General features: G+C 46.3%; 1 pseudogene; it reads left to right on the top strand.

Moving 5' to 3' along the window:
• Positions 1-97,864: 97,864 nt before the first annotated feature.
• LOC109735912 (uncharacterized) lies at positions 97,865-99,941 on the top strand (annotated as a pseudogene).
• Positions 99,942-288,358: the final 188,417 nt, after the last annotated feature.

The raw sequence follows: 288,358 nt of genomic DNA, 5'->3' as shown, positions 1-288,358 counted from the left end.
AAGAATATGCCAAAATCTGTGTTGCAATACATGGCACTTGATATGTCTCGGACGTATCTACTTTTCCAAACACTTTTGCTATTGTTTTGGACTCTAATTTTCATGATTTGAACGAAACTAACCCGTACTAACATTGTTTTCAACAGAACTACCATGGTGTTGTTTTTGTGCAGAGATAAAAGTTCTTGATGAGCTGAAAATTTACATAGAATATTTCCAGAATATATAAAAAATATTGGTGAAGAGAACTACTCTAGGGGGGCCACCCAGGAGCCACGAGCTCAGGCGGCGCCCACCCCCTAGGGCGCGCCCTGTGAGCGTGTGGGTCCTGCAAGCCTCCGTTATCCCTAAGTCCAACTCCATAAGCACCGTCTCGGGGAGAAGAAAAATCAGGGAGAAGGAATCGTCGTGTTTTACGATACGGAGATGCCGCGACCCCCTGTTCTTCACTGGGAGGGCTAATTTGGAGTCCGTTCGGGGCTCCGGAGGGTGGAATTCGTCGTCCTCATCATCATCAACCCTTCTCCATCAACAATTCCATGATGCTCGCCATAGGGAGTGAGTAATTCCTTCATAGGCTTGCTGGACGGTGATGGAGTTGGATGAGATTTTTCATGTAGTCGAGTCAATTTGCTAGGGCTTGATCCCTAGTATCCACTATGTTCTGAGATTGATTTGCTATGACTTTGCTATGCTTAATGCTTGTTACTAGGGCCCGAGTGCCATGATTTTAGATCTGAACCCTCTATGTTTTCATGAATGTATTTGAGTTCATGATCATATCTGCTAGTTATATGCGCTTGTTATTGTTCTGATACGTAGACCCGAAAGTGATTATAGTTGGGATACTCTCTGACGATAATTGTAATTCGAGGAGTTCATGTATTCACCATGTGTTCATGCTTTGTTGCGGTTCTCTATTAAAAGGAGGCCTTAGTATCCCTTAATTTCCTTATTGACCCCGCTACCACAGGAGGGTAGGACAAAAGATGTCACACAAGTTCTTATTATAAGCACATATGTGTAAGTGCATCTGGTGCCCCTTAGTGATTTTGGTGTATTGAAGACTTATAGGTTAAGGGACTAATGTGCTTGTGAGTGTACACAGGTCTTATAAGTCTCTGAGGAATTTGATATATCCAAAGAAAGTCGACCCCTAAAAATGAATGTCTTCATCTGAAGACTTTGGTTTTCTTTAAGACTTTGAAAATGAGGAAATTGGTGTGACCTTGATGATACTGATGCGAGGACTATGAAGCGTGAAGACTTTTGTTTTCGTAGTTTAATTTCCTTCTTTTGAGTCATAGGAAACACCGTACTATTAAAGGGGGTCGAGGTAATACTAAGGAAAAATTTCCAAGTGGTGCTCATCTCAAAGCCTATACACATTCCCAATCCTTCGAGTGAAGCCTTTGGAAATCTCTTGCAGTTCAGTCAATTTCTTCAGTGACAGAGATGAAGTTCTTCTGGTCTCTGAGGAATTTGTTCTGACTGGGGAGTTAGGAATTCACTAGTGCGAATTGCCTGCAGTGAGGAACATGATAGCCCTGAGGAATTTGAGAGCTCAAATTTCCGACCGTTGTTGTGCTTCGCGCCAGCTGTCCCAAATATCTTGTCCACATAACGGTCATATCATTAGGGGAATTTATGTCTTATCATGTTGGGCTGCTCCCTGGCTATAAATAGCCGCCCCCCTCAATGATGACCAACAAGTATAGAGGATCTATCGTAGTCCTTTTGATAAGTAAGAGTGTCGAACCCAACGAGGAGCAGAAGGAAATGATAAGAGGTTTTCAGTAAGGTATTCTCTGCAAGCACTGAAATTATCGGTAACAGATAGTTTTGTGATAAGGTAATTTGTAATGGGTAACAAGTAATGAAAGTAAATAAGGTGCAGCAAGATGGCCCAATCCTTTTTGTAGCAAAGGACAAGCCTGGACAAACTCTTATATGAAGGAAAACGCTCCCGAGGACACATGGGAATTATCGTCAAGCTAGTTTTCATCACGCTCATATGATTCACGTTCGTTACTTTAATAATTTGGTATGTGGGTGGACCGGTGCTTGGATGTTGTCCTTTCTTTGACAAGCATCCCACTTATGATTAACCCCTATTGCAAGAATCTGCAACTACAAAAGAAGTATTAAGATAAACCTAACCATAGCATGAAACATATGGATCCAAATCAGCCCCTTACGAAGCAACGCATAAACTAGGGTTTAAGCTTCTGTCACTCTAGCAACCCATCATCTACTTATTACTTCCCAATGCCTTCCTCTAGGCCCAAACAATGGTGAAGTGTCATGTAGTCGACGTTCACATAACACCACTAGAGGAAAGACAACATACATCTCATCAAAATATCGAACGAATACCAAATTCACATGACTACTTATAGCAAGACTTCTCCCATGTCCTTAAGAACAAACGTAACTACTCACAAATCATATTCATGTTCATAATCAGAGGGGTATTAATATGCATAAAGGATCTGAACATATGATCTTCCACCAAAAACCAACTAGCATCAACTACAAGGAGTAATCAACACTACTAGCAACCCACAGGTACCAATCTGAGGCTTTGGGACAAAGATTGGATACAAGAGATGAACTAGGGTTTTAGAGGAGATGGTGCTGGTGAAGATGTTGATGGATATTGACCCCCTCCCACTGAGGGGATTGTTGGTGATGATGATGGTGATGATTTCCCCCTCCCGGAGGGATGTTTCCCCGGCAGAACAGCTCCGCCGGAGCCCTAGATTGGTTCCGCCAAGGTTCCGCCTCGTGGCGGCGGAGTTTCTTCCCGAAAGATTGCTTATAATTTTTCTAGGGTAAAAGACTTCATATAGCAGAAGATGGGCACCGGAGGCCTGCTAGGGGCCCACAAGGCAGGGGGCGCGCCCGCCACCCTCGTGGCCAGGGTGTGGGCCCCCTCTGGTACTTTCTTTCGCCAGTATTTTTTATTAATTCCAAAACGTGCCTCCGTGAAGTTTCTGGACTTTTGGAGCTGTGCAGAATAGATCTCTAATGTTTGCTCCTTTTCTAGCCCAGAATTCCAGCTGCCGGCATTCTCCCTCTTCATGTAAACCTTGTAAAATAAGAGAGAATAGGCATAAGTGGCGTGGTTTTGTCACGGCAGATGTCCTAGGGAAAGGACTTAGTCGTGGAGCCACCGCGACAGGTTAGTTTAAAGGGGTTAAAGCGGACAAAGGACGTAAATAGTTTATACTGGTTCGGCCCCTTGCGGTGAAGGTAAAGGCCTAATCCAGTTGTTGTGGATTGCTAGGGTTTTCATGACCAGGGAGCGAATCCGCTATGCCTGGCTCTCGAGTTGTTGTTTTCTGTCTCCAAACCGCCGCGGGGTCATCCCTTTATATACATAGGTTGACGCCCGTCGGTTTACAGAATCCCGAGGCCGGCTCATAAACGTGTCCGGCCCGGTCTCTACTCTTCCTATCTTACAACACAAGTTTACATATTAATGTCGGTTTATGTCTACATGCCTTAATCCTCCTTTGGGCCCTGGGCCTTCGTAAAGCGCCACAATCCTCTTCATGGGTTTCAAATTTAATAACTTATTATGGGGATAACCCAACCTCTCCTGGCCGGTTTATACCCAGTAGTAATATCCCCAACATTAGGCCCCAGATTGATTTGAACTGGTTCATGTCAATCTTCAACACTTGAGAAAAATTCCTCCTTCAGCACCTTCGCGTAAATCTTGTAAACCGCCATGACGTCATCTTCCAGGATCATGATAAACCGCCATGACATCACCTGTTATTAAAGATTGCATATATCTCACCTTCATTAATGAGCTTCCGACAATCGAGGCGACAACTCTGTCACATATCCAGCCTTTGGGCTCCTCGATTCTCGCGCATGTCACTTATCCTTTCGCCTTTATAAATAAGGCCGGGGGTCCTTTTCATTTTCCCCCCTTGCCTCTTCGTCTTTCTTCTTCCTTGGGCCGACCTGACCGTCACACGTAGCCGCTGCCATCAAGCTCTGCCCTCGACTTCACCTCCGGCCGCTGCATCAACCTGATCATACCAGAGAAACGCGGTGCTCCTGCGCTGTTCCATCAGCATCAGTAAGTTTCTCCTTTCCTTTCTCTAGATCCACCATTAGGGTTTCGGTGTTCATCGGAGTTCATTGAAGCTCTGGCGCTGTTCTTCCCTGTTCTTCTTAGTAGCATAAATGGCTAGTTTGGATCTGATATTTCTTGTGGGGCCGTAGCCATAGTCCCCTTTTTCCTCATTATAGCATCCCCTTCGTATAGAAAAAAACTCATCTGAATTTGATGAACTGTTGAAGCACCTGTATTTTAGGTCTGAATATATTTTGGTTTTCTGACACGCTGCAGATCTGAACTTATCATACCAGTTTGTGAAACCTGTGTTCCCCCTTACTTAGCTATTTTAGATCTGTACCTTTCATACCAATATAGGCGGTTTAGCTTTTTAGAAAATGATAATCCGGTAGGTACCATTAGTCCCCTATTAAACCGCCAATGCATTTATCTTCGTAACTTCTCCAATATCAGACTCCGGTTTAACAAATGTCAGACTCCGGTTTAACAATGTGTATATGCCTCTGTTTTCTGCTTCTGATCTTGCGTCGCTTTATATTTGTCCGTCATAAATCTCAATCCGGCATTGATCTTTTTCCAGCTTTTCATTGAAATGGCCAAACAATTTTATGCTTGTAACTGGGTCCCTTCCCGGGTTACAGAAGCGCAACTAGGGGGATGTGTCACAACTGGCGCTTTAGTGAAGAAAGAAGTTATCCAGTGTGAAAGGATGGATATAGTTGACTAGAGGGGGGGTGAATAGGCAACTAACAATTTTTAGCTTTTCTTTACCAATTTAAACTTTGCATCAAAGTAGGTTGTCTAGATATGCAACTAGGTGAGCAACCTATATGATGCAACAACAACAAGCACACAAGCAAGCAAGGGATATAACACAAATAAGCTTGCACATGTAAAGGCACGAGATAACCAAGAGTGGAGCCGGTGTAGACGAGGATGTGTTACCGAAGTTCCTTCCTTTTGAGGGGAAGTACGTCTCCGTTGGAGCGGTGTGGAGGCACAATGCTCCCCAAGAAGCCACTGGGCCACCGTATTCTCCTCACGCCCTCACACAATGCGAGATGCCGTGATTCCACTATTGGTGCCCTTGGAGGCGGCGACCGAACCTTTACAAACAAGGTTGGGGCTATCTCCACAACTTAATTGGAGGCTCCCAACGACACCACGAAGCTTCACCACAATGGACTATGGCTCCGCGGTGACCTCAACCGTCTAGGGTGCTCAAACACCAAAGAGTAACAAGATCCGCAAGGGATTAGTGGGGGGAATCAAATTTCTCATGGTGGAAGTATAGATCGGGGCCTTCTCAACCAATCCCGAGCAAATCAACAAGTTTGATTGTCTAGGGAGAGAGATCGGGTGAAAATGGAGCTTGGAGCAACAATGGAGCTTAGAGTTGGAAGAGGTAATCAACTAGAGGAAGAAGACACCCCTTATATAGTGGAGAACCAAATCCAACCGTTATCCACTTAACCAGCCCGCGACCTATGGTAATACCGCCCGGGAAATGCGGTACTACCGCAAGGCCTTACGGTACTACCGCGACCGACCGCGGTACTACGGCTGCTACAAAAGGAACTAGGACAGGCCTGAAGCGCTGTGGCTGAGGGCAGTACTGCCGCAGGAGCAGTACTACCGCTCCCCCTTGCGGTACTACCGCAAGGCAGGATTGGCCTAGCCTGGGAAGGGTGCGGATGAATAAAAATACATCCGTGCCAACTTCTGCTGAAAATCAATCGATGCAAAAATCCGACAAGGTACTACCGCACATGGCATGCGGTACTACCGCGCATGGAGGGGATGCAAAAAATTACATCCGCCCCTACTTCCGCCCAGGTAGCTGTGCCAGACCAGGACTCACGGTACTACCGCGCGCATGGGGCGGTACTACCGCGTAGGGCGCGGACGTAAAAAATTTCGTCTGCTCCTACAGCCGCACGAGCAGCTGAGTCTGGTCTGAGGCCACGGTAGTATAGCTCCGTAGAAGCGGTACTACCGCAAGGGGGTGCGGTACTACCGCAGGGGCCGGCGGTACTACCGCTCCGTGGAGCAGTACTACCGCATGCCCCAGAACAGCAACACTAGGAATCCTTCTCTTTGCATAGAAACGAGGAAAACGGAGGATGCTCCAAAGCGCAAGGGGAAAGGTGGTGTATAGGAAGAAAACGTGTACGTGATGATTCCACCCGAACCTTTCCGAAGCGGACCCCCTCTTAATAGTACGACTTTCCTACGACTCAACTCCACTGAAAAGAAACGTAGAAAAACGCCGTCTTCAATAGTCTTCGAGGGGCACCAAACCGTCTTGTGCCTAGCGATGAAACGTCTGAAAAACTCAAGGCACACGATTAGTCCGCAAAAGCATTGTCATCAATCACCAAAACACCTTAGGGATAAATATGCCCTTACAATCTCCCCCTTTTTGATGGATTGATGACAATACGGGATTTGCACAAAGGGAAAAGATATAGAGCATAGGAAAACCCCACATCTCCAAAATATAGACGGGCTCCCCCTAGATGTGTGCAATCTAGATAGGTGCTTTGGACTGCACGGCACACATACTAGGATCAACACCCCCCCCTATATTTTACAGACAAGGCATATCTTGCAATAATAAGGCTAACACTAAGCAAGATAGCAAACAAGAGCATAACATAAATAGCACAATATATCATAAGCTCACTAAGATACGATAGAGTGCATATGTCTTACACCATATGAAGGATAAGTCTCACAAGCGCAAACCAAACCAAAGCAAACGAGGTTCAACTGAACAAATGCAAACGAAACAACATGATAAAATGACTCGCAAATCCCTACACTTTCTCCCCCTTTGGCATCGAGATGCCAAAAAGGCAGAGAGGACACCTACACATAAGGGGTGGCTCAAGCGGAGTAATCACGCGCATGCTCCTCGTCAGACTCGGTAGCGGGGACGGTCTCCTCAATGTCCTCCTCAGAATTAGTCTACTTGAAGCCTTGCTTCGCCATCCACTCAGCCTCTAGAGTGATAACCTCCTCAGAACCACCAGAGACTTCCTCTCCAAAGACCCTCATAATCTTCTTGTCGCGGCGGCGACTCTCCTTGGAGGCAACATGAGTCCTGTACTGCCCCTTTGCCTGCATGCAGAATAGAGTCTTCATCTTGTCCTTCAGCTTCTTGGCCCACGAGGGCTCAGAGGAGCGAGGGGAAAACCCAGCAGCGCGGTCCTCGTCAGCATCCTCCGCCTCACTCTCCTCCCCATCAACAACCCTCTTAGTAGCCGTCGCCTCAGCACGAGTAGTAGTGTTGGCCCACTTGGGCTTGACACGGAGCCTGATGGAGTCATGACGAATCCAGTTCGGAGCAAGGAACTCATCACCGGGGAACAGCTTCTCCCAAGTCTTGGAGATCAACAGAAACAGGTACGGTCCATAGATGGGTACCTTGCGGTTGAACACCGCGAACCGAAGCTCACACCACATGATATGTGAGACATCAAGTGGTTGAGACTGAGACACACGCGCCTCCTCACACAGGAGCATCATATCCACCAGATAGGCATGCACCTTGTCCTTGTCACCAATGCGAGGAAAGAGAGAGTTGCGGAAGATGCGATACATGATGTCCAGAAAGGGGTTCAGCACCCATGCCGACTTGCCACCGGGAAGCGTCTTCTCAACATAATACTGCTGGAGCTTGTTCTTGCTGGCTGACTCAGGGCTGGCATGAGGGCGAACACCAACGGGCGTGGTGAGCCCCTCATCAGGGACATGTAGCAGGTCCATGAAGTCCTTCCAGGTAGCAGTCAACTGACGTCCATTGGTCATCCAGGTCATCCTGTGATCCTCCCCAGAGTGAAAGTGAACTGAGGCAAAGAACTGGGCAATAATCTCAGGGTCATAGTCCAGGTGGAAAGAGATCACATGTTCAATGCCAAGCTGCTCCACTAGGTCCAGAGCCTCCCCAAAGTAAGCACGGTGCTTGTCCTGCCTCATGTGATGCATGTCTATCCAGTGCACATCCACATAGGTGTTTTGCTTGGCCTTGATCACATCCAGATAAATGAGAGTCTGCTGCTTGGTCCAAAACAGGTCATTCCCTCTGAAGTTAGCACAGGCATTCACATACAGGTTGATCTGCCTTCGAGAGATAAACTCAGAAAGGGGCATCTCGTCCATGCCCTTTGCGGGTTCCTTGTACTTGCTAGCGGTGGTCTTGACATGGCGCTTGGGGGCATTGGAGCCCTCTGGAGCTTCATCTTGATTGCGCAGACGTTTGGAGCTAGTGTCACGACTGGGATTGGAACGGCGAGTAGGAGCACCGGAGCCATCACCTAAGACAAAAAGCACAACGCACACACGAAAAGCGAGAAGAATCAATGCGAAGACCTCAGCAAAACAAGGGAAACATGTGGAAAGCATACATGGTAATTGCCAAGAAGAAGATTGGACAACAACGGTAGTACTGCCAGTTCGCGCGGTACTAAAATTTTAGTACCGCTCCTAGTCGCGGTAGTACCGCGTGAAGGCATGGTAGTACCGGGGCTCGGAGCGGTAGTAGGACTTTAGTACCATGGCTCGTGCGGTAGTACCGCACCTGAGGGGCGGTAGTACCGCACCAGAGATGCGGTAGTACTGCATCGGCGTCAGATCCGAACCATTTGAATTTGAGAACAACCGCGAAAACAAGGTGGTACTACGGTTGATCAAATCTACCACGGGACAACATATCAAGTATAATTTCTACGCAACACTACTCTCCTACATCCTAGTCTTGCATAGATTTGGCCTAAAATCTCAAGAACACATGCATCTCCCCAAAAACCTAGAGGCAAAAGAACGAACACGAGAGAGAGAGGGATTTGGGGAGAAACCTTGTTCCATGGCAAGAGGAAGTGGTGGGGAATGATCCCACCGGTCGGAATCCGAGGAGAGGGGCCGGAGACGGAGATCCGGCGAGGATCTCCGGCGCCGTTCTTGAGCAGGAGAGAGAGAGAGAGAGGCAATGGGGAGAGAACCAAACGAATGGGTATGGGGGAGTTGGAACTCCCCCTGCCCGGGTCTTAACCCCACGCGCCCTCGGCAGCGCGGTAGTACCGCATCTCATCGCGGTAGTACCGCTTGGGCGGAAGTGCCGCTTCGAAGCGGTAGTACCGCTCCCTCAGGCGGCAGTAAAAAATTACTGCCGCGCTGGGTGCGGAAGTACCGTGCGCTCCACATGCGGTAGTTTCGTGGCAGGCTGCGGTAGTACCGTGAGCTCAAGAAGATGCAAGTTTTAAACGAAAGATAAAGGGTCTTCGCAAGGAAACTTCAAGAAAACGAGACACCACAAGAACACGCTCAACACGAAGAAAGAAAGGCAAGAGACAACAAGGACCAACCACGAGACACAACCTCTCCAAGGAGAGGGCGGTGGCCGGAGCCACCTATGTTTGAGTCAATTGGTATGGCACCGCGAAGAATTGTCCTTCGGCCCATGATCAAAACTCGTCTTTGAAGCACAAGTACCATAAAAAATGGCTAATGTGAAAGAGTTGATCAATTTATGCATAATGGGGGGAGGGAGAGTTCATTGAGAGAACAACACTTCCCCTATATCCATGCCTACATCTAAACTAGACAACAAGTTGAGTATGGTGGGGTGTGCAAGGGTTCAAGCAACATTGCTCAAATCAATGATATTTGGCTCATGCCTTAACTCGCGAAATCTTGCTTCATCCAAAGGCTTCGTGAAAATATCTGCAAGGTTATCATGAGTGTTGACATAGTTGAGCTCGATCTCCCCTCGCCTAATGTGATCCCAGATGAAGTGATACCGAATCTCAATATGCTTCGTCTTGAAGTGTTGCACCGGGTTGAGAGAAATCTTGATGGCACTTTCATTGTCACACCAAAGAGGCACTTTGTCACAAATGACACCATAATCCTTTAAAGTTTGCCTCATCCATAAGAGTTGTGCACAACAGCTACCGGCAGCCACATACTCCGCTTCGGTGGACGAGAGAGACACACAACTTTGCTTCTTGGAAGACCAACTCACCAAAGAGCAACCAAGAAATTGGCACCCTCTGGAAGTGGACTTCCTATCCACTTTGTCTCCCGCCCAATCGGAGTCCGAATACCCTACAAGCTTGAAGTTTGTTCCTCTTGGGTACCATAAGCCAAAGTTTGGGGTATGAGCCAAATATCGAAAGATTCGCTTGACCGCCACAAAGTGGCTTTCCTTAGGTGCGGCTTGAAACCGTGCACAAATTCCCACACTCAACATGATATCCGATCTAGATGCACAAAGATAAAGCAAGGATCCAATCATGGAACGATATACCTTTTGATCCACCGCTTTACCATTGGGATCAATGTCAAGTTGGCACTTGGTGGGCATTGGAGTGGAAGCCGGCTTGACATCACTTAGCTTGAATCTCTTGAGCATGTATTGAGTGTATTTGGCTTGATTGATGAAGGTTCCTTCTCTTCTTTGCTTCACTTCGAACCCGAGAAAGAACTTCAACTCTCCCATGGAAGACATCTTTAACTTTGAAGTCATGAGAGCGGCAAATTCCTCATTGAAAGCTTTGTTAGGGGAACCAAAGATAATATCATCAACATATAGTTGGCACACAAACAACTCCCCTTTGACCTTCTTAGTAAAAAGAGTGGGGTCGATTAGCCCCACTTCAAATCCACGGTCTTGTAGCAACTCGGTAAGGTGGTCATACCACGCACGTGGGGCTTGTTTAAGCCCATAGAGTGCCTTATCGAGTTGATACACATGATCGGGAAAGTAGGGATCCTCGAACCCGGGGGGTTGCTTGACATATACCAACTCATTAATAGGACCATTAAGAAAAGCACTTTTAACATCCATTTGTTGCAACTTAAAGTTGTGATGAGAAGCATAAGCAATCAACAAACGAATGGATTCAAGGCGAGCAACGGAAGCAAAGGTTTCACCGTAGTCGATACCCTCGACTTGGGAGTAGCCTTGTGCCACCAATCTAGCCTTGTTGTGAACAATGGTCCCATGAGCATCTTGCTTGTTCTTGAATATCCACTTGGTCCCAATGACATTGTGGTTCCCCGTTGGCCTTGGCACCAATCTCCACACCTTGGTGTACTTGAGGTTGTTGAGTTCTTCATGAATGGCATTAAGCCAATCCGGATCTTCGAGCGCCTCATATACCTTTTGGGGTTCAACACAAGAGACAAACGCGTGATGTTCACAATAGTTTGCCAATTGTCTACGAGTGCTTACCCCCTTTTGGATGCTTCCAAGCACATTCTTCATGAGATGACCCTTGGTGGAGAGCTTGGAAGCAATCTTGGCGGCATGACGCTCCAATTCCTCCTCGGGGGTGAGTCGAGGAGCGGTCACTTGATCATCTTGAGCGTCGTCTTGAGCTTGTTCTTCATCTCGAACTTGCTCGGAGGAGAGAACTTGACCTTGGGCATCACTTGGTGTTTCAACACCGTCTTGAGATTGATCTTGCCCTTGGACTTGTTCTTGAGGTTGAGGGCCTTCATTTTGTTCTTCGGAAGCGTGTGGGCCTTGGTTTGGTGATGGCTCCACTTGAGTGGAGCATTGTCCTTCTCCTTCGGCCACAAGGGGTTCCTCATTGGGTAGGATAGAACCAACTCCCATTCTTCTTATGGCTTGGGGAGGAATTTCATCACCTACAAAACAAGTGCCACTTTGCTCCACTTGGGAGACGTTATTCTCATCAAACTCCATGTTACACGTCTCCTCAATAAGACCCGTGGACTTATTGAGGACACGGTAAGCATAGAGTTTGTAGCATAGCCAACAAATATGCCCTCATAAGCTCTAGCCTCAAATTTAGACAACCGAACACCTTTCTTGAGAATGAAACACTTGCACCCAAACACCTGAAAGTACTTGAGGTTGGGCTTGTTACCAGTGAGTATCTCATATGGAGTCTTGTTCAAGCCTTTGCGGAGATAGAGCCGATTTGACGCATGACACACAGTGTTGATGGCTTCGGCCCAAATGTTGTATGGAGACTTGAACTCCGCCATCATGGTCCTTGCCGCATCCATCAACGTCCGGTTCTTCCTCGCCACTACACCATTTTGTTGAGGGGTGTAAGGTGCGGAGTTTTGATGCTTGATCCCCTCATCACTAAGAAACTCATCCAAGGTGTAGTTCTTGAACTCGGTGCCGTTGTCACTTCTTATTGTCAAGATCTTTGCATTGTGTTGACATTGGGCTTCATTTGCAAAGTCAATGACGGTTTGTTGGGTCTCGCTCTTCCTCTTGAAGAAATATACCCAAGTGTATCTTGAATAGTCATCCACAATCACCAAGAAATACTTCCTACCCCCAAGACTATCAAAGGATGGAGGCCCAAAAAGATCCAAATGAAGGAGCTCCAAAGGCCTCTTTGAGTAAATGATAGTCGTGGGAGGGTGAGCGTTCTCATGTCGCTTTCCTTCGATACAAGCACTGCAAGCACGATCTTTAGCAAAACTAACATTCGTGAGTCCACGGGACATGGTCCCCCTTGAGAAGACTTTGCAAAGATCTCATATTGAAATGGGCTAAACGGCGATGCCAAAGCCATCCCACGTCAACTTTTGCCATTAGGCATGTCGCGGTCTTAGTGGGTCGCTCCAAAAAGTTAATCACATAGAGACCATTCTCGACATGCCCAACAAAGGCTACTTTAAGAGTCTTGCTCCACAAGAGGGCCACGGTATCAATATCAAAGAAAGTGGCAAAACCCATGAGTGCAAGTTGATGAACGGAAAGTAAATTGTATGCAAGGGACTCAACAAGCATGACCTTCTCGATCGTGAGATCATGAGAAATGACAACCTTGCCAAGTCCCAATACCTTAAAGGACAAGGCATCACCCCACTCGACATTGGTGGGCATAGATGGAATCTTGTGAACATCCACCACCAAGTCCTTACTCCCGGTCATATGATTAGTTGCTCCACTATCGAGCAACCATGACCCCCCACCGGAAGCAAACACCTACAAGAAATCAATGCTTGGTTTTAGGTACCCATTTTGTAATGGGTCTTTTAATGTTAGTAACAAGGGTCTTAGGAACCCTAATAGACCACTCAATGTACTCATAAGGAGAACTAACAAATTTGGCATAAACATGCCCATCACTTGCACAGCACAACACATAAGAAGGGTTAAAGTCGCCGGCTTTGTTGGAAGGGGTGGCATTGCCTTTCTTGACACCACCACCCTTCACATTGTTCTTCTTCTCCTTGGAAACACCCTCTCCCTCCTTCACAAAGGTTTGCTTGAGAGGGGGAGGTCATTTGGTCTTGTCATTCTTCTTCTTGTTCTTGGGCATGGGTGCGAACCCAATCCCTTCCTTGGCCACAACTTCCTTTTGATTGCTCAAAAGGTTGTTGAGGTTCTTCTCACCTTGAATGCACGACACAAGGCCTTTCTCAAGTTGCTCCTTCAACTTAGCATTCTCCTCAACAAGATGCACATGCTCACAACAAGGGTTAGTAGCATTTGCATTATCAATTAACACCATATGAGGAAAGGTGGCTTTCTCCTTGGTTAGCTTCACTTGGAGTTGATCATGAGACTCCTTGAGGCTAGCATGAGCACCCTTCAAGACTTTGTGAGCCTTGTCAAGTATGTCAAACTCCTCTTTGAGTCTAACAAGATCAACCCCAAGCTTGGCCTTCTCGGAATTGAGCACACGAGAAACAACAAGTGCATGATTAAGATCATTCTTTAACTTAGCATGATCATCGTTGTGTGACTCCTCAAGAGCCAAACGAAGACCACGCTCTTCCTCAAGAGCATTGGAAAGATCCGAAATCTCATTGGCATAGTCTCGACTATGCCCTTCCATCTTAGAGATGGTATCTTCGTGAGCCTCGATCATGTCATTGGCTTCACCAAGTTGTTCCAAGAGAGCAACGAAATGCTTCTTGGATTTACCCTTGAGTTTACCCATAAAGGACTCAAACTCATTCTCCTCCACATTAGTTCCCTCATGTTCATCAATGCTATCCATCAAAGAAGGATGATTAATGATGGTAGTTTTGATGTTGGGGGTTACCTTGTTGGTGGCTTTAGCCATGAGGCACTTGGCGGTGATGCTCTCGTTCAGTGAATCGAAGAGAGACACTCGTGGAGTCGTCGCAATGGTAACGGAGGCCATGGCAACCGACTCACCATCTTCATCATCATCATCATCCTCATTGTACTCTTGTTGTACCACCAATGCCTTGGGAGGAGTCTTCTTGGTGAAGTTGCTCTTGTTGGGGAAAGACTTGGCCTTGTCCTTTCGGGTGAGCTTGCCACCATTGTCTTCCCTCTTCTCATATGGGCACTCCGCAACAAAGTGGCTCACATTGCCACAATTATAGCAAGTCCTCACACGTTGCTTGACCTTTGCGCCACTTGAATTGTTCTTGTTGAAGTTGGGCCTTGAGTTCTTCTTGCTCCAAAATTGCCTTGAAGCAAGAGCCATGTGTTCATGATAGGCATACTTTGTATCTTTGGGGTTGCTCTCCTCTTCTTCCTCTTCATCCTCCTCCTCCACATTAACCTTGGCCCTTAGTGCAAGGTTGGGCTTCTTTACTCTTTGAGACCTTAGCACCGCATTGTCGGTGGTCTTGTCCAAGATGCTCATAGCAACGAACTCATCCAACACTTCACTTGAGGACAAGGTGTGGAAGTCCGGCCTTTGACGAATGACGGAGGACATGGCTTTGTGGTAAGGCATCATTGCCTTGAGGAATTTGCGCTTGATCCAATTGTCATCCGTGTCCTTGCTTCCATGATCTTGGAGTGAAACCACGAGTTTGGTTACCCTCCGATAAAGCTCACGAGGTTCTTCATCTTCTTTCATTGCAAACTCATCGGCTTCATCTCGCACCACTTCATAGTTTGAGCGTTGAATGCTTGCACTTCCCCGGTAGAGAGAAACAACTTGGGGCCAAGCATCTTTGGCCATGGAGTAGGGCCGGAGATGAGGAAGATCTTTGGGTGGAATTGCTTCTTGGATGATGAAGAGAGCATTCTCATTGAATTGATTATCCACGGCTTCTCTAGGAGTGAAGTTGCTTCGGTCATGCGGATAGAAACCTTCTTCAATGATTCTCCAAAGATTAGTATTCACATGATTTAAATGACGCTTAAAGCGATAGACCCAAGAATCAAAGTCCACATTCTTCTCAATCTTAGGGGCAGGGCCGGCATGATTCAAATGAGTGGAAGGAAGCGGTCCACCATAGACAAGTGGAGGTTCCACATGGGCAAAGATGCCGGTGCCATTTTTACCACTAGAAGGAGCTTTCTCGCTAGTAGCTTCCCCCTTGTCGAAGTTAGCATCCGTCACCTTGTTAGCAGGATCACCCACTTTCAACGGTGCGGTGGATAGTTTAAGCCCTTCTATGAATTTATTAAACATGCTTTCAACCTCGGTCGTCATGGAGGTCTTCAATGTGTCCAAAGCCACATTGAATTCCTCACGAGAGACCGCGGTTCCCCCACCGGCCGTAGACGAGACCGGATTCGCACCGGAGTGCTCCTCCACACCGTCTACGACGTCAACCATACTCTTCGGACGGCAAAGTCCTTAATAAAGAAACGAGGCTCTGATACCAATAGAAAGGATCGATATAGTTGACTAGAGGGGGGGTGAATAGGCAACTAACAATTTTTAGCTTTTCTTTACCAATATAAACTTTGCATCAAAGTAGGTTGTCTAGATATACAACTAGGTGAGCAACCTATATGATGCAACAACAACAAGCACACAAGCAAGCAAGGGATATAACACAAATAATCTTGCACAAGTAAAGGCACGAGATAACCAAGAGTGGAGTCGGTGTAGACGAGGATGTGTTACCGAAGTTCCTTCCTTTTGAGGGGAAGCACGACTCCGTTGGAGTGGTGTGGAGGCACAATGCTCCCCAAGAAGCCACTAGGGCCACCGTATTCTCCTCACGCCCTCACACAATGCGAGATGCCGTGATTCCACTATTGGTGCCCTTGGAGGCGGCGACCGAACCTTTACAAACAAGGTTGGGGCTATCTCCACAACTTAATTGGAGGCTCCCAACGACACCATGAAGCTTCACCACAATGGACTATGGCTCCGCAGTGACCTCAACCGCCTAGGGTGCTCAAACACCCAAGAGTAACAAGATCCGCAAGGTATTAGTGGGGGGAATCAAATTTCTCTTGGTGGAAGTGTAGATCGGGGCCTTCTCAACCAATCCCGAGCAAATCAACAAGTTTGATTGGCTAGGGAGAGAGATCGGGCGAAAATGGAGCTTGGAGCAACAATGGAGCTTAGAGTTGGAAGAGGTAATCAACTAGAGGAAGAAGACACCCCTTATATAGTGGAGAACCAAATCCAACCGTTATCCACTTAACCAGCCCGCGACCTACGGTACTACCGCCCGGGAAACGTGGTACTACCGCAAGGCCTTACGGTACTACCTCGACCGACCACGGTACTACCGCTGCTACAGCAGGAACTAGGACAGGCCTGAAGCGCTGAGGCTGAGGGCGGTACTGCTGCAGGAGCGGTACTACCGCTCCCCCTTGCGGTACTACCGCAAGGCAGGATTGGCCTAGCCTGGGAAGGGTGCGGATGAATAAAAATACATCCGTGCCAACTTCCGCTGAAAATCAATTGATGCAAAAATCCGACACGGTACTACCGCACATGGCATGCGGTACTACCGCGCAGGGAGTGGATGTAAAAAATTACATCCGCCCCTACTTCTGCTCAGGTAGCTGTGCCAGACCAGGACTCACGGTACTACCGCGCGCATGGGGCGGTACTACTGCATAGGGCGCGGACGTAAAAAATTACGTCCGCTCCTACAACCGCACGAGCAGCTGAGTCTGGTCTGAGGCCACGGTAGTACAGCTCCGTAGAAGCGGTACTACCGCGGGCGCCTACGGTACTACCGCAAGGGCGTGCGGTACTACTGCAGGGGCCTGCGGTACTACCGCTCCGTGGAGCAGTACTACCGCATGCCCCAGAACAGCAACACTAGGAATCCTTCTCTTTGCATAGAAACGAGGAAAACGGAGGATGCTCCAAAGCACAAGGGGAAAGGTGGTGTATAGGAAGAAAACATGTACGTGATGATTCCACCCGAACCTTTCCGAAGCGGACCCCCTCTTAATAGTACGGCTTTCCTACGACTCAACTCCACCGAAAAGAAACGTAGAAAAACGCCGTCTTCAATAGTCTTTGAGGGGCACCAAACTGTCTTTTGCCTAGCGATGAAACGTCTGAAAAACTCAAGGCACATGATTAGTCCGCAAAAGCATTGTCATCAATCACCAAAACACCTTAGGGATAAATATGCCCTTACACAGTGGAGGGTCGCCGGTCCAGAAAATCCTCCTGAGCCCAAGGATGGAGAAGTAGTCGTGTTTGTTGATCACCTGAGCCGTGGGTTTAGCCCTCCCGGATCAAAATTCTTCCTGTACTTGCTAGCTTCCAACTCCACCCTCAGGACATTGGCCCAAACTCTGTGTCTGATGTTTGCCATTTCCAAGTATTTTGCGAGGCTCATCTTCAAGAGGAGCCCACAGTTGAACTGTTTAGGGATTTTTCTATTTAAACCACCGTACAGAGTTTATAAACGGACCCAACACTGAACTTGGTGGCATGGCTATTCAAAAGAGGAAAGATGTCAGCTTCCCTCACGCCAAGCTTCATAGGCACCCCAAGGACTGGAATCAGACTTGGTTTTATTGCAAAGATACGTCTCCAACTGATGAAAATCCTCTGTCGGGTTACCGCCCTCAGCGTCTTAGTAACACACATCCCTTTCCTCGATTAACTGCAAAGGAAAGGTCCAACTACGCTCCACAACTGTCAAAGCTGAGAGCCTTTATGGCGAACGGTTTAACAGGTGTTGATTTTGCTCGCCGTTGGATAACCTGGAGCATTTTGCCCTTAAGTCGGCGCCCCGGCTTGATGTGTGAGTACACAGGGAGTTTGAAAGATCCTCGGCGACATGTTGATATTCAGCTAACAGAAGCTGAAGTTACTGAATCTGTCAAGAAAATACTGAATGAACCGGAAGCTGTCTGTAGCCAAACCGGATTAAGTCCCTTCTGCGTTTCCAATAAACCGCCAACTGTAAGAATCACATAACTTTTTGTTTTAGCTTGCTCCTTTTTAAATATTGTCTCAAAATTTTATCCATCTTTGACAGGGCGATGATCTGTTCTGGAAGAAAAAGCCACAGGATAAACCGGCAAAAACACCTCACCCGAAGACGAAGGTTACCAAAAAAACCTGCCAAGAAGAGGACCACTGAGTCTTCTGAACCAAATGCTGATGCTGACCTGGCTAATCCGGATTCAGACGTAAAACTTGACTCTCTTGGTTCTTTTTTCATACACCTCATTGACAATGACTATTATCAGGACGATGCTGAAGGCAACCAAGCTGATGATGTAGAGGTAATTATTCTTTCCTTCGGTTCAGATCCTCTGCCAACACAGAAAATCCGTCGAGCAAACCGGAAAGTAAAATTTTCTCACCCCCTTGCTCACTTGGACCCAAACTTTCTTTTGAAGATGTAGCAACACGAAGCTCGCCGCACAACCCGGCACAGCGGCCAGGTAGTTACCTCCGCCGGTTTACCGAACACTCCAGTCCGGAAACGCCGATCAGAGGTCTCTTATATTCCTCATACTTCTTGCCCCAAGGCGGGTTGTTTCCGACAGCCTCTTAATCCATCTGATTCAAATTATCAGGTCACACCTCATTCATCTTCTGGCGAATCAACGGCCACACAACTTCCACCCCTCAAGATAGTTCCTGGGTGAGTTATGTTTTGATTTTATCGTTACTACATTATATCTGTCCAATTTATTGATCTTCATGTTTGTTTGGAGCGCCAAGCCTAGACCCAGCAAGAAGGCCCGGTTAAATAAACCGGCGGACGATAATGTAGTTATTGAACCGGAAAAAACTACAGACCCAGAAGGAACAAATGCTGATGCCATGCTTGATGATCCGCCACCACAAGATCATGACTTCTTTGCTGAACAAGTAGAAGTTGATACAATGGGCCATGCAGATGAACCGACAAGCCCGATCCGAACTGATGATAAATCGTCAAGCCCAGCTAAGGCTGCTGATAAATCATCAACTCCATCGAAGGCTGCTGATGACAAGGAGGATGAAATTATGATTACTGGCTTCGGCCACACCACTCCTGGCAATCCCGTTGCCTTGTCAAAGCATAATGCCAAGGACGAGCTTTCTGCTATGGGCAAAGGCAAGTGGAATGCCGATTTATCAAGCTATGCTCATCTCAACGCTCAAGATATTCATTCTGGCTTCTTGAACCGTCTATACACAAGCCGTGACTATGAAGCCGGCTTAGTAAATATGATGGAGTGATATGAGGTAACTACATAACTGTCTCTCTTATGTCCAATTTCAAATATCAACTCCAGTAGCCCCCAAGGGCCGGTTTATGATGTCAATCTAAACCGGGACTTTGTAATATCTCAACTTTGCATGCTTAGCCTCCAAGGGCCGGTTTAACTTAGGAAGATGAACCGGGACTTTAGAAAAAAATACCCATAATGTTACTTTGAGCAATCATACATTAGCCCCCAAGTGCCAAGAATAATACTTGTATTGTGCTTGGGACTTGTAGACATTTCTGATAGTGAGCAAATAGGCTTTATCCCCCAAGTATCAGGTGCATAACTTGTTATGTGCTTAGTACTTCAAATATGTACTGCCAACTCATGATATGTCTGTCTCTTATATGATGAGCTGAGCAAAAAGGAAGCTCAAACCGCTGATCTGCAAGAAAATATCAAGTCCCAGCAAGCAGAAACCTCCAAAGCCAAAGATGAGCTGACCAGTGCCTTAGCCTCCATGGAAAAGCTGAAGGAGAGTTCCAACAAGAAGCGGACGGATTGGGACATAGAAAAATCCGCATTGCAAAAAAGAGCCGAGGATGCAGAGGCCGCCCTTAAACCGGTGGCGGAAGAACTGACTGGTCTAAAGCGGCAGATCAATGCTATGACCACTGCTGTATTTGGTAAGTCTCCTTGCTTTAAATTTTCAACATAACATCCCATACATTGCCGGTTTACTGATGTTTGTAATGATGCAGGTACTCGCATTACCCATCTGGGTTCTGACATGCAGAAAAAGTTGAAGGCTGCCTATACTCTTATAGAACAATTATATACCGGCGCGCAACGGATCATCTGCACTGCTTCTCACAACAAGCCGCCCCCAACTTTAATCAAGGAGACCTTAGAAAGGTTGTCAATGCTGCCTGCCCAGGTAGAAGAATTAAAGAGATCTGCTGCAAGGGCTGGTGCTCTGACCGCGCTAACCCGGGCAAAAGCATGGGTGCCTAATCTTGATCCGGTGGATGTGGGTAAAGGCTATCCAAGCTTAAAAGAAGACGGATCAGAATTTGGCAATGATGACCTCCGAGCCATAAACCGGGAAGTACGTCCACTGGCTTGCCAATTGGCTGAAGAAGCTGATCTTTCACATTATCAGGCGAGTTATGACATCAACAACAAACGGGTTGCTGCACCAACTCCTGAGGCTCAAAATCGTATCCCGCCAATTCGTAAGCACACCTATGCCCTTGACGTTGAACCGTCCAGACTTATAAGCGATGAAGCTGTATTCCAAGCCCTAACTGTGATCGATTGGGCAACCATTGACTTCCAGCCACTGGGTAGAGAAGAGGAGGACGAACCGGCGCAAGATGATCCGCAGCCGTCAAGTCAGCCTGGTGATGAGTCATGATCCATAGGCCGGTTTAGCCTTCTGCATACTGCAACACTTGCTGAAAACAATTATTCTTTTGGGCACTGAAACGCCTTGTAATAGGCTAGTTCAAACACTTGGTCTGCTATGCCATCGTGCATATTTATTTTTGCCTGACACTTGTTAATCTGCCATGCTTAAGATATATAATCCGTAGCTTCTCCTGCATACAAGAAGTTGAAAGTGTCCTGGCGGTTTACCGTCGGACGGGTCATGATGCCCAAATACCTAGCCAGGGTTTATAACCAAGGCTGTAAAAAGATAATCAAATATGAAAATAAATGATACCTCTGACATTGAATCACATCGTTGGTTGACCAACTTTTGTAGTAAGGGTGATAACCCTAATCATGAGTACTGATAACTCCTTCCATATTGTGCCGGTTTATGATAAAACCGTACCGTGTTGTGATAAACACCGGATTATCCATATATAACACTGGCGACTTATAGTCGAAACCAGACTGGGTTAATAAGCGCCGGATTATAACTGATCATGTACTGACAACTTGTAGTTGAAAGCCGAGCCGGGTTAATGAACGCCGGTTTATCAAAAACATTATAAATCTCATCAAAGGAGAAAAAACTTGGCGAATAAAAGCATATGAAAACTTGTAGTCGAGGCTTTTCACGGGCTGCCAGGCCCCAAATCGAGGCTTTTCATGGGCTGCCAGGCCACTGAGTTAAACCATTTTACAAAGCCTTTTAAGATGGACCTCAATCTTTAACCAATCGTCGTTTTAATTTTGACAAGTTCAGGGTCTATGAGATTGATTTGTCAAAAGTTTGGCGGGTCATACCAGGTTTACCTGGACGGAGTGGCTTACTTAGAAAGGCAGGATAACCCGGGGTTTTAGGTGAATACACCTGGCTTCCAAGCCGTGGCTTGATAGCCTATTACAAGTGTAGATTCTTTGTTCATTGCGAAGCAAAGAATCCCCAAGCAATATTTTGAGTTGTGCTCATTGGGTGCCTATGTTTGAGTTGTGCTTTTGCAACACTCTCTTTGGCCCCTAAGTAATTTTCTTTTGGCCTTGAGCCGATCAAGAGGTGTAGCTATGGTTCGAATACGACCAAGCCCCCAAGTGATTTTCCTTGTGGCCTTGCGCCGATCAAGAGGCGTAGCTATGGTTCGAATACGACCAAGCCCCCAAGTGATTTTTATATATGGCTTTATAAGCTGAATCAAGGGGTAAACCGGACGCCACTTTATAGATAGAAGCCCCCATGTAACCACACATGATGTAAGAAAAACAACAGATACCCCGCTTTAGCTGAGGCTCCGGTTTATTATATTGATCATAATATATACATTGTCATAACTATGTACATAAGCAGGGCCTGTGGCTCAAGTATAGTAAGGCCGAAGATGAGCGATATTCCATGGCCGGTGGGTCTCCTCCTCCGATTTACGTGAGTCTTTGTGCTCTCGAACATCTATAAGGTAGTATGACCCGTTATGCAGATTCTTGCTGACCACAAAGGGCCCTTCCCAAGGCGGGGATAACTTGTGCATATCAGTCTGATCCTGGATGAGTCGGAGCACCAGATCGCCTTCTTGAAAAGTTCTGGTTCTAACCCGGCGGCTGTGATAACGACGTAGATCTTGCTGATAAATCGCCGAATGGGCTGCTGCAATGTCACGCTCCTCATCTAACAGGTCAAGTGCTTCGTGTCGTGCCTTCTCATTATCAGCTTCGACATAAGCCGCCACACGAGGTGAGTCATGACGGATGCCACTAGGGAGAACCACCTCTGCCCCATAAACCATGAAAAAAGGCGTGTAACCTGTAGATCTGTTGGGTGTGGTATTGATGCTCCATAACACAGAAGGTAACTCCTCCACCCAACAACCCGGCGTCCGTTGCAAAGGAACCATGAGCCGGGGTTTTATGCCTCTCAACATCTCTTGATTGGCTCTCTCCGCTTGACCATTAGATTGGGGGTGAGCCACTGATGATACGTCAAGACGGATGTGCTCTCATTGACAAAATTCTTTCATAGCACCCTTGGACATATTAGTGCCATTATCAGCTATAATGTTGTGTGGAAAGCCAAACCGGAAAATCACCTTCTTGATGAATTGAACCGCCGTAGCTGCGTCACACTTACTAACTGGCTCTGCCTCCACCCACTTAGTGAACTTATCAACTGCCACCAGAAGGTGGGTCTTCTTATCCTTAGATCTCTTAAAGGGCCCAACCATATCCAGCCCCCAAGTCGCAAACGGCCAAGGAATCATCCTCAATTCTTGAGCCGGTACATGAGCACGTCGTGAGAATTTTTGACAACCATCACACCTTTTGACCAGGTCCTCAGCATTGGCATGAGTCGTCAGCCAATAAAAACCGTGATGAAAAGCCTTGGCTACCAGAGACTTTGAACCGGCGTGGTGACCACAATCTCCTTCGTGGATCTCACGCAAAATCTCACGACCTTCTTCAGGAGACATGCAACGCTGAAACGCCCATGTCACACTGCAATGATGTAACTCTCCATTGACAATAGTCATGGACTTGGACCGCCGGATTATCTGCCTGGCCAAGGTTTCATCCTCCAGTAACTCGCCCCGGTTCATATACGCCAAATATGGGGCTGTCCAATCTGGGATGACATGAAGAGCCGCCACCAACTGAGCCTCTGGATCAGGAACAGCCAAATCCTCCTCTGTAGGAAGCTTGACTGACGGATTATGTAGTACATCCAGAAAGACGTTGGGTGGAACCAGTTTACGTTGGGAACCCGAGCGACTTAAAGCGTCTGCCGTTTCGTTCTTCCGACGGTCCACATGATCAACCTGACAACCTTTGAAGTGACGAGCAACAATATCCACCTCTGGATGATATGCTGCCATGAGTGGGTGCTTGGAATCCCAAGTACCAGACACTTGTTGAGCCACCAGGTCCGAGTCACCGAAGCACTTAACCCAGCTTAAATTCATCTCCTTAGCCATCCGAAGACCGTGGAGTAATGCCTCATATTCAGCTGCATTGTTAGTGCAATGGAACATTAAATGGAGAACATAACAAAACTTATCACCTCGCGGGGAAGTTAATACGACTCCAGCCCCCGAGCCCTCCAATTGCCTGGACCCATCGAAATGAATAGTCCAATAAGTATGATCCGGCTTCTCTTCTGGCGCCTGTAACTCTTTCCAGTCATTGATGAAGTCCACAAGTGCCTGAGATTTGATCGCCGTCCAGGGCATATATTTTAACCCGTGAGGCCCAAGCTCAATAGCCCACTTGGCAACCCGGCCAGTTGCTTCCCTGTTCTGGATGATATCTCCCAAAGGAGCAGAACTGATCACAGTGATAGGATGGCCCTAGAAATATTGATTAAGCTTCCGGCTTGCCATAAAAACTCCGTACACCAGCTTCTGCCAATGCGGGTACCTCTGCTTGGACTCAATAAGTACCTCACTTATATAATAAATCGGCCGTTGAACCGGAAACTCCTTTCCGGCCTCCTTGCGTTCCACCACAATAGCCACGCTAACATCCCGAGCATTAGCAGCCACATATAACAACAAAGGGTTCTTTATCAACAGGAGCAGCAAGGACCGGCGGCTCGGCCAGCTGCCGCTTCAAGTCCTCAAACGCTTTATTGGCGGCGTCACTCCAGACGAAGTCATCCGTCTTCTTCAGCATCTGATACAAAGGGATGGCCTTCTCCCCAAGGCGACTGATAAACCGGCTCAAGGCTGCAATCCGACCTGCCAGGCATTTGAACATCATTGATACACTTCGGTTTAGCCAAAGAAGTTATAGCTTTGATTTTCTCCGGGTTAGCTTCAATGCCCCTGTTAGACACCAGAAAGCCCAAGAGTTTGCCTGCCGGTACACCAAAGACACACTTGGCCGGATTAAGCATCATTTTATAAACCCGGAGGTTATCAAAGGTCTCCTTCAAGTCATCTATCAATGTCTCCTCCTTTCTGGATTTCACAACAATATCATCCACATAAGCATGAACATTGCGGCCGATCTGATTATGAAGACAATTCTGCACATAGCGCTGATAAGTCGCCTGGGCACTCTTGAGCCCAAAAGGCATAGACACGTAGCAGAAGGCTCCAAAGAGAGTTATAAAAGCTGTCTTCTCCTGGTCCTTAACTGCCATTTTGATCTGATGGTAACCAGAGTATGCATCCAGAAAGCTGAAACGCTCACAACCCACCGTAGGAACAATGATCTGATCAATATGAGGGAGAGCAAAAGGATCTGCTGGACAAGCCTTGTTCAAATCTGTGTAATCCACACACATACGCCAAGTGTCGTTCTTCTTAAGTACCATCACCGGATTAGCCAACCACTTAGGATGAAATACTTCGGCGATAAACCCAGCCGTTAAGAGCCTGGCTACCTCCTCACTAATAGCCTTGCACCTTTCTTCATTGAAGCGGTGGAGAAATTGCTTGACCGGTTTAAACTTGAGATCAAAATTAAGAGTGTGCTCAGCGAGTTCCCTCGGTACACCTAGCATGTAGGAGGGTTTTCATGCAAAGATGTCCCGGTTCTCACGGATGAACTCGATGAGCGCGCTTTCCTATTTCGGATCTAAGTTAGCGCTGATGCTAAACTGCTGGGATGAATCGCCAGGAACAAAATCAACCAGCTTAGTCTCATCAGCCGATTTGAACTTCAAGGCCGGATCATGCTCTGTAGTTGGTTTCTTCAAACAGGTCATATCCGCCGGATCAACATTGTCTTTGTAGAACTTCAACTCCTCTGTGGCAAAAACCGACTCAGCATATGCCACATCACCTCCTTCACATTCTAAAGCGATCTTGCGGCTCCCATGCACTGTGATGGTCCCCTTATGGCCCGACATCGTGAGCTGCAGATAAACATAATAGGGCCTTGCCATGAACTTGGCATAAGCCGGCTGTCCAAACAGGGCATGATATGGGCTCTTGATCTTCACCACTTCGAAAGTCAGTGTTTCTGATCTCGAGTTATGCTCATCTCCAAAAGCAACCTCCAGAGTTATCTTACCAACTGGATATGCCGATTTACCAGGCACCACACCATCAAAAACGGTGTTTGCCGGTTTAAGATTTTTATCTGTTAACCCCATGCGACGGAAGGTTTCGTAATAAAGGATATTGATACTACTGCCTCCATCCATGAGTACCTTGGTGAACTTATATCCTCCAACCTGAGGTGCCACCACCAATTCTAGATGACCCGGATTATCAACCCGAGGTGGATGATCCTCTCGACTCCACACAATGGGTTGTTCAGACCAGCGCAAGTAACGGGGCACCGCTGGTTCAACGGAGTTCACTGCCCTTTTATGAAGCTTCTGATCGCACTTGCACAGGCTTGTGGTGAAGACATGGTACTGCCCACTATTCAACTGCTTTGGGTTGCTCTGGTAACCCGACTGCTGCTGTTGCTGCTGACTCCCCTGATGATTATAACCACCTTGGTTGCCCTGATTGCCTTGATTGCCATGTCCGCTCTGATTACCGTGAAATCCTGAACCGGAACTGCCTCCATCGTAACCCGGCCCATGAGATCCAGGGCCTGAACCGCCGCCCGGTCCATGGTCGTACCGAAAAAATCAGAAATTTTGAATTCCCGCATAATATAACAATCCTTCCAGAGGTGCGTGGCCGGCTTATCCCGCGACCCATGCTTCGGGCAAGGCTGGTTTAATAGGTGAGATAGGCGCTCAGGATTGGGACCTGATCCTCCACCACGCGGGGGCGGCTTACCCTTACGACGCTGGCCATTATCCTGGGTGGTGGTATTAGCCACAAAATCTAGACTGTTATCCGCTTTACGCTTACCGCTGTTTTCATGACCCGTCGGGTTATGCTGCTGCCCTTTGGTGCTGCCGCTCTTCTTTCCCTTCCTTGTCTTGTCATCGTCAGACTCAGGGTCCTTGGTACTATCAGAGTCGGCATACTTCACCAGAGCTACCATAAGTGTCCCCATGTCATTGCGGTGATGTTTGAGCCGTCCCAACTTCAACTTCAGGGGTGCAAACCGGCAGTTTCCTCCAACGTTAAAACTGTTGTATCAGCGTTGATGCGATCAGATGAATGCAATATTTCTGAAACCCTGTGCACCCAATGGGTTGTTGACTCTCCTTCCTCCTGGACACAGGCAGCTAAGTCCACAATTGACATGGGCTGCTTGCATGTATCCTTGAAATTCTGGATAAACCGGGCCCTTAACTCGGCCCATGACCTAATGGAGTTAGCTGGCAGGTTTTTCAACCATGTGCGAGCTGTTCCCTCCAACATCATGGTGAAGTATTTAGCACATGCCGCGTCGTCCACCTCCAGCATCTCCATTGCCATCTCATAGCTTTCAACCCATGACTCGGGGGATAAGTCGGCAGTGTAATTCGGAACTTACGTGGGCCCTTGAAATCCTTGGGCAGCCATACATTGTGCAGCGCTGGGACGAGACACGGCACCCCCAAAGAACTGGAGGTAATCCCTGGTTCCACCGAAGTTGTTGGACGAACCTGAGTAAGTTGACGGGCTTCATGCTGCGCTGCTAACTCGGCCTCTCGACGTGCCCTAGCACGATCCACCACATCCTGAGCATCACCACCGCCACCCCCCGGGTTATGGCCACGATGTGGATTATGATTTCGCGCACTGCTCGAGACGGCCGGTTCATCCATATGCCTGCTGTAACTCTGGCTTGGGCGGGTAGTGGAATGAATCCTCTCGCGGCTATAGGAATAAGCCTGTTGTTGAGTCAAGGCTATCTGAAGGAGCTCTCTAGCCCGTCGTGTCTCGACCGCTACTAGGGACTCGCCTTCGATCGGGAGAGCTGCCAATCGCCAAGCAGCGGCAACTATGTTATCCAACAGGTTAGAGTAATGACCCGGTGGTGTTGGAACGTGCTATGGCAGGACATTGTTCTGATGAGGCGGATCCATCGGGCGCGGCTGAACCGGCGTCCCCCTTCCAAGTGCCTCCGCCCGGTTTACCACTGGCTGATTACTGGTTCCTGCTCCTGGTGTGTTAAAGAGATTTCTTGCCTCATAAACCGGAGGTAGGTGAGATCGGTACCTTCTCCTCATGACATCATTTGACGCGCTCTGATCTAACATAAGCCGGTAAGCCTGTGCATCCAACTCGGCTCGTTCTGCAGCCATCCTGGTATCCTCAGCCGCCAGGTCTGCCTTGGCTTGAGTTATCTGATCTTTCACCTTTGCGATTTCCGCATTATGCTCCTCTTGATTCGCCGGGTTAACTTCCGCCATCAGCGTTGCCAAAGCGTTAAATAAGTCAGATAAAACCTGAGCCGGCGGTCGCACAGGTCCTCCTACCCCGGCTGCTGTCACCGCTACTGATCCGGAAACCATCGGCGTTGTGGTCGAAGAGTGGTGCGCTGGCTGTGTACCGGCCATGAAGATCGCAACCCGGCTTGGCGGATCGAAGGGGTCCGGAATACTGTCGCCATCGGAACAACCCCCAATCTGGCCATCTTGCAACTGGTCCAATGACTCGGTCTCTCCGGTCGATGACTCGTCATCAGAGTAAACAACGGTCTCACCACCAGATGCCGATCTAACCTCAGATTCCGCTCCATGGATGACTCCCACGAAGACACGCTTCATGGCAGGCTGAACCCGGGCGGGTCTCGCACGCTGAGCCGTTTCGACGATGTCGGTGCAGATGTCCGGGTCAGGGCCCGGTACGCCGATCTTGCCAATGAAAACATGAATGCCGCCGAAGGGGACCCGGTACCCGTACTCAATTGAGCCGGCCTCGGGGCCCCAGCCTGCGTTGTCGATGTAGAGCTTGCCGCGATGACTCTTAGTCATCCGGCCCACCGCGTATCCCTTGAGCCCTTCGAAGCTGCCCTCTAAGAACTCGAAACCATCATGCGATAGCCCCACGGTGGGCGCCAACTGTCGTGGTTTTGTCATGGCAGATGTCCTAGGGAAAGGACTTAGTCGTGGAGCCATCGCGACGGGTTAGCTTAAAGGGGTTAAAGCGGACAAAGGACGCAAGAATTTTATACTGGTTCGGCCCCGTGCGGTGAAGGTAAAGGCCTAATCCAGTTGTTGTGGAATTCCTAGGGTTTCGATGACCAGGGAGCGAATCCGCTATGCCTGGCTCTCGAGTTGTTGTTTTCTGTCTCCAAACCGCCGACGGGTCGTCCCTTTATATACATAGGTTGATTCCCGTCGGTTTACAGAATCCCGAGGCCGGCTCATAAGCGTGTCCGGCCCGGTCTCTACTCTTCCTATCTTACAACACAAGTTTACATATTAATGTCGGTTTATGTCTACAGGCCTTAATCCGCCTTTGGGCCCTGGGCCTTCGTAAAGCGCCACAATCCTTGTCTTCATGGGCTTCAAATTTAATAACTTATTATGGGGATAACCCGGCCTCTCCTGGCCGGTTTATACCCAGTAGTAATATCCCCAACAATAAGTATTGTGACCTAACGTGTAATAACATCCCATAATGCAATAAATATCAATATAAAAGCATGATGCAAAATGGACGTATCAACTCCCCCAAGCTTAGACCTCGCTTGTCCCCAGGCGGAAGCCGATAACGAAAAATATGTCCACATGTTTAGAGATAGAGGTGTCGATAAAATAAAATACGGACATGAGGGCATGATGATAATTCTTATAACAGCAACATATATGGATATTGTCATATGATCTCTTATGCTCAAGTAATAATCTATTCACAATGTAAAGTATGAATCAGAAACTTCATTGAGAACCAACAAACTATAATCTCGGTCATTGAAGCAATTGCAATTTATCATAACATCCGAAAGAGTCAATATAAGAGCTCTTCAGCAAGTCCACATACTCAACTATCATATAGTCTTTCACAATTGCTAACAATCACACAATACTTATGGGTATGGAGGTTTAATCGGACACAGAGAAAGATAGGGGCTTATAGTGTTGCCTCCCAACCTTTTACCTCAAGGGTAATGTCAACAATAGTAATTCATGCTAACTTACATCCAATTGGATATATATATCAGGATCTTTCCAACACAAGGTGCTTGCCAAAGGATAAAATGTAAAAAGGAAAGGTGAAGATCACCATGACTCTTGTATAAGGTATAAGACAAAAGTAAAAGATAGGCCCTTCGCAGAGGGAAGTAGAGGTTGTCATGTGCTTTTTTGGTTGGATGCACAAAATCTTAATGCAAAAGAACATCACTTTATATTGCCACTTGTGATATGGACCTTTATTATGCAGTCCGTCGCTTTTATTGCTTCCATATCACAAGATTGTATAAAGCTTATTTTCTCCACACTAATAAATCATACATATTTAGAAAGCAATTTTTATTGCACGCAACATGACAACTTACTTGAAGGATCTTACTCAATCCATAGGTGGATATGGTGGACTCTCATGGCAAAGCTGGGTTTAAGGATATTCGGAAGCACAAGTAGTATCTCTACTTGGTGCAAAGAATTTGGCTAGCATGAGGGGAAAGGCAAGCTCAACATGTTGGATGATCCATGACAATATACTTTATTTCAGATATAAGAAAACATAACCCATTATGTTGTCTTCCTTGTCCAACATCAACTCTTTAGCATGTCATACTTTAATGAGTGCTCACAATCATAAAAGATGTCCAAGATAGTATATTTATATGTGAAAACCTCTCTTTCTTTATTACTTCCTATTAATTGCAACGATGACCAAAACTATGTTTGTCAACTCTCAACAACTTTTATTCATCATACTCTTTATATGTGAAGTCATTACTCTCCATAAGATCACTATGATCTATTTTATTTCTTTTTATTCTTTCTCTTTTCTTTATTCCCTCACGATCATAGCAAGATAATCAAGCCCTTGACTCAACACTAATCTTTATTATATATAGCTCACGGACTCGATTACATAGAAGGATCATAAAGCAAAACTCAAAACTAAATCATACTAAAACTTTATTCTACTAGATCAAGATATTACCAAAAGGATCGAACTAAGAAAAACGGTAAAGATAGGAGTGTGATGGTGATACGATACCGGGGCACCTCCCCCAAGCTTGGCAGTTGCCAAGGGGAGTGCCCATACCCATGTGATTATATCTCTTTCCTCGGGGGTGGTGATGATGGAGTTGCTGATGATGTAGGCTTATCGTCCGTCTTCCAAGGCATAGGCTCACCATCATAGAAGGATGATCGAGTCTCCGGAATCCTCAAATCTGCAGCCAAACTCATCCTTTTGAATCTATATTCATACTCACAGTTTTGGTTTTGCAGGTCATAGATTTGGGCTTGGAGGTGCTTGATTTTCTCGTGCAGCTTGAAGATGGTCTCCCCAATGTTCTTGGCATCTAGCTTATGGTTGTTGGTGAACTCCGCGATCATCATGTGGTTGGTGTTGAGTCCGCGTTCCACCATCCCTTGGCACTTGAAAACTTGTTGCTCCATTGCTTCGAGTCTTGTCTCCATGCTTCCGGTCCTCCTTGGTCCCTCGACATCGTGGATGTGCAGCAACCCATCACGCATCTCAATGGTTTGAGGGTGTCGCAGCACCTCCGCGAGGTAGGGATTGATAACCTTCTGGAAGAACTTGTCTTGGGGCACTTGGAGACGTCATGGTGATCTAGATCTGTCGAAAAACAGCTCGAAACAAAAACAGAGGATATTTGCATGGTACGGTGGTCAAAACCTTCGGGAGATTATATAATGAATTTTTACCGATCAAAAGAAGTATCATGCAAGAAAACTCCGGAGAGCACACGAGGTGCCCACGAGGCAGGGGGCGTGCCCAGGGGGGTAGGGCACGCCCTCCACCCTCGTGGATGCCTTGTGTCCTTCCCGGACTACTTCTTATTTTCCTATTTTCTTAAATATTCCAAAACGGAGAAAAAATGCCATTAGAACTGTTTTGGAGTCGGTTTACTTACCGTACCACATACCTATTCCTTTTCGGAGTCTGAAACGTTCTGGAAAGTGTCCCTTATGTATTCATCCGGGGTTACGGTTTCAATAACATTAGTTTCAACATTTATAGGATTACCTGAGATATAATGTTTTATTCTTTGACCGTTCACCACCTTCGGATTTGTGCCTTCAAAGTTGTTGATTTTTATGGCACCGGAATGATAGTCCTCCTCGATAACGTAAGGACCTTCCCATTTAGAGAGATGTTTTCCTGCAAAAAATCTTAAACGAGGGTTGAATAGCAACACATAATCACCTACATTAAACTCACGCTTTTGTATCCTTTTGTCATGCCATCTTTTAACTTTTTCTTTAAACAGTTTGGCATTCTCATAGGCCTGGGTGCTCCATTCATCAAGTGAGCTAATGTCAAATAACCTCTTCTCACCGGCAAGTTTGAAATCATAATTGAGCTCTTTAATGGCCCAATATGCCTTATGTTCTAGTTCGAGAGGTAAGTGACATGCTTTTCCATAAACCATTTTATACGGAGAGATACCCATAGGATTTCTATATGCAGTTCCGTAGGCCCATAATGCATCATCAAGTTTCTTGGACCAATTCTTTCTAGATCTATTAACAGTCTTTTGCAAAATTAATTTGAGCTCTCTATTACTCAATTCTACTTGACCACTAGATTGTGGGTGGTACGGAGATGCAATTCTATGATTAACATCATACTTAGCAAGCATTTTACGAAAGGCACCATGAATAAAATGTGAACCACCATCAGTCATTAAATATCTAGGGACTCCAAACCTCGGAAAAATAACTTCTTTAAGCATCTTAATATAGGTGTTATGATCAGCACTACTAGTTGGAATAGCTTCTACCCACTTAGTAACGTAATCAACAACAACTAAAATATGTGTATACCCGTTAGAGGAAGGAAACGGTCCCATATAATCAAAGCCCCAAACATCAAATGGTTCAATAACAAGTGAATAGTTCATAGGCATTTCTTGACATCTACTAATATTACCAATTCTTTGACATTCATCACAAGAGAAGACAAACTTACGGGCATCTTTGAAGAGAGTAGGCCAATAAAAACCGGATTGCAATACCTTATGCGCAGTTCTATCTCCAGCGTGGTGTCCTCCATAAGCTTCGGAGTGACACTTGCGTAGGATCTGTTCCTGTTCATGCTCTGGTATACAACGTCTAATAACACCATCTACTCCTTCTTTATGGTAAGGTCCCAGAGAAAGTTTATAATAAGCTTCGGAGTGACACTTGTGGGTCATCCCAGAAGTAATGTCTTAAATCATAGAAAAACTTTTTCTTTTGCTGGTATGTGAAACTAGGTGGTATAAATTTGGCAACAATGTAATTAGCATAATTAGCATACCATGGAGCAGTACGAGAAGCATTAATGACATTTAATTGTTCATCAAGAAAGCTATCATCAATAGGTAGTGGGTCATCAAGAACATTCCCTAACCTAGGTAAGTTGTCTGCAACGGGGTTCTCAGCTCCCTTTCTATCAATAGTATGCAAATCAAATTCTTGTAGCAAGAGAACCCATCTAATAAGTCTAGGTTTAGCATGTTTCTTTTCCATGAGATATTTAATAGCAGCATGATCAGTGTGAATAGTTACTTTAGAATCAACAATATAAGGTCTGAACTTATCACAAGCAAATACAACTGCTAAAAATTCTTTTTTAGTAGTAGCATAATTTCTCTGGGCATTGTCTGGATAACATTTAATTTCTTATCAACTCTTTGTCCTAGAACAGCACCTAAAGCATAATCACTATCATCACACATAATTTCAAAGGGTAGATTCCAATCAGGTGGCTGAACAATAGGTGCAGAAATCAAGGCTTTCTTAAGTATTTCAAATGCTTCTACACAATCATCATCAAAGACAAAAGGAATATCTTTTTGTAAGAGGTTAGTCAGAGGCCTAGAAATTTTAGAGAAGTCCTTAATGAACCTCCTATAAAAACCGGCATGACCATGGAAACTTCTTATACCTTTAATGTCCTTGGGACACAACATCTTTTCAATTGCATCAACTTTAGCTTTATCAACTTCAATACCTCTTTCAGAAATTTTATGCCCCAAGACAATACCTTCATTAACCATAAAGTGGCACTTCTCCCAATTCAAGACAATGTTAGTTTCTTCACATCTCTACAAAACTCGATCAAGGTTGCTCAAGCAATCATCAAAAGAAGTTCCATATACGGAGAAATCATCCATGAAAACCTCAACAATCTTTTCACAAAAATCAGAGAATATAGCCATCATGCATCTTTGAAAGGTAGTAGGTGCATTACATAAACCAAAAGGCATACATCTATAAGCAAAGGTACCGAAAGGGCAATTAAAAGTGGTCTTTTCTTGATCCTCTTTTGACATAGGTATTTGAGAGAAACCAGAATAACCATCTAGAAAGCAAAAATGCGTATGTTTGGATAATGTTTCTAGAATTTGATCAATAAAAGGTAAAGGGTAATGATCCTTTTTAGTAGCTTTATTTAATTTGCGGAAATCAATTACCATTCTATAACCTGTAATAATTCTTTGTGGGATCAATTCATCTTTATCATTAGGAACAACAGTAATACCTCCCTTCTTAGGGACACAATGGACAGGACTTACCCACTGACTATCAGCAACAGGATAAATTATACCTGCCTCCAGAAGCTTTAGTATTTCTTTTCTTACCACTTCTTTCATCTTAGGATTTAACCGTCGTTGGTGATCAACAACCGGTTTAGCGTCTTTCTCCAATTTTATTTTGTGTTGGCCTAGAGTAGGACTAATGCCCTTAAGATCATCTAGAGTATATCCAATAGCAGCACGGTGCTTCTTCAGAGTTTTCAATAATTTCTTTTCTTCATGCTCTGAAAGGTTAGCACTAATAATAACATGATATATCTTCTTTTCATCAAGATAAGCATATTTAAGAGTATCAGGTAACGGTTTAAGCTCAAACACGGGATCACCCTTGGGTGCAGGAGGATCCCCTAGGATTTCAACATGCAAGTTGTGTTTCAAAATAGGTCCCTGTTTAAAGAATACTTCATCTATTTCCCTTCTTTCATTCTATCATTTTCATGGTCTAGAAAATATTGTTCTAAAGGATCATTAGGAGGCATGGCAATAGAAGTAAGACCAATAATTTCATCTTTACTAGGCAATTCCTCATCATGGGGTTGTCTACAAAATTTAGCAAAGTTAAACTCATGAGACATATCCCCCAAACCAATAGTAACAACATCCTTTTCGCAGTCTATCCTAGCATTAACAGTATTCAAGAAGGGTCTACCAAATATGATGGGGCAAAAGCTATCTTGTGGGGAACCAAGAACAAGAAAATCAGCAGGATATTTAACTTTCCCACACAAGACATCAACATCTCTAACAATCCCAACTGGTGAAATAGTGTCTCTATTAGCAAGCTTAATTGCGACATCAATTTCCTCTATCTCAGCAGGTGCAATTTCATGCATAATTTCTTTGTATAAGGAATGAGGTATCGCACTTGCACTAGCACCCATATCACATAAGCCATGATAGCAATGATCTCCTATTTTAATAGAAATAACAGGCATGCCTACAACTGGTCTATGTTTATTTTTAGTATCAGGTCTAGCAATTCTAGCAGCTTCATTACAGAAGTAAATAACATGCCCATCAATATTATCAGCCAAGAGATCTTTAACCATAGCAATACTAGGTTCAACTTTAATTTGCTCAGGGGGTTTGGGTGTCCTAATATTACTTTTGTTGACCACAGTTGAAGCTTTAGCATGATCCTTTATTCTAACAGGGAAAGGTGGTTTCTCAATATAAGCAATAGGAACGACAGGATCATTATAAGTGATAGTCTTTTCTTCAACTTTAATAGGTGCAACTACTTTTACTTCAATGGGAGGATTATACTTAAACCACTTCTCCTGAGGGAGATCAACATGAGTAGCAAAGGATTCACAGAAAGAAGCTACTATCTCATAGTCAAGTCCATATTTAGTGCCAAATTCACGGAAAACATCGGTATCCATAAAAGATTTAACACAATCAAACTTAGGTTTTATACCGGACTCCTTACCTTCGTCGAGATCCCAATATTCAGAGTTGCGTTTAATTCTTTCCAGTAAATCCCATTTGAATTCAATAGTCTTCATCATAAAAGAGCCAATACAAGAAGTATCGAGCATGGAGCGATTATTGAGAGAAAGCCGAACATAAAAAATTTGAATAATCATTTCTCTTGAGAGCTCATGATTGGGGCATGAATATAACTTTGACTTAAGCCTCCCCCAAGCTTGAGCGATGCTTTCTCCTTCGCGAGGCCAAAAATTATATATATAATTACGATCACGATGAACAAGATGCATAGGATAAAACTTCTGATGAAATTCCAATTTCAATCGGTTGTAGTTCCATGATCCCATATCACACATAGCCTGAACCATGTCAATGCCTCTCCCTTCAAATATAAAGGTAAGACTTTCTTCTTGATAACATCCTCGGACATACCTGCATGCTTAAATAATCCACAAACTTCATCCACATAGATTAGGTGCAAATCGGGATGTAATGTTCCATCTCCTGTAAAAGGATTAGCTAGCAGTTTCTCTATCATACCCGAAGGAATTTCGAAGTAAACATTTTCAGTAGGTTCAGTTGGTTGAGGAGCAACTCTTTGCTCTACTGGTCGGGGTGAAGATACCCCGAACAAGCCCCTCAAAGGATTATGTTCCATAGTAACAAGTGACAGTAAATTTCAGCACAATATATAAATTTTTCCTTACCAAATTCCACCTACCAAAGGCGCTTCACTCCCCGGCAACGGCGCCAGAAAAGAGTCTTGATGACCCACAAGTATAGGGGATCTATCGTAGTCCTTTCAGTAAGTAAGAGTGTCGAACCCAACGAGGAGCAGAAGGAAATGATAAGTGGTTTTCAGTAAGGTATTCTCGGCAAGCACTGAAATTATCGGTAACAGATAGTTTTGTGATAAGGTAATTTGTAATGGGTAACAAGTAATGAAAGTAAATAAGGTGCAGCAAGATGGTCCAGTCCTTTTTGTAGCAAAGGACAAGCCCGGACAAACTCTTATATGAAGGAAAACGCTCCCGAGGACACACGGGAATTATCGTCAAGCTAGTTTTCATCACGCTCATATGATTCGCGTTCGTTACTTTGATAATTTGGTATGTGGGTGGACCGGCGCTTGGGTGCTGTGATTTCTTGGACAAGCATCCCACTTATGATCAACCCCTATTGCAAGCATCCGCAACTACAAAAGAAGTATTAAGGTAAACCTAACCATAGCATGAAACATATGGATCCAAATCAGCCCCTTACGAAGCAACTCATAAACTAGGGTTTAAGCTTCTGTCACTCTAGCAACCCATCATCTACTTTTTACTTCCCAATGCCTTCCTCTAGGCCCAAACAATGGTGAAATGTCATGTAGTCGACGTTCACATAACACCACTAGAGGAAAGACAACATACATCTCATCAAAATATTGGACGAATACCAAATTCACATGACTACTTATAGCAAGACTTCTACCATGTCCTCAGGAACAAACGTAACTACTCACAAATCATATTCATGTTCATAATCAGAGGGGTATTAATATGCATAAAGGATCTGAACATATGATCTTCCACCGAATAAACCAACTAGCATCAACTACAAGGAGTAATCAACACTACTAGCAACCCACAGGTACCAATCTGAGGCTTTGGGACAAAGATTGGATACAAGAGATGAACTAGGGTTTTAGAGGAGATGGTGTTGGTGAAGATGTTGATGGAGATTGACCCCATCCCGCTGAGAGGATCATTGGTGATGACGATGGTGATGATTTCCCCCTCCTGGAGGGATGTTTCCCCGGCAGAACAGCTCTGCCGGAGCCCTAGATTGGTTCCGCCAAGGTTCCGCCTTGTGGCGGCGGAGTTTCTTCCCGAAAGCTTGCTTATGATTTTTTCCAGGGTAAAAGACTTCATATAGCAGAAGATGGGCACCGGAGGTCTGACAGGGGGCCCACGAGGCAGGGGGCGCGCCCCCACCCTCGTGGCCAGGGTGTGGGCCCCCTCTGGTACTTTCTTTTGCCAGTATTTTTTATTAATTCCAAAACGTGCCTCCGTGAAGTTTCAGGACTTTTGGAGCTGTGCAGAATAGGTCTCTAATATTTGCTCCTTTTCCAGCCCAGAATTCCAGCTGTCGGCATTCTCCCTTTTCATGTAAACCTTGTAAAATAAGAGAGAATAGGCATAAGTATTGTGACATAACGTGTAATAACAGCCCATAATGCAATAAATATCAATATAAAAGCATGATGCAAAATGGACGTATCACTTAACCACTAGCTGGTTGGCTGCTCCGAGAGAAACTGACTCTTTTCATTTAGAGCATCCATCCTCCGAGGACTTTGAGAGAAAATCATCAGTGAGGAAAAGCCCAAAACCCCAACACCTAAAACCCAAAGTGATTGAGCATCACTGAAGAGATTGTTCCTGTGTGGAACTGACGCTTGTTACCTTTGAAGACTGTGCATCTTCTAGATGGTTAGGCGTCAAGGTCTAGAGCATCCAAGAGGAATTATGGATCGCCGAGTGACCAAGTGTGTGAAGGTTTGGAAGTCACCTTGAAGACTTACGAAGTCTGTGTGAGCTTACTCAAGGAGAATACGGTAAGGACTGTGTGTCCTCGGACTGTGTGTCCTTTGGTTTAAATACCAAGCCCCTCCAACCAGACGTACGACTCTCACAGCAGTTGGAACTGGTCTACCAAATCACTGTCTTCACTGAGCTACTGGTTCTATTTCCTCAACCCTTTCATTTCCTCATTTATGTGTTGATGAAATTGGTCGTTACTATTTGAAGACTTTGACTGAAGATTTTCTCAGTTTCCTCAATCCTATTTCTTCAGTCACCTTGTCTTCTGCCTGCTTATCCTATTTACACGCTACTTGTGCTCTATGTATGTTTCATTTCATCATGATGACTATTCTACTGTCTTGTTATGCATGCACCTGAGTAATTTATCCGCTGCTTGTATTTCGTCACTTAGCAAATTCCTCCAGTAGCATTTCTTCAGTCAAGAATTTGTAAAAATCGCCTATTCACCCCCTCTAGTCGATATAACGCAATTTCAATTGGTATCAGAGCAAGGTACTCCCTTGTTCTGTGTGATTTTAGTTTAACCACCTGGAGTTTTTGTAACACCCTAGTTTTGGGCCCTTTTTCCCTTTGATTTCCTTGGTTTTGCCCTAATTTTCTTTCAAAGTGGATCTGTGGACTTGAAACCTGGGAGATCATCATCATTTCTTCTCTGAAGTGGCTCATCATTCTCAAATCTTTCCCAAGATCATGTCACTCCATTTCTAGACCAACCCCAAAAATATTTTTCTTGGAATATTCCTTTTTCTATTAAAGGAATATTCCTGTTTGCAATAGGTTGTGAAGCAATCTATATTTCTGTCACCCCCAAAATTCCCAAATAATTCTCATAAATTTTTTGGGTAATATACTCCACAAATATGTCAAAAAACATCCTTGCCCAGTTCAAAAATAACCCATTAATATTCCTTTTCCTATTCTGCCCTGAATGGCACTTTGTGAAGGAAGTGTCATTTATATTTTCTTAATTTCTCCCAAACTTTTTGGGCATCATATCTCATCCAAATCATTACCTCACATGTCAAAATGAAACTCCATTTGCCTAGTGAATCTTCCTCAGTGATTTTTCAAAGTTTCTGTTCAGATAGAGGCTTTGTGAAGGAAGTACTAGCTAGGGTTATCAAAATGAGTTGTAATTTTGCATGCCTCTTCATGTGCTTATATCATCACACTCCTCCAATTTTCAGCCGCATCCAATCAACTATGTGAGCACACCCTCAAATCTTTTCTTCTGGCAATATTTTCAGGTTATGAAGCAAGTATATTTTATATTGCTTCATTAATTCTGAGCAATTACCAGATCATGCTCCTACCAATATAACACCTCTCCACCAAATTTGGGATCATTTCAGCAAGCCATTTTCTCTCCAAAATTATCCCAAGTTTCTGGATAGAGAGGATATCTGTGAAGGAAGTACCATTTTGGCAAGTCCAAATGGTATTAAATTTTGACAGCATATTCTTATGTCCATATGACCATGATCTACTAAATTTTAGCTCAAGTGACCACTCCATGTGAGTGCCCCTTCTTAATCATGTTTCTGGACCAAAATTGTTGTTACAAAGCAACTATGTTGTTTTGTGGTCCATTTCTCTCCAAACTTCACAGGACGATAGTTCTTCCTAACCTAAACATCCCAGACATCAAGTTTGGCTCTTTTCACTTCTCTATTGATCACAGTAACCTAGCCAAGTTTGCTACAGCGAACTTTCATCGATGCCTCACTTCACTACAGAGCTCCTTCTCTCGATATTGCACCTCCTACAATCTCCAGGTGGAGAGACAACACTCTAGACATAATTTGACAGCCCCTAGTGTCCCATCTTTGCCAGGTCAGGCGGTGACCGCGTGGATTCCTGCCTGTGTGCGTGCTCAGGTAACGTTGGATGCACTCTTGGCGAAGGGACGCGTTGGGTAGCTCCTTCCTGGCGGCATTTGCGTGTCCCCGAGTGCCGACCTGACGCCCTGCTCTCTCTTGTCACTCTCTGACTATAGCGACCAGACCTCAAACAGTCTAATCTCTGTGCATCAGTGTCATCCCTGGATCGGTAATGCTGACACGCACAGTACTTGAAGGATTTTATAACAGAGTAGCAATCACACACTTAGTACATCGAATGTCTCAGAAGATAACTTATTACAAATAATATGGCTTAAGGCCATCTAAAACGATAACAGTGGAAGGCTTGGAAGATAAAGTGAGTCCATCAACTCCAACGGCATCACTGAGTGAAAGACCACGACCTAAGGCACCTTACTCGTCGTCTGAAAAGTCTGCAACATGATACGTTGTAGCCCGAAAACGGGTCAGCACATGGAATATGCTGGCAATGTAACACAAAAGAGTAATGAACAGAATAATGCTATAACTACATGCATATATGGCTGATGGAGGCTGTATGGTTAATATGTTTTGCGGAAAGCCAATTTTTCCCAACAACAAAGGAATAAATTTTACTTAACTATCATGGTGGTTGTTAAACATTGAGAATGGTAAACCCCATCTCAATCCCAATTAAAAGTAATTAATAACCCAATCAAATTTAATAATTAAGAGTGATGAGATTCACATGATAATCCAAGAACCAGATACTCAAGATGTCCATAACCGGGGACACGACTAACCATGATTAGTTTGTACACTCTGCAGAGGTTTGGGCACTTTTCCCCACAAGAATCGTTCATCTCCGTTGGATTTCTCGCACTACATGATGTTTGAGAAACGGATGACCGAGACACAGTCTTTCAGAAGCATTAGCTCTTTACTCTGGTTAGACAGTACCACCTCATCCCCTACATCTGCTAGCCTACCACTGAAAGAGGTGAGACAACATACTCAACTATGCCAGAGCCCATAATGGCTTGTGGCTACACACGGAAGTTTCTAGCATGAATAATCTCATGATCCCTTTGAGCCTGGGTGGCAGTCCATAGGAGAATCACACGGTACCCCGGGATTTCCAAAAATACAGGCAATCACTGGGTTCCCCAGGTGCCTCAATCCACCCAGATGTGTATTAAAGTTGCCACCTTAAGTTAACCAATAATTAACAGTACTCACATCTGTCATGAATACTCTCAAACCAAAACCATGTCTACGAGCATAGCATAGCAATATAAGCAACGTAGAAGTAACTCCCATAGGTTTGATAATAAATAGGTGAATAGGTACTACCTCATCTACTTCCCAAACCCACAATTAAATTAGATCCTAACCATGCAATTGTTTGTGGATTGGTCTAATGCAATAAAACTGGGTAGTAAAGAGGTATGGTCAAAGTGTTACTTGCCTTGCTGATGATCCGCGAAACCTAGAGACTCGTAGTAGCACGCTTCGCTCTCCGGGTACTCTATCACAAACAAACAAGCATACAATTGGCCTCAAATGCCAAGACCAGACCTGTTGTGGTTTTACGTAGTGTAAATAGAAATTGGCATATCATGTTGTGGTTTTACGTAGTGTAGCGACCAGACCTCAAATGGCCTGTGCTGCTGTGCACCAGTGTCATCCCTGGATCAGTAATGCTGACACGCACAGTACAAATGGAGGATTTATAACAGAGTAGCAATCACACACTTATTACATCGAATATCTCCGAAGAGATTAAGTATGAATAACATGGCTTTAGGCCATCTAATAACGATAACAGCGGAAGACTTGGAAGATAAGTGAGTCCATCAACTCCAGCGGCATCACTGAGTATAAGACCACGACCTAAGGCACCTTACTCGTTGTCTGAAAAGTCTGCAACATGAAACGTTGCAGCCCGAAACGGGTCAGCACATAGAATATGCTGGCAAAGCAACACATAGAGAGCAATGAACAATGATAAGGCTATACTATATGCATATATGGCTGGTGGAAAGGCTCTATGGTTACAGTTTTGCGAAAAGCCAATTTTATCCTACTGCAAAGGAATAAACTTTATTTAACTATCATGGTGGTTGAAACATTGAGAAGGTACCTCCAACTCAATCCCAATTAAGTGTCATCATTAACCCAACAAAATTAATTATAAGTATCACGGTGATGAGATTCAAATGATAATCCAGATACTAGATACTCAAGTTGTCCATAACCGGGGACACGGCTAATCATGATCAGTTTGTACACTCTGCAGAGGTTTGTGCACTTTTCCCCACAAGACTCGATCGCCTCCGCTTGATTCTCGCACTACATGATGTTTGAGAAACGGATGACCGAGGCACAGTCTTTCAGAAACAGTCACTCTCTACTCTGGATGGACCGGTACACCTACTTTCCCCTACATCTGCTAGTCCACCTCTTCGAGAGATCCTGTAACCTACTCAGCTATGCTAGAGCCCATAATAGCTTGCGGCTGCACACGGAAGTTTCTAGCATGAATAATCTTATGATCCCTTTGAGCCTGGGTGGCGGACCTTATACATACAGACAACACTGGGTTCTCCAGGTGCCTCAATCCACCCAGATGTGAGTTTTAGTTGCCACCTTAAGTTGAACCATTAATAAACATCTCACATCTGTCATGGATATCTCTCAAACCCAATCCACGTCTACGAGCATAGCATGGCAATAATAAAAGCAACGTAGAAGTAACTCCCAAGGGTTTGATAAGAAAACAGGTAATAGGTACTACCTCAACTACTTCCCAACACTCCGGGTACTCTATCGCAAACAAACAAGCATACAATCAGTACTCATCTAATGCACAGGTAAAACTCGAATAAAAGATCCAACCAGAAAGTTCAACTTAAGAACTCCGATTTGCAAAAAGAATCAACTCGAAAGAAGCAACGAAAGTCAAACGGCGAAAGAAAGAAACTTCGTTTGCTAATCTGGATCTAGGTCAAATTTTACTGTAGCAAAAACTTGTTTGAGTAGATTAAACGGAAAGAGAATTTCGAGACGAAACTCTAGGCGCTTGAATCGCCTGATTCCGATAAACGAGCGAGAAGTTAAACAGATTCGAAAATTCGATCAGAAATCGAATCTGAGAAAATAACGAGAAAATCCGACGAAAAAGAAAACGGACGAACGGTTAAATAACGGACGTTCGTTAACAGAGAAAAACCGACGAACGCGTTCGTTAAAACGAACGGTTCGGTGAACGCTCGTGAAATAAGAAAACCGAAAAAAAACCGATCTAGGGTTTTTTTTTAAAACAAAAGGTTTTTTTTACAGAAAACCGGTCAACACGAGACGACCGGCGGCAGCAGTACCTCGGCGGGGCTCGGCGAGGGGCTCCGGCGGGCGGGGCTCGGCGGCGAGGGGTGCGGGGCTCGGGGGGTGCTCCGGCGGGCGAGGGGCTCCGGGCTCGGGCGCTCCCGGCGGCGGGTGACGAGGCAACGGCGGGCGGCGGCGGCGGCAGGCTCCTCCGGCGGCGGTGACGAGGAAAACGGAGGGGGGGTATTTATGAGGGGGGGTGCTCCGGCTTGGGGGAGGGGCAAACCCGAGGCGGCGGCGGCGTCGTGGCGATGGCGGACTCCGGCGGCGGCGCGTCGCGTGCTGGAAGAGGAGAGGCGACGGGGTGGGCCGTCGGCTGGGCTCGGCCCAGTCGGCGCGGCGCGTTTTTTTTAAGGTTCCGCGGAAAATATTGCGTAGAAAAATAAATAAAAAACAAAAAAATATGAAATAAATTTCCCCGTCTAGTTAGAAAATCTAGAATAGGGTGAACATTTTTAAAATCAAAAATAAATATTTTGAAAAGATGCATATTTTTAAATGCAATAAAAATTGCAAATAAAATCCAATTAAATTCCAAATAATGATTTTAACATTTTTCCTCCAGTATTTCAATGTTTTGGAGAAGTCATATTTTCTCCTCTCGTTTATTTAAAATGAAATATTTTTCCGGAGAGAAAAATAATTAAAAATCCAAATCCTCGTTTGAAAATTCAAATAAGAAAATTCGAGAAAATCCCCAACTCTCTCCGAGGGTCCTTGAGTTGCTTAGGATTTATCGAGGATTTATCAAAAATGCAACAAAACATGATATGCAAATGATGATCTATGTATAACATTCCAAATTGAAAATTTGGGATGTTACAAACCTACCCCCCTTAAGATGAATCTCGCCCTCGAGATTCGGGTTGGCTAGAAAACAGGTGGGAGTGGTTTTTCCGTAGATCTTCCTCTGGCTCCCAGGTGGCCTCATCTTCTGTGTGGTGACTCCACTATACTTTGCAAAACTTGATAACCTTGCTGCGGGTAACTCGGCTGGCATACTCGAGAATCTTAACTGGCTTCTCCTCATAAGTCAAATCACTTTCCAACTGAATCGATTCCAGTGGCACAGTATCTCTCAGTGGTATCTCAGCCATTTCTGCGTGGCACTTCTTCAACTGCGAAACATGAAATACATCATGAACTTCAGACAATCCTTCGGGCAATTCCAGCTTATAGGCAACTTCTCCCATACGTTCCAACACTCTGTATGGTCCGATAAAACGAGGCGCTAACTTTCCCTTAACTCCAAAGCACTTTACTCCTCGAAGTGGCGATACTCGAAGATATACTCTGTCTCCGACTTCGTGAACGGTCTCCTTGCGTTTAGAATCAGCATAACTCTTCTGCCTGGACTGGGCTACCTTGAGCCTATCGCGAATCAACTTTACTTTTTGTTCAGACTCCTTAATCAAATCTGGTCCAAACAACTGACGATCTCCAACTTCGTCCCATAACAACGGTGTTCTACACCTCCTTCCGTACAAGGCTTCGAAAGGGGCCATCTTCAAACTGGTTTGATAACTGTTGTTATATGAAAACTCGGCATATGGCAAATTGTCGTCCCAACTAGATCCATAATCTAGCGCACAAGCTCTCAACATGTCCTCCAAAATCTGGTTGACTCTCTCGGTCTGTCCATCTGTCTGTGGGTGAAATGCTGTGCTAAATTCCAGCCTGGTTCCCAACATTTCATGTAACTGCTTCCAAAACTTCGAGGTAAATTGGGTTCCTCTGTCTGATACAATGGTCCTCGGAACTCCATGCAAACATACTATCCTGGTCATGGATATCTTTGCCAACTTAGCACTGGTGTAAGTGGTCTTCACTGGAATGAAATGAGCCACTTTCGTCAAACGGTCGACTACAACCCATATCGAGTCATAGCCTGAACGAGTCCTGGGTAATCCTGTGATAAAATCCATGCCTATTTTATCCCACTTCCATTCGGGTATCGGCAATGGTTGTAGCAATCCTGTTGGCTTCTGATGCTCTGCCTTCACTCTCTGACATACATCACAAACTGCTACAAACTCCGCAATATCCTTCTTCATTCCGGTCCACCAGAAAGTATTCTTCAAATCCAAATACATCTTGGTATTCCCTGGGTGAATCGAGTATGGTGAATCGTGGGCTTCTTGCAAAATCAACTTCCTGATCTCCGGATCATTGGGCACATATACACGGTCCTCGAACCATAAGGTATCGTGCTCATCCTCATGAAATCCCTTGGCTTTTCCTTTGCTCATCTTCTCCTTTATCTCTTCAATCTCCTTGTCTGTCTTTTGAGCTTCTCTGATCTTTTCCATCAAGGTAGATTGAATCTCCAATGTCGCTAAATAGCCTCTAGGGACTATCTCCAAACATAGCTCACGTAGGTCCTCGGCTAACTCCTGAGGTAACTCTCCTGTCATGAGGGTGTTGACATGACTCTTGCGGCTCAACGCGTCTGCTACTACGTTAGCCTTTCCAGAAATTTCTCCTGCTTAGCTGCATCCGTAGCAACGTCATATGGTGCATAACGTGCTAACTTACTGAATTCCTCCACAAACTGGCCTACGGTGCGTCCTCCTTGGCGTAGGTTGCGAAACTCACGCTTCTTCATAGCCATAGCTCCTGCTGAAACATGAGCTGTACGGAAAGCTTGCTGAAACTGGTCCCATGTGACAGTGTCAATAGGGTGCGTGGCTGTATAATTCTCCCACCATGATGTTGCGGGTCCATCAAGCTGATGTGCGGCAAAACGCACTCTTTCCGCATCTGTGCATCCTGCAGTGGTCAACTCCCTTCCAACTTTGCTGTCGGAGTAAGTGGCCACGGGTAGCTAAGCCGGCTACCCCTGGCTCTTCAGAAAATTTATCAGGCCTTTTTGGCCTTCAAGCACTCCAAGCATTTGGGCCGCCTTCCCGGGCCGACTACCATTAAAGCCGACTCCCGGAAGGCGACCCAGCCTCACCGACTCCAAGAAGCCGGCCAAGAAAGACGCCGACTCCTAGAAGCCGGCCAAGACCACAACCACTCCTACATAACGGTGACCTGATGGGGCATGGCCACAGTGCGGCCCACGACCCCCGAAGCCCGAGGCGGGCGTGGCTACAGGGGGCCGTACGGGAGGGATGTCTCCCGTGCGGCCCGACACTGTAGCCACGCCAGCTACGACGTCATCCACGGCCCCCGCCTGTGCGGCTCAAGGACTGCGGGCCCCTTCAGCCAGAGAGAGGCGTGAAGGCGGCCCGGCTTTCCCTAGTCGGCCGGGAGCATAGCCGGCCTCCGGAAGCCGGCTACTCCCTTCCTCGAAGCAGGAGCCCCATTAAGGAGACAAGACGAGGTGAGGCTACAGTAATAGCCCCCGAGGCGGCCCACTGTAGCCATGCTCACCTCGGCAAAGCCCTCATCATCAGAGGCGCGGCCACAGTAAGCAGCCGCCGACAAGACCCTAGGCGGTGGGGCCGGCCTGTCGACCGAGTAGCCGGCAGCCGGCGGGACCCACCAGCCGGCGGGACCCAGTAGCCGGCGGAGAAGCCGGCGAGCCTAGGCACTGACGGCTGGGACCAGATCCCAGCCGGATTACCATTGTATCCCCGGGGGGTAGGCCTATATAAACCCCCCGGAGCACCCATGCAAAGGGTTCGCACCCAAGCATAGTTGGCCACTGAGCATAGTTCGCTTCTGGTTGGCCCCTCTGCATGTTTGGCTTCCAAGCATAGCACACACACACACTCACCATAGATAGAGAGAAGCAAGAGCTAGCCTTGTTCTTCTTCTCCCTTGATCCCGACAGCTCTAGGAGCGATTGTAGCTACTCTTTATCGAGCTAGTGATCATGCGGAGACCCCGCAGAGCAGGACTAGGGGTGTTATCTCCTCGGAGAGCCCCGAACCTGGGTAAGATTCGCCGGCGTGCATGTCTTCGCCTCATCCCGTTTCCAGGCACCGGCGACGCTTTATTGGCTCCCACAATGATAAGCCATCCCTTGGCATATGTCGTACCAACCACCCGACATTTGGCGCCCACCGTGGGGCGAGGTGCACCGTCGTCCGGAGACCTGTTCTGGACGGGAACCTTCTTCCTTCCCCGCGAGCGCAGCCAGCCTGCTGCGCCCGATGGCGCTTGCCCCGACGCGCTGCAAGGCGTCGACGACGCCTGCGCAGCGAGCCGCCTCGCCGATCAGCTCGGCGAGACTCGCATCTCCGACGAGCCTGCGTCCGACGCAGGCACCGACTACCCCGAGAGCCGCCTCGTCAGCCTCCTCGACCAACTTCACGTCTCCAGCGAGCCTGCTGCGGACATGGAGTCTGTCGGCTCCACCGACCCGATGCTCATCGACTCCGACACCGCGTCGCTCGACGCCTACCCCTCCGACGTGGTGGTCTTCGACGACCCACTCCCTCGAGCTGACAGCGGCAGCGGCGCTGTCACCAAAGTGCTGGTCATCAGCCACGTCTCCAACTCGGGCAGGAGCGCCCGCGACGCCCAGCAAGCAGCGATCCACGACCTCTCCATCCCCCTCCCGGCTGACGCCGACGCCGAGACCCTGGAGGCACGCCGTCTTGCCCTCATCACGGAGAGCAAGAAGATAGCCTCGATGAGACGCCTCACCGAGGCCCACCAGCGCGAAGTCGACCGCACCGCCTTCGGGACGCCGCCGCCGAGCGGCCCGAGCCGAGCCGGCTTTGTCCAGAAGCGCGACGCAGCCGTTGCCAGCATGCTGGGCGCAGATCGCCCCGTCTACGCCACCCCGCTCGAGAACCTGCGAGCCGCTCAGGCAGCGGCAGAGGAGCTAAATGGGCTGGGAGCCGATGAGCTCCCTTACATGACAAGACGGATCCAGCAGCTGATCGACGCGGCTGCAGAACGGCACGAAGCCGGCGCCCGAGCTGATAGCCGTCCCCCGCGCCGGGAGCACGCCGCGACGTCCCGCTCGCCGACTGCGAGCGGCACGCGCCAGAAGAAAGACAAGGAGCCGGCTGCCAGCAGCAGCCGGACCCGCATCACTATCGAGCGCGACGCGGAAGGCCGCCCTCGGGCGGTTGAACATCAGGGAAACCTGCCGCCTCCTCCTCCACCTCGAAGAGAAAGACGCCTCACTCCGCCGCCCATCACACATCCGACTCTTGGCGACCGACTCGGCCACCGAGAAGGAATCGGCGAGAGTGACGCCCGCCACAGGATCGACCGCCTTGCTCGGTCCCTGGCGTTAGAAGAAGAAGTCGATGTCGGCCCGCCATGCTTTGGCCCCCGCATCTGCGACGAGCCCTTCCCCAAAGGGTTCTCGCTCCCCAGAGACACGCCCAAGTACAACGGCTCGGTGAAGCCGGAAGATTGGCTCATCGACTACTCCACAGCCGTCAGCATCGCCAACGGCAACCGGCGCGTTGCCGTGAAGTACGTCCCCCTGATGCTGCAGGGCACGGCGCGCACATGGCTCAACAGTCTCAAGCCCTACAGCATCAACAGTTGGCTGGACTTCACCGAGGCTTTCGTCCGCAACTTCACCAGCACCTACAAGCGGCCTCCGAAGCCTCGACAGCTCTCCCTCTGCGTCCAAGGGCCCAACGAGTCGACCCGCGACTACCTCACGCGATGGGCCGAGCTCCGCAACTCCTGCGAGGGAGTGCATGAGGTCCAGGCCATCGAGTACTTCACTGCCGGGTGCCGAGAGGGCACCCTCCTCAAGCACCGACTCCTCTGCGACGAGCCCGCCACCCTCGACGAGCTACTCGTCATCGCCGACAAATACGCCACTGCCGACTCCTCCATGAGGACCGAGCTCCGAGTGGACGCCTCGGGGAAGGTAGTCGCTCCGGCTCCCAAGCAGCCGGCTGGCAACTCAAACCGGCGCCCCTACCAGAACGACCACAAGCGCAAGGGCCCCATGCCGACTTCCTCCAGTCGGCAGGTGGCCACAATTGAAGACGAGCAGCCCGAAGAGCGGCCTGCTCCCAAGAAGAAGGGAGGCCGGCCGCCCTGGCAGCCATCCTTCTCCTACGAACAAGCACTCGATGCCCCCTGCAAGTTCCACAGCGGCGCGAAGCCGTCCAACCATACAACACGGAAATGCCACTGGCTCACCCGCATCACCAAGGGCGAAGGGATCGTGCCGCCTCCGCCTCCCGGCCCGCCGCCTCCAGCTCCCTAGCAGCCGGCGGCCCGGCCGGCAGTCGGCGCCATCCAAGACGAGTTCCCCGAAGCGCACGACACCTACGTCGTGTTTACGAGTCAAGTCGACGACAAGCGCAGCCGACGCCGGCAACACCAAGAAGTAAACGCAGTCGCCTCTAGCACCGCCGAGTTCATGCATTGGTCGGAAAAGCCCATCAGCTGGAGCCAGGCCGACCACCCAGAGGTGATGCCTTCGCCTGGCTCCTATGCTATGGTCTTGGACGTCACCCTTGCGATGGAGAGGCGAGCTGCCAGATTTTCCCGCGTCCTGATAGACGGCGGAAGCAGTATCAACATACTGTACCGCGACACCATGGACAAGCTGAACATCAAAGCAAAGCAGCTCATGCCGAGCCGCACTGTCTTCCATGGTATCGTACCCGGCCTATCTTGCTCTCCAATCGGCAAGATCAAAATGGATGTTCTCTTCGGAGACAAAGATCACTTCCGCCGGGAAGCAATATGGTTCGAGGTGGTGGACCTGGAGAGCCCCTATCATGCACTACTTGGCCGACCTGCCTTGGCCAAGTTCATGGCTGTGCCCCACTATGCCTACCTGAAGATGAAGATGCCGAGCTCGAAGGGGATCATCACGGTAGCCGGCGACTACAAGAAGTCCATCGAGTGTGCCACGGCCAGCAGCCGGCTGGCCGAGTCCCTCGTGGTGGCGGAAGAGAAGAGATGCTGGAACGGGTTGTGGCCATGGCCGGCAAGCAGCCGACCTTGTCCCCCAACCCCAAGGACTGTGATGCGCAGGGCTCCTTCCAGCCTACAAAAGAGACGAAGAAGATACCTCTAGACCCGGAGCACCCGGAGAGGTTCGCCGTGATTGGGGCGAACTTGGACAGAAAATAGGAAGGCGAGCTCGCCGACTTCCTCCATGAGAATCGAGACATCTTTGCATGGTCCCCAAAGGACATGCCGGGTGTCCCGAAGGATTTCGCCGAGCACAAATTACATGTCCGATCTGATGCGAAGCCGGTCAAGCAACCCCTCCGCCGACTATCAGAAGAGAAGCGAAGAATCGTGGGAGAAGAGATAGCCCGGCTCCTTGTAGCCGGCTTCATCATGGAAGTGTTCTTTCCAGAATGGCTTGCCAATCCAGTTCTGGTTTTGAAGAAGAATAACAAGTGGCGCATGTGCATAGACTACACAAGTCTGAACAAGGCCTGCCCAAAGGATCCGTTTGCTTTGCCACGGATTGACCAAGTAATAGACTCTACAGCCGGATGCGAGCTGTTGTGTTTTTGGGATGCATACTCAGGGTATCATCAGATCAAGTTGGACCCAGCTGACCGCCTGAAGACTGCCTTCATCACACCCTTTGGAGCTTTCTGCTACCTGACAATGACATTCGGCTTGAGAAACGCCGGTGCCACTTTTCAGCGTTGCATGCAGAAATGTCTCTTGAAACAACTCGGCAGAAATGCCCACGTCTACGTAGACGACATTGTGGTGAAGACAGAGAAGCGCGGTACCTTGCTGGAAGACCTGAAGGAAACATTTGCCAACTTGCGCCGATTCCAGATCAAGCTCAACCCCGAGAAGTGCGTGTTCGGAGTGCCAGCCGGCCAGCTGCTCGGCTTCCTGGTCTCCGAACGCGGCATTGAGTGCAACCCTGTCAAGATCAAGGCCATCGAGAGGATGGAGATACCCACCAAGCTGCGAGATGTGCAGAAGTTCACTGGCTGCTTAGCCTCCCTGAACCGTTTTATCAGCCGACTAGGAGAGAAGGCTCTCCCCCTGTACCGACTCATGAAGAAGTCCACTCACTTTGAGTGGAATGATCAAGCCGACCAAGCCTTCCATGAGTTGAAGAAAATGTTGACCACTCCGCCTGTCCTGGCCGCGCCAACTGAGAAGGAGCCCATGCTCCTCTACATCGCCGCGACAAGCCGAGTCGTCAGCTCTGTTGTTGTGGTCCAGCGCCCGGAGGAAGGCCGAGCCCAGCTGGTCCAGAGGCCGGTCTACTATCTCAGCGAAGTACTATCCAGCTCAAAGAAAACTACCCGCACTACCAGAAGATGTGCTATGGGGTGTACTTCGCTGCCAAGAAATTGAAGCCCTACTTCCAAGAGCACCCCATCACGGTCGTGTGCACTGCCCCGCTCGCCGAGATCATAGGCAGCCGGGATGCATCTGGCCGGGTGGCCAAATGGGCCATTGCCTTGGCGCCCTACACGATCTTCTATCAACCCCGCACCGCCATCAAGTCGCAAGCATTGGCCGATTTCCTCGTCGACTGGGCCGAGACCCAGTACCTACCGCCGGCTCCCGACTCCACCCATTGGCGGATGCACTTTGACGGGTCCAAGATGCGCACCGGCTTGGGAGCCGGCATCGTCCTCACCTCTCCCAAAGGCGAGAAGCTCAAGTACACGCTGCAGATCCACTTCGCCGCCTCCAACAACGTGGCCGAGTACGAGGCGCTCGTACATGGGGTCCGGCTAGCCAAAGAGCTCGGCATACGCCGCATCCTGTGCTACGGCGACTCCGACTTAGTGGTCCAGCAATCATCTGGCGATTGGGACGCCAAGGACGCGAACATGGCGAGCTACCGCTTCCTCGTCCAGCAGATGAGCGGACACTTCGAAGGGTGCGAGTTCCTTCACGTGCCAAGGGCCGACAACGACCAAGCAGATGCCCTAGCACGGATCGGCTCCACCCGAGAAGCCATACCGACTGGCGTCTCCCTCCAGCGCCTCCTCAAGCCGTCCATCAAGCCGTCTCCAGAGTCGGATTCCATCTTCGTACCGCCTGCGCCAGAAACAGCCGGATCCGGCTCAAGAAATCCCGCAGGCGGCACGGGGACTTCGACGACTGCCCCGGGAACCGACGTAGTCGCACCCGGCCCAGGGACCTCAGAGCCTGGCCCGGGGACTGCAGCAGTCGGCCCGGGGACTGCAACGACGCAAGAAGTGGTGGTCGACCCCAACGCAACACCCAACCCACCCACCCGAGTCATGGTGGCCACGATAACAGCAGAAGAAGTCACAGCTCCCTCATGGGCCCAGCCCATCCTCAAGTTCCTAGTCAACAGAGAGCTGCCGACTGATGAGATCGCAGCAAGACTAGTGCAACGACGAGCCACAGCATACACAATAATCAACAGGGAGCTGGCGAAGCGCAGCGTTACTGGAGTCTTCCAGCGTTGCGTCGAGCCAGAAAAAGGAGTGGCAATCCTCAAAGACATCCACCAAGGCGAATGCGGCCATCACGCCGCCTCAAGATCCCTCGTGGCCAAGGCTTTCCGCCATGGGTTCTTCTGGCCGACTGCCTTGGAGGATGCTAAAGAAATAGTCAAGACCTGCAGAGGATGTCAAGTCTTCAGTTCCAAACAACACCTGCCGGCTTCTGCCCTCAAGACCATTCCCCTCACCTGGCCTTTCGCCGTCTGGGGACTGGACATGGTGGGCCCTTTCAAGACGGCCCGCGGTGGCATGACACACCTGCTCGTTGCGGTGGACAAGTTCACAAAGTGGATCGAAGCCAAGCCCATCAAGAAGCTGAACGGGCCGACTGCCGTGACATTCATCACCGACATCACTACTCGGTACGGCGTGCCGCACAGCATCATCACCGACAACGGCACGAACTTCGCCAAAGGCGCACTGGCACGTTTCTGCGCGACACAGGGCATCCGACTGGACTTAGCGTCCGTTGCCCACCCGCAGTCAAACGGCCAGGTCGAGCGAGCAAATGGACTTATCCTCTCCGGCATCAAGCCCCGACTGGTTGTACCACTGGAGCGATCGGCCGGCTGCTGGCTCGAAGAGCTGCCGGCTGTCCTCTGGAGTCTGCGCACTACACCCAACAAGTCAACCGGCTTCACTCCATTCTTCCTCGTGTACGGTGCAGAGGCTATCATCCCAACAGACATCGAGTTCGACTCGCCTCGGGTCACCATGTACACGGAGGAGGAAGCCAAAGAAGCAAGAGAAGACGGCGTCGACCTACTGGAAGAAGGCCGGCTGTTAGCCCTCAGCCGGTCCGCCATCTACCAGCAAGGCCTGCGCCGCTACTACAACCGCAAGGTCAAGCCAAGATCCTTCCAAGAGGGCGACCTTGTGCTCCGGCTGATCCAGCGAACAGCCGGCCAGCACAAGCTCTCGGCCCCTTGGGAAGGCCCCTTCGTCGTCAGCAAGGCACTCGGCAACGACTCCTACTACTTGATCGACGCGCAAAAGCCAAGAGCACGCAAGAGAGACGACTCCGGCAAGGAGTCGGAGCGACCATGGAACGCAAACCTCCTAAGACGATTTTACAGCTGAAAAGCAGTAGGTATCACGTTACCCCTTTTTGTATTAAGTTACAAACCAACAGGCCCCCCGAACAGTACTCGGGGACTGCCTTTTATTTATCTATGGATGACGAGTGTCATATCCATGAATGTCTTATTACATTTTGAATTCTTGTCCGGCACTGGGTCCGACTAATCGGCCCGGGGACTGGCCGCCTTAAGCTATATTACAAGTTCTTCCCGAAGTCAGCAAAGTAGTGCGCCGGCTCCCCAGTCCTCTCTTGTTGAAAGTCGCAGCTCAAAGAACTGACTGTCCGACTAGCAAGAGAGAAGACAGAAAGGATGCCCACACGAAAACGGCTAAGGAACAACTAACCTATATAGCAAAAAGACGGCCTCCATATATGCCTGCCGTCTGTCACAGCAGCCGGCTGGCCGGATTCCTAAAAACTTAGCTTAAGTCCGACCGAGCTAAAAGTACTTCCCCCTCCCCAATCGGCCCGGCACTCCCCGGCTACAGATTGCAGAGCAACTGTTTGACTAGGGAGACGGCAACCAAGGGAGGGCGGCAAAGGAACAAAGCAGAAGGACAAAAAGCAAAAGTATAAGGAAAGACCGATTGCATAACTTATATACATAAAAGCCCCCGATAGGCGGCAACAGACTTGAGTTTCAATACACCCAGTGGGTGGAACTGCGCAGACTTAACCAAAAACATTGTTCAAGAGTAACAAGACAGGAAACAAAAGAAAGAAGACAAAGGCGCGAAGGCCGAGTTGGTCGGTGAAGGCAGCTCGCCGGCTGAAGGAGTGGCCGCCTAGCTGGCCCCGGCTTGACCGCCTCCCGCAACAGGAGACGCACTCGCACGCAGCGTAGTGCTGGAGGCGCGGTCAGGCTGGCCGGCTGCTCCACTAGCCGGCTCGACGTCTTCACCCTCCTCCTCCTCCTCTTCGCCCTCGTCGCTGGAGTCGATCTCCTCCGCCGAGTCCTCGCCGTGCGCCGGGTCCAGCCCGAACCAATCTTCCGGCTGGGCGACTCCATTGTCGTCCACCTCGGGGGCGAAGACGTTGGTGTCGGTGTAGTCGGCGATCGCCGAAGCTCGCCGAATGATAGCCGGCCGGGCCGGCTCCAGCTCCGCGTCGGCTTGCTGCCGCCAGGTGGCCAGCTGGTCCAGATTCAGGCCTGGGTACCAGGCCTTGACGAACTCCAGCGCCCGCCCGGTGCCGGAGCGAGCCGCTGACGCCTTCCAAGCCTCGAAACGCCCGACGGCCACCTCCAGCCAGTCGGCGGTCCGGCTGGGAGTGCGCGGGATCGCTTGGCCGGGCCAGAGGGCGGCCAAGACCTGCGACCCGGCACGCTGAAGCCGGCGGAGCAGCCTGTGAGCCGGCTGGATACGAGCCTGGATCGCCAGGAGCTGCTCCTCCAGCGAGCGGCCGGCAGTCGGCGAAATCTCGAAGCCGGCTCGCCTCTTCTCCTGGCGACGAGCTTCGATGGCCTGGTTGGCGGCAGTGGAATAGCAGGGGAAGTACTCTGCGCAGAAAAGAATAGAAGAACCCCAAGTTAGAAAAACAAGTCAAAATGACAGATGGCAAGAAAGGACGAAGGGGTAGACGACTTACCGTCAACCAGATCCTCAATCTGGCCATAGCCGGAGACCAGAGTCTGCCTGGCGTCCTTCCAGGCGACCGCCTCCGTCTCGAACTCGGCCTGGAGGGCGGCTTCGCGGTCCTGCGCGGCCTTCAGCGCCGCCTTGTGGCTTTCCTCCTGGTCGGCCAGCTTCTTGACCAGGCGATCGCGCTCCTGCACCAAGGCGGCAAGCTCCACGTCCTTGGCACGAAGAGCAGTCTGGGACTCCCCCAGCTGTGCCCTCAGACTGGCGTTGGCCGCTGCAGAGATAGAAGAACAATGAGAAATCATCAAGGAAGATCCGAGCCGACTGCTCAGCAGTCGGCCCGAATCTCGGGGACTACACCCAGTGGGTGCGCTGACGCGCCCCCACATGAGATAGAGATCAAGTCACATACCTCGGCTTTCAGCGAGATCGGCGGTCTTCTGCGTCAGCTCCCGAGCCTGGGAGTTGAAGGCGGCCACTCGGAGGTTGTGGTAGTCCTGCAAGATGGACAGAAGACCAAAGTAAGAACAAAAGCAGCAAAAACAAAATCTCCAAGAAGTTCCAAGCCGCCTGCTCAGCAGCCGACTCGGAACTCGGGGACTACACCCAGTGGGTGCGCTGACGCGCCCCCACGAGAAAAGTCAAGGGCAAAATTGAGAATACTAACCCGGATGGCAGCCCGCGTGGCGAGGAATTCATTGGTGAACAGCCTCAGCGTCGCGGCTTGGTTCTGGAGCCGGGTCCGGACGTCTTGTGCAGCGATGTTCACCACGGCTGTCCCTCCGCCTGGCGTCCACCCGGAGGTAGCGCTGGCCGCCTCCGCGTCTCGGGCCGACGAGCTGGAGCCCACGGCCGGCCGTGGCTCCGACGCCGCCTTATGCGGCTCCGACGCGGCCTTCCCTGCGCGCCGGCTTGGCGGAACCCGGACTGCCACCTCAGCTCCTGCGGCCGGCTCGCCTTCCGCCGACCGTGCGAGCGCAGACTCGGTCTGACCACCTTGGGCCGCCCTAGTCGGAGGAGTCGGCCCCGGCGCCTCCCTCACGAAGATGACGTCGTCGCCGCTCCCGCCCAGACCCGGCTGGGAACCACCGGCTCCCCCTGGCGAGGGATCCGCGCCCCCGGGCGCCATGGTGCGCAGGGGGGTGACCATCAAGGCCCCCCTGCCGCTGCTTCGGCCTCGGCCTCTGCCTGGGCCTTGGCTGCGGCCTCGGCGAGCGCCTTCGCCGCCTCCTCGTCCCGAGCTGCCTGGGCGGCGGCTGCCTTCCGTGCCTCCGCCTCCCGCGCTTCCCGCTCCTCCCGCGCCTCCCACGCGTTCCTTTCCGTCGCCTCCAGGAGGGTGGCGCGGGGATCCACGCGGCGGGCGGTGCTCCCAGAACCCCCCGACGACTCGACAACGGAGCCGGCGGCCGCCCGCTCGAGTGACAGTGGAGCTCTGATCAAAGAAAAGAAGACAAAGGTTCAGAAGACCACCCAAGAAAAGAAAGAAGGAGAATACACAGAAAGAAAGAAAGCTTACGCTGACACAGCCTGCGGCTGCTTCACCACTTTGCGGAAGCGAGCCGCCTTCGCGGCCGCTTCTTCCCGCCTGGTGGCCACCGCCCCACCCCTCGGCTTCTTCGTCCGGCTATCGAACATGTCCTGGGTGGCGCGACGTTTCTGGCCTCTACCCCGAGCAGGCTGCGCGCCGGGGGAGCCCGCGCCGCGTCCGGAGGCCAGCTGGCGGGGCGGGACGACTTCGGCTTCGTCCTCGTCCGGCCAATCATCGAAGGTCGCGGAGAGCCCGGCGCCGCCTGCTTCGCCGCCGGCTTGGCCACCAGCCGGCTCGGCGGCTTCCTCCATGTGGACCGCCCCCAGATCGGGGTCCTCCTGGTCGTGCTCGGTCCGGTCGGGGACGAAGCGGCACTCCACGTCCGCCCCGCTGGCCGGCCGAAGCAGAGGACTCTGTCGAAAGAGCGAACCGACTGAGTCAGAGTCGGCCCGGAGGAACTCGGCCACAAAGAGAAAAAGAGAAAGGGAGTGTACCGTAGGCGGAGGATTGGCGCGGCTGTATGGCTCCTTGCCGAATTGCCAGTCGTCGGGAAGCTGGCAGTTGGCGAGGTAGTTCACCATGTCGGCCGCGTCGGCCCGCGGCATCTCCATGGTGCACATCCGGCTCGGGTCGAGCTGGCCGCTCATCTGACAGATCAGATGAGGCCGGCTCTGGAGCGGAAGGACCCGGCGTGTGATGAACGCGGCCAGGAGGTCGGGCCCCGTCAGGCCCTCCGTCTGGACCATCACCCACAGGCGGGCGATGGCGGCGTTTCCTCCCTGCGACAGCGTCACCGCCCGGAAGGACCACTGGGCCAGCCTCCCCGCCGGCGGGCCGGCTACGTAAGCCGGCAGGTTGACGTAGTCGCCCCGTGGAGCGATGTTCCGCACGTAGAAGTATGATTTCTGCCACTTCTTCACCGATTGGATCAGCGTGATGACGGGGAAGGGGTTTTCGGCGCCCGATCTCTGCGACGCGATAAAGGCGCCAGTGTGGGCCGGCACGCCCTGGCTGCGCGTACCCAGCTTCGACTGGAAGAACTCCCCCCAGAGCTCCAGGGTGGGGAGGACGCCGAGATAGCCCTCGCACAGGGTGACGAAGGCCGACAGCAGCACCACCGCGTTGGGGGTGAGGTGGTGCGGCTGGAGCTGATAGAAGTCCAGCCAGGTGCGGAAGAAGGCGCTCACTGGCAAGCCGAAGCCGCGCAGGAAGTGCGAGCGGAAGACCACCCGCTCGCCATCCCGCGGCGCCGGCCTGATTTCTTCTCCGGCGCGAGGCGGACCTCCACTTTGTCCGCACTGGGAAGACACCGTGTGTCGCGGAGGAAGTCGATGTGGTCGTTGTGGACGATGGAGCCATCCCAATCCCCGCCGCGTTGCTCTACGTGGGGAGGCATGGCGGAAGCTAGCACGGCGGCGGAGGAGCGTGCGGAGGAAGAGCGCGGCGGCGAGGCGCTGTTGCGAGAACGAGCAAGGCGAGAAGACGAAGGAAGTAGGAGGAGCGTGCGAGGGTCTGCCGCCCTCCACCTCCCCCTACTTATAGCCTCACGCGGCCGAAGAGGCCGGACGTGGGGGGGAGACGCGGGATTAACTGCGCCCACTCCCCCCACGTCTCGCGTTTACTACGCATAAGTGCGAGCCGAAACTGCCGCACGGAACGTGCGGGCGGTTTCGGGATACAAAAGATCCGCGCCTGGGCCGGGGCGCGGACGTGGCGGGCCCCCTCTCTGCGGCAACGTCCCGTCTCGCGCGTGGACTGGCAGGCTTTCCGGCTACGTGGCGCGCCGTCGGCCCGCGGCCCGGCGCGCATGCCAGCGGATTCCCACCCTCCGACTCCAGAAGATTTCGGCTCAGGCGACATGCCTGACCAAGGCCGGCTCCCAGCTGCCGGCTTGTCGCGATGGGAAGCTGATCGAGCTTCTCGGACCCTACTCCCCCTCGAAGCCCGATCAGCTTCGGGGACTACTGTCGGAGTAAGTGGCCACGGGTAGCTAAGCCGGCTACCCCTGGCTCTTCAGAAAATTTATCGGGCCTTTTTGGCCTTCAAGCACTCCAAGCATTTGGGCCGCCTTCCCGGGCCGACTACCATTAAAGCCGACTCCCGGAAGGCGACCCAGCCTCACCGACTCCAAGAAGCCGGCCAAGAAAGACGCCGACTCCTAGAAGCCGGCCAAGACCACAACCACTCCTACATAACGGCGACCTGATGGGGCATGGCCACAGTGCGGCCCACGACCCCCGAAGCCCGAGGCGGGCATGGCTACAGGGGGCCGTACGGGAGGGATGTCTCCCGTGCGGCCCGACACTGTAGCCACGCCAGCTACGACGTCATCCACGGCCCCCGCCTGTGCGGCTCAAGGACTGCGGGCCCCTTCAGCCAGAGAGAGGCGTGAAGGCGGCCCGGCTTTCCCTAGTCGGCCGGGAGCATAGCCGGCCTCCGGAAGCCGGCTACTCCCTTCCTCGAAGCAGGAGCCCCATTAAGGAGACAAGACGAGGTGAGGCTACAGTAATAGCCCCCGAGGCGGCCCACTGTAGCCATGCTCACCTCGACAAAGCCCTCATCATCAGAGGCGCGGCCACAGTAAGCAGCCGCCGACAAGACCCTAGGCGGTGGGGCCGGCCTGTCGACCGAGTAGCCGGCAGCCGGCGGGACCCACCAGCCGGCGGGACCCAGTAGCCGGCGGAGAAGCCGGCGAGCCTAGGCACTGACGGCTGGGACCAGATCCCAGCCGGATTACCATTGTATCCCCGGGGGGTAGGCCTATATAAACCCCCCGGAGCACCCATGCAAAGGGTTCGCACCCAAGCATAGTTGGCCACTGAGCATAGTTCGCTTCTGGTTGGCCCCTCTGCATGTTTGGCTTCCAAGCATAGCACACACACACACTCACCATAGATAGAGAGAAGCAAGAGCTAGCCTTGTTCTTCTTCTCCCTTGATCCCGACAGCTCTAGGAGCGATTGTAGCTACTCTTTATCGAGCTAGTGATCATGCGGAGACCCCGCAGAGCAGGACTAGGGGTGTTATCTCCTCGGAGAGCCCCGAACCTGGGTAAGATTCGCCGGCGTGCATGTCTTCGCCTCATCCCGTTTCCAGACACCGGCGACGCTTTACTGGCTCCCACAATGATAAGCCATCCCTTGGCATATGTCGTACCAACCACCCGACATTAGCGGAGCCAATCATCTGCAACAATCGGCTCGGTGCTACTAGAAAACACCGGCGGGTTTAGCCTTAAGAAACGGGCTAAGTGGTCAACAGGTGGTGGTGGCGGTGGGTTGTTGTTGTTGTTGTTGCCTTGGTTCTGAACTAACACTTGCATCAAGGCATTCTGTTGCTGAATCAACTGGGTGATCTCTGGCGGGAACACAAATCCGGTGTCGCGTCTTGGAGGCATCTGATAGGTTTTTGAAAAGATGAGATTTAAGAATAGAATGAGGTCTAGAGAGAAAACACTACCCATATGCTCATGAGACAAATTCAATCAATATCACTCAATCAATCCAAACAAGGCAAAACAATCGATCTATCTAGCGTTACAAAGTGCTTGAACTATACTACTAAATGGGGGAAAACTACTACTGATATGGTAGTCTACTAAAAATTCTGATCCGTTGAAGACTCCATGATGTCTGCTCCAGCTTCATCAATCCATTCGTCTTCACTTGGTTCTGAGTCGGTGTCGTCGATGATGATGTATTTATCCGGACAAGTGCATTCGTCGACTTCTGCTTTTGGCACTGGATTTCCCACGAATGATCCAATCTTATTCTCCAGGTCGTCAATCTTCCCTAGTAGTGCGTTGATTTCCTCCAAATAATCTTCGCGTGTAGTCTTGAGTTCTTCTTGGAGTTCCTTGATCTTCATGAATGCCTTCTTCAGTTCTTCCTTGTCCGTGCACATCTAATTCTCCTGGCGTCGAATATGTTGGTTCTGCTCCTGGATGAAAGCTGCAATTGATCCATCCTTCTTGGTCTTGATCATCTCCCATTGCGCATCTCGACGTCCACAAATCTGGTAAATTGTATCCTTAAGCTCCTGGTGATAGACTTCTCCAATGCGTCCCATGGCTATATGTGCGGCCATGCTCTTCCCTAAACTCCAAGTTGGTGCTTCGAAAACCAATCTTATGGGTTCCGTAATTGGCGCAAACGTTCTTCCTGGAATGATAACTTGAATCTTCCAGCTCTCCTCTTCAGGTAAGGTGGCGTTGTAGGTTGGTGACGCTTGGTATTCCTATGTTCAAGTACTTGGTGACTTCCTTCAATTGTCGTCCAAACGGCGTGTCTTCATCTGGTTGCATGAACTTGCTCCTTGCATTCGCCATTCCTAAAGGAGTAGAAAGTGGAGAGGGGCCAGAAATGAGAAGAGAAAAGTTTTCTAGGGCTTAAGCTTAGTGGTCGTGTCCTACAGTCAGCGTGTGCTCTGATACCAACTTTGTAGCGACCAGACCTCAAATGGCCTGTGCTGCTGTGCACCAGTGTCATCCCTGGATCAGTAATGCTGACACGCACAGTACAAATGGAGGATTTATAACAGAGTAGCAATCACACACTTATTACATCGAATATCTCCGAAGAGATTAAGTATGAATAACATGGCTTAAGGCCATCTAATAACGATAACAGCGGAAGACTTGGAAGATAAGTGAGTCCATCAACTCCAGCGGCATCACTGAGTATAAGACCACGACCTAAGGCACCTTACTCGTCGTCTGAAAAGTCTGCAACATGAAACGTTGCAGCCCGAAACGGGTCAGCACATAGAATATGCTGGCAAAGCAACACATAGAGAGCAATGAACAATGATAAGGCTATACTATATGCATATATGGCTGGTGGAAAGGCTCTATGGTTACAGTTTTGCGAAAAGCCAATTTTATCCTACTGCAAAGGAATAAACTTTATTTAACTATCATGGTGGTTGAAACATTGAGAAGGTACCTCCAACTCAATCCCAATTAAGTGTCATCATTAACCCAACAAAATTAATTATAAGTATCACGGTGATGAGATTCAAATGATAATCCAGATACTAGATACTCAAGTTGTCCATAACCGGGGACACGGCTAATCATGATCAGTTTGTACACTCTGCAGAGGTTTGTGCACTTTTCCCCACAAGACTCGATCGCCTCCGCTTGATTCTCGCACTACATGATGTTTGAGAAACGGATGACCGAGACACAGTCTTTCAGAAACAGTCACTCTCTACTCTGGATGGACCGGTACACCTACTTTCCCCTACATCTGCTAGTCCACCTCTTCGAGAGATCCTGTAACCTACTCAGCTATGCTAGAGCCCATAATAGCTTGCGGCTGCACACGGAAGTTTCTAGCATGAATAATCTTATGATCCCTTTGAGCCTGGGTGGCGGACCTTATACATACAGACAACACTGGGTTCTCCAGGTGCCTCAATCCACCCAGATGTGAGTTTTAGTTGCCACCTTAAGTTGAACCATTAATAAACATCTCACATCTATCATGGATATCTCTCAAACCCAATCCACGTCTACGAGCATAGCATGGCAATAATAAAAGCAACGTAGAAGTAACTCCCAAGGGTTTGATAAGAAAACAGGTAATAGGTACTACCTCAACTACTTCCCAATACCCACAGTTTAATTAGATCCTAATCATGCAATGTGTTTGAGGGTTGAATCTAATGCATAAAAACTGGGTATGAAAGGGATATGATCAAAGTGTTACTTGCCTTGCTGATGATCCGCAAAACCTAGCGAGTCGAAGTAACAAGCGGCACACTCCGGGTACTCTATCGCAAACAAACAAGCATACAATCAGTACTCATCTAATGCACAGGTAAAACTCGAATAAAAGATCCAACCAGAAAGTTCAACTTAAGAACTCCGGTTTGCAAAAAGAATCAACTCGAAAGAAGCAACGAAAGTCAAACGGCGAAAGAAAGAAACTTCGTTTGCTAATCTGGATCTAGGTCAAATTTTACTGTAGCAAAAACTTGTTTGAGTAGATTAAACGGAAAGAGAATTTCGAGACGAAACTCTAGGCGCTTGAATCGCCTGATTCCGATAAACGAGCGAGAAGTTAAACAGATTCGAAAATTCGATCAGAAATCAAATATGAGAAAATCCGACGAAAAAGAAAACGGACGAACGGTTAAATAACGGACGTTCGTTAACAGAGAAAAACCGACGAACGCGTTTGTTAAAACGAACGGTTCGGTGAATGCTCGTGAAATAAGAAAACCGAAAAAAAACCGATCTAGGGTTTTTTTTTTAAACAAAAGGTTTTTTTTTACAGAAAACCGGTCAACACGAGACGACCGGCGGCAGCAGTACCTCGGCGGGGCTCGGCGAGGGGCACCGGCGGGCGGGGCTCGGCGGCGAGGGGTGCGGGGCTCGGGGGGGTGCTCCGGCGGGCGAGGGGCTCCGGGCTCGGGCGCTCCCGGCGGCGGGTGATGAGGCAACGGCGGGCGGCGGCGGCGGGCTCCTCCGGCGGCGGTGACGAGGAAAACGGAGGGGGGTATTTATGAGGGGGGGTGCTCCGGCTTGGGGGAGGGGCAAACCCGAGGCGGCGGCGGCGTCGTGGCGATGGCGGACTCCGGCGGCGGCGCGTCGCGTGCTGGAAGAGGAGAGGCGACGGGGTGGGCCGTCGGCTGGGCTCGGCCCAGTCGGCGCGGCGCGTTTGTTTTTTTTTTAAGGTTCCGCGGAAAATATTGCGTAGAAAAATAAATAAAAATCAGAAAAATATGAAATAAATTTTCCCCGTCTAGTTAGAAAATCTAGAATAGGGTGAACATTTTTAAAATCAAAAATATATATATTGAAAACATGCATATTTTTAAATGCAATAAAAATTGCAAATAAAATCCAATTAAATTCCAAATAATGATTTTAACATTTTTCCTCCAGTATTTCAATGTTTTGGAGAAGTCATATTTTCTCCTCTCGTTTATTTAAAATGAAATATTTTTCCGGAGAGAAAAATAATTAAAAATCCAAATCCTCGTTTGAAAATTCAAATAAGAAAATTCGAGAAAATCCCCAACTCTCTCCGAGGGTCCTTGAGTTGCTTAGGATTTATCGAGGATTTATCAAAAATGCAACAAAACATGATATGCAAATGATGATCTATGTATAACATTCCAAATTGAAAATTTGGGATGTTACACGTAGGTAAGAAACGTTCTTGCTAGAAACCTATACAAGCCACGTAAAAACTTGCAACAACAATTAGAGGACGTCTAACTTGTTTTTGCAGCATGTGCCTTGTGATGTGATATGGCCAGAAGATGTGATGAATGATATATGTGATGTATGAGATTGATCATATTCTTGTAATAGGAATCACGACTTGCATGTCGATGAGTATGACAACCGGCAGGAGCCATAGGAGTTGTCTTTATTTTTTGTATGACCTGCGTGTCATTGAATAACGCCATGTAAATTACTTTACTTTATTGCTAAACGCGTTAGCCATAGAAGTAGAAGTAATCATTGGCGTGACAACTTCATGAAGACACAATGATGGAGATCATGATGATGGAGATCATGGTGTCATGCCGGTGACGAAGATGATCATGGTGCCCCGAAGATGGAGATCAAAGGAGCAAAATGATATTGGCCATATCATGTCACTATTTGATTGCATGTGATGTTTATCATGTTTTGCATCTTATTTGCTTAGAACGACGGTAGTAAGTAAGATGATCCCTTATGATAATTTCAAGAAAGTGTTCCCCCTAACTGTGCACCGTTGCGAAGGTTCGTTGTTTCGAAGCACCACGTGATGATCGGGTGTGATAGATTCTAACGTTCGCATACAACGGGTGTTGACGAGCCTAGCATGTACAGACATGGCCTCGGAACACGCGCAATACACTTAGGTTGAGTTGACGAGCCTAGCATGTACAGACATGGCCTCGGAACACGGAGGACCGAAAGGTCGAGCATGAGTCGTATAGAAGATACGATCAACATGGAGATGTGCACCGATCTTGACTAGTCCGTCTCACGTGATGATCGGACACGGCCTAGTTAACTCGGATCATGTTTCACTTAGATGACTAGAGGGATGTCTATCTGAGTGGGAGTTCATTGAGTAATTTGATTAGATGAACTTAATTATCATGAACTTAGTCTAAAATCTTTACAATATGTCTTGTAGATCAAATGGCCCACGTTGTCCTCAACTTCAACGCGTTCCTAGAGAAAACCAAGCTGAAAGATGATGGCAGCAACTATACGGACTGGGTCCGGAACCTGAGGATCATCCTCATAGCTGCCAAGAAAGATTATGTCTTAGAAGCACCGCTAGGTGAAGCACCCATCCTAGAGAACCAAGACGTTATGAACGCTTGGCAATCACGTGCTGATGATTACTCCCTCGTTCAGTGCGGCATGCTTTACAGCTTAGAACCGGGTCTCCAAAAGCGTTTTGAGAAACATGGAGCATATGAGATGTTCGAAGAGCTGAAAATGGTTTTCCAAGCTCATGCCCGGGTCGAGAGATATGAAGTCTCCGACAAGTTCTTCAGCTGTAAAATGGAGGAAAATAGTTCTGTTAGTGAGCACATGCTCAGAATGTCTGGGTTACACAACCGCTTGTCTCAGCTGGGAGTTAATCTCCCGGATGACGCGGTCATTGACAGAATCCTTCAGTCGCTTCCACCAGGCTACAAGAGCTTTGTGATGAACTTCAATATGCAGGGGATGGAAAAGACCATTCCTGAGGTATATTCGATGCTGAAATCAGCGGAGGTGGAGATCAAAAAGGAACATCAATTGTTGATGGTGAATAAAACCACTAAGTTCAAGAAAGGCAAGGGCAAGAAGAACTTCAAGAAGGACGGCAAGGGAGTTGCCGCACCCGGTAAACCAGTTGCCGGGAAGAAGTCAAGAAATGGACCCAAGCCCGAGACTGAGTGCTTTTATTGCAAGGGAAGTGGTCACTGGAAGCGGAACTTCCCCAAATACTTAGCGGACAAGAAGGCCGGAAACACCAAAGGTATATGTGATATACATGTAATTGATGTGTACCTTACGAGTACTCATAGTAGCTCCTGGGTATTTGATACCGGTGCCGTTGCTCATATTTGTAACTCAAAACAGGAACTGCGGAATAAGCGGAGACTGGCAAAGGACGAGGTGACGATGCGCGTCGGGAATGGTTCCAAGGTCGATGTGATCGCCGTGGGGACGCTGCCTCTACATTTACCTACGGGATTAGTTTTAAACCTCAATAATTGTTATTTAGTTCCAGCTTTGAGCATGAACATTGTATCTGGATCTCGTTTAATTCGAGATGGCTACTCATTTATATCCGAGAATAATGGTTGTTCTATTTATTTGAGAGATATGTTTTAAGGTCATGCCCCGCTGGTCAATGGTTTATTCTTGATGAATCTCGAACGTGATGTTACACATATTCATAGTGTGAATACCAAAAGATGTAAAGTTGATAACGATAGTCCCACATACTTGTGGCACTGCCGCCTTGGTCACATTGGTGTCAAGCGCATGAAGAAGCTCCATGCAGATGGACTTTTGGAGTCTCTTGATTACGAATCATTTGACACGTGCGAACCATGCCTCATGGGTAAGATGACCAAGACTCCGTTCTCCCGAACAATGGAGCGAGCAACCAACTTATTGGAAATCATACATACCGATGTGTGCGGTCCAATGAGTGTTGAGGCTCGCGGAGGATATCGTTATGTTCTCACTCTCACTGATGACTTAAGTAGATATGGGTATGTCTACCTAATGAAACACAAGTCTGAAACCTTTGAAAAGTTCAAGGAATTTCAGAGTGAGGTTGAGAGTCAACGTGACAGAAAAATAAAGTTCTTACGATCACATCGTGGTGGAGAATATTTAAGTCACGAATTTGGTACGCACTTAAAGAAATGTGGAATCATTTCACAACTCACGCCGCCTGGAACACCTCAGCGAAATGGTGTGTCCGAACGTCGTAATCGCACTCTATTGGATATGGTGCGATCTATGATGTCTCTTACCGATCTACCGCTCTCATTTTGGGGCTATGCTTTAGAGACTGCCGCATTCACTTTAAATAGGGCTCCGTCAAAATCTGTTGAGACAACACCGTATGAATTATGGTTTGGGAAGAAACCTAAGCTGTCATTTCTAAAAGTTTGGGGATGCGATGCTTATGTCAAGAAACTTCAACCTGAAAAGCTCGAACCCAAGTCGGAAAAATGCGTCTTCATAGGATACCCTAAGGAAACCATTGGGTATACCTTCTACCTCAGATCCGAAGGCAAGATCTTTGTTTCTAAGAACGGGTCCTTTCTGGAGAAAGAGTTTCTCTCGAAAGAATTAAGTGGGAGGAAAGTGGAACTTGATGAGGTGATAGTCACCCCTTCCGAACCGGAAAGTAGCGCAGCGCGGGAAGATGTTCCTGTGGTGCCTACACCGACTGGGGAGGAAGTTAATGATGATGATCATGAAGCTTCGGATCAAGTTACTGCTGAACTTCGTAGGTCCACAAGGACACGTTCCGCACCGGAGTGGTACGGCAACCCTGTCCTGGAAATCATGTTGTTAGACAACGTGAACCTTCGAACTATGAAGAAGCGATGGCGGGCCCGGATTCCGACAAATGGCTAGAAGCCGTGAAATCCGAGATAGGATCCATGTATGAAAATGAAGTATGGACTTTGACTGACTTGCCCGATGATCGGCGAGCCATAGAAAATAAATGGATCTTTAAGAAGAAGACAGACGCGGATGGTAATGTGACCATCTATAAGGCTCGACTTGTCGCTAAGGGTTATCGACAAGTTCAAGGGGTTGACTACGATGAGACTTTCTCACCCGTAGCGAAGCTGAAGTCCGTCCGAATCATGTTAGCAATTGCTGCATACTATGATTATGAGATATGGCAGATGGACGTCAAAACGGCATTCCTTAACGGCTTCCTTAAGGAAGAATTGTATATGATGCAGCCGGAAGGTTTTGTCGATCCTAAGAATGCTGACAAAGTATGCAAGCACCAGCGCTCAATCTATGGGCTGGTGCAAGCATCTCGGAGTTGGAACATTCGTTTTGATGAGATGATCAAAGCGTTTGGGTTTACACAGACTTATGGAGAAGCCTGTGTTTACAAGAAAGTGAGTGGGAGCTCTGTAGCATTTCTCTTATTATATGTGGATGACATACTATTGATGGGAAATGATATAGAATTCTTGGAAAGTATAAAGGCCTATTTGAATAAGTGTTTTTCAATGAAGGACCTTGGAGAATCTGCTTATATATTAGGCATCAGATCTATAGAGATAGATCAAGACGCCTCATTGGTCTTTCACAGAGTACGTACCTTGACAAGATATTGAAGAAGTTCAATATGGATCAGTCCAAGAAGGGGTTCTTGCCTGTACTGCAAGGTGTGCAATTGAGCACGGCTCAATGCCCGACCACGGCAGAAGATAGAGAAAAGATGAGTGTCATCCCCTATGCCTCGGCCATAGGGTCTATTATGTATGCCATGCTGTGTACCAGACCTGATGTAAACCTTGCCGTAAGTTTGGTAGGAAGGTACCAAAGTAATCCCGGCATGGAACACTGGACAGCGGTCAAGAATATCCTGAAGTACCTGAAGAGGACTAAGGATATGTTTCTCGTTTATGGAGGTGACGAAGAGCTCGTCGTAAAGGGTTACGTCGATGCTAGCTTCGACACAGATCTGGATGACTCTAAGTCACAAACCGGATACGTGTATATTTTGAATGGAGGGGCAGTAAGCTGGTGCAGTTGCAAGCAAAGCGGAGTACATGGCAGCCTCAGAGGCAGTGCAAGAAGCAATCTGGATGAAGGAGTTCATTACCGACCTAGGGGTGATTCCCAATGCGTCGGGCCCGATGACTCTCTTCTGTGACAACACTGGAGCTATTGCCCTTGCCAAGGAGCCCAGGTTTCACAGGAAGACCAGGCATATCAAGCATCGCTTCAACTCCATTTGTGAAAGTGTTCAAAATGGAGACATAGATATTTGTAAAGTACATACGGACCTGAATGTAGCAGATCCGTTGACTAAACCTCTCCCTAGGGCAAAACATGATCAACACCAGAACTCTATGGGTGTTCGATTCATCACAATGTAATTAGATTATTGACTCTAGTGCAAGTGGGAGACTGTTGGAAATATGCCCTAGACGCAATAATAAATGGTTATTATTATATTTCTTTGTTCATGATAATTATCTATTGTTCATGCTATAATTGTGTTATCCGGAAATCGTAATACATGTGTGAATACATAGACCACAACGTGTCCCTAGTAAGCCTCTAGTTGACTAGCTCATTGATCAACAGATAGTCATGGTTTCCTGACTATGGACATTGGATGTCATTGATAACGGGATCACATCATTAGGAGAATGATGTGATGGACAAAACCCAATCCTAAGCATAGCACAAAAGATCGTGTAGTTCGTTTGCTAGAGCTTTTCCAATGCCAAGTATCATTTCCTTAGACCATGAGATCGTGCAACTCCCGGATACCGTAGGAGTGCTTTGGGTGTGCCAAACGTCACAACGTAACTGGGTGACTATAAAGGCACACTACGGGTATCTCCGAAAGTGTCTATTGAGTTGGCACGGATCGAGACTGGGATTTGTCACTCCGTATGACGGAGAGGTATCTCTGGGCCCACTCGGTAATGCATCATCATAATGAGCTCAATGTGACTAAGGAGTTAGCCACGGGATCATGCGTTACGGTACGAGTAAAGTGACTTGCCGGTAACGAGATTGAACAAGGTATTGGGATACCGACGATCGAATCTCGGGCAAGTAACGTACCGATTGACAAAGGGAATTGTATACGGGATTGATTGAATCCTCGACATCATGGTTCATCCGATGAGATCATCGTGGAATATGTGGGAGCCAACATGAGTATCCAGATCCCGCTGTTGGTTATTGACCGGAGAGGCGTCTCGGTCATGTCTGCATGTCTCCCGAACCCGTAGGGTCTACACACTTAAGGTTCGGTGACGCTAGGGTTGTAGAGATATTAGTATGCGGAAACCCGAAAGTTGTTAGGAGTCCCGGATGAGATCCCGGACGTCACGAGGAGTTCCGGAATGGTCCGGAGGTGAAGAATTATATATAGGAAGTCCAGTTTCGGCCACCGGGAAAGTTTCGGGGGTTATCGGTATTGTACCGGGACCACCGGAACGGTCCCGGGGGTCCACCGGGTGGGACCACCTATCCCGGAGGGCCCCATGGGCTGAAGTGGGAAGGGAACCAGCCCTTAGTGGGCTGGGGCGCCCCCCCTTGGGCCTCCCCCTGCGCCTAGGGTTGGAAACCCTAGGGGTGGGGGGCGCCCCACTTGGCTTGGGGGGGAAGCCACCCCCCTTCCCCCTTGGCCGCCGCCCCCCTTGGAGATCTGATCTCCCAGGGCCGGCGCCCCCCCAGGGGTCCCTATATATAGTGGGGGGAGGGAGGGCAGCAGCACCATAGCCCCTGGCGCCTCCCTCTCCCCCTGCAACACCTCTCCCTCCCGCTTGTGCTTGGCGAAGCCCTGCCGGGATCCCGCTACTTCCACCACCACGCCGTCGTGCTGCTGGATCTCCTTCAACCTCTCCTTCCCCCTTGCTGTATCAAGAAGGAGGAGACATCGCTGCTCCGTACGTGTGTTGAACGCGGAGGTGCCGTCCGTTCGGCACTCGGTCATCGATGATTTGGATCACGGCGAGTACGACTCCATCAACCCCGTTCATTGGAACGCTCCGCTCACGATCTACAAGGGTATGTAGATGCACTCCTTTCCCCTCGTTGCTAGTATACTCCATATATGGATCTTGGTGATGCGTAGGAAATTTTAAAATTCTGCTACGATCCCCAGCAACTAAAGTCATCCATATACTGGCCAACGGTGCGTCCTCCTTGGCGTAAGTTGCGAAACTCACGCTCCTTCATGGCCATAGCTCCTGCTGATACATGGGCAGTGCGAAAAGCTTGCTGAAACTGATCCCATGTCACTGTGTCAATGGGGTAAGTGACTGTGAAATTATCCCACCATGATGCCGCGGGTCCATAAAGCTGATGTGCGGCAAAACGCACTCTCTCCGCATCTGTGCATCCTGCATTAGTCAACTCCCTTTCAATGTTGCAGAGCCAATCATCTGCAACAATCGGCTCGGTGCTACTGGAGAACACCGGCGGATTCAGCCTAAGAAAACGGGCTAAGTGATCAACTGGTGGTGGTGGGGGTGGGTTGTTGTTGTTGTTCCCCTGGTTCTGATTCTGGACTAGTATCTGCATCAATGCATTCTGCTGCTGGATCAACTGAGTGTGCTCCGGTGGGAAAGCGAATCCATTGTCGCGTCTCGGAGGCATCTGCTGGGTTTAGTAAAGGTGAGAAAACAAAGTAGAATGAGGTCTAGGGGGAAAACACTACCCATATGCACATGAGACAAACACAACATATCACTCAATCAATCAAGCAAGGGCATACAATCGGTCTAGAACTATCATTACAAAAGTGCTCGGACTATACTATATACATGGTGGAATACTACTACTGGTATGGTGGTCGACTAGAAAAATTGATCGGTCAAAGACTCCATGATATCTGCTCCAGCTTCATCAACATAGTCATCATCGCTATCGTCAGGATCCGAGTCGGTATCGTCGATGATGATGTAGTTCTCTGGGCAAGTGGAACCGTCGTCTTCTCCTCCTGGCGTGGGGTCTCCCATGAATACTCCCAGCTTCCTTGTCAGGTTATCATTCATCTCTACTAGTACGACAATTTCCTCCATATAGTCCTCGCGAGTAGCCTTGAGTTCTTCCTCCAGTTCCGTGATCCTTGTCATTGCCTTCTTCAAATATGTCATGCCTGCGCACATCCGGTTCTCCTGGCGTCGAATGTGTTGGTTTAACTCTTGGATGAAAGCTGCAATCGATCTATCCTTCCTAGTGCTGATCATCTCCGATTGCTCATCTCAGCGCCCACAAATCTGATAGATAGTATCCTTGAGATCATTGTGGTAAACTTCTCCAATGCATCCCATGGAAATGTGGGCTGCCATACTCTTTCCTAGACTCCAGGTTGGTGCATCAAAGGAAAATTCTATGGGCTCAGTGACTAGCATAAATGTCCTTCCTGGAAAACTTGAACTTGAATCATCCAGCGCTCCTCTTCTGGTAAAGTGGCATTGTAAGTCCCTGTGAAGCTTGGTATTCCAATGTTCAGGTATCTAGTGACTTCCTTCAGGTGACGTCCAAAAGGGGTGTCTTCATCTAGTTGCGTGAACTTGATCCTTGCATCCGCCATCCTAAAGAGTAGAAAATGGGGAGAAGTTACAAATGAGAAGAGATTAGTGATCTAGGGCTTTAGCTTAGTCGTCGTGTCCTACAGTCAGCGTGTGATCTGATACATCTTATAGGACCAGACCTCAAACAGTCTGATCTCTGTGCATCAGTGTCATCCCTGGATCGGTAATGCTGACACGCACAGTACTTGAAGGATTTTATAACAGAGTAGCAATCACACACTTAGTACATCGAATGTCTAAGAAGAGAACTTATTACAAATAATATGGCTTAAGGCCATCTAAAACGATAACAACGGAAGGCTTGGAAGATAAAGTGAGTCCATCAACTCCAACGGCATCACTGAGTGAAAGACCACGACCTAAGGCACCTTACTAGTCATCTGAAAAGTCTGCAACATGATATGTTGCAGCCTGAAAACGGGTCAGCACATGGAATATGTTGGCAATGTAACACAAAAGAGTAATGAACAGAATAATGCTATAACTACATGCATATATGGCTGATGGAGGCTGTATGGTTAATATGTTTTGCGGAAAGCCAATTTTTCCCTACAACAAAGGAATAAATTTTATTTAACTATCATGGTGGTTGTTAAACATTGAGAATGGTAAACCCCATCTCAATCCCAATTAAAAGTAATTAATAACCCAATCAAATTTTATAATTAAGAGTGATGAGATTCACATGATAATCCAAGAACCAGATACTCAAGATGTCCATAACCGGGGACACGGCTAACCATGATTAGTTTGTACACTCTGCAGAGGTTTGCGCACTTTTCCCCACAAGACTCGATCTCCTCTGTTGGATTTCTCGCACTACATGATGTTTGAGAAACGGATGACCAAGACACAGTCTTTCAGAAGCGTTAACTCTTTACTCTGGGTAGACAGTACCACCTACATCTGCTAGCCTACCACTGAAAGAGGTCACACAACATACTCAACTATGCCAGAGCTCATAATGGCTTGTGGCTGCACACGGAAGTTTCTAGCATGAATAATCTCATGATCCCTTTGAGCCTGGGTGGCAGTCCATAGGAGAATCACACGGTACCCCGGGATTTCCAAAAATACAGGCAATCACTAGGTTCCCCAGGTGCCTCAGTCCACCCAGATGTGTATTAAAGTTGCCACCTTAAGTTAACCAATAATTAACAATACTCACATCTGTCATGAATACTCTCAAACCCAAACCACGTCTACGAGCATAGCATAGCAATATAAGCAACGTAGAAGTAACTCCCATAGGTTTGATAATAAACAGGTGAATAGGTACTACCTCATCTACTTCCCAAACCCACAATTTAAATTAGATCCTAACCATGCAATTGTTTGTGGATTGATCTAATGCAATAAAACTGGGTAGTAAAGAGGTATGGTCAAAGTGTTACTTGCCTTGCTGATGATCCGCGAAACCTAGAGACTCATAGTAGCACGCCTCGCACTCCGGGTACTCTATCGCAAACAAACAAACATACAATAAGCAATCAAGCAACAACGCATGGGTAAAACTCAAATAAGAGATCTAACCAGAAAGTTCAACTTAAGAACTCCGGTTTGCAAAAAGAATCAAATCAAACGAAGCAACGAAACTCAAACTGCGAAAGAAACAAGCTTCATTTACTAATCTGGACTAAAGTCAATTTTTTACAATAGCAAAAGCTTGTTTAAGTTAGTTAAACAGAAAGAGGGTTTCAAGACGAAACTCCAGGCGCTTGAATCGCCTGATTCCGATAAACGAGCGAAAAGTTATAGTAAAACGAAAATGGGATCAGAAATCGCGATTGAAAATAATCGCGGAAACATCCGAGAAGAAGAAAAACTGAGGAACAGACTAACGAACGAACGTTTGTTATCTGTGGCTAATGGGCGAAAACCGTTCGTTAAAACGAACGTACGGACGAACGTCCGCAAAATAACTAAACCGAAAAAAACCAAACTGAAACTGAAAAAATGGATCTAGGGTTTTCAAAAACAAATCGATCGATTTTCTCGCGAAAACTGAGGCGGCGGCGGCTACCTCCGGCGGCGGCGGGCGGAACGGCGGTGGCGGCGGGCGGCTACTCCGGCAGGGTCGGGCGACGGCGGGCGCGGGACGGGCGGCGCGGCAGCGCTGGCGGCGGCAGCGGCTCGCGAGCGGCAGTGGCGCGGGCGGCGACGGCGGATCGGGCGGGGCTAGGGTTGCCGGTGGGCTGCGGCGGCGGCTGGGCCTCGCGGCTTATAAAGCCCCTCCCTCGGGCGGAGTCCCGGGCGGATACGGCCCAAGGTCGGTTTCATTTTTCTTAATTATTTCGCGCAGAAAAACGAATAAAAGAAATACTAAATGGACTCCAAAAATCCTGAAATAAATTTTCCCCGTCCTCTAAAAATCTACCGGACAAGGTGAACATTTATTTGGGACTAATGCAATTTTGAAAAACACATATTTTTCCTAATTCAAATAAAATAGCGATAAAACTCCGAATAAAAATCTTATTTGATTTTAATATTAAACCTCCAATATTTCTTTATTTTGAGGAAGTCATTTTATCCTCTCTCTTTTATTTTTATAAAAGAAATATTTGAAGAGAAAAATAATTAAAATCAAACGATCCTCTTTTCAAAATTTGATAAAAACTCAAATATGAAAATAACGAATTCCCAACTCTCTCCGTGGGTCCTTGAGTTGCATAGAATTTCTAGGATCAAGCCAAAATGCAATAAAATATGATATGCAATGATGATCTAATGTATAACATTCCAAATTGAAAATTTGGGATGTTACACTCACCCTGTTCACCCTCCAGCAGCTTCCTCGCCGGCGCTAGCGGTCGCGCGCCCACGGGTGTACAGTGCACCGACCGGCTCTGTTTCCGCCCCGTCCTCTTCCTCCTCGTGCCTTCGGCCTTGCTCTACTCCTTGACCGTCCCCTGCTCTCTCCCATCCCCTTCCTCGCCCCGTGACGCTCCCAGCCATCGCCGAAGTAGCGGCCGAACCCGAACGACGACATTCGGCCACGACACTGATAACCCACAAGTATAGGGGATCGTTTGTAGCCTTTTTCGATAAATAAGAGTGTCGAACCCAACGAGGAGCTAAAGGTAGAACAAATATTCCCTCAAGTTCTATCGACCACGGATACAACTCTACGCACACTTGACGTCTGCTTTACCGAAAACAAATATGAAACTAGTTTGTAGGAGTGATTCTAGAAGTACTTTGCAAGAATAAAACTAGAAGTACTTTGCAAGATAATAAAAGTTAGGTGTTTAGTAAAAGGGTTTGTGTCAACAAGAAAGTTATTTTTCCCTAGGCAATCGATAACAAGTACCGGTAATCATTCTTGTAATTTTATATGAGGGAGAGGCATGAGCTAACATACTTTCTCTACTTGGATCATATGCACTTATGATTGGACCCCTAGCAAGCATATGCAACTACTAAAGATCATTAAGGTCGTGAAACCCAACCATAGCATTAAGTATCAAGTCCTCTTTACTCCCATACGCCATAACCCACCTATCAGTGTTTGGGCTATTGTCATCCCCGCAACACTGACAATAAGCAAACCATGAACATATTGCAACACCCTATCGCGGGGGCCCTCACGTTTGCGCGAGACGGAGGGCACCGTAGGATAGCACCATAAATAAAATATACAATCATACCAACCAAGATCACGATTAACCCATAGGACAAAACAGATCTACTCAAACATCATAGGATAACCATAGATCATTGGGAAAAATATATGGAGTTGAGCACCATGTTGAAGTAGAGATTACTGCGGGGGAAAAGAGGTTACACTGTTGCATAAAGGGGGAGAGAGTTGGTGTTGACGGTAGCAAGATTGTTGATGTAGATCGCCGTCCCGATCGTTGCCCCGGCGGCACTCCGGCACCACCGGGAGAGAGAGGAGAGAGAGCCCCCCTCCTTCTTCTTCTTCCTTGGCCTCCCCCCCTAGATGGGAGGAGGGATCCCCCTCTGGTCCATGGTCTCCATGGTGGCGGAGGGGCGGGAGCCCCTCCGATATTTGGATCTCCCTCTCTGTTCTCTTCCGTGTCGCGTTCCCCTAGTCTGGCCGAAAACCGTTTCGTATATTCCGGGAGATCCATAACTCCGATTGCGCTGAGATTTTAACACAATTTTTTCAGGATATAAGCTTCCTTGCACCCGAAGTAGAGCTCCAACCAACGTTCGAGGAGGGCACAACCCACCACCCGCGCCAGGGGCCTCTGGCGCGCCCAGGTGTTTTGTGGGCTGTGTGGGCCTTCGTTTGCGGTGATCCCAACTCCCAAAAATCATATATATTCCAAAATAATTCTCCGTAAAAATTTATTGCATTTGGACTTCGTTTGATATGGATTTTCTGCGATACAAAAAACATGCAAAAAACAGGAACTGGCATTGGATCAATAGGTTAGTCAACAAATCATATAAAAAGTTGTATAATATTGGCATGAAACAATCAGAAATTATAGATACCATGGAGACGTATCAGCATCCCCAAGCTTAATTCTTGCTCGTCCTCGAGTAGGTAAATGATAAAAAAGATAATTTTTGATGTGGAATGATACCTAGCATAAACTTGATCATATGTCTGATCATGGCATGAATATTAAGACGTAAGTGATTCAAAGCAATAGTCTATAATTTGACATAAAGACATCAACACTCAGGCATCCCAACAAACAATCATGTCTTTCAAAATATCAACGCTAAAGAAAGTTATCCCTACGGAATCATATAGTCTTGTCATGCTCTGTCTTCTTAACACAAAGTATTTATCATGCACGACCCCGATGACAAGCCGAGCAATTGGTTCATACTTTTTAACACGCTTCAGCTTTTTCAACCCTCATGCAATACATGAGCACAAGCCATGGATATAGCACTATGGGTGGAGTAGAGTATGATGATAGGGGTAAATATATAGAAGACAAAAAAGTAATAAAGTCTCACACCGACGCGGCTAACCAACGGGCTATGGAGATTCCCATCAATCGATATCAACGTGAGGAGTAGGGAGTGCCATGCAACGAAGGCACTAAGAGCTATAAGTGTATGATAGCTCAATCTGAAAACTAAGTGGGTGTGCATCTAATCCTATAATGAAAAATCCCACTAGTATATGAAAGTGACAACATAGGGGACTCTCCATATGGAAAACATGGTGCTACTTTGAAGCACAAGTGTGGTAAAGGATACTAACCATGCCCCTTCTCTCTTTGTTTTTTTTTCTTTTTCTTTTCTTTTTCTTTTTTTCTTTTTTTCTTTTTCTTTTTCTCTCATTGTCCGGAGTCCCATCCCGACTTGTGGGGGAATCGTAGTCTCCATCATCCTTTCCTCACTGGGGCACTACTCTAAAAATGAATAATGATGATCACCACACTTCTATTTACTTATAACTCAAAAGAAAGAAAAATTACAACTCGATACCTGTGACAAAATATGACTCTATATGAATGCCTCCGGCAATGTACCAGGATGTGCAATGATCTAGCGTAACATGTATGAAAAATGATGAACGGTGGCTGAGCCACAACTACTATGTCAGCTATATGATCATGCAAAGCACTATGACAATGAATGCTCAAGTCATCAAACGGAAGCGGGGGAAGTTGCATGGTAATATATCTCGGAATGGCCATGGAAAAGCCATATTAGGTAGGTATGGTGTCTGTTTTGAGGAAGATATAATAAGGCTTATGTGTGATAGAGCGTATCATATCACGAGGTTTGGATGCACCGGCGAAGTTTGCACCATGTCTCAAGGTGAGAACGGGGCAATGCACGGTACCGTAGAGGCTAGCAAATTGCGAAAAGGTAAGAGTGCATATAATCCATGGACTCACATTAGTCATAAAGAAAGTCATATATTTATTGCAAAAGTTTATTAGCCCTCGAAGCTAAGTACTGCTACACATGCCCCTAGGGGGATAGATTGGTAGGAAAAGACCATCGCTCGTCCCCGACCGCCACTCATAAGGAAGACAATCAATAATAAATCATGCCGCAACATCATAGCATAACGAGAGACTATACATGCATGCTTCGGGAATCACAAACCTTAACACCAATATTCCTACTAACCACAACCGTTTACTAGTACCTCCCACAAATTATCATCTCTATATCACACAACTATTGCAAGGAATCAAACATATCATATTCAGTGATCCATAAGTTTTATGTAGGATTTTATGACTAACCATGCAATTGACCAATTTGTTTTGACTCTCCCAATAGATATAAGTGAAGCATGAGAGTTTAATTCTTTCTACAAAAGATCATGCTCTAACAAATATAAGTGAAGCGAAATATCATTCTACAAATAACGGTTTTCTATGTGAAGAGAAACAGGCAATCCAAACTTCAAATGATATAAGTGAAAAACATGAAGCATTCTACAAGGCCATACTCAAAAGATATACGTGAAGTGCAATGAGCATTCTACAAATAAACCATGGACTATCTCATACCAGCATGGTGCATAAAAGAAAAGTGAAAAATAAACACAAAAGACGCTCCAAGATTTGCACATATCACATGAACGAAACGAATCCGAAAACATACCCATACTTGTTGAAGAAAGATGGGATGCCTTCTGGGGCATCCCCAAGCTTAGATGCTTGAGTCTCCTTGAATATTTACTTGGGGTGCCTTGGTTATCACCAAGCTTGAGCTCTTGCTTCTCCTCCTTCTCCTCATATCGAGACTTCCTCGATCTTTGATCACTTCATCCACGCAAAACTCAACAGAAAGCTCGGTAAGATCCGTTAGTATAATAAAGCAAATCACTACTCTAAGTACTATTGCAAACCAATTCATATTTTTTTGCATTGTAGCTAGTGTAATATAACTTTTTCATAGCTTAATCCACTGATAGAATCGATAGTTTCATCAAAACAAGCAAAACAATGCATCAAAAACAGAATTTGTCTTAAACAGGACAGTATGTAGTAATCTAAACATCCACGATACTTCTGATACTCCAAAAATTCTGAAAAATTTAGGAAAAATAAACAATTTGTATAGCAAGTCTGTGCAAAAAGTTTCAGAAGCTTTCAATGTTCCAGTAAAAAAATGTAAAATCGCGCACTACAGCCAAAGTTTGTGTTTCTGCACCACACATACCAACAAGCAATCTAAACATCCTAAAGGCAAATCTTGGCACATTATTTTTATAATACAATGGATTTGTACAAGGGGATAATTATTTTTGTTGAAAAGTTTCTGTAATTCAAGATTCACAAAGTTTCCATGGGCATGAACAAAGTTCAAGGCTAGCTCCCACTTTCACAATGCTCGTCCCTCTCACTTTCACTTTTCTTTTTGTAAAGTTTTAAGTTACCCTCTGTATTTTTTTAAAACTATATAAAAGCACTCAACAGAAATAAATGACTCTCTAAAACTTCCGGGTTGTCTCCCTGGCAGCGCTTTCTTTAAAGCCATTAAGCTAGGCATAAATTGCTCAAGTAATGCATCCACCCGGATCCCAAGGTATATCAAAGCCAATTTGTTTCAACAATGATTTAGCATTTAGTAGTGAGCACAAAGCAACATATATCAAGCAATGACAAAGTCTAACTCTCTTCCTATGCATCAGCATGTCATACGAGAACAATTCATGCACATAAAGTAAAGGCCAATACATAGCATAACTAGTTTTTGCAAATTTATCGTGTTGGAAACATAGAGAGGTGGAGATATAGTTCCTCTCTCGTAATAATTGCAAGTAGGAGCAGCAAGCACATGCATATTATATTCATAAAAATCATCATGTGTAATGGTAAAAGGCAACCCATCAATATAATCCTTAACAAGAGCAAACTTCTCCAATATAGTGTAGTTAGGACAATTCAAAAAGATCATAGGACTATCATGTGTGGGTGCAATAGCAACAATGCATGTTTAACATAAGGAACAATAGCAAGTTCATCTCCATAAGCATAATTCATATTGGCATCTTGGCCACAAGTATAGCAAGCATCATCAAAAAGGGATATTTCAAACGAATCAATGGGATCATAGAAATTATCATAACATTCATCCTTCGGTAAGCATGAAGGAAAATTAAATAATGTATGAGTTGAAGAGTTACTCTCATTAGAAGGTGGGCACGGGTAGCTAATCCGCTCTTCCTCCATTTGTTCTTCGCTCTCCTCATCATCTTTTTCATCCAATGAGCTCGCAGTTTCATCAATTTCTTCTTCCATAGACTCCTGCAAAATATTAGTCTCTTCTTGGACAGCGGAGACTTTCTCAATAAATTCGTCAATATCGGAATTATATTTATAATTATCATAGCAATATTTAATGATGGCAAAATTTTCAGGTCTATAAACATCATCATCAAAAGCTTCATACTTTTCAAACAAAGATTCAATTTCATAAGCACCCATAAAAGCAACAAATTATTTTATTCGTTCCACATCATAGTAATCATATATACCATTAGCATAAGAAGCTAAGGTTTCATTATCATTAAATTTGCATGAAAAGGGAAGGTGTGGAGCATTCATCCTAGAGCAACAAGTAAAATCATACCTCAAGCATAAATCCCGAGCATACCAATGCAACTTATAAGTTTGATCCCATAATAGTTTCCCTTTTTGTGTCAACCGATAATCCCCAAAGTATTCACGTTGATCCAGCGTTACTCCATTATATAGTTTTTCTCAAGATTACCAAAGTAGTGCATAATATCTTTTACATAACGAGCATCGAGGGTTTTAGGAGGTTCCCCATCTCCATGAGTAGCAAGTACAACTAATTCTTTTGGTGTTTCGTGTTCCATATCCATAACTAAAGATAGAGAACAACTTAGAACAGAAAATAAAAACTACTTAGTGATAAAGCAAACAAGCACACACGAGAATATTCACCCCACGCTATTGCTCCCCGGCAGCGGCGCCAGAAAAAGTTCTTGATAACCCACAAGTATAGGGGATCGTTTGTAGCCTTTTTCGATAAATAAGAGTGTCGAACCCAACGAGGAGCTAAAGGTAGAACAAATATTCCCTCAAGTTCTATCGACCACCGATACAACTCTACGCACACTTGATGTCTGCTTTACCGAAAACAAATATGACACTAATTTGTAGGAGTGATGCTAGAACTACTTTGCAAGAATAAAACTAGAAGTACTTTGCAAGATAATAAAAGTTAGGTGTTTAGTAAAAGGGTTTGTGTCAACAAGAAAGTTATTTGTCCCTAGGCAATCGATAACAAGTACCGGTAATCATTCTTGTAATTTTATATGCACTTATGAGTGGACACCTACCAAGTATCCGCAACTACTAAAGATCATTAAGGTCATGAAATCCAACCATAGCATTAAGTATCAAGTCCTCTTTACTCCCATACGCCATAACCCACCTATCCGCGTTTGGGCTGCTGTCATCCCCCGCAACACTGACAATAAGCAAACCATGAACATATTGCAACACCCTACAGCGGGGGCCCCTGACGGTTGCGCGAGACGGAGGGCACCGTAGGACAACACCATAAATAAAATATACAATCATACCAACAAAGATCACGATTAACCCATAGGACAAAACAGATCTACTCAAACATCATAGGATAACCATAGATCATTGGGAAATAATATATGGAGTTTAGAACCATGTTTAAGTAGATATTACAGCGGGGGGAAGAGAGGTTACAATGCTGCATAAAGGGGGAGAGAGTTGGTGTTGACGGTAGTAAGATTGTCGATGTAGATCGCCGTCTCGTTGCCCCGACGACACTCCGGCCCTACCAGGAGAGAGGGGAGAGAGCCCCCCTCCTTCTTCTTCTTCCTTGGCCTCCCCCCTAGATGGGAGGAGGGATCCCCCTCTAGTCCATGGTCTCCATGGTGGCGGAGGGGCGGGAGCCCCTCCGAGATTGGATCTCCCTCTCTGTTCTCTTCTGTTTCGCGTTCCCCTGATCTAGCCGAAAACCGTTTCTTATATTCCGGGAGATCCGTAACTCCGATTGAGCTGAGATTTTAACATGATTATTTTCCGGATATAAGCTTCATTGCACCTGAAGTAGAGTTCCAACCGACGTTCGAGGAGGGCACAACCAACCACCATGCGCCAGGGGCCTCTGGTGCGCTCTGGTGTCTTGTGGGCTGTGTGTGCCTCCGTTTGCGGTGATTCCAACTCCCAAAAATCACATATATTCCAAAATAATTATCCGTAAAATTTTATTGCATTTGGACTTCGTTTGATATGGATTTTCTGCGATACAAAAAACAGGAATTGGCACTGGGCACTGGATCAATAGGTTAGTCCAATAAATCATATAAAAAGTTGCCAACAGTATGTAAAAGTTGTATAATATTGGCATGAAACAATAAAAAATTATAGATACGACGGAGACGTATTAGGCACCTCATCCTCGCCTATTTAAGCCACCCCGCTCCTTCTTCTCTTCACCAACGGCTCAACTGCACTCCCCTACCCGTCCCTGGCTACCTGCCCGAGCCCTAGAGCTCCACCTCACCGCGATTCGCCGCCATGGCCGCGGCCACTGCCCGCTCCGATTTCGGCGACCCTGTGGCCCTCCATCCATTCCACCACCACCAGATCCCCTCTCTATCTCCGGCGGATCCTCCCACCCAGTTCCCTCAATAGTCGTCGCACCGAAGCCTCGACTCCATCCTCGCTCGACAACCACCGTCTGCCAGCGTCAAGGCCATCGTCGTCTCAGTCCACCCCGCCGGCCGTGCATGGGATCAATGTGTGCGCCTCGCCACGCTGAGCTCATCCATGGGCTGAGCGTCACGGGAGACGGCCTGGAGCTCCCGCAATGACCGTCGGGAGCCGCCCGTCTCCTCTACCTAGCACGCGCGAGAAGAAGACAAAGACGATGACCCCCCTACCAGTGGGCCCCGCGGCCCCACACGTCAGCCATACGAGGAGTTGACCCCGACACGTTGACGTGGATAAATGGACACACATTTGATGGAATGCGTCTTCCTCTGGTGAAAGCGTACTCTATAGTTCTTCGGCCAGAAATGCGCTTTCAACTGAAAGCGTATTTTCTCGAGTGCGTGTTCTGTTTTTTAGCCGGGGGCCAGTTTGTGAAGAGTTTCTTTACAAATAGGTCCCTCGCAGTCAAACCCATATAACTTTTCACTCACAACTCCGATTCAGGTGATTCCAAAGCCGATGTTTTCGTCTCATCGAGCCCTGTCTGTTGGCATCATTTTCATGATGTTGTCACATTCGAAAAATGACCATTTTGCCCTTGCCCTTATTCAGCCTCCTTCGAGAGAGAAAGTTTTCCGGCGATTCTTTCCGCGAGCTTCTCGCACTTCTTCCCGGTGAATCCATCTCTCCCAGGCAAGCCACACCCTCTATTTGCATGATTGCAATGCAATGCCATGGTTTATTTATTTGAACTTGCTTAAAATTTTCATTTAGCTACATATGATTTGTTCATGGCATTTCTTGGGGGTAATATTTGATCTTGCTATTGCCATGATACTGTTTAGATTTCTAGCTTGCAGATGGTGGATGACATGTGGCCATTGGATTGTTAGTGGCTATTACTATTACTTTCGTCATGATAGTAGTTGATATTATGCTTTGGAGTATTATTTTGGATTTGATGCTATCATGTGGATCATTTGTTGGATATTGCTATAACTTGGATCACAGGTTGATATGATATTAGAGCACCAGTTATCACAGATCTACCTTGGGGACAAATTCCGTCATTACGTTGGTCAGGTGCCACCGAACATGGCTTTTTCCAGTGCAACCACATTTACCTTTATGGTCTATTGTCATGCATCTCGCTGGTTCCTCCACCCAGGGAAGGTTATGTGTGTGCGCTACCCTGATCAGGTAGGCGGCCATAAGCCTTGTGTGCCCGAGTTGTGTTGTACCCGGGTTGTCCCCGTTTGGGACTATTTTTGTTTTTGCCACAATGGTGGCCGTTGGATGTCCAGAGTGGCATCGGGCCCACCCATGACTTAGCCCAAAGGGGAGTTGGTCAGAGTGGCCAGGAGAGTGTCATGTAGTAGAATGGTTTTGTTGGAACACCGTCGGTCCACCCGAATGGGAGTACGAGGCCATGGGTTCTGTGGTGTGGGTACAGTGTGCTAACCTCTGCAGAGTGTGTTTAATCTATCAATAGCCACGTCCTCGGTCATGGACATAGTTCGTACTAGGTCACACCGTTTGATCACCACTCACATGACAGAATCACTTATTAGATGACTTATTTGTTAATATTGTGAGTAGTAACAGTTTGGCATGATGCCTATGATGATATTGGGATGATCTTGAGGATGATCATTCAGTTTGTGATGTGGTCACGCAGTGATCATGTGGTGGTATTGATCACTAGGTGATCGAGGTGATATATTGCTTGGCCGGATAGCCAAGAGTGAGATGGTTCATGAGATTCGAGATATTGGTTTAACAATAATTCTAGTAGTATCATATCATGCTTAGTTATTGCTTCCACATCATAGTAGTTGTTGATAACTTAACCTGTTAATGCTATGTTATTGTCTTGCCTTGATGTTTATGGTTGTTGTGGGCTTGCAAGTACACTCAATGTACTAACCTGGCATGCCATGCCAGATTGCAGGTGATGCTGTGATTGATTGCTAGTCGAGGTTACTGATCGTGTGAGCTAGATCGCCAGAGTCCCTGCAGAGTGGAGTTCACCATGGTCATCGTTGTTCCGCTGCTAGAAGTTATTCCGCTACACGCATAGAGCTACCTTAGCAGGTGTAGGGTTGCCATGATGATGTGATCCTTTGTAACATCAGACCCTTGTAAAATTATTCATTATATTAAGAGCTGATTTGTTCTATGCTGAGCAGTGCCGTATTCCAGAAGACTTGATCTCTGGGATGGAATACGGGGTGTTTCGGTTTCTCTGAACCGGGTGCCATAGAGCTTGGTATCAGAGTAGGTCTGGCTGTAGGACGCCCTAGTCAGTGAGATCGGTAGAAAGCGGTAGTATAGAGTCTATCTTGTTTGTTGCATTGGTGGCTGCATTTGTTTGTTGCATAGCATGCATATAGCCTTATTAATCGTTGCTAACAGTTTATCTTGTGAGTTTAGCTGGCATCGGTACGGATCCATTACAGCTCAGCTCCTACATCCCTTCAGTGTCATTTGAGCCTGTTCTTCGGTGTTTGGCGTCATTTCTGTCCCAGCCGAGTGATGCCAAGTGTTCCAGACACCATCTGCAGGATTGTGTCGAGGTATCGCACCAGTTTCTTTTCTTCATCCCCACCTATCATTTCGGTGGTAGACATGCTTCTGCCCCGGATCATGCCTTTTATCTTGTCGTGTTGGCAACCATTAATGACCTTAGTCATCAAGAAAGGGCAATGTCAGTAGACTCAGTTTTCCCCGCTATCCTTGGACGAGTACTGATCCCTTCCGTCCGCTCGATAATAATGTGGTCGCGACATTCGTGTCCCGCTACATGGTTACCAAGTACGTCCTCGCCTCCCAGTTAGTCGAGGATGCTACCTTGCTAAGCCAGCACTTGGTGTAGCAATGTTTACACCAACTCTTCCACACATTGATTCATCCTCGTGCACACCGCCACAACATGTTAGATCGTAGTCCTGGAGTTCCCATGAGATTTGTGTGCTTAAGTAGGCATGCATATTGTGTGACTAGTAGTAATATGTGACTTTGTTTGTGTGTGAGTTGATTGTTTTGTGTGCTTTTGTTTAGTCGAGTTGTTTCTTTTGCTTCTTTCTTTTGGGCCCTCGGTGTTACCTTATTTCCCTTTATGAAATTTCATCATCAACTGACACCGGATTCGAAGAAGCAATAAGGATTTCAAATATTTGGATGAAGCTCAGCTAAACACACCAAGTCAACATCAGTACTTAATCCTCACATAGTAATGGTCAAGCCAGCCGGAAGACAAGTCAGGTACAAGGGCAACGGTATATTTTCACTCAAAGATATGGCTCATATACAAAGTTTTGGCTTAGCAATGAATTATGCTTGAAATATATTATACTCCGAAAGATACCAGAATGTGCTATGATCAAGGAAGATAGTCAAACAATTATTCTCATGCAAGCAACCAGCCGCAAAATATTATGGGTGTGTGTATGGCTCTCAGTCTGCATATCATAGTATGAAGCTTTGGATATGAGAAACTCAGCCTTCCTCCACACACTATCGGAAGAAGCTTATGATGCAAGGCTCCTTGATTCTCCCTAGTACAATATATGGACAGATACTGATCCAAGATACCCAGTCTTCTACAATAAGATACCTCGATAAAGGCTTGTGACATAAGGAATTGAATCTTTCTCAACAAGCAACCGGAGGAGAAGCTTCTCAGGTACGGAACCTAGTCTTCTCCAGCACGCTACTGCGGCGAAAGCTTCGAGCCTAAGCTATCTGGTCTTCTTCAACAAGTCACTCGGATAGCTTCCAACCCACGACACCTTGCCTTCTTCGGTATGACACTTCACGTCATATTCAGTATTGCTACAAGATATGACATAGCAAGTTGGCAGAATATGACAGTGCAGCTGAAGGATCTGATTCGCAATAATTTTGTCAGAAGTACATTTCAGTCATGACATATGCCTACCTTAAGAAATGAGTGTTCGGTTGCATATGATTCTTATATATATAGTGAGCATGTATCCCCGGTCATACCAGTCACTCATACGAGATACGACAATGCTGAAGCAGATTTACCTAAGGAAGGTATGGATTTAACAACCCCATGAGTCATGCAAATGAAGATAATCACAGATACATCTCATGTAATGAAAGGATCAACAAGTTGTCAAGCAGACAATGCAGAATCAACAGTCTTGACAATGGCTACCGAAGTCATTATTCCCATGCCAGACAAGGAGATCTCATGAACTCTTGTTACCCTCTTCTGTGATTGGCCTCAACAACGAGCTGTGTACAGCTACAAGCCCCGAGTATATGACATATACGTCCGGACCCAGGTCAGAAAATAAGCACAAGGAATAATGCCAAAAATGTTGCACTAACCACATGCATGTTTGCACGAAAAAGCAAGAACATATGTGGCCAATCTATTCTCAGTAAGGTATCCTGACAAGGAAAATCATGACCGCCAAAGGGTGATACTGACAGCAAAGGTATGATGATTTTGCGCCACCATCAGGGTCTGGATACCCAAGTCAGTTGGAGGCCATGATTCCATATGGATCCACAAAGACATACCCCCAGAAGCCTACTCCGTTCTACAAGGACTTCATATCCCACTGACCCGCTTAAAATGGTTAATGTGGAATATCCAAGTCTGTTCTGTCAGATCCAAGATTCCTTTGCAACCTCTGCAGTTTGACTTCAGTGGAAGTGTTGAAGCATCTCACAGACTATTACTACAAATGGATATACCTAACAGCATGGATAAGCCAAGAGCCAAACAATCACCTCAGACCAAGTATACTCACTGGCAGAACCAAGTGCACGGACAGTCTGCCATGAAAAGTGTCTTCCCTCCAGCACCCCTGTCAGGCCAGTCTCAAGATGCCAATGTCCGTGGTATGCTACAGCTATAAATCCATTCCCCTTTTGTATTGCTCATGATAGAAGGCGGTCAAATCTTCGGTACATGTTGCATGCTCGAGCCAAAGGAACAAAACACAAACAAGTCAGTACCACCTACTGGCAGTCAAATTCCATCAGGAGAATCGCTATGATTCTCAGCGTTGGTTGAACCCGGAAGATATGCATTTGTTTGGGCAACCTAATGGCAGAAGTAAAAAGTTTTCATGACAAAAGGGAATTTATGCTCAGGTCCCTTAGATATCACCGTAGATATGAAAGAATCAATGTCAGCAAAAGGATTTGGTATATGAGGAAAGGCTCGTCAGAATTTGGGAATGGTGAAGCAAAACACCCCAGGGCAAGGTAAGCACATCATACGAAATTCCCGAGGGAACAATAAACAAAGGAAAAGGATACCCGAGTTGGAAACGGTTTCCTTAAGGTATAATCATACTTGTTCCCTGAGCAACCAAATCTCGAGGATGAGATTTCTTTAAGGGGGGAAGGTTTGTAACACCCTGATTTTTGGCCCTTTTTCTTTTTTCCTTCGATTTCCATGTTTTGCCCTAATTTTCTTTCGGAGTGGATCTGTGGACTTGAAACCTGGGAGATCATCATCATTTCTTCTTTGAAGTGGCTCATCATTCTCAAAACTTTCCCAAGATCATGTCACTTCATTTCAAGACCAACCCCAAATTTCTTTTTCTTGGAATATTCCTTTTTTCTATTAAAGAAATAGTCTTGTTTGCCCTAGGTTGTGAAGCAACCTATATTTCTGGCGCTCCAAATAATTCTCATAACTTGTTTGGGCCATATCCTCCACAAATATGTCAAAAACCTTCCTTGCCTAGTTCAAAAATAACTCATTAATATTCCTTTTCCTATTCTGCCCTGAATGGCACTTTGTGAAGGAAGTGTCATTTATATTTTTTAATTTCTCCCAAACCTTTTGGGCATCATTTCTCATCCAAATCATAGCCTCATGTCCCAATTTAACTCCATTTGCCTAGTGAATCTTCCTCGGTGATTTTTCAAAGTTTTTGTTCAGATAGAGGCTTTGTGAAGGAAGTAATAGCTAGGTTTATCAAAATGAGTTGAAATTTTGCATGCCTCTTCATGTGCTCATATCATCACACTCCTACAATTTTCAGCCCCATCCAATCAACTATGTGAGCACACACTCAAATCTTTGCTTCTGGCAATATTTTCAGGTTGTGAAGCAAGTATATTTTATATTACTTCATTAATTCTGAGAAATTACCAGATCATGCTCCTACCAATATGACATCTCTCCACAAAATTTGGGATCATTTTAGCAAGCCATTTTCTCTCTAGAATTATCCCAAGTTTCTCCACAAAGAGGATATCTGTGAAGGAAGTACAATTTTGGCAAGTCCAAATGGTATGAAATTTTTACAGCATATTCTTATGTCCATATGACCATAATCTACCAAATTTCAGATCAAGTGACCATTCCATGTGAATGCTCTTTCTTAATCAAGTTTCTGGACCACAATTGTTGTTACAAAGCAACTATGTTGTTTTGTGGTTCATTTCTCTCCAAACTTCATAGGATGATAGTCTTTTTTAACCTAAACAGTCCAGACATCAAGTTTGGCTCTTTTCTCTTCTCTGTTGACCACAGTAACTTGGCCAAGTTTGCTATAGCAAACTTTCATCCATGCCTCACTTCACTATACAACTCCTCTCGATCTTTTACCTCCTACAGTCTCCAGGGTGGAGAGACAACACTCTAGACATAATTTGACAGCCCCTAGTGTCCCATCTTTGCCATGCCAGGTGGTGACCGCGTGGATTTTTGCCTCTGCACGCGCTCTGGCACTATTGAACATGCTCTGGGCGAAGGGACGCATCGGGCAGCTCCTTCCCAGCGGCGTTCGCGTGTCCCCGAGTGCTGATCTGACGCCTGCTCTATCCTGTCGCTCTCTGGCCCTGTTCCCCCTCCAGCAGCTACCTCGCCGGCGCTAGCGGCCGTGCGCCGACGGGCGTAAAGTGCACCGACTGGCTCTTCGTCGCCCCGTCCTCTTCCTCCTCGTGCCTCTGCCCTTGCTCTACTCCGTGACCCTCCCCTACTTGCTCTCGTCCCCTCCCTTGCTCTGTAACGCTCCCAGCCATCGCCAGAGCAGCTACCGAACCCGAGCGGTGGCATTCGGCCACGGCACCTCATCCTCGACTATTTAAGCCACCCCGCACCCACTTCTCTTCACTAGTGGCTCCACCACAGTCCCCTACCCCTCCCTGGCTACCTGCCCAAGCCCTAGAGCTCCTCCTCACCGCGATTGGCCGCCATGGACACCGCCTCTGCCCGCTCCGATTCCAGCGACCCCGAGCCCCTCCCTCTGTTCCACCACCACCAGATCCCCTCTCTATCTCCGACGGAGCCTCCCACCCAGTTCCCTCGACCGTCGGCGCACTAAACCCTCGACTCCATCCTCGCCCGACAACCACCGTCCATCGGTGTCAGGGCCATCATAGTCTCAATCCACCCCGTCGGTCGTGGATGGGATCGGTGGGTGCGCCTCGCCGCGCTGAGCTCACCCATGGGCTGAGCGCCACGGGAGACGACCTGGAGCTCTGGCAATCACCGTCGAGAGCCGCCCCTCTCCTCTGCCTGGCACACGTGAGAAGAAGACGAAGACAATGACCACCCTGCCAGTGGGTCCCACAGCCCCGCACGTCAGCCACACGAGGAGCTGACCCCGTCACGCTGATGTTGATAAGTGGACACGCATTTGACGGAATACATCTTCCTCTAGTGAAAGAGTACTCTACTGTGCTTCGGTCAAAAATGCGCTTTCACTTCACTGAAAGCGTATTTTCTCGAGTGCGCGTTCTGTTTTCCGTTGGGGGCCAGTTTGTGAAGATTTCCTTTACATATAGGTCCCTGGCAGTCAAGCCCTCATAACCTTTCACTCACAACTCTGATTCAGATGATTCCAAAGACCACGTTTTTGCCTCGTCGAACCCGTTCTGTTGGTATATATTTCATGATGGTTTCACATTCTAAAAATGAGCATTTGCCCCTTGCCCTTCTTCAGTCTCCTCCGAGAGAGAAAGTTTTCTGGTGATTCTTTCCGCGAGCTTCTCGCACTTCTTCCCAGTGAATCCATCCCTCCCAGGCAAGCCACACCCTCCATTTTCATGATTGCAATGCAATGACATAGTTTATTTATTTGAACTTGCTTAAAATTTGCATTTAGCTAGATATGATTTGTTCATGGCATTTTTTGGTGGTAATATATGATCTTGCTATTGCCATGATACTGTTTGGATTTCTAGGACTAGTGCTTGCAGATGGTGGATGGCATGTGGCCATTGGATTATTAGTGGCTATTAGTATTGCATTCGTCTTGATAGTAGTTGATTATGCTGTGGAGCATTATTTTGGATTTCATGCTAACATGTGGATCATTTGTTGGATATTGCTATAACTTGATTCACAGTTTGATATGATATTAGAGCATCAGTTATCACAAATCTACCTTGGGGACAAATTCTGTCATTACGTTGGTCAGGTGCCACCGAACCGGGCTTTTTCCAGTGCAACCACATTCACCTTTATGGGAAGGCCCTAATGCGGTCTATTGTTATGCCTCTCGCCGGTTCCTCCAACTAGGGAAGGTTATGTGAGTGCACTACCCTGATCAGGTAGGCGGCCATAAGCCTTGTGTGCCCGAGTTGTGTTGTACCCGGGTTGTCCCCGTTTGGGACAATTTTTGTTTTTTCCACGACGGTGGTCGTTGGATGTACATAGTGGCATCGGGGCCACCCATGACTTAGCCCAAAGGGGAGTTGGTCGGAGTGTCCGGGAGTGTGTCAAGCAGTAGATTGGTTTTGTCGGAATAGCATTGGTCCACCCGAGTGGGGTACGAGGCCATGGGTTCTGTGGTGTGGGTACAGTGTGCTAACCTCTGCAGAGTGTGTTTAATCTATCGATAGTTGCGTCCTCGGTGATGGACAGAGTTCGTACTAGGTCACACCGTTCGATCAACACTCACATGATGGAATGACTTATTAGATGACTTATATGTTGATATTGTGACTAGTAACAGCTGGGCAGGATGCCGATGATGATGTTGGGATGATCTTGTGGAGGATCATTCAGTTTGTGATGTGGTCATGCGGTGATCATGTGGAGGTATTGATCACGAGGTGATCGAGGTGATATATTGCTTATGTTGATGTTTATGGTTGTTTTGTGCTTGCAATTACATTCAATGTACTGACCTGGCATGTCATGCCAGATTGCAGGTGATGCCGTGATTGATTGCTTGTCGAGGTTACTGATCGTGCGAGCTAGATCATGTCCCAGCCATAGTCCCTGTGGAGTGGAGTTCACCACAGTCGTCGTTGTTCCGCTGCTAGCATGGAGCTGCCTTAGCAGGCGTAGGGTCGCCGTGCTGATGTGATCCTTTGTAACATCAGACCCTTGTAACATTATCCTTCATAATAAGAGTTGATTGGTTCTATGCTGATTAGTGTCGTATTCCAAAAGACTTGATCTCTGGGCTGGAATACGGGGTGTTCCGGTTTCTCTAAGCCGGGGTGCCACAATTTTAGTTATGTCGACTGAAGTCATGATCAAGGTCTTGGCTAGGTGTCCTATCTTCGATGAGATGGACTACCCCTAATGGAAGAACAAGATGCGCATGCATCTTGAGGCAATTGATAACGATCTCTGGTACGTTGTGAAAAATGGCGTTCCCTTTGTCATTCCCTCCGTAAATGCTGCTGATGTGAAGAGATTCAAGAAACTTGACTCTCAAGCGAAGAACATCATATGTGGCCATCTGAGCAAAGGGTAGTATGGCAGAGTGAGTGCTTTGGAGACTGCAAAGCTTATATGGGATAGGTTGTCCAAGGTCAACAAAGGAATCTCAACCCAACGTGATTCTCGAGTTGATGTTGTTCGCAATCTCTTCAACAGTTTCAAAAGACTCGACAACAAAAAATTTCAGCAAACTTTCGATCGCCTCACTGACATCTCCAATGAGCTTCAAGCACTTGATGCCACTGACATCACCGACCATGAGGTGGTGAAGAAAATGCTGATATCACTTGACTCCTCATTCAATACACTAGCACTAATGATTCAAGAATGTGGAGACTATATGTCACTAGATCCTGATGATATCCTCGTGAGATTCTATACTCATGAATTCCAACAAGCTGAGAAGAGAGACCTCTACGGGCCAAGTTATGGAAGATCACGTGCTCTGAAGGCCAAGGCAATTTCGTCATCTGAAGGGGAAGATTCTGACAATAGCCTTGGTGATCCCGAGGAACTAAGCTAGGAGCTAGCAATGCTCGTGAGGGAATTCCAGAAGTTCTCAAGGCATGGCCGTTTTGGAAAATCTTCAAGAGGTGATGACTTGAGACCAGATTCTTCATCCCGCGATTACAAGAAAAGGACTTGCCACAAATGCAAAAGGCCTGGTCACTACATGGTTGATTGTCCTCAGTGGCTGAAGGAATCAAAGAAGAAGTGCAAGGATGCCAATTCAGATGACTCCTAGAAAATGAAGAAATCTTCAAAGTCGTCATCGTCAAAATCTTCAAAGTCTTCATCTCACAAGAAGAGAAGTTCCAGAAAGGCTCGGGCATTTATTGGCAAGGAAATGGATTCTGAAGCTGAATCTGAGGAAAATGAGGAAGAGGAGGAATCTGAGGAGTCAGACTCTAGTGTGGCGAGCCTAGCTCTTGCTACTGCTTTGGTTAGTAAGTCCATCTTCAACTATGAGGAAAATGGCAACTCCAACATCGCTGATGATCGTGATGATGACTTTTCTTCCACCTATTGCTTCATGGCAAAAGATGCCAAGGTACTCAAATATCCTTCCTCTGAATCTAGTGAAGATGAATCTGATGACAACCTCAAACCTAGCTATTCCAAACTTGCTAATATTTCCATGAAACAACAAAAAGCTTTGGAAAGGATTCAGGATTTGCTAGAGAAAAGCGATGACCTGTTGGGTGAGGAATTGGATCGAACTCAAACTCTGACTAATGATGTTCAACGACTTCAGTCTAAGCTTGATAACCTTCAAGGTCGTCATGAAACACTCTTAGCTGATCACGAGAAGCTTTCTCATGAATTTCTTCAAAGAAAGCAAGATCTTGAGAAACTAAGGGTGAGTCATGATGATCTTCAAAGGGAAAATGAATCTCACTGTTTGCTCAACATATCAGTTTCGCTCAGGAAGAATTCATTTCACCAAGTTTGAAATGCATCGAACGTGAATCTGCTAATTCTTTTCCTGAAAGTTCAAATGCTTCTATTGCTGCAACTTCTTCAACTATTTCTGTGGACACAAATTCCTAATATGAGGATACCACAAGTATCACTGACGAAAATGCGGGGTTGAAGGAATTGAATGTGACATGCATGTACAAAAGCCTCAAAGGGCATCATGCTCTTGGTGATGTGCTTAAAAAGTAGATCCTCAACAGGAACCCTAGAAAAGAGGGTATTGCCTTTGAGAGGAAACTCAACACTGATGGGACCTACTAGAAACCTGAGCAGTATCCCAAAACCTCATAGGTTGCTGCAAAAGGACCTCCCGTAGATCCACCCACCTTATCTAGCTTTACATGTGAATCTTCATATTCATCTAATGAGTAATTAGACTCCAACTATAAACTATTCAAAAACAGAATGGTGAGGTATTTGCCATATATGTGGGAACTAACTGCAGGAATGGTCCACCTATGTAGAAAATCTGGCTTCCCAAAAGGTGCCTTGAAAGTCTTCAGATGAATGTCCTCATGACACCACCTGTGAAGAATAGGAAACCTAGAGCAAATTCTTCATATGGACCAAAGTCTTCATATGGATCAAATTCCTCTTATGGTCAAAAGTACACTTATCCTCGTGCTAATGCTTCTATTTCGCAAGGAAAATCTAAGAGTCATGAATATGTGCATTAATCTTCAAATCATTATGTTCATAAGTCCTTGAAGAATTTCTCTTCTTATCCACATGCATACCCTAACCTCTCTTCTGTGAAACAAAGTGCACTGGCTTCAATGCCACCTTTCTCATATGGAGATCGCAGCTTCACCGGAGTTGCATGACTAGGCACCTCGCCGGAGTTGCTTCGAGCTCGGGCTCGGGAGGAGGTGAATGAGGATTTCAGGACCAGGGGAGGAAGAAGATGCGGTGAGGGTTATATATATAGATGGCGAGCAAAACCACCTCTCTGAGATCTATGGTCCTCGGAAGCTGGGCGTTCCGCATTCAACGGACACAATCACGATTGTGGGGATAGTGAGCACGTGGCAACCCTTTTCTGTGAGAAAATTGGAAACTGAGTGGGAAACCGAAAGGTTTGAAGAAGGGCAAATGCCAAAATGGATTAAAGTTCGAAGTCAATTTATTTTGCAACAAAGGACGTCGGACTAAAATTTTCTTCAGATCAAAATGCATGCTTATGACGGACAACATAGATTGGATGAGAGAGAATAGAGGAATAAAAGGGACCGAAGCAAAAAACTGAGCCAAACAAGCGGAAACACAAAACCACTGAGCTATGAGTGAGTTGATCTTCGAACAAAACACAAACACAACAAACCGACTACAAAGTATATGAAAGAAAACACAAAGAACAAGCACCAACAATGTAGATCTCAGGTCTGTGAATAAATGAGAGAATCCATGAGACAGTTCCTGCAAGAAGAGTTAGTTCTTTTTCGCAACCCACCCTTGCATGGGCAATGAAGGTCTCATTTGTTTCGTCCGAGCAGGGACATTCCTTCAATGAGATTTGTAGTTTGCCTGTGCATTTCGAGAGTAATCATATGAATATGCATTGAAGTTCTTTACAGAGACATGAGCATAATGATTCGAAGCAGTACGCATGTACTCCTTCTGTCGAATGTTTGATTGATATCCTTTTGAGGAAGTTTCAGCGCTAATCTGTGAGTAATAACCATTTCCTTGAAGAGAATTACTCTGCATATTCAGGTTAGCAGTGACAGATAAATTTTCAATGATGCACTTCTTTACCCAGATTTGCTTCTTGGGTGAACCAAACCTGCAGTTAGTCCCAATATACTGAGTGAAAACCTTACCATTCTGTTGTTTGAAGAATTTGTAGTTAGAGTCATCAGACTCGTCAGAAATGATAGAAATGAGAGTATCATATCTAGACAGAGTTGCAGGTTCGAGAGTATTGCTCTTGGCTAGAACCCAGCTCGTTTGAGGATATTGCTGGGAGTCCAGTAAGTTCCATCAATGTTGAGTTTTCTTTCAAAACCCATTCCTTCCTTTCGAGGATTTTTGTGCAGAATCAACTTCGTGAGTACATCACAGAGAGTTTGATGCCCTTTAAGGCTCTTTAGCATTCCTGTCTGAAGTAAGCTCTTTAATATGCAATTTTCATCAGACATAGCAACAAATTCCTCGGGAGAGGGGTTAGAAATATCATTCTTAGTTGTTGCAATATTCTCGATGACAGCATTTGATGTTTCAGCATGAGAATCAACATTGCTACATTCTAGGAATTTTAAGCAAGGAGGCACAAAATCATCAGGAAGACGTTTAGATTGCTCGGTGAAAAAAAGAAGCTTTTTGTTTCGCTAATTCGTTATGAGACTCTTTCAGTGACTCAAGTTCTTCATTCTTGTGAAGGAGTTCATCTGATAAACTCTTGTAGTCAACTATAATGGAATCATATCGATTGGAAAGATCATAAATAGTTGAAGAAAAAGTATTATGCTTTTCGATCAACTTTTGATTCTTCTCCATATCTTCGACCAGTAATCCTTATGTTTTTCTGAGATTGTTCTCAAGTATTTCAAGCTCATCTTGTTGGGATTTAGCAATCTTAACCAGTTTAGCATATGCAATGTATTCGGGAGAATATTCATTCATGGATTTTCGGTGTTTTGCTGATACATGATCCTTAGAGGTCTTTGCCATGAGACAGAATGCGATTGGCTCATCATCACTTGAATCATTGTCATCAGTGTCTGATTCGAGTGATTTCTCAGATGATTCATAAGCAAGGAAAGCATTGCTTCTTCCTATATGTCTATGAAGCTCTTCATCTTCTGATTCTGATTCGGATGTCTCATCTTCAAATTCCAAGTTCATATCAGCGCATGCTATATTCAACTGCAATATTCTCTGCATATTTGATTTGATGGTTGCTCTGGCTTTCACGTCAATGACTGGTCTCGTCGAAGAAGATGAGGAAGATTCATTTTTCTTCGAGAGCTTAGTATGACGATCCATTCGAGTGAATCCATTGCAGTGAAGATATTTCCATCTGTTGCTAGGTTTTCCTTCCCAGCAAAGACAGTTTGCTATGAGATGACCGAATTGTTTGCACTTGAAGCACTTCATTTATTTCGGAGGTAACTTTCTTGAAGATTCAGGCAAGTCAAATTCGTCATCATTTGTGAGACACAAATTCTGTCTTCTGACATCACTTAGAGCATCTCCACTCGCCCCCAACATGCCCCCAGGGCTCTCTTTTTAGCGCCGGCGGCGAAAAATCAGCCCAGTCACGCCCCCAGGTCCTCGTTTGTCGCTGGTTTGGGCCGAAATAACAGCTGGCGAATCCTAGCCGAACCCAGTCCTCCGGGGCACCGGCCGAAGCGAAAAGGCGCGTGGGTCTGCTCCGTCAGCGACAGTCATGCCTTTTCCCACCGTTCCCCCACTTTTCTCTCCATTTTCTCATTGCTTCCCCCTTCTGCCCCGCTGCTCCCGCCATTCTCCTCCCACTCCCCACCATCCGGCCACCATCCCCCCATCTCGTCGAAGAAGTATTCGGCCCTTGCACCACCATCGCTGCCGATTCCACCCAGTCGAAGCAGAGGAAGCCGAGAGCGCCGATGGCAAAACCACCGGGCATGTCAAATGGTGAGTGGAGGGCGGAGGTTCAGCGCCGAGAGGCTGTCACCTCCGACCGACGGAACATGATCAACACTAAGAAGGCCCGGGACACGGCTGCATCGGCGGCAGTGGCGGCGGAGCAGGCAGAGGCATCTCGCGCGGGGATGATGAATCCGCCTGGCAGCCACGACCCACAAGCTACTTGGAGCCAACAGAGTGTCGCGTCGCCGGCCAACTTCTCGCCGTCGCCGCCGCCCTGGGGTTACGCACCCTCGCCTGGCTACTCCGACGGCGACGCGCATGGTGGATTCAACCCCCACATCACCTTTCCACATGGCCAGCTCACCTCACCCTCTGGTATGAACCCCGACCAGCGCACTCCCTCGCCCGCGTTCACCGGCGTCCAGTACCCACCGTACAACTACTCGCCGCCGGCATACACAGCCTCGCCAATGCCGTCGGCGTACATAGCCTCGCCGATGCCGCCTCTACGCCATGGTTCCCTGACCTTCTCACAAGCCTCGCCGTCACATTTAGGCAACCCCGACGCGAGGACGCCGACATGGACGAGATTATCATGAGCAGCTTGGTCGCCGCCGCCTCCTACCCCAGGTTCCACGCACAAGACAACACAATGGACACCACCGGCGACATGGACGATGAGCTCAACAATGCAGAGGAGGAGGAGGAGGAGGAGGAAGAGGAGGAGGAGATGGAGCCGACGCCGGCGAGGAAAGGGAAAAAGAAGAAGCGGGGGGCTAATGCCAGGACGGGCGAGCCGCGCATCAAGTGGACGTCCAAAGAAGACGAGTGACTCGCCGAAGCATGGAAGACCGTCAGCATCGACCTGGTCACCAGCGCGAACCAGAACGCCGACACGTACTGGAGGCGCATCAAGTCAGTGTTTGATGAGCGCAAACTTGTCGACCCGTACTTCGCCGCCATCCACATGCAGCGTGGCAAAAGGCCATGTCGAACCATTGGGCACTCATCTAGGAGGCCTGCAACAAATGGCATGGTATCATCGAGGAGATCGTGGCTCGCTCGAAAAGCGGCTCCAACATCGAGGGTCAGGTATGTACAACCACCGTCTCTTGCTTCTTTTCGCCGTGTGCATCGCCGACACTTGTTCTTCCGCTGCGTAGATGGTTCGGATGTTCACCATGTACCGCCAGGACAGCAGCGACCAAGAGTTCAAGTTCCTTCACACGTTCTCCTGGATCGAGAAGTGCGAGAAGTGGAGGGATGTCCGGCGCACCCGTGCCAAGGCCAAGGAGACATACAAGCCGGACGTGCCCGCCCCGGGGGTGGCGGATGGGCGCCCTGACCGCAACAAAAGAGACAAGACAGCGAAGGACGCCACAACAGCTACCGAGTGGCTGTAATCGTCGATCGAGCAGTGCATCGCCGATGCCAAGAATAACACCACCAAGAGGGAGGAGAAATCCGACACATGGTGGTCGGCGTTGATGATGAAGAAGGACGAAGAAGAGGAACACCGACCTGGCGTTCTTGATGGCGGCGGACATGTCGACGATGGACGAGCAAGTGAAGGCGTGGTACCTAGCGGAACGCGGCCTCATCTTGAACCAGATGCCTTCAACCTCCGCGCCTACGCCCATGTAGACCCCAACGCCACTGCCCAGCCCGAGTGATGACACCACGACGACGCCCCAGTACAGAAGCCACGCCGACGCCGACCAGCCCGAGCAAAGAAGCCACACCAACGCCGAGCGCGCATACTCCAGCCAGTCCCACGCTCGAGGAGCCCGTCATTTGATGCATTCCTTTGTCTACAGGTCCTTCCTTTTGAACGCCAAACTTTCAAGTATGTTTGATCGCCGAACTATGGCATGGTGATCGCCGAACTTTGTGGCAGATCGCCGAACTTGTGGCGTTTTTTGGTAGCGGGAAAAGACAAGTTTGAATTTATGTGTGTCTTGGGGCGAAACTTGGGGCGCGGCTGGGAACTAGATCGCCCCCAGGGAGAAAAAACCGCCGGCGCATGGGCCAAAACGCAATCGCCGGGTGGGCTGGAGGGTCGAACGAGTGGAGATGCTCTTAGCCTTTCTGTGAGCATCTCTAGTTCCCTTGTGATGGTGTGTTGATTCTAGGGATGAAAACGGAGCGGAAACGGACGGAACTGGGTGCTACCATATTTGTTTTCATATTTTTTGCAGAAGCGGAAACGAATACAGAAACCCCGGAAATGAATACGGAAACAAATACTACCAGAAACAGACACGGAGCGAATGCAGAGCGGACACGGAAACAGAACGGTGTGTTGACCGGAACTTAAAACCCCATTGAATCATAGAAAAATGCACACAAAAAACAAAGAAATTTAGGAAATTGTTAAAATGGCTACATGATAATATGGTTGTGTTGGCAACATAGGGTAGTATTGTAATAGTACATGACAATTCCGTATTGTGAATAGTTGAGAATGTGTGTGGAAGTAAATGTTGGTCCTCAAATGATCCAGTCTGCTCATTGTGTCATTGTGTGTTGTTTGGTAATTGGGCTATAAAGCAGCCACGGGCCTGTAGTAGAAACGGAAATTCCATATTCACGGAAACGGAAAGTTCCGTTTCCACGTCTGTTCCACCGGAAAACACCGTTCCCTTTTTGTTTCTGTTTCTGCATAAAAGATTCCACTTCCATTTCCATTTTGCAAATTTCCGGTTCCGTTTTCATATTTCCTTTCCGTTTCCATTTTTCCTCCGGAAAAGCGGAAACTTTCCACTCCATTTTCATCCCTAGTTGATTCTCGACATCTTCTACTTGTGAGCTGCCATAGTGTGATAGAATTTCCCTTTCACATTCCGAAGAAGATTCTTGATCACCATTTTCAAGTTCCATCTTTTCTTTGTGAATAGACAACAGCGTCATGATCTCGACGTAGTGAAGTTCTCCATAGTCTAGTCTATGCTTGATTTCAGTTAAGATTGAATTGAAGGTTGGATCAAGAGTGCTCAGTAGCTTGTTGACCACATCTCTATCGATGATATCATTTAATCCTTGTTGATGAAGTCTCTCAACAATATTGGTCAACCGATTAGTGAGTTCCATAGCACTTTCCTTACGAGGGCTTCTGAAACCAGCAAACATAGCACGAAGCATTTGAGTGTGGGGGTTTGTTCTGGCAATGAATTCTTCATGAGCATTTTTTATGGGATCCCAGAGTTGCTTTGTAGTATGCAAGTTCTTGGAATCGAATGAAAATGCCTTTTGAGATACTTTCACAGATAATGTCTGTTGCTTGTGCATTCAACCGCAGTACAGCTTTGTCATCAAAAGTTGGAGCATCAGGGTGATATTTTGAACTGATCCCAAACACAATAGCGGAAATAAGGTTTGGTAGACAAGAACTTAATCAAGGATGCTATTGAAGTCCGTATTCATTACGATAGGAAGCTATAGCAGTTCTACCATAAGATATCACAGATTTTACAACAGCGATGGTAATGCAATATGCAAGCAAATATAGTAACATGAGAGAACACAAGGTATGAACTATGGTGGAAACATGCGAGAAATAACTATGACGAGGAGAATGACAGATGACACGGGGAGAACACTCCAGGCTTATCAAGTGCGAATAGAAAAGAATGCTACTGGCAAGACTACACTGAATGATGGGAATGCATCAGGATGAGTAACGGAAGATAATAGATGAGAACGACAGAAATGATATAAAATGAATGATATGCAACACATAGAGAATGATCAGATCAACTATGGACATAGAGCATGAAAGCAAACTATTGAATGTAATGCAGTAGAGTGGAGTGAACAAGTGGTGCTCGATGGCGACGGATGAATTTGGTTGACCAGTTCACCCTTCTGCCAAAGCACTACGTCTGGTTGGAGCGGTTGTGATCTAACACAGAAGATAAACTCTCTTCGCCCTACTCTCCTTCAACTCGGAGCTGATCAGAATCTAGTTGATTTCACTCGTGATAGATACTTTTCGGCGATCTCCAAAGCTTCGATAGGCCTCTTCGCAAACCACAATGACTCTTGGTTGCTGAAGATCTTGCTCGGTGAAGACAACAACTCTTCAACACTCGAGCCGACACCTATCCGTCTAGAGAGTGCGCAGCTCCCAAGAGTAATAGGTACAAGAACGCTAACTCAGAACTACTGTGATGCTCAACCACTGTCTAAGTTTTGGCTCTTGATTTTTCTCTCAGTGTATCTTAAACTCAAATCACTCGGAGAGGGGATGCTCAATCAATCTTCTCATAAATCTTAAGTGGAGCAGCCAACGAACAATGTTGGAGCGGGGTGGCTATTTATAGCCATAGCCTTCCCTGAAGGGAAGTGACCAAATTGGACATGTGGAGTACCCAATGTCCGAACGACACGAGTCCAACGGTTAGAAATTGAGCACGACGGTAACATTACTTGCGGAGCAAGTAACGTTAACTCCTCAGTTCGAAAGATATGTCCTGCAGCACGAAGAACAACATTTACTGTTGGTAGGTAACATTCGAAACATAAAGATATTTCTCTCAATCTTGTATAGGTTTGGGCTAAGCACCACAGAGGATCTAAGCTTTGAGAACATATACCCCCCTAATAGTATGGAGGTCTAAAAGGATCGAGAATTGATGTCTGGAGGGGGTGATTAGACCCTCAACAAGTAAAAGTGGTAGTTTTTAAGTTCTTCAAGTTAAGGTGGACTTTTCGCACAAGTTTAAGATTCACAATACATTTCAAGCAATCATGACTAGAGTATATGCAGCGGAAAGAGTAAAGCATGCTAATTGCAAGAAAGTAAAGGGATGGGATTGGAGTGTGCAAGCGCAATGAAGACACAAAGATTTTTGGTGTGGTTCCAATAGGTGGTGCTATTGTAAATCCACATTGATGGAGACTTCAGCCCACGAAGGGTAACGGTTGCGTGAGTCCATGAAGGGCTCCACCCACGAAGAAGCAACCTTGTCTATCCCACCATGGCCATCACCCACTAAGGACTTTCCTCACTCGGGTAGATCTTCACGAAGTAGGCGATCTCCTTGCCCTTCCAAACTTCTTGGTTCAACTCCACAATATTGTCGGAGGCTCCCAAGCGACACCTAACCAATCTAGGAGACACGACTCTCCAAAAGGTAATAGATGTTGTGTTGATGATGAACTCCTTGCTCTCGTGCTTCAAATGATAGTCTCCCCAACACTCGACTCTCTCTCATAGATTTGGATATGGTGGAAAGATGATTTGAGTGGAAAGCAACTTGGCGAAGGCTAGAAATCAAGATTCTTGTGGTAGGATTGGTATATCTTGATCTCAACACATGAGTAGGTAGTTCTCTCTCAGAAAATGTATGCTGGAAGTGTAGGCACGTTCTGATGGATCTCTCACAAATGGAGAAGGGGTGGAGGGGTATATATAGCCTCCACACAAAATCTAACCATTACACACATTTGACCCAACTCGGTCAGACCAAATAGAAGAGCTCAGTGAGACCGATTTAGTTCAAAATGTGAACGTTAGTAATCTTGGTGGGACCGACTGGAATGACTTGGTGGGACCGATGTGCTAGGGCTTAGGGCAAACATCAACTTGGTGGCACCGATTGCATCAACTCGGTGAGACCAAGGTGAAGCAATAAAGCAACAGAGAAGAGATCAACCCAACTTGGTGTGACCGATCGCAACTTTAGTGAGACCGAAATAATTGCAACAGGCAACATAGAGTTTTCAAGGCCATCTCGGTGCGAGTGAGATTCGTGTCGGTGGACCGAACTGTTAGGGTTTCCGACAGTGGCTATGTCATGTGAACTCTGTGGCGCCAGATAGAAAGAATCGGTGAGGCCGAGTTTGACTTTGGGTTTTGGATATATTTGGAATGATAAAGTGGTTGAGGGCTTTGGAGTAGTATTACTAAGCATTTTGAGCAAGTAGATCATTAAGCAACACCTGATCCCCTTTTAATAGTATTGGTTTCCGTATGGACTCAGTGATCTTGGATCACTAAAATAGAAATGAAGAGTCTTGAGCTTTTGCCAATATGTGTCATTAGCATTTGGAAGGGGTTCCACATCCTCTTGTCCTCTCCATGCCATTGTTGAACTTGTCTGAAATACACTAGATATAGGCATTAGTCCAACAAGAGATATGTTGACATTAGTTACCAAAATCACCCAGGGAGCACTTGTGCTTTCAGTCTCCCCCTTTTTGGTAATTCATGACAACATACATCAAAGCTTTAGGTAAAAGATATGAAGAGTAGCAGGTAAAGCTTTGGAGAAACATGTAACATGCATAAGATCCCCCTACATGTATGCAATCATGTGAAGATAGAATATAAGAACACGTGAATGCATAATTGTGACAGAGCAAGCAAAGAGTTACATGTATCTTGGCAATATGCATCAGAGCAAAAGATGTGATTAAGAAGTGTACCTCCATGTTTATGAAACCTTCTTGCAAACAATATGTACATGAGCAAGAGATCATCATGCACATGAGTGTGATGCATATACTTACCTTGTGGTCTTGAGCTGGCTTGGGAAAGAGTGGACTTGAGAAAACAGGGTTAGGTAACACAAGAACACTCCTAAGTACAGTTTGAGAAAACCACAAAAGTACCAAGACTGGGATGACATGTAATGGGTGAGTATTGAGTACTTCATTAAGATATAGACATGTCGCCAACAATTTAAAGATGTGCAATGAATTCCAAAGATTTTTCTCCCCTTTGGTATAGACTCTTTCTCCCCCTGAATCCGATATTGGATAATTGGAGAAATTAGGGTGAGATAAAATCACAACAAGATAGGGTAATAACAATTAAAATCAGAGCAATAAGAATTTTCAATAGCAATAGCTAAGACAAACACATTGTCATGCTTTCCCCTCTTAAAGACATGTGACTTCCCTCATCTTTGTTAACAAGCACCTGTAGAAGAGCTTGGATATGCTCATATGATAAGCTTTGATGTGCTCTCTCGCCCCCTTTGACATCAATTCCCAAGAAGGGCACTTCTAGAGCATGAGTCAAATAGGTGTGGTCCTCGAGAGACGCTACAAAGTAGTAGATATTTCATTATGCATATAGAGGGAAGAATCATTGAGTTGGAGCAGAAGGATATAGGCAGTAAGAAATGGCAAAACATTTTCTTAGAGTTGAAGTCGGTGACGCCGGTGCGTTTTCCATTGGTGACGCCAAGATGAAAGAGTCACAGAAGGTACTTATCGGTGCGACTGAGTTAGTCCATACAGGTTGTACTGGTGAACTATTCACATGGAGACCTTGTATTTCGGTCGAGCCGATAGGTTTGGATCAGAGGGACCGAGTTCAACACAAAGTAAAGATTTTGTCAACTCAGCTCACTTGGCAAATGAAATCTCACAAGAATTTGCAAGGAATTAACAGAAGGATTTGCAATGAATTAAACACAGAATTTACAGAGAAAAATAGAAATAAGAAAAGAGAGCTGGATGAGGTAGACATAAGGACAAGAAAATCAAACAAAATGAGAGAGAAAACAACTGAGCAAAAGAACACTAGAGAACTTCATCTAGAGAGGGTCGGCAACAAAGTCACCTATGTTAGAGTATATTGACTGAGGAGTCAAGTGATAGCACTTGATCGTGGGTCATACTCATCGTCTAAGCGCAAAAATGGGGTTACCATTTTTCGTTTAAGTGTTTTGATGTATTCACACCTTGTTGAGTTGCTTTAGCTCATGACTTGGAACAAAGCGTCTCTAAGGTGGAATGCCATACCTTGGGTTGTGATGTTGATCTTGATCACGTAGTTGAACTTGTGTTGGACGCTCAAGGTTGGTGTTATCCATCAAGAGTTGGGAGCACCACTAGTAGTTTGAGTTCATCTCCCTACATGGCTTAGTCTTGCAAGGAAGAGCACTTGTGTATCCAAATTGATAATCATGAAACTTGATACCAATTGAAATTTGATATATTGAAATTGTCAAAGGATATGTTGAGTGAGTTCATGCTTCCTTGTATTCAACAACCATATCATAGTAGCTTGCTGATGTAGAGATTGCTCAAAATGTGACTGACTTGCAATCCCGTAGATTTGGGCTCATCCGAGTACCTACAAGGGTTAGATAACATGCAAGGTACAAGTATGGATCCAAGACATATGATCATCATCATAAGAGAAATATCAAGGATTAGTCATAAAAGGCTCATGCCTTGCATGTATCCAAATGGAGTATCTACTCCAAGTTTGAGGCATCAATGATATTCAATTCACCTCTCAAATGGCAAAATCCTTCTCATCAAGCGGTTTGGTGAATATATCCGCCAATTGCTTATTGGTATGAACATGTTTAAGATTCATGTGTCCCTTAGCAACATGATGTCGAATAAAATGATGACGAACTTCAATTAACTTAGTTCGAGAATGTTGCACGGGATTGTGAGCAATCTTAATAGCACTCTCATTATCACAAAGCAATGGATCACATGTATCCCATAATCCTTAAGGGTTTGGGTCATCCAAAGTAATTGAGCACAACATGAACTGGCGGCAATGTATTCCGCTTTGGCAGTGGATAAGGATACCAAGTTTTGTTTCTTGGAGGACCAAGACACATGGGATCTACCAAGAAATTCACAAGTACCCAAAGTGGACTTTCTATCAACCTTGTCACTAGCATAGTCCGAATCGGAGTAGCCAACAAGATCAAAAGATGACCTCTTAGGATACCAAATGCCAAAGTTTGGTCTATGAATTAAGTATCTCACTATCCTTTTCACGGCCTTAAGATGACACTCTTTAGGGGCGCTTGATATCGTGCACATATGCACACACTGAGCATAATATCGTGATGGGAGGCACATAAATATAACAATGAACCAATCATAGAGCAGTAGACCTTTTGGTCAACCGGTTTGCCATCCTTAGTCAAATCAAGATGTCCACTAGTAGGCATGGGTGTTTTCAATCCTTTGCTTTCTTGCATATTGGACTTCTTGAAAAGATCCTTCGTATACTTTGTTTGAGAAACAAAGGTACCTTCCTTAGTTTGCTTGATTTGCAAACCAAGGAACAATTTGAGTTCACTCATCATAGACATCTCAAACTTCTCTGACATTAACCTTCCGAAGTTTTCACTAAAATGGGGATTAGTAGAACCAAATATGATATCATGCACATAAATTTGGCACACAAATTATTCACCATTAACCCTTTTAGTAAAAATTATAGAATCAATCTTCCCAATTTAAAGCCTTTTTCAATAGGGAACTTGGTCAAGCATTTATACCATGCTCTAGGAGCTTTTTTAAGACCATAAAGAGCTTTGTGCAGTTTGTAGACACGATTAGGTTTCTTGGCATTAACAAAGCCGAGAGGTTGTTTAACATAAACTTCCTCCTAAATTTCTCCATTAAAAAGCACTTTTAATGTCCATTTGGTATAAAGTGATGTCATGGTGATTGGCATAAGGAAGTAAGATATGTATGGAGTCAAGTCTAGCAACGGGGGCATATGTCTCACCATAGTCCATACCTTCGACTTGAGTGTAGCCTTGGGCGACTAGACGGGCCTTGTTGCATACAACTTGTCCATCTTCATCTTGCTTATTCCGAAACACCCATTTGGTTATATTGACATTGTGGTTGTCGTCTGGCTTTTCGACCAATGTCCACACTTGATTCCACTCAAAATTGTGTAGCTCTTCATGCATAGCGTTCACCCAATTCGGATCCTCAAGAGCTTCTTCAACCTTCATAGGTTCAATACTAGAAATGAGTGAGTAGTGTTCACAAAAGTTAGCCAAACGAGTTTTAGAGTGAGTAATTCTCCCGGTTTGAATATCATCGAAAATTTGTTCGACGGGATGGTCTCTTGTGACTCTTGCTCTAACTTGTGAGAGCTTTTGTTTGGGTTGACGTGGAACATCCTCTTCATTGTCTTCTTCTTCCTCTCATTCTTCATTGTTGTTGGCGTTGTCGTTCTCTTGAGGAGGTGGAGAAGGAGGTCGAGGTGGTTCATCTTGTTGTACTTCCTCATTTCCTCTGTCTTGACGTGTTCCACTTGTGGATGCCTCCAAATCAACTTGTGGTTCACCTTGATGTGAAGTTGAGGCTTCCACTTGAACGGACGAGGTACCCTTCTTCACCTGCGTTGGGCGAATCTTGCCAATGGACAAATCTTGGATTGCTTCCGAAGGATTGTGAGCCGTTAGATTCATCAAACTTCACATCTACCATCTCTTCAACCTTTCGGTGAAATTGTTGTAGACACGATAAGTGTGAGAGTTTTAGCCATAACCGAGTAGGAAAACTTCATGAGATTTAGGAGCAAATTTCGAGCGACGATGATTATTATCAAGAATGTAACACTTTGAGCCAAATACTCAAAAGTATCCAGTTTGGGGTTTGTTACTGGTGAGAAGGTCGTATGCCGTCTTGACGAGAAGCTTGTGAAGATATAGTCGATTTGTAGCATGATAAGCTTTCTCAACCGCTTCCACCCAAAAATGTCTTGGCATCTTCCATTCGTCAAGCACCATTCTTGCCATCTCAATAAGTGTCCGGTTCTTCCTCTCAACAACTCCACTTTGTTGAGGTGTGGACGTAGCCGAGAACTCATGTGAAACCCCTTCTTCATCAAGAAAGGTATCCACATTGGCGTTCTTGAATTCTGTTCCATTGTCGCTTCGAACCTTCTTGATCTTCACTTCCAATTGGTTTTGGGCCTTCCTACCAAAGTTCTTGAAGATCTTTTGGACCTACGATTTGTCATCAAGAAATAAGACCCATGTAAATCTTGAAAAGTCGTCAACAATGACCAAACCGAACGAGTTACCACCGAGACTCTTGTAGGCGTTGGACCGAAAAGATCCATGTGAAGTAGCTCAAGCGGTCTTCTCGTGGTCATGATGTTCTTCATGGGATGACTGCCTCCAACCTTTTTTGTGCTTGACAAGCACCACAAAGTCTATCCTTGTCAAATATGACATCTTTAACACCAAGGATATGATCACCTTTAATAAGCTTATCAAGATTTCGCACGCCCACATGACCTAACCTTCTATGCCATAACCAACCTTTAGAAGATTTAGCAATTAAGCAAGTACGAGGTTGAGCTCTCTTAGTGAAATCAACAATGTATAGATCACCTCTATGAATATCGGTAAAGAACATATTACGATTATCTATTCGAAACACTTGGCAATCTATACTTCAGTCAATAGAACATTGAAACCGAAGTCAGCTAGTCTAGATATGGAAAGTAGATTATAACCAAGGGATTCAACGAGCATGACATTTTGGATAGATCTATCATGGGAGATGGCCACCTTACCAAGGCCAACTACCTTACCCTTAGAGTTGTCACCAAAAGTAACATACTTGCGGGTACCGTCGTTCTCAGCAAGCTCACGAAACATGTCCTTATATCCGATCATATGATCAGTACATCCACTATCAAGAACCCATTCCTTTCCTCCGGCCATGTAACCACGTAGGTTAGCCATAAGACCAAAGTGTCTCATTGACTCATCGAGATCAAAGTCACTATCGTCATCCTCATCATAGTATCCGTGTTCAACAACATCATGTGAATGATCATCACCTAGAGAGAGTGATTCATTAGATGTATGACCATAACAATGTGCATGTTTATGAATTCTAATAACTTGCGAAATGATGCTACTAATGACTCCAATATCTCCTTTGGCACGCATAAGGTCACGGAGACATTCATCAAATTTAGGATCACTAGCATCCATATTTTGAAAAGCAATGGACTTTTGAAGAATCTCATCTAGATTTTTCAAGGAATCGTTTGGAAAGCGCTCCTCAAGATATTTCCATATAGTATAAGCACATTCAAATGTAGTCAAGCACACAAGCAAATTTCTAGGCAATCCTCTCATGATAAGATCTATAATTCTAAGATTGTGGGTCATGTCAAGATACTCATCAGGGGTAGGATGCAAAGGATCAATGGGGGGCACATAAGGGCTAGTAATATAGTTTTTCAAATTATATTCATTGAAAATCTCAAGCATCTCATTCTTCCAAGAACTATAAAACTCTCCGTCAAGCATAGGCACTCTACATCTAATACTTCCGATCGTAGGCTCATCCATCTTCCTCCAATGGTGATTAAACCAAAGCAATGGATACCAATGTTCTGATAACAATTGAACGAGAAGAGAGGTCTAGAGGGGGGTGATTAGACCCTGAACAAGTAAAAGTGGAACTTTTTTAAGTTCTTCAAGTTAAGGTGGAGTTTTAGCACAAGTTTAAGAATTCACAATACATTTCAAGCAAGCATGACAAGAGTATATGCAGCGGAAAGAGTAAAGCATGCTAATTGCATGAAAGTAAAGGGATGGGATTGGAGTGTGCAAACGCAATGAAGACACGGAAATTTTTGGCGTGGTTCCGATAGGTGGTGCTATTGTACATCCACGTTGATGGAGACTTCAACCACGAAGGGTAACGGTTGCGCGAGTCCACGGAGGGCTCCACCCACGAAGGGTCCATGAAGAAGCAACCTTGTCTATCCCACCATGGCCATCGCCACAAAGGCTTTGCCTCACTCGGGTAGATCTTCACGAAGTAGGCGATCTCCTTGCCCTTACAAACTTCTTGGTTCAACTCCCCAATCTTGTCGGAGGCTCCCAAGCGACACCTAACAATCTAGGAGACACCACTCTCCAAAAGGTAATAGATGTTGTGTTGATGATGAACTCCTTGCTCTTGTGCTTCAAATGATAGTCTCCCCAACACTCAACTCTCTCTCACATAGATTTGGATATGGTGGAAAGATGATTTGAGTGGAAAGCAACTTGGGGAAGGTTACAAATCAAGATTCTTGTGGTAGGATTGGTATATCTTGATCTCAACACATGAGTAGGTGGTTCTCTCTCAGAAAATGTATGCTGGAAGTGTAGGCACGTTCTGATGGATCTCTCACAAATGGAGAAGGGGGTGGAGGGGTATATATAGCCTCCACACAAAATCCAACCGTTACACAGATTTGACCCAACTCGGTCAGACCGAATAGAAGAACTCGGTGAGACCGATTTAGTTCAAAATGTGAACGTTAGGAATCTCGGTGGGACCGACTGGAACAACTCGGTGGGACCAATATGCTAGGGCTTAGGGAAAACATCAACTCGGTGGCACCAATTGCATCAACTCGGTGAGGCCGAAGTGAAGCAATAAGGCAACAGAGAAGATGTCAAGCCAACTCGGTGTGACCGATCGTAATTTCAGTGAGACAGAAATAATTGCAATAGGCAACATAGAGTTTGCAAGGCCATCTCGGTGAGACTGAGATCCATATCAGTGTGACCGAATTGTTAGGGTTTCTAGCCGTGCCTATGTCATGTGAACTCGGTGGCGTCGGATAGAAAGAATTAGTGAGGCCGGGTTTGACTTTGGATTTTGGACATATTTGGAATGAGAAAGTGGTTGAGGGCTCTGGAGCTGTATCACTAAGCATTTTGAGCAAGTAGACCATTAAGCAACACCTCATCCCCTTTTAATAGTATTGGCTACCCTATGGACTCAATGTGATCTTGGATCACTAAAATAGAAATGAAGAGTCTTGAGCTTTTGCCAATATGTGTCCTTAGCATTTTGAAGGGGTTCCACATCCTCTTGTCCTCTCCACGCCATTGTTGAACTTGTCTGAAATACACTAGATATAGGCATTAGTCAAACAAGAGATATGTTGACATTAATTACCAAAATCACCTAGGGAGCACTTGTGCGTTCAAGGTCCTATGACTCAAATAACTGAAGGAAGAACAACGAAATGAATACTACGTCTTCACTTTGTCTTCGACTTTTATTCCCTGCAGTCACTTTTCTTCAGATAGAATCTCCGAACTGATTGCTTCATGTCAGCAATAAATTTTCGAGGGGCTAACTCCTTCACATCAATCTTCTCGCCTACTTGTCTTCAAAAGATGTAGCTCATTCTTCTATTCAACGCATATATTCTTCGGTGAAGTTCCTCGAACTTGACACCGGAGACAACATTCTCTTCGGTTCTGCATGCCCTATTTTTCTCTGTATGCACTACTAAACAAATCAGTCCATGCCTGTTTCTGTCAACAATCTCCAAAACATAGGAGGGCAATTATTGCAACAACAGAATATATCTCGGAATGGATATGGAAATGTCATAATAGGTTGGTATAGTTGCTCTTTTGAGGAAGATATATGGAGGCTTATGTGGGATAGAGCGTATCATATCACGGGGTTTGGATGCACCGGTAAATTTTGCACCAACTCTTGAGGTGAGAAATAGCAATGCATGGTACCCAAGATGCTAGCAAATTGTGGAAAGTTGAGGGTGCGTATAATCCATGGACTCACATTAGTCATACAGAACTCACATACTTATTACGAAAGTCTATTAGCCCTCAAAGAAAACTACTACTATGCATGCCCCTAGGGGGGAGGTTGGCAGGAGTTAACCATCGTGCGCCCCCGACCTCCACGCAAAGGAAGACAATGAATAATAAAACATGCTCCAACTTCTTAGCATAACGAGAGACTATACATGCATGCTTCGAGAATCACAAACCTTAACACCCATATTCTTACTAAACCACAATCATTCACTATTACCTCCCACATATTACCATTTCTATATCATAAAACTATTGCAAGGAATCAAACATATCATATTCAGTGATCTACAAGTGTTATGTAGGATTTATGACTAACCATGTGAATGACCAATTCCTGTTGAACTCTCTAAATATATATAAGTGAAGCATGATAGTTAAATTATTTCTACAAAAGACTTGCCCATGCTCTAATAACTATAAGTGAAGCAGAAGAGCATTCCATAAATTACAATTTTCTATATGTAGAGAAACAGGCATCCAACTTCAAATGATATAAGTGAAGCACATGAAGCATTCTATAAATCCATACTCAAAAGATATAAGTGAAGTGCAAAGATCATTCTATAAATCAACCAAGGCCTATCTCATACTAGCATGGTGCATTATACAAAGAAAAATAAAAAGCACATGACGCCCCAAGAATTTACGCATATCATGTTAACAAAACAGAAACCGAAACATAACGATACTTGTTGAAGAAATATGGGATGCCTTCCAGGGCATCCCCAAGCTTAGACGCTTGAGTATCCTTGAATATTTACTTGGGGTGCCTTGGGCATCCCCAAGCTTGAACTCTTGCCTCTCCTCATTCTCCTCATATCGATACCACCTCGATCTTCGAACACTTCATCCACACAAAACTTAACCAAACTTTTTATTAGCGGGGTTAGTACATATAACATCAAATCCCATCATGTCCTGCTCTAACATTATTGTATAATTATAATCAAACAGTTCCCACTGTATGCTATCACAGTTCTATGGCTCCCAAGTCAAGGGGCTCAATAAGATTTCAAAGATACGCAAATAATGAAACTATAACAGCAATCTGTGAAAACAAAACAATTTGTAAAGATGCAAATGGTACGTATGCTTCTGTAACTCAAACAATTCTGAAAAATTAGGAAAAAATAAAAATTTGCATAGCAGTACCGTGTAAAAATTTCAGATTTTTTGCATGTTCTAGTAAAAATGAAAATTCACGCACAACAGCAAAAGTTTCTGTTTTTTGCACTGCTCATACCAAACAAGCAATTTAAACATCCTAAAGGTAAATCTTGGCACACTGTTTTTATAATACGATGGATTTGTACAAGGGGACAATTTTTTTGTTTAAAAGTTTCTGTAATTCAATATTCACAAAGTTTCCATAGGCATGAAGAAGTTCAAGGACATCCCCTCTATATTTTTTTTGTTTTTGAACTTTTGAAAAGCATTCAACAGAATAAAATGACTCTCTACAACTTCCGGGTTGTCTCCCTGGCAATGCCTTCTTTAAAGCCATTAAGCTAGGCATAAAGTGCTCAAGTAATTGATCCACCTGGATCCCAAGGTAAATTAGAGCCAATTTTAATTAGCAATAATATGTAATTTAGTAGTGAGCACAAAGTAACATATATCACATAATGACGAAGTCAAACTCTCTTCCTATGCATCGACATGTCATAAAAGAACAATTCATGTACACATAATAAAGGTCGATACATAGCATAAACAGTTTCTTGCAAATTCATTGTGTTGGAAACATAGAGAGGTCGAGATGTAGTTCATCTCTTGTAATAATTGCAAGTAGGAGCAGCAAGCATATGCATATTATATTCATGAAAATCATCATGTGCAATAGTAAAACGCAGCCCATCAATATAATCCTTAATAAGCACAAACTTCTCCGATATAGTGTAGTTGGGAGAATTCAAAACTATAATAGGACTATCATGTGTGGGTGCAATAGCAAAAATTTCATGTTTAACATAAGGAACTATAGAAAGTTCATCTCCATAAGCATAATTCATATTGGCATCATGGCCACAAGCATACCAAACATCAATTTCATCAAAAAGGGATATTTCAAACGAATCCAAGGGATCATTGCATTCATCCTTCGGTAGGTACAGAGGGAAATCAAACAATGTATGAGTTGTAGATTTACTCTCATTAGAAGGTGGGCATAGGTGATCAATCCGCTCTTCCTCCTTTTGTTATTCGCTCTCCTCCTGATCCTTTTCATCTAATGAGCTCACAATTTCAACAACTTCTTCTTTTGTAGTTTCCTGCAAAATATTAGTCTCTTCTTGGACATCGGAGACTTTCTCAATAAATTATTTAACATAGGCATTAGAAGCATAGTTTTCATAGCAATACTTAAGTATGAAAAAATTTCCAGGTTTGTAAAGAGTAATATCATACTTTTCAATCAAAGAAGCAATTTCATAGGCACCCTTAAAAGAGACAAATTCTTCAATTTGTTCAATATCATAGTACTTATAAACACCTTTGGCATAAGATTCCATTATCCTTAAACTCACATTGGAAGGGAATGTGGATTTTAGGGTCTTCAGGACAACAAGTAAAATCATGTATTTTGCATAAATTACAAGCATAACAATTCAAATTATTAATATGATGCCATAAGAGTTTCCCTTTTTGTGATAAGCGGTGTCACACAAAACAAGCATGCTCATTTAATGATTTTCCCTCAACTAAGCTAGTTGGGTTTTTAGCACGACCACAAATGGATCGAAGATGATCCAAGTAGAAAACTTCAACAGTATGATAGATTTTGGGTGCTTCTTCAACCATTGGTTTAGTAACTACAACTAATTTTTTGGTATTTTACGTTTCCTACCCATAACTAAAGATAGAAAACAAGAGCACAAAATAAAGTCTCCTTAGTGATAAATCCAACAAGCACACATGAGAATATTCACCACACACTATTGCTCCCCGGCAACGGCACCAGAAAAAGGTCTTGATAACCCACAAGTGTAGGGGATCAATTGTAGTTTTTTTGATAAATAAGAGTGTTGAACCCAACGAGGAGCTAAATGTAGGATTTATATTCCCTTCAAGTTCTATCGAACAACGACACAACTCTACGCACACTTAAAGTTCGCTTTACCTAGAACAAGTATGAAACTATTTTATAGTTGTAAGGATAAGTTTGCAAGAATAAAACTAGATGTACTAAGCGAGAATAAAACTACGCGTAATTTGCAAGATAACAAAAGTTAGTTGTTTAATAGAAATCTTATGTAACACGAGGGGAGGATTTGTCACTAGGCAATCAATAACTAGACCGTTAATCATTATTGCAATTTTATATGAGGGAGAGGCATGAGCTAACATACTTTCCTTACTTGGATCATATGCACTTATGATTGGAACTCTAGTAATTCTTCTAGTAAATTCACTAAAACCCAACCGTAGCATTAAGTAACAAGTCCTCTTTAGTCCCATACGCAACAACACCATACTCGGGTATGTGTTTCCGTCACTCACGCCACCCACCATAAGCGAATCATGAACATATTGCAACACCCTACAGCGGGAATCCCTCACGCTTGCGCGACATGGAGGGCACCATAGGCAACACCAAAATAAAACATACAACTCAAACCAATCACGATCATCAATCAACCCATAGGACGAAATGAATCTACTCAAACATCATTGGATGGCAAATACATGCTTTGATAATAATATGTGGCATTAAGCACCATGTCTGAGTAGATATTACAAGAGGGAGAAGAGGTGTTACGCCACTGCATAGAGGGGGAGAGAGTTGGCAATGACGGCAGTGAAGTTCTTGGTGTAGATCATCGTCACGATGATTGCCCCGGCGGCGTTCCAGCACTACCGGGAGAGAGGGGGAGAGATCCCCCCTCCTTCTTATTCTTCCTTGGCCTCCCCCCTAGATGGGAGGAGAGGTTCCCCTTTGGTCCATGGCTGCCATGGCGTCGGAGGGATGGGAGCCCCTCCAAGTTGGATCTCTCTCCCTCTCCCTCTCTCTCTCTCTCTCTCTCTCTCTCTCTCTCTCTCTCTGTTTCTCTCCTGCTTCGCTTTCCTGTTTTCTAGCCCTTCACCATTTCTTAAATTCTTGAAGATCCGTAACTCCGATTGGGCCGAAATTTTGACAAGATTTTCTTCTATATATTATATTTCTTGAGGCGAAAAAGGGTACCAACCACCTGACAGGGGCCCCACAAGCCTGTCAGGCGCGCCTGGGGCAGGGGGTAGCACCCCTCGAGCTTGTGGGCCCCTCAGGCATCGTCTCATGTTGATTCTTTTTCCCAAAAATCACATATATTCCAAAATACATCTCTCTAAATTTTTATCGCCTTTGGAATTCGTTTGATATGGATATTCTGCAAAACAAAAAAACATGCAACAAACAGGAACCGGCACTTAGCACTAGATCAATATGTTAGTCCCAAATATAATATAAAATGTTGCGAAAAGTTTATGGAAGTTGTAGAATATTGGCATGAAGCAATCAAAAATTATAGGTACGACAGAGACGTATCAATAACCTTGGTTCCTAACTGAGGGAAATAATTATCTCTATTGTACTGCATCTTCCTCTCTGCGGGGAAATCCCAACACAGTTCACAAGTAACACTAGCAAAGGGAAAATAAGCTAGGAGAATCACCTAAAGCGAGGCATCTTGAGCCATAATAAAGCTGGGTTACACCTAGTTAATGGTGAGAGCCTATTACCTTACACCATTCATCTTCTTGATCTCCCATCCAAGTTGGTTCCATATTGGCAGTCCCAAACCTACCCACTTTGTGACTCTCATCCTCCGATCCAACCCGGTTGTCGGTGTTCTGGGAACGGGGATACACAGACTTGCCTGCCTGCGGCCCATGGCGTGGCTCCATCGGCGGCCTGGTATGGCCCACCTTTAGTATTGACAACTCAAGACCCTCGCGAGAGGCCAAGCCTCGCGAGGCGGACGACAACAAGACCTCCAGAAGGAGCGGCCTCCTCGGGCTGGCTCCCGAGGAGCAGAGATTTCTATCCAAGCCTCACCTCGTGAGGTTCAGATGACGTGAGCCATGACGACCAAGGCCAGGCGGCGCCAGACACCAGTTTCCTCTTTGGTGCTAAGGAGGCAAGCGCAGGCTCGGAGTCCCGAGGAATTAGCCGAAGGTTTCCATTCCGATGCAACAAGATCAAGACAGCCAAGACGACAGGACGGAGGTCATCGCCGAGCCCACCACAGCGTCACGACTAGAAGATTTGCAGGTGAAGACTACTTTTGTCAGGATAAGATGTACTAGTTGTCTCCCTTCGTATTTGGCCGTTGTGGGATCCCTTCCCGCCTTCATTTGGGAAGAGGACCGAAGCCACTATAAATAGGGTAGCACCACCACCGTAGAGAGGATCGGATCCATTTCCATGCTCACCTTCACTGGCTCGCAGGAGCACAAGAACACACCTCCTGAGGTTGGTCCCCCACTGTACTAGTTCGTCATCAGCCCCTCAAGGCCAATCCACCACAAAGCAGGAGTAGGGTTTTACACCGCAAGGTGGCCCGAACCTGGGTAAACTATCGTGTCCCATTTCCTTCCTGTTCATCGAGCTAGGCCGTGAGATTGGTGGGTAGGCAGGCTGGGGAGTTTGAGTTCTTCGCACGCACCCTAGAGTTCGAATCTATCCAGGGTCTGCGGAGCCCGAAAACCAACATTTGGCGCGCCAGGTAGGGGTGCGTCGGGGCCTCTCTTCCTCCAGTCGATCCACCACTGCCCCACCGTTCTCATGGCTGATGCTCCGAGGGCTCACGCGCCGTCCGCCCAAGAGGATCTCCACTCCGTGCTCCTGGCGGCCCGCACGCCGCCGCCCCCCTCGCGCCACATCATACTCGTGCCACCACACGATCTTCGAGCTACGTTGCGGCAACGGCGCCACACACTCGCCGGGAGCAGGCGAACATGCGAGCCGCGCTCATTGTGGCGCGAGAGCTGCTGCGATGCAGGTTGGCGGAAGGCGGCCGTGATGCCCTGCTGGAGCGGGTCGTCGAGTTGCTTGATGCCGCCTGCAGGGGCGCAACACCTTTCTGCAGCCTGCATACGTTGCAAACGGCGCCGGGGGTGCGTGGAGGCACCCGCCACACTCGCGCGCCCCTCCTTGGAACACCTGGGTGCCCAACGATGCCAACCCGGCCCGCAGCGCCGCTCATCCTACCCAAGGTATGCTACCTCCGAGCGAGGCAAGCTTGGGTGGCCCTTCCTGGGGCCGCGCCGAGACGCCACCCTACGACCGCCGGAACCTAGCACCAAGCCCGATGGCCAACGACATGGCAGGGCCAGGCGGCGACCCTGGCGCGACAACTTTGGATGCCTACATACCTCCCATGATGGACGTGCTATACATGCCGAGAGAAGGCCCCTGCACGTTCCCCTTGCCAGGCTGGGTATCGGGGGCACATGAAGCCGAGGCTCTCCACGAGCCGCCGAGGAGCTTCACAGACATCTTCAACGACAACAACCACTGGGTACAACCGATATCTCAGGAGCACGATTATGCTAACCATGGACCGTAGGTGAACCAAGACGCAACGGCAGCCAGGGACCCAAGGGTTGTGGCCCCGCTGCAGGCGGACGGAGTGCACTAGGGGTTGCGCGGGGGTAGCCTGGTGCCAGGGCCTCCCCCGCGCCATGTGGAGCAAGGCGCTACCTGGAGGTAGGTCCCCTACCGGGGAAGGCGTCGGCGAGCCCTCCCCCTGCAGAGTGATAAGCCACAAGTATAGGGGATCGCAACAGTTTTTGAGGGTAGAGTATTCAACCCAAATTTATAGATTCGACATAAGGGGAGCCAAAGAATATTCGAAGGTATTAGCAGCTGAGTTGTCAATTCAACCACACCTGGAGATTAATTATCTGTAGCAAAGTGATCAGTAGCAAAGTAGTTTGATAGTTTTGATAGTGTGACAACAACAATAGTAACATTAACAGTGATAATAGTAATTTTGTAGCAAGTGTAACAGTGATAATAGCAGTAGTAACTTAGCAGATACAATATAAGATAAATTCGTAGGCATTGGATCGGTGACTTGTTGGATGATATTCATCATGAGACAGTTATAACCTAGGGCGATACGGCACTAGCTCGAGTTCGTCAATATAATGTAGGCATGTATTCCATAAATAGTCATACGTGCTTATGGAAAGAACTTGCATGACATCTTTTGTCCTACCCTCCTGTGGTAGCGGGGTCCATAATGGAAACTAAGGGATATTAAGGCCTCCTTTTAATAGAGATGTAGAACAAAGCATTAACACATAGTGAATACGTGAACGTCTCAAACTACGGTAATCACCGGAAGAAGTCCCGGTTATTGTCACTCCGGGGTTACCGGATCATAACACGTAGTAGGTGACTATAACTTGCAAGATCGGATCTAGAACATGGATATAATGATGATAACATAAACGGTTCAGATCTGAGTTCATGGCACCCGGGCCCAAAGTGACAACCATTAAGCATGGCAAAGTCATAGCAACATCAATCTTAGAACATAGTGGATACTAGGGATGAAGCCCTAACAGAACTAACTCGATTACATGATGAATCTCATCCAACTCCTCACCGACCAACGAGCGTATGAAGGAATTACTCAGTCCTGATGGGGAGCATCATGGAATTGGTGATGGAGAAGGGTTGGTGATGACAAAGAACGAAGATCCCCCTCTTCGGAGCCCCAAACGGACTCCAGATTTGCCCTCCCGAGGAAGAACAAGGCTTGGTGGCGGCTCCGTCTCGTGGATCGCGATAATTCTTTCTCCCTTAATTTTTCTGGAATAATGGGATTTTATAGCGTCGGAATCAGGGTCTGCGGGGCCACCAGGTGGGGACAACCCACCTGTGCACGCCAGGAGAGGGGCGCGCGCCCTGGTTGGTTGTCACTACTAGGTAAACCTTATACACAGAACTTTAGCAGTAGCGCGTGTTAAAAAAGCACGCTGGTGCTAAGTAGCAGTAGCGCGCTGATGTAGACGGCGCTACAGATATAGTTGTAGCAGTAGCGTGCATGAAGATAAAAGCGCTACTACTAAAATTCCCACGGCTTAGCCGATAGGCTACACATAGTAGTAGCGATCTACGTCGAACCGCGTTGCCGCTACTTGCTTTGTAGCAGCGCGTTTACGCTGAAAGGCGCTACTGCTAAAGGAAATAGAATTAAATGGAGAGCAAATAGAAAAGTAAATGAAAATGAAAGAAATAGAAAAAGGTGAAAGGAAAAAAATAAAATGTAAAGAAAAATAAAGAAAATGGGGAAAAAGAGAAAGGAATAGCAGTAGCGCGTATCGAGGAACTCACTGTAGCTAGCTTAGCAGTAGCGCACTTCCTGGAACGCGCTACTGCTACTTTTGACTTAACCGCGCGGTTCGTTCTTCCCCACGGCCACTCCCCCCAAATCCAACTCCTCCGCTGTCGCCGCCGCCGTCGCCCGTCGGCAACCGCGCACTCTCCCGTCACTCTCCGCACACCATCGACGCCACCCCCGACCCCGGATTCGACGCCGCCCCCGAACCCGACCTCGACGCCGCCCCCGACCCCAACCTCGACGCCGCCCTCCGCCGCGCGCCCGAGCCCCGACCCCGACCTCGACGCCGCCAGCCCCTCCCTCGCTGCAGGCACCCGAGGTGAGCACGCCTGCTCCTCCCCCTCCCCTACCTCTGCCTAGGGTTCTTCAAATTTTAGTTGCATCAAATTAGTTAGGGTTCATCTATGGGTGGAAACCAATCGGATGCAGATGTTATCAGATACGGATGCGGCTCCGATGTTTTCTTAGATGATGAATAAACACTATTGTAATGCATAATAAAACGAGTAAAATTTGACCACTTATTTCACTTTTAAGTTGGATAATTGGAATATCCGCTACCACTTTCCACCCCTAGGTTCATCAAATTAGATGGTAATTAGGGCAGTAGTTCCTAGGTACTAATTAGTTAGTAAGAACTAGGTACTAATTAGGTACTAGTTTATTTTTATTTATAGTAATTTTATTTTTAGTAAGAACTAGTTGAATTAATAGAACTAGTTGAACATGTCACATTTGTTGTTATTTTTTTAGTTAAAGAAATTTTTCCCGCATCTACGTCGACGATGCCTATCCCGCATCCTCGTCGTCGACTCGGCAGAGGACACCTGCTTGACCAGATGGGCCATGTTTGGGACTGGGCTCCGCCGGGCTGGTACTGGGAGGCGCTACCAACCGAGGGGCGTAGCTTGGTGAGGAGCCAGCCCATCGTTGACCCGAACCTTCTTGGGTGGCGGTCGCATGGGCCAGTGACGGTGCAGAGGCTTGAGGACCCCGCGGAGGTGGTACGTCACCGTGTGAGCGAGGAGAACGCGCACGTCCGTCGCTACTTGTTTGTGTAGGAGCACAGGTTCTCCAATACCTAGCAAGTTCTCCAGGGATCTCACTGGAGCTATGATCCTGTGATGGTTCCTTCTCTTTGGGTGTCCACCGCCCGCGCCGATACCCGTCGTGCGCTAGGGTTTTAGTTGTAATAGTGATGTTATATGTATGATACTATTCGGGATGTATTAGTGATAATATTCGACGATGTACGGACGCATGAGATGATTTACTTTTGCTTATTGAATGCATGCTAATTTGTATACTTATTTATTTTACGATTTGGTTTTGCTTATTGAATACTCATGTCAATATGAGTCCTATAAGATATTTTGAAATGTATATCTTGTGTTGCTCAAATAGGATATGTTCTTGCCCATGTGGCCGGTCATGTTTGCAGGTTACACCTCCGAGTGGCCTATGTTTTGCCGGGGTGTTGATTCATTTCCATTCCGGCAAATTTCAGGCGCTCGATATGTCCTATTTTAGCAAAGGTCATGCCGTATTTTTCCGTGAATTTTGGCATGACTTGTGCCAGAATATGTAGGAAATATCGAGTGCCCCGAATTTGTGTGTTGAGTATCCTGGTAGTTGCCTTCGGTCGATTTTCAATTAATGTTTCAACTATGATCATAGGAAATGTCTGACGACGAAAAGGATTTCGGTATTTGCGAATACTGCGAAGACGAGTGCGGCCTTTGCGACAGAATCTTCCTAGATGATGACAGGCGCTTCAGCATCAAGCTGGATGAGAACTTCGAAGTGGATACAGTAAGTCACGATGACAAGTCTTTTTTCGTAATTAAGCATGACATCTGCTTCATTTGCTTCAACTTATAATCTAATTTGTTTGCTATTCTACTAGCGTATCCCCTGCCATGCAAGAGTTTTTGTCTTGGATAAGATAGGTTTCAGTCCTATGAAAACTACTATGGAGGTAAAGAGGGTTTACTTGAAGACCGAGCAGGGTTATACTTTCCACGCAAAATTATACAACGCAGACACCTACACCTATTTTGAATGCAAAACTGGGCAAGCACTATGCAAGACTTATGCATTTGAGGCTGATATGGTTATCACCTTTGATATTCGTCCGGAAGATGATATTGAAGGTAATATCGACATCTGGGTCGATGTGCAGATGGCTCCAGTTATACCATTATGTGAGTTTCTCAACCATATTTATGTCTTCGATATTGTTTATTCAAAAATAGTTGACAACTAATTTCTATTGACAGCTTATTTCCATTCAGGCAAACATGTCCTGCGCTTGGTAGACATGACCGTTCACTGTCCCAGGACTGAACTAAACTGTGAGGAGATAGGTCATTATGTTTCATGGCTTGAGGATCTTCATACTGTCAAGACAAATTATTTTCCTGGACTTAAAAATCTTAGTACTCAAAACGTGCGACCAATAGTGTTCATATTGAACTATGGTCACATCTATTTAGGAAAGATGGTAAAATGTTTACTATTTGTCCTCAGTACATCTTTTGCATACATTATGTTTTAAGCTAAACTTCATTGCTAAGTATGTTAATATACGATGTTCTTCAACAGGGACTCCCGATGAATGTTGTGCCTCATTGGATCGAGACTAAAGGTTGCATGAGAATGGTTAGCTTACGACCAATATATCCTACAATGCACTTTAGTGCATTCAGGATTTCTAAAAGTGAGGAATGCTTAATAGTGAAAGACTGGAGCAAAATTGTGAACGATCGCAGAGAAGTACTAGGGGGCAGCAATCAGAAGCGTAGCCCACGATTAGGAGGCAGGTTCATCTGCATGGTCCAACATGATGAAGCAGGAGTGTTACACATGTTTTATGCTATTTTGCCTGAGAGAGAGCAGCAGGAGTGATTAGCTAGCTAGAAATGAGTTATGATGATTAAATAGCTAGTGTTGGTGGTAATGACTATGATGATTATTATTAGCTAGTGTTGGTGGTGATTAGATAGCTACCGCAGCTAGTGTTGGTGGTGATTAGCTAGCTAGAATGAGTTTGAAGATGACGATGTGTGCTACACTATGACTATGATGATTAAATAGCTATTGTTGGTGGTAATGACTATGATGGTGATTAAATAGCTTGTGTTGGCGGATTAGATTCAAGTGGAGGAAACATGTGGTGCACATCGAAAGTACTACTAGTCCAAACTAGATCAAGTTTGGATTAGTAGTATACTTTTGACATGCACCACATGTTGCCTCCACTTGAACCTAATCCACCTTCATTTGACACACTGTTATGGACATATTGATATAACAACCTCATAATTGGTATTGTACCAAAATTTGTATAACGGCGTATAAATACACTAAAAATTAAAAAAATGAGAAAAAGAATACTAGTAGCGATGGAGAGTAAACACGCTACTACTAGCTATATTAGCAGTAGCGCGGGAATGAACAAACCCTGCGGCTATATGTCTTAGCAGTAGCGTGTGTCGCACGCGCTACTGCTAAGGAATAGCTGTAGCGCCTTACTAGTAGCGCGGTGTCCCGCGCTACTAGTGGACATTAAACCCGCGCTAATACTAGGGTTTTCCCTAGTAGTGTGTGCCCACCCAGGTGCCCCTCTCCAGTAGGTCTTGGCTCCAGAAATTCTTATTTATTGTATAAAAATTTCTCGCTAAGTTTTATTCCATTCCGAGAACATTTATTTCTTCACAAAAACAACACCATGGTAGTTCTGCTGAAAACAGCGTCAGTCCGGGGTTATTTTCATTCAAATCATGCAAATTAGAGTCCAAAACAAGAGAAAAAGCGTTAGGAAAAGTAGATACGTTGGAGACGTGTCAACTCCCCCATGCTTAAACCTTTGCTTGTCCTCAAGGAATTCAGTTGATAAACTGAAAGTGGAAAAGAAAAACTTTTACGAACTCTTTTGCTCTTGTTTGCATAAATAAGCTTAAACATCACCGAGGTTTTCAGCCAACGTTATAACTAACCATGCCGACAATAACTCTTAAAGATTATAATGACTCATATCAATGACATAATCAGTTAGCAAGCAATAATAAGATATCTCAAATGGCAACACGTTGTCAAAATCACCATGATATAATATGACTGTAGTGGTATCTCGCTAGCCCTTTCTGAGACCGCAAAACATAAATGCAGAGCACCTCCAAAGTTCAAGCAGTGACTAAACATTGTAATTCATGGTAGAAAAGATCCAGTCATGATGCACCCAACATTAGCTACACACAATGCATAAGTCATTACAGTTGTGCTCTCAGGTTCTAGCGCTTGTTTTAGAAGGTGATGACACAACATAAAAGTAAATAGATAGACCCTTCGCAGAGGGAAGCACTGATTTGCAGAGGTTCTAGAGCTCAATTTTTAAAACAGAGGTAAATGATATTTTGAGACATGCACCCTTCTCATTTACTTCACGACCATGAGTTATCAATATCTTCCATGCTAAGCACGCTAGTGGCGGTTCCCAAGCGATAAAAGTAAAGGTTTACTCCCCCTCCACCAACAATCACATTCCATGGCTTGTCCGAAACAACGGGTGCCATCCAAACTAACAACAGTCCCGGGGGAGTTCTGTTTAATTATTTGCATTTTTTAGTTCGGGACTGGGAATCCCTATTACCGCCCTTTTCTCGTGCGATAGCGAGTGAATAAACACTTGACCTGAGAATAACCCGCTTAGCATGGAAGATACCGACCACCTCCTGTCGTTCCATGAACGATCCAGGCACACAAAAGGGATATTTATTTAGAAGTCTTTTAGAGGTGGCACATGCAAATTTACTTAGGACGGCATGGTAATACCGCATATAGGTAGGTATAGTGGACTCATCTGGAATAACTTTTGGGTTCAAGGTTTTTGATGTACAAGCAGAATTCTCACTTAGTACAGATGAAGGCTAGCAATTAGATTGAGAAGCGGCCAGCTAGAGAGCAACAACGGTCATAACCATGCATTATGCATAAGTAACATTGGACACTAGCATGAGTAGGATATGAACACCATGAACATAAATATCATAGAGGCTATGTTGGTTTTGATTCAACTACATGCATGAACATGTGCCAAGTCAAGCCACTCGAACATTCAAAGGAGGATACCATATCATCATACTACATCACAATCATTTTAACACAATGTTGATATCCAAAATAAATCATTATTCACTCCCAGCTATTTATGCATGGCATGAGAAACTATAATCTCTAATTGTCATTACAAACATGTTTAATCACAGTGGGCTAAATCATGGATACTAGGTTAAACATATTTACACAAACAGAACAAGTCGAGTTCATACCAGTTTCTCTCTGCCACGGCCAGTTCATCGAATGTCGTCATTATTGCCTTTCACTTGCACGACCGAACAATATGAAAATAATAAAACTGCAAGAGTGCCGTGGACTAAGCTGGAATCTGCAAATATTTTATTCAACGGGAGAAGAAAAGGTAAAATGGGCTCTTTATTAGATCAACAATTATTCATATGAGAGCCACTCAACATCTTCATCGTGGTCTTCTCCTCGGTACAACTTGAATAAAAGGAAAAGAAATTCAGAGAAACACATTGAAATATTTTTGGAGTTTTTGGTTTTCTTGAACAAGCAAATAAAACGGAAAAGCAAAAATGAGAAAAACTATTTACACGGGAAAGCTCCCAACAAGCAAAAGAAGAACAAGGAAATCTTTTTGGGTCTTCTTCTTAATATTACTACTAAGCATGCATAGAAAGTAAATTAGCTACAACTAATTTTTTGGTTTTTCTAAGGTTTTCAAACACACAAGAAGAAAGCAAGAAAAATAAATAAAAGCATGGATAATACAATGAAAAAGTGTGAACACCGACTAATGAAATATGTGGACATGAATGTAATGTCGGCGAGAAACACGTACTCCCCCAAGCTTAGGCTTTTGGCCTAACTTGGTAGTCGATCAATAGCCTGGAGGGTAGTAGTTGGCGTGGTAGCTCACGGAGGCTCTCGGTGCGGATGCCTCAGCCTGCTGTGCTGCTTCCACTGCTGTGTTGTGAGCTCTGGCCTCGCTCTTAAGGACAAAATATCTTCCTTTGTTGTGATAGTCAAAAAGAGCGGGCGCAGGCAAATATGTGTGCACAATAGATTTTTGGTTAAACAAAAGATTATAAGTGAAGTTATCAACCTTTCCCTTGAGAATCTTATGTTCCTTTAAGGTGTCAAAATCTAAATACTGCGAGGGTAGGATAGGGTCAAAGGGCAAAGGTGAGACACCCAACCCTCATGCTAAACGCGTGGCATAAATTCCACCATACAAATAGCCACTATTAGCGTTGTGCTGAAGTCTGTGTGCAACAATTGCTCCCAGGTTATAATTCCTTTCACCACTGAGAGCGGTGTGTATGAGGCTCAAGTCCGGAGCAGAGAGCATACTACAGTCTTGCTTGCCTACTATACATTTCCCGTTAAATAATGCAAAGTACTGAATTGCGGGGAAATGAATACTCTTTATTCTGCCTTGTGTCACTCCCCTTGTCTCACCGTAGCAAAGACTAATTAAGAAAGATTGGTACTCAGCCCTCGGCGGTTCGTCAAGTGAACCCCAAAACGGGAGTTTGCAGTGGTAAGCAAAATTCTCTAGTGGGATGGTAAATGGATTGTCATAAAGCATAAACGAGACCCTAGACTCACGAGGAAGGAATTTAAATCCTTTGACAAATGAATCAGTAAGAAGATGGCGTTGTTCGCACATATCTGAAAGGTAGGGACTGAGACCGACATTGTGAACATATTGCTCAAATTCCTCTTTAATACCCACATGCATCATATACTCATCGCAAGGCCATAAGCATGTTTTGGTGGCGGCATCTCGAGTAGAACCTTCACTTGGTTCAACATATGACCGGTGAGCGGAGCTGTCACTAGAAGATGCCCCCAACGATCTCCTCCTCGAAGAACTCCTTCCAAACAAGTTCATCATGTTCACGTACAATTTTCTGAAAAATTTTGGGTGACAAAAATTTGTCAACAAAACTTTATTAAATCGATAGCAACTACTCATAGGGATACATAGAGGCCATAGCAAGCATTCAAACTACTTAGAACTCTAAGAATTTAACATGCAAGCTCATCTACAGCAGCACCAAGAGTAGCTAATTATTCAAAATATAAACCACTGAAACAAAAATTAATTGGACAAACGGTGGAGTCACATACCAAGCAACAATCCCCCGAAACAGTTTCAGAAACGGAGCTTCGAGCAAAGAGATCGAAATCCGCGGGTTTGGGGGCAAGAACACGGGAGAGAGAGCTATGGAGATTTTTTTCTGGAGGTGAGTGATGAAGTGGGCTGAAGGGATAAGTGAGGGGGCCACGTGGGGACCACAACCCACCAAGGCGTGCCTGGGGGTCCTGGCGGGCCCAGGTGGGTTGTGCCCACCTGGTGCACCTCCCTCTGATATTATTTGCACAAGAAATTCAGAAATATTCAGAAAAAATCGTGTTAAATTTTCAGGGCATTCTGAGAACTTTTATTTTTGGGTCATTTTTTTATTGCACGGGAAATTCAGGACACAGACAAAACATGGCATTTTATTTTATTTAACTAATAAAAGCAAAAAACAAAAAATAGAGACAGAAGGTAGTGCTTACTAAATTCATCAACTTCATACCGTTCAAAAATGATCCATCAATAAGGTTGATCAAGTCTTATTAACAACCACTTTCGATTAGCATATGAAACCGAAGAACTTTCGTAAAGCACTAAGTTACCTCAATGGATATATGCATTTCCCCAACAATAAGCATTTCATATTTATTTTTGACAGAAGGTAGAGGTATTTGAAAACTTTCAATAGTGATTGTCGGAGATTTTTCAATAACATTAATACCATTCACTTGGAATTGTTTCTTCAGAAAGTGCACCGTATGCTCATTACCATTGATATGGAAAGTGACCTTGCTTTTATTGCAATCAATAACAGCCCCTGCAGTATTCAAGAAGGGTCTACCAAGGATAATTGACATGTTGTCGTCCTCGGGCATCTCAAGTATAACAAAGTCAGTCAAAATAGTAACATTAGCAACAACAATGGGCACATCCTCACAAATACCGATAGGTATGGCAGTTGATTTGTCAGCCATTTGCAAAGAAATTTCAGTAGGTGTGAGTTTATTCAAGTCAAGTCTTTTATATAAAGAGAAAGGCATAACACGAACACTAGCTCCTAAATCACACAAAGCAGTTTTCACATAATTCTTTTTGATAGAGCAAGGTATAGTTGGTATTCCTGGATCTCCAAGTTTTTTAGGTACTCCATCTTTAAAAGTGTAATTACCAAGCATAGTGGAGATTTTAGCTTCCGGTATTTTTCTCTTATTTATGATGATGTCTTTCATATATATACTTTGCATAAGGAGGCATTTTCAAGATATCAGTCAAGCGAGTACGCAAACAGACTGGCCTCAGCATTTCAGCAAAGCGTTCAAATTCTTCATCATCTTTCTTTTTAGTTGACTTGGGTGGAAAAGGCATAGGTTTTTGAACCCACGGTTCTCTTTCTTTACCGTGTTTTCTAGCAATGAAGTCTCTTTTATCATACCTTTTATTCTTAGGTTGTGGGTTATCAAGATCAACTGGAGGTTCTATCTCAACATCATTATCTGGTTCTTTATCATTGTATGGTTGAGAGTCTTCACAAACCTCATCATTATCTTTTTCATTATTAGAAGGTGAGTGTTCATTACCAGACTGAGTTTCAGCATCAGAGATAGAAGTTTCATTATCATTATCAGGAGGTTTTTCTATTTCAGGTTCACTAGAAGTATGCAAAGTCCTATCATTTTTCTTTTTCTTTCTAGAAGGACTACGTGCATCTGTGTTAACTCTTTGTGAATCTTGTTCAATTCTTTTAGGGTGTCCCTCAGGATAAAGTGGTTCCTGAGTCATTTTACCTCCTCTAGTTGCAACTCTAACAACAAAGTCATGTATATTATTATTCATTTCATCAAGTAATTCTCTTTGAGATTTAGCAACTTGTTCTAACCGAGTTTGAACCATAGAAGCATGTTTTCCAACACCTCTAACATCATTTGATATTCTAAATAAAAAGTCACTCAAGCGAGCAATCATATCAGAATTGTATTTCAATTGTTTCATAACATTTGCATTGAAGAAATCTTGTTTTCTAATATAGTTTTCAAACTCATAAAGGCATTGACTAGGATGCATATTGTGAGGATTGTCATTATCATTAAAATTCATTAGAGAATTTACCTTTACCACCTTAGGCAGTGGTGGTGTATTAAGCTCATGTATTTCTTCAATAGGAGGTAAATTTTTAACATCCTCAGCTTTAATACCTTTTTCCTTCATAGATTTCTTTGCCTCTTGCATATCTTCAGGACTGAGATATAATATATCCCTCTTCTTTGGAGTGGGTTTAGGCAGTGGTTCAGGAATAGTGCAATCATCATAATTTTTCAATATATTATTCAATAATTCTTCAGCTTGTCCAATAGTTCTTTCCCTGAAAACACAACCAGCACAACTATCTAGGAAGTCCCTAGAAGCATCGGTTAGTCCATTATAGAAGATATCAAGTATTTCATTTTTCTTAAGAGGATGATCAGGCAAAGCATTAAGTAACTGGCAAAGCCTCCCCCAAGCTTGTGGGAGACTCTCTTCTTTAGTTTGCACAAAGTTCAATATTTCCTGTAAGGCAACTTGTTTCTTATGAGCGGGAAAATATTTTTCAGAGAAGTAATAAATCATGTCTTGGGGACTACGCACACAACCAGGAGCAAGAGTATTGTACCAAGCTTTAGCATCACCCTTTAATGAGAAAGGAAATAATTTGAGAATAAGGTAGTAGCGAGTTTTCTCATCATGAGTAAAAAGCGTGACTATATCATTCAACTTAGTAAGATGTGCCACAACAGTTTTAGTTTCATAACCATGGAAAGGATCAGATTCAACCAAAGCAATTAACTCTGGGTCGACAGAGAATTCATAATCCTTATCATCAATAAATATAGGTGAAGTAGCAAACTTAGGATCACATTTCATTCTAGCATTCAGAGATTTTTCTTTATACTTGGGTAATAATTTCTCTAGATCATCTCTATCCTTACAAGCAAGACTATCTCTAGTTGTTTCTTCACTCATAACATAACCTTCCGGTACCTTAGGCAATTCATATCTAGGAGGGCTAGTTCTAGCAGGTGTTTCAAGAGATTCAATTTCAAGCTCATCATCAGATTCTGTAAGTGCATCTAGTGCCCCTTAGTGATTTTGGTGTATTGAAGACTTATAGGTTAAGGGACTAATGTGTTTATGAGTGTACACAGGTCTATAAGTCTATGAGGAGTTTGATATTTACAGAGAAAGTCGAGCCCTAAAAATGAAGTTCTTCGACTGAAGACTTTGGATTTCTGAAGACTTTCTGAAGACTTTGAAAGTGAAGAAATTGGTGTGACCTTGAAGACTTGGTATTCATTTGAGGAACATGAAGCGTGAAGACTTTTGTTTTCGTAGTTTCATTTTCTCTTTCTTGAGTCATAGGAAACACCGTACTGTTAAAGAGGGTCGAGGAAATACTAAGGAGAAATTTCCATGTGATGCTCAACTCAAAATCCTACACCTACCAATCCCTTCGAGTGAAGCCATTGGAAATCTCATACAGTTCAGTCATATTCTTCAGTGACAGAGACGAAGTTCTTCTGGTCTCTGAGGAATTTGTTCTGACTGAGGAGTTAGGAACTCGCCGGTGCGGATTGCCTACACAGTGAGGAACATGATAGCCCTGAGGAATTTGATACTCAAATTTCCGACCGTTGTTGTGCTATGCGCCAGCTGTCCCAAAATATCTACCCACCTAACGGTCATATCATTGAAGGGCATTTATGTCTTATCATGTCGGGCTGCTCCCTAGGCTATAAATAGCCGCCCCCTACAAAAACTAGCTGGTTGGCTGCTCCGAGAGAAACTGACATTTGTCATTTGAGAGCATCCCATCCTCATGATTTGCTATCCTGTGTTTACGCTTTCTGTACTCTGTGTTTGTCTTCATTTCATCATGATGACCATGCCTATGTTCTGCTATGCTTATTCTTGAGTACTTATTCCGCTGCAAGTAGTTCTTCGCTAAGGAATTTCCTCACCCGCAAATTCCTCAGTGAATAATTCATAAAAATTGCCTATTCACTCCCCCTCTAGTTGATATAACGCACTTTCAATTGGTATCAGAGCAAGGTACTCCCTTGTTCTGTGTGATTTTGGTTTAACCGCCTGGAGTTTTAGTTATGTCAACCGCAGGTATGATCAAGGTCTCTGCTAGGTGTCCTACCTTCGATGGGACGGATTACCCCTACTGGAAGAATAAGATGCGAATGCATCTTGAGGCAATTGATAACGATCTCTGGTATGTTGTGGAAAATGGTGTTCCCTCTGTCTCACCCTCACTGAACGCTACCGATGTGAAGAGATTCAAGCAACTCGATTCTCAAGCGAAGAATATCATATGTGGTCATCTGAGCAAAGGACAGTATGGAAGAGTGAGTGCTTTGGAAACTGCTAAGCTTATCTGGGATAGGCTGTCCAAAGTGAATGAAGGAGTCTCAACTCAGCGTGACTCTCGAGTTGATGTTCTTCGCAATCTCTTCAACCGCTTCAAAAGACTCGACAATGAAAATGTTCAACAAACCTTCGATCGCCTCACAGACATCTCAAATGAGCTTCAGCGCTTGGTGCCACTGACATCACCGACCATGAGGTGGTGAAGAAATTGTTGAGATCGCTTGATTCCTCATTTGATACTCTGGCATTGATGATACAAGAACGTGCTGATTACAAGTTATTTGATCCCGCTGATATCCTCGAAAGGCTAAATACTCATGAGTTCCAGCTTGCTGAAAAGAGAGACCTCTATGGTTCAAGCTATGGCAGATCACGTGCACTGAAGGCCAAGGCAGTTTCTGAGTCTGAAGATGAAGACTCTAGCAGCAGCCTTGGTGATCCTGAAGAACTGAGCCAGGAACTAGCACTGCTCGTGAAGAAATTTCAAAAGTTCTCAAGACGTGGTCGCTTTGGAAGATCCTCAAGGAGCAATGATTCCTCATCCAGTGACTACAAGAAGAGGCTTTGCCACAAATGCAAGAAACCTGGACACTACATTCAAGATTGTCCTCAGTGGGAAAAGGAATCAAAGAAGAAGAAATACAAGGATTACAGTTCTGATGATGCGAAGAAAAAGAAGAAATCCTCAAAATCTTCATCATCAAAATCCTCAAAGTCTTCATCTCACAAGAAGAGCAGCTCCAAGAAGGCTCGGGCATTCATTGGCAAGGAAATGGACTCTGAAGCTGAATCTGAGGAACATGAGGAAGAGGAAGCATCTGAGGAGTCCGAGTCTGGAGTAGCGAGTCTAGCTCTCGCTACTGCATTCGTCAGCAAGTCTATCTTCAACCCTGAAGAAAATGGCTTCACCAACAAGGCTGATGAAGGCAATGATGACTACGCTCCCACCAATTGCTTCATGGCAAAGGGTGCCAAGGTACTCAAATATACCTCCTCTGAATCTAGTGAGAATGAATCTGATGAAAACCTCAAGCCCAGCTACTCTAAACTTGCTAAGATTGCTGTGAAACAACAAAGGGCTTTTCAAAAGGTCCAAAACATGCTAGACAAAAGTGATGATATGTTGGGTGAAGAAATGGATCGCACTAAAACCTTGACTAAAAATCTTCAGAGACTTCAGACTAGGTTTGACAACCTTCAAGGTCATCATAACACTCTCTTATTTGATCAGGAGAAGCTTTCTTATGAATTTCTTCAAAGAAAGCAAGATCTTGAGAAGCTAAGAGTGAGTTATGAAGATCTTCAGAAGGAGCGCGATTCTTTACTTGCTCAACAAATCAGCGCTGCTCAGGAAGAATTTGTTCCTCCATGTTTGAAATGCATTGAACGTGAATCTGCTAATTCTTCACCTGAATGTTCAAATGCTTCTAATGCTACAAATTCTTCAACTGTCTCTGCTATCACTAATTCCTCATCTGAGGACATTGCTAGTATCACTGACGATGCAGGGCTGAAGGAATTGTACATGACAGGCATGTACAAAAGCCTCAAAGGGCATCAGACTCTTTGTGATGTGCTTAAAAAGCAGATCCTCAACAGGAACCCTAGGAAAGAGGGTATTGCCTTTGAGAGGAAACTCAATGCTGATGGTACATATTGGAAGCCTGAGCAGTACCCCAAAACCTCATGGGTTGCTGCAAAGGCACCTCCAGTTGATCCTTCTAATTTATCTAGCTTTACATGTGAATCTTCTCATTCTTCTGATGAGTCATTTGACTCCAACTATAAACTGTTTAAAAATCAGAATGGTGAAATATTTGCTAGATATGTTGGAACTTACTGCAGGAACGGTTCTCCTATGAAGAAAATCTGGGTTCCCAAAAGGTGCCTTGAAAGTCGTCAGGTGAATGTCCTCATGACACCACCTGTGAAGAATAGGAACCCCAGATCAAATTCTTCATATGGACCAAATTCTTCATATGGATCCAAGTCCTCATACGGATCGAATTCCTCACGTGGATCATATTCCTCAAAAGGATCAAAATCCTCATATGAACATCATCGTGCTAACAACTCTCTTTCGCAGGGAAGAGCTAAGGGCTATGAATATGAGCATTATTCTTCTAATCATTATGTTCATAAGTCCTCAAAGAATTTCTCTGCTTATTCATATGCTTACCCTAACTCCTCTTATGTGAAACGAAATGGATTGGCTTCTATGCCACGTTTCTCGTATGGAGCTCGCAGAGTGATGAACTCTTTGCCACCCCTTCAGATGTGGGTGGTGAAGAAAAAGGACTAATCTCTTATGCAGGGTCAGGTCTCCAGACGTGCTCAAACGTCTGAAGAATTTGCTGGAGACCTGAAAAGTGCCTGAAAGGACGCAGGCTAATCATGAAGAAATGAACTTTAATTTCTCACGTCCTCATCTTGTTTTAACTATTGCATTGCTTGATGAAATTGGTCTGATGAATTGATGTCATATTCTTCACGGATGAAGTATATGAAGTTCGTAAGCTGCACTAATTCATCTGCAGGATGATCAACCCAAAGCCACTAAGTGGGTCCTCGATAGTGGATGTACAAATCACATGACTGGTGACAAGAATCTATTGATGGATGCTCCCTTATCACCATCGCATCTGAAGATTATCATCTTCGCTGACAAAGGCAAAAGTCAGGTATTGGGTCTAGGTAAGGTTGCGCTAACAAAGGATCGACACATGGACAAAGTCATGCTTGTCGTGTCCTTAGTATACAACCTCATGTCTGTCTCAATGCTTTGTGATCTTGATATGGTTGTGGTCTTTGGCAAGTATCGTTGTGTTGTGGTTATGGAAGCTGACAATTCCAAAGTATTCGAAGGCTTTAGGAGAGGAGACTTGTATATTGTTGATTTCTCTACAGGACCGCAACCAGCCGTGTGCCTACTTGCAAAAGCTTCAGAAGGCTGGCTATGGCATCGACGACTTGGTCATGCAGGCATGAGGAGTTTGCACACGCTTGCGAAGAAGAAGCACGTCATTGGCATTGAGAATGTCAAATTCCTCAAGGATCACTTATGCGGAGCCTGTGAAGCTGGAAAGATGACCAAGGCTAAGCATCCAGCAAAGACTATCATGACCACTACTCGACCATTTGAATTGCTTCATATGGATCTCTTCGGTCCTAACCATTACTCAGCAGTCACAAATGATGCATCTTTCTATGGCTTTGTTATTGTTGATGATTACTCTCGTTACACTTGGCTACATATTGTCACTTACAAACATGAAGTGCAGGAAGTCTTCAAACGATTTTCCTCGAGGGCTTCAACCAACTTCGGTGTGAAAATCAAGCACATCAGAAGTGACAATGGAACTGAGTTCAAGAATTCTGGTCTTGATGACTATCTTGATGAACTTGGTATTACTCATGAGTTATCTGCTCCTTACACTCCTCAGCGGAATGGCGTCGTGGAGCACTAGAACAGAACTCTTGTTGAGATGGCTCCCACTATGCTTGATGAGTACAAGACGCCTCGTCACTTCTAGATTGAGGCAATTTATACTGCGTGCCACATCATCAACAGGCACCTGAGGAAACTATCAAGTTCAAGGCTACTGAGGATGTCATTCCTACCAAAGAATCAGCTGAAGAATTCATTCCAGAACGTGAAGAACGTCGAGCTAATGCACCTGAAGAAAATGGTGCTGAAGAAAATGCTGATCAAATTCCTCGGCGACAACCAGCTCATCCTCGCGTTGCAAAAGAAGTGCAAGTTGAAAACATCATCGATGACATTGAAGCACCAGGTCCTCTCACACGCTCAAAAGCTTCACATTTATCTAACTTTTGTGGGCACTATGCTTTTGTCTCTATCACCGAGCCCACTAAGGTAGATGAAGCATTTCTGGAGCCTGAGTGGATTCAGGCCATGCAAGAAGAATTACATCAATTCGAGCTCAACAATGTCTGTGAACTGGTTAAACGTCCAGATCCTCGCAAGCACAATATCATTGGCACAAAGTGGATCTACCGCAACAAGCAAGATGAAAATGGCCTTGTGGTGAGGAATAAGGCACGGCTTGTAGCTCAAGGCTACACACAGGTTGAAGGAATTGATTTCAATGAAACTTTTGCACCTGTTGCTAGACTTGAAGCTATTCGCATATTACTTGCTTATGCTAACCATCATGATATCACTTTATATCAAATCGATGTGAAAAGTGCATTCCTCAATGGTAAGCTTGAGGAAGAAGTATATGTTGCTCAACCCCCAGGTTTTGAAGATCCAAAGCATCCTGACAAAGTCTTCAGACTCAATAAGGCCCTCTATGGCCTCAAGCAGGCCCCTCATGGAGAAAGGCTTCAAACCCGGTTCACTCGACCCTACTCTTTTCACTAAATCTTATGATGGTGAATTGTTTGTGTGCCAAATATATGTTGATGATATTATCTTTGGTTGTGCTGACCAACGTTATAGTGATGAATTTGCCTATATGATGAGTGAAGGATATCAAATGTCTATGATGGGAGAATTGAAATTCTTCTTAGGTCTTCAAATTCGTCAACAGCGCAATGGCATATTCATATCTCAGGAGAAATACCTCAAGGATGTACTGAGGAAATTCGGCATGCAAGATTGCAAAGGCGTCAAAATTCCGATGCCCACAAATGGCCATCTGTGCACTGATGAAAATGGTATTGACTTCGATCAAAAGGTATACCGCTCCATGATTGGTTCTTTATTGTATTTATGTGCATCTAGGCCAGATATTATGCTTAGTGTTTGCATGTGTGCCCGATTTCAAGCTACAACGAAGTAATCACACCATAAGGCTGTGAAGCATATTCTTCGATATCTAGCTCACACACCAACACTTGGATTATGGTACCCCAAGGGCTCGGCTTTTGATCTCATTGGATATTCTGACTCTGACTATGCTGGTGATCGTGTGGACCGCATGTCAACATCTGGTACATGTCATTTCCTCGGAAGATCTTTGGTCTGTTTGTCCTCGAAGAAACAGAACTGCGTATCACTATCTACTGCTGAAGCTGAGTACATTGCTGCTGGTTCTTGCTGTGCTCAATTGCTGTGGATGAAGCAAACTCTCAAGGACTACGGCGTCAACATGAAGAATGTGCCTCTCTACTGTGACAATGAGAGTGCCATCAAGATTGCTCACAACCCAGTTCAGCACTCAAAGACAAAGCACATTTAGATTCGTCATCATTTTCTTCGTGATCATGTGTTGAAGGGCGACATTTCTATTGAGCATGTGAAGACTGAAGAACAGCTAGCCGATATCTTCACAAAACCCTTGGATGAGAAGAGATTTAGCAAGTTGCGGTGTGAGCTAAATATCTTAGAATCTTCAAATGTTCTTTGAAAAGGACACTCATCCTAACACTTATGCAAAATTGATGACTTAGATGTGCAACACATGAAGAAACGTTTTTCTTCAATCAATGAATAATAACACTCTTAAGTGTGAAGATATTAACGAAGAATTTGATTCTCAGAACCCTACGACAATTGTACGCGGTGTCTGAAATCATCATTCTTATACGGTGGGTCAGGCCACCACCAAAAGTTGAAAATCTTCAATTTGAGTTTTTCCTCAGTGAAATTCCTCAGTTGTTCATTTTCTTCAACTTTGCATTGTCTTCACTGTTTCCGTCGTTTTTCTCCATTGGCTATATATATATATATATGTTTATGTCCTCTACAGCATTCACTTCTGGCTAATTCTTCAAGTTGATTTTTCTGCTAAGTGAATGTGATCGGACCCTTCGCCCTCTATGCTATACTCAACCCAATCTATTCACAAATTCTTCATGTGCGTTCTATTTGAAACTCGTTCAAAATCTTCACTGTGTCCTTGTCAGCTGAAGAATTTGCAAACGAAACTTTTAACTTATCTTATCCAAATTTTCGGCTTTGCGTCTCAAACCGTTCCGCATCCCACGAAATACTTATCTATTCACCCATGATCTACCACGATCTCCACTTCTCAGTACGTGGGTGGCACATGTCAAGTGAATGAGAAGGGTCAGGGGCACGTTCGTCCAAAATCTTCGGGCGAACAGTTTTTCACCGTGGCTATAAATACCCCCTCTCCCCTTCCTCACTTCCTTTACTCCGCTCGACCTCTCTCCAGCTCGAGCTTCTCAAACCCTAGCGCCACCGCTACTTCATCGTCGCCGGTGAGGAAGAGCTTCACTGCCTCGACCTCGTCGCCGCCGTACTCGCGCCGGCCGCGGAAATCTTCACTCCGCCGCCGCCGTAGCCGTCTTCCTCCGCCGAGTTAGGGCATGGAAGATCTGCATAGACGAACTTCTCATCTCTACCTCACAGTTCATCGTGTTCTTCGTCCAGGGTAATTAAAAGTTACTTTTACTGCTCTCTTTGATTCAAATGATTTCGACAAAATCTTCAAAGGTGTTTTTCCTCAAATTCTTCACACACTAAACACCTCACATGTCATCTGTTCTTGATTCGTTTCTCTAAGCAATAATTTTTGTTCAAGATTCCTCAATTGTGTGGATCTTCGTTCTATACAACTCTGGAACCTAAGAAAAAGAACGCTTAGTGAAATTCTTCAAGACTCATCTGGTGAAATTCCTCAAACTTGTTTTTTTTAAACCTTCTGAGAATGCATATGACCTCTCCAAATTCCTCGCAACTATAATCTCTTCACAGGTACTCATGTCCGCTGCTGAATCTCTAGGTTCTCATTAACTTAACTCATTTGCAGCGTTCCTCGAAGAAAAGTTGCATACTTCTTCAGAGAACTCAATTGTTCAAATTCCTCATCTGAAGAAAATGGATGATGGAAAGAAGCCAAAGAAAGGAGGAAAGAGGCCTGAGGTCAACACTGCATTTGAAATCCCTGAGGACATCTATGCTGGGTACTGCACACCCCCTGAGGAAGATAAAAATCAGCGCAAGGTGCGCATTCAGAAGATAGAGAGAGATGGGCAAGAGAGTGGAGGGAGTACAGGTATGTGACTCCCAAGTACATGAAGAAATTCGCACTCAATCCTCCATGCCCAAGACCTTCGTTGGCACCTGGGCAAGAAGCTGATCCCACCAGCCTCAAGCTTGGTGAGGATTATCCTGATGAAAGGGCCAAGCTGGCTAGACAAGCCAGAGAAGCAGTGAGGAAATTCAATGAAGACTCTGTTGCTGTTGCTGCTGCTGAGGCCTCTGTCAAGTCGAAGAAATCCATGGCAAAGAAGCCTGCGTGTAAGCCAAGTGCTTCACCTTCAATGCCCTCGAGGCCAAGTTCCTCAGCAATGCCCTCACGACCAGAATCCTCAAAGCCATCACGGCCAATTCCTCACGCTGCTCCTGCTCCTCCAAAATCCTCAGCTCCTCCGCATAAGTTCTCAGCTGCTCCGACCAAATCCTCAGCACCTGTGCATCTTGCCACGTGCCAAAGGACTACAGGCATCTCTATTGCCTCTGGAGCTTCAGCTAGTTCCTCAGCTGCTCCAAATTCTTCCACAGGACCCTCTCTGCTGAAGACAAAGACCACTGCTGGACGAGGTTCTCGCCCAAGTCCTCACAAGAAGCAGGTCGCCTTCCAAGTGTCGTCTGAAGAAGATGAAGCTGATGATGAAGAACTTGCTGAAATCATCAGAGATAGGCAAGTCAGGCCCGCTAGAGCCAAGGGCACAAATGTGCCTCTGCTTTTGGATCCAAAGTTGATCCTCGATTACATTGATCTCTGGCACAAGGACCCAAACACTCCTATGCCTGACTTCAAGCTGACTCCTGGCCAAAATCATATGCTGACTGCCTTCATCCAAGAAGAGAAACGGAAATTTGAGAAGGCCAGGCAGATCAAGAAAGCACAGTACAGGAAGGAGAAATTCCTGAAGAACAACGTTGTCTCTATGACAACTAATGATCTTGTGAAGATCCAGTCTGAAATCAAAGTCCTCAGTGATGATTTCAATGCTTACTATGCTGATTGGCAAGGAGCCAAGGTCAGGTTTGTTAAACTGACTGAGAAGTTCACCTCCAATGTTGCAGCCCCATCGCAACAAGAAATTCCTCAGACTGAAGCATCTGCTCAGCCAACTGAAGAACATGCCAGCACCACTGATGACATTCAGGCTGCTGAAGAAAAATGTGAGTTCCAGGGCTAATGACTGCATTCCAGCCGCTGATGAAATTGCTAGGGCATCCACTAGTGGTGCGCCTGAAGAAAATGAAGAGGTCAGGGCAACTGCATCAGTTGTGCCTGAAGAAAATCAACCACATTCCTCTGCTCCTCCTGCGCCTACCCCAACTCCAATTCTTCCATCTGCATCAGATGTGAAGAAGACCAAGGCTGCAGAGTGTGCAGCTGTGAAGAAAAGGAGAGCATCAGCTTCATCAGATTCTTCAGCTCCGAAGAAGATGAAGAAATTGACCAGCTCAGTTGCAAACCCCATTGATGCTGTTCCGATCTCAACCATGCCATCAAAGGACCTTGTTCCTTTTGATGAAGAATATGTGATCCCTAGCGGATCTGATGAAGAAAATCCTTCTGCTGCTTCGTCAGAGCAGATGGATGAAGAAATTGAAGTGGATGAAATCCCTTCAACTCCAGCTGTTTCCTCGCCTATGCCTCAGTTTACTGCTGAAGAGGCCGGCGTTGAAGAAATAGAAGATGAAGACGTGGACATTGGCTGTACCACACCAGTGATGAATGATGAGTTTTGGGAAAGTCAGCACCCCAACTCTCCACTCTTCACACCTTTACGGCAAATTCCTCTGTCCCCTGTTGCTACTGAAGTACAAATGGGTTCTGAAGAACCTCGTGCAACCCCATCTGTCCATGAAGAAATTCCAGCCACTAGTGCTGAAGAAAATGTACATGAAGAATTGAAGACCCAGGCTGTCACTGGAGTAGAAGCTGAAATTCCTCAACCTGAAGAACCTGAGATTGCAATTCCTGAGGTGATAATGCAATTGACTGACACTCCTCAGCCCAAGCCAAAGGATCCATTCTCAAAGAAGCAGAAATTCAAGGTTGATGATTTCTTTGGCGAGCACGTATTCTTCACTGACTACAATCCCTATGATTCTGCTCGTCTTAGAAGGAAGCGCTTCTGGACCGCCAGCCAGGCCAACTTGTATTCTTCACTGCTCTTCAACAAGGACAAAGTCTTCGACCACGAGCATATTCCTCATGTGGACATGGAATCACTGCCATGCTTCACTCCTGTCCTCAGTGTGCTTCATGACACGGGCCTCCTCAACTTTTGCACAGACACAGTTGATTGGAATGAAGAACTCATTCTTCAATTCTACGCAACTTTGCACATCACAGGAGATCCTGACGATGTGAACTCCTGGGTTTTGGACTGGATGACTGAAAATACTCACTATAAGGCACCGGCCACTGAATTACTTCACGCCCTGCCCATCAGTTCTCCACCTGAAGGAGCTCGTTGCATGTACCAAGAACCTGAGCTTACTAATCACTATATGCAAGTGCTGATGAAGCCATTGAAACCAGGTCAAGCCTCAAGGACAAAATTCCTCGTGAAGGAATTGCAGTATGTACCAAGGACAGTCTATCGCATTCTGACGAAGACTATGAGTCCAATCAAAGGCCACGACTCATCTGATGAAGAAATTGTTGGCATCATGAAGAATCTGGTTTTCAACATCATTCATGTCATTCCTGTCAATTATCACGATTTCTTCATGAGGACTCTGGCAAATGTTGCACTTTCATCGTTTGAGCTGAAGCCTTATGCACCGTGGATTATGAGATTCATCAGAACAAGGTCTTCACTCAACTACAAAGCTAATTTTCAGAATCACCTCAGCTACTTGCCCCCGATTGAAGTCCTCAAGCGGACCTATTCCTCAGCTGACGAAAAGGGCAAGGCACCAGCTGTTATAGATGAAGGCATTCGTCCATTGGATGGTCAATTTCGCAAGGTTGCATCTTATTCCACCAATGATGACTCTGCCACTCATGATTCTGCTGCCCATGCCTCCAAGCCAAATCCTCAAGCTACTGCTCCTCGTGTGATGACTGACCGTGAACTTCTGCTAAGTCTTCAGCAGAAGGTGGATCGAAACTATAAATGGGTTAAGCGTCAGTTTGGTTCAATTCTTCACAACATGACTGCTACACATAATGCAGTGAAGAAAAACCATTACTACCTCCATGAAGTCTTCGGTCGCACCTGGGCTGTTCTGTCTCACATTTACAGCGAGGAAGATCTGAAGAACATGGGTCTCAAGGAGGACTTTGCCTTGGTGGCCAGCTCCTATTCTTCATCGCGCGAAACTGATGAGCATGAAGACTTGGACGACACTGCGGCAAGCCCTACATCAACAAACGACCCCAACAACGCTGGCGCTCCTTCATCAACTTGATATTCTTCAGGGGCGTTAGTCCTCATTTCGGACCTTTGGTCATTCGATGACAAAGGGGGAGAACTTTGAGTTAGTCTTCAAGCGGGTCTATCTTTTATGGGCGTTTTTTTCTAAGTTACAACTCTCGTTCTTCTGATGACTTTGTTGGATCGAGTTGTAAACTTAAAAGTCTATGGTGGCCTGATACTTTTGCTGTTTCTTTTGCATGCTTATTCCTTGTTAATGTTATTGCACGCATGCTGAATCACATTAGTCACCATATTTCATCATGCATTTCAAATTCTTCATATATTATGCCAAATGCGTGTATGAATTACAAGATATAGGGAGATCTCCATGATTCAACTCTTCAAGTGTGCATTGCTTCAAAAGCAAATTCCTCACTATGCACATCTTCAGGGGGAGTTCTTCTATATCTTGCAATCAAATTCCTCAATATCAGTATTTACACTTCATATGTTTATCCCTGTTGAAAACATAACCTATATTGTCATCAATCACCAAAAAGGGGGAGATTGTAAGTGCATCTAGTGCCCCTTAGTGATTTTGGTGTATTGAAGACTTATAGGTTAAGGGACTAATGTGTTTATGAGTGTACACAGGTTTATAAGTCTACGAGGAGTTTGATATTACAGAGAAAGGCGGCCCCTAAAAATGAAGTTCTTCGACTGAAGACTTTGGATTTCTGAAGACTTTGAAAGTGAAGAAATTGGTGTGACCTTGAAGACTTGGTATTCATTTGAGGAACATGAAGCGTGAAGACTTTTGTTTTCGTAGTTTCATTTTCTCTTTCTTGAGTCATAGGAAACACCGTACTGTTAAAGGGGGTCGAGGAAATACTAAGGAAAAAATTTCATGTGATGCTCAACTCAAAATCCTAGACCTACCAATCCCTTCGAGTGAAGCCATTGGAAATCTCATACAGTTCAGTCATATTCTTCAGTGACAGAGACGAAGTTCTTCTGGTCTCTGAGGAATTTGTTCTGACTGAGGAGTTAGGAATTTGCTAGTGCGGATTGCCTACACAGTGAGGAACATGATAGCCCTAAGGAATTTGATACTCAAATTTCCGACCGTTGCTCTGCTATGCGCCAGCTGTCCCAAAATATCTACCCACCTAACTGTCATATCATTGAAGGGCATTTATGTCTTATCATGTCGGGCTGCTCCCTAGGCTATAAATAGCCGCCCCCTACAACGACTAGCTAGTTGGCTGCTCCGAGAGAAACTGACGTTTGTCATTTGAGAGCATCCCATCCTCCGAGGACTTTGAGCGAAAATCATCAAGTGAGGAAAACCCAAACCCAAACACCTACAAACCTAAAGTGATTGAGCATCACTGAAGAGATTGATCCTGCGTGGATCCGGCGCTTGTTACCTTTGAAGATTGTGCTTCTTCCAGACGGTTAGGCGTCATGGTCTAGAGCATCCAAGAGGAATTGTGGATTGCCGAGTGACCGAGTTTGTGAAGGTTCGGAAGTCACCTGAAGACTTACCACGAGTGATTGGACGAGGTCTGTGTGACCTTAGTTCAAGGAGAATACGGTGAGGACTGTGTGTCCTCAGGTTTAAATACCTAGCCGCTCCAACCAGATGTACAACTGAGACAACAGTTAGAACTGGTTTACCAAATCATTGTCTTCACCAAGCTTACTGGTTCTATTTCCTCAACTCTTTCATTTCCTCATTACTGTGTTGTGTGCTTGTCATATCTGTGTTTGAAGACTTTGACAGAAGACTTTCTCAATTTCCTCGGTTCAATTTCTTCAGTCTGTTTGTCTTCATCCTGTGCTATCCTGTGTTTATGCTTTCTGTACTCTGTGTTTGTCTTCATTTCATCATGATGACCATGCCTATGTTCTGCTATGCTTACTCTTGAGTACTTATTCCGCTGCAAGTAGTTCTTCGCTAAGGAATTTCCTCACCCGCAAATTCCTCAGTGAAGAATTCATAAAAATTGCCTATTCACCCCCCTCTAGTCGATATAACGCACTTTCAGATTCAATAACATCATGTTGTATTACTCTAGCAATTTGTTCATCAAGAAATTCACCAAGTGGCACATCATCATTAACAAGCAAGGTACTAGCATCATCATAAGCATTATCCATAGCAGAATTAGCATCATCAATAACTTGCAACATATCAGACTTAATAGCTTGTGGTGGTGTTGCAAGTTTACTCATAACAGAAGGTGAATATAAAGCAGAACTGGATGGCAGTTCCTTACCTCCCCTCGTCCTTGAGGGAAATATCTTAGTCTTAGGATCCTTGAGATTCTTCATAGTATTAATATGATAATAATCCAAAGTGACTCAACAAATATAGCTATGCTCCCCGGCAACGGCGCCAGAAAAAGGTCTTGATAAGCCACAAGTATAGGGGATCGCAAGAGTTTTCGAGGGTAGAGTATTCAACCCAAATTTATAGATTCTACACAAGGGGAACCAAATAATATTTGAAGGTATTAGCAGCTAAGTTGTCAATTCAACCACACTCGGAGATTAATTATCCGTAGCAAAGTGATCGGTAGCAAAGTAGTTTGATAGTTTTGATAGTAGTGACAGTAGCAATAGTAACGGTAACAGTGATTGCAGTAGTTTTGTAACAAGTGCAACAGTAATGATAGCAGTAACTTAGCAAGAACAATATAAGATAAATTCGTAGGCATTGGATCAGTGACTTGTTGGATGATATTCATCATGAGACAGTTATAACCTAGGGCGATACAGCACTAGCTCCAGTTCATCAATATAATGTAGGCATGTATTCCGTAAACAGTCATACGTGCTTATGGAAAGAACTTGCATGACATCTTTTGTCGTACCCTCCCGTGGCAGCGGGTCCAATTGGAAACTAAGGGATATTAAGGCCTCCTTTTAATAGAGAACCGGAACAAAGTACTAACACACGGTGAATATATGAACTTCTCAAACTACAGTCATCACCGGGAGTGGTCCCGACTATTATCACTCCTGGGTTGCCGGATCATAACACGTAGTAGGTGACTATAACTTGCAAGATCGGATCTAGAACATGGATATAATGGTGATAACATAAACGGTTCAGATCTGAAATCATGGCACCCGGGCCCAAAGTGACAAGCATTAAGCATGGCAAAGTCATAGCAACATAAATCCTGGAACATACTGGATACTAGGGATCAGGCCCTAAAATTTTTTACTCGATTACATGATGAATCTCATCCAACTCCTCACCGACCAGCGAGCCTACGAAGGAATAACTCACTCCCGGTGGGGAGCATCATGGAATTGGCAATGGAGAAGGGTTGGTGATGACGAAGAACGAAGATCCCCCTCTCCTGAGCCCCGAATTGACTTCAGATCTGCCCTCCCGAGGAAGAACAGGGCTTGGCGGCGGCTCCGTCTCGTGGATTGCGATAATTCTTTCTCCCTGATTTTTTCTGGAATAATGTGATTTTATAGCGTCGGAATCAGGGTCTGCGGGGCCACCAGGTGGGCACAACCCACCTAGGCGCGCCAGGAGAGGGGGGCCCGCCCTGGTGGGTTGTGCCCACCCAGGTGCCCCTCTCCGGTAGGTCTTGGCTCCAGAAATTCTTATGTATTGTATAAAATTCCTCGCAAAGTTTCGTTCCTTTCCGAGAACTTTTATTTTTGCACAAAAACAACACCATGGTAGTTCTGCTGAAAACAACGTCAGTACGTGGTTAGTTTCATTCAAATCATGCAAATTAGAGTCCAAAACAAGAGGAAAAGCGTTAGGAAAAGTAGATACGTTGGAGACGTATCACAGAGGGCATGCGGTCGCCAGGGCACCGCCAGCGTCCCCCTTGCCCATTGGTCTCGTCCTGGTTTCCGGACGCCCCATCGGTGGTCGGGGGAGGCGCAGGGCGGGGCCCTTGTCAGGCGCCATGGAAATACTTGAAGGTCTCCACTCATGGCACTCTCACATAATAATGAGTTGGGGCTGTACACACCCCGGAGTCTCCTGAGTACCGCCCTCGGGCCTCACGGGGGCTCCCACCCACGTCCAAGTGGAAGCACCATGCTCCGTGCTGGCCGTCGACACTGTCCCCCAATGACTATGCCCACGCCCAGTGGAAGCACTTAGCTCCACGCTGGTGAGAAGACTAGCTAGGTGCCAGACGCGGATGTTTGCCTTTTGCCCTCTTTTTGTAACCCAATTCGCTATCTTCTGGAATGAGCAGGTTTGGAGTTTCTTGTGCTTATCGAAAGAAAACGGGGGGATTTTCTCTTGACTCATAGCGATTTCTTGCTTTCTGGCTTTGTGTCTAAAAGTGAGGCTCACGCCGGCTACCCTCCTGCAAGCGCCCCGCGTGCGGGGGCTGGGCGTGGTATGCGCGCGTCGAACACGCTTGGGCTAGCCCAGGCGACGCCAAGGCCCCCCCGGGGTCAGGAACGCAACCGCTGCAGGATCACCGCGCGCATACCATGCCGTAATCCGGCAATCGGCTCCTCGCGAGGCTCTCTTGGACGGGCCGGCAGGCTCCTCGGGAGGGTTAAAACCTCATGAGCCCTTGGAGGGATCACCTCAGAAGAAGGGCGCTTCTACAACGATAGGGCCGCTCGGGACCCACGAGACCGAAGATAAGTCGCAACAACTACTCCCCCCAGGTCCACGGCGACGCGTCCCAAATCCTATTTTCAAAGGCATAACGTCATTTCATACATTATAAGGGGCTCCCCCTTCAAAAATGCTTTCATGCCCCGCAGGGCCGTGTTCGAAGGTTTTTGCATACAAGTCAAAGCAAAAGGGAAATGCAGGCCTAGCTGGATGCGCTGCCTCCGGCGCTGTCCTCGTCGTCTTCATCCGTGCCACCTGCGTTGTCATTGGCGTCGTCCTCAACATCATCATCCGCACCGCCTTCTTCGGCCGCGATCACGACCGCGTCATCCTCGGGAGCGAACTCTGTGGCCAGGGCGTCCACGTGGTCGTCCACCCAGTTTGCCAGGTTGTCCTGGATGACCATAGGCACGGGGGCTATGGCAGCGTCAAAGTCAAAATGAGGGTCAAGGTTGAGGAGGTGACTGAAGACGCGTGGGAACGCATGCCCGAGAAGGCCCGGCTTCTCTCTTCAACGAGTTCGCGAGCCCTCGCGGCCCGGTCCTCCAGATGGGTCACGATCTAGGTGAAGAAGGGAGGTGGCTGGCGTCGTCTTCCTCATGCGGGTGAGAGACGCTCTCCTCGCAGATGGTTTCCAGTGCCCGGTTGGCCCTGACCCTGAGGCCCTGGAGCATCGAGGAATGCACGTGTTGCAGCGTCCGACGACGATGCGCTTCATCTGCGTTCTTCTCTGTGGGAGATGCAGCGCCCTCAATTTGCTGCTGAAGAAAGGACAGGTCGGTGCGAGCGGAGGCCAAGTCGGCTTGAGAGGAGGCCTGAGCTTCCTTGGCGGCCCTCTCGCGCTACTCTGACGCGTCTAGCTTCATCTTGAGGGAGGTGGTCCTGCCTTTAAGCTCGGCCTCCAGGAGCTCCAACTTCAGGCGGTACTCTTCGGCAAGAGCCGCGCGAACCTTCACCACCCTCTAGTCGACCTCCTGCTAGATCCTGGCCTGCCGAGCGGCGACGGTGTCCTCAGCCATGGCCACCTGGCGCTCCCTCACCCACAGCCGCTCAAGGTGTAGGCTGCGCTCCAAGACCTCCAGCGCCAGCACCTCCTCGCGTTCCTGGATCTCCTTCTCATCGGAGGGGGCCTCGCTCAGTGATGCTTCCAGGGCAGCCCTACGCGCTTCAATCTGCCGTTCGAGGGCGACGGTCGAAGCTTGAAGCTCCCGCTCCCGCTCCTCGACCGCCTCTGGACGGCGGTCGGCAGCCCTGGCTTCCTCCTAAGCGCGGGCTCAAGCCTCGCGAGAGTCGGCGAGGGACACCGCGGTGCTCGCGTGGGTGCGCTCGTGCTGAAGATGCCCAAGGTTGGTGGCGACCTTCAGCCAGCGCGACTCATGCGCCAAGCGGAGGCCCTCCATCTCAAGGTGGGCGTCGACATCGGCAAGCTCTCCTCCAAGCCGGCTCAGCGCGGCCATCGCCTCCCAGAAAAGCTCATGGCGGACGGTGTTGCGCCCGCGCGTGAGCTCCAGTGCGCGGCCAAGCCCATCTACGCGCGGGGGACTGCCGGAGAGGCGCGGAGTGGCTCGCCTGCCTCTGGCAGGGGGCTGAAGGCTGGCGCCTTCCCAGCCGCTCTCCGGGCCTCGGTGAGGGTGCTGGGAGGCATGGTCTCGCTGCTCAAAGATGAAGCCGACACTGGGGTTGCCCGGCCACTTGTGATGACCCATAGAGGAGCCCTCGGCACGCCTCCTGCGCCCCAGGACTGAGTGTGAAGAAAGGATGCTGGGAGCAAGGTTCATGGCCTCCCAGCTGTGCACCCACCTCGCGGACTGGCCCCGTGCCTCGCGCGGGTGTCTGTTGCAGGGGGGTTGGAACCATGAGTGGACCGTGGGCCTCCGGAGGTTGCTTCGCAGGAGGTTTCGCTGCCACAGCTGGAGGGATCCTGAAGAGCCAGGGTCAGAAAGGGAAGCGACACGAGGAAAACCACAAAGACAAGCAACTTACTTGTCTATGGCTTTGCACTTCCTCTGTTTCAGGGGCCGGTAGGTGTCGCCACTATAGCTCGGGAGCCCTTTCCTCTTCTGGAGTGCTGCAAGGCCCGGACCAAGTGAGCCAGGGCTCAGAGCATGACCCTTTGCGGCTGGGCAACACGCTCCCACCTCTGGAGTACTGGCCTGGGCTTCGGGGGAGGCGGCCTCAGGAGTATCAGGCCGCATCAGCTCACCAGCCTCGGCCTCAGGAGCGCCGGGTCGCACCGGTTCTCAGGCGGCCGCCTCGGGGGCCTCCGGCGGATCCTCAGGAGCGGCTATCTCAGGTGCACCGGATGATGCCCGCTTCCCGGCTATCGCCTCAAGGGCACCCGGCGGTGTTCACCCCCTGCATCCTTGTCTGGGGCGTGCGCCGCGGGGTCAACAAGCATGGGAGCCACGAATATGGGATTCTCGCGGGGCTCGTCAAGGCCCCCTAGGCGTAGCCCCCACACGTCAAAGAGGGGCATCTGCTTTCGGAAGTCCCCTTTGTTCGAGCAAAGCCACAAGAGGCATCCATCCTCTGGAAGTGCGACATGCACTGGGTCGCCCGTCAGGAGCCCGAGCACGGAGCACAGCGTCCTGGAAGGAAGCGAAGGAACCTGGAGCCTTATGGGGTCCTTGGGGCCAGTGAAGGTCCACATTGGGCGAGGATGGCGCTGGAGCGAGGCGATGCGCTGCCGGACGAACTCCCTCACCACCATCGTTGCAGTCACCCCGACCTTCTTCAACTTGGCTAGCCTGGGCCATACATGGGCAAGCCGATGGTCGACGAGCTCCATGTGCCCCCAGCCGGAGCTGGGCACCACTGGCACTCGCGGGAGCAGGAGCAGGGGGCTGAGCGTGCCGGCGTCCACATACACCCACTGCTTCCAGAATCCCCTCACATCCGAGCAGAGCATGAAGTCAATGCACGAGCCAGCCGTCGCCGCCATGGCCTGGAAGGCCACGCACCCGAGCGCTAGCGGGCGTCGACCAGGTGGAGTGAGAAGAAATGGCGAAACAAGGCGACGGAGGGAGCAATGCCCACCATAGCCTCGCACAGGAAGGCGAAGACGACGAGGAGGATGATGGATTGGGGGTCCAGATGCAGCGCCTGGATCTGGTAGTGGGAGATTATGGCGTTGAAGAAATTAGAGAAAGGGGGGATCAGGCCAGCCAAGAGAGCATGAAGATGGATGGGGATCTCGATGGCCTCCATGTCGACCATGGCCCGGGAGGTGGGCCTGTCGGCGTTCTGGGACCGGGGGTGCCCAGACTTGCCTGCCTGCGGCCCGTGGCGTGGCTCCATCGGCGGCCTGGTATGGCCCAGCTCCAGCAGCAACAGCTCAAGACCCTCCGAGGGGCCAAGCCTCACGAGGTGGACGACACCAAGACCCCCCTGGGGGACAGCCTCATTGGGCTGGCTCCCGAGGAGCGGAGGTATTTATGCAATGTGCACCTCGCGAGATTCACATGACTTGAGCCATGACGACCAAGGCCAGGCGGGCGCCAGCGGGTGAAGTGTACCAGCTTCCTATTTGGTGCTAATGAGGCAAGCACAGGCGCGGGGTCCTGAGGTTTCAGGCAAAGGTTTCCATATCGGTGCAGCAAGACCAAGACCGCCAGGACGACAGGACGGAGTTCATTGCGGAGCTCACGGAAGCGTCACCACCAGAGCCTTTGCAGGCGAAGACTACTTTTGTCAGGATAGCTTGTACTAGTTATCCCCCTTCAAACTTGGCCGTTGTGGTATCCCTTCCCACCTAACATTTGGGAAGAGGACCAAGGCCACTATAAATAGGACTTAGCCATCACCATATCGGGGGACGGATCATTTAGATCATCCTCACACCCACCAGCTCATCAAGCTCAACAATCCTCACCTCCCGAGGTTGTTCATCCTCTGTACTAGTTCATCCTCAGCCCCTCGAGGCAATCCACCACAAAGCTGGAGTAGGGTGTTACGCCACAAGGTGGCCCGAACCAGGATAAAATATCTGTGACTTCTTGTTCTCCGGGGTGCTCAAGCTAGGCCGTGGGGTCTTTAGCGAGCGAGCTAGGGAGAGAGTGTTCTTCGTGCATGCCACAGAGTTCGAACCTCTCAAGGGTTTGTCCGAACCCGTAATCCGACAGGGCCAGGCCGTCGTCGCCTTCCACTCGTTGGAATCGGCGGCAAGGGACGGCTGGACCTTGTCCAACCCCTCCCGATTGATTACCATCGACTCGAATAAAGCCGGCTCCAAGACCGGCGGGGGCATGGCGGGAGCGCAGGCCTTCCCCTTCTTCCTCGACCTCGGGGCCATGGCGGCAAGGAAAGAATTGGCGTCGGCGCCGGATCCGGGAGAAGGGCTGCTAGTTCGTGGGAGAGAGGAGGAGCCAAGGGCAAGCATAGCGGGCAATGATGGGAAAGCTGCGCTGGCAACAGGCGGTCGCCAAGCCAAGTAGTTACCGACGCTATGTGGGGAAGTGGGGGCACCCACGACCCATCAAGCACCATGCTCGACCAAGGCCGCAGGCGGTTAGGGCCCACGGTGCTCCGCACTTGCCCTTTGGCTTTACCTTGAAGCCAAGTTCGAGCGCGCCTTGGGCCCAGGGGCTACTGTCGGTGTTCTGGGAATGGGGGTACCCAGATTTTCCTACCTGCGGCCCGTGGCGTGGCTCCATCGGCGGCCTGGTATGGACCACCTTCAGCATCGACAACTCAAGACCCTCGCGAGGGGCCAAGCCTCGCGAGGCAGACGACACCAAGACCTCCAGAAGGAGCAGCCTCCTCAGGCTGGCTCCAGAGGAGCGGAGATTTCTATGCAAGCCTCACCTCGTGAGGTTCAGATGATGTGAGCCATCACGACCAAGGCCAGGCGGGCGCCAGCGGGCGCAGGACAGTAGTTTCCTCTTAGGTGCTAAGGAGGCAAGCGCAGGCGTGGAGTCCCGAGGAATCAGCCAAAGGTTTCCATTCCCATGCAACAAGACAAAGACCGCCAGGACGGAGGTCATGGTCGAGCCCACCACGGCGTCATGACCAGAAGCTTTGTAGGCGAAGACTACTTTTGTCAGGATAAGATGTACTAGTTGTCTCCCTTCGAATTTGGCCGTTGTGGGATCCCTTCCCGCCTTCATTTGGGAAGAGGACCGAAGCCACTATAAATAGGGCAGCACCACCACCATAGAGAGGATCGGATCCATTTCCATCCTCACCTTCACTGTCTCACAGGAGCACAAGTACACACCTCCTGAGGTTGTTCCCCCACTGTAGTAGTTCGTCATCACCCCCTCGAGGCCAATCCACCACAAAGCAGGAGTAGGGTTTTACACTGCAAGGTGGCCCGAACCTAGGTAAACTGTTGTGTCCCATTTCCTTCCTGTTCATCGAGCTAGGCCGTGAGATTGGCGGGTAGGCAGGATGGGGAGGTTGAGTTCTTCGCACGCACCCCAGAGTTCGAATCTATCCAGGGTCTGCGAAGCCCAAAATCCGACATCGGCGCGCTTCTAACTCTCTGTTCCTCAGGAAAGGTGACCGATAAGCTTATCTCATAACAGTGTGCAAGTGTGAAGCATCTCGACGGTAGGTCGTGGAAACCAGTGTTGTTCATGGAGTAAATCAGATTGGAGCAGCGTGAATTTTTTTGATCTAGCAACATCAATGGCAAAGGAATTAGCAAAGATGACCAAAAGGTAAGTTTGTCGCCTGATCCTTACTTGGACCTTCTAAGGGGTATGTTTTGTTCCAAGCCACAACTTTCCACATGTCAACTTAGGCAAGTTTGACAAAAGTTCTGGTTAGGCATGAATCCTATGGGTAGATCTGAATATCTTTGAAACTTGTACTCCCGATCATACATTACATCAGACTGTGTGCACGAGCCTCTTTGGACACTGGTTGCACTAATCATTGTGCGCATCCAGTCATATTAAATCATGATGTTGCTCCCATATGAAAGTGTCAACACCTGAATCATTTCTTACTACCACATTCTTACACTATACACGTATCGTCCCTCGAAATTTCATCGATGTTTTAATGCAGATGCAAACATCAGGTGCATCGGCAAGACCCTCTGTTAACTGATATCTCTTTGTTCCACCTAGGTTCATTGACTCTCTCCAATACAACCATTTTGCCATAAGGATTCGCTATGTCCCTTCATTGCATTCGACCGCTGTGGACAGTGACAAAGGTCGCCACTACTAGGAAAAACCTTATACACAGAACCTTAGCAGTAGCGCTAGATAAAAAGAGGCGCTACTGCTACTTAGCCGTAGCGCGTGTCTGAACAAGGCGCTACTGCTATCGACTTAGTAGTAGCGCGGCACGAAAAAACAAACACTACTACTAAAATTGCCCCACCGTTCCCGCCACGCTAGATTTAGCAGTACCGCTCCTCATATAACTGCGCTACTACTAATTCGATAGTAGTAGAGCATTTTTTGTGCATGGCGCTACTGCTAAGTTTGAACCTGGCCACATGGCGGGCCCCACTTAGCAGTAGTGCCTCTCACAGGGGCGTGCTACTGCTATCTTCTTAGCAGCAATGCATTTTACACCCAGCACTATTGCTAAACCGCAGCCACCATCTTTCCCCTCATCCTTTCTAGCTTCCTTCACTTTCCACTAGCTCCACCTCCTCTCTCCCTCACTTTGCTTCTTCCTCACTACTTCTCCCCCATTACTCTCCTTCTTCTACCTCTCTTTCTCTCTCTTTATTGCTCCTAGCTAACTACACCACCTCCATTAATGCATCTCCTTTCTCTTTTTCCTTCCCCCTCCACTAGTTAAACTTATCTCCTTCCCAAACTAGCTAGGTAGATCTAGAATTTAGTGAACTGACCTATGTACCTCCCTAACTAGATCTATCCTTGTCAAGAAGTAAGCTTTGTCCACTTTTGATCATTCCATAGGTGTGTGGCGACACCGATCGACATCATCACCGTGCTCGATCTCGAGATAGGTGATTAAAATTATGTGCTTTTGCAAGAATGGAAATATGTCTATGTGTGCGATATGACATAATTGGGCGATATGATGGAAATTGTGTGTGTGGCATGAGTTGCCGCTGAATTGTGCTTGAGTTGCCTATGTTTTGCCGAAATGTCGATTTATTTCCATTTCGGCGTATTTCGGGCAAACTCTATATGTCCTATTGTTAGGGAAGGTCGTGCCAAATTTTTGTATGACTTTGATGCATACATGCATTTTTATAATCAATTTGTTTTTATTACCTCGCACGCGTTCATGTTGGTCAGTGGAACAATGGTGGAAAGGTGGTTGCGGTCGGCGATGCGGGACATGAATGAAAATAACCAAACAGAGATTCTATGTCCGTGTCAAAGAAGCAAAGGAGGAGTTTGGCTCGACCCCTATGAGGATGTCGTGTGATGGCGCACCTGCTCATGACTGGTTTCATGGATGGCTATACTCGGTGGATAATTGAAGATGAGGATGACGATGATGAGGACACGGACAGGGCAGGCAATGATGACACGGGGCAAGATGAAGAGATGACCGATAATGGTGGCGGAGAAGTGGCCGGACATGGCAGTGGGAAGAGGCCGAACATGGCGGCGGTGAAGAGGCCGGACAGGGCGGCGGAGAAGGGGCCAGACATGGCGGCGGAGAAAACATGGACTCCATGCTGCAGACTTCGTCGGTACTAAGTTCAATCATGCGGGATCCTCATGTTCAAGAATTGCTTCGCAAGGAGGCGAGTACTGACAGAGCTGCTTCTAGAAAGGAGGCCAAGCTGTAGCTACTGGTGGTAGACTCGAACACTCCATTGTATGGTGGTAGACTCGAACTTCTGAAGACGAAGGCTAAAAACAAATGGACCGACACTAGCCTCGATGAGCTTCTTTAGTACCTAAAGGATGTTCTTCTCGCGGGGAATCTATGTCCTGCTAGTGTGGATGAGGCCAAGAAGATCGTGTGCCCTCTTGATCTGCCGCACGTTAAATATCATGCATGCATCAACGATTGCATAATTTATCGGAAGGGGCACGCGGAAAAAACCAGCTGTCCGGTGTGCAATGCTTCTTGATACAAGAAGGCCGAGAAGAAATCTCCCTAGAAAGTTGTATGGTACTTACTGATCACTCCCCGTCTGCAATGGTATTTTGTAGATCCCTAGGAAGCAAAGCTCATGTGTTGGCACGCGGAGAGGAAAAATCCCGACGATGGAGATGATCCGGAGCTGAGACACCTCGCGGATGGAAGCCAGTGGAGAGCGTCCAACGGTGAATATCGGTATTTCGCGTGTGATGCAAGGAACATCATGCTTGGCGGGTGTACCAATGGCATGAATCCGTTTGGCAACCAGAACACCAACCATAGCACATGGCCCATGTTTGTATGGATATACAACACCCCCTGGTTGTGCATGAAGCGAAGTACATACACATGAGCATGTTGATTCAAGGGCCAAAACAACCGGGAAATAATATTAATCTGTATCTAGGGCAACTTCAAGAGGAGTTAGGCACTTTATAGAAAACACCGGCCAAGACATGGGACGCCAGCAAAGGCGAGTATTTCTATATGAGAGTCGCGCTGATCACGGCGGTGCACGACTATCTCGGTTACGGATATGTCGCAGGCCAGGTATGCCATGGATATTGCGGATGCATGCGGTGCATGGATGATATGACATCTCAGAAGCTAACGCCAACCAAAGATGGTGGGTCTGGGAAAATCGTGTACATGAAGCTTCGAAGATGGCTTGAGAAGGACGACCCATGGAGAAACCATGGAGATCTATTCAATGGTGAGGCTGAGCATCAAGGACCTCCACGTAAGCAGAGCGACGCCAGAATCGATGAGCTGTTGAAAAACTGGGAATAGGGCCCCGCGCCGGGAAAGGCGATGAAAAAGGCGCTGGAGCCGCCACTAAAGGTATGGAAGACAAGGTCTATTTTCTGGGACTTGGAGTACTGGCAAAAACTCAACACGCCTCATTGCCTTGATCAAATGCATATATGTAACAATGTCCTTGAGAGCTTGCTTGCGACACTGATGAACATGCCGGATAAGACCAAGGATGGGGCGTAGGCAAGAACAGACTTGCAAAGATTTGAAAATCAGGGCAGATCTTCACATGCCGCCCCGTAAAAAGTCAAAGGAGACAGAGACGGAGACAGAGGCACGGGAGAAGAAGGGAAAAAAGTGAAGGACGAGGATTATTGCCCCCCTTCTTGCTTCACCTTAAGTCCGGCTGAGATCGATCAATTCTTCAAGTGCCTTACCGGAATCAAAGTTAGTTCCGGTTACTGTGGGAAGATAAGCAGATTTCTAGAAATGAAGAAGAAAAGGTTCAGCGGGATGAAGTCCCATGACTGTCATGTGATGATCATGTAGATACTACCTGTTGCCCTTAGAGGGATAATGGACAAGCACGTCTGTGACATGCTTATTTGTCTCTGCAACCTTTTCAACGTCATCTCTCGAAAGTCGATCAGTGTGAAGCAGCCCCGAAGGCTACAGGAAGAGATCGTTGTGATACTAAATGAGCTTGAGATGTACTTCCCGCCCGCATTCTTTGACGTCATGGTGCATCTATGTGTCCATATTGTGGACGACATAATAGACCTGGGGCCGTCATTCCTGCACAACATGTCGTTCGAGAGGATGAATGGGATCATCAAAGGATTCGCTCGTAACATTTCCCGTCCGGATGGAAGCATCGTCCAGGGCTATCTAACACAAGAGTGCATCTCTTTCTGCGAGAATTTTCTATATGACGGAGACCGGCCTAGTGTTGGTTTGCCCGTTAAGAAGCACGTTGGGAGGCTCGAAGGAGAAGGTCACTCCAACGGTCGCAGGGAACTGCATGTGGCCTACTCAGATCGACGCAATGACTTTGACAGAGCAGACTTAGTAGTGCTACAACACCTAGGTGAGGTAGATCCTTTCGTGACACTGCACAAAGAAACCATCACAAAGAAGTATCATGACTGGGGGCAGTGCAGGACGGACGCCAAAGTTACTAGAGAGCACAACTCCACTTTCCTGCATATTCTTGCTAATCCCCTGGAAGAGGGCTCGACGGATTGCTCATATACGCCTTAGCACATGGCCCCTCGCCCAACCTCATGACCTATCGGGCATACGATATCAATGGATACCCATTCTACACGAAGGCCAAAGATATGAACAGTGATTTTCAGAACTCAGGGGTGACGATGGAATGCATGACCGGCAACGACAACTGCGCAACTGAGAGATTTTACGGAAGGGTCGAGGAGGTCTGGGAGATTGACTACTCTGGACTGCATAACGCGACGATGTTCTGTGTCAGATGGGCTAAGAATGTCGAAAGAAAAACCGGTATTTCACTACCATGACTATACCCGACACCAAGAGCGCTACCGTGAACACCATCGCAAAAAACAAGCCATGGGTACACGCTAAGCACGTGACACAATGCTTCTTCATAACCGACCCGAGCAATCCCTGCCGTGTTGTGTTACTTCTTGAGGTTGCGTTGGTTTTCCCTTGAAGAGGAAAGGGCGATGCAGCAAAGTAGAGATAAGTAGTTCCCTCAATTTGAGAACCAAGGTATCAATCCAGTAGGAGACAATGCACCAATAACCTAATACCTACACAAAAAATCAAACAACTTGCACTCAACTCGATAAAGGGGTTGTGAATCCCTTCACGGTTACTTGCAAAAGTGAGATCTGACAGAGATAGATAAATGATAATGTAAATATTTTTAGTATTTTTGGTTTACAGACCGGAAAGTAAAAGATCGCAAAAATAGTAGATCGGAATCAATACTGTAGATCGGAAACTTATATGATGGAAAATAGACCCGGGGGCCATAGGTTTCACTAGAGGCTTCTCTCAAGATAGCAAATAATACGGTGGGTGAACAAATTACTGCCAAGCAATTGATAGAAAAGCGCAAAGTTATGACGATATCTAAGGCAATGATTATGAAATATAGGCATCACGTCTGTGTCAAGTAGGCCGAAACGATTTTGCATCTACTACTATTACTCCACACATCGACCGACTCCTTCTTGCATCTAGAGTATTAAGTTCATGAAGAACAGAGTAACACATTAAGTAAGATGACATGATGTAGAGGAATTTAATCAAGCAATATGATGAAAACCCCATCTTTTTATCCTCGATGGAAACAATACAATACATGCCTTGCTGCCCCTACTGTCACTGGGAAAGGACACCGCAAGATTTAACCCAAAGCTAAGCCAATCTAGTTGGCCAACCTAAACCGACAGTCCAAAGAGAATTACAAAGATATCAAATCATGCATAAAATAATTCAGAGAAGATTCAAATAATATTTATAGATAAGCTGATCATAATCCACAATTCATCGGATCTCGGCAAACACACCGCAATAGAATATTACATCGGATAGATCTCCAAGAACATCGAGGAGAACATGGTATTGAGAATCAAAGAGAGAGAGAAGCCATCTAGCTACTAGCTATGGATCCGTAGGTCTGGGGTAAACTACTCACGCTTCATCGGAAGGGCAATAGAGTTGATGTAGAAGCCCTCCGTGATCTAATCCCCCTCCGGTAGGGTGTCGGAAAAGGTCCCTAGATGGGATCTCACATGTAGAGAAGGTTGCGGCAGTGGAAAAGTGTTTTTGTGGCTCTCTCTGGTGGTTTGGGAATATATGTGAATATATAGGCGCAGGAATTAGGTGAGGTGAGTCACGAGGGCCCCACAAGCATGGGGGGCACGCCCTCCGTCCTTGTGGCTGCCTCGTGGCTCTTCCGACTTGATCTGCAAGTCTCCTGGGTGTCTTCTGGTCCAAGAAAAATCATCAAGAAGGTTTCATTCCGTTTGGACTCCGTTTGGTATTCCTTCTTTGCGAAACTCAAAAACAAGGAAAAAAACATAAACTTGCACTGGGCTCTAGGTTAATAGGTTAGTCCCAAAAATAATTTAAAATAGCATATTAATGCATATAAAACATGCAATATAGATAATATAATAGCATGGACCAATCAAAAATTATTGATACAGTGGAGACGTATCAAGCATCCCCAGTCTTAATTCCTGCTCGTCCTCGAGTAGGTAAATGATAAAAACAGAATTTTTGATGTGGAATGCTACGTAAAGTATTTATCCATGTAATTTTTCTTTATTGTGGCATGAATGTTCAGATCCATAAGATCCAAAACAAAATTTTAATATTGACATAAAAAAATAATACTTCAAGCATACTAACAAGGCAATTATGTCTTCTCAAAATAGCATGGCCAAAGAAAGCTTATCCCTACAAAATTATATAGTCTGGCTACGCTCCATCTTCATCACACAAAATATTCAAATCATGCAAAACCCCGATGACAAGCCAAGCAATTGTTTCATACTTTTGATGTTCTCAAACTTTTTCAACTTTCACGCAATACATGAGCGTGAGCTATGGACATAGCATGTCGGTGCAACAAACCCCGGGTCTGTTGCCCAGACTGTGCAGAGGCACGGGAACAAGATTGAAGCACCAGCCCAAATCAGAGCGCAAGAGACCAAGGGATTCGAAGGACCAACATGCAGATCAGAGGGACCAAGATCAAGCCGAAGAAGCAGGATTTCGTCAAGAGAAAAGCCTCCCTTGTCGGGTAGGCGAGCCCGGCAAGGGGCGAGGCCACCCCAAAAAACAGACAACCAAAGCACCCGACAGGGCCTGCCGGGGCTCACGAAGGCAAAACCACCTCACCAACCACTCTACCACGACCCACGTCATCAATCAGCGCGGTGTCAAGCCGCGAAGTGATTAAGTGGCAGCCATTCGCCACATGGCAGCCATTTCCTATAGGGGAAACCCTTAGACGACACCCGTCCTGCAACGTGTCAAGCAAGCAGGCGAGGAGCTGGTGAGATAGCCCAGCAAGCCTTGCCGGGCAACCAGCGATGTGACATTGAGCGGCGCATTTAATGCACCCTGTCAGCCCGCAGAGTTAGGTATGATAGCACTGTTTGATATCTTATCAGTGCATAATGACTACTTTGCCACTGTGGTAACCCCTTGATCTATAAAAGGAGGCCCATGGCAACCGTAGAAAGGGTTAGAAGATTGGATAACTAACACCCCTATACACGCGTAGTCGCTGCTCCCCTAAGGAAACCCCTGCCGGGCAAGTGTACTGCGCTCCGCCACCACCTTTCCACCATCAATCCACCAAAGCAGGAGTAGGGTTTTACGCCTCACGGCGGCTCGAACCTGGGTAAAATTGCCTGTGTGATCACTGCCGTGCTGCCCCACGCTTGTTTGCTCTTTGTGCAACGCGTCACCCCCCTGCCGAACCAGCAAGGGACCCCCAGGTCCCATAGGTGGCCGTGGTTTCCCGCGACATCTTTGGCGTGCCAGGTAGGGGGCTCGCTTGCGCGAACCTGAAGGCGTGCGCATCGCGTCGAATTCATCACCATCTTCATCTTCGACGACGCCATCGACCATGGCGCCCAAGAAGAAGCCCGGTCCTTCGGCTCACCCATCACCTTGAAGGCTCCGCCGCCCACGGCCTTCGGCGCTACAGGGGGTGCGGAAGCACATGAGGATGTGGACACTGCTGGGGGAGTGGTCGGAGCAGGCGGCACCGTCACCACTTCCCCGGCAGCCGGCGCAGGAGCATGAGGCGTCGGAGGAGAGCAGCATCAACAACACCCCGACAGCCAAGCTCCCCAAGGTACGGGTGAAGGAGTTACTCCATCTGCACCCCTTCCCCCCACCGACGGGCACAGCCGCAGCAACGGCGCCTGGACCGGGGCGAATCGCTGCCCTCCGGCCGCTCCCACCACGGGTGCAGCCATCGTGTGTGCACCCCCTCTGGGACGGGTCGACCCAGCCTCTGCGCCCGACGGAGCCGCTGGCGCTCGAGCGCCTTCGCCGCACCACGTCCAAGTCGTCGCCCCGCAGCAGCAGCGGGGGCGCAGTGCCACCGCCGTTGGCACCGTCAGGAGCCGAGCGACGGTGCGACCGACTTCAAATCGTCCATGCCAAGTAAGGCTTTGGAGGCCATGGCGCGAGCTCAACTGCTGTTGAGGTTTCCGCCAGCGGCTAAGCAGATGTACGAATGGCGTGCTACCATCCAAAGCCTGCTCGGTTTCGCTGAAGCTAGGGGCTCACAGCGAGCTGACCCGCCGCGACCTCCCCAGGCGACAGCAACAGCTCATGATGTTGACCGTACGGAAGCGGCCATCCCCATGGTGCAGTCCCCGCCACGGCAGCAAGGGCGAGCGCAACAGAATCAAGACCCCGAGAACGTCTTGATGGCCTCTTCTGACCCTCGAGCACGTCCAGGCCAACGATGAGCCCCAGAGGATAGGCGGAGAGGAGACATGCACGCCGTCGTCGAGCAACACCGTGACGACCTCCGCCGGACCGACGGCTGCGACGGTCCTGACGTCGACGAGCCCGCGCTCAATGTTAGCGGGTGCTTACCTTTCGAGATTGGCTGCCCTGCATTTACTCGTGAGCTGCGACAAGTTCGTTGCTCGTCCGTTCGCATGTTCAAGCCAGAGATACCTGAGAAGTGCGATGGGAGGCTGAACCCGGCAGAGTTCCTGAGCATCTACACCATCGTTGTTCAGGCTACCGGGGCAAGAGATGAGAAGGTGTTTGCCAACTACTTCACTTTGGCCCTCAAGTCCAATCTAAGGTCTTGTCTGATGCACCTACCGGAGAACTCCATTTCGTCATGGGCTGACCTGTGCCACGAGTTCACTGGAGCCTTCACTGGCGGTCATCAAGAACCCGGCAGGCCCGGCAACTTGCAGCTTCTCCAGTAGAAGGAAGGAGAAACCCTCCGTAAGTATTACAGAGATTTAGCAAAGTTCGTAGAAATATTCCAAATATCCATCCGGCAGCCGTAATAGCTGCCTTCCAGTCCAATGTGCACAACCTCGTATTCGTTCGAAGATGAACGTACATTTGCCCAAGACTATGAAGGAGCTTTACACACTGGTGGATAAGTGTGCTCGGATGGAGGAGGGAAGGAAGTTGCCTGGAGAGGAAGATTGCATCAATGTTGATTCAGAGGATGATGATGAATCAACCAGTCAGAAGAAGAGCAAGAAGTGCAGTAAGAAGTGGAGGGATAAGGCAGTAATGACTTTTGAAGGGTCGGGTATGCCTAGTACCGGCAAGAAGGCCAAAGCTGAGACCCCCGGCAAGGAAGCTGTCGTGTGCACTTACTGGCGGGAAGCCACTGCTACCGAGAAAGCCGGGAAAGGTGATAGGCCGAACTGCAAGATTCATCGGACCAAGGGCCACGACCTTCAAGAGTGTTATCAGGTTGAGCAGCTTGTCAAGAAACAGAGAGCAGAGTATGAGAAGTGTGATAACGAAAAAGGTCAGAATGGTGCTGGCGGTAAGGGCCGAGGTGGTGAAGCAAATCGCCCTGGCAAACCCTTTCAGAACCAAGGAAAGCCCACCAGAGGTCGAGAGAAGGAAGCCTGTGATGATGAGAGTGATGTAGGGGATGAACAGGAAACCAGTGAGCAGGAGTTTCAGAAGGCCACGGACGCCCCATGCATTGACGAAGGTGCATCTCTGCACACTTCTCACTGCCAGCTCAAACGGTGGGCGCGGGAAGTCAATATCGTGGAACCAGTGCCAGAGGCCCGGAAGCCGCTCAAATGGTTCCGTACACCCATCATCTTTGACGAGGAGGACCACCCTAGCCGTACCACTGCGGTAGGGTGTTTGCTGTTGTTGGTCTCCCCAACAATCCGCAACCTTAAGGTCACAAAGATGCTGATGGATGGTTGGGCCGGGTTGAATCCGATTTCCCCGGCAGTTATTAGCAAGCTTCAGATAGGAGAGGAAGAGCTAAAGGTTACTAGCACGTTTCAAGGAGTTAATCCCGGCAGGAGCCATCCTAAGGGAAAGATCATGTTGCCGGTAATGTTTTGGGGAGAACTGAACTACTGGACTGAGAGGATTGTGTTTTACGTGGTTGATCTCCCCCTGCCGTACAATGGGATTCTTGGACGCCCGGCCCTGGCTAAGTTCATGGCGGCATCCCACTATGCCTACAAGACCTTGAAGATGCCTGGGCCACTGGGGGTCATCACCATCCCATCAGATGAGAGAGATGCAATCATTTGTGTGGACAAGATGTACCGGGATACGGTCGCGACAGAGACAGTGGCAGTGACAGCTCCCGCCAAGGGAAGTAAAGGAAAGAAGAGAGACTGTAGGGACTCTGGCCAAGAGACCGAGAAGCGTGCCCCCACCGGGTGCACGACACCCATTGACGACGTGCCGGAGTATTCTACCAGCAAGAGATCCAAGGTCGCTGCACCCCAAGTGAAGAAGGTCCCGGCAGGGCTGGCTGGCGTTGATGCTACTTTCACTATCAGCGCCACCCTCGATGACAAATAGGAAAGCGTGCTCATTGCCTTCCTGTAGGCGAATATCGATGTGTTTGCCTGGCAACCATCTGATATCCCCGGTGTTCCTAGGGAGGTAATCGAGCACCACCTTGCTGTTTGCCCACATGCCTGACCTGTCAAGCAGAATGTCCGGAAGCAAGCCTTGGAGAGGCAGTAGTTCATTGCAGAAGAGATCAAGAAACTTGAGGCAGCTGATTCGGTTAGAGGAGTACCGCACCCCACATGGTTGGCAAATCCATTGGTGGTCCGGAAGGCTAATGGGAAGTGGAGGCTTTGCATAGATTTCACAGATCTCAACAAGGCTTGCCCGAAAGACCCATTTCCCTTGTCGCGCATCGACCAGATTGTGGATTCCACTTCAGGTTGTGATTTGCTCTCCTTTCTAGACGCATACTCTGGGTATCACCAAATCTTCATGTCCAAGGAAGATGAAGAGAAGACGTCGTTCATCACTCCATGTGGTACGAACTGGTTTGTCCGCATGCTATTCGGATTAAAGAGTGTCGTGTCCACTTTTGCAAGGGCAATCCAGATTGGTTTTGAGCCACAGTTGCACAGAAACATAGAAGCCTATATGGATGATATTGTGGTTAAGACCAAGGATAAGGCCACCATTATTTAGGATTTGGAGGAGACATTTGCTAATTTGCGCAAGATCAATCTGAAGCTCAACTCGGAGAAGTGTGTATTTGGTGTTCCCTCCGGAACTTGCTTGTGTTCTTTGTATCCCGTCGCGGGATCGAAGCCAACCCCGACAAGATCAAGGCCATTGAGCAGATCCAAGCGCCAAGGACAGTTAAGGATGTTAGGCGCCTGACAGGATGTGTTGCCGCGCTAAGCAGATTCATCTCCAAGTCTGCCGAGCGCGCCCTGCCGTTCTTCAAAATTTTGAAGAAGGCCGGTCCTATGAAGTGGACCCCAGAAGCAGATGCAGCTTTGCAAGAGTTGATGGCCTACTTGTCCTCTATGCCTACCTTGGTTGCTCCCAAACCACAGGAGCCATTGTTGCTTTACTTGGTGGCAACCAACCAAGTGGTCAGTGCGGCCTTGGTAGCATAGCGAGAAGTGGATGAGGCAGAAAGTGAGCACAGACCAGCAGAGTCAGAGAAGGATCAGGACAGCAATGAGCACGACAACGAGAGCAACCCCAAGGATGCGGCAAGGAAGAAAGTGGTGCAACGCCCAGTGTACTTCGTCAGCTCTTTGTTACAGGGGGCTAGATCGAGGTACTCTGGCGTGCAGAAGTTTATCTTTGGTCTCATTATGGCCTCAAGGAAACTTCGCCACTACTTTCAAGCCCATGAGATCACAGTTGTTACTCGTTTTCCCTTGCAAAGGATACTCCGAAACCCTGAGGCTACCGGCAGAATAGTGGAGTGGGCTTTGGAGTTATTCAGCTTTGGTTTGAAGTTTGAGAGCACATCAACTGTTCAGAGCAAGGCGTTGGCAGAGTTTATTGCAGAATGGACGCCAACCCCTGATGAGGAAGTGACAGAGACAGTTATCCCCAGCAAGGGATTTCCCTAAGAATGGAGTATGTATTTTTGATGGAGCTTTTTCCCTACAAGGTGCAGAGGTTGGCGTGCTTCTCGTCGCCCCCTCCGGGGAGCACTTGAAGTATGTCGTCCAAATGCATTTTGCCTGGGAAGAAAGGACCAACAATACAGCTGAGTATGAAGGGCTCCTTGCCGAGCTCAGGATTGCAGCTGAATTGGGAATTAAGAAGCTGATCATTCGAGGAGATTCACAGCTTGTGGTGATACAAGTCAACAAGGATTATCAAAGTCCATTGATGGAGGCATACGTCAAGGAAGTAAGGAGGTTGGAGGAGCGCTTTGACGGATTGCAAACACAGCACGTACCCCGTGCGGAAAATAGCATAGCTGATCATCTGTCAAAATGCCGGAAAGGTACGAAGTTGGACTAATTTGGAAACATTGGGCAATTTGCTTTATACCTACTATTCCGTCTGGTTTTTGGTTTCTAGTCTGATTTTATTAGTAGCTATGATTGGGGCTATAGTACTTACTAGTGCTACGCAGAAGCTTCCTATGGAACCAGGGACTTTTGTTGTCCATCTCACTCAGCCCTACGTATCCCCAGCAGCAATAGCTCAGAAGAGGAGAAAGTTGGACTACGGTAAGCCTCTCCCGGTAGAGCCGTCCGCTCCTGGCAGAGACCCTGCCGAAAACAACTCCTCACAGCCTGCCGGACCACCCCCTCCAGCCGGGTCCACGAACCCCGCGAATGAGGCTGGTGCTCCCACAGCAGAGGAGGTGCTGCTAGTCCTTATTGTGGAGCCTCGGGCTCCAACTTGGGAAAGGCTCATTGTCCACTTCCTCCAAACCAGAGAGCTTCCCGGCGACCAAGATGAAGCTGAAAAAGTAGCCCGGAGGGCCAGTATGTATTAGTTTGTCGATGACACTCTGTACAGAAGGAGGCCCAAGGGTGTGAAATTGAAGTGTGTCTGCCGGGAAGAAGGAAAGGAACTGCTAGCTGAGATTCACACAGGAATGTGCGGCTCCCACATTGGATCAAGGGCATTAATTAGTTGGGAAAGCATTCCAGCAAGCATTCTATTAGCCCACAGCCCTCCAAGATGCGGTTGAGCTAGTCACGACATGTGAAGCCTTCCAGTTCCATTCCAAGAAAACACACCGCCTACCCAAGCTCTTCAAACAATCCCTCTATCATGGTCATTTTCGGTCTGGGAGCAATCGGGGGCTTTGAATTCTTGTTCGTTGCCGTCGACAAGTTTACAAAGTGGCCGGAAGTGACTGTCGTGAGAAAGGTGACTGCTCAGTCAGCTATCAAGTTCTTGAAAGAATTGGCGTGTCGTTTTGGAGTTCCGGCAAGGATCATCACCGATAAGGGCACTCAGTTCACGAGACGCGCCTTCATGCAATATGTTCATGCCCTCGTATGCAAGATCTCATTTCCCTCGGTGGCACACCCCCGGAGAAATGGACGAGCTGAGAGGGCGAACGCTGAAGTGCTGCGTGGACTCAAGACAAGAACTATTGATACGCTGCAGAAGCACAACAGGTGGTGGATCGAGGAGCTGCCGATAGTTCTCTGGTCCCTCCGAACGACACCAAACCGAGCTACCGGGCAGACTCCCTTCTCCCTGGTCTACGGGGTAGAAGCAGTTATCCCCACGGAACTCATTTACGGGTTGCCTCGAGTGCTTGCCTACGATGAAGTAGTGCAAGATCAGCACCGGCGTGACGACGCTATGCTACTCGAGGAGAACCGTCTCCGGGCTGCTAAGCGTGCTGCATGCTACCAGCAAGCCCTGCACCGCTATCATAGCCGTAGGCTTCATACCCGGTGTTTTGAGGAAGGTGACCTTGTCCTTAGGCGCGTTCAGTCCGCCAAGGGTACAAACAAGTTGTCACCGAAGTGGGAAGGCCCTTACTGGGTAGTACGAGTCACCAGACCTGGCACAGTCCGTCTGGAGACCGGAGATGGCACTTAGTTGCAAAACTCATGGAATATTGAGCATCTCCGCAAGTTCTACCCATAAGGCGCGGCTGTCGGGCCCTGCCCGGCTGCCACCCTTTTGTACAGCCCTTGCCTCAGCTTCATGTAACCCCTTGTACAAAGCCGGGGCGATGACCCCGTGCAAGAGAAAATTAAGAAGCATTGTGGGGGGCCCCGACCAAGATTTCATGCATGCATGAGCATTCCAAGATCACCGCATAAGCATTTCATGAGCATTTGCATATGCATATATATAGGATCGCATCCTGCATTCATTCTCATCTACATGAAGCTGCAGGTTCCTGCCGTGAACTTGGCTTCGACAAGGAGTTGAGAAGATTGCCCGGCACAACTGTCCCCGGCAGATAAGTTTTACCTCCTGTCCGTTAGTGTTCTATAAGCTATAACTTGTGCATAGGGAAGCCTCGCCGCTCTTTTGAGACTTAGGGGCTCCCATCCATGACTCGAACGTTGCTTCGGTCAGGATGGTCACAGTGGCCTTTGGTAAAAAGAAGTTGGCGAGGGGTTGGTACCATTGTCTGTTCCCTGGCAGACGCAGCTCTCCGGCAGTCAAAAGGGGTACCGGCAGCATAGCCTACCGGGGAAAACTCGTTTATTTATATTAAAGAGGCATCTCGCCTCTGCATGAACATACACATGCACGGGTTCCCGACATGGTTTATCTTTTTATTAATATGCTAATACAAGTACAAGCATTACAGAGCACAAACATGGACTTGAGAGATTACATTATTTGAATTAAAATTTGCCAACTACCGACGGATTTAAGATTGAAAAAACAAAAGTGCTTCGTAATGCCCTTTCTTGTCCCTCTCCTCCTAGGCACGACCGCCGAAGGCGAGGAGGGCAAAAGGAGCGCCTGGGCAGGAGCCCAGCCCGCTCCCCTCGGGCTCCAGGGGAGGTAGCCTGGTGTAAACGGGAGCGCGAGGGAACGCCTCGATGGAGAGCACGGTGGAGGAAGCCCCGTCGCTCACCGCCACCAGGGCCAGCAAGACTCGGCAGGGCTAACGGAGCTGCAGCCCGAGAGGAAGCCTGCCGGGATCCAGCTGGAGGACTGCTGGAGGAGCCCGGGAGCACCATCCGCACCTCTGCATCCAACTCCCCGGCAAATCACATTGCCAGGGAGGTGATGCAGATGCAGATGATGGTGCTGCCGCCTGATGAAGATGGTGCGGGCGGCGATCAGCCGGAGTCAGAGTCGTCGCTCCCCCGCCCGCTATCGTCATCATCGCCGTCACTATCCTCCTCGTCGCTTTCGCTCGAGGAGGAGCTTTCGTCGTTGCTCGAGCTCTCCGCGCAGCACCCTAAGCGACCTCCCGAGCGCCCGAAGATCTTGACAGAGAGCACGCCGTTCTCCATTAATTTGAACTGGAGAACGTGCCCCTCCGAGAAGCCGTGAGCACGGGCAAAGGTCTTCGAACCACGGCGAAGGTACATTACATGAGGGACAGGGAAGTCGACATCAACCCTCATACCTCCGTTCCCATAGCCCCTCATGTGCAGCCGCAGAGCGCGTGGTTGCTCGAGCTCCATCTCCCGCGCGAAGGGAGTTGGGAGGCGAAGATGACCACACAAGGGCTTGTATAGCCTGATGATGAACTCCCAAGGTTGGTCCCCGGCGTGGCCTTCCATCTGAGGAGGAGCTACCGATGGAGGCGCAGCCAAGGCGCCACCCCGCCCTCCTCCTCCTCGAGCGACGCGCCGCAGCGACCTCGACCTCGCCCCCTCCCTCCTCCCCTCGTGGCCGGTTCCACCACCATAGGGTCCGGGGAGGAGGGACGTGCTGTCGAGCAGAAGCCCTCGTCACCGCCGCTGAGGCACCGCCATGCCCTCACCCTCTCACCATGGCTAGAAGGGAAGGGTTGCGGAGAAGAAGAAGAAGAAGAAGAAGTGTGTGCAGAGAAGCGCCACCCCCGCCCCTTTTTATAGGGAAACGGGGCAGGGGGTTGGCTCCTCATACGGGAAATGGCCGCCCCGCTCCTCCAATACAGCCTCTCTGCACCTCTGTGGCTCTGAAAGTCGAGGCCGACCCTCTGCTCCAACCATCGGCGCTCGGTTTTCAGCCATGGCACTCCTCCCCGTGCCCTCCACATCCACCACCTAACACGCCCAATGCATGCGGAACATGTGGCAGGTGCGTGCGAAATGGGAGGCAAGTGGGATGGCAGTTTTCGTCCCGTGATCATGGGGTGAGGAGAATCCGCATGCCACGATCGAAGTTCTTCCGCAATGTTGCGCACGACGCGCGGGAAAACCGGAAACTGGCCCGGGATCAAGGCTAATGAAGAAGCAACGAAGACCTCAAGAGACCAGCCCCTTCAGCAACCCTCGCCTATGCACTTATTAGGCCCTACCCCGACGATGCTCGGCTGCGCGTTCGGGGCAGCCCGGGCGCTTCTGTCGGTGCAACAAACCCTGGGTCTGCTGCCCAGACTGTGCACAGGCACGGGAACAAGATTGAAGCACCAGCCCAAATCAGAGTGCAAGAGACCAAGAGATTCGAAGGACCAACATACAGATCAAAGGGACCAAGATCAAGCTAGAGAAGAAGGATTTCGTCAAGAGAAAAAGCCTCCCTTGCTAGGCAGGCGAGCCCGGCAAGGGGCTAGGCCACCCCCAGAAACAGTCAACCAAAGCACCCCGGCAGGGCCTACCGGGGGTCACGAAGGCAAAACCACCTCACCAACCACTCTACCATGACCCACGTCGTCAATCTGTGTGGTGTCAAGCCGCGAAGTGATTAAGTGGCAGCCATTCACCACATGGCAACTATTTTCTACAGGGGAAACCCACAGATGACACCCATCCTGCGACGTGTCAAGCGAGCAGGCGCGGAGCTGGCAAGATAGCCCGATAAGCCTTGCCGGGCAACCAGCAATGTGACATTGAGCGGCGCATTTAATGCACCCTGTCAGCCCACGGTGTTAGATATGATAGCACTGTTTGCTATCTTATCAATGCATAATGACTACTTTGCCACGGTGGTAACCCCTTGATCTATAAAAGGAGGCCCATGGCAACCATAGAAAGGGTTAGAAGAATGGATAACTCACACCCCCATATGCGCGTAGTCGCAGCTGCCCTAAGGCAACCCCTGCCGGGCAAGTGTACTGCGCTCCGCCACCACCTTTCCCCCATCAATCCACCAAACAAGGAGTTGGGTTTTATGCCTCACGGCGGCCCAAACCTGGGTAAAATTGCCTATGTCATCTCTGTCGTGCTGCCCCACGCTTGTCTACTCTTTGTGCAACGCGTCGCCCCCCTGTCGAACCAGCAAGGGACCCCCAGGTCCCATAGGTGGCCGTGGTTTCCCGCGACATAGCACTATAGGTGGAATAGAATATAGTGGTTGTGGAGAAGACAAAAAGAGGGAGATAGTCTCACATCAACTAGGTGCATCAACGGGCTATGGAGATGCCCATCAATAGATATCAATGTGAGTGAGTAGGGATTGCCATGCAACGGATGCACTCGAGCTATAAGTTTATGAAAGCTCAAAAAGAAAACCGAGTGGGTGTGCATCCAACTGGCTTGCTCATGAAGACCTATGGAAATGTGAGGAAGCCCATCGTTGGAATATACAAACCAAGTTCTATAATGAAAAATTCCCACTAGCATATGAAAGTGACAACATAGGAGACTCTCTATCCTGAAGATCATGGTCCTACTTTGAAGCACAAGTGTGGAAAAAAGGATAGTAACATTACCCCTTCTCTCTTTTTCTCTCTTTTTTTCCTTTTTTTGGGCCTTTTCTATTTTTATTTTGGGCCTTCTCCCCTTTTTTCCCTCACATGGGACAATGCTCTAATAATGAAGATCATCACACTTTTATTTACTTACAACTCAAAAATTACAACTCGATACTAGAACAAAATATAACTCTATATGAATGCCTCCGGCGGTGTACCGGGAAGTGCAATGACTCAAGATCGACATGTATAAAGATGATGAAAGGTGGCTATGCCACAAATACTATGTCAACTACATGATCATGCAAAGCAACATGACAATGATGAAGCATGTCATAATAAATGGAACGGTGGAAAGTTGCATGGTAATATATCTCGGAATGGATATGGAAATGCCACAATAGGTAGGTATGGTGGGAGTATGGTACTGGCGAAAGTTGCGCGACACTAGAGAGGCTAGCAATGGTGGGAGGGTGAGAGTGCGTATAATCCATGGACTCAACATTAGTCATAAAGAACTCACATACTTACTGAAAAATCTATTAGTCATCAAAACAAAGTACTACGCGCATGCTCCTAGGGGATAGATTGGTAGGGAATACCATCGCTCGTCCCCGACCACCACTCATAAGGAAGACAATCAAAAAATACTTCATGCTCCAACTTCGTTACATAATGGTTCACCATACGTGCATGCTACGAGACTCACAAACCTTAACACAAGTATTTCTCAAATTCACAATTACTCACTAGCATGACTCTAATATCACCATCTTTATATCTCAAAACAATCATAAGGAATCAAACTTCTCATAGTATTCAATGCACTTTATATGGAAGTTTTTATTATATCCCTCTTGGATGTCTATCATATTAGGACTAAATTCATAACCCAAGAAAATTACCATGTTGATTAGTGACTCTCAAAATAATATAAGTGAAGCATGAGAGTTCAATAATTTCTATAAAATAAAGCCACCGCCGTGCTCTAAGAATATATAAGTGAAGCAATAGACCAAAATTGCCTAGCTCAAAATATATAAGTGAAGCACATAGAGTATTCTAATAAATCATGATTCATGCATGTATCTCTCAAAAGGTGTGTACGGCAAGTATGATTGTGGCAAACTAAAAAGCAAAGACTCATATCATACAAGATGCTCCAAGCAAAACACCTATCATGCGGTGAATAAAATATAGCCTCAAGTAAAGTTATCGATAGACGAAGACGAAAGAGGGGATGCCTTCCGGGGCATCCCCAAGCTTAGGCTCTTGGTTCTCCTTGAATATTACCTTGGGGTGCCTTGGGCATCCCCAATCTTAGCCTCTTGCCACTCCTTATTCCATAGTCCATCAAATCCTTACCCAAAACTTGAAAACTTCACAACACAAAACTCAACAAAAAATCTCATAAGCTTCGTTAGTATAAGAAAATAAATCACCACTTTTGGTATTGTTGTGAACTCATTCTTTATTTATATTGGTGTAATATCTAATGTATTCCAACTTTTCCATGGTTCATACCCCCCGATACTACCCATAGATTCATCAAAATAGGCAAACAACACATAGAAAACATAATCTATCAAAAACAGAACAGTCTGTAGTAATCTGTAACACTTGAATACTTCTATAACTCCAAAAATTCTAAATAATTGGGACAACCTAGGAAATTTGCTTATAAATCCTCTGCAAAAAGAATCAGTATTTTATCATGCTTTTGTTAAAAATGATAATTGTTTTCCTGAGCGCAAAAATTTCTGTTTTTCAGCAAGATCAAATCAACTATCACCGTAAGCCATCCCAAAGGTCTTACTTGGCACAAATACTAATTAAAACACAAAACCACATCTAAGCAGAAGCTATATGAATTATTTATTTCAAAACAGCAAGGTAAAATATTGGGTTGTCTCCCAACAAGCGCTTTTCTTTAAAGCCTTTTAGCTAGGTATTGATAATTTTAATGATGCTCACATGAAAGATAGCAATTGAAACCCGAAGAGAGCATCATGTAGCATGTGAAAAGCACATCAAAGTCTAACATACTTACTATGCATAGGCATATTATAAGTAAACAAATTATCAAGGAAATCACAAACTAGCATATGCTAGAAAAAGAAAGGAACAATAGCAATCTCAACATAACGAGAGGTAATTTAGTAACATGAAAATTCCAACAACCATATTTTCCTCTCTCATAATAATTACATGTAGGATCATAATCAAACTCAACAATATAACTGTCACTTAAAATATTATCAACATGATCCACATGCATGCAAAGTTGACACTCTTCCAAAATAAGGGGATTATCATCAAATGAAGTCATGACCTCTCCAAACCCACTTTTATCAAAAAATTCATAAGATTTATCAATCTCCAAAGTAGAGGGATAATTATTTCCTGAAGTTGAGACTCTTAAAAACCCACTTTAAATATTGTAGCAAACAAATTCATCATGAGGCTTAAATAAGTTTTCAAGATCACAAGAAGCATTATCACCCCAATCATGATCATTGCAATAAGTAGAGGACATAGCAAAACTAGCATCCCCAATCTTGGGGTTTTGCATATCATTAGCACAATTGACATTAATAGAATTTATAGTATCATCATTGCAATCATGCTCTTGATTCAAGGAACTATCAAGTATGGGTGCAATAGCAATAATCTCATGTTTAACATAAGGAACTATAACAAATTCACCTCCATAAATATTGGCATCATGGCCACAAGAATAGCAAGCATAATGTTCATCAAGGAATATTTCAATCCAATCACAGAATCATAATTATCTATAGATTCATGCATATCATTATTTTCTTCCAAAGCAATAGTCATTCTCTCAATAAATTCTTTGATATAGGCCTTATGAGCATAGTTTTCATAGCAATATTTAAGGATGTCAAAATTTTCAGATTTGTAGAGTAATATCATACTTTTCAATCAAAGAAGCAACTTCATAAGCACCCTTAAAAGCAACAAATTCTTCAATTTGTTCGACATCATAGTAACTGTAAACACCCTTTTCATAAGTAGATAAGATTTCATTATCATTAAACTCATATAGGTAGGGAAGGTATTTTTTAGGGTTCTTGCAGCAACAAGTAAAATAACAAATTTCACAAAGATTCGAAGCATAGCATAGCAAAAAATTTATTTGATTCCATAAGAGTTTCCCTTTTCAGACAAACGATGACACACAAAATGAGCATACTCATCTAAAGATTTTCCCTCAACTAAAGTAGTTAGGGTTTCAGCACGAGCACATATGGATCGAAGATGGTCCAGGTAGAAAACCTTGAGTGGATCCATATCAATAGATTTTAAGCAAGCAAAGATGCATGCAAAATAGAAGGCGCATGGAAACACAAGCAAACATAAGATCGAACGAAAGGAGGGCGAAGAAAAGGGCAAATCTTTTCGAAAATCATTTTAGAAGTGGGGGAGAGGAAAACGAGAGGCGAATGGCGAATAATGTAATGCAAGAGATGAGAGTTTATGATGGGTACTTGGTATGTCTTGACTTGGCGTAGATCCCCTCGGCACGGCGCCAGAAATTCTCCCCAGCAACGGCGCCAGAAATTCTTCCTGCAACTTCTTGAGCTTGTGTTGGTTTTTCCCTTGAAGAGCAAAGGGTGATGCAGCAAAGTAGAGATAAGTATTTCCCTTAATTTGAGAACCAAGGTATCAATCTAGTAGGAGACAATATACAAATAACCTAATACCTGCACAAACAATCAAACAACTTGCACCCAACGCGATAAAGGGGTTGTCAATCCCTTCACAGTAACTTGCAAAAGTGAGATCTGCTAGAGATAGATAAACGATAAAGTAAATATTTTTGGTACTTTGGTTTATAGATCGAAAAGTAAAAGATTGCAAAAATAGTAGATCGGAAACTAATATTGTAGATCGGAAACTTATATGATGGAAAATAGACCCCGGGGCCATAGGTTTCACTAGAGGCTTCTCTCAAGATAGCAAATAATACGATGTGTGAACAAATTACTGCCAAGCAATTGATAGAAAAGCGCAAAGTTATGACAATATCTAAGGCAATGATTATGAAATATAGGCATCACGTCCGTGTCAAGTAGACCGAAACGATTTTGCATCTACTATTATTACTCCACACATCCACTGACTCCTGCCTGCATCTTGAGTATTAAGTTCATGAAGAACAGAGTTACGCATTAAGTAAGATGACATGATGTAGAGGAATTAACTCAAGGAATATGATGAAAACCCGATCTTTTTATCCTCGATGGCAATAATACAATACGTGCCTTGCTGCCCCTACTGTCACTGGGAAAGGACACCGCAAGATTGAATCCAAAGCTAAACACTTCTCCCATTGCAAGAAAAACCAATCTAGTTGGCCAAACCAAACGGATAGTTCGAAGAGAATTACAAAGATATCAAATCATGCATAAAAGAATTCAGAGAAGATTCAAATAATATTCATAGATAAGTTGATCATAAATCCAAAATTCATCGGATCTTGGCAAACACACCGCAAAAGAATATTACATCGGATAGATCTCCAGGAGCATCGAGTAGAACATGGTATTGAGAATCAAAGAGAGAGAAGAAGCCATCTAGCTACTAGCTATGGACATGTAGGTCTGGGGTAAACTACTCACGCTTAATCGGAAGGGCAATAGAGTTGATGTAGAAGCCCTCCGTGATCGAATCCCCCTCCAGAAGGGTGCCGCAAAAGGTCCCTGGATGGGATCACACGGGTACAGAAGGTTGCGGCGGTGGAAAAGTGTTTTCGTGGCTTTCTCTGGTGGTTTGGGAATATATGTGAATATATAGGCGCAAGAATTAGGTCAGGGGAGTCACGAGGGGCCCACAAGGGTGGGGGCACGCCCATCGTCCTTGTGGATGCCTCGTGGCTCTTCCGACTTGATCACCAAGTCTCCTGGGTGTCTCCTGGTCCAAGAAAAATCACCACGAAGGTTTCATTCGGTTTGGTATTCCTTTTTTGCGAAACTCAAAAACAAGGAAAAAACAGAAACTGGCACTGGCACTAGGCTCTAGGTTAATAGGTTAGTCCCAAAAAATAATATAAAATAGCATATTAATGCATATAAAACATCCAAAATAGATAATATAATAGCATGGAACAATCGAAAATTATAGATACGTTGGAGACGTATCATGTTGTCATGAGGAGAGGCAAAAGGAACATCTTTGGAATGGATGGAGTCGCCAACGAGGAAGACTACGACCAGTAGGGCAACCCGATGAGGGAAGATGACGATGAAGGTGAAGTATACGTCAAAAGAAGAATCAATACTACATTACCTAAGAAAGATCATACTCCATGAAAAAGGAAAAATCACAATGAGGGGCTCAATTATTCGTCAACGAACAAGAAGGGAAAGAAGCCCACTGAAAAACGAAAACGTCGACGCCGAGAAACCGTTATCGGTCAAATGATGTAATATATATGATCCTATTTTTTGTACACACTTAACCGTTATGGGTCAAATGATGTAATATATATGTTCCTATTTTGTATGCACACTTACCATTATGGGTCAAATGATGCAATATATATCGCCTTAGTTATATACATTGTACCACCTTCCCTTCATTCCGGCTCTCAGAAAAAAAGAAAAAGAAAAGAAAAGAAAGAAAGCAAAAAAGAAAGAAAAGAAAAGAAAATAAAGAAAGCAAAAAAAGATAAAGGAAAGGAAAAAAAGAAGAAGCAAGATGAAAAGAAAACAAAAAAGTAAGCAAAAAAGAAAAGGAAAAGGAAAAATGAAAATAGTAGCACGCGCGCTGGTTTAATAGAAGCACTATAGCTACGTTATGTACATTTGCGCCATCCTAGAAGCACACTATAGCTACTTCATATAGCAGTAGCGCTGTTCGCGGAAACGCGCTATAGCTACCTTAGCCATAGCGCGTTTTCCAAAACAGCGCTACTGCTATTTTCACATAACCCCCCGCGCGGGCTTCCCTCCTCTACTTCCTCCCCCAATTCCCACACTCTCTCCCCCCTCGTCACCAGTGCCCCAGCCCTCGCCCTCGCCGGAGCCCGAGCGCTAACGCGGACCCCGACATCACACGCCTCCTCCCTCGGCCCCGGCCCCGACCCCGATGCCACGCGCCTCCTCCCTCGACCCCGATGCCGCGCGCCTCCTCCCTTGGCCCCGACCCCGACGCGGCATGCCTCCTACCTCGGTCGTCGTCGGGCCTGCCTCCTCGCCCTGCACCCTCTGCAAGCCCCCCACCGCTCCTCTCTCTCTCTGCCATTAGGGTTCTAGCTAGGGTTCTTAGGTTAATTTACTTAGGTTTTATTTAGGGCAGTAGGTTAATTAGGTTATCTATTTAGTTAGGGCGGTAGGTTAATTAGGTTCTTATGTTAAATTACTTAGATATTAGTTATGTGAGTATGAAACCTAGGTTTTAGTTATGAACCCTAGGTAGTTATTTTTTTGAAGTGACGAATTTAGTTTTGAACCCTAGCTAGGTATCAAATTTAGTTATGAATTTAGCTAGGTATGAACCCTAGTTATGAATTTTGCGGTGATGAGTTTATCATATTTAGTTATGAACCCTAGGTATCAAATTTAGTTATGAATTTAGCTAGGTATCAAACTAGGAGAGAAATTTTATTCAAGGAATTTTTATTGGAATTTAGCTAGGTATCAAATTTTATTTTAGGAATTTTTATTGGTATTTAAAGAAAAAAAATAGAATTGTTGCTATTTGATTTTTTAGTTAACGCTATTGTTGGTATATGAACCCTATATGATATGTGGACATGTGATTCAAACTGGGCCATGGTGGAACAACCCCCCACTAGCTAGCTTATATTTGAAGTGGACATGTGATATTTTATAAATGATGGTTATGTGCAGGGTAAATGATCCGAGTGGCCTATGTTTCGCCGGAATGTTGATTCGTGTCCGTTTTGATGAATTTTAGGCGCTCGATATGTCAACTTTTTAGCAAAGGTCGTGCCAAAATTTCCCGTGAATTTTGGCATGACTTGTGCTAGAAAGTAGGCATATCAATTGCCAGGATTTGCTGTGACGGGAATGAAATGGCATTCCAGCAAACCATAGACCTTTTTTTATGTCATTTCTCATTTATTATAGTGTAAGAATTAAACGAGGAGACTTAATCATGGGAAACATGTCGAACAACGAAGAAACCAAGCCTTCTAACCATGATGCAGATGAGATGGATTATGAGGGTGAACAACAGTACCTCAAATTTTTGTCTGCTAAGCACAGTCAAGGTTTGCAGGGTGGCCTCGATGATGGTACTGACACCAACGTCGACACCGACGGAGCCGGCACTGATGGCGGCGCCGAGACCGACGGGGAAGGTACCGGCGCCGAAGCCGCTACCGAAAAGAAGAAGCAGAAGAAGCAGAGGATACGAAAACTAACAAACTCGGCATCGGACGACTGGTGATCACAAAGATGGCCCCTGGAAAGTTTGAGCCATTAGAGCATGAAGAACCTCGCAAGTGCTACGTAACCAAGTCGGATGCATCCTACGGGAATGCGCAAGCATCAACGACGATGACTTAAGGGGTAAAGAACATTTGAGGCAGTTGCTCCTGACGAAGTTGCACAAGAGATTCAAGTTCCCCGACCGGGATGATGGCATAGAACACCCGTGGGAAGATCCGAAGAAGAAAAATATTAACAATCATGCCATGGGCATGTTCAGCAATGATTTGGCCCTTGAAAGGGAGGATGAAACGAGCTATTGAGGCTGAGGAACCCCTGTCCGAGATTCTGGAGGAAAATCTGACACTTAAGGATGAGGAGTTCCAAAAGTTCAACGACACTTGCGCTACCAAGGCAGCCAAGGCTAAGGCTGCGAAATTCAAGAGCCTTCAGCAAAGGAACATGGGGAACCAACGCCTCGGAAGCCGTGGCTACCTTGGCAAATGGCCCATATGGGATAAGGATGACATGAAACGTGAAGCGGCGGGACTCCCTGACCCCTTCACGAAGTTCACCAACCCAATGGAGCGTGACTTCATCAGGGCCCGCTAGAAGTGGGACAAGGAAAGGAAGGTTTTCTACACGGACCCAATCATGAGGAAATTGATTAGAATACTGGTAATTATTCTTTTACCACCTTACATTTAGCTTCTGATCAAGTCGACTACACATTCATAAATGGTTCACGTTCCTTCTCCTGGACAAGCAACACAAGCTTGCAGCCGAAAGCCAGTCTTCGTCAAAGAGGCCCAAGTGGGACACCCCTCTCAACCGGGCCTTGAAGGAACTTAAGGGACTCCTTTTGGACCAGCGGCCGCAATATGGGCGTGTGCACGGCACCGGAGATGGCGCCACATGGAAGGTCTTTTACAACGAGGGCCCAAAGGCCAAGAAGCAAAAGAAGAAGTTTAGTCAGGCGGACATAGATGAGAAGGTGAAGCTTGCATTCGAGAAAAAAGCAGCCGAGCACACGAAAAAAGTAGCTGAGGAGAAAAATGAGTTGCTACAGCAGGCAGTCGCTGTAGCTGTAGATGCCTGCAGAAATGATTTTGCTACTAACTTGATCCCGGCTATCATCAGCTGGACGAAGGAAAATCCAGACAAGACTGTAGATGATTTCCCCATGCCTAGCTTCGTCGGGAGCAACTCGGTGAACAACACAACCGCACCATCACCTGCTCACGCAACCGCGCCCGCTCCCGCACTTGCTCATAGCAGCCCGTCCTCAGTCTCTGGCGCGCTAGGCGGGCCTTCGTCTTTGGGTGAGCTCGACACCCTCACGGTAATTACATGTCGCACCAACATATATCTAGAATATTCTGTTCTCGTTGCCTTTCGGATGTTTTATGCCGCAGACATGTGTTTGCAGGTCGACGAAACCGCGTGCACCGTTCTCTACTTGATCAAAGGCCAGAAGGTGGACATGGTAAAGGCGGTGATAACGAAGCCCTTGGAACTCACGTTCCACGGCCAACCGATGCCCGGTGGGCACTTTAGGGTTACCTTGTCGAGTGTGAAATTGGGGCACGAGGATTTGCCTCCTCCAGTACGGCTAGGGGGAGAGGACGACGAGACCCCGCCGCAGCTTGGAAACTGCACGGGTTGGGTGCTGCTATGGCCGAAGAATCTTCTTCATTTGGAGTCGGCCAAGAGCTCACAAATAACCACACATCAGCAAGCAGGTATGAACACCACCACCCCGCCTACGCAATTACCAGCGCCTGTAGTGCCGGGTGAGAGCGACGAACGACGCGAGGAAGGGGGTCCAATAGTGGCTGATGTAATCGCTCCCGTAGAACAAAGAATGGATGATGAGATGGACGAGGATGACCCTTTTCGCTTCCTCAATACAGATGCCTATGACGATGACTTGGATATGATGAGTCAGCCATATGACGACTCCGGCTATCAGCATGCTGATGAGGAGATGGGTGATCTGACCGGGCAGGAATGTCCTAGCAGGGTTGATTGCAAGAAGTCTCTCTTCATGCAATCCTCACAGGACACGCCTGAAGATGCCGCCTCAATAGATGCTCAACTAGCCGAGGGTCGTACAGTGCTTAGCCCGACAACATTGGGGCAGGGGTTAATGAAGGGTCTGGAAGGTTAGCCCAAGAAAAAGGAGAGGAGGAAACCGGCGAAGAAGGCTCTGCTGCCTACAAACAAGCCAAAGCACATAGCTGTCAGACGGCGGATTTTGAAGAGCGTGTACCCGTTAAAGGTGCCGCCATGTTCCATGTGACGGGCGAGCCGATGCTACCGTCGAAACCGCTGGAGGCAATATGAGGGGATCTCAACAGACTGCACGACCATGTGCTGTGGATTGAGAAAAACCTACTAGCCACGAAGGATCCAGGATATCTGACATACGTGGCTCGTGTGCTTGAGGGGAAGTGCTATGTCGACACACGGCCAGGGGAGGTGTTCTTCCTGCGGTTTGAGCATATCTTCGAGATGTTTCTGACAAGGCGGCTCGATTTTACAATCGTCCGCATTTTTGCGCTACATATGAGATCCGTCATGAAGTGAGAAGAAGGGTCTCAAATCTGTGTGGCAGATCCATACTACATGCACGAGTCCTTTTGAGTCTCGGCGACTTTAAGCGTAAAACTACTATGGAGTACCTCGAAAACTTCATGGTACAGAATAAGGACCAGGAAATTTTCCTCCTGCCTTATCATCCAAAGTAAGTCAGTGTCGGACAACCCTTTCGTACATTTCAATCATTCCTTCTCCCTCATATGGAGAATAATTTGAGGTGTTCTTTTTCCCGCAGCAATGGGCGCGCCATCCTTATCGTTCTTTACCCGCGATTCTCCCACGCCGTGTATTTCGACCCTACCAGAAACTACGAGATGGACGATCAGCCACCGCCATCGCCGCGCACTGGGAACGACGACTGGCACTCGCGTGATGACGTGGGTCGCCCTTCGGGTGGCGGGGCTAGCAGCAATGGTGGCTCGGGTGGCTCTGGTGGAGGTGCGGCTTCCACGGCCGGGTCATCGACGGCGGCGCAACCGCCGGCCAGGCACTTCGTTCAAACGGCCGCCTTGGGTGTTCGTCAGCATGGCAGTGTCAGCAGCTGCGTGGCTGCCGTCACGGGATCAGAGTTGGTGGTTGGGCCATGCATGGCTTGGGGCGCGTGCGGCAAACAGCTGGTCGCGTGCGACCGCATGCAGCCAAGCGTGGGGATTGGCTAGAAGGATCTGGAGGATGAGGCTAACCCCACAGCCCCTTGTCCGCTACTGGCGCATCGTTCAAGGCCAGAGGCGGCAGGGCCCGCCGATTCCCCCGCGTCGGTGCAGCTTTCCAGGTGGAGCCTGTGGGATGGGCACCGGGGCTTGGACCAGATGACTACAGGAGTGGACGAACGCACGAATTGGATGCTAAGCGAGGGCCCGGATCATGTCAGGCCGATACACATGGGATCTGTGCTGCTCGACTTGTCGGGCATGACTGGCGAGGAGGCAAATACTCTGGGAGGTGGGCCCATAGTGGGGGGATCCCACCCTTGGGATATGTTCCAGGTTAGCCTATCGAAAGATGGGGTTTTGCATGTAGATGGGACGTGCCCATGCACGCCACCACGTGACGAGACTGCCGGATCGGCTCCAGACGAGCGGTTGGCTGTGACCCAACCTGACACCGCATGTGACCAGCAGGTGGAGATGGTGCCATGCACTCCATTAGCTCAGGCATATCTATGCCCGATGCAGGCTGGTTGAGCTCTGCGCGGAGATGCGGCGGTCGGTCTCGCCCATTCTGCCAAGGTCGGAGAGTCGGGCTCCAGCCATGAAGGGTGGCAAACCAACAAAGAAGAGGAAAATAAACATGGCACCGACACGGAGGAGTGCGAGGATTGCTAAGCACGCGACCACCAAACAGCAGCAAGTTCTCATTAGAAAGTTGTGTCTCGCGCATGAGGGTGAGGTGATCTCAAAGGAAGCCCTTCGCATGTTCGTTGACCTATTCTCCCGCCCCCTCTCGGACGCGCACATTGCCGCCGTATTGGCTCTGTTTGGTTGGGAGTCGCCGGCTATGCCACTAGTGGAGGAGGCAGTTGAGGCTGCAGCGTAGCTCGTATGCGGGAGGTCAGGTGGTTCGGTTGCGTACTATCAATGAATGTACAACCCCTCAAAGTGATCGTGTTGAATGTTCGGGGCCTCAATGCTCCGGCTCATAGGAGTGCAGTCTATCAAGTGATTGCGTCGGCAAACCCGGCTATTGTATGCCTACAGGAAACAAAGCTACAAGATGTATCTGTGACCGTTCTACAACAGTGCCTTGGAAATAAATTTGGGAAGTTTTTCTACTTGCCGGCGATAGGGACTCATGGAGGAATCCTGGCGGCTTGGGATGACTCGATAACCCAATTGTCAAACCCACACTACACGGATAATACACTAACTACGATTGTGAAGACCGTGGGTGAGCAGGAATGGTGGCTCACGTGTGTCTATGCCCCCCATGAAGAGAGGGAGAAGGTGGATTTTCTTCAGGAGCTTGTGGATATTAGAGACCTCCATGTCGGTCCGTGGCTTGTGGCTGGTGATTTCAACTTGCTGGTAAATCAGGAGGATAAGAGCAATGCGTTGATCAATCAAAGAATGATGAGTAGATTTCGGGCAAAACTAAATCTGCTAGAGTTGAAGGAGCTGTACCTAAATGGTAGGTGCTATACTTGGTCCAATGAAAGGCGGCATGCAACGCTGGAGAAGATTGATCATGTTTTCGTTTCTAATGAGTGGGATGAGGTATTCCCACTTGTTTCCTCTCGGCTTTGGGAACGACCATCTCAGACCATTGCCCGTTGATGCTGGACATGAACATGGAGGTGCACACGCGTAAGAGGTTCAAGTTTGAGTCATTTTGGGTGAAGGCGGATGGTTTCATGGATACAGTGCAGGAAGCATGGAACTCAGTTCCGGTGGCGTCGAATGCATATCTTATGTTGCATGACAAGTTGAAAGCCACGGCTATGGCTCTTCAGAAGTAGAGAAATAGATGGATTGGTAATGTGAAGCTGCAAATACGCGTAGCACTGGAAGTGATAAATCGTCTGGACATTGCCATGGATGCTCGACAACTATCAGAGGCTAAGATGGAGCTCCGTAAGTGCTTGAAAAGAAAACCGTTGGGCTTGTGCTCTCTTGAAAGATCTATTGCTCGGCAGAGGTCGTGTTTGCTACAACTGCGGGAAGGGGATGGCAACACTAGGTTGTTCCATCAACAAGCAAGTCATCGGCAGAGGAAGAACACCATTCGAACAGTGCGGCATAATGGGAATATGTACACAGGCCAAGAAAAGGTGGCAGCTGCGGTGGATGACTATTATGGAGAGGCTTTTGGATCGTGTGAAATGAGGAGGCACGCGCTCAACTTGGAGGCTTTGGGATTGCCACGACTGGACCTAGCACACCTCGAGGAGCCCTTTTCCATGGTGGAAGTTGAGAAGGTTATTAAGTCCATGCCTCCGAATAAAGCACCAGGGCCAGACGGATTCACGAGCCGCTTTTACGCCACATGCTGGATATCATAGGAGAGGATTTCATGGCAGCAATGACATGCTTCTACAATGGTGACGTGAGAGGATTGGCGACAATTAACAAATCCCTTGTGTCCCTCTTACCGAAGGAGGGTGCCTTGGATGTGGGGGATTTTAGGCTCATAAACCTTGTACATGGAGCAGTGAAGATTTTTGAGAAGGTGCTTGCTTCTAGGCTTGTGGTGGAGTTACCGAACCTGGTTGGGAATCACCAAAGTGCTTTTGTCAAAGGATGATCACTGCACGACAACTTCATGTTAGTTCAGAGCATGGCCAGGCGTTTGTGCATGCTCTAAAAAACACTGCAGTGCTTTTGAAGCTGGATATGTCAAAAGCTTTTGACTCCGTCCAATGGCCATTTCTTCTGGAAGTTATGGAGCAGCTCGGCTTTGGCGCAAGGTGCAGATCATGGTGTGTGGAATCTTAGCAACTTCACAACAAGAATTATGGTGAATGGAGACCCGGATGAAACTATCTATAACAGCAAGGGTTTGCGACAAGGTGACCCCGTCTCACCGATGCTCTTTATTCTCACCATGGAGCCGCTGCATCGGCTCTTCGAGTGGGCTGAGCATGGGTTCTTGCAGCAGTTGGCGACAACAGGATTGAAGAAAAGGATCTTGATCTTTGCTGATGGTGTTGTCTTGTTCACCAAGCTGGAACCAATGGATCTTGCTATCTGCAAATGCATCTTTGACCTATTTGGGGAGGCATCGGGCCTGCACATAAACATGAGCAAATCGGTCGCGCTGCCGATACGGTGTTCAGATCAGAGTATAGCCTTGGCCAGTCAGGAGCTTGGATGTCCGGTGGGATCTATCCTGGTTAAGTATCTTGGGTTGCCCCTGTCTCTAAGGAAGCATTCAATGGCTCAGCTTTAGTACCTGGTGGATCAGATGGCAAACCGCTTGCCAAGGTGGAAGGCAGCGCTTATGCCTAAAAGTGGAAGGCTCACGTTGGTGCTTTCGGTTCTGTGTGCAATGACAATCCATGTGATGATGGCTTTGGACCTTCCTGTCAAAATGCTTGCGACCATGAACAAGATTTGTCGTGGGTTTCTCTGGTGCCGGAAAGCGGAGGCAAATGGAGGCAATTGTGCGGTGGCGTGGGAGACTGTGTGTGCCCCGAAATGGGCAGGAGGTTTAGGACTCCCTAACTTGAGGTGGATGAATGTGGCAATGTAGGCCAAATGGGCATGGTTGCAGAGGACGGACATCAGTAGACCATGGAGTGAATTCAAAATCAAAGTACCAGCCGATGCGATGCAAATCTTCCAAGCGGCCACAAGGTGCATGGCAAATAATGGGCTAAACACCTTATTTTGGGAAGACTGGTGGCTGGACGGGACGAGGATTCAGGAGATTGCCCCGGCTGTTTATGACATGGTGCTACGCCGGGTTAGATCGACGTGCATGCTTGGCCATGTGGTGACTGATGGGTCCTGGGCAGCATGCCTCGGCCCCAACATGAGTATGGTGGCACTGCGGCAGTTCCTACAGCTCCGGCAGAGGGTATAGGATTGGGAACCTGTTGAGAATGTCTCGGACATGATAGCTTGGTCTTGCGAGACGACGGGGCAGCTCACAGTGAGATCGGCGTACGCAGCGAACTTTTGGGGGCGGGAGGTTATTCCCTGCGCGGAGTTAACTTGGAAATCGCGAGCTCCATCACAATGCAAATTCTTTGCATGGCTGGCACTACGAAACAGATGTTGGACATCTGACCGGCTTGCTAGGAGGGGGCTGCCGCATTGTAACACCCTGAGAATCATGCTACAGTAACCCCCTGTGATTAAGCTAATCATATTGCTAAACAGGGCTAGATCACATTTGAACCACACCCTTGTCAAACTCCTAGTTCAAACTTCAATTAAATTTAAAAGTGGAAAATAAAAGTTTTCAAAAATTCAAACAAAAATGTTCAGTGGGTTCTAAATAATACACTGGTAATTATGGTGGAGAAATCACATTTTTATAAAATGTCTAAATACTTTTAAATGAAATAAAACAAAAAAGGAAATAAACAAATAAAAGGAAAACAGAAAACAGATCCCAGAAAGAAAAAAAAAAGGAAAAAGGGAAAAGACCCCCCTCCCCGCTGGGCCTCGGCCCAGCTGGCCGTCGACCCACCCTAGCCGGCCCACTCCCCCTCCCCGGTCGGGTCTCTGTTCCCCCGACCCCGTCGCTACAGGAGGCTGGTCGCCGCCGGACCCCCCCTCGCCGGCGATGAACCCCGCGAGAGGATAAGGCTGCCACGCCTCGACTCCTCGATCCCCTCTCCAATCCCCCTGGCGTCCCCATCCATTCCCCTCCTCCTCGCTCGCTCTCTTCCCTCCTCTGTCGTCCGAACGCCATCGCCGTGCCGTCACCGTGCTCGTGGCCACAAGCCTCCCCAGCGCTCGGGAGGATGTCGAGGAGCACCGCCGTCCTCTTCTGCACCGTATGCAAGCGCTAGGTTGAGCCGGAGTGCCTCGAGACGTCGCCGCCGGCCTTCTTCCCCAACCACGGCCGTCGTCGTCCACCTCATCGATCTGCCTCGCCGGACCACCCCGCGCCCGCTTAGCACCTCTGCAGACCCCCCCTGTGAGCATCTCTCTCCTTCCCCTCACTCAACGCGCTCGATTGCGAGCTCTAGCAGCTGATCCGCCATCGGCCGAAAGCTTGCTCCGCCGCTCACCTCGCCGTTGCGGCCACAGCTCACGCAGCTGGCGTTTGAGCACGCCGTCGTGCTCAACATCTCCGTAGGAAGCCGTAGCACCCACTAGCTCTTTCCCGCATGCCCCCTGCGTCTTTCCCGTCAGTGCCGTGCTCTGGTCGCCGCCTCGGCTCATCGCCGGTGCCACTTCCGACCACCTCGGCACCTGCCGCTTGCCGCGCCCGATGCGCGCGAGCGTCAGCTCGTAATAGGACCTAACCGCGCTCCAAATGGGCCACCGTGGGCGAAACCCGAGCTCACCCGCGCATCGCCGCCGCGTTGGAGCTCGCCGGAGCCCCTCTCCGGTGCCCTGCCGACGTGGCCGGCCGGGCCCCACCCCTGGGTCACTGCCAGTGGCCCCCACGGGCCCCAGTTGACTGGGTTGACCCAGTCAACTGCTGACTGGGCAGGCCCAGTCACTGACATGCGGGCCCCCCGCAGAAATTAAAAAAATAAAAGAAAAGGAAAATGTTTTATAATTAAAAATAATTAGTTTAGCTAAACACTCACTGACATGTGGGGCCCGTCCCTCTAATTATACTGTTAGTTTAGTTTAACTAAATGTTAGACTAACAGAGGCTGACATGTGGGTCCCACTGGACCCACCTGTCTGGTTTGACTGGTCAGCCGACCTGTTGACTTGCTGACGTCAGCATTGCCTCATGCTGACGTCATAATTCATTTTTCTTAATATAAATAATTCCAGAAATTCAAATAAACTTTGAAAATTCATATCTTTTAAACCGTAACTCGGATGAAAATGTTTTCTATATGAAAGTTGCTCAGAACGACGAGACGAATCCGAATACGCAGTCCGTTCGTCCACCACACCTCCCTAACCTATCGAACTAGCAACTTTCCCCCTCCGGTCCGTCTGTCCGAAAACGTGAAACATCGGGAATACCTCCCGGATGTTCCCCCCCTTCACCGGTACCACCTACTGTCGCGTTAGGACACCCCTAGCACCGCTCACTGTCATGTCACGCATCGTCATGCTTATGTTTGCATTGTATTTACTGTTTCTTCCCCCTCTTCTCTCCGGTAGACTACGAGACCGACACTGCTGCTGCCCAGTTCGACTACGGAGTCGACGACCCCTCCTACTTGCCAGAGCAACCAGGCAAGCCCCCCCCCTTGATCACCAGATATCGCCTACTCTCCTCTATACTGCTTGCATTAGAGTAGTGTAGCATGTTACTGCTTTTCGATATCCTATTCTGATGCATAGCCTATCCTTGCTACTACTGTTGATACCTTTACCTGCAATCCTACATGCTTAGTATAGGATGCTAGATTTCCATCAGTGGCCCTACATTCTTGTCCGTCTGCTGTGCTATACTATCGGGCCGTGATCACCTGGGCGGTGATCACGGGCATATACTTATATACTATATACATGACACATGTGATGACTAAAGTCGGGTCGGCTCGTAGGAGTACCCGCAAGTGGATCTTTGTGGCGGAGCGACAGGGCAGGTTGAGACCGCCTAGGTAAGAGGTGGGCCTGGCCCTGGTCGGCGTTCGCGGATACTTAACACGCTTAACGAGATCTTGGTATTTGATCTGAGTCTGGCCATTTGGTCTATACGCACTAACCATCTACGTGGGAGTAGTTATGGGTATCCCGACGTCGTGGTATCAGCCGAAGCTCTTTTGACGTCAGCGACTGAGTGGCGCGCGCCGTGTTGGACCGCTTTGACGTAACCGCCGTGATCGTGTGGGTTGCTAGGTCTGCTCGCGGCCGCGTTCGCAACGTGCAGGTGTGCATAGGGCGATGGGCCCAGACCCCTGCGCGCATAGGTTTAGACCGGCGTGCTGACCTCTCTGTTGAGCCTAGGTGGGGCTGCGACGTGTTGATCTTACGAGGCCGGGCATGACCCAGAAAAGTGTGTCCGGCCAATTGGGATCGAGCGTGTTGGGTTATGTGGTGCACCCCTGCAGGGAAGTTTATCTATTCGAATAGCCGTGTCCCTCGGTAAAAGGATGACCCGGAGTTGTACCTCGAGCTTATGACAACTAGAACTGGATACTGAATAAAATACACCCTTCCAAGTGCCAGATACAACCCGGTGATCGCTCTCTAACAGGGCGACGAGGAGGGGATTACCGGGTAGGATTATGCTATGTGATGCTACTTGGAGGACTTCAATCTACTCTCTTCTACATGCTGCAAGATGGAGATGTCCAGAAGCGTAGTCTTCGACAGGACTAGCTATCCCCCTCTTATTCCGGCATTCTGCAGTTCAGTCCACTGATATGCCTCTTTACACATATACCCATGCACATGTAGTGTAGCTCCTTGCTTGCGAGTACTTTGGATGAGTACTCACGGTTGCTTTTCTCCCTCTTTTCCCCTTTCTATACCGGATTGTCGCAATCAGATGTCGGAGTTCAGGAGCCAGACGCCACCGTCGACGACGACACCTACGGCACTGGAGGTGCCTACTACTACGTGCAGGCCGCTGACGACGACCAGGAGTAGTTAGGAGGTCCCAGGCAGGAGGCCTTGCCTCTTCGATCGTTGCTACTTTTGTGCTAGCCTTCTTAAGGCAAAACTTGTTTAACTTATGTCTGTACTCAGATATTGTTGCTTCCGCTGACTCGTCTATGATCGAGCACTTGTATTCGAGCCCTCGAGGCCCCTGGCTTGTATTATGATGCTTGTATGACTTATTTATGTTTTAGAGTTGTGTTGTGATATCTTCCCGTGAGTCCCTGATCTTGGTCGTACACATTTGCGTGCATGATTAGTGTACGGTCAAATCGGGGGCGTCACAAGTTGGTATCAGAGCCGACTGCCTGTAGGAACCCCCCTTCCACACTCCTTGGCCGAAGTCGAGTCTAGACATTACAAAAACTTTTACTAACATGGCTGTGTGTCTTACGGGCCCACGTCGCCATTGGGTGGTACTAGGATCTTTTACTCCTCGACCTTTACTCTGGGACTCTGAACTCTCTTCTACTCGGGTTAAACGAATTTACTAACTCTAACACTAGGATCCCGTGACCGCGTTCACCCCAAAGATGGATAAGCCATAGTTGTTTCTTAGAATAGTACTTTGAACAATTCACACACTGTCAATTGACTCCTTTGAAACGTCTTTGCTTTCAGATGGAACCCTCGAGGCAGGTCGTGCACCACACGACGGCCATTGGTGCCTCGGGATCACCTGCGGTGCTAGCTGAGATGATGACCTATTTGGGTTATCGCTGGCACCCTGAGTACACCGTCTACGAGGAGTACCAGGACTTTAACCAGGAGCAGTACCGTGCCATCGTCCACCTCTACTCTCGGGAGTACGACTCCACTACTGTGCTGCACACCGCACATGGTGTTGGTGTGACCATCGATATGGCTGTCCACGATGCAGCCTATGCTGCTCTGACACGTCTTCGTGGAGAGTATCGGGAGTTGGACACCTCCCCTTTCAGGCACATTGCTATCGCCTCTGATGTTGGTGCAGAGGGATACTATACTGCTGCCTACTCCACTGTCACCCGGGAGCCCTTCTACCATCAGCACCTGGTTCTGCATGCTGATGGGCTGGATCGAGCTAACCGAGCTCTTCGCCACGAGATGTACACCACCCGTCAGCACCTTTACCGTGCTCTGACGCTACTGCACCCCTTTGTCCGGTCTGGACAGGTACCGCGTACTGCGATCTACCCAGCCAGGACCGTGATGCCCCACGGTGTTGGTTGGCCAGAGGTGGGAGGCTACTCTCCCGCACTTGGTTCTCTTCTGCCACCTGAGCGTCGGGCTCTACACCTGAGTATCCGCGGCCCCCAGTCTGCTGACGTGGAGAGCTATCCGTTGCCTCACTACCAGCTGTCGGGCTACGATTACCTCCACAGTACCTCTTGGGACTGATGTAGGCTTGATTGTAGTATTAGTTGCAGTCGCCGCGAGCCTGTGTGCCGCCTATGATGTTTTAGTCTATGTCCTGAACTCTGTGTACTGAACTCTATGCATGACCCCTTTTGTAAACTATGCCGACTACTATGTAGTAGCTATCGTGCTCCTTTCAATTATGCATGTTTCATCATGAATGATTCTTGTCATTGCAAATTTTCTCAATGCTGAACTACCCCTGTTATATATTAGCAGGATGGTTAGACCAGGTGGTCGTGGTCGTGGTGGCGATGCCCCACCACCACCTGAGTACATGGCTGGTATGATCCAACAGTTTGAACTGAACCGCCAATTCATGGAAAATATGATGGCTCAGTTTCCTCGCCCCAATATGAACCAGCAGCCAGCCCAAGTAACTCTTCAAGATTTCATACGCCTCAACCCAACCATCTACCGCAGCTCAACTCAGCCTCTGGATGCTGATGACTGGCTCCGTGACATCACCTATGAGATGGAGTCTGCTGATGTAGCCCCTACCAGCTATGTCAATTTTGCTTCCTTCTTCTTGAAGGGACCCGCAGCTCAATGGTGGGACAGCCACAGGCGTACTCTGCCAGCTGGAACGATCATCACCTGGCCAGACTTCCAAGCTGCTTTCCGTGCCCGCTTCATTCCTCAGAGAGTCATGGACCGGAAGAAGCGTGAGTTCCGCAACCTCACCCAAGGCAACAAAACTGTCGAAGCTTATCAGCGGGAGTTTCTGGACTTGTCCCGCTATGCTGAAGAAGACATTGCAACTGATGCACGCAGACAGGAGAAGTTCCGTGATGGACTACAAGCTGACATCAAGCTCGCACTTCTAGTGCATGACTTCGCCGATTTCGCCACCTTGGTGAATAAGGCCATCAATGTCGAGACTGGTCTGCAGGAATACCAGAGCTCTCAGAGGCGCAACCGTGACACGGGCTCATCTTCGGGCTCGCCCTCACAGAAGCGTAAGATATGGATCCCGAACAGCATGTATCGTCCAAATGCACCTACTCCCAGGAAATCTTATGCTGCACCGCGTCTGCCTCCTCCACCATCTAAGCAGTCAGAGCTACCAGCTCCCCCACCTGGGGCTCCTGTTCCCACTCCCGATAATGGTCTGTGCTTCAAGTGTGGTCAACCGGGTCACTTTGCCAGGAACTGCTATCAGAATCAGAATCAACTGGCCCTTCCAGCAGCTGGCCGTGGTAACAACCAGCCCCGCAACAACAATGCTAAGTCTCATGGTCGCGCTCATGCCAACCACGTTGATCTCAGCGAAGCTCAAGACCAGCCTGCTACTGTGATGGGTACACTCCTCGTAAATTCAGTACCAGCATCCGTTTTATTTGATACAGGAGCATCCCATTCATTCATATCAGCAGAATTTGCATTCCTGCATGGCATTCATTACGAAGAGATAAACACTCCGCTAGTGGTACACACCCCTGCGGGCCAATGCCAAACCTCTATGGTTAGTCGCGATGTTACTGTTGAAATTGAAGGACTGGAATTTCTTGTCTCTCCCATCGTACTGAAGTCCTGTAGCATTGATCTCATTCTGGGAATGAATTGGTTAAAAGCGCATACTGCTTCAATCGTTTGCACCACTAAGACCGTCCATCTGCTACACCCTTCAGATGAGATAGTTACTTACCAAGCCCATCTGGTGCAAAATGCCGAGGCAAGGCTCTATGCATTGAATGCATTGAATGCATTGAACGCTGCACCACTCGAGGGCATTGAAAACATTCCCGTCGTGCGTGAATTCCTCGACGTCTTCCCTGAAGAACTTCCAGGGATTCCCCCTGCTAGAGCTGTCGAATTCATCATCGACTTGAAACCAGGCACCACTCCTATAGCCAAGCGACCCTACAAAATGCCGCCGCATGAACTCCTTGAGCTTAAGGAGGAAATCGACAAGTCTCTTCGCAAAGGATTCATTCGTCCAAGTTGCTCTCCTTGGGGAGCACCTTCTCTCTTTGTCAAGAAGAAGGACGGGACAAACCGGTTAGTTCAAGACTACCGTCCTATAAACCAAGCTACCATTCAGAATAAATACCCTCTTCCTCGGATCAATGATCTGTATGATCAACTGGCGGGTTCGTCAGTGTTCTCTAAGCTTGACTTGAGGTTGGGCTACCACCAGATCCGTGTTCGCGAAGAGGATATCCCAAAGACCGCCTTCGTGACTCGCTATGGTTCATACGAGTACACCGTCATGTCTTTCGGTTTAACCAATGCTCCAGCCACCTTCTCTCGTCTGATGAACTACATATTCATGGATTACCTCGACAAGTTCGTCGTGGTTTATCTGGATGATATCCTGATATTTTCCAAGAACGAAGAAGAACATGCTGAACATCTTCGACTTGTGCTGGAGAAACTACGAGAACATCAACTATATGCCAAGTTCTCTAAATGTGAATTCTGGCTACCAGAAGTAACCTATCTGGGGCATGTCATCTCTAAGGATGGTAATGCCGTCAACCCCGAGCGAGTTCAGGCTATTCTTGATTGGACTCCTCCCAAGAACGTTAAGCAAGTCAGAAGTTTTCTCGGTCTCGCCAGCTATTGCCGTCGATTCGTCGAGAACTTCTCTAAGATCGCCAGGCCTCTGACTAACCTGTTGCATAAGGGTGTCAAGTTCCAATGGACAGACAAATGTCAGGAAAGTTTCCAGGCACTCAAAGACAAGTTGACTTCTGCCCCAGTTCTAGCTCCACCTGATACTAAGAAGGACTTCGTCATTTACTGCGACGCTTCCCGTCAAGGGTTAGGCTGTGTCCTAATGCAAGACCGCAAAGTGATTGCTTATTCCTCTCGACAATTGCGCCCTCATGAAGAGAACTACCCAGTTCACGACCTCGAACTTGCTGCAGTCATTCATGCGCTGAAGCAGTGGCGACATTACCTTCTCGGTAATCGTTGCGAGATCTTCACTGACCACCAAAGTCTGAAGTATCTGTTTACTCAGCCAGATCTGAACCTCCGCCAGCAGAGATGGATGGAGCTTGTTGCAGACTTTGACTTGGGTATTTCCTATATGCCAGGCAAGGCTAATGTAATGGCTGATGCCTTGAGCCGCAAGTCTTACTGCAACCACCTCCAGGTTCATAAAGTTCAGCCCTCGCTTGTTGAAGAATTCAGGAAGCTGAACCTCCATATTGTTCCTCCGGGTGCACTCGCCCCCCCTCCTAAGGAGTTCCGCAAGATGAACCTCCGTGTTGTTCCCCAGGGTTCCCTCAATACCCTGGTCGTCGAACCAGATCTCCTGGACTCCATCAAGAGAATACAGGGGTATGACTCTGAAGCCCACAAGATTAAGCGCTACCTCGCAGAAGGAAAGCCCTCATTCTTCACCATTTCTGAAGATGGCGCCCTATACTTCAAGGGCCGCCTAGTGGTGCCATGTGCAGAGAAAAACCTGGATATGACACAGGAAGTTATGAAAGAAGCTCATGATACGCCTCTGTGTATCCATCCTGGTAGTACAAAGATGTATCAAGATATCCGTCAGAGATTCTGGTGGACTAATATGAAGCAAGACATTGCTCGTTATGTTGCTGAGTGTGACGTTTGCCGTCGTATCAAAGCAGAACATCAAAGGCCTGCTGGAACTCTGCAACCTATCTCTATTCCTGAATGGAAATGGGACCATGTTGAGATGGACTTCGTCACTGGATTTCCCAAATCGCAGAAAGGTAATGATGCTATTCTTGTCGTCATTGACCGGCTTTCCAAAGTTGCACATTTCCTGGCAGTCAAAGAAACGATCACTGCTAGCCAGTTGGCAACGCTCTATATGTCTAGGATTGTTTCACTCCACGGTATTCCATTGGTTATCAGTTCAGACCGTGGCAGCTTATTCACTTCAAGATTCTGGGCAAGTTTCCAAGAAGCTATGGGCACTCATCTGTCATTTAGTACTGCGTTTCATCCTCAATCGCAAGGACAAGTTGAACGCGTCAATCAAGTTCTCGAAGACATGCTTCGAGCTTGCGTTATTTCCTTCGGCAAGAAATGGGAGGAATCTCTCCCGTATGCTGAGTTCTCTTATAATAATAGCTATCAAGCTAGTCTGAAGATGGCCCCCTTCGAAGTGTTATATGGACGAAAGTGCCGAACCCCCCTGAACTGGTCAGAAACTGGGGAACGTCCACTCATCGGACCGGATATTATCCAAGATGCCGAAGAACAAGTCCGCATTATTCGCGAGAATCTCAAGACTGCTCAGTCACGTCAGAAGAGTCAGTATGACCGTCATCATAAAGACATGGTCTATCAACCTGGCGAAAAGGCTTATCTTCGAGTCACACCTATGAAGGGTGCTCACCGCTTCGGGATCAAGGGCAAACTAGCTCCTCGCTATATTGGCCCATTCACTATTCTCGAAAGGCGTGGAAAAGTGGCATACCAACTGGAACTACCGCCGAACCTTTCTCAGGTTCACGATGTGTTCCATGTGTCACAGCTCCGCCGTTGCTTCAAGGATCCAATCCGAGCTGTGGATCACGAAGTGCTCGAATTGCAACAAGACCTCTCCTATAAGGAGCATCCGGTCCACATTCTCGACCAAGCTGAACGCCGCACACGTCAGAAGGCGATCAAGTTTCTCAAAGTCCAGTGGTCGCACCATTCTGAAGATGAGGCCACTTGGGAACGAGAGGATCGTCTGCGCGAAGAATACCCCGCACTGTTTCCTTCTACCTCCTAAATCTCGGGACGAGATTTCTTGTAGTGGAGGAGATTTGTAACACCCTGAGAATCATGCTACAGTAACCCCCTGTGATTAAGCTAATCATATTGCTAAACAGGGCTAGATCACATTTGAACCACACCCTTGTCAAACTCCTAGTTCAAACTTCAATTAAATTTAAAAGTGGAAAATAAAAGTTTTCAAAAATTCAAACAAAAATGTTCAGTGGGTTCTAAATAATACACTGGTAATTATGGTGGAGAAATCACATTTTTATAAAATGTCTAAATACTTTTAAATGAAATAAAACAAAAAAGGAAATAAACAAATAAAAGGAAAACAGAAAACAGATCCCAGAAAGAAAAAAAAAAGGAAAAAGGGAAAAGACCCCCCTCCCCGCTGGGCCTCGGCCCAGCTGGCCGTCGACCCACCCTAGCCGGCCCACTCCCCCTCCCCGGTCGGGTCTCTGTTCCCCCGACCCCGTCGCTACAGGAGGCTGGTCGCCGCCGGACCCCCCCTCGCCGGCGATGAACCCCGCGAGAGGATAAGGCTGCCACGCCTCGACTCCTCGATCCCCTCTCCAATCCCCCTGGCGTCCCCATCCATTCCCCTCCTCCTCGCTCGCTCTCTTCCCTCCTCTGTCGTCCGAACGCCATCGCCGTGCCGTCACCGTGCTCGTGGCCACAAGCCTCCCCGGCGCTCGGGAGGATGTCGAGGAGCACCGCCGTCCTCTTCTGCACCGTATGCAAGCGCTAGGTTGAGCCGGAGTGCCTCGAGACGTCGCCGCCGGCCTTCTTCCCCAACCACGGCCGTCGTCGTCCACCTCATCGATCTGCCTCGCCGGACCACCCCGCGCCCGCTTAGCACCTCTGCAGACCCCCCCTGTGAGCATCTCTCTCCTTCCCCTCACTCAACGCGCTCGATTGTGAGCTCTAGCAGCTGATCCGCCATCGGCCGAAAGCTTGCTCCGCCGCTCACCTCGCCGTTGCGGCCACAGCTCACGCAGCTGGCGTTTGAGCACGCCGTCGTGCTCAACATCTCCGTAGGAAGCCGTAGCACCCACTAGCTCTTTCCCGCATGCCCCCTGCGTCTTTCCCGTCAGTGCCGTGCTCTGGTCGCCGCCTCGGCTCATCGCCGGTGCCACTTCCGACCACCTCGGCACCTGCCGCTTGCCGCGCCCGATGCGCGCGAGCGTCAGCTCGTCATAGGACCTAACCGCGCTCCAAATGGGCCACCGTGGGCGAAACCCGAGCTCACCCGCGCATCGCCGCCGCGTTGGAGCTCGCCGGAGCCCCTCTCCGGTGCCCTGCCGACGTGGCCGGCCGGGCCCCACCCCTGGGTCACTGCCAGTGGCCCCCATGGGCCCCAGTTGACTGGGTTGACCCAGTCAACTGCTGACTGGGCAGGCCCAGTCACTGACATGCGGGCCCCGCCGCAGAAATTAAAAAAATAAAAGAAAAGGAAAATGTTTTATAAATAAAAATAATTAGTTTAGCTAAACACTCACTGACATGTGGGGCCCATCCCTCTAATTATACTGTTAGTTTAGTTTAACTAAATGTTAGACTAACAGAGGCTGACATGTGGGTCCCACTGGACCCACCTGTCTGGTTTGACTGGTCAGCCGACCTGTTGACTTGCTGACGTCAGCCTTGCCTCATGCTGACGTCATAATTCATTTTTCTTAATATAAATAATTCCAGAAATTCAAATAAACTTTGAAAATTCATATCTTTTAAACCGTAACTCGGATGAAAATGTTTTCTATATGAAAGTTGCTCAGAACGACGAGACGAATCCGAATACGCAGTCCGTTCGTCCACCACACCTCCCTAACCTATCGAACTAGCAACTTTCCCCCTCCGGTCCGTCTGTCCGAAAACGTGAAACATCGGGAATACCCCCCGGATGTCCCCCCCCTTCACCGGTACCACCTACTGTCGCGTTAGGACACCCCTAGCACCGCTCACTGTCATGTCACGCATCGTCATGCTTATGTTTGCATTGTATTTACTGTTTCTTCCCCCTCTTCTCTCCGGTAGACTACGAGACCGACACTGCTGCTGCCCAGTTCGACTACGGAGTCGACGACCCCTCCTACTTGCCAGAGCAACCAGGCAAGCCCCCCCCCCTTGATCACCAGATATCGCCTACTCTCCTCTATACTGCTTGCATTAGAGTAGTGTAGCATGTTACTGCTTTTCGATATCCTATTCTGATGCATAGCCTATCCTTGCTACTACTGTTGATACCTTTACCTGCAATCCTACATGCTTAGTATAGGATGCTAGATTTCCATCAGTGGCCCTACATTCTTGTCCGTCTGCTGTGCTATACTATCGGGCCGTGATCACCTGGGCGGTGATCACGGGCATATACTTATATACTATATACATGACACATGTGATGACTAAAGTCGGGTCGGCTCGTAGGAGTACCCGCAAGTGGATCTTTGTGGCGGAGCGACAGGGCAGGTTGAGACCGCCTAGGTAAGAGGTGGGCCTGGCCCTGGTCGGCGTTCGCGGATACTTAACACGCTTAACGAGATCTTGGTATTTGATCTGAGTCTGGCCATTTGGTCTATACGCACTAACCATCTACGTGGGAGTAGTTATGGGTATCCCGACGTCGTGGTATCAGCCGAAGCTCTTTTGACGTCAGCGACTGAGTGGCGCGCGCCGTGTTGGACCGCTTTGACGTAACCGCCGTGATCGTGTGGGTTGCTAGGTCTGCTCGCGGCCGCGTTCGCAACGTGCAGGTGTGCATAGGGCGATGGGCCCAGACCCCTGCGCGCATAGGTTTAGACCGGCGTGCTGACCTCTCTGTTGAGCCTAGGTGGGGCTGCGACGTGTTGATCTTACGAGGCTGGGCATGACCCAGAAAAGTGTGTCTGGCCAATTGGGATCGAGCGTGTTGGGTTATGTGGTGCACCCCTGCAGGGAAGTTTATCTATTCGAATAGCCGTGTCCCTCGGTAAAAGGACGACCCGGAGTTGTACCTCGAGCTTATGACAACTAGAACTGGATACTGAATAAAATACACCCTTCCAAGTGCCAGATACAACCCGGTGATCGCTCTCTAACAGGGCGACGAGGAGGGGATTACCGGGTAGGATTATGCTATGCGATGCTACTTGGAGGACTTCAATCTACTCTCTTCTACATGCTGCAAGATGGAGATGTCCAGAAGCGTAGTCTTCGACAGGACTAGCTATCCCCCTCTTATTCCGGCATTCTGCAGTTCAGTCCACTGATATGCCTCTTTACACATATACCCATGCACATGTAGTGTAGCTCCTTGCTTGCGAGTACTTTGGATGAGTACTCACGGTTGCTTTTCTCCCTCTTTTCCCCTTTCTATACCGGATTGTCGCAATCAGATGTCGGAGTTCAGGAGCCAGACGCCACCGTCGACGACGACACCTACGGCACTGGAGGTGCCTACTACTACGTGCAGGCCGCTGACGACGACCAGGAGTAGTTAGGAGGTCCCAGGCAGGAGGCCTTGCCTCTTCGATCGTTGCTACTTTTGTGCTAGCCTTCTTAAGGCAAAACTTGTTTAACTTATGTCTGTACTCAGATATTGTTGCTTCCGCTGACTCGTCTATGATCGAGCACTTGTATTCGAGCCCTCGAGGCCCCTGGCTTGTATTATGATGCTTGTATGACTTATTTATGTTTTAGATTTGTGTTGTGATATCTTCCCGTGAGTCCCTGATCTTGGTCGTACACATTTGCGTGCATGATTAGTGTACGGTCAAATCGGGGGCGTCACACGCATCAGGATAAATGCCCTCTTTGTGACCAAGAGCAGGAAACAATTGACCATGTCTTACTAACATGTGTCTTCGCTAGGACGATTTGGATGGTGATTTGTACGGCATTAGGGAAGCCATCCACGCAGTGCCCTCATTCCATGGTTATGTGGAAAACAAGCGGCTGGCACCATGGCAAGGAAGGATTTGCACACTATACTGCTACTGACACTGTGGGAGTTGTGGAAGCATAGAAATGCAGTTGTGTTCAACGGTGCTTCGCCATCGACAGGTCGCCTCATGCAGAAAATTGAAACGAAAGGACGAAGTTGGTCGGTGTCTAGACTCATGAAAGGAAACATAGATTTTGTGTTTGCAGGCTTAGCTAGGTGGATTAGTGGCGAGGAGTAGTCCAGTTAGCGTACGTGGTGTGGAGTTGTACATACGGTCGTGAGAAATCACACCTTTTGTAAATGACCGGTGGAGGCATTCTATGCCTTTCCTTCTATAATATGTGATATGCACACTCGTGCATATTCGAGAAAAAGAAACTATGATAAGAAGGACTACTCCCACGTAATGAATATTCTAGATGATGCTCTCCAAGGCTTCAGCTTGAGGGGTGGCCACCTGTAGATCAGAAAACAAAGGAACTGCAAGATGGGTTCCTCGCATAAAACTAACTTCTGCTGCATCTATGTTCCGAAACCAAGCAGGAACGATGGATTCTACCTCCTCCATGTCATGATGGAGTTCAGAAGGGATCACCAAAAGCTTCGCATGACAACCAGAAACGATGATCATATCCAGAAGTGGGTAGAATCTCAAGGAGAAGCGGACTATAAACTTAGAGATGACTTCTTTCACATCCAGAGGGACATTGCGACGATCATCATGAAAGAAGTCGTCGAAGAGAAGGGGATGTTCCACCACGGCCCTATATCACGAGCTGACGTCCGAACTCGCATAGGCAAGCAAGGTCAGGACCTCACGCTGTTCAATAAGCTAGGGTGCATCCTCAATGATACGGAAGGATGGAAGTTCTAGTGATTTACGATGCCGATGCTGATGATATGTGTCGGTTGAACTTGTATACTTTCTGTCACGATGAAACTATGTGATGTCCATGGTCCCTACCGAACTTGCGTAACGCTACTTTGTTAGTTTGGGTATGATGACATGTGCACCTCTAGTTAATTAGTTTGCGTACGATAAAACTACATTGACTATTTATGTTTACTATATGTTGCATCTAGTTGCTAACCCTTTCTTTTTCGTGTTGCTCAAGTATATTTTGTTGCATATGATTGTACATTCTCTTGATGAAGATGCATCTCTAACAGGTACCTAGATTCTTGATGGCAATGAAGCAGTGCTATGTTGTGTACAAAGGGAAGGTTCCAGGAGTGTACGACGACTGGCCCGAGTGTCAGGCGGAAGTGGAGCGGGTCTCGGGCGCCAGCCATAAACGCTTCAAAAGCAGACAAGAAGCAGAAGCTATTTACTTGAGGTTCACCCTAGCGCGAGAGAGGACTCATAACCGCTGCCTCATGTACTGCATAGTTCCGCTCTCACTCATAGTGATAGCTCTTCTCGTGTATATCATTGTTTAGATGGATGACGATGTAGTTGCAAGTATTCAGGACTTGTATCACTATTTTCGAGATGATGACGAGAGACCACTTTTTGTTGGATGATGATTATGATGATGGCATGATATGATGAGACTATTTGTATGTGTATGCTATGATTACATTTGTATGTGTATGATATGCTAGAGATTATTGTATAAAGCATGTTCAAATACAAAACAAATATGCAGGGAAAAATCAGAAACTAATAAAATTAGCAGTAGCGAGGGGAATAAAGTTAGCAGGAGTGCGCACTTACCAGTAGCGCGACTTATTTTAAAGTTCTACAGTTATTACCAGTAGCGTGTTCCTGTAAAGCCCACTACTGATACCCATGTAGAGCAGTGTTGTGGGTCAACACGTGCTACTGCTACAAGTTAGCTGTAGCATCGTATTAGTAGCGAGGGTCCCCGCTCTACTGATACACCGAAGACCCGCGCTATTGCTTGGCTGTTCCCTAGTAGTGCGCCCTTGAAGCTCGAAAATTATGTCGGTGTTCATACTCATAAGCGGTTCAGCATTCATATTGGGATCAGTGCCCTGCATGTCCTGCATGTGCCTACTGCATTCCATCATCACCTGAAAGGTCCATTGCCGCTTCCCGTGAGACTGATGGCAACCCAGCATTGAAGCTGGAACATTCAAATAAAGCAATGGCATGAGACCGTCATGTTTGGAGATAGGTGGCCCCTTGTCATCGAGGCCAATTATATTCGAATCCGTGACATAATCACCTTCACCTTCCAATCTGAATCCAAGATCAAGTTGAGGATTTAAGTTGCAAAGGACTTGATGGAGAAGAACATCAAATGCCCTATTCATGTGTTGATCGAGGTAATTCTTCTAGTAAATTCATCCTTGATTATGTATTCCATCATGTATGCTAAGCTTGCAAGCATGTCAGATAGAACTAGGTACTTTACACGAGCATTATAACTCGAAGTAGCCTCCAAGGTGTTTTGTGAGGATCATGCATAGTGTGTTCGAGAGGGCGATGCCCATTCCTACATCGGCCCACATTCCTGTACCTAGACCACTTCCAAGGGAAAACAAAATGGACACGAGCACCGGTTTCACATGGACGGTTGTTATGAAGGCGAAGGTTTTTGACGCGCACCCTAACTGATGTAGAGCACCCTAGGGACATCACCATGTCAAGAGCTCCTTTGCCAAGAGACACGCACCAAATCTACTTCAAACATACAAAGATGAATAATTCCCTATACGTGTGACTACTTGTGCCCTTCGAGGATGGTATACTACTTGACCCCTCTCTCGTGTACATGCATAGGTGTGAGTGGAGCTACACATTCGTTGAGCGGCAGTCCAAGCTCAAGAGTACAACTACACCATCCAGAAATTTTCGCTTTCCCTGGAAGATCTGACCACATCCAACCTCCATGAGGCGCAGAGTGCAAACTCTCTGGATACTCTAGACTCTACCCGAAAATTTGTTCGGAACATTCAGTGCCCAGAAGTTTTGGTCGTTCCCGGAACTTTCGGCCCTGCCTGTGAGCAGTGTATCGGGTGCAACCCATGTACCCATTTTCCCCCTCACTTACCCCTTCATAGATTGCACTATATATACTCCTCTCCCACCTCCATTCTAGAGATAGCTAGGAATAGATCTCATATCATAGAGCTTAGCTCATGTAATTCCCGTGTGGGATTCCTCTTGTGAGAGAGAGACTCCATTGGAGATCTAGGCCCCCATTGGAGAAGGATCCCTAGGGAATATCAAGACCTCCACTTCTGGATAAGGATTCCCATCATAGAATCATCAAGCCCTCCTTGTTCTAGGACTTGGGGAAGAACTATCGTGTTCCATCTCACTGTCTGGATGATTTGGATCATGGATCTATCTATGTGTGTGTTTATTTTGTTTGAATGGGTATGTGTGTGTTTATTTTGCATCTATGTGTGTTGATTTTCATGTTTCCCCTCATGTTCTTCATTTTCTTCCTTGAATCCCCTCTGATTAATGAAGAATGGGCCACCCTAGAGGCTTGCCCTACATCATCTTGGAACAGAGCAAGGTTGCCACGAGTTTGGAGCCCTACAACACACTTTTCTAGCCTTTTGTTCGAATTTTTCTTCCCAATTTAACAAAATGCCAAAAAATAGGCCCAAAATTTTTTCTTGTGATTTGATGTTCTAGTGAGTTTTCATTGATTTCTTTCTATGGATATAGTGTTTGGCAAGTGGATCTACCTCCCTTGGCGTTCACTAGCCCCAAATTTTCCTTTACCCCCTTCAATTTTTCCCTCATATTGTGTTTTTACGCCCCCATTCTCAGATATGAAATTCGGGGTTCCTCCCGGACGTATTTCCGTGAACCCCGAAACTTCCAAGCATTCCCGGAACTTCCAGACCCAGGAACTTCCGCCCTACCCGGAACTTCTCGGCTAAATAGAGAGTTGACACCGAAATTTCTTGGTCAACCCCGGACTTCATACGTGACCCCCAGAACTTCCTCCCCTACCCCAGAACTTCCCCCAAAATTTCCACGCTAAACAAAGAGTGTGAACAAAATTTCAACATCGCCCTTCTTCACCATTTATGCCCTAACTTTTCGCTCCAGACTCTAATTTGAGTGCTTAATGACCCACAAGTATAGGGGATCAATTGTAGTCCTTTCGATAAGTAAGAGTGTCGAACCCAACGAGGAGCGGAAGGAAATGACAAGTGGTTTTCAGCAAGGTAATGTCTGCAAGCGCTGAAATTGTAAGTAACAGATAATTTGGTAGCAGGATAATTTGTAACGAGCATGTAACGGTAACGGCAAATAATATGCAGCAAGATATCCCAATACTTTTGTGGCAAAGGACATGCCAAAACGGTTTCTGATAATAAGCAAAGTGTTCTTGAGGGCACACATTTCATCTCATCACTTTCACCATGTTGGCTTGATTTGTGTTCACTACTTTGATAATTTGATATGTGGGTGGATCGGTGCTTTGGTGTTGTTCTTACTTGAACAAACCTCCTAATTATGATTAACCCCCTCACAAGCATCCGCAACTATGAGAAATATTAAGATAGAATCTAACCATAGCATTAAACTTTTGGATCCGAATCGGTCCCTTACGAAATAGCGCATAAACTAGGGTTTATGCTTCTGTCACTCTAGCAACCCATCATCTAATAACTACTCCACAATGCATTCCCTTAGGCCCAAATATGGTGGAGTGTCATGTAGTCGACATGCACATGACACCACTAAGGGAATCACAACATACATATTATAAAAATATCGAGCACATATCAAGTTCACATGATTACTTGCAACATGATTTCTCCCGCGACCTCAAGAACAAAAGTAACTACTCACAAGTGATAAACATTTTCATGATCAGAGGGATATTAAATAGCATAATGGATCCGAACATATAATCTTCCACCAAATAAACCATATAGTGATCAACTATAAGATGTAATCAACACTACTAGTCACCCACAGGTACCAATCCGAGGTTCCGGTACAAAGATTGAACACAAGAGATGTACTAGGGTTTGAGAGGAGATGGTGCTGGTGAAGATGTTGATGAAGATTGGCCTCCCCAAGATGAGAGGGTTGTTGGTGATGATGATGATGATTTTCCCCTCCGGGAGGGAAGTTCCCCCGGCGGAATCGCTCCACTGGAGGGCAAAAGTGCTCCTCCCAAGTTCTGCCTCGAGAGGTTGGTGCTCCGTCCCGAAAGTCTTCTCCTTATTTTTTCTAGTTCAAAATGACTTATATACCAGAAGATGGGCACCGGAGGTGGGCCAAGGAGGGAACAACCCACCAAGGCGCGCATGGGCTCCCTGGCGTGCCCTGGTGGGTTGTGCCCACCAGGTGGGCCCCTATGGTAGTTATTTGCTCCAATAATTCTTATTTATCCATAAAAATTCCTCGTGAAGTTTCAGCTCATTTGGAGTTGTGCAGAATAGGTAGCTTGACGTAGCTTTTCCAAGTCTGGATTTCCAGCTGCCAAAATTCTCCCTCTTTGTGTAAACCTGGCATATTATGAGAGAAAAAGGCATTAGAATTACTCCAACAAGCATTACTATGCATAAAACATTATAAATAACAGTAGGTAAACATGATGCAAAATGGACGTATCAACTTCCCAAAGCTTAGACCTCGCTTGTCCTGAAGCGAAAGCCGAAATTGGAAAACATGTCCACATGCTTAGAGAGAGGTGTCGATAAAATCAAAATTCGGACATAGAAGCATCATGTAAATTATTATAACAGGAACAAACTTTAAGATAAAACTTTGATCATAGACTTCTCATGTATAAGTAACAATTGATGACAACATCAAAGTATAAAGCATAAACTCTATTGGAAAGCAACAAACTATGTTCTCAGTCAACTTTGCAACTACAATTCATCATCTTTTCACGAAGGGTCGCGTATCGGAGCCTTTAGGCAAGTCCACATACTCAACCATCATATAGTCTTCTATGATTGCTAACACTCACCGCATACACATGAGCAAAACGTTTCAACCGGACACATAGAAAGATAGGGGCTTATAATTTCGCATCCCAGCGTATTCACCTCAAGGGTGATGTCAACAATAATAACTCTTGCTACCCATATCCAACTGGATATATGTGCCTAGATCTTTCCTCGCCACATGATGCTTGCCAAAAGAGAAAAATAAAAAGGAATAGAGAGAAAAACTTTGACTCTTGCATGAAAGTAAATACATAAAAGTAAAAGATAGGCCCTTTGCAGAGGGAAGCAGAGGTTGCCATCCGCTTTTTGTTTGTATGCTCAATCCCTTAGTGCAAAAGAATGTCATGTTTTATTGCCCCTTATGATAGCAACCCTTATTATGCAGTCTGTCGCTTTTATTCTTTGCCATCACAATTTCGTACAACGCTCAATTTTCTCTTACACTAAATGATCTAACACTTTTAGAAGCAACTTTTATTGCCTTATTGCACCGATCACAACTTACCTGAAGGATCTTACTCAATCCTTAGGTAGGTATGGTGGACTCTTGAAAATAAGATTTGGGTTTAAGGGTGTTTGGATGCACAAGTAGTATCTCTACTTGGTGCGGAATTTTTGGCTAGCAGAGATGGGGGGCAAGCACCACATGTTGAAGGATCTATGACAATATAACTTCTATGTGAATATGAACAAACATAAATCACTATGTTGTTTTCCTTGTCCAACGTCAACAATTTTGGCATATAATATTTTGATGGGGGCTCACAATCACAAAAGATTTCCAAGATAGTGTATTTGCATGTGAATATTCTCCTCCCTTATTAATTCTTTCATGAATTGCATCATTGACCAATGCTATGTTTGTCAATCTCCAATAAAATTTTCTACTTATACTTTTCCTTATGTGGTGTCATTACTTACCATAAGATTAGCATATCATCTTTTTCATTTATTTCCTTTTTTGATGAACATGAAAGTAAAGAAAACAAAACTCCAACTAGACTTTATTATATATCTCGCATACGATTACAAAGATAGATCGCTAAGAAAACTCTCAAAAAGAAAGGATCAAACTAAACTTTTATTCATCTAAAGAAAAAGATAACTATGGATCGAACTAAGGTAAATAAAGGCAAAAGATAGTGGAGGTGATACGATACCGGGGCACCTCCCCCAAGCTTGGCGCAAGCCAAGGGGAGTGCCATACCCGATACTCAATTTTCTTTTGGTGATGAAGAAGGAGGTGGTGGTGATGAAGTGGTAGCGATCTTGTCCTCGGTTTCCAAGGCAGAGGCTCACCATCATAAGAAGAGGAGTGAGTCTCGCAGGTCCTGTAACTGGTAGCCAAACTCATACCTTTAAACCTTGCCTCATATTCAAAGCACTGCAAAAAAAGACACATCCGTGACATTTTGGGCCGAACGAAATTTTTTTCTGCCATACTTATGACACTTCTATGACGATAATTGTGACAAAACACGGTATCATCATAGATGTGGTGGGGTCCTACTTCTATGACAAAAAATCATGACATAAAATGGGCTTTTTGCCCTGGGCGGGCCGGAGACGCGGCTGCATGCCATTCATTGGGCCGTCCATGACGGAAAAAACCGTGGTAGAAGCAAGGGCGAGGAAAATATCGGGGTGTTCCCGGTTAGGGTGGGTGGTCGGGGCCGAGCGATGCGCGTTTCTCTCATACACGCACGCCCATGGGTGCGAGGCATTGGGCTCTAACTGAACTCGAGCGATTGCACTGCAGGCTATGCATTACTGAACCCGAGCGATTGATCGATGGCTGTTAACTGAACCCGATCGAGCGATTCCTTTGCTACTGCTGCTAACTGGAGCCGATCGATGCTGCCTTTGGATGAACAGTGAGCGTTGCTGGAGGGTTTGGATGAACAGTTCCCGTTGGTGGTGGATGAACAGGACCCCGTGGTGTTGCCTTTGGATGAACAGGACCCCGATCGATTGAGCCGATTGGGGCTGGATGAACAGGACCCCATGGAGGGCAGGATGAACAGGACCACCCCGTGGAGGTTAGGATGAACAGTAGACGGTGGAGGGCTGGATGAACAGTAGCCCGTGGAGGGGTGGTTGAACAGGAGCCCGTGGAGAGGGCTGGTTGAACAGTAGCCGATGGAGTAGTGCGCGGTCGAGGCTGGATGAACAGGTGCCCGTGGATGAATAGTCACAGGTGGAGGCTGGAGAAGGTCGAAGGTGGATGAACAGTAGCCCGTGGAGGCTGGAGGGGGTCGATGGTGGAGATGAACAGTATCCCGTGGAGTCCTGTTTTGTGGTACGCCACACCCCTCCCGATGAACAGGGCCCCTGTTTCGATCGTAGAGCTCCAACACAAGTCCGTTTCCTCTGTTTTGCGGTACGCCACACCCCTCCCGATCAACAGGATCCCCGTTTCGACCGTAGGAGGTCCGTTTCCTACGTTTTGCGGTACGCCAGACCCCTCCCGATGAACAGGATCCCGTTTCGAACGTGGCCGGTCGAACACAAGGCTATTTCCTCCGTTCTGCGGTACGCAAGGCCTCGTTTCCATCAGCTGTTCCATCCAAGCCCTCCCGATGAACACGACGATGCATTCCGTTCCGACCCAGCCGGTTGGCTCCCCATGAACACGACGATGACGCAGTTTCTCCGTTCCGACCCAGCCACATACACGAGCCCTGGCCGTACGTATGCGCGAGTAGGCGTTCGAGACCCTGCCCATATGTACGTACGTGGCCGTATTTTCTTTCTTGCACACTGGCCGTTGTACGTACGTGTACATGTTACGTGCGCGCCTCTACTACGACACGTGTGTGCCTCTACATCGACCAGTATGTACGTACACGTTCGCGACCAGAATGACAACGCTACGTACGCTTCGACCAGGTGGGTCCCGACTGTCAGGCACTTCCTTGCGTGCGAAGATGTAGCTGGTGGGTCCCAGCAGTCAGGGGGCGAATCATTTTTTTGCCCGGACGCACTTCCTTGCGTGCGAAGATGTAGCTGGTGGGTCCCAGCAGTCAGGGGGAAACGTTTTTTTGTGAAATAAGGTGGCCCGTCCGGAGGGTCCCCGCTGTCAGGTGGAGGAATAATTATTTTGCGCGTAATAAGGAGGCACTTCCTTGCTGCGGCCGTGGACCCAGCTGTCAGCCTCTCCACGTACAGTCCACGTCCGATGGAAGCCGTTCCTTGACCACGTTGACCATGCCGCGCCGAGAGCACTAGGGCGGTGGACGACGGCGAGGCCTAGGAAGGGGACGACGCGGAGCCGGGGAAGACGCGACAGTGGAAGCCCGCGCGGAGAGGAGTACGAGGGTTCACTGGTTCGGCTGCGGTGTGAGGCTGTCGTTGCTGCAGGGCCTGGCCAGCGGTGGGAATAGTAGGGGCGGTGAGGCCTCCGCGGCAGCACAGCCGGCCACAGGAGGCAGGAGCATGCGGCATGACCGGCGCTGGTTTGGGCGGCTGGAGCAAGAAGACCAGAGGTTGAAGAAGCACTAAGGCCGTTGGATGGACATCGTACGGTCACTGGATCTAGAATCGTTCATATTGGCTAAGTTGACAAAGCCCTCCGTCCCCGTCAACTTAGTAGGCCCACAAGTCAGCCTCCCACTATGGTGGGTCCTAGCTGGCAGGGGGGTATTCATTTTTTTGTGCGCAATAAGGAGGCACTTCCTTGTGTGCGAAGATATAGTTGGTGGGTCCGACCTGTCAGCGGAGGGAACGTTTTTTTTCGCGAAATACAGAGACCCTTTCGGCGGGTCCCAGATGTCAGGTGGAGGAATCATTATTTTGCGCGTAATAAGGAGGCATTTCCTTGTGTGCGGCCGTGGACCCAGCTGTCAGCCTCTCCATGTACAGTCCACTTCCGATGGATGTCGTTCGTTGACCATGTTGACCACGCCGCGCTGAGAGCACCAGGGCGGTGGACGACGGCGAGGCCTACTAAGGGAACAACACGGAGCCGGGGAAGACACGGCAGTGGCTGCCCACGCGGTGGAGAGTACGAGGGTTGACTGGTTCGGCTGCCGTTGCCGGAAAATAACAGGAGGTGTGGGTGAGTAGAGGGATAGACAGGCCAGGGATGCGAGTATATGATGGGGCCGTGAGGCCTGCCCGGCAGCATAGCCGGCCACGGGAGGCGGGAGCAGGCGGTTCCGACGGCGCTGGTTTGGGCGGCTGGGGCAGGAAGATCAGAGACTGAAGAAGCACGATTGCCGTTAGATTGACATCTAACGGTCTGACACTGGTAGAGTTGATTGTTGACTAAGTTTCTTTTTTGATAAACCTTGTGTACGCATGAACTTAGTAGGCCCACAAGTTAGCCTCCAAATCCGTGGCAGACAACATAGAGCCCATTTGCTATTTTTTAATAATTTGCAGCCCATTTGCTAATTCTTAAGTAATTTATTACAGCCCATTTTCTGCCCAGGACCACGGTCAAAAAATTCAACCTTATTTTGCATATTTCGGTGGAGTCCGAACGTTTGTAATCCCGAAATGATAAACATTTTTTAAGAACTTATTGATTTGCCAAAAAAATCATTTTGTTCTTGTAAGCAAATAAGACGTGGGACAATTGAGTTGGTTTAACGGAAAACCTGTGGTAAAAAAATCAGCGTTGGGAGGGAAAACAACAACAAAAATAAGGATGTAAATATGAAAAGTGAATTTTATGTATTTTCAATATAATGATATGTGTATATGAACTAGTAAAACTATAGGTAGAGATTAGAAAACGGATGTAGGACATGCATTTCAAGAGGAAAATAGAAATGGGTTGTGTGTTTGATTCAGTAAAAAAAGTGCCTACGGATGTTGTAAGACAAAATATAACTAACGTTGGCGGGCCAGAGGCCAGTAGATACCTGCTGGATCTTTGTGCCCCGTTGCCGTCATGGGCTGGGCCTGTTAAAAACAAAACCAAGCCTGGGCAGTCTATAGCCCAGTTGAAACTTGCTCGACCTGAAAAAACAATATACGTGCTCAATAAACGAGAGAATTCTGCAAGTACAGACTGATAACTGGGATGCAGCAGGGATATTGTTTTTTCATCGTGATAATAAGAGCATGCACTTGTTTCGAAAAATTTGGAGAACTGGGAATTCGAACGGCAGGTGCTTATGCTACCCATCAAATAAAAATCAGGTGCCTGAAAATTCGTTTTGAAACAAATGATTTAGCTTTATATCCATGTCGACCCTCAGCATGATGGTTGGAAGCAAATGTTAAGTTCATACCAAAAGATCGTTAACAACAATACCAACTTGCGGATGACAAGGTAGTACAAGTACCAATACCAAACTAACTTATAATCTTTTTACTCCTGGCCCTAGTGTTCGTCTGGTAGAAAATCTTGCAGAGGACCAGCTCCCGCTCCTTCTCTTGCTCCAGGTCCCCGAGGTGGTACTGGTGCATCACTCAGTTGGTCCTCTGCTGGTCGAAGTTCTTATTGGTGTGCAGCACCAGAACCTTTTTGCTGCCCGTCTGCCGGCCGTTGACCATCACCAGCAAGGTATTGCCGGTGATGTGCCACATCGCGTGCATGCCGCACTCCGACCATATCTTGCGACGTGTCCACGTGCCCCTTTTGAACGCCCTGGAATTGCGCTGGAAGAAATGCTTGCTTAGGCCACTCAGTGTGATACCAGCATTATTGTCGAATACAGGTTTTAGTGTACGTAGTTGGCATTTTCATAACATCTTTGGCATGTTGCAGTCACTTGTTTCACTTTTTATTAACTGTCAAATTGTAATTGCTTCACCAGGTCTGCGTCTAAAAAGAAAAATAGAGCTATAAACACAAAGGAATATGTTTATGCAAGTAGACGCCCAATCGGTGTCTTACCTGGAAATTTCTCAGGGTGGTGTAGCATATGCCGTGCTCGCTGTCGATGGTTGGTATGAACAAATCGATGAGAGGGTGAGATCTCGCGCTGTCAGCATTCACTTTGGCCTTAAGGTGCTCGATCAGCTCCTGATCCGTGGGATCGAACTTGACGCCAGCTGGCAGCACCGGCCAATCCTTCTTCGACTTGCATGGGTTAATTCCAGTTATATGGTACTCAATGTATGATCAATCGACTGTTTTAAGTGAATGATCAAAGATTTCGACAGATAAGTGGTACTCCAAATCTGAAGTCCAGAATACCCGAACACGCCGCCAGGATTCTTGTGTCACCTCACGCGCAACGTGTTGTCACGTCAATTCAATGTGTGGACATGATGAATAATTTGACCGACACGTATACTAGTACTGCTACTGTACTACTTACTAGTCATATTTAGTGTCACATTTTAACCATAGGTTTAACTAACAAGTACGCACTTGAAGCCTAAGTGATATATATATATATACATATATATATACCTAATAATAAGGAGAATTGGGTTTCTGTCGTCCGTAAAAAAAAATACCCCCAAAGTTGCTATAAATTACCCACTATGCCACCCATAAGTAAAGAAAACGATTTGATTTTTTTTTCAAAAGTCACCTCCGTCCTGAGTTCCTTAAAGGTATGACTCCCTTATTAAACATAGATGCATGAGTGCTCCCGTGGCTAACTCATTGCTTTTCTTCCCTGGAGACCAGGGTTCGAGTCCCACCTTTTGCACTTTTACCCTTCCTTTTCTCACAAACGTTCACTGTATTAATGGGCCGGCCCATGTGCGTGGCTTCGCATATCTTTTTTTTTAATTTCATTTTTCTCTTTTTTCTTTTCTCATTTTATTTCCGTTTCAGAAAACAAAATGTTTGTGAATTCAAAAATGGTAAATTCGGGATATTCCATATGTTTCTCATTCGGGATATTCCAAATTTAAAAGTTACGAGTTTCAAAAAATTGTTAAAGAAATCATAAAATGTTTGTGCATTCAAAAATGGAAAATCATCAAATTTTCTCAGATTCAAAAAGTGTCGGTGATTTTACATACTGTTCACAAATTAAACAAATAATGATTTTAAAAAGTGGTCAGGAAATAGTATCATGTTCATGATTTTTAAAAAATAACCATGTATTCGAAACACATTCGTGTATCTGAAAAAAAATCCATGAAATTTTAGAGTTTGTTAACAAAAGTTCAAAAAAATTACAAATTCACAAAAGTTCAAAAAAATCACAAATTTTAAAGTTAGTTCTCCAATATTTTTAAAAATCATCGATTAGAAAAATGTCGAGTCAAAAAATGTTGAAGTATTCGAAAACTATTCATGCATTTCAAAAAATGCTCATAAACAAAACGAACGTTTGTGATTTAAAAAAATCCAAAATTTCAAAAAAGAACTTTTTCGATTCGCTAAACTATTTGCCGATTCGAAATTCTTTGATGTATAGGATTTGATTAGTTTTTTAAAAGTCTTTATATGTCTAAGCATTGTTAGTAGTTTGTGGTTGATGAGATAGAAAAATTTAAGTTTTAAACATTCCCTTGCGCAACATAATGACAAGTGTGGCGTGAAGTGGCAAGCTCATAGCCTTGGGATTTACCACGTCAAATGCATTGTGATCACGTGGACATCGCGACCATCATTAGCGAGGGTGAGAGAAAAGATAAGTGGCAACATGGTGAGCCTCCGTGTTAAAATAGAGGAAGCTCATATGTCGTGGTATTAAGTCCAACTTATTAGACTAACGCATACATTTTTTTCTAAAAATTTTATCTCCCGTTGCAACGCACGGGCATGTTTGCTAGTATATATATATATATACTGCATAGCATCTCCATCATCATTATCAGTACATCCTGCGCAGGTGAGTTAGGATGCACTTGATCCCAGGAAGGTATCTGTCCTTCAAACTAAGAACATTTCAACAAAAGAGGGTCGTGCTACAGCAGCAGAATACATGGCTCAGTCTACATATCAGTACGAATCAAGTTGTGCATATTTACTGTTGGCATGAACCACATCACCGCAGCCATCCATCGCATGGAAGCTTGATGCCTTTCACACACTGAAGATTATCTCGCAACAAGCTGTGTCGACGAACCTCTGGATATGGTGATTCATGAAACCCATGGTATGATGTGTAAACACAGTCCCCCTGGCGAATGGAAGTTGCATAGCACGGTAATCATCGCCGGTGATATGATTGATGATTAGTTGGATGATCGGATAATTGAGCCCGAGGAACATGGAGTGGTTGCCGAGGCTGTAAACCCGCCTCCAGTTGAATACGTCTGGCCCAATGGAGCTGGGATCTTTCTCGAACACGAAGGAGCCATAGCCATCAATGTCACGAACGCCCCAGGCATTGTACTGCATGTGGTTTGATGAAATGGTTTGGTCAATTTGGTACATGCAAATGAGAATCAAATGACCACCGTTAGCTGAACGAGCGATAAACCACCACCCATCGGCTGGTATGATTCCAGGTCCTGGAATCATGAAGGCCAGCGCATTTGCGTTTGCTGCAAAAATTCAAATTGGAGTCCAAAAGGACAAAAATAAACAATCATGTTCAGAGTATGTGTGGAATTAAGATTATTATCAGTGACATATATCATAGACAGAGAAATGCAATACCGTGGTCATAATCATACCCCAAGTTAAAAAAATAAGCCAATGGCTTTCATATTCTAGCAATATGTCATGGTTCAAACATCATGTAACAATGAGAGGAAAACAGATATGACAGGGCCTACTCATATTCTACCATAGCACTTACTACAGTTATGATATCAACTCTAAGCAATAACATGCGTTGTTAAAAAAATCCTGGAAATGAGAGTAACTTATAGCAATCATGAGGTTATACTCATAATATCTATTCTAACAATCATTAGATACCAATTGTTCTCATATCAACTCTAACAATAACATGTGTGGTCATAAAAATCTAGGAAATGAGAGGAACATATAGCAATGATGTGGTTATAGACATACTATATATTCTAAATTTGTAACAATGAACAGGCAGTCGTATTCTTAATGTAAAGATGAGATGAGATAGAACAATTACACGATGATAGATTCCACCAGTATAGGCAGCCAATCTGTGCGTCGACCGCATAAACGATGCCATCGTGCACTATAGCATCAGACAGAAGTGTTGGGTGAAGATGATCGACGATCATCCATAACCATGTATGGTGACCGGATTCCAGATAGACTAATCCCATGTTGAACACGACAATGAGCTTGTAATCCATGTAGTCTTCTGATGGTGTGGGCACTTCGCAGATTACAACCTTCAGCAAACAGAGGTCGAGCCAAAAGCTTGACGCGTCTCGTGCGTAGTAGGCAGGAGTGTTCGGCGGGCCGCGAGGCTTGATGGCGGCGGTATCCAAAGAAGGAAGGGTGATCTCTCGCTGGGTGTAGATATCCACGAGACGCCACAGACTACCAGATTGGTGGATGAGGACGATCCAGTTGGCCTTCATGCCCGCCCAGTAGTGGCCGCGCATGAAGGGCAGGTGGACGGGTAGTGGCAGCATGTCGAGGGGCAACATGGCAACCTCCGTAGGATCGTCAAGTCGGTGTCTGGGCCACCTGCGAGGATCGGGCATCAGCAAGCAGGGTGTCTTGAAAAGAGCCAGCCGGTTGCAGACGAGTAGACGGTACAAAGACACCGAGCAAGCGGCCAGACGGACGGTGCTGAGTAGGTCCATATGATTACAGATCTGTTCCAAGAGAACATCGGGGAGGGAATTCCAATCGCGGCTCTGCGTGTCAGTCGGTCCTACGATTGGTGTTTTCGGTGCCTGCGAGCCAGCGGGGAAGTGGATTCGGGCGGGCGAGTGAAGAAGCTTCTCCTCGTGTGGCCGAGCAGTGAGCGGGGGGATATGGTACACGCGAGCTACCAAGGATGATAGCGCGGGCGGGCGAGCAGTGAGCGGGGGGAAATGGTGTGCGGCCGACGATGGGGAAGAGAGGAGCAAGAAGAAGAGAGGAGGAAGAAGAGTGGACGACGGGGAAGAAAGTGCATTAAATCTCAATTCTACTACTACTACTAGGATTTACCGTCCTTCGGAGTGTAAATAGTTACACCGATGACATGTGGGTCTACCACAAGAGGGCCCATATGTCGGTTAATGGAGGACAGAAGCGTGCTCTACTGGCAAACATGATGGCAGTACTGGGTAAGGCTGATTTAGTAACACCAACATGCTGGTTTAGCTTATTAATTAAGTGTCCCATCTGCTGCAGCGTGTATTGTCACTTCACTGCGAAGACTAGTTGAATAGTTCTCTCTGACCGAGATGGGGAATAATGGATCGCGAAGACTTCCTTTCTACATTATCCCTATGCCTCTACGCTCACTTCACTCATTTTGCTCCGTACATATTCACTTGTTGAAATCTCTAGAAAGGCAAATACTCCATATTTGGGAACAGAGGGAGGATTTTACTCCGTATTTGGGAGCAGAGGGAGTATCACCATATGGAGGGAACAGAGGAAGCTTGAAATATGAACATGTCAATGGGAGGGAGTAAGCCCCATGCATGCATGCATGCAACATGCAACACTCACACGTACACATGGACGCACGCAACACTCACGCACCCATGCGGCACACAACACACGATGCAAGACACACGCTCACGCTCAAGTGCTCAACCTACTCCCTATGTCCGTGAAAGACTGTACATTTAGAGGTTTACACATTGACCAGGGCATAATTAACGCCCAAAAGTTTTGTGTGCATGCGACCATTGAGAGAAGAAGATTAAATGAAGGTCGTTGCATGGTGTAATTAAGGATAGACATGTAGCATATAACTAGAGCACAAGTTGGTGCATTAGTCAATCAATATCGATTTAGATTAAAGGCTAAATGCATCGGAAGTGTAGATGTACTACACTCTTTGTTTTTTAGCTGATTTCTTTGCTCTGCCAACTAACAGGTGGGACCCAGAAACCAGGTGACAATTTAACCAGTCAACAAAGTGCCACGTCGACTATGTGGCCGGTCAATAGGGTGCAATACGGTGCTCTACGATGAGCTAGTGATCGTATAATCACCACAAAACTATATATAGTAACCGTAAAGAGCGTATTGTTACATACGTTGACCGCCAGTGTATTTTTCTCGTTTCAAATTAAGCCATATTAACCGGAAAGGACGCAGTATGGACTAGTACTAGTACTGCTTTGATGTGTCCCGTCAACTCATCGAACGAGGAGAAGCTTGCTTACTACGCCTCTCCCACGCCCACGCGCGCGGTGGTTCACAGGACGAGGAGAGGGTTTTGACTACAGCGTGCCCTCTCCCTCTCCCTCTCCCTTGCCCTCGCCCTCGCGGTGGACGCGCAGCAGTTTAATCGGTGTCAGATTGCCAGAAGCATAATGTGTACTATAGTATCATCATTGTTGGACCTTCCGAAGAGGCGAAGAGCCAAGTGCAAGGTTCACACGAGTACGAACTGTTGAACCTCCCGAAGAGGCAAAGAGCCAAGTGCAAGGTTTTATAGGAGTAGTTGTCCTAGTAGGAGCGTACTACAACTATAGCGAACGATGCTACTGTATGATGCCGCCACGTCACGTATATCCAAAGCTGTGCCACCTTTTTTTCTCAAAGAGCGTGTTGGAGCCCGTGCAACAACCACACAAGTTGCACGTACACATAACACATTTACTAGTAATAAATTCTAAAGGACAAATGCTAGTATGCCACACAAGTTCATATCCAATTCATGTGGTAAATTTTTGCATGACTAGTCTACATATATTCACAGCGCTACCGTTCAAATTTACCGTACTCCACTTACACATTATAGATGGGCTACATGTCCTCCTCCAAGTTCCAGTCCCAGGTGTTCTTCATGGATGGCACGATCCATAGCGGTGGGCAACGGGAATCATTGTCGCAGCTTTCTAGTCCGGTTCCACACGATGGAGACTCATCCAAGCTGAAGCGGCATAAATCAGGGATAGCGTGTCCCAACATGTCGTTCATCCGGCGCTGCGCATGAAAGACACAACCATGCTTCATGAACGGCAGGCCTTCCGTGTAGTGCACGGAAGGTGGCATCCGCTTCACAATGGGGTAGCTGTCCCCAATGAAAAGCGAGTACTCTCCAAGAGTGTTCCTCGGCACCCACGTAGCATCACGGGGATCAAACTCGGCGCCGTTCATCTGGTACACGCGGCATCTCAGATCTGGACACATGGTGACATACATAGTCAAGGTCCATGCATAATAATGTTGTGCTCAAATATGGCGGTCAGTAATACTGTGCAGCAAATAGTACTACTCCGGTATAGAGGAAGTAAAATAAACCGGCTTATTATATATAGCCACTGTTGGCTACATGGATGAGATAGTAAGACATGGAAAAACAAAAATGGTGGCAGCTAGTGGGTTCAAGTCTTCAAGGGCCTAGCTAGCTATACGCGTCCTCCAAGGTAAAAAGTACTCCTACTAGTACGTAAGTAGAGTACTAGTACAACAATGAAAGAGAAGGCGAGAGGGTTAAAAAATGGAATACCTGGGTAGATGGTGATGGTCCGATCATGGTAGATTGTGTGACCATGTTGCACATCAGTGGTACCACGGGTAACGACTGCTAAGATAGTTGATCCCAATATTCCAAAGTCAGCTACAAGGCTCCAGGTTAGACCGAATCGCGGATGCGAATGCACATCCAGGATCGGCGACCTTATTTTGATCGCGGGATGACTGGTCCCTGCAAAATAATGGAGTACCGTTAGGGATGCAAATGATGGTTTGTGCATTCCGTTTGTAATCTCCCGTACCGTAGGATGGCAACCAGACAAAACAAGTCCCCTGGCTTGTCACCGCGAAGATGTGGCCTAGATAGCGCACGGCGTCTTCGGACGTGTAGGGGTACAAATCTACCGCCGCGAACATGCGCCAGCCTCTGCCGTTACTGCCTCTTGCATTGATGGCAATCCTTATGTCGAACACCGCAATGAGATAATAATCGTCGTAGCCACGTCGCTTTGTCGGTGGGTCCGCAATTGCTATCTTCTTTAATCTCATGTAGGCATCATCATACGTATTCAAGCCCAGCCAGTCCAGAAGGCCGATCCCAATGGTGGAGAAGGGGTTTACCGGAACGGCCGCAGTGCTGTGGATGTTGTGCAAAATGATGGTTGTATCCGGCTGGAGGTATGCAAGCCAATCTTCGTTGGCACCGACCCAGACCTATATATAAGACGGTGGGTAGCGGAGAAATTACGGGATGGAAATGGAATAACTAAGTACTACATGATCAAACTCCATTACTGACCTGCTCATCGGACAAAATCCGGCTACCTCTCAATGTCGGCAACTCTAGCAGAGTCAACGTGCAACCATGGCCAGGGAGAGGTGGACTGTTCGAAGGATTGTCCCATAGAAGAACCTTCTCCTCGAGGACGCATGGAAGACCAACAAGCATGGCCTTTTCCCAAGCCATTTCAAGCACCGTCTTGAAATAGTTGGTGCAGGAAGCACCGAGTCTTGCGGCGGTGAGGACGTCGGAGCGGCGTGTGATTTCTCCCAGAGGATCGTCGTCCAAGGTCTCCCAGCCCCGAGGAGGAGGAGAACCGCCTGGCGAATCCATGGGAGCAGCGACGAACTGCCTTCTCTTCGGGGGGAGGGGAACTGGCGAGGAGGAGATAAGAGCGTAATAACCGCAGGGCCTCGTCCCTTCCAACTGTAGATCGTTCCTTCCAACTGTAGCGAAGGGGTGAGGCTATTATTTACTACTAGTACTAGCATTATGGGACGTTATGGGATTGCATTATACTGTAAATAATAGCACTAGTAAGAAATTTTTGGCACTAGCTAGTAGTTTTTGGCGTGGATTAAGAAATTTTGGGTTTGTTTTTGCTATTTTTTGTACACGCCAACTAGTGTCAAAAAACGTCTTAGATTATGTGACGGAGGAGTACGTACTCGTACTATAGCAGTACTAGTACTACTTTCTCAACTAGTAGTGCGAGGGTACTACTAGTGCTATGTATTGTACTTCTAGTATAGTGCACTAGTTTTGAACTCTTGAATCTCAGGGCCAAGGAACTACAGTTGGAAGTGGAGGGTACTACTGTTCTCTAGAACCATCGCTGTACTATCAATGCAGGGAAAGTACACCTGCGTAGTGGCCTAGTGGGTACTCTCGGTGCTCTATTCAGCTGCTCCTCTCACGTAGCTGGCCTACTCAGCCGCTCCTCTCACGCACACACTAGCAGCCTGTTTATCAGCGATGGTTACTGCGGGGGCAGAACATTTGAGTTATTTGATACAGCCAAACTAGGCTTTTCGCTTCCATTTGTGGAGGTGTAATGGATCTCGTCGAACTTTGTTAGTAGTTCCTTCTTTATGAATGAGATGAAGCAAAGCTTTTGCCTCCGTTTAAAAAACACGTCAAGAGGAATTTCTTTTATAGTAGAGCCGATAATGGAGTGAAGTCCATGCGTGCAACGCCACAAGCTACAGAGTAGTAGTAGAGCACTTTACATACAGAGCCGTATTGCACAGTTCCCAATGCCCTGCCAGGCTTTTCTGGCTCCTCGGGATTAATTGGGAGGCGCTAGTTTAAATATGCTACTAGCTGATGAGGAAGCTGCAACCGAGGTGCGGCTAGGGCGAGCACGCGAGCCACGAGATGCTGGGAAGGAAAACTCGTTGACGTGGCTAGGCTATCCAGTGCACCTAGATTGTGGTGTTGCACGTCTGTTTGACTTCAAAACTCAAACTACCCGTGTAAAATATTGGCTCGCAGCGAAGTTACTATTTTTAAAAAAGGTCGCCGTGCGTTCGGCCGGGATCGAACCCACAAAACGAGGTATACACTCCCGCGACCACTAGTAGTAATCGTTGGAGTACAACGCATCCTAGAATCGCCTTTTGTCGCTAGTAGTACATTGTTCCTTACAAGAAACCCCTAATAATGCAAGAAACCACTAATAATGCCAAGAAACTACTACCACTTGCATACGTGGCAGACTTAAGATAAGACTACCTTATCAACCATTGTACATGCTCTTACCAACCAGCCCTACCAAGAAACAACTACTCTACAAAGTGCCGTTATAGGCACGTTTCAACCCATGGCCCTATTTGGATACATTTGTTGTCAATCTAACCCTGCCATCTAAACACCACTCTGGTTAGAGTTAGGTCAGGGTTAGAATCTAACCTTTGACTTAGAGTATCCAAACAGGGCCCGTGTCGCCCATTAAGTCAACGCCTTCTATTCGACCGGGCGTTATGACTTGTGGGACCTACATGTCAGTCAGCACAAAAATCCCCGAGTGACCTCCTACCTCTGGCCCGTCCACCTAGTCATCCTCGGCCATGGGACGCAGCTACTGCCGCCGACAGAAGGCGAGGTCAAAACCGTTGGCTGTGCGGAGCCCATCTTGCGGCAGCCCGGATGCCAGCTCCGTCCGGCGCTCGCGGCCGCTAGCTAGCCAAAATAGCTCCGTCCAGCTGCTTGTCTGCAAGGTTTGCTAGCTAGATTGGCACGGCGGCGCGGCGGCTTGCTCATGCGCGCCGCTCTAAGGCCAGCCATCTGGCTCGAGCGAAGGCCAGCGCGGCGGCTTGCTCGCTCGTGAGTCACGCTCGGGCCAGCCTGCCAACCCGTGAGGAGGCCAGCGCGGCGTCCGGCCCGTCCGGCGGAGCGGCGGCCAACTCGCTCATCACCGGCGCCACCGACGAACACGCATCAGCACTGTTTGAAGTAATGTTCAGGAAAAATAATGATTTGAGGGGGAATAACAGGATAGAAGGTCATATGTGGGTCCCCCGTGTCAACAGTCAAACAAAATGTGCTGGTTTAAGCTGCCTCGTCAGCATGGACGTGTGGGCCAACCCTGTCATAAATGGGTTTAAACTAAGCTAATCGGTAGGTAGTAGTTTTTGCCGTGGATTAAGAAATTTTGGGTATGTTTTTGCTATTTTTTGTACAATAGATTCTTCCTAGGGCTGGTTGAAAGTGGTAGTTTTTTGTTAAATACTCTACATATTGTAAGTAGGAGTGAAAGTTAAGCTTTGGAACCCAATAAGCAAGGCTAGTTACATAGTGCATATGTGTACATGATTGAAAGTAAATATCAACCATGAGTGACTAATATCTTGATGGAAAACTCGAAACTATGGAATACTAGGGAAAAAATTGCATGGTTGGAAATACTACCAATGTTCATGTGCTTTGCAACGAATCATAATTAGAATAATACTTATTCACAAACTTGATACAAAACACTCTAATTTTGATATACATATATCACTAGAGATATATTATGTTTCAGTTAGAATATATTCCTTGGGCTGTTTTGGTGAGGTCAGGGAGGGATGTGGTTGGTTTTAAGATACTAATTCTGGGTTTTTCTGCAAATTGGTAGACAAGTGGGATGTTTGTGAGAAAAGGCAACAACTTACCTCACAGTCGTTAGATGTAGATCTAATGGTCACAAACGACGGATGGCAGACACACCATCATCACAAACTTAGTCTTCTGTAGGAGTACTAGCAAGATCCGTGCATTGCACGGAACATCAAGATGCATTTTTTTTATAATAACACTCGTTGTGATTGACCCATGCGGGAGTAATCCCATGTGTAAAAACTAATGATATCTCGAGAAATAGGAGATAAGGTGAAGAGGAGTGGGGCGTGGTGGTGATCGGTGGTCGGGCTGAGCGGAGGCATGGGGATTGATGACGCCGGCAGCGGCCACCAGGCCAGTTTGTTCCAGAGGCTTCCTTTCTTAATTGCTCAACAATGAGGTTGTTGGAGATAAGGATGAACGAGGGAAGGCCTTGTCTGGAAATGTGGAGAGGGGTGCGGGTATCTTTTAGTTTAATTTCCATCAGTCAGATATAGATCGGACGGTCTATATTGCATGATGGCACGCGTACCATCATCACCAACTCGATTTTTTATAAGAGAAGAAATATAAGTATGGAGATACAAACGTATTATCGATACTTGTTTCCGTAAACTAGCATCTACATTCTATTCAAAGCCTCAGCATGTGAGGCCTTAGCACAATGACTTCTCGACTGTGTAAAACAAAGGTTTTCCCGTCGCCGATAAGGAGGGGGTGATGGCAGCGCGCTTTTTGGCTTGCTCTAGTCCTAGTAGTCATACTAGGTGGTCTAAGCACGTGTTGATTTATTCTTTTTCACGTCTCGTGTTCACCGTACTGCCACGACTGTTGATGAATAGACGGTAAGTTATTCACGGGGAAACCCTTGTTGAGCGTATTTGCGAGAGAGAGAGAGAGACAGTATGCGTGTGTGATATGTCTAGAGACTGAGGCAATGATAACAGATTCTTTATGTCTATGTGTGTGGAGGATAGAGAGAGACATGTACATGGGGCTTTGTGTTGTGTAACGTGGAGACACATATACATAATTAGAGAGTGAGTGTGCGAGATACACATGCGGACATGGGGAGAGATGAGGATCCAAATTAACGGGTGTTTGTGTGTGTCTGTGTGTGTTTGTGCGCGTGTTTGTGTGTGAGAGGGAGTGTGTGTATGTGGAGTAGAGAGACCACTAATGATGTAAACCTAGTATAAGGGAAGGGGGAATGGAGTGACATGTGTAGTAGCGGGATAGCATGGGTGCGGGCGGGGGGAGCAGACTATTTGGAAGAGACATCGATTGTGTGTGGGAGAGGGGTGTGAGAGCGAGCGAGAGAGAGAGAGAGCTAGCGACGGAGAGAGAGAGAGAGAGAGAGAGAGAGAGAGAGAGAAGAAGAAGAGAGGGGGTGTTTGTGTCCATAAATGGCGTATAGATAGGGAGACAATGTTGATGTTGTTTGAAATTGGCCTATGTACGGAGACGCAAGGGAAGCGAGTCATCGTGTGTGTGATAGGGACTTCATGAGAGATCTAGAATAGATGGTGTAGAGAACAATGTGCGAGATCGAGAACGATGATACATTAGGGAGGTATGGAAAGAGTCACGACATATATGTATACAGGGAGGAGCTGGGGCGGGTCCGCATGTGGGAGAGATAGAAAGAGGAGAGTGGTGCACAAGGAGACAAAGTGTGCTTGTTTTGCAGTGGGGGTGGTGTGTGAGGTGAGTGTGCGAGAACCACATAACTAGGGAGATAGACGTTTGGGGGCGACGTTTTGTGTGTATGGGAAAGATACACTCTACATAGTGCGTGTGCTTGGGAAAGAGAGATGCCGGGAGACCTAGCTAGAGAGCAGGGGAAGAGATGTGTGCATGCCCAAGAGATAAAGTGAATGAGACCTATATTAGAGTCCGCACTTTAGAAGAGAGAGGGGTGTTAATGTGCTCGTGTGTTGGTGTTTGGGGGAGAGAACGACTTCTGTGTGTGTGGGGGCGACGAGGGGGGGTTGCTTCAGATAAAGAGTGAGGTGTCTATATTTGAGAGACTTTAGAGTAATTGAGATATACATGGTCAATAGTGTGTGCACTCAAGGTTGGTCAATTTGTTTCACAGTTTGGACTATGAGATAACGATACTTTTGAACATGCATGATATACTTTGATGTACCAGAATTACAAACCTAAGATTGGAATTTTGGAATTCGACTCCATCATTAGCTTTTGTAATTCATTAAAACGGAGGTACATTTTTAAGCCGGGATTTCGTGATTTCAAAATCATATATCAAACCTAGAGATATACACATACGTGTCGGATGTGGGGTTCCAGCAAACCCTTAAGGTTCGAACACTGGGGTGCGCACGAAGTCTTTCCCTCCTACCGATCTACGCCCTAGCTCGCTAAGATCTTGCGGAGGAACTCAACGAACTCGCAACACAGAAAGACACGAGGTTTATACTGGTTCGGGCCACCGTTGTGGTGTAATACCCTACTCCAGTGTGGTGGTGGTGGATTGCCTCTATGGTTGATGATGAACAGTACAAGGGAAAAACAGCCTCCTGAGGTTGAGGTGTTCTTGTGGGTAGGCTCTCGATCGGGTTGGATCAAGCTAAGATGAGATGCCTCTACTATGGTGGCTAGCTCTACTTATATAGGCCCTGGTCCTCTTCCCAAATATCGAGCAGGAAGGGAGCCAACAACGGCGGGCAAATTCGAAGGGGGACAGCTAGTACAAGCTATCCTGACAAAACTGGTCTTTGCCTGCGAAAAGCTCTGGTGGTGACGCCATCTTGGGCTCCACGATGACCTCCGCCTTGCTGTCCTCCTGGTCTTGGTCTCGTTGCACCAATATAGCAACCTTTGCCTGATGCCTCGGTACTCTTCGCCTGCGCTGGCCTCCTTAGCACCAAAGAGGAAATAAGGATATTGCGCGCGCTGGCGCCCGCCTGGTGCCGTTCGTCATGGCTCACGTCACGAGAGCCTCGTGAGGTTTGCCCCGCCTTGATATCTCCGCTCCTCGTGAGCCTGCCTGGCTAGGCCACTCCAGAGGAGGTCTTGCGTCGTGCGCCTCGCGAGGCTTGGACCCTCGGCCTGCTCGCTTAGCCATGCTGTGGGCCGCAGGCAGGCAAGTCTGGGGACCCCCATTCCTAGAACATCGACAGTAGCCCTCGGGCCCAAGGTGTGCTTGGGCTTGGCTTCGCGGCAAAGCCAAGGGTCAAGTTCGGAGCACCGCGGGCCCCAAAAGCCTGCGGCCTCGGTTGACGCGTGGTGGTTGATTGGACGTGGCATCTCTGCTTCCCCACGCTGCCTCGGCAACTGCACGACTTGACAAGTCCCTGCTACATGCAAGGAAAACCATCATTACCTGCGATCGTGGGAGACGCCGGTTGACCTTCTCTTGCTATAAATGGGGAGGGGGGCGGAGCCCCCGTTGCCCATCTCTCCCTTGCTTGCTTGCTCCTTCCTCCTCACTCCAGTAATGACAACAATGGCGCCCATCAGAAGGTTTTCTGCCGAAGAGAAAGGAAAGGCTCCCCGTGATGATCCAGGGCCACTTCCGCCGAAGAAGAGGTCGATCCATCGCCGTGATGAAGTGGCGATGCAGGTGGTGACGAGGCCCTGGTGCGAGCGGCCTCCTCCGGGGTACCCGCTACCCTTGTACGCCCGAGCTGAGGGCTCAGGAGGACGGAGTGAATAGCAGCACCGCCCGCGCCGCGTCCGGGGGCGCCGCGCCACGTCGACGCGTGCCGTCGCCCCTGGGATCCACGCCGCTGACTCCTCACGCGAGTTGGTGCTGTAGGCGCCGATGCCTCCAAGCTCCTGGATCCGCTTCCCGCGGTTCTTCTCCGATGTGATGCCGCCGAGGGGGCCTCTCGAGCTCTGGTTGCAGCATGCCGACTGCAGTGCTCCGGTGACCGGAGCGGAGATCGAAGCGGTTCCCACCGACAAGATCTTCATGACCTGCGGCTGGGGGAGATCGCACGGGTCTGCCGTGCGAGGGGCGCCCTCGCGATCCACTTTGAGTACGACGGCGCTTCCACGCTCTTCTTCAAGGTCTTCGACGCCGAGGGCCGCCGCCTGGAGTGCTGCCCCGGAGAGGAGCACCAAACCGACGTGCGCTCCGCCCGCGGCTACTCCAGCAGCAGTAGCCCTTGGGAGTCCAACTACTCTCCTGAGCTTTACGAGACTCCGGAGACGAGCGACGACAGCTACGTGCCCCCGAGCTCTCACCACGCCCGGAGCAGAGCTGCGGCGCCCGGCCGTCGCTGATCTGGATGGGGTTGGCGCCGGTCTCCCGTGGCCCACTGTTGATGATGGCGTCCGCCATGTAGATAGGATTCCCCTTAGTATTGGCTTTTGTTTCCTGCGAAGAACCATGAATCACCCCGTGGGGGCATGTAAGGATCTGCAATGTCTTTTGTACTTATCTTCCTTGTTATGCAAATTTGGCGAACGCATGTCCCGTTAAGGCTCGGTCCCCCCTTTCTTTCCTCGCGATAGCTTGTTGCTCTATGCTGACAGGTCCCGGTCCCCTGGCAAGCTACAGCCGTCGCTGGTATGTCAGGTCGCGTGCCGTGGTCAAGGCCAGGAGGTGTGCGGCCTGAGGTCCAGTAAGAGCCCCTGAGGCGCGATGCTTAGGAGGTCCCCCTTAGCGCTCAAGCAGCCATGGCAAGGCAAGAAAGGGAGTCGACGTGGCCGCAACGGGGTTGCGACAAGGCGTGAGTGACCATTAGGCCCAAACATTTAGCCGATCTGAGTGCGGGACTTATCTTGTTGATTTCGTGGTGACTCCTGATGTTGCGCCAGGGCTGCGCGCCTACTCGTGCGGCATAGCTAGGTCGGCCCGTACGAGTTTCCCTCCCCTCATGCTCTCCTTAGTGCTCTACGTCCTCAGGTCCCCGCCCTCGAGCGAGCTCAGCCGCCGCTGGTATGTCAGGTTGCGATGCCGTGGTCAAGGCCAGGGGGTGAGGGCTGGAGAGCCAGTAAGAGCTCCTGAGTCGCGATGCTCAGGAGCTCCCCTTTTAACGCGCAAGCGAATTGCACGAGAGAAAAGGAGGCTCGCGGTGCCTCCTGCTATCATGATGCTCAGGAGCCCCCCCTTTTAATGCGCAAGCGAATTGCACGAGAGAAAAGGAGACTCGTGGTGCCTCCTGCTATCCTTCCCACGGGATCCCTGTGAACAGGCACAAGAAGAAACACGGTTTGCCGTTACAGCTTTCAGCCTGCCGCTGGTTGCTCTGGATGAGCTGAAGGCACTGAGGGCCTGGTGAGGTGACGTGCGTGGGGCGTGCCGCGAGCCAGAGCTCGACCGCTCAGATTTGTCGGCATGGCAGGGACGGACCCATGCACTAGCGCCGTGCCTGTCTGGAGGCCCCGGGGGAGGCGATGATCGAGCAGGTGATAGCAGTTGGCAGGTTAAGCATGGAGAGCAGATCAACAAGGACAAATGCAGGAAGATACATGCCACTGGGTCCGGCCCGAGCGGCTTGGGGATGATGGACCCCGAGGGGCGCCCCCAGCAAGGTAAGCTAAAGACATAAGCAAAAGGGGTACATGCCACAGGGACGGACCCATGTGGCCTGGGAATAATGCAGCCCGTGGGGTGCTCCCAGCTTAAACGAGCTTGGAAGATGTCACCTGGTTCTGTAGACGAAGTAGAGGTGGTGCAGCTGAAGGCGTGCATTGAAGAAATGACTCCTCATGAGCCACCGGGACCCTGAGCCTCGGGAGACTCTGGGGGCTCGGGAGGTTCCCTGAAGACCATCTCCATCTCCTCCAGGACGGCGTGGTACCTGGCCTCCTGAGCGGCCAGGACAGGCCGCAGGTCGCGTTGATAGGCTGACGCCACGCTCGGTAAGCCGAAGGGCATGCGAACGTAGATGTGTGGCGGGCCCTCGCAGCGGCCCACACGCGATGGCCAGAAGCGCTCCTGAGATGCGGCCCTATTGAGCCCGGGCATGTCGATGCAGACGCGCAGCCCAGCATCCTGGCCAGGATGCGGAGCTGTGCCTCGTGAGCGGCTGTCGCCATGCATGGCCCTTGCATCTTGCAGTTCCTGAGTGGTCTTGGTGATGAACTCCTGAGTGGTGGGCACTCCTTGCCCTGTGCTCTCCTGAGGGTCACGTGCCGCGAAGCACGCCTCCAAGTGGTGCCCAAGCGCCTCCCTCGTGAGGTTGGCAAGGTCTGAGGCCCTCCAGAAGAGAGCCCCGAGCCCTGCCTGAGGAGGACACCGGGCGCGCCTTCCTATGCGATGGAGGGAGGCGCCCCTGGAGCGGGCGCTGATCCTGACGAGGCTCCTGCCACGACGCCATCCTCCTGAGGTCCTGCACGGCGCGGCTGCTTCTTCTTGGGGATGGCCTCTGGAGGGCCTTCACTTCTGCTGTCGGGGTCGTTGATTGCTACGGCTTGAAAGGCGCGCTCGAGGGAGCACACCGCATCCCTCTCTTCACACGGGACCGTGATGATTCCTTCGCTTCCTGGCATCTTGAGAATGTTGTAGCCGTGATGAGTGACTGCCATGAACTTGGCCAGGGCTGGATACCCGAGGATGGCATTGTAAGGCAGGCGGATGTGCGCGACGTCGAAGTCGATGAGCTCGGTGCGGTAGTTCTTGCGCTCCCCGAAGGTGACAGGCAGGTGGACCTGCCCTATCGGTGTGGTGGAACCGTCGGTCACTCCTGAGAAAGGCTTGGTGGGCTGGAGCTGTTTATATGGCACATGGAGGTTGTCGAACGTATCGATGGATAGGACGTTGAGCCCTGCGCCGCCGTCGATGAGTGTCTTGGTGACCTACACATTGCTGATGACTGGGGAGCACAGCATGGGGAGGGCGCCAGCGGTGGCCACGCACTTGAGTTGATCCGCCGAGTTGAAAGTGATGGCGCATTGGGACCACCTGAGCGGGCGCGTGGCCTCGAGCTTGGGGAGCACCGCGTTCACCTCGCGAGCGAACTGTTTGAAGATGCGCTGAGAGGCTGGGGCCCTGGCACCGCCCAAGATGCAAGCGATCACACGCGGCTCCTGGAAGCCCCCAGCCCCCTCGTCCTGGTGGTGGTGGTCATTCCTTCTTGGTGGCGGCAACGGGGGAAGACCAGTGTTGCCTGGGGGCGATCCTCACGAGGCGGGTCGCGCCACTCCTGGCGTGGGCCACGGTCGTCCCAGCGTCCGCCTCCACGTCCTCCTCCGCGGCCGTAGCCCCGGTCGTTGCGGTCGGGGCGTCGACCGAAGCGTCCTTCCCGTATGGCTCTGAGCTCTTGACAGTCGCTGGTGTTGTGGGTGTTCAGGTTGTGGAAGGCGCAGAACGGTCGGCCGTCCTTGGATGACTCGGGCTGATCTCTGCCCCGCTTGGTGTCGGGCTCCGCTGCGACCACAGCTGCCTCCTTGCGCTTCACGTCCTTGGCCTTCTTCTCCTCCGTGCCCACGGCTAGCAACTCAAGGAGAGAGAGGCGCCCCTCCTCAGCTCTAGCGCACTTGGTCGCCAGGTTGAATAGCTCCTGAGAGGTGCAGAGCTCCTCGTGGATGGCGAGCTCTTCCCTCATCTTGACGTCACAGACGCCGTCAGAAAACGTGGAGATGATGGCCTCGTCCGTGACCTTGGGGATCTTGAGGCGGGTGTTGTTGAAGCGCTGGATGTGCTTCTGGAGGGTCTGTCCTGGTTGTTGCTTGATACAGCGTAGATCACCCGCGGCCGGTGGGAGGTCGCGAGTGCCCAGGAAGTTGGTGACGAAGCGGTCGCGCATCTCGTCCCAGGAGGAGATCGAGCCGTGCTGCAGGTTCAGGAGCCAGGAGCGAGCCCCATCCTTGAGAGCCATGGGAAACCAGTTCGCCATGACCTTTTCGTCGCCGTTGGCCGCTTCGATGCTCAGCTCATAGAGCTGCAGGAACTATGCGGGGTCGGCGATGCTGTCGTAGTGAGGAGGTAGATCCGGCTTGAACTTGCCTGGCCAGGTGACGCTACGCAGCTCGGGGGTGAAGGCGCGGCAGCCGACCGTGGTTGCCGGGGCCCGCTTCAGGCGGCGCGCGGTCTTGACGAGGTGGCGCGGGGAGCGCAGGTGCAGCTTCTCGCGGCCGCGGAATTTCTTGGCAGCCTCTCTCTTCGCGCGCGGGCGCCGGGCGCGGCGGATCACGCCGCGAAGCCGCGTGCCTTGGTGCCAAGGCGCTGTCTTGGGGCTGAGGCGGTGGAAGCACGCCATGAGCCCCGTCGCCCGCGGCTGGTTGAGGGGGAGGCAGAGAGTGGGACGGCACCGGGGAGCCCCCTGCGGTGCGGACGAGCTCGGCGACGCGGTCGAGCCACTCCTCATAAACGTCATCGACGGGGCGGTAGCGCAGGAGCTCGTTCGCTGCGAGGAGCGCGGCCCGTGCCTCCATGGGAGCGCGGTGCGCGTGAGACGAGGAACCGGCAGGGGTCAGTGATGGAGTAGCGGTGCGGCCGTCCTGCCGCATAGAAGGATGTTCCCCGCCGGGCCGGTGGCAGCGTTGGCGGCGGGAGACGGAGAACGGCGAGGTGGCCCACCAACGGGAGCCGTCTGAGCGACACGGGCGGTGAGGGCGGCCCGACGCTCAGCCCGAGCACGGCGAGCATCCGCCATGGAGACGACGGAGCGATGGAGCGACGAACTGACGGAAGGGAAGCTACGGCGCACCCCTACCTGGCGCGCCAAATGTCGGATGTGGGGTTCCGGCAAACCCTTAAGGTTCGAACACTGGGGTGCGCACGAAGTCTTTCCCTCCAACCGATCTACGCCCTAGCTTGCTAAGATCTCGCGGAGGAACTTGACAAACTTGCAACACAAAAAGACACGAGGTTTATGCTGGTTCGGGCCACCATTGTGGTGTAATACCCTACTCCAGTGTGGTGGTGGTGGATTGCCTCTAGGGTTGATGATGAACAGTACAAGGGAAGAACAGCCTCCTGAGGTTGAGGTGTTCTTGTGGGTAGGCTCTCGATCGGGTTGGGTCAAGCTAAGATGAGATGCCTCTACTATGGTGGCTAGCTCTACTTATATAGGCCCTGATCCTCTTCCCAAATATCGAGCAGGAAGGGAGCCAACAACGGCGGGCAAATTCGAAGGGGGACAGCTAGTACAAGCTATCCTGATAAAAGTGGTCTTCGCCTGCGAAAAGCTCTGGTGGTGATGCCGTCTTGGGCTCCACGATGACCTCTGCCTTGCCGTCCTCCTGGTCTTGGTCTCGTTGCACCAACATAGCAACCTTTGCCTGATGCCTCGGTACTCTTCGCCTGCGCTGGCCTCCTTAGCACCAAAGAGGGAATAAGGACGATGCGCGCGCTGGCGCCCGCCTGTCGCCCGCCTGGTGCCGTTCGTCATGGCTCATGTCACGAGAGCCTCGTGAGGTTTGCCCCGCCTTGATATCTGCGCTCCTCGTGAGCCTGCCTGGCTAGGCCACTCCAGAGGAGGTCTTGCATCGTCCGCCTCGCAAGGCTTGGACCCTCGCGAGGCTTGGACCCTCACGAGGGTCTTGGATGCCTTGTTGATGAAGATGGGCCGCACGGCCTGCTGCCTTAGCCACGCTGTGGGCCGCAGGCAGGCAAGTCTGGGGACCCCCATTCCCAGAACGCCAACAATACGTGCATGTTCAAACTTTATAATCATCCACTTTATTCATACACATACAAATTTTTGCTTTTGTCATCATATTTAGGATAAACACATTTGGAATTTCATTTGAATTGGACCATATGATGGTATTTGCTTGTAGTAGCTCAATGATCCATATTGAATTGAATGGACAATCTAAGTTTCAAGTTGGAGACATTGATTTTTAAAACTTGCACTTTTTTTGCGTGCAAAACAAACAAATTCTCGGCCATGATATCATAGTCGGCCGTACAAGAGTAGAATATAATTTTAGGCGCCAAAAGCTTTCAAACTTCCCGTTCGTATCGAAATATCTCGCGCCCGAAAGTTTAGCCTTGCGATATTCCTATTTTACCCGTGCCACATGAACGGAAAAGGGCTGCTTTGGTAACTCCATTGTTTTCCCCTCTTTGCCCCCAACATTCTTCCCCAGAGCCCCTCCCCTTCCCCTCCCCGACCACCCCAACCACGGCAAGCCGCCGAATCTAGTCCTCCGCCGCAGCAGTGGACCTCACACCCCGACGGATCTACCTTCCGCACCTTGGAACCCCCAACTGCCAACTCACCAGTTCACCGGAGCTGCTTCAGCGACTGGCTTGTACACTGCTCCAGATCTCCTTGACCACCATCATGGTCCACCGCACCGGATCTGCTAAACCGGCGCCCTCATCCACCACAGTGTAGGCCTTTCACTGACTCCCTCGTCCGTCCCTTCGCTGGCCCTTCATACAAGCCCTCGTCCGCCGCAACAGATCCGCCTCACCGAAAGCACTGTACAACAAGCCCGCCGAAGCCTTCGTCCACTACACCGGACCCGCTCCACGGACGCCATATTCACCTCCACCGGCCCTGCTTTACCGACGTTGCAGCCTCATCAGGTTATTTCGATCTGTACTCCTTCGGTTTTTCTCTTTATCGTGCAACTGTTCACTTACCACAGATGAGCTTTCTTGTATGTCGACAGGCGCCGCAACCGTAGCACCGGAGCCGCTTCAGCGACGGCGACAGCCGGCCCAAACTCAACCGCAACACGAGCACCATCGATGATCCTTAGCTATCAAGTATGCCAACGATACCCATAGGCTGCCGAGAATCAGGTACTATTATCCAACGGCCGGCGCCTACGTTCACTTTCTTAGCATAAGCACCACACCTTTGAATTTCTTCAGGGCATCATTCAGTTTTTCATGAGACGCGTTATTCTGCTTGCACCTGTAGGGCCATCCTTCCGGCAGTGAACATGTTACATGTGCTAAATTACATACCAGTGCACATATAGTTAATATGCTTTAGTTTTGTCCTAAGTATTACTGTACTTCCTAGATATCACTGCCTACTATATTACTTCTCGCATACTATATTTATGATAATGGTGTTGTTCTGATGCCACCTATTGGTTCCATCAGACTGCTACATGTTCTCTATGCTTAATTACACATCAGCAAACTAGCATGTGGTTCCGTTGGTTTTTGTTCGTTTTACCCTACATTTTCTGATGCTAGCTATTACATCACTGCTACGAGCCTCTGTTCATTACTTTTTTGTGTGTTCTTGATCTTCCCAAGTTGCATGACTAATTTGATGCTTCTATTAATTATGGAGCTGCCAACCCCATCAAGCAAAATATTTGTTCTTTTGGGGCTGGCACCTCGAACAAGCATAAAAATAGAGGGAAGCGGATATATTGTCGTGTATGCACACACCCTTCTTTCATTAGTTTAGATGAACCATTGATGATCAATTCAAACCAGTGCATGCGATTAAAATTAATTTTACCTAAATAGAGGGTGCAGAATAAACTACAGCAAGTAGATTTGCAACCACGGGATGCTGATGATATCTTCAAAGAACATTGCAACAGCAGCGAGGCTTCACAGCAAGGCAATGTGTTTTAGTACATGTGAAATGTAATGCGTGTGGGCTGCTTTCTTGGCTTGTGCCCTCAACCTTTAATCCTACAGAATAACAAATAGTTCAGTTGTCTGCTTTGCTGTATTGCTTGATTCGAATGCTTGTTTGTTACTTGTTACGCTATACCTGAGTTGGCCAATATGTCAGTAGTGCCTGATGTACTATAGTAAAGAAATGCATGCCTAGTTCATTTGAGTCCTTAACTTTTCCTCTGAACTTCATCACAAGGCTGTCTTCGTAGTTTATATGAGGCCACACTGTTAAGTGCTTTCTCAGATTATTTCAACTGCTTAGATGCCTTGGCAACTTAAATATAGTGGTGGTACACTCCCTTTCAACTAGGGATGTCAACTGGGTCCCATTTAATCCCGATTAAAGTCCACTAGTGGTATGATAGTTCAAAAGAGTTTTTTTTTTGAGGAAAATGAACCAGGGAGCTAGCAAAAACTAACTAGATGGGACTGGTAGATGTCGTTTATTTGCCACTTACATCCCTAGTTTCATCTTACCATTTTAATTTCTTTTCGGCTAATGCAGCTTCGAACCATTTATATATATCTTGCCATGCTCGGCTATAATTTGTATGTCGTTTACCATGTAAGCTTACTGTCTGGATCATGCGATAACTATCTCTTACTTATGTCCAGCGGAAACCTTTCAGGATGCTGTTCACACTAGGACACAATGTACAACCCCAGAATCTATTTGTGGAAGCAGTGCGCCATCCATGTTACCAGATGGTAGCAGTTCAGAGGCAACACCGCCGGAGAGCAGTCTGAGCACAGATATTATAGTTCTTGAGGCTCTACTAGAGGCAGAAAGAGATGGTGTGGCTGCCATGAATGAGGTAATCTCGATCTTGAAGCTGGAAATTATGCAATTAGCTGCACGCATTATTCAAGCAACCCAAGAATTGGAGGAAGTAAGAATGTTGCATTTGAAGATGGAGGAGGTCCTGCTGCTTCTGCAATCTGAAGCCCAGGGTAATCCTAGTTCTTCTTTAGATAGCAGTTGAAATTGTCATTAGATTATTGTACTTGCATGTTGTGTCATGTCTCTGAATGGATTATGTTGTAAGACCCCCTATGTTGTCCATGTGTTGTAATGATCCGAATTTTTTAGGCGAGGTAATCCTCAGTACTTGTATGATTGACATAAGGTGAACTGTTTTTCGTGTGAGCATATTGTATTGGATGAAATAACTGTTTGACTCAAAGTGTATCCAGCCTATTGAATTCGAAGATCACGGCATTTCTAAATCATAATCATATATAAAGGTGGAATAAATCTTTGTTGTGGTTTTGAAGAAATAAATAACAAAACATAGAATTATCTGTGGATATTCGTAATCGAATAAACTTGGATTTTGATTTAGTTGCCAGGGCCCAGCGCAAACATGAATGCTAATTCTCCCAAGTTTTGAACGAAGCGGCTAAACACCCACTATCATTTGTGGGCTGCCCGAAGCAAGTGTTTGCGAGATGGAAATTACTGTCTACCCCTGACACTTGACATCCTTATCGAGCGGATTTACACTGCTGTCGATAGGGGTAGACTAGTAACTTCAATCAGATGTGACACGATGGCCTCTGAGCCCATTCAGACACGGTGGGCGCCAAACGTGGGCGGCAAAACACATTTGATTCAAGCTCGTCCGAAAGACATGTGTCTCTCCCTCCATTTCCCCATTCATCCACGGTGGGCGGCCAAACAAACTCTCCTCGTCCGAAATTGATGTAGGCTAATATTTTAAATAGGGGCAGATGTGTAACTTCCCTCAGACGTGACACAACCGCCCTACCTGTCAGCCCCATTCATACACCGTGGGTGCCAACCGTGGGCGGCAAAACACCCTCTCCTCGCCCGAAATCATTAACGGCAAATATTTGGGAGATGCGAGATTACCGTCCTATCCCCAACCGACGTGATGTCCGAAATTTTAAACAGGGGATAAGTTTGTAACTTTCCCACATATCAGACAAGCGCGTCCCAAAGTTTGAGATCCCCCCCTCCATTTCCCCATTCATACACCGTCGGCGCCACGACAACCTCCCCACTGCAGCCAGCCTCCTCCGTCTGCCACCCCATCCTCCACCTTGAAAGAGCCGCTACCCCTACCCCGTCATCCACTGCAAGAGATGGACGTCTCTCATCCACGGCGCCGGACCAGGATCCTTTCATCGCGTCATCTCGCTTAATCGGCGCCGTCGTCCACTTTGCCGTTGCCGCTCCTACGACCACCTCGTCCACGGCAACATGATTTATCCCCCAACCTGGCCTTCTGCCATCTAAAGTATTCTTCCCCGCCGCCGATAGCCATCGCACCCGCATCACCCTCAACGCATCAGCAGGGGCCTACACGGCGTCGCAAGAGAGGTGGTACTCTTCCATATGTGCTTAAGTTATTGATCTCACCCAGAAAATAGATCTTAAATTGTTTACTGTACTTTTCTTGTCCGTACCAAATCGTAGTGGCTAGTTGAATGCAAACATTGGTTGCAAAGTAGCTTTGTCCGGTTTGCACCTTCAGATCCGCCATGTCACGGTCACTATACTCGTAAAGCTTATGGTTTCCCCCTTTATATTCACTACCATCATCGTAGGTGCTTCCCTGCTTCGTGTCGTGCTAGCACTGCTCCTCAAGACCTCAACCCATCAAGCGAAACAACATGCCACTCATAATTCCAAAGCTTACGTGTTGAAATACGAATCTGATATGATGCTCATATTACTAAAACAGAGAATGTTTAATTGGTCACCTAATGTTCCTATATTTGTTTCGAAAAGCATGTTCTCCACCCACTGGTCCAGCTAGTTCCACTTTCCTGATTTTACTCCTGTTGCTTAGGGTTTTCCCCTTTTATCTACTCTACTATGATCTGCGTAGGTGCTTTCTGTCATACTAGCATTACTCCACCCTTCAAGCTAAACAACACAACACTCAAACTTCCAAAGCTTAGTTGTTCAAATATGATTGTGATATGATACTGATATTAGTTAACAGACACATTTAATTGGTCAGCTAAAGGTCCCACTTGAGTTTCCAAATGCATGTCGCAACATATAGAGAGACAGCAGAATTGCATTTCTTTGTCACTTGTTGACTGTACTTTCTTGTTCATACCAAATCTTAGTTGTTATTTCAAAGCAAATATCGGTTGCTAACTACCCTTTGCACGGTTTGCAGCTTCAGATCTGCCATCCCACTGCCACGGTCAACACTATACTCATCATGCTTACGGTTTCCCCATTTTATGATGACCACGATCAGCCTACATGGTTCGTGTCGTAATAGCACTGCTCCACCCATCGAGCTAAACAAGCTTAGTTGTACAAATTCAAATATGATATTATGCTGATATTAGTAAAACTGAGAGATGTTTAATTGGTCAGCTAAATGTTCCTACTTTAGTTTCGAAATGCATGTGAGCCACATATGGAGAGGCCGGAAGGAATAGTATTTCTCTGTGCGCTCTGGTTCATCAAGGGTGGCCAACCGACATTGTATAGAAAGACTTGTAATATCTTCAATCTGCTTGCTCTTCTGCTCTTCTTTAAGATGATCCTCTTCTCTTGCGGTCGACTGGTCAGGTCGAGTTATTCTCCTTAGTATATTTTGAATCTGTCAGGTCAGGTCGACTTGTTCTTCTTTACTATATGTTGAAGCTGTCATCTGCGAAGTATCATCACTTCTGGAGCTCTCATATTTTGAGTAGTAGGCCACATTATATTAATGCACACACCAAATTACAGCATGCATGGCACCTCTTAGAAGTTGCAGAGATAGCACAAAGGGGTTTACAGGGAGGAAGTATTGGATTAGAATCACTTCTGCATTACAAAGATAATCTCACTTGTTTTTATGTTTTCATGCATGTTAGGTATTGAACATTATCAAAATGAATATGAGAATGGGCGCACGAGAGGAATATTGCGGAACGATCCACTGGCTAACAAACTTGGCATGGTGGAGGATGACCTATCTTATTCACCCATCAAGGTGCATGCTCTAACTTGGCAAGGTTGTATTGGTCGCACTTATTTTGCATCTGGCCTCTTGCATTACTTCTACTTTGTTACACCATCTGCTTAGTTTAAGCATCATATATGAGTATATGCCATACCTATCCATTTTCTGTACCTATTCCATGTGTCGTCATACTATGTTTTTCCAATAAAATGTTGTTCTTTCGTAATAGATGTCCAAAAGGAAGAGGGTGATTGCAGATCCTCAAGGAGTACAAACTAGGTATTTGGAAAAGATAGTGATACCTGTTAAATCAGATAGATCAGCAGCCACAGAAAATACAGGCCCAACTGTAACAGACTTTACCCCTACTCCAGTGGCCAAACCCCTATTAGAACTGCTGACAACCGAGCGTCAGGTACTGTCTATGATATCAATTCAAAATTTGAACAACTAAATTTCAGCATGTGCCTTACCTTCTCTCTTGTATGAAAAGTAATTTCAGATGAATCTCCTTGCTCAAAGGATCATAGGATCTCACGACGATACTGGGCTCTGCATTGCTCTTGTCAGTACCTCTTACCCTTTGTCAGCATACTTGCACTCATTGTTGTTTGATTATGTAGCATCACTGTAAATGTTCACTTCTTTATCCTTCCTTTGCTTGAAATTATAAGATCTATATTTACTCTTAGATAAATGCAGAATTAACACAATGGTTATGAAGTTTTGGATTGCTCATGTAAGTACCTATTGTCACGTACTCCCTCTGTATCGAATTAATTGTTGATCAATTGGATGTATTTAGAACTTAATAGTACTAGATACATCCATTTGAGCGACAACTAATAACGGACGGTGGTGGTATTACTGTACATGCATCGCGAGATAGTTGATTATCTAGAATTACTCTGCATCTTATCTGCCCTGCCCTCCACTTTCTCCAAATTATCATATCTACATTTACTTTTACCAAAATGTTGAATAAAGCCAATGCCACTGCACACGTTGATGTCTGCATTCCTCTTGTCAGTACCTTTGCCTTGTAACGTTGTACTTAATCAATTACTATTTGATTATGTATCATCAGTCTGCACCTAAGCTTCATTATCCTCTATTACTTCCAATATTATTTGATCTATATTTAATCTTTGCAAAATGTAGAATAATGGCAACGCTTATAAAGAATTTTCTTTGGGGAATGTATTGAATTATCTTTCCATCAACATGGAGAAGGGCTTTGTCGAGCCCGTGTTAACATGTAATGTAAGTTCATCCTTCTCAAGCCATCAAACTTTGTTCTAGTATAGATTTGGATAGGCATCATTTCCTCCACTGCTGTTTACATCTGATTGGATGTTTGCAACAACTACCAGTTTTAAATTGTAGTTGTAAAAACATGTTCCTTATGCATAACAGATCCATTTATTTGCTTATATAATTGTGAAACCTGTTACGTGTCTCCTTGTTTCTCTTTCAGAGTCGTATCTCTTATGCCAGGCAGAACTTTAGGAAAGATAGTGAGCCAAACCATCTTGAGGACAGCGAGATGACCCCAAGGTCCTGTCTTGATGAAGACAGTGAGTTGAAGCTACTCACCAGCCGGTGTGAGACAACCTCTGTGCAGTCGCTGGCTCAATCAGTTCGACTTCTTCAGTCTCAACTTAAAGCGGAAAGGCTTGCTTCACCTCAGCTCCGACTTGAAGTCAAAGATGTAATGAAGATGTCAGGGGACTGCCTTGCGCACTATGGTGCCATACAGCTAGGGATGAAGCATCTATCATTGACACAACTGAGGTCTCATCAGCTTGTTCGGCTGCTTGCGGGGGCCCGAGCTTGCCAGGTCTAGTGCCTTCTGAGGTGCTCTCAGTTTTGTATATTCTTTTGTCGGCGCGTTTATATGCACTGGTGGCGACCTTTGATGCCCGGTGTATCTAATCCGCGGTCATGTTGCACTTTATTATCACCGGGTAGCAAACTTTGATTCCTAATATGCTGTAATTTCTTTGTTGTATAGTCTAGGTTTATTTTTTGGTCGGTATGCTGTAATTTAGGTCGGAAGGTTCAGTGGATCTCAGTGTTGTTGATCTTCAGGCCGGCTCATTACTCATATGGGCCAAAACGTGGGCCTATAATCATCTTGGGCCATTAGCGGGTCTAAACCTATAGTAGTTTCCCGCCTTTAACAGGCCATGGGCTACATATTTACTATAGTGACACTGGGCTTCCTACGGGCCGTAGAAACAATGGGCCTTCTACGGTCTGTAGAAACAATGGGCCTTCTACGGGCCGTAGAAACAATGGGCCTTCTACGGGCCGTAGAAACAATGGGCCTTCTATGGGCTGTATCATCAATGGGCCTTAGACGGGCCGTATGATCGATTGGCCAAACATGGGCCAAGAACAGACCGCATTATGGCCGTACACGGGCTAGAGTTGGAGTCGTTCGTTCATGGGCCGACCATAACGGGCCGTCGTTAATAGGTCATATTTGATGACGCTATGAAAACGGCCGAACGTATTAACGGGCCACAAACGGGTCGACTGTAACCACAGGCTGACTTTGGCCCACAAGCAGAAAATGGAAGTAACGAGCCATAAGTAACCGAATGCTGGAAATGAGCCCAAGAATAAATGGGCCCTGAGAAGGCCGAAAGATAACATGGGCTGCAAACGGCCCAATGGATTAATGGGCCGTTAATGGGTATAAAGTGATACATTGTTCATTACGGGCCAGTTTCACCACGGGCCGTTAAAGAGTTACAAAGGGCCTCATCTGGGCCAAAAGACGTCATGGGCCATACATGGGCCGGAACTTAAAATGGGCTAGAATCATATTGGACGGCCCAGATGATGCTACTGGGCCTAATTCGGATATGTCGTAACGGGCTCTGGGTTAGCGGGCTATAAATGGGCTATATGCGAACAGGCCGTTAACAGGCTTTCCGTGGGCCGGCCCGCCACCTTTTGACCAAGTCAAACGGGCCGGCCTTTTCACAGGAATGGGCATCTGTTCGGCCGTGCCACGTGTCGACGTATCATAGGCGCCTTCTGTCCAATGAGTGGATGACATCTGTCCCAATGGTGAGCCGACACGTGTTTCCTCCAGCCAATGATGATTTTACACATGGAAAATCCCCATTGGTCGGGGCTGTTAGCGGGTTATCGGATCCAAAACCGGACCCGATAGCTTAACGGTGTTCCGTTACGGTGGATGCCACGTGTCGGTCACCCTTGACGAAAGCACTTCTGTGACGCACGATTTATCGTCATGGAAGTGGACACTTCCGTGATGATAATTTTGGTAATGTCATGGAACACTTCTACGACAGCACGGGTATGACTATCTTGATTCTGTCATAAAATTGTCATGGATGTACATCCATGACAAAAAATGTGACCTACTATGACAAACACGTATCATCACGGGAGTGTATTTTTTTGTAGTGAAGACATGGTTTTCAAGGTCGTATATCTGGCTCTGGAGGAAGTTGATTTGCTCGTTGAAGGAGAAGATGATGTCCTTCATGGACTTGCCATCCACCTTGAGATCACGGGTGTAGTCTGTGATCATGAGGTGATTGGCATTGAGTCCATGTTGCATCATCCCCTTACACCGGAAGACTTCCTGCTCCATAGCTTCAAGCCTAGCCTCCACGGATCCAGTCCCCTTGGGGCCTTGCACATCGCGGATGTGGAGCACCCCCCTCACACATCTAGATAGCTTGAGGGTGCTGCATCACCTCCTGCAAATATGGGTTGATGACCTTATCGAAGAACTTGTCCTTGGAGGAGCTTGAAGCGGCCATGGTGGATTAGATCTGTCAAAAAATAACAAGGAAAAGAACATAGGAGATTTCTCCACAATACGGAGGTCAATAGGTTCGGGGGGTATATAAAGATATTTTATCTTGGGAAACTAGCAAACGGGAGAAAAAGGGAGTCCGGAAGGTACCCAATGTGGGCACAACCCAACTGGGCGAACCTGGCAGGCGCGCCCTGGTGTCTTGTGCCCACCAGGGATGCCTTCCTGGTTGTTTCTTATTTTCCTATTTTTTGTTATATTCCAAAACGGACAGAAAATATTTTTGCGGATTTTTCGGAGTCCTTTACTTACCGTATCACGTACCTCCTTTTTTTTCATGATTCTGGAGTGTTTCAGAAGGTTTCTTTTATGTGTTCTTCCGGTGTCATAGTTTGGATAATATCGCTTTCAATATTAATGGGAAAACCTGAGATATAACGTTTTATTCGTTGCCCATTCACAACCTTCGGGTTAGTACCTTCGGCAGTATTTATTTTGATAGCTCCAGATCGATAAACCTCCTCGATAATATAGGGTCCTTCCCATTTGGAGAGGAGTTTTCCTGCAAAGAATCTGAAACGAGAGTTGTACAAAATAACATATTCCCCAACTTTGAATTCCCGCTTTTGGATTCTTTTATTATGCCATCTTTTAACTTTTTCTTTAACTAACTTGGCATGTTCTTAAGCTTGGGTTCTCCATTCATCTAATGAGCTAATATCAAATAACCTCTTCTCACCACCAAGTTTGAAATCATAGTTGAGTTCTTTAATTGCCCAATAAGCTTTATGTTCTAATTCAAGAGGCAAATGACAAGCTTTTCCATAAACCATTTTATAAGGAGACATACCCATAGGATTTTTATATGATGTTCTATAAGCCCAAAGTGCATCATCTAATTTCTTAGACCAATTCTTTCGGGACCTATTGACAGTCTTTTGTAAAATTAATTTTATTTCTCTATTGCTAAGTTCAACCGAGCACTAGACTGGGGATGATAGGGTGATGCAATTCTATGTTTGACATCATACTTGGCAAGCATTTTACGGAAAGCGCCATGAATAAAGTGTGAACCACCATCAGTCATTAAATATCTAGGGACTCCAAACCTTGGGAAATAACTTCTTTAAGCATTTTAATAGAGGTGTTGTGATCAGCAGTACAAGTTGGAATAGCTTCTACCCACTTAGTAACATAATCAACAGCAACCAAAATATGAGTATACCCATTAGAGGAAGGAAAAGGTCCCATGTAATCAAATCCCCGGACATCAAATGGTTCAACAGCAAGTGAATAATTCATAGGCATTTCTTGACGCTTACTGATATTACCTATTCTTTGACATTCATCACAAGATAAGACAAACTTACGAGCATCCTTGAAGAGTGTAGGCCAATAAAACCCAGATTGCAATACCTCGTGAGCAGTTCTGTCTCCCGCATGATGTCCTCCATAAGCTTCGGAGTGACATTCCTGTAGGATTTGTTCTCGTTCATGCTTAGGTACACAACGTCTAATAATACCATCTACTCCTTTATAAAGATGTGGGTCATCCCAAAAGTAATGTCCTAAATCATAGAAGAATTTTTCTTTTGTTGGTATGTAAAGCTAGGGGGTATGTATTTAGCAACAATATAATTAGCATAGTCAGCCTACCAAGGTGTACTATTAGAAACATTTATTGCAGCTAATTGCTGATCAAGAAAACTATCATCAATAGGTAGTGGGTCATCAAGAACATTCTCCAACCTAGACAGGTTATTAGCTACGGAGTTCTCCGCTCCTTTTCTATCAGTGATATGAAAATCAAATTCTTGTAGCAACAGAACCCATCGAATAAGCCTAGGTTTGGCATCTTTGTTTTCCATAAGATACTTTATTGCGGCATGATCAGTGTGAACAATTACTTTTGAATCTAAAATATATGATCTAATTTATCACAAGCAAACACCACTAATAGAAATTCTTTTTTAGTAGTAGCATAATTTGTTTGTGCATTGTCTAGAGTTTTACTTGCGTAGTGAATAACATTCAGTTTCTTATCAACTCTTTGTCCTAGAACAGCACTAACAACATAATCACTAGCATCACACATAATTTCAAAAGGCAAGTTCCAATCAGGTGGTTGAACAATAGGTGTAGAACTTAAGGCTTTCTTGAGTGTTTTGAAGGCATCTAAACAATCATCATCAAAAACAAAAGGAATATCCTTTTGCAAAAGATTTTTAAGAGGCCCAGAAATTTTAGAAAAGTCTTTGATAAATCTCCTATAGAAACCAGCATGACGAAGGAAACTACGAATACCTTTGATATCTTTAGGACATGGCATTTTCTCAATTGCATCAACCTTAGCTTTGTCCACCTCAATACATGTAGCGACCCGACCTCAACCGGTCAAGTCTCTGTGCTTAAGTGTCATCCCTGGATCGGTATTGCTGACACACACAGTACTCGAGGATTTATAATAGAGTTCAATCACACACTTATTACATCGAACATCTCAAAGGAGAACTTATTACAATAATATGGCTGAAGGCCATCTAAATAAGATAACAGCGGAAGCTTCGAAGGTAGAAGAGTCCATCCAACTCCACGGCAAAACTGAGTGCATGACAACGACCTAGCGCTCCTTACTCTTGGTCTGAAAACTCTGCAACATAATTTGCAGCCTGTGTAGGTCAGCACATGGAATATGCTGGCAAAATAACACTATAGAGTAATGAACAGATAACAGCTATCACTACATGCATATATGGCTGGTGGAGGCTCTATGGTTATCATTTGCATAAAGCTAGTTTTTCCTACAACAAAGGAATATATTTTATTTAACTACAAAGTTTGTTGAAAACATTGAAAATGGTAACCCCATCTCAATCCCAAAATAATAATTAAAAACCCCACAAATTAATTAAGTAAAGTGATGAGATCAAATCAATAATTCAAGTACCAGATACTCAAGATGTCCATAACCGGGGACACGGCTAACCATGATTAGATTGTACACTCTGCAGAGGTTTGCGCACTTTTCCCCACAAGACTCGATCTCCTCTGTTGTATTTCTCGCACTACATGATGTTTGAGAAACGGATGACCGAGACACAGTCTTTCAGAAGCGTTAACTCTTTCGACGGGTAGACCGTACCACCTACATCCCCTACATCTCCTAGTCTACCACTGAAAAAGGTCACACAACATACTCAACTATGCCAGAGCCCATAATGACTTGTGGCTGCACACGGAAGTTTCTAGCATGAATAATCTTATGATCCCTTTGAGCCTGGGTGGCGAACCATAGGATGATCACACCGGTTCCCCGGAATTTCCTTGGACAACACTAGATTCCCCAGGTGCCCACAAACAATCCATCCTGATGTGTATTAAAGTAGCCACCTTAAGTTACCCCTTAATTCATAATACTACTCACATCTGTCATGAATCACTCAAACCAAACCACGTCCACGAGCATAGCATAGCGGTATAAGCATAACGTAGTAGCTCTCCAGGGTTTGAATATAAGACAATAGGTTCTACCTCATCAACTACTTCCCAATACCCACATGTTATCACTCCTACTCATGCAATGTTTGTGGGTTGAAACTAATGCATAAAAATTGGGTAGTAAAGGGATATGATCAAAGTGTTACTTGCCTTGCTGACGATCCGAAAACCCTAGAGATTCGTAGTAGCAAGCCTCGCACTCCGAAAACTCTATCGTGAACAAAGAATAGCATACATAAGCACTCAAGCATAATGCAAAGGTAAAACTCAAAAGAAAAGATCTAAACTGAAATTTCAAGAGAAGAGCTTCGATTTGCAAAAAGAATCAATCAAATCGGAGTTACGAAACTCAAAGAACGATCAAAAGAAGTTCAAAATCAAATCTAGTTGAAACCAAATTTTAAATTTTCAAAATCATGTTCAAGTTGATTATCTGAACATAGGGGACCGAGACGAAGATTTTGGCATTGGTTTCACTGGATTTGGACAAACGAGCAAAAAGTAACGAGGGTTTGAACATCACAGACTAATCTATAAGAAAAGTATTCGCGGATAGGTCCCTGGCTGAAAGTATTCGGTTTATACCGGTTCGGTTGACGAAAACCGACAGCGACGGCGGTGTATACTCTGGTGGCGGCGGCGGCGGTGTGGGCGGCGCGGGGTGGCGGCGCGAATGGCGGCGGCTGCGGCGCGGCGGCGGCTGCTGGCTGCTGCTACTGCTGCTTGGCGGCGGCGGCTCAAGGTGAGGAGGAGGGGGCCGGGGGGTCGGCTTATAAAGCCTAGGGGACGGCGGCTTGGGGAGGGGGTCACGACGCGGCGGCGAGTCCGGCTCGGACTCCTCCTGGAGTCCGGCGACGGGACGGCGAGGGAAGGCGGCGGTGCTAGCTGGCCAAGGCCCGGCTCGGCTGGGCCGGCCAAGGAAAACTTTTTTTAATAAATTTTGCCGCGAACAAAAATCCTAATAAATTATAAAATAAAATTCTAAAAATTCCAGAAACAATTTTCACCATCCAAACCTAATATTTAGGACAAGATGAACATTTTTCTGGACTAAAATGCAATTTTTAAAAAATGCATATTTTTCTAATTCAAATAAAATAGCAAATAAAAATACAAATAAAATAATTTGATTTTAAATTTCTTCTCCAATATTTCTCCCATGTTTGAAGAAGTCATTTTATCTTCTCTCTTTTATTTTTTTGTTATTAGAAATAATTGGAGAGAAAATATTAAAATCAAATTGATCCTCTTTTCAATTGGAAATAAATTAAAATATGAAAATTTGTGAAACCTCCAACTCTCTCCTTGGGTCCTTGAGTTGCTTAAGATTTCTAGGATCACCACCAAAATGCAAATAAAATATGATATGCATATGATGACCTATGTATAACATCCAAATTGAAAATTGGGATGTTACAAACCTACCCCCCTTAAGATGAATCTCGCCCTCGAGATTCGGGTTGGCTAGAAAATAGGTGTGGGTGGTCTTTCCGTAGGTCTTCCTCTCGTTCCCAGGTGGCTTCTTCCTCGGTATGGTGGCTCCACTGAACTTTGCAAAACTTGATAACCTTACTGCATGTAACTCGGCTGGCAGACTCGAGAATCTTGACGGGTTTCTCCTCGTAGGTTAGGTCACTCTCCAGCTGAATTGCTTCCAGGGGCACTGTATCTCTCAGAGGAATATCAGCCATCTCTGCATGGCACTTCTTCAACTGGGAAACGTGAAACACATCCTGATCTCCTAACAAGCCTTCGGGTAACTCCAACTTGTAGGCCACTTCTCCCATACGTTCCAAAACTTGATATCGTCCTACAAATCTTGGGGCTAACTTTCCTTTGACTCCAAATCGTTTAATTCCTCGCAGTGGTGACACGCGAAGATATGCTCTGTCTCCGATTTCGTAGGCTACCTCCTTGCGTTTGGTGTCCGCATAACTCTTCTGCCTGCACTGAGCTACCTTCAGTCTATCACGAATCAACTTAACCTTCTCTTCAGACTCCTTGATTAAATCTGGTCCAAACAACTGACGGTCTCCAACTTCATCCCACATCAATGGTGTCCTGCACCTCCTTCCATACAAAGCTTCTAAAGGGGCCATCTTCAAACTAGCCTGATAGCTGTTGTTGTATGAACACTCTGTGTAAGGCAAATTATCATCCCAAGTAGATCCATAATCTAGCGCACAAGCTCTCAACATGTCCTCCAGAATTCGATTGACTCTCTCGGTCTGTCCATCTGTCTGCGGATGAAGGGTTGTACTGAATTCTAGCCTAGTACACAAAGTCTAGTGCAAATGATTCCAAAACTTCGAGGTAAATTGTGTTCCTCTATCTGATACAATAGTCCTCAGAACTCCATGCAGACATATGATCCTGGTCATATATATCTCGGCCAACTTCGTGCTTGTATAAGTGGTTTTCACGGGGATAAAGTGAGCCACTTTGGTCAAGCGGTCAACTACTACCCAGATAGAATCATATCCCGATCATGTCCTGGGTAATTCGGTGATGAAATCCATGCCAAGTTTATCCCACTTCCATTCGGGTATCGGCATAGGCTGTAGTAATCCTGCTGGCTTCTGGTGTTCTGCCTTAACTCTCTGACATACATCACATACTACTACATACTCGGCAATATCCTTCTTCATACCCGTCCACCAGAAACGTTCCTTCAAATCCAAATACATCTTGGTGTTTCCTAGGTGAATCGAGTATGGCGAGTCATGAGCTACCTGCAGTATTAACTTCCTGATCTCTGGGTCATTAGGCACGTAAACACGGTCCTCAAATCATAAAGTTTCGTGCTCATCTTCAAGAAAACCTTTGGCCTTTCCTTCACTCATCTTCTCCTTTAACTCAGCAATTTCCTTATCATCCTTCTGAGCTTCTCGAATCCTTCCCAATAACATAGACTGAACCTCCATTGCTGCAAAAAAATCCTCTTGGAACTATCTCCAAACGAAGTTCCTTGAGATCGTCAACTAACTCCTATGGTAATCCTCCGCTTACGAGGGTATTAACATAACTCTTGCGGCTCAAATCGTCTGCTATGACATTGGCTTTTCCTGGATGATAATGCAGCTTCATATCATAATCCTTTATAAGCTCCAACCATCTCCTCTGCCTGAGATTCAACTCCTTCTGCGTGAAAATATACTTCAAACTCTTGTGATCCGTGTATACATCGCAATGGTTTCCAATAAGAAAATGTCTACAAGTCTTGAGCGCATGCACTACAGCTGCTAACTCCAAATCATGTGTGGCATAATTCAACTCATGAGGTCGGAGCTGACGTGAGGCATATGAAACAACTCTTCCGTCTTGCATAAGTACACCTCCAAGTCCTTGGCGAGAAGCGTCGCAATACACTTGGAAATCCTTGCGTATATCCGGAAGAATTAGTACTGGGGCTGTAACTAAACGTTTCTTCAACTCCTGAAAACTAGCCTCACATTCTTCGGTCCACTTGAACTTGGTGTCCTTCTCCAATAACTCCGTCATGGGCTTTGCAATCATGGAAAAATTCTCAATAAATCTCCGGTAATATCCTACGAGTCCAAGAAAACTACGGATCTCTCCAACTGAGGTGGGTGCCCACCACTCAGTAACAGACTGAACCTTGGTAGGGTCTACTGCTATACCTTCTCCTAATATAACATGTCCAAGAAATCCAACTTCCTTCAACCAGAACTCAAATTTGCTGAACTTGGCATATAACTGGTGTTCCCTTAGCTTCTCGAGAACTAATCGCAAATGCTCCTTGGGTCCAAACCTAATATTTAGGACAAGATGAACATTTTTCTGGACTAAAATGCAATTTTTCCAAAATGCATTTTTTCTAATTCAAATAAAATAGCAAATAAAAATACAAATAAAATAATTTGATTTTAAATTTCTTCTCCAATATTTCTCCCCTATTTGAAGAAGTCATTTTATCTTCTCTCTTTTATTTTTTTGTTATTAGAAATAATTGGAGAGAGAATATTAAAATCAAATTGATGCTCTTTTCAATTTGAAATAAATTCAAATATGAAAATTTGTGAATCCTCCAACTCTCTCGTTGGGTCCTTGAGATGCTTAAGATTTCTAGGATCACCACCAAAAAGCAAATAAAGTATGATATGCATATGATGACCTATGTATAACATCCAAATTGAAAATTGGGATGTTACAATACCTCTTTCAGAAAATTTATGGCCCAAAACAATACCTTCGTTAACCATAAACTGGCACTTCTCTCAATTCAAGACAAGATTTGTTTGCTCACATCTTTGCAAAACTCGATCAAGATTGTTTAAACAATCATCAAAAGACTTCCCATAAACAGAAAAGTCATCCATGAAAACCTCAACAATCTTTTCACAAAAGTCAGAGAATATAGCAGTCATACATCTTTGAAAGGTAGCAGGTGCATTGCATAATCTAAAAGTCTTATGTCTATAAGCATAAGTTCCAAAAGGACAAGTAAAAGTGGTCTTTTCTTGATCAGGTTGAGAAACAGGTATTTGTGAAAAACCAGAATATCGATCAAGGAAGAAAAAATGTGTGAGCTTAGATAATCTTTCTAGCATTTGATCAACAAAAGGAAGAGGGTAATGATCTTTTCTAGTTGCTTTGTTTAATTTTCTAAAATCAATTACCATTTTCTAGCCTGTAACAATTCTTTGTGGAATAAGTTCATTCTTATCATTAGGAACAACAGTAATACCTCGTTTCTTAGGGACACAATGGGCATGACTTACCCATCTACTATCAGTTATAGGATAGATTATACCTGCTTCTTGAAGTTTTAATATTTCCGTTCTTACCATTTCTTTCATCTTCGGATTTGACCGACGTTGGTGATCAACAACGGGTTTAGCATCAGGTTCCATATTAATCTTGTGCTGACATAGAGTGGGACTAATGCCCTTTAAATCATCAAGAGTATACCCAATGGCAGCTCGGTGCTTCTTCAGAACCTTTAATAATCTTTCTTCTTCATGTTCTGAAAGGTTGGCACTAATAATAACAGGATATATCTTCTTCCCATCAAGATAAGCATATTTCAAAGTGTCTGGCAATTGTTTTACTTCAAACATAGGATCACCTTTAGGTGGAGGAGGACCTCCTAGAGTTTCAATAGGCAAATTGTGCTTAAGCAGAGGTTGTTTTTCGAACATGATTCTATCTATTTCATTTCTTTCATGCATATGCAAATCATTTTCATGGTCTAGCAAATATTGTTCTAAAGGATTAGTGGGAGGTACAGCAATAGAAGCAAGACCAATAATTTCATCCTTACTAGGCAATTCTTTCTTATGATGCTTTCTACAAAACTTGGAAAAATTAAACTCATGAGACTCATCACCAAACCTAACACTGATAGTTTGTTTCTCACAATCTATTTTTAGTATTAACGGTGTTCAAGAAAGGTCTACCAAAGATAATGGGACAAAAGTCATCTTGTGTGGAACCAAGAACAAGAAAATCAGCTGTAGGATATTTTATTTTCCCACACAAGGCTTCAACATCTCTAACAATCCCAAGTGGTGCGATGGTGTCTCTATTAGCAAGTTTAATAGTAACATCTATGTCTTCTATCTCAGCAGGTGCTATGTCATTCATAATTTCTTGATATAAAGTAAAAGGAATAGCACTCACGCTAGCACCTATGTCACATAAACCATGATAACAGTGATGTCCTATCTTAACTGAGACAACAGGCATGCCAACAACAGGTCTATGTTTATCTTTTTCATCGGGTTTGGCAATTCTAGCAACTTCAACACATAAGTAAATAACATGCCCATCTATATTTTCAACCAGGAGATCCTTAACCATAGCAACACTATGTTCTACCTTGATTTGCTCAGCTGGTTTAGGTGTTCTATATAACTTTTATTGACCATCGTTGAAACTTTAGCATGTTCCTTCATCCTAACAGGGAAAGGTGGTTTTTCAATATAAGCAGTAGGAACAACTGGATCAACATTATAAATAATAGTTTCATCTTTAGCTATTACCAGTTTTTCAAATTCTTCTTTAATAGGTCGGTGATATTTAAACCACTTCTCCTTAGGGAGATCAACATGAGTAGCAAAAGATTCACAAAAGGAGGCTACTATCTCAGAGTGTAGTCCATATTTAGTGCTAAACTTTTGAAAAGCATCGGTATTCATAAAAGATGTAACACAATCAAACTTAAGTTTAATACCTGACTCTTTACCTTCATCGAGTTCCCAATCTTCAGAGTTGCGTTTAATTCTTTCTAAAAGATCCCACCAGAATTCAATAGTCTTCTTCATAAAGGAACCAGTACAAGAAGTATCGAGCATGGATCGATCATTATGAGAAAGCCGAGCATAAAAATTCTGAATAATAATTTCTCTTGAGAGATCATGGTTGGGGCATGACTATAACACTGACTTAAGCCTCCCCCAAGCTAGAGCGATACTTTCTCCTTCACGAGGCCAAAAATTATATATATAATTCCGATCACGATGAACTAGATGCATAGGATATTTTTTTGGTGAAACTCCAATTTCAATCGATTCCAATTCCAAGATCCAATATCATCGCATAGCCTATACCATGCCAATGCTTTCCCTTCAAAGATAAAGGGAAAACCTTCTTCTTAGCTTCAACTCTGTGTAAACCTGCAAGCTTAAACAATCCACATATATCAAGTGCATATCAGGATGTTCGGTTCCATCTCGTGCATAAGGATTAGCTAGCAGTTGTTCTATCATACCCGAAGGAAATTCATATTCAGTACTTTCAGTAGGTGCAGTGGGTTGAGGGGAAACTAATTGTGGTTCCGATCGAGGTGAAGATACCCTGAACAAACCCCTCAAAGGATTGTTTTCCATAGTAACAAGTGACAGTAAATTTTAGCACGTAGTAATAATTTTTCCTTACCAATTTCCACTTACCCAGAGCGCTTCACTCCTCGGCAACGGCGCCAGAAAAGAGCCTTGATGACCCAGAAGTATAGGGGATCAATCGTAGTCCTTTCGATAAGTAAGAGTGTTGAACCCAACGAGGAGTAGAAGGAAATGACAAGTGGTTTTCAGCAAGGTAATGTCTCCAAGTGCTGAAATTGTAAGTAACAGATAATTTGGTAGCAGGATAATTTGTAACGAGCATGTAACGGTAACGCAAAATAATAGGCAGCAACGTAGCCCAATTATTTTGTGGCAAAGGACAGGCAAAAATGGTTTCTAATAATAAGCAAAGTGTTCTTGAGGGCACACGGGAATTTCATCTAGTCACTTTCACCATGTTGGCTTGATTTGTGTTCACTACTTTGATAATTTGATATGTGGGTGGATCGGTGCTGAGGTGTTGTTCTTACTTGAACAAACCTCCTACTTATGATTAAACCCCTCGCAAGCATCCGCTACTACGAGAAATGTATTAAGATAGAATCTAACCATAGCATTAAACTTTTGGATCCAAATCAGTCCCTTACGAAATAGCGCATAAACTAGGGTTTAAGCTTCTGTCTCTCTAGCAACCCATCATCTAATAACTACTCCACAATGCATTCCCTTAGTACCAAATATGGTGAAGTGTCATGTATTCGACGTTCACATGACACCACTAAGGGAATCACAACATACATATTATCAAAATATCAAACACATATCAAGTTCACATGATTACTTGCAACATGATTTGTCCCGTGACCTCAAGAACAAAAGTAACTACTCACAAGTGATAAACATGTTCATGATCATAGGGATATTAGATAGCATAATGGATCTTAGCATATAATATTCCACCAAATAATTCATATAGTGATCAACTACAAGATGTAATCAACACTACTAGTCACCCACAGGTCCCAATCTAAGGTTCTGGTACAAAGATTGAACACAAGAGATGAACTAGGGTTTGAGAGGAGATGGTGCTGGTGAAGATGTTGATGAATATTGGCCTCCCCAAGATGAGACAGTTGTGGGTGAAGATGATGACGATGATTTCCCCCTCTGGGAGGGAAGTTCCCCCGGCAAATCGCTCCGTCGGAGGGCAAAAGTGCTCCTGCCCAAGTTCCGCCTCGAGACGGCGGTGCTCCATCCCGAAAGTCGTCTCCTTATTTTTTCTAGGTCAAAATGACTTATATACCAGAAGATGGGCACCGAAGGTGGGCCGAGGAGGGCACAACCCACTAGGGCGCGCCTGGGCTCCCTGTCCCGCCCAGGTGGGTTGTGCCCACCTGGTAGGCCCCCTCTGGTAGTTATTCGCTCCAATAATTCTTATTTATTCCATAAAAATTCCTCGTGAAGTTTCAGCTCATTTGGAGTTGTGCAGAAATAGGTAGCCTAACGTAGCTTTTTCAGGTCCAGATTTCCAACTGCCGGAATTCTCCCTCTTTGTGTGAACCTTGCATATTATGAGAGAAAAGGAATCATAATTACTCCAAAAAGCATTATTATGCATAAAAACATTATAAATAACAGTAGGTAAACATGATGCAAAATGGACGTGTCAGCGCTCTTTGGCTCGCTTTGAAGCTATTGACATGCCCGAGGCCCTCATCTAGGTTTCCACATCTTTTGTCCGAAAACATTTTGAGGTTCTCCATCGACATCGCAAGCCCTCCAGCCGCCATCATGTTCGTGCCACCGGATCATCAACATCGCTTCATCAGAAGTGACCATTGTGTAAAATCTTCATTAACTTTATTGTGCCATTGACTACATCAATACACGAGCTTCCGCAATCGACAACGGCCACTCCAGCCTTTGATACCACCTTTAACCGGAAGCGAGGTCGATTACCCCCGACTTCGTGAAAGGTTAAGTGTGAGGAAGGTATCCATACCGTCACAAACTTTTCCTTCCTTTCCGTTATGACAGTCTGATGACCCACAAGTATAGGGGATCTATCATAGTCCTTTTGATAAGTAAGCGTGTCGAACCCAACAAGGAGCAGAATGAAATGACAAGCGGTTTTTAGCAAGGTATTCTCTGCAAGCACTGAAATTATCGGTAACAGATAGTTTTGTGATAAGGTAAATCGTAAAGGGTAACAAGTAACAAAAGTAAACAAGGTGCAGCAAGACGGCCCAATCCTTTTTGTAGCAAAGGACAAGCCTGGATGAACTCTTATATAATGCAAAGCACTCCTGAGGACACATGGGAATTGTTGTCAAGCTAGTTTTCATCATGCTCATATGATTCATGTTCGTTACTTTGATAATTTGATATGTGGGTGGACCGGTGCTTGGGTGTTGCCCTTCCTTGGCCAAGCCTCCCACTTATTTTTAACCCCTCTCGCAAGCATCCGCAACTACGAAAGAAGAATTAAGATAAATCTAACCATAGCATGTAACATATGGTTCCAAATCAGCCCCTTACGAAGCAACGCATAAACTAGGGTTTAAGCTTTTGTCACTCTAGCAACCCATCATCTACTTATTACTTCCCAATGCCTTCCCCTAGGCCCAAATAATGGTGAAGTGTCATGTAGTCGACATTCACATAGCACCACTAGAGGAAAGACAACATACATCTCATCAAAATATCGAACGAATACCAAATTCACATGATTACTTATAACAAGACTTCTCCCATGTCCTCAGGAACAAACGTAACTACTCACAAAACATATTCATGATCAAGATCAGAGGAGTATTAATTATCATTAAGGATCTGAAAATATAATCTTCCACCGGATAAACCAACTAGCACCAACTACAAGGAGTAATCAACACTACTAGCAACCCACAGGTACCAATCTGAGGTTTTAAGACAAAGATCTGATACAAGAGATGAAATAGGGTTTGAGAGCAGATGGTGCTAGTGAAGATGTTGATGGAGATTGACTCCCTCTCAATGAGAAGATCGTTGGTGATGACGATGGCTTTGATTTCCCCCTCCCGGAGGGAAGTTTCCCCGGCAGAACAGCTCCGCCGGAGCCCTAGATTGGTTCCGCCCAAGTTCCGCCTCGAGACGGCGGCACTTCATCCCAAAAGCTTCCTTCTGATTTTTTCCAGGTCAAAACACACCATATAGCAGAAGGTGGGCGTCGGAGGCCTACCAGGGGTCCCACAAGGACGGGGGCGCGCCCTCCACCCTTGTGGCTGGCTGGTGGGCCCCCTCTTGTGCTTTCTTCACCCAATATTTTTTATATATTCCAAAAATATTCTCCGTGAAGTTTCAGGACCTTTGGAGTTGTGCAGAATAGGTCTCTAATATTTGCTCCTTTTCCAGTCCAGAATTCCAGCTGCCGGCATTCTCCCTCTTCATGTGAACCTTATAATATAAGAGAGAAAAGGCATAAGTATTGTGATATAATGTGTAATAACAGCCCATAATACAATAAATATCAACATAAAAGCATGATGCAAAATGGACATATCAACTCCCCCAAGCTTAGACCTCGCTTGTCCTCAAGTGAAAGCCGATATCGAAGAATATGTCCACATGTTTAAAGATAGAGGTGTCGATAAAATAAAATACGGACATGAGGGCATCATGATTATCTTTAGAACAACAACATATATTGTCATATAATTTCTTATGCTAAAGTAACAATCCATTCACAAGGTAAAGTATGAATCAGAAACTTCATTAAAAACTAACAAACTATGATCTGAGTCATTGAAGCAATTGCAGTTTATCATAACATCGGAAAGAGTCAATGTAAGAGCTTTTCTACAAGTCCACATACTCAACTATCATTTAGTCTTTCACAATTGCTAACACTCACGCGATACTTATGGGTACAAAGTTTCAATCAGACACATAGAAAGATAGGGCTTATAGTTTCGCCTTCCAACCATTTACCTCAAGGGTAATGTCAACAATAATACTTTATGAAAACCTACATCCGAGTGGATATATATATATTCGGATCTCTCCAACACATAGTGCTTGCCAAAGGGAAAGGTGTAAAAAGGAAAGGTGATGATCACCATGACTCTTGTATAAGGGTAGAGGATAAAAGTAAAAGATAGGCCCTTTGCAGAGAGAAGTAGAGGTTGTCATGCGCTTTTATAGTTGGATACACAAAATCTTAATGCAAAAGAATGTCACTTTATATTGCCGCTTGTGATAAAGACCTTTATTATGCAGTCCGCCTCTTTTATATCTTCCATAACACAAGTTCGTATAAAGCTTATCTTCTTCACACTAATAGATCATACATATTTAGAAAGCAATTTTTATTGCTTGCACCGATGCCAACTTACTTGAAGGATCTTACTCAATCCGTAGGTAGGTATGGTGGACTCTCATGGCAAAACTGGTTTAAGGGATGTTTGGAAGCACAAGTGGTATCTCTACTTGGTGCTAAGAATTTGGCTAGCATGAGAGGGAAAGGCAAGCTCAACATGTTGGGTGATACATGACAATATAACTTCTATTCGGATATAAGCAAACATAACTCATACGTTGTCTTCCTTGTCCAACATCAACCTTTTAGCATGTCATATTTTAATGAGTGCTCACAATTACAAAATATGTCCAAGATAGTGTATTTATATGTGAAGCATCTCTTTCTTTATTACTTCCTATTAATTGCAACAATGACCAAAACTATGTTTGTCAACTCTCAACAACTTTTATTCATCATACTCTTTATATGTGAAGTCATTACTGTCCATAAGATCAATATATGATATTTTTATTTCTTTTTATTATTTCTTTAATTTTATTTCCTCAAGATCATAGCTAGAAAGCAGAGCCCTCAACTGAAAGCTACTCTTTATTATATATAACTCAAGGACTTGATTACATAGATAGAGATTGAAACAAAACTCAAAGCTAGATCATACTAAAACTTTATTCTACTAGATCAAGATATAACCAAAAGGATCGAACTAAGAAAAACGATAAAGATAAAGATGTGATGGTGATACGATACCGGGGCACCTCCCCCACGCTTGGCAGTTGCCAAGGGGAGTGCCCATACCCATTTGTTTATGTCTCTTTCTTTGGAGGTGGTGATGATGGAGTTGTTGATGTGGTATCTTTCTTCCTCAGCTCGCGCTTGAGGATAGAATTTTCCTCCCTTAAGTCATCGACCTCCTGCTCAAGCAATAATATCTTTTTACATAGTTCCTGTTTGTTTTCCTGCAAGAGACGAAAAGGGATAAACTCGATCTTAGGTTTCTTTGCTTTATTTGGAAGACTTGACTTTTTGAACTCCACGTGCATGTCCCCAGGTTGGGCTAGTGGGACTTCCTCTTCATCAGAACTTGTCTCTTCTTTTCCTTTTGGATCATAGTCTTCTTCTTCCTCCATGGTCCAACCATTATGCTCCAAATCCTCGTAGACCTTGGGGTCTGCAATGTAATCAACTACATAGCTCTCTCCCTCCGAATCTTGGGATGACATATTGCTCTAAATCTGCTGCAGAAACAGCTCAAAACGAAAATAGGGGATTTTGTCGTGGTACAGTGGTCAAAACCTTCGGGAGATTATATAATGAATTTTTACCGACCATAAGAAGTATTGTGCAAGAAAATGGAGTCCATAGGGCACACGAGGTAGCCACAAGGACGGGGGGCGCGCCCAGGGGGTAGGGCGCGCCCTCCACCCTTTGTGGTGGCCTCGTGTCTCTTTGGACTACTTTTAATTTCCTAAATTTTTAAATAATCCAAAAACAGAGAAAAATGCCATTGGAAACCTTTTGGAGTCGGTTTACTTACCGTAAATACCTATTCCTTTTCAGAGTCTGAAACGTTCTGGAAAGTGTCCCTTATGTACTCCTCCAGTGTTACGGTATTAATTATATTGGTCTCAACATTTATGGGAGTACCTGAGATATAATGTTTGATTCTTTGACCATTTACCACCTTCGGATTTGTTCCTTCGGCATTGTTGATTTTTATGGCACCGAAACGATAGACCTCCTCAATAATGTAAGAACCTTCCCATTTAGGGAGAAGCTTTCCTGCAAAAAATCTTAAACGGGAGTTGTATAGAAAAACTTGATCACCTACCCTAAACTCACGCTTTTGTATCCTCTTGTCATGCCATCTTTTAACTTTTTCTTTGAACAACTTGGCATTCTCATAGGCTTGGGTTCTCCATTCATCAAGCAAGCTAATGTCAAATAACCTCTTCTCACCAGCAAGTTTGAAATCTCAATTCAGCTCTTTAATAGCCCAATATGCCTTATGTTCTAGTTCGAGAGGTAAGTGACATGCTTTTCCATAAACCATTTTACACAGAGACATACCCATAGGGTTCTTATAAGCAGTTCTATAAATCCACAATGCATCGTCAAGTTTCTTAGACCAATTCTTTCTAGATCTATTAATAGTCTTTTGCAAAATCAATTTAATCTCTCTATTGCTTAATTCTACTTGACCACTAGACTGAGGATGATAAGGAGATGCAATTCTATGATTAACATCATACTTAGCAAGCATTTTACGGAAAGCACCATGAATAAAATGTGAACCCATCAGTCATTAAATATCTAGGGACTCCAAACCTCAGAAAAATAACTTCTTTAAGCATCTTAATAGAGGTGTTATGATCAGCACTACTAGTTGGAATTGCTTCTACCCACTTAGTACCATAATCAACAGCAACTAAAATATGTGTATACCCATTAGAGGAAGGAAAAGGTCCCATATAATCAAAGCCCCAAACATCAAATGGTTCAATAACAAGTGAATAATTCATAGGCATTTCCTGACGTCTACTAATATTGACAATTCTTTGGCATTCATCACAAGACAAGACAAACTTACGAGCATCCTTGAAGAGAGTAGGCCAATTAAAACCAGATTGCAATACCTTATGTGTAGTTCTATCTCCAGCGTGGTGTCCTCCGTCGGACTCGGAGTGGCACTTGCGTAGGATCTGTCCCTATTCATGCTCAGGTATACAACGTCTAATAACACCATCTACTCCTTCATTATAAAGGTGTGGGTCATCCCAAAAGTAATGTCTTAAATCATAGAAAAACCTTTTCTTTTGCTGGTACGTGAAACTAGGTGGTATAAATTTAGCAACAATGTAATTAGCATAATCAGCATACCATGGAGTATTACGAGAAGCATTTATGACAGCTAGTTGTTCATCGGGAAAGTTATCATCAATAGGTAGTGAGTCATCAAGAACATTTTCTAACCTAGACAAGTTGTCTGCAACGGGGTTCTCAGCTCCCTTTCTATCAACAATATGCAAATCAAATTCTTGTAGCAAGAGAACCCATGTAATAAGTCTAGGTTTGGCATCTTTCTCCTCCATAAGATACTTAATAGCAGCATGATCAATGTGAACAGTTACTTTGGAATCAACAATATACGACCTGAACTTATCACAACCAAAAACAACTGCTAAAAATTCTTTTTCAGTAGTAGCATAATTTCTCTGGGCACTGTCTAGAGTTTTGATAGCATAATGAATAACATTCAATTTCTTATCAACTCTTTGTCCTAGAACAGCACCAACAACATAATCACTAGCATCGCACATGATTTCAAAGGGTAAATTTCAATCAGGTGGCTGAACAATAGGTGCATAAATCAAGGCTTTCTTAAGTATTTCAAATGCTTCTACACAATCATCATCAAAAACAAAAGGAACATCTTTTTGCAAGAGATTAGTGAGAGGCCTAAATTTTTTAGAGAAGTCTTTAATAAACCTCCTATAGAAACCAGCATGACCAAGGAAACTTCTTATACCTTTGATATCTTTAGGACACGGCATCTTTTCAATAGCATCGACTTTAGCTTTATCAACTTCAATACCTCTTTTAGAAATTTTATGCCCCAAGACAATACCTTCATTAACCATAAAGTGGCACTTCTCCCAATTCAAGACAAGGTTAGTTTCTTCACATCTCTGTAAAACTCGATCAAGGTTACTTAAGCAATCATCAAAAGAAGTTTCGTAAATAGAGAAATCATCCATGAAAACCTCGACAATCTTTTCACAAAAATCAGAGAATATAGCAGTCATACATCTTTGAAAGGTGGTAGGTGCATTGCATAAACCAAATGGCATACGTCTATAAGCAAAGGTGCCGAAAGGGCAAGTAAAAGTGGTCTTCTCCTGATCATATTTTGACACAGATATTTGAGAAAAACCAGAATAACCATCTAGAAAGCAAAAATGTGTATGTTTGGATAGTCTTTCTAGCATTTGATCAATAAAAGGTAGAGGGTAATGATCTTTTCTAGTAGCTTTATTCAATTTTCGAAAATCAATTAACACTACTGCAGGATGCTGCTAACGCGACACTACGATCAGAGACCCTTCGACGAATGTGTGCGATGCCATAATCGCAAACGGTGGTGTAAAAAACCGTCAAAAAAGGTGCAAAACGTTTGCGATGGAGGATGCATCAAACACGGTTCAGATTTTAGTTGCGTGTGTGATTCAAGGCATACAGTTCAATTAAATTAACCGTTTTCAACGAGGAGGAACAAAAGAAACGGGCAGCCAGATGAAGGTGTGTCCGATGTACAGCATACGGTTTACTCGGATGAACTGTTTGTGATTAGGCAACACAAAAGAAACGGTCAGCCAGATGAAGGTGGGTGCGATATACGGCATGCGGTTCACTCGGACGAACTGTTTGCGTTGACACAAGAGAACAGAAACGGTTCAACTTAACAAGACGTGTGTGTTGTGCGATGGGATTGCATACAAAACAACAACATATATATATACACACACACACACTTATAAGGACATGCTTGCATAACCAAATTAAACATCCACTTACATAGGTGGCTACTACAACCATGGCATTTGCACACACCAAAGTAAACTATTATATGCATAATTACATAGGTGGCTACTACACACATGACATTTCCACACACCAATAAAGTTAATTATATATTACATGCATGATTAACTAGCATAAACGATCATCTGACCATCATCTACTTCTTGTGACGCTTGCTCTGCTTGTGGCTCGATCCGGGCTCGTCGATTTGGGTAACAAGGCACTTCCTCATGTCAACGATCCGCCTGCGCATCTCATAGCATGTGTACACGCTCTTGGCCGCAAACCTGAGGTGAGGTTCATCTAGTTGCCGCATCCAAGCCCCGTGCCAGGATACGGGACTTGTTCTCTAGGCATCCTGCTTCATCTTTTCGTAGTAGGGGTCGATGATGGCCGAGGCGAGTTCGAACAGGGAGTCCTTCTTCGTGCTACCCCAGACCATGTAGTCGTCACGGATTTCGACAAGGTTCTTGCAGGCCAAGCCTGTAACACTGAGCGCTTTTACATTGTTGGTGGTATCCACCGTGGCGAACTTGTAGTCAGTGCTGTTGACAAACCTGTTGAAATGGTCGCAAGGCTCTGTGGTCATGCAGTAGTGGTAGATGAGGACATGATGGCGCACGCACAACTGGGCGATGGCAACCTTCTGATCTATGCCGGGACGACCGGCGGTGTACTGGAGGTCGATGCCGACCACCTTGTACTTGTCTCCAGGAAGCAACTGCTCAACGTTGTTGATGTAGTCGTCCACCACGGCCGGGTCGATGGTGTACACCATCCAGAGATCTGTCTCCCTCGCGTGGGTCTCCACTCTATGCTCGCCGAACTCCATTGGAGCGCCGCCGGACATCCCCTCTCTATGTGTCGTGGTGGGTGTGCTTGTTGTGTTTTGGGGCGCGATCGAAAGGTTGAAGAGACTAAGGTTATAATGGCCGCGGGAATTAAAGGGGAAGCCTGACGGCCAGGAATATTGGCAGGCCCTGATGGCAGTTCTAATTTGCAGCATGTCACTCCAGCGTGCCGCACGTAACTGCATCATGTAGCAATGCGCGCGGCACAACCGCATGCATACGGGGCCCCCGACGTGATCGTGTGCATGCCCAACCGTTGGCAGACTGCGCGCGGAGGGACGCGAGCAGAGCGCTCTGCGGTCACCTCAACGGCGAGCAACCATATATATATATATATATATATATATATATATATATATATATATATGCATATAGCAGTTGAACACGCAAGGAAAAGTTGTCCACAAGACGAGCGCGCCGACGGACGCGAGCAGAGCGCGCCGCGGCGCCTAACGGCGAGCACATCACGCTATGGCGCCTAACGGCAGGATAGACCTTCATTCAAGCCAATCAAAATAAGACTGGAACGGACATGTCTGTATTGAGCAAAAGGATCGCACATGTCTGTATTGACTGGAACGAGAATGCAATAGCAAAATAAGAATTAAGGCCACGATGATGCGATCGCAGTGGTGGTTACAGGAGGCAATAAGAAAGATGCATCCATCAACGTACGACCTCCTCCTCCTCAACTCAGTGCGCCGGCCGGGCCACCGACCGGCGGCTCCTGTGGCGAGGTCAAGGTGCTTCTCAACTAAGGCATCCAAGCCTTCTAGCCGGCTGAAGAAGGCCAACGTCATAACATCCTCACTGGCCTTGTAGATACCCATGTACACGATTCGTTCGTACACATGGATGTGTAAGTCGGCGGTTTCTTGCAGGGCGAGGCGCCTTGCGGCGAGCGCGACCTCCAGGTGGACATTCTTCGTGGCGTCGGCGGGCAGTCGCAGGGCCACCAGTGCTTCAAAGAGGTTCTGACCATGGAGGCCGATTAGGGTGGCAGGCAATGAGGAGATCGGGCGCGCGGCCTGGAGGAGTATGGCGATGTCGTCCGCGAGCTTCTTGACGACGGTGAACCTGTTGGTGGTGTGAACGATCATCTGGTCCAACTGAGAGTCGTAGCTCGCGTCGACGGCGGCCATCCACCAGCTAGTCGCCAACACAGTATGGAGACGATCCATGGTGCCATGCCGCAGTCCGGAGTCGTGGACCATCTGGCACAGCCGCTGGCTGCTCGCGCGCATCGCCGCCATGGGTCTGGAGTGGGCACTTTTGCGCTTATTAGTGTAGGTGCTTAGGAAAATGCTTAGGTGTGTACGATGTGGTAGATGCATTGGAATGGAGGGGCGCCTTTATATGAGTGCAAACTGCATTGCATTCACATCATGTTGCCTCTTTTCACGGTCCTTCCATTACTTCCCTCATGCATTCACACGATGCTAATTAAAGGAGGATGCATCATTGGTCGTTCAACATTTCGGGAACCGCTACCCTCTCGCTCGTCTGCATTAAAGCCATATCAGGAACTGCGCCGCCCGCTGTCAAATCGAATAGTACTGCACTGCCCCGCTAGTGATTCGCACGGGTCATCCAAAAGAACCGTTTGTGTTCAAGACATGCACAAATCCTGCTCTCACTTTGCATACGGGTGTTCTATCTGAAACCATCATGCTTGTTGTGACAAGCTCTGGTTTGTGAGAAGCATATACCCAAACCTACCCCAAATGGGAAAAAACCTTTACCACAACATGTTGATGCCCCTCCATGATAGCATGCCAAGTTTCAAATTTTAGACGAGTTTTGGATTTACTAGAATTTAAAAACCAGGTATCTCAATGTTTGCGGCCGAGTGACGGTGGCAGGGTGTTTGACATTCATTCCCATTTCTTGCATGGAACCTAAGCATGCACCAGAGGACAAAGATTTGATTTTTCAACCAATTTATATGCATTGGAGCGTGTGCATGTAGTTCAAAATTGAATTATGCACATAAATGCATTGAAAACTCACTTAATGCATAAAAATGTCCAAACGAACCCCGAAAAATCACAAAAATAACACAAATCTCCTGTTGTTCTATGTTGACACGAGAAAAAAATTGAAAGCAATAAGAGGCAATGGATATCGTTTCACCCCCAAAGTTGGGGTGTTCCCTGCCGAAACTATCATGCTTGTTGTGAGAAGCTCTGGTTTGTGAGAAGCATATACCAAAACCTGCCCCAGATGGGACAAAAACTTTACCACGACATGTTGATGCCGCTCCATGATAGCATGCCAAGTTTCATGAATTTCAGATGAGTTTTGGATTTACTAGAATTTAAAAACCAGGTATCTCAATGTTTGCGGCCGAGTGACGGTGGCACGGTGCTTGACATTCATTCCCATTTCTTGCATGGGAACTAAGCATGCACCCAAGGACCAAAGATTTGATTTTTCAACCAATTTATATGCATCGGAGCATGTGCATGTAGTTCAAATTTGAATTATGCACATAAATGCATTGAAAACTCACTTAATGCATAAAAATGTCCAAACGAACCCCAAAAAATCACAAAAATAGCACAACACTCCTGTTGTTATATGTTGACATGAGAAAAAAACTTGAAAGCAATAAGAGGCAATGGATATCGTTTCGCCCCCAATGTTGGGGTGTTCCCTACCGAAACCATCATGCTTGTTGTGCGAAGCTCTGGTTTGTGAGAAGCATATACCCAGACATGCCCCAAATGGGACAAAAACTTTACCACAGCATGTTGATGCCGCTCCATGATAGCATGCCAAGTTTCATGAATTTCAGACGAGTTTTCAATTTACTAGAATTTAAAAACAAGGTATCTCAATGTTTGCAGCCGAGTGACGGTGGCACGATGCTTGACATTCATTCCCATTTCTTGCACGGGACCTAAGCATGCACCCAAGGACCAAAGATTTGATTTTTCAACCAATTTATATGCACCGGAGCATTTGCATGTAGTTCAAATTTGAATTATTGATACGTCTCCAACGTATCTATAATTTTTGATTGTTCCATGCTATTATATATTCTGTTTTGGATGTTTATGGGCTTTACTATACACTTTTATATTATTTCTGGGACTAGCCTATTAACCGGAGGCCCAGCCCAAATTGTTGTTTTCTTGCCTATTTCAGTGTTTCGAAGAAAAGGAATATCAAATGGAGTCCAAACGGAATGAAACCTTCGGGAGAGTTATTTTTGGAACGGAAGCAATCCAGGAGACTTGGAGTAGACGTCCGGGAAGCTTCGAGGTGGCCACGAGGCAGGGAGGCACGCCTACCCCCCTGGGCGCACCCCCCACCCTCGTGGTCCCCTTGTGGCTCCCCTGACCGACTTTTTCGCCTATATATATCCATATACCCTAAAAACATCAGAGAACAGAATAGATCGGGAGTTCCGCCGCCGCAAGCCTCTGTAGCCACCAAAAACCAATCGGGACCCTGTTTCGGCACCCTGCCGGAGGGGGGATCCCTCACCAGTGGCCATCTTCATCATCTCGGCGCTCTCCATGACGAGGAGGGAGTAGTTCACCCTCGGGGCCGAGGGTATGTACCAGTAGCTATGTGTTTGATCTCTCTCTCTCTCGTGTTCTTGAGGTGGTACGATCTTGATGTATCGCGAGCTTTGCTATTATAGTTGTATCTTATGATGTTTATCCCCCTCTACTCTCTTGTAATGGATTGAGTTTTCCCTTTGAAGTTATCTTATAGGATTAAGTCTTTAAGGATTTGAGAACACTTGATGTATGACTTGCATGTGCGTATCTGTGGTGACAATGGGATATCACGTGATTCACTTGATGTATGTTTTGGTGATCAACTTGCGGGTTCCACTCGTGAACTTATGCATAGGGGTTGACACACGTTTTCGTCTTGACTCTCCGGTAGAAACTTTGGGGCACTCTTTGAAGTTCTATGTGTTTGTTGAATAGATGAATCTGAGATTGTTTCATGCATATCGTATAATCATACCCACAGATACTCGAGGTGACATTGGAGTATCTAGGTGACATTAGGGTTTTGGTTGATTTGTGTCTTAAGGTGTAATTCTAGTACGAACTCTATGCTAGATCGAACGGAAAGAATAGCTTCGTGTTATTTTACTACGGACTCTTGAATAGATCGATCCGAAAGAATAAATTTGAGGTGATTTCGTACCCTAAAATAATCTCTTCGTTTGTTCTCCGCTATTAGTTACTTTGGAGTGACTCTTTGTTGCATGTCGAGGGATAGTTATATGATCCAATTATGTTATTATTGTTGAGAGAACTTGCACTAGTGAAAGTATGAACCCTAGGCCTTGTTTCGAAGCATTGCAATACTATTTACGCTCACTTTCATCGCTTGCTACCTTGCTGTTTTTATATTTTCAGATTACAAATACCTATATCTACCATCCATATTGCACTTGTATCACCATCTCTTCGCTGAACTAGTGCACCTATACAATTTACCATTGTATTGGGTGTGTTGGGGACACAAGAGACTCTTTGTTATTTGGTTGCAGGGTTGTTCAAGAGAGACCATCTTCAACCTACGCCTCCCACGGATTGATAAACCTTAGGTCATCCACTTGAGGGAAATTTGCTACTTTCCTACAAACCTCTGCACTTGGAGGCCCAACAACGTCTACAAGAAGAAGGTTGTGTAGTAGACATCAAGCTCTTTTCTGGCGCCGTTGCCGGGGAGGTGAGTGCTTGAAGGTATATCTTTAGATCTTGCAATCAAATCTTTTAGTTTCTTGTTGTATCACTAGTTTAATTTATAAAAGAAAACTACAAAAAATGGAATTGAGTTTGCCTCATACGCTTCATCTTTTTAATATCTTTCGTGAGAATGATGGAAAGGAAAATTGTGCTCAAGTGCTAGAAGAAGAAATCTATAAAATGTTTGGCACTAAATCTATGTGTGATGAGCATGATTGCAATGTTGTTAGTACGAATTCTTTGAATATCCATGATGCTAATGATATGCAAAGCCACAAGCTTGGGGATGCTATGTTTGATGAAGATGATATGTTTAGTCCCCAAGTTTTGATGAGCAAATTTATTATGATGAAAGCATGCCTCCTATTTATGATGATTATTGTGATGACACGTATGCTATAAAGAATAATGATAACCATGAAACTTGTCATCATGATTTTAATTTTCAATTGGATTTTGCTTCACATGATAGTTATTTTGTTGAGTTTGCTCCCACTACTATTGATGCGAATAAATTTGCTTATGTGGAGAGTAATAAAAATTCTATGCTTGTAGATCATGAAAAGAATGCTTTATGTGATGGTTATATTGTTGAATTTATTCATGATGCTACTGAAAATTATTATGAGGGAGAAACATATGCTTGTAGGAATTGCAATAATATCAAGTTTCCTCTCTATGTGCTTAAAATCTTGAAGTTATGCTTGTTTTGCCTTCCTATGCTAGTTGATTATTGTTCCCATAAGTTGTTTGCTCACAAAAACCCCTATGCATAGGAAGTGGATTAGACTTAAATGTGCTAGTCATATTCTTCATGATGCTCTCTTTATGTTTCAATTCTTATGTCTTATGTGAGCATCATTGAAATCATCATGCCTAGCTAGGGGCGTTAAACGATAGCGCTTGTTGGGAGGCAACCCAATGTTATTTTTGTTCTTTGCCTTTTGGTTCTGTTTAGGAATAAATAATCTATCTAGCCTCTGGTTAGATGTGCTTTTATGTTTTAATTAGTGTTTGTTCCAAGTAGAACCTTTGGGAAGACTTGGGTGAAGTCTTTATGATCTTGCTGTAAAAAACAGAAACTTTAGCGCTCACGAGATTAGCTAAAACGTTTTACTGGAGAGTGCTATTTAGTTTATTCTTTTTGAAGATGATTACTAGACAAATTCCTCAGGGCCACCAATTTATTTCAGAATTTTTGGAGTTACAGAAGTATTCGAATGATACAGATTACTACAGACTGTTCTGTTTTTGACAGATTTTGTTTTCTATGTGATGTTTGCTTATTTTGATGAATCTATGAGTAGTATCGGAGGGTATGAACCATAGAGAAGTTGGAATACAGTAGATATTACACCAATATGAATTTAGAATGAGTTCACAACAGTACCAAAAGTGGTGATTTATTTTCTTATACTAACGTAGCTTACGAGTTTTCTGTTGAGTTTTGTGTTGTGAAGTTTTCAAGTTTTGGGTAAAGATTTGATGGACTATGGAATAAGGAGTGGCAAGAGACTAAGCTTGGGGATGCCCAAGGCACCCCAAGGCAATATTCAAGTATAACCAAGAGCCTAAGCTTGGGGATGCCCCGGATGGCATCCCCTCTTTCGTCTTTGTTCATCGGTAAATTTACTTGGAGCTATATTTTTATTCACCACATAATATGTGTTTTGCTTGGAGCATCATTTTTTTTTTGCTTGCTGTTTGAATAAAATACCAAGATCTGAAATTCTTAAATGTCAGAGAGTCTTCACATAGTTGCATAATTATTCGACTACTCATTGATCTTCACTTATATCTTTCGGAGTAGTTTGTTGTTTGCTCTAGTGCTTCACTTATATCTTTTAGAGCACGGCGGTGGATTTATTTTGAAGAAATGTATGAACTCTCATGCTTCACTTATATTATTTTGAGAGTCTTTAGAACAGCATGGTAATTTGCTTTGGTTATAAATTTAGTCCTAATATGATGGACATCCAAGAGGGATATAATAAAAACTTTCATATAAAGTGCATTGAATACTATGAGAAGTTTGATTCCTTATGATTGTTTTGAGATATGAAGATGGTGATATTAGAGTCATGCTAGTTGAGTAGTTGTGAATTTGAGAGATACTTGTGTTAATGTTTGTGATTCCCGTAGCATGCACGTATGGTGAACCGTTATGTGACGAAGTCGGAGCATGATTTATTTTATTGATTGTCCTCCTGATGAGTGGCGGTCGGGGACGAGCGATGGTCTTTTCCTACCAATCTATCCCCCTAGGAGCATGAGTGTAGTACTTCGTTTCGATAACTAATAGATTTTTGCAATAAGTATATGAGTTCTTTATGACTAATGTTGAGTCCATGGATTATACACACTCTCACCCTTCCACCATTGCTAGCCTCTCTAATACCGCGCACCTTTCGCCGGTATCATACACCCACCATATACCTTCCTCAAAACAGCCACCATACCTACCTATGGCATTTCCATAGCCATTCCGAGATATATTGCCATGCAACTTATCACCATTCTGTTTATTTATGACACACTCCATCATTGTCATATTGCTTTGCATGATCATGTAGTTGACATCGTATTTGTGGCAAAGCCACCGTTCATAATTTTTCATACATGTCACTCTTGATTCATTGCACATCCTGGTACACCGCCGGAGGCATTCACATAGAGTCATATTTTGTTCTAAGTATCGAGTTGTAATCCTTGAGTTGTAAGTAAATAAAAGTGTGATGATCATCATTATTAGAGCATTGTCCCAGTGAGAAAAGGATGATGGAGACTATGATTCCCCCACAAGTCGGGATGAGACTCCGGATGAAAATAAATAAATAAAAGAGGCCAAAGAAGCCCAAATAGAAAAAAGAAAAAAGAGGCCATAAAAAAAGGAGAAGGCCCAAAAAAACAATAAAATGAAAATGAGAGAAAAAGAGAGAAGGGGCAATGCTACTATCCTTTTACCACACTTGTGCTTCAAAGTAGCACCATGATCTTCATGATAGAGAGTCTCCTATGTAGTCACTTTCATATACTAGTTGGAATTTTACATTATAGAACATGGCTTGTATATTCCAATGATGGGCTTCCTCAAATTGCCCTAGGTCTTCGTGAGCAAGCAAGTTGGATGCACACCCACTTAGTTTCTTTGTTGAGCTTTCATACACTTATAGCTCTAGTGCATCCATTGCATGGAAATCCCTACTCACTCACATTGATATCTATTGATGGGCATCTCTATAGCCCGTTGATACGCCTAGTTGATGTGAGACTATCTTCTCCTTTTTGTCTTCACCACAACCACCGTTCTATTCCACCTATAGTGCTATGTCCATGGCTCACGCTCATGTATTGCGTGAAGATTGAAAAAGTTTGAGAACATCAAAAGTATGAAACAATTGCTTGGCTTGTCATCGGGGTTGTGCATCATTTAAATATTTTGTGTGATGAAGATAGAGCATAGCCAGACTATATGATTTTGTAGGGATAGCTTTCTTTGGCCATGTTATTTTGAGAAGACATGATTGCTTTGTTAGTATGCTTGAAGTATTATTGTTTTCGTGTCAATATTGAACTTTTGTTTTGAATCTTATGTATCTGAATATTCTTGCCACAATAAAGAAGATTACATTGAGAATTATGTTAGGTAGCATTCCACATAAAAAATTCTGTTTTTATCATTTACCTACTCGAGGACGAGCAGGAATTAAGCTTGGGGATGCTTGATACGTCTCCAACGTATCTATAATTTTTTATTGTTCCATGCTATTATATATTTTGTTTTGGATGTTTATGGGCTTTATTATACACTTTTATATTATTTTTGGGACTAACCTATTAACCGGAGGCCCAGCCCAAATTGTTGTTTTCTTGCCTATTTCAGTGTTTCGAAGAAAAGGAATATCAAACGGAGTCCAAACGGAATGAAACCTTCGGGAGAGTTATTTTTGGAACGGAAGAAATCCAGGAGACTTGGAGTAGACGTCAGGGAAGCTTCGAGGTGGCCACGAGGCAGGGAGGCGCGCCTGCACCCCGGGCGCGCCCCCCACCCTCGTGGGCCCCTCATGGCTCCCCTGACCGACTTCTTTCGCCTATATATATCCATATACCCTAAAAACATCGGAGAACAGAATAGATCGGGAGTACCGCCACCGCAAGCCTCTGTAGCCACCAAAAACCAATCGGGACCCTGTTCCGGCACCCTGCCGGAGGGGGGATCCCTCACCGGTGGCCATCTTCATCATCTCGGTGCTCTCCATGACGAGGAGGGAGTAGTTCACCCTCGGGGCTGAGGGTATGTACCAGTAGCTATGTGTTTGATCTCTCTCTCCCGTGTTCTTGAGCTGGTACGATCTTGATGTATCACGAGCTTTGCTATTATAGTTGGATCTTATGATGTTTATCCCCCTCTACTCTCTTGTAATGGATTGAGTTTTCCCTTTGAAGTTATCTTATCGGATTAAGTCTTTAAGGATTTGAGAACACTTGATGTATGTCTTGCATGTGCGTATCTGTGGTGACAATGGGATATCACGTGATTCACTTGATGTATGTTTTGGTGATCAACTTGCGGGTTCCGCTCGTGAACTTATGCACAGGGGTTGGCACACGTTTTCGTCTTGACTCTCTGGTAGAAACTTTGGGGCACTCTTTGAAGTTCTATGTGTTGGTTGAATAGATGAATCTGAGATTGTTTGATGCATATCATATAATCATACCCACGGATACTTGAGATGACATTGGAGTATCTAGGTGACATTAGGGTTTTGGTTGATTTGTGTCTTAAGGTGTTATTCTAGTACGAACTCTATGATAGATCGAACGGAAAGAATAGCTTCGTGTTATTTTACTACGGACTCTTGAATAGATCGATCCGAAAGAATAACTTTGAGGTGGTTTCTGATACGTCTCCAACGTATCTATAATTTTTGATTGTTCCATGCTATATTATATTCTGTTTTGGACATTAATGGGCTTTATTATACACTTCTATTTTTTTGGGACTAACCTATTAACCGGAGGCCCAGCCCAGAATTGTTGCTTTTTGCCTATTTCAGAGTTTCGCAGAAAAAGAATATCAAACGGAGTCCAAACGGAATGAAACCTTCGGGAACGTGATTTTCGGAACGAACGTGATCCAGAGGACTTGGACCCTACGTCAAGACATCAACCAGGAAGTCACGAGGTAGGGGGCGCGCCTACCCCCTGGGCGCGCCCTCCACCCTCATGGGCCCCACTTTGCTCCACCGACGTACTTCTTCCTCCTATATATACCTACGTACCCCCAAACTACCAGATACGGAGCCAAAAACCTAATTCCACCGCCGCAACCTTCTGTACCCGTGAGATCCCATCTTGGGGCCTTTTCGGGAGCTCCGCCGGAGGGGCATCGATCACGGAGGGCTTCTACATCAACACCATAGCCTCTCCGATGATGTGTGAGTAGTTTACCTCAGACCTTCGGGTCCATAGTTATTAGCTAGATGGCTTCTTCTCTCTTTTTGGATCTCAATACAATGTTCTCCCCCTCTCTTGTGGAGATCTATTCCTTCTTTTGCGGTGTGTTTGTTGAGACCGATGAATTGTGGGTTTATGATCAAGTTTATCTATGAACAATATTTTAATCTTCTCTAATTCTTTTATGTATGATTGGTTATCTTTGCAAGTCTCTTCGAATTATCAGTTTGGTTTGGCCTACTAGATTGATCTTTCCTGCAATGGGAGAAGTGCTTAGCTTTGGGTTCGATCTTACGGTGTCCTTTCCCAGTGACAATAGGGGTAGCAAGGCACATATTGTATTGTTGCCATCGAGGATGACAAGATGGGGTTTATATCATATTGCATGAGTTTATCCCTCTACATCATGTCATCTTACTTAAAGCGTTACTCTGTTCTTATGAACTTAATACTCTAGATGCATGCTGGATAGCGGTCGATGTGTGGAGTAATAGTATTAGATGCAGGCAGGAGTCGGTCTACTTGTCTCGGACGTGATGCCTATATACATGATCATACCTAGATATTCTCATAACTATGCTCAATTCTGTCGATTGCTTAACAGTAATTTGTTCACCCACCGTAATACTTATGTTCTTGAGAGAAGCCACTAGTGAAACCTATGGCCCCCGGGTCTATTTTCCATCATATTAATCTCCCGTCAACAAGTTATTTCTAGCATCGTCTTTATTTTGCTTTCTTTACTTTGCATCTTTATCATAAAAATACCAAAAAATTATCTTATCATATCTATCAGATCTCACTCTCGTAAGTGACCGTGAAGGGATTGACAACCCCTTTATTGCGTTGGTTGCGAGGATTTATTTGTTTGTGTAGGTGCGAGGGACTTGTGCGTGGCCTCCTACTGGATTGATACCTTGGTTCTCAAAAACTGAGGGAAATACTTACGCTACTTTGCTGCATCACCATTTCCTCTTCAAGGTAAAACCAACGCAGTGCTCAAGAGGTAGCAAGAAGGATTTCTGGCGCCATTGCCGGGGAGGCCTACACCAAGTCAAGTCAAAATTTGAGCTCCCGTCAACGAGCCATTTCTGGCGCCGTTGCCGGGGAGTCTACGCAAAAGTCAACATACCAAGTACCCATCACAAACCCTTATCCCGCATTACATTATTTGCCATTTGCCTCTTGTTTTCCTCTCCCCCACTTCACCCTTGCCGTTTTATTCGCCCTCCTTACGTTCGATCTTGTGTTACCATGTGCCTTCTTTTTGCTTGCTTCTTCGCTTGCTAAAAGTTTATGGATCCACATCCACTTGCTAATCTCTTTAAGAGATCCAATTATGATGAACCTATTGCTAGTGAGTTGAGTGCACTAGATTATCTTTATGAGGTTTTGCTTGAAATTCCTTAATCTGAAAATTGTGATGAAGTACTTTATGAAGTGATTCACGATAGATGTTTGAATAAAAAGCATGATTGCATTGATTTTACTATAAATTCTCTTGATGTCAATTGTGCTAATAATATGCAAAACCCTAAGCTTGGGGATGCTAGTTTTGCTATGTCTACTACTTGTTCCAATGATCATGATTGGGGTGATTCTTCTTATGATCTTGAAAATTTATTTAAGCCCCATGATGAATATGAGATTGATAATGGTGTTTGCAATAATATTGAAAGTGGGTTTGGAAGAGTGTCAACTTTAGATCCCACATATTTGGAGAATGTTCAATTTTACGGTATTTTTTGATAAAAGTGGGTTTGGAGAGGTCATGACTTCAGTTAATGTTAATCCCACTATTTTGGAAGAGTGTCAACTTTGCATGCATGTGGATCGTGTTGAAAATATTTTGTGTGATAGCTATTTTGTTGAATTTGCTTATGATCCCACATGTAATTATTATGAGAGAGGAAAATATGGTTGTAGAAATTTTCATGATACTAAATCACCTCTCGTTATGTTGAGATTGCTATTGTTTCTTTCCGCTTCCTTGCATATGCTAGTTTTTGCTTGCTATCATAATTTGTTTGCTTATAAAATGCCTATGCATAGGAAGTATGTTAGACTTAGATGTGTTTGTCATGTGTTTTATGATGCTCTCTTTGTGCTTCAATTCTTGTCTGTCATGTGAGCATCATCGAAATCTCAATGCATGGCTAGGGGCGTTAAACGATAGCGCTTGTTGGGAGGCAACCCAATTTTATTTTTAGTTTTTGCTTTTTGCTTCTGTTTAGGAATAAATATTTTATCTAGCCTCTGGTTATATGTGTTTTTATGTTTTAATTAGTGTTTGTGCCAAGTTTAACCTATAGGATCTTCTTGGATGATAGTTATTTGATCTTGCTGAAAATTACAGAAATTTTTCTGTTCACAAAAATAATTGTTAAAAATCACCAGAACGTGATAAAATATTGATTCCAATTTCTTCTGATCAATAAACAAATTTTCTAGGTCTTCCTATTTTGGCTGAATTTTTTTAGTTCCAGAAGTTTGCGTTAGTTACAGATTACTACAGACTATTCTGTTTTTGACAGATCCTGTTTTTCATGTGTTGTTTGCTTATTTTGATGAATCTATGGCTAGTAAAATAGTTTATAAACCATAGAGAAGTTGGAATACAGTAGGTTTGACACCAATATAAATAAAGAATGAGTTCATTACAGTACCTTGAAGTGGTGTTTTGTTTTCTTTCGCTAACGGAGCTCACGAGATTTTCTGCTGAGTTTTGTGTTGTGAAGTTTTCAAGTTTTGGGTAAAAGATTTGATGGATTATGGAACAAGGAGTGGCAAGAGCCTAAGCTTTGGGATGCCCATGGCACCCCAAGATAATCTAAGGACACCAAAAAGCCAAAGCTTGGGGATGCCCCGGAAGGCATCCCCTCTTTCGTCTACTTCCATCGGTAACTTTACTTGGAGCTATATTTTTATTCACCACATGATATGTGTTTTGCTTGGAGCGTCTTGTATTATTTGAGTCTTTATTTGTTAATTTTACACAATCAACCTTGCTGTACACACCTTTTGAGAGAGACACACATGATTCGGAAATTGTTAGAATACTCTATGTGCTTCACTTATATCTTTTGAGTTATATAGTTTTTGCTCTAGTGCTTCACTTATATCTTTTAGAGCACGGTGGTGGTTTTGTTTTATAGAAACTATTGTTCTCTCATGCTTCACTTAGATTATTTTGAGAGTCCTACAAAACACCATGGTAATTTGCTTTAATTATGATAGGCATTCAAGATTAGTAAAAAAAATCTTATGAGTGTGTTGAATACTATGAGAAGTTAGATGCTTGATAATTGTTTTGAGATATGGAGATGATGATATTAGAGTCATGCTAGTTGAGTAGTTGTGAATTCGAGAAATACTTGTGTTAAAGTTTGTGATTCCCGTAGCATGCACTTATGGTGAACCGTTATGTGATGAAGTCGGAGCATGATTTATTTATTGATTGTCTTCCTTATGAGTGGCAGTCGGGGACGAGCGATTGTCTTTTCCTACCAATCTATCCCCCTAGGAGCATGCGCGTAATACTTTGCTTTGATAACTTGTAGATTTTTGCAATAAGTATATGAGTTCTTTATGACTAATGTTGAGTCCATGGATTATACGCACTTTTCTTCCTTCCACCATTGCTAGCATCTCTAATACCGCGCACTTTTTGCCGGTATCATACACCCACCATATACCTTCCTCAAAACAGCCACCATACCTACCTACCATGGCATTTCCATAGCCATTCCGAGATATATTTCCATGCAACTTTCCACCGTTCCGTTTACTATGACACGCTCCATCATTGTCATATTGCTTCGCATGATCATGTAGTTGACATCGTATTTGTGGCAAAGCCACCGTTCATAATTCTTTCATACATGTCACTCTTGATTCATTGCATATCCTGGTACACCGCCGGAGGCATTCACATAGAGTCATATTTTGTTCTAAGTATTGAGTTGTAATTGTTGAGTTGTAAGTAAATAAAAGTGTGATGATCATTATTTTTTAGAGCATTGTCCCAAGTGAGGAAAGGATGATGGAGACTATGATTCCCCCACAAGTCGGGATGAGACTCCAGACTAAATAAAAAAAGAGGCCATAAAAGAAGGCCCAAAAAAAAAGAAAACAAAATGATGAGAGAAAAAGAGAGAAGGGACAATGTTACTATCCTTTTACCACACTTGTGCTTCAAAGTAGCACCATGATCTTCATGATAGAGAGTCTCCTATGATATCTCTTTCATATACTAGTGGGAAATTTTCATTATAGAACTTGGCTTGTATATTCCAGTGATGGGCTTCCTCAAAATGCCCTAGGTCTTCGTGAGCAAGCGAGTTGGATGCACACCCACTTAGTTCCTTTTGTTGAGCTTTCATATACTTATAGCTCTAGTGCATCCGTTGCATGGCAATCCCTACTCACTCACATTGATATCTATTAATGGGCATCTCCACAGCCCGTTGATACGCCTAGTTGATGTGAGACTATCTTCTCCTTTTTTGTCTTCTCCACAACCACCATTCTATTCCACATATAGTGTTGTGTCCATGGCTCACGCTCATGTATTGCGTGAAGATTGAAAAAGTTTGAGAACATCAAAAGTATGAAACAATTGCTTGGCTTGTCATCGGGGTTCTGCATGATTTAAATACTTTGTGTGGTGAAGATAGAGCATAGCCAGACTATATGATTTTGTAGGGATAACTTTTTTGGCCATGTTATTTTGAGAAGACATAATTGCTTAGTTAGTATGCTTGAAGTATTATTATTTTTATGTCAATATTATACTTTTGTCTTGAATCTTTCGGATCTGAATATTCATACCACAATTAAGAGAATTACATTGAAATTATGCCAAGTAGCATTCCACATCAAAAATTCTGTTTTTATCATTTACCTACTCGAGGACGAGCAGGAATTAAGCTTGGGGATGCTTGATATGTCTCCAACGTATCTATAATTTTTGATTGTTCCATGCTATATTATATTCTGTTTTGGACATTAATGGGCTTTATTATACACTTTTATATTATTTTTGGGACTAACCTATTAACCAGAGGCCCAGCCCTAAATTGCTGTTTTTTGCCTATTTCAGAGTTTCGCAGAAAAAGAATATCAAACGGAGTCCAAACGGAATGAAACCTTCGGGAACATGATTTTTTGAACAAACGTGATCCAGAGGATTTGGACCCTACGTCAAGACATCAACCAAGAAGGCACGAGGTAGGGGGGCGCGCCCTCCACCCTCGTGGGCCCCATGTTGCTCCACCGACGTACTTCTTCCTCCTATATATACCTACGTACCCCCAAACTACCAGATACGGAGCCAAAAACCTAATTCCAGCACCGCAACCTTCTGTACCCGTGAGATCCCATCTTGGGGCCTTTTCCGGAGCTCCGCCGGAGGGGGCATCGATCACGGAGGGCTTCTACATCAACACCATAGCCTCTCCGATGATGTGTGAGTAGTTTACCTCAGACCTTCGGGTCCATAGTTTTTAGCTAGATGGCTTCTTCTCTCTTTTTGGATCTCAATACAAGTTCTCCCCCTCTCTTGTGGAGATCTATTCGATGAATCTTCTTTTGCGGTGTGTTTGTTGAGACCGATGAATTGTGTGTTTATGATCAAGTTTATCTATGAACAATATTTGAATCTTCTCTGAATTCTTTTATGTATGATTGGTTATCTTTGCAAGTCTCTTCGAATTATCAGTTTGGTTTGGCCTACTAGATTGATATTTCTTGCAATGGGAGAAGTGCTTAGCTTTGGGTTCAATCTTGCGGTGTCCTTTCCCAGTGACAGTAGGGGCATCAAGGCACGTATTGTATTGTTGCCATCGAGGATAACAAGATGGGGTTTATATCATATTGCATGAGTTTATCCTTCTACATCATGTCATCTTACTTAAAGCGTTACTCTGTTCTTATGAACTTAATACTCTAGATGCATGCTGGATAGCGGTTGATGTGTCGAGTAATAGTAGTAGATGCAGGCAGGAGTCGGTCTACTTGTCTCGGACGTGATGCCTATATACATGATCATACCTAGATATTATCATAACTATGCTCAATTATGTCAATTGCTCAGCAGTAATTTGTTCACCCACCGTAATACTTATGCTCTTGAGAGAAGCCACTAGTGAAACCTATGGCCCCCGGGTCTATTTTCCATCATATTAATCTCCCGTCAACAAGTTATTTCTAGCGTCGTCTTTATTTTTCTTTCTTTACTTTGCATCTTTATCATAAAAATACCAAAAAAATTATCTTATCATATCTATCAGATCTCACTCTCGTAAGTGACCGTGAAGGGATTGACAACCCCTTTATTGCGTTGGTTGCGAGGATTTATTTGTTTGTGTAGGTGCGAGGGACTCGTGCGTGGCCTCCTACAGGATTGATACCTTGGTTCTCAAAAACTAAGGGAAATACTTACGCTACTTTGCTGCATCACCCTTTCCTCTTCAAGGGAAAACCAACGCAATGCTCAAGAGGTAGCAGTTTCGTACCCTACAATAATCTCTTCGTTTGTTCTCCGCTATTAGTTACTTTGGAGTGACTCATTGTTGCATGTTGAGGGATAGTTATATGATCCAATTATGTTATTATTGTTGAGAGAACTTGCACTAGTGAAAGTATGAACCCTAGGCCTTGTTTCGAAGCATTGCAATACTGTTTACGCTCACTTTCATCGCTTGCTACCTTGCTGTTATCATATTTTCAGATTACAAATACCTATATCTACCATACATATTGCACTTGTATCACCATCTCTTCGCCGAACTAGTGCACCTATACAATTTACCATTGTATTGGGTGTGTTGGGGACACAAGAGACTCTTTGTTACTTGGTTGCAGGGTTGTTCGAGAGAGACCATCTTCAACCTGCGCCTCCCACGGATTGATAAACCTTAGGTCATCCACTTGAGGGAAATTTGCTACTGTCCTACAAACCTCTGCACCTGGAGGCTCAACAACGTCTAGAAGAAGAAGGTTGTGTAGTAGACATCAATTATGCACATAAATGCATTGAAAACTCACTTAATGCATAAAAATGTCCAAACGAACCCCGAAAAATCACAAAAAATAACACAACACTCCTGTTGTTATATGTTGGCACAAGAAAACAATTGAAAGCAATAAGAGGCAATGGATATCGTTTCGCCCCCAAAGTTGGGGTGTTCCCTACCGAAACCATCATGCTTGTTGTGAGAAGCTCTGGTTTGTGAGAAGCATATACTCAGACCTGTCCCAAATGGGACAAAAACTTTACCACGCCATGTTGATGTCGCTCCATGATAGCATGCCAAGTTTCATGAATTTCAGACGAGTTTTCGATTTACTAGAATTTAAAAACCATGTATCTCAACGTTTGCGGCTGAGTGACGGTGGCACGGTGCTTGACATTCATTCCCATTTCTTGCATCGGACCTAAGGATGCACACAAGGACAAAAGATTTGATTTTTCAACCAATTTATATGCACCGGAGCATGTGCATGTAGTTCAAATTTGAATTATGCACATAGATGCATTGAAAACTCACTTAATGCATAAAAATGTCCAAACGAACCCCGAAAAATCACAAAAAATAGCACAACACTCCTATTGTTCTATGTTGACACAAGAAAAAATTTAAAAGCAATAAGAGGCAATGGATATCGTTTCGCCCCCAAAGTTGGGGCGTTCCCTACCGAAATCATCATGCTTGTTGTGAGAAGCTCTGGTTTGTGAGAAGCATATACCCAAACCTGCCCCTAATGGGACAAAAACTTTACCACGCCATGTTGATGCCGCTCCATGATAGCATGCAAAGTTTCATGAATTTCAGACGAGTTTCGGATTTACTAGAATTTAAAAACCAGGTATCTCAATGTTTGCGGCCGAGTGACGGTGGCAGGGTGCCTGACATTCATTCCCATTTCTTGCATGGGACCTAAGCATGCACCCAAGGACAAAAGATTTGATTTTTCAACCAATTTATATGCACCGGAGCATGTGCATGTAGTTCAAATTTGAATTATGCACATAAATGCATTGAAAACTCACTTTATGCATAAAAAATTCCAAACGAACCCCAAAAAATAAAAAAAATAACACAACACTCCTGTTGTTCTATGTTGACATGAGAAAAAAATTGAAAGCAATTAGAGGCAATGGATATCGTTTCGTCCCCAAAGTTGGGGCGTTCCCTACCAAAACCATCATGCTTGTTGTGAGAAGCTCTGGTTTGTGAGAAGCATATACCCAAACCTGCCCCAAATGGGACAAAACTTTACCATGCCATGTTGATGCCGCTCCATGATAGCATGCCAAGTTTCATGAATTTTAGACGAGTTTTGGATTTACTAGAATTTAAAAACCAGGTATCTCAATGTTTGCGTCCGAGTGATGGTGGCAGGGTGTTTGACATTCATTCCCATTTCTTGCATGGGACCTAAGCATGCACCCAAGGACAAAGATTTGATATTGCAACCAATTTATATGCACTAGAGCATGTGCATGTAGTTCAAATTTGAATTATGCACATAAATGCATTGAAAACTCACTTAATGCATTAAATGTCCAAACGAACCCTGAATAATTCCAATTCATTTATGATCACTGCAGATAAAAGGTCTAGCAATTCAAACACCGTCCATGGCCGTTGTGCCCCATTATGTAATTCAAATCAAGACGAAAAATCAAGTAGATCCCACACAGTTTATTATAACCAACCGTGTGAGATGCAGCACAAAATATCTTCGGACCGTGTCTGAATAAGGGACCGTGTCTGATGACACTTTGCGCGCCAGTTTTTTGGCTGAAGCGATTCCAAATTTTCAGCTTCCGCGGAAATATCTACCTCCCCGCCCCCTCCCCTTACCAAAAGCCACATTTCCCCCCTTTCTGCCTTCCTTTCCAAGTTGGAACCTTCACTCCTTGCTTGCAGCGCCGCCGCCTCCTCGCCGGCGACCCTCCTTCACGCTGCTCGGCCTCTCCTATCCAGGCAGGTAATCCACACCCGACCCCCATCCTCCTCCTTCTTCCACATCCCACATGCCCCGACCGCCGGCACAAGCGCGACACCTTCCACCCAAATCACCAACCCCTCCACCAAATAAGCGCCGGCCTAAGCCATGGTGCACGCAGTATAGCCAGGACCTGAAGGAGCATTTGGCAGCGGAGAAGCAAATCGCGGCTGCACGCGCAGATGAGGTCGCGATGGCTGCCATTCGTGCCGACCCCCAGATCTTGGAGGAGCACCTCGTCGTCGAGGCCACCGTTGACGCCTCGCGCGTCGACGCCGCAACGCGGTTGGCTGCTTGAAACGACAATTCATGGCGTTTTCTCAAGGCCACCGTCAGTGCCTTCGACCAAGACTACGAGGTGTTTTCTGAGCGTGCACGTGCGTACCTCATCTCGAGAGCCAGCGGTTGGTGCCCAGAGCGGCTCAGGCAACTCACCACTACAACGAGGGCACCCATGATGCGGAGGCCTCGCCCTCTTCCATGTCCAAGGAGCCAATCGTCATCGATATCTTCGACAATGAGGAGTAGCTTGTCTTATTAGCTCACTATAAGGACCCATGTTCAGTTTGCTAGCTACTGCCTTTCCTTAACAAATTCTAGTGAATTGTGCTATCTACTTTCACCATGCAATCTTCTGCTATAGTGTATATGTTCTATATGTCGTGCAATGTGGTGTTCAATTAAATGCTTGGTTCAATTCTGCAAATGTGATGTTCAATTCTTCAGGGTGCAATATTTCCAAGTTGTTAAGCATGCTTGGTTTGGTTAACTGTCTGATCTTCTATTAGGAGTATGTTATATTGTTCAATTGGTGTTTAGTTAAATGCTTGGTTCATTTGTTGTGGCTTGGTTCAATTGTTGTGGTGTTTAGTTAACTGCTTTGTTCAATTCTGCAATGCGATGTTCAATTGTTGTGGCTGCATTCTGTTATTGTATACCATGTGAGGAATAAATCAAATTTGGCTGTACTAAATACATGAGAAACAAATATAATTGATATATTTCCAAGTTGTTAAGCATGCTTGGTTTGGTTAACTGTCTGATCTTCTATTAGGAGTATGTTATATTGTGCGATGTGGTGCTCAGTTAACGTTTGGTTCATTTGTTGTGGTGTTAAGTTAACTGCTTGGTTCAATTCTGCAATGCGATGTTCAATTGTTGTGGCTGCATTCTCTTATTGTATACCATGTGAGGAATAAATGGAATTTGGCTATACTAAATACATGAGAAACAAATACAATTGCTATATTTCCAAGTTGTTAAGCATTCTTGGTTTGGTTAAATGTCTGATCTTCTATTAGGAGTATGTTATATTGCGCAATGTGTTGCTCAGTTAACGTTTGGTTCATTTGTTGTGGTGTTTAGTTAACTGCTTGGTTCAATTCTGCAATGCGATGTTTAATTGTTGTGGCTGCATTCTCTTATTGTATACCATGTGAGGAATAAATCGAATTTGGCTGCACTTAATACATGATAAACATATACAAGTGCTATATTTCCTAGTTCTTAATCATGCTTGGTTTGGATAAATGGGTTTTCCATGTGGCTTGAATTAATCTGATGAATTTGCAATGTGCTTATTTTTCATCAACATATTTTACTGATAGCATGCGAACCCTTACTTAACCTGATGACTAACTACCTTATATGTGTTGCAAGGAAACAATGGGAAGAACTGAGGTTTACAAGATGGTACTAACTATTATACCTTGCCTTTTTTATTCGTTTGCCCCATTTCCAATATAGAGTAGATATTTATGTACATCCTTGTTTTCAGCGTTCACTGATGATTACCTCTCAAACCACCTCTGTGGTCAGGAAGCGAGGAAAGTTTTCATACAACACCCATGGTTCAATATTAAAGTGTTCCTGAAGAGGTTGAAGGATGGACGGTCAATCATCCACAGGCACTGGCCTAAAGTTGCAAAGACCTTCAACATGAATGAAGGCTCAATATTCGCCTTCCGCTTCAGCAGTTTTCCAGATGAGATGCATCTCTCTATGTACCATCTATGATGCTAATTTCCAAAGGTTCTAGATGTTGCATGTGAAACTTGCTACTGGTGCAGTTGTGTAATGGGGTAGCTGAGTGCTGAAGCTATATCATGTTGTACTCCGATGTATTTCAATTATGAAATCCTGCTTCCTTAATATGGACATGGAATATATTATGTGCTTAATATGAATGTCAATTAGATTAGTAAATGAATTATTAATAATAGGCTAATTAGCTTGCTAATTGGATTTTCCTATTGCAACGGTTAATGAGAAAACACCATGGGTGATGACCTAAGGCAACGCACACAGTTTCTACGAATAAACCGTGTTGGATCAATGAACAATCACACACGACATTCTCTTCAAAATTGTTTGCGTTACGTCACCTTGCACAAACGTTTTCCTTGTAGTGACTGTGTGGGATGTATATACGAACGGAAACATTTAGTGGTGACCGACTGTGTGGGATGTACTTACGACCAGAAATGATTTGCCTGTATAATTGAATTTTTTAGCACTACTGTACGTATTTTTGTATTTGAGTGCTCGTCGGTCGCACATGACCTCATTTTGCCGAGCGTGTGTGCCAGGAGAGCATATCCCCAATGGTTTCTGGGTCGTGTGGGAAGGACCCCCCTATCGCCGACACTCACTTGGCAATGGTTCCAAGTGCCGTCGCAGAAAGGGGTAAAAATCATTTGTTTAGGACCGACGTGCACCAGTATACCATTCTATAACCTGTAACAATTCTTTGTGGAATAAATTCATTCTTATCATTAGGAACAACAGTAATACCTATCTTTTTAGGGACACAATGAATAGGACTTACCATTTAGTATCAGCAATAGGATAAATTATACCTGCCTCCAGAAGCTTTAGTATTTCATTTCTTACCACTTCTTTCATCTTAGGATTTAACCGTCGATGGTGATCAACAACTGGTTTAGCATCATTCTCCTACTCAATTTTGTGCTAACATAGAGTGGGACTAATGCCCTTAAGATCATCAAGAGTATATCCAATAGCGGCACGGTGCTTCTTCAGATTTTTCAATAATTTCTTTTCTTCATGCTCTGAAAGTTTAGCACTAATAATAACATGATATATGTTCTTTTCATCAAGATAAGCATATTCCAGAGTATCAGGTAATTGTTTAAGCTCAAACAGGGGATCACCCTTGGGTGGAGGAGGATCCCCAAGGATTTCAACAGGCAAATTGTGTTTCAAAATAGGCCATTGATTAAAGAATACTTCATCTATTTCCCTTCTTTCATTCATAAACATATCATTTTCAAGGTCTAGAAAATATTGTTCTAAAGGATCAGTAGGTGGCACGGCAATAGAAGCAAGACCAATAATTTCATCCTTACTAGGCAATTTTTTATCATCGGGTTGTCTACGGAATCTAGAGAAATTAAAATACCGAGACATATCCCCTAAACCAACAGTAACAATATCTTTCTCGCAGCCTATCTTAGCATTAACGGTATTCAAGAAACGTTTACCAAATATAATGGGACAAAAATAATCTTGTGGGGAAGCAAGAACAAGAAAATCAGCAGGGTATTTTATCTTCCCAAACAAGACTTCAACATCAATCCCAATTGGTGATATAGTATCTCTATTAGCAAGCTTAATAGTAACATCAATATCTTCTATCTTGGCAGGTGTAATATCATTCATAACTTCTTTATATCTCTACTCTTAATGGAGCAGTTGGTAGTCTCCGCCGGTCAATTTTCGTCCCACCTATCATGGTTTTTTTCGTCCCACCTTCGCTGGTTTTTTTCGTAGATTTTTTTCATCCCCTTCCCCCACTTCATCGGTTTATATTAGGTAATAATTCTTGCGCTTTCTTTGGTAGGTGCTCATTTAATTCTTGGGTAATTAAGGATTCCAAAATCACATCATGATTTGCTTACCTTCTTACGCTCGTACTCCTTGAGTAGCTCCTCCCGCAAACATGTAAAAAAGGAAACTCCTCCCGCAAAACAGTAAAAAAAGGAAACTCCTCCCGCAAAACAGCCATGATTCACGGACGCGAGATCATTCCCCACCACGATTCCCATCCCTCCATGAATCTACACGTTGACATTTTGCCATTCACATCCGCGCCAGATCCCTCGCCGCATTGTCTCCCCCGTCCCTCATTGCGCCATGGCAGCTCCCTCCATAGCACCACATCGGCTTATAGTCACGTCGCGCTAGGTATGGGCCCACGGGAGCTAGCACCCGGCGGCCCCAGGTCCGGTGTTGCTCGTTCCCTACATCGACGGCGGGATCCGCAGCCTCCTCCTTCTGTTGGGCGATACAAGGATCCGATGTTGTGTGCTGCTCCATCTACACGCCTTCTTTCTTATAGGAATCGGCTCTGCAGGTTAGTCCTCGATCTTCCATGTGGCTTACTGAATTTGAAGTAGTGATGGAACTATGATTTGAGGCAAATGTGTGCAGATATTCAGTAGCTGAAGCCTCCCGATTGATAACATACACGTTAGTACTCTGAACCTCCAAATTCTCTGCTCTGTTCTTCCAGAAGATACATTAATAGATCCTTTTTTTCTAGAGATGAGCCTACATTTTTATATGCTAACATCGTTGTTCATGAGAACAAAACAACACCATCAATTTTAACACATATTTTGAGTTTTACTGATTTGTCTAGAGGTGGAATTTGTGCATTATCAATTCAAGAAATGGGGGCACTGTTTGGGCAAGCCACCATTGAGATGTTTCCGCAAATGACACAATACACCATCATACTTTCTATTTTCTGCATTAGTTTCAGTTTATTGCAATATTTTTAGACTTCTTTCTATCATAAACATAAGTACATGTGATCCCTTTTAATTAGCCCAAGTTTTTTAATAAATGGTAGGATGGTATTTCTTCTGATAAAATATATTAGAACAATCCAAGTTTTGTTCTTGGCACTATACAAGTGCATCTCCTATTTTATTGTAATAGCATGATGCACTTAATTTTCTTATAAGTGATAATTCTATGTGATTATATGATTATTGGAGCTCATATTTTTTTAAGCAATGCAGCATGTGGTATTGTTTTTCATTTGTCATAGACAGTAGTAAAGGGAAAATCTGGTCGAAAAGTATGTGGTGTACAGTTTATAAAAACTTGTGGGGCTGATAAAAATGAAATATGATTTAGTGTTACAAGAAGAGAGATCTTGATTCATGGCTTTGATTTGTTTGAATTATTTATTTTCAGCTTTATGCTTCATAAATCAGTATGCTGATGCTTGGTACTATAATCATGTGACCTACCAGATCGAGGCCCGGATACACAAGAGGCAGTACCAAGCAGCTACAACTCTCCGGGGACAGCAACAACAAGGCATGTTGCCTTCTATTCTTTTTCGGAACCTAGCTATTCATGTGCTTTTCTTATCACCCTGGATCAAATAATAGTTGTCAAAGCTCTTGACTTAAGGCATTCAAATTTATACAAATATTTTGTTGAATAGTTGCTCGAATATTTTGTACATCTATGTTTTATTATTCACATCTCAAAATAATGTTCTGTAATCAGGATGCATGATTGGCATAGAGTATGGATCATCTTGCCATGTTGTGTTCTTCTTGTGTTTAAGATTGTGTTTTTGCAGATGAAGTTGTTAATCCTGCTGAGGCGCCCGCTGTCGTCGGGATATTTGTGAGGGGAAGCACCCTTTTCGAGAGATTCCAGAGAAGAAGTATGTTCCCTCGGCTTCTTCGGATGGTCTATTTTTGGGCACGCCGCCTCCTGGTCTGAGTAGTTTTTCAGCTGGTGCTCTGCCGCGGGCCTCTGTCTTGTATCTTCCTCGTGTGGTGCTTCTGTTTCACATGGCCATTGCCGGTCTTCCTAATTCTGCTATCTCGCCGACAGTTCCTGCGGCCCCTCTCTTTGCTGGTGCATTGGCTGCTGTGCTAGATATTTCGTCTTTGGGCTCTTCTTGGTTGGTGGATATTCATATGTACGGAGATGCTGGCTACCCATCTATTTTGCAAAGGACAATTTCTTCCTGTTCTAATGTGCGCATGAGAGGGGGCGTCAGGGTTCGTTGTCAGCTAGCTGTCTGAATCTCCGTGCTTCGGATCGGTCTGATGATCTGCAGCACGTACGACGGTATTCATCCTTCTCACGTACATGTCCCCATTGTGGATAATTTGGTGCTGGATTTTACTGTTGTTCGTGAGTAATTTTCCTTGACTTTGCCGTTCTCGCAAGCCATTTTAAATTGATGTTTCCTCTTTGGAATAATTGTTTGTGAATTTGTTTAGGAGGACAACAGAATTCTGCTGAATTGTAGTGGCGCCGTCGAGAGATTGATGAAGGAAAACGTCCTGTGCTGGGTTCTTCAGGTTACCTCGCCTTTTTGCATTTTGATTTATTCCTCCCCCGCTTCTTAACGTGTTCCCGCTGATAGGGTGTCTCTCCCGGGTATAGAGTCTAGAAATGTTTCTTCCATGTGGTTGTTCCCATCTTTTGGGGCCTCTTTCTCTCGGCCGTAGGTGTTGGCAGTCCAGCCAACCACGGGTATTCTCTTCTTCGAGATCTAGACCATCTTTTGTGTCTGGGTGTCACCAGACTTAAATTCTCGATCTACATGCCCGGGTATGCTTCATTTAGTTGTAATTTATTGTTCATTCTCTGTTCTGCAAGTTTAGTTGTTTGTCTAAATGTTTAGCTCCCGACGACACGTCATTGGGCCACCTCTACCATCACAGTCGAACTGTCGTTGTTGTGTCGCCGTCGAGTTGCTGGCGTTGCAACGTGACCGACTGCTGCTGATATGATCATTGTCGAGCTGCGACAACACTGCCTGACTTGGAGCCGAGAGAAAGAATAGGAAGAGATGCGAGAGAGGACAACCTAGAGCTCTCTATTAATTTCTTTCTTGCTCATTGAGTTACAAGTGTCGTGGTTTTGTAAGCCAACCCAGCAAACCATCGTCGAAGCCCCCCACACACATTAACTTAACACACGCACTCGAAGCTGGCGCGGTGGCGCCACCACTTCCCACCCCTTACCGGTGGCGCACTCCTGCATATAAGTCCCCTGCGTGACATCTCAACATACAGGCAGCGCTGCATCAATCTTTTGACATATCATTGTCTATTCAAATGCTCATGATTTAGATGAAGTGGCAAAATCCATATAGTACTTGTTCTTCTCTGAATACATTAGTTTCATGTGGCTTCCGAGGTTGTGCCTTCCGGGATTTAAAGCAGCATTAGCAGTACTATGTACTCATACGCATGATTGACTAATAAGATTGCACTACCACTTTCATTCCTTTTGTTAGTATGCACGTAATCTACTATTCTTTCCGCATTCAGATTGTGCCTTGTGGTGTGTTTCTTTGATTCAGATTATGCCTGAACCAGCGGGAGCCTCTGAAGCAGCGAGAGAGTAACAGATGGGGAAACTGGCAGATCCTTTTGTGTGGACGACAGCTCGACGGTGGCAACTCGACCAGGTTTGCCGTGAGAAGGCCAGACTATGCAAGAGATTTGGCATGTGTAGTTTATCTTGTCGCTAATTACAGTGGAGTGTGGTTAGATTATCAGCTTTGTTAGATGCATAGGGCATGGAAGGAGCGGTGGATATGAGCTCCTACGGCAGAACTACTGTGCCTTGAGCAACGTCAGAGGAGCCGGCTCCCGCTGAGAATACATTTTATTTTCTTTAGCCGATTAATTCCAATAATTAATGAGGGCTGATGCACCCCGGGAGCAGCTGCCAAGATGGAAGTTGTAGCAAATAGGACGCTTTCCATCGAAGGGAAACTACGGCCAACTCCGCTCTCGTTGGCTGGCGATGCATGACGAGGCCAATGGACAGCTTGGTGCTACACAAATGAATCAAGGAAAACATGTTAACAGACCAGCAACGTGCTAGGAGGCCCATGGGAGCATTACCTGGTGTTGAATGGCGGGCAAATGACACATCATATATGTTTTTGTCCAACCAAGGTAACCCTCCAAACAGTGCCCTAAGAGTCATTTATTCCTTAATGTTTTGGCCTAGAAACAAGTTTAGTTGCAACTCTTTTGCTATCAAGTTTTCCAAATTTCGTTCACTAGGGTTCCTTTCTTATTATCATCTTCCAGATATATATTTTTGTAATTACATGAATTCAGATCTACTTCTATCGTGTCTCCTTTTCACATGTTTGCATCCAGCTGAATATCCATCTACATGCAGGATTTTGTCACATGTGTAGTGCAGTCTAAAAATTATAAGCTAGGATGTTATGCCCTACCATCTGCAAGAACAATGGATTGTGTATTGAACATAAGCTTTTTTTTGCAAGTTTGCTCTCAGTTATGTCTTTGGCGGGGCATACTTGATCATAAATTTTGTACGAAAGGTAATAGCTAACAATACGTATGCAGTTGTTACTTAAATATCAGATTGTTCTATATTGTTTAGATTTAATTGGAGAATGCAACTTAATCAATTATGTCATGTATTGGCAATAAGGGGTGTCGGGCAACCTACTAGGAGATGGCATAGATGGGCCTTGAGGACATGGCACCGTTCAGGAGGGCGGCATTCCGACAACACTCCAGCATAGACTCATCGTGATACCTGGACATGGGCAGGTAAACAGAGGTAACAGGGAGCCTAAACATCAGGACATCAAGAAGGAAGCTGATGATGATGAATACGACCATCTTGGCGTCGATTTCTGCCGCTGCCATGCCCATGTCTAGCAACATGTTGTTGTGCCAGTGCTGCAACCTTCTACTCCAAACACGATCGCAGGCAATGTGGTCATGAACTTCTGGCATACTTAATGTTCCCTGTATTTTTCTAGCAATGTCTTAGT

This window comes from Aegilops tauschii, chromosome 7 (assembly GCF_002575655.3).
Source record: "Aegilops tauschii subsp. strangulata cultivar AL8/78 chromosome 7, Aet v6.0, whole genome shotgun sequence".
NCBI lineage: Eukaryota > Viridiplantae > Streptophyta > Magnoliopsida > Poales > Poaceae > Aegilops > Aegilops tauschii.
The sequence above is the reverse complement of the archived record's forward strand: the minus strand, read 5'-3'. Positions and strand labels throughout refer to the sequence as shown.